At 52.3% G+C, this 228,903-nt stretch overlaps 1 protein-coding gene across 1 annotated transcript; it reads left to right on the top strand.

Moving 5' to 3' along the window:
- The first annotated feature begins 47,449 nt into the window (after nucleotides 1–47,449).
- On the top strand, nucleotides 47,450–226,056 carry LOC140106883 (carbonic anhydrase 9-like). Its single transcript, XM_072131507.1, has 12 exons — nucleotides 47,450–47,703; nucleotides 105,870–105,899; nucleotides 111,812–111,982; nucleotides 113,528–113,670; nucleotides 153,985–154,077; nucleotides 160,756–160,822; nucleotides 161,151–161,308; nucleotides 175,402–175,543; nucleotides 180,614–180,673; nucleotides 224,641–224,676; nucleotides 224,748–224,841; nucleotides 225,884–226,056. The coding sequence occupies exons 1-12, from the start codon at nucleotides 47,601–47,603 to the stop codon at nucleotides 225,945–225,947; spliced, it is 1,161 nt and encodes a 386-aa protein (XP_071987608.1). The 5' UTR covers nucleotides 47,450–47,600; the 3' UTR covers nucleotides 225,948–226,056.
- The last annotated feature ends 2,847 nt before the right edge of the window (nucleotides 226,057–228,903 follow it).

The raw sequence follows: 228,903 nt of genomic DNA, 5'->3' as shown, positions 1-228,903 counted from the left end.
TCATGGAGGAGTGAGGATGTGCCGCGGCTGAGCTCCAGTTACCCCTAAATTATCCACCACATGGGAAACAGGAAGAGCCTCTGGCGGGAGTCACACGGGTGACAGCGGCTCCATCTTACTTTGACTTGGTTGAGTCCTTTTGCAGCACAGCGAGAAGAACTAAAGGACATGCCCCTTACCTGGACAAAGATATTCCATTTCTGCCTGACCCGCTGTACCTCACAGCTCTGGAGGACACTGCGTCCAATACCGCTGGGGTTACCTCTTGGAACTTGCGAGATTGTATTGCGAGACACCAAGGCAAGGACCGTAGCATTCTGGGACTTACCCAAGTCTCCCCGCACACTGGAGCTACCCATGGTTTCTATTCCGGATTGACCTCAGCTTCTGGATCTTCCCCATCGAGGACAATGGGCACCATCCAAGAAGACATCGTCCACCTTGAACTCTCCTGGGGCCACACTAAGCTCTCACAGTAGTGGTCGCTATCTTTCTCATGGATTAGCGTTTGCACAAGCCTCGCCCCACTGAAGATAGTCACAGGTTTCTCCAACTATTGCCTCTGAGGGACATCCGCCTCATGTTTCTATGTCCCCCGTCTGATACTGTGGTTTACTAGACTCTCATTTATCAGACATATGCAATAATGACATGTGTGATGTATGACTCTTTACTCACTGGGGCAGATTTACTTACCCGGTCCATTTGCGATCCAGCGGTGTGTTCTCTGTGGTGGATTCGGGTCCGGCCGGAATTCAGTGGTGGTCATTTACTAAGGGCCCGATTCGCATTTTCCCGGCGTGTTACCCGAATATTTCCAATTTGTGCCGATTTACCCTGAATTGCCCCGGGATTTTGGTGCACGCGATCATATTTTGGCGCATCGGCGCTGGCATGCATGCGACGGAAATCGGGGGCGTGGCCAAACGAAAACCCAACGGATTCGGAAAAACCGCCGTATTTAAAAACCAAAAAGTGTCGTGGAGCTTGCACTTACCTTCATTAGGAATAGGCCGGTGAACTTGAGTGCGTTCCGATGCTCTTCAGCGCAGCAGCGCCACCGGGTGGACATCGGAGGAACTGCCTTAATGAATCCTGGCCAGACCCGAATCCACCGCAGAGAACGCTCCGCTGGATCGCGAATGGACCGGGTAAGTAAATCTGCCCCATTAAGGCAATTCCTCCGACGTACACCAGGTGGTGCTGCTGCGCTGAAGAGCATCGGAACACACTCAAGTTCACCGGCCTATTCCTGGTGAAGGTAAGTGCAAGCTCCGCAACACTTTTTTTTTAAAAATGCGACGGTTTTTCCGAATCTGTCGGGTTTTCGTTCGGCCACTCCCCCCGATTTCCGTTGCGTGCATGCCAGCGCCAATGCACCACAATCCGATTGCGTGTGCCAAAATCCCGGGGCAATACATGGAAAATCGGAAATATTTGGGTAACACGTTGGGAACACGCGAATCGGGCCCTTAGTAAATGACCCCCATTATGCCTGGCTTGCCTTGTTTCCCCCTTCCCAACCCCTTCTTAACTTGGCACTAGGTCTATCACCAAGGGTAATTGTCCTCTTCTATAACTATAAAGGTAATGGCTGACGATATGTACATTCAATGTGAAGGGATTATATATCTCCAGGATACGTGGTCAGATACTCCGCTCTCTCCATAAGAGCCCGGCCAAGGTGATTATGCTACAGGAGACCCTCTTGGAGCGGAACAAAACTCCCCCTTTAGGGATCGATATTGCTCCACCAGGTCCGATGGCCGTTCCATGGGGGTCTCCATGGGTTTCATTACTCCTCCTCCCAGTGGTAGTAGAATCAGATATTGATCCTGATGGATATTTATTTGCCAAAATCTCTTATGCAGCTAAATATATACCCGGCTGCACTTCCCTGACTGTGGACAGGTGACCTCTGCATTCGAGATCCTGGGGGCCCTGGATTCCCTTGCTGGTTCTTCCCAGATCATCTTATCCGGGGACTTCAGTAGGGCCTGGGACTGCGGACACCTCCTCCGGTAAGTCACCCCTCTCCTCGGCAGCAGCGCGTAGACTACGAAGAAGTGCTCCCTAGATTCAGGAAAGAACTGCAGACCGGCTCTTGGTGGATTCCTGGAGAATAATAGTGAGAGATAATTCCTTTTATTCTGCAGCCCATAAGTCATGTGGCCGCATTTGTCATCCACTCCTGGAACTGGCCACCAAAGCTTCTATAGGGTGGATTGTGTGGTCCGCGCCCCAGGGCTTCTTACCCTCTCAGGGCTCCCTTCCCCCGCAGGTCATTCACTTGTCGTCTCAATGAAAACCTTGTAAATGACGCTTTATGTGTAGAGGAGGGGGATCAATGTTTGATACTATTGTCACAGACTCGAGCCCCTTCCATCTCTCGCCTGTATCACGGGAAGCTCTCGCATCTCACTTGTTACTTAGAGTCTCTCAATAAGAAGAGCGTCTCCTCCTCTACTCAGTGGGAGATTTCCAATACACGTCAGGAGCTGCTCAGCCTCCGAGACCAGAGATCCTTCTGCATGAGGGAAAAGTTATAAAGCGGATGTGACGAGCTGCGAATAAGTGCGCCGGTGGTTGTCCTAGAACGAGGGCCTCATATATCACATCTCTTAGCTCCAAGGAAGGTGCAAAACTTCATACAACCCCACAGGGCCGTATTAAAGGAGGGGCTCCTGGGGCTCGAGCCCCGGGGCCCCCACCACTTTCACTTTTTAAGGGGCCCCCACCAGTTTCCAACAGTCAGCGTCTGTGAGTCGCTGACTGTCTCTGAGTGATACACAGCCCACATTGCACATAGGGGTCTAGGATGTCAGGGTTCTAAGATCGCCGATGCTCTGTTTTGGTGGCAGCAGGTTGTGATGGGATGCCGGTGGCAAGGATGACGTCACGCTGTCGGCGTCCAATCACTACATGCTGCCGCCAAAACAGTGCATCGCCGATCTCCCCCAGCGATGGCAGCTGTGTCTTCAGTGGCCGCCAGCTGCCCGAAGAGCGAAAAAGAGCTTGGAAGGGAAGGTGAGGTAAGTATGAAGTTTATTATTTTGTGGCCATTTTCTACAGGGGACTGGCGGCTGCATACTACAGGGGTCTGGTGGCTATATTCTACAGGAGACTGGCGGCTATATACTACAGGGGGCTGGCGGCTGTACACTACAGGGGACTAGCTGGCTGTATACTACAGGGGACTGGCTGGCTGTATACTACAGGGGACTGGCTGGCTGTATACTACAGGGGTCTGGTGGCTATATACCACAGGGGGCTGGTGGCTATATACCACAGGGGGCTGGTGGCTGTATACTACAGGGGGCTGGTGGCTATATACTACAGGGGCTGGTGGCTGTATACTACAGGGAATTTTCAGACTTTTATTGCGTAAAATTTTCATTCATCCACGGTGTTGATCCATTGTTCCTACGCGTTTCAAGCAGACGAGCCGCTGGTCATGGAATAACTAACTGTGTCAGTGTTTGAACATTTGCTCATGGAGACACATGGAAGATGAGCGGTTACCAATCAGAGTTCCCTGAGTCTCTGTGTATTGAGAACATTCGATGGAAATGGTAAAAGAGGGCAAAGACAGAAATTACACCTGTTACATTGTGACAATATATAATACATATAAACAACAACACCGTGATACATATACAGTGATTAAGAACATCTGTAATATTTTGGGAGAAAAACAAAGAAACCTTTTGATCGGTGCTTCTGGTTTCCAGGGCAACACGTAATCGCGTGGTATAGTCACGTGAACTAGTAATTGGAAAGCAAAGCTGCGTTCTGTGGATATAGATACAGGATCTGAGAATAACTGGATTTGTTGAAAACTAACAGGTAAATGAGCTCGATAAAAGAAATGTATCTTTACTCGGGTAAAATTGTTTGAAAAACCCAAATTAAATATATGTTTATTTTTTCGGAGCGAAGAGTTGCCGCGGTCATCCGGGAGCTCCAATGGTGACAATCTAGAGAAAAAAAGACAAAAAAACCCACACTTTGGTTATTCTCCCCATGTATAAAATAGTCAAGGATAAGATAAAAACAAAAACTATGAACGGGGGCAATGAAGTTAACTGTAGATTGATATACACGTGTATATGGATACATTACATACGTAGACTGTGGAGGAAATTAAATTACACGCAGCCGCGAGGCCTTCTGGATACTGAGCTTAGATACTCGGTACCCGAAAGGTATGAATTTTAAAAAGGACTTCCTTTATCATTATTAATTCCCATATTTACATCTTAACATAAGAGGAGAATCTGACGCACCAGTTCCCAATACTATACTTTCTATTGGTTACTCTTTTACATCCTATATATTTTAGGTATCATGTCCTTGTAACATTAACATATTATAATTTAATTTCCTCCACAGGTTTCTTTGTTTTTCTCCCAAAATATTACAGATGTTCTTAATCAATGTATATGTATCACGGTGTTGTTGTTTATATGTATTATACATTGTCACAATGTAACAGGTGTAATTTCTGCCCTCTTTTACAATTTCCCTCGAACGTTCTCAATACATGGAGACTCAGGGAACTCTGATTGGTAACCGCTCATCTTCCATGTGTCTCCATGAGTAAATGTCCAAAAGGGCAAACACTGACACAGTTAGTTATTCCATGACTAAGAGCGGCTCGTGTGCTTGAAACGCGTAGGAACAATGGATCAACACTGTGGATGAATGAAAATTCACTGAAGTTGGCTGGACCACTATATTTTCTTATTTTCTGTATTATGCCTTTGCAAACAAGGCGGGTGCCGTGCCGACCTTACTGTGACTGCGGAGATGAGCTGGAATACCCGTTCTTCTTTTTTCCTGCTTCCTATATTCTACAGGGGGCTGGCTGGCTATATACTACAGGGGGCTGGCTGGCTATATACTACAGGGGGCTGGTGGCTGTATACTACAGGGGGCTGGTGGCTGTATACTACAGGGGGCTGGTGGCTGTATACAACAGGGGTCTGGCTGGCTATATACTACAGGGGGCTGGTGGCTGTATACTACAAGGGGCTGGTGGCTGTATACAACAGGGGTCTGGCTGGCTATATACTACAGGGGTCTGGTGGCTGTATACTACAGGGGTCTGGCTGGCTGTATACTACAGGGGTCTGGCTGGCTGTATACTACAGGGGTCTGGCTGGCTATATACTACAGGGGGCTGGTGGCTGTATACTACAGGGGACTGGCGGCTATATACTACAGGGGTATGGCTGGCTATATACTACAGGGGGCTGGTGGCTATATACCACAGGGGGCTGGTGGCTGTATACTACAGGGGGCTGGCTGGCTATATACTACAGGGGGCTGGCTATATACTACAGGGAGCTGGCAGGCTATATACTTCCAAAAACATTGTTGGAAGGGCCCCCACCAATTTGCGCCCAGGGGCCCCCACCACTCTTAATCCAGCCCTGCAACCCCATAAACTGAAGCGGAGCTTCAGAAATACTTTTACTTACTAAATAATTTCTAACATAAATTTGCAGGGACATTGGAGGGTGATAGGATAGAAGCTATTACTATTACTGCTCATGGCTTATCTTCCCTGTCATAGGAGGAAGTTACACAACTACAGGCGGATGCTCAGGAACTGGACCTTGTTATAAAATAACTCAGACATGGCAAATGTCCAGGTCCAGACGGACTTACGTGAGATTCTTCAGGCCGTTTTTGGAGGTCCTGTCCCCATCCTTGCTTCAGCTTTTCAATGACATCACAAGAGGCGGGACCTTTCCCCACAGACCCTACAGGCCCATATCACCCCCCCCCCCCCAAACCCGGGATAGATCCCTCAATCTGGGAATCAACTGTAGACTCATCTCATTGATTAACATTGACCTGAGACTTTACTCCAAGATGATCGCCACAAGGCTGGAATTCCTATCACCAGAAGTAAGAGATTTGGACCAGGTCGGGGTGAAGCTGGAAGGGAAACCGGGACAACACCCTAAAAACTATTTCACTGACCAAGTGCACCAAATCTTGGGAGGTTCTGCTGTGCCTTGTGTCCTTCCATGCTGAGAAAGCATTTGGCAGGGTGGGTTGGGACCTTAGAGCCACATTGGAGGGTCTTGGAGTAGCCCAATTATACTTTAGGCATCATAGTTGTATCTCGGCTCATGTTAAGTTCAATGTGGTTCTGTCTGACCCGTTCCATATTCATAATAGTATTCGTCAGGGGTATCTCCACTCTTGTATGCTCTTACATTGGAGCACCTAGCGGTGGCACTACGTGACAAGCCGGACAGGCCTTTGGCTTTGGCTGTACGCAGAGGACCCGTTACAATATATCTCTGGGACGTGAGGCTCCTGCTGTGCATTGTCCTCTGAAGATCGGCCTGGGACGTGAGGCTCCTGCTGTGCATCGTCCTCTGAGGATCGGCCTGGGACGTGAGGCTCCTGCTGTGCATTGTCCCCTGAGGATCGGCCTGGGACGTGAGGCTCCTGCTGTGCATCGTCCTCTGAGGATCGACATGGGACGTGAGGCTCCTGCTGTGCCTCGTCCTCCGAGGATCGGCATGGGATGTGAGGCTCCTGCTGTGCATCGTCCTCTGAGGATCGGCCTGGGACGTGAGGCTCCTGCTGTGCATCGTCCTCTGAGGATCGGCATGGGACGTGAGGCTCCTGCTGTGCACCGTCCTCTGAGGATCGGCCTGGGACGTGAGGCTCCTGCTGTGCATCGTCCTCCGAGGATCGGCATGGGACATGAGGCTCCTGCTGTGCATCGTCCTCTAAGGATCGGCCTGGGACATGAGGCTCCTGCTGTGCATCGTCCTCTGAGGATTGGCCTGTGACGTGAGGCTCCTGCTGTGCATCGTCCTCTGAGGATCGGCATGGGACGTGAGGCTCCTGCTGTGCATCGTCCTCTGAGGATCGGCCTGGGACGTGAGGCTCCTGCTGTGCATCGTCCTCTGAGGATCGGCCTGGGACGTGAGGCTCCTGCTGTGCCTTGTCCTCTGAGGATCGGCATGGGATGTGAGGCTCCTGCTGTGCATCGTCCTCTGAGGATCGGCCTGGGACGTGAGGCTCCTGCTGTGCATCGTCCTCTGAGGATCGGCCTGTGACGTGAGGCTCCTGCTGTGCATTGTCCTCTGAGGATCGGCCTGGGATGTGAGGCTCCTGCTGTGCATCGTCCTCTGAGGATCGGCCTGGGACGTGAGGCTCCTGCTGTGCATCGTCCTCTGAGGATCGGCCTGGGACGTGAGGCTCCTGCTGTGCATCGTCCTCTGAGGATCGGCCTGGGACATGAGGCTCCTGCTGTGCATCGTCCTCTGAGGATCGGCATGGGATGTGAGGCTCCTGCTGTGCATCGTCCTCTGAGGATCGGCCTGGGACATGAGGCTCCTGCTGTGCATCGTCCTCTGAGGATCGGCATGGGATGTGAGGCTCCTGCTGTGCATCGTCCTCTGAGGATCGGCCTGGGACGTGAGGCTCCTGCTGTGCATCGTCCTCTGAGGATCGGCCTGGGACGTGAGGCTCCTGCTGTGCCTTGTCCTCTGCAGGGTGACGCATGTGATGCACAGTTATCTGGTCCTGCGTCTTGTCCTGCACACGGCGATGCGCGGTTTCTCTTCATAAAACTTTCCTACTTCTGTTTACACTTTTAATATTTATTTTTTTGACACTTTTTCCGCGAAGAAAATAAATGACTAATGTGGATTCAGCGATTACTGATAAGGACGACAGTGAATCTATATGTCGATGTTAACCCTTAAATCATGTTAGTCCAACAGCATAACATAGTGTATACACTCGAGTATATACAGTACACCATGGCCTCCATATGTGCTCACGTTACTTTGTGATGACCACTACTCACACATCTAGGGCTATGTATATATATGTATGAATTTCCCCTGATAACGAGGATAAGATGTTCCCTGTTTCCTCCTCTTTTGCACGATCAGCACTTTTATGCACCTGTGGGGGGGGGGGGGGGGTTGCGCTTCCATTTTTTGTTACTTATTTGTTTTATTATTCTTTATTATTTTATTATGTGTATGTAACGTACATTTATTATGACAATAGCTTTCATCACTTATAGACCGTTATGATTGGTAATTGACCTGATGTCATTTTGCTTTTCTTTTTCGTTGTTTTTTATTTGATTATTATAGATTTTGTAATTTTTTATCATTATTCTTCATTTCTTTCTTGTGGTATTTCTGTAGATGAATCTCTGCTATACATCCTGTTATCTATTATCTATTTTCTAAATCTTGGTGCAGGTTTGGTGTCCCAAGTATTTTGGCTCCTCCTTTCCTACACTCACTTTCCATTGAGATGTATGCAGCCGCCTCCCACCTGTCATATTCCGATCGGATGTGCATGGGCTGGGTGCGTCCCCCGGTCACCTGATCCACAGCCTGGTGTGGGTGGGGGTCCCTCCTGAGTGGCGTGCGCTCGGAACATTTATATCATTATGTCAGGTGTGCAGGTGATTTCTCTATAGGCCGCTGCCTACATAAAACCCCAGTGTTTTCAATCAGACCCCACCCCCAGACGAAGGCTAGCGCCGAAACATGCGTCCGGGAAATCTGTGTCAGACGAAAGGCAAACTCTGATTCCGGGCATGTGGAATATGCTCTTTGTATGGTGAACACTAAGTGCTGTGGAGCAAGTTATGGGGCACATTTACTTACCCGGTCCTGTTGCGATCCCGCGGTGCGTTGTCCAATGAGGATTCGGGTCCTGCACTATTCGCTAACATCGTGCGTCTGAGTTCCTGCAGGTGTCGCTGCTGTGCTGAGGTCCGCCGGAGTTCACCTTCTTCTTCCCGGTGCATGTGAGTGTTGATCTAGCGACAAAATCGCGTTTTTGAATTCCGCAGTTTTTCCGTATCCGTTGGGTTGTCCAAGGGCCAAGCTCCCTGATTTCTGCCGCATGCAAGTCGGCTAAAACATGGGGCAATTCAGGGCAAAAGAGAAATATTCGGGAAACCCGAGGAAAGTGCGGCCTTCGGACCCTTAGTAACTGAGCCCCAATGTGTCAGTGTCATTACACAAATATACAGTGCTCGTTGGATGTTTACAATGTAACAAAATGCTAAACATTGCACCGGTGTAGCTGCAGCTTATTCTGTCGTCCCGGACACATTCATTGTGAGAGCTCCTCTGCGCATTCTCTATGGCTGGAGCCACACGCACTGCTACGTCTGCTTTCGAAAACGCAAACGCAGACAAAGCCGCACCCACCGGGGCTGGCCGCAGCCCAATCGCATCAGCCTTTCTATGGAAACGCCTGCGGTCAGGAATGAGCCGCCGGTGCGTTGCGTTAATTTAATGTGATCGGGCCGCGGCCAGCCCCGGTGGGTGCGGCTTTGTCTGCGTTTGTGTTTTCGAAAGCAGACAAAGCGCTACGTGTGGCACCGGCCTTATGCAGTTTTTGTAGCCAGCCCTCATTCCCGTATATCACATATTATTGTAGGGTTCTTGTTTCCCTCCCATGAAATGTTGTTGTCTCTTTATTATTCAGTAAAGTTATTTTTTCTGACATGGATTTGGTAAAATGGCTTTTGTTGTGGACAATCGGATCTGGACAGAACCTCAGGAGCTTTGTATCTGACTGCCAGGGAGATTGGGGTACAGGGCTATGACCAGGACTCCCCATCTACCGCCAGGTCCCCCTCTGGTTTTGTTCCCCGTTTCTCTTGTGTCTATGGATCCGTCCAGTAACCCGCAGGCAGATGCCGTTGTGTCCGGCCGATGTTCTGTTTGGGCACAAGCCGGAAAAATCTGCCAAAGGCCCAAGATCCTATTTGCATGATAGAGCTTCTTTAGTTGGCCCCTCATAAAAGGGAAGGGGGGGGTACTGTCAGAACTCGCTAATTGTTCTGATGGATCAGGTTTCGGGTTTATTGCTGGAAAACCACACCCGGAGCTGCCTGTGATTGACAGCTGCATTTCTGATCCTGGGAAAGCTGGGTGTGTCTCTGTAATTGTTTTCCCTGCAGCTGCGGTTTGAGTGATGGACGGCTGAGCCAGTCAGTGCTGGGGGCGGTGTCCATTACTTCCTTATATTCTGCCCCTTCATCTGGTGCTGGTTATTCAGTCTCCTGTGTATCTGGTGCTGGTTATTCAGTCTCCTGTGTATCTGGTGCTGGTTATTCAGTCTCCTGTGTATCTGGTGCTGGTTATTCAGTCTCCTGTGTATCTTGTGCTGGTTATTCAGTCTCCTGTGTATCTAGTGCTGGTTATTCAGTCTCCTGTGTATCTGGTGCTGGATATTCAGTCTCCTATGTATCTGGTGCTGGATATTCAGTCTCCTGTGTATCTGGTGCTGGTTATTCAGTCTCCTGTGTATCTGGTGCTGGTTATTCAGTCTCCTGTGTATCTGGTGCTGGTTATTCAGTCTCCTGTGTATCTGGTGCAGGTTATTCAGTCTCCTGTGTATCTGGTGCTGGTTATTCAGTCTCCTGTGTATCTGGTGCTGGTTATTCAGTCTCCTGTGTATCTGGTGCTGGTTATTCAGTCTCCTGTGTATCTGGTGCTGGTTATTCAGTCTCCTGTGTAACTAATGCTGGTTATTCAGTCTCCTGTGTATCTGGTGCTGGTTATTCAGTCTCCTGTGTAACTAATGCTGGTTATTCAGTCTCCTGTGTATCTGGTGCTGGTTATTCAGTCTCCTGTGTATCTGGTGCTGGTTATTCAGTCTCCTGTGTATCTGGTGCTGGTTATTCAGTCTCCTGTGTATCTTGTGCTGGTTATTCAGTCTCCTGTGTATCTGGTGCTGGTTATTCAGTCTCCTGTGTATCTGGTGCTGGTTATTCAGTCTCCTGTGTATCTAGTGCTGGTTATTCAGTCTCCTGTGTATCTGGTGCTGGTTATTTAGTCTCCTGTGTATCTAGTGCTGGTTATTCAGTCTCCTGTGTATCTAGTGCTGGTTATTCAGTCTCCTGTGTATCTAGTGCTGGTTATTCAGTCTCCTGTGTATCTAGTGCTGGTTATTCAGTCTCCTGTGTATCTAGTGCTGGTTATCAGTCTCCTGTGTATCTAGTGCTGGTTATTCAGTCTCCTGTGTATCTGGTGCTGGTTATTCAGTCTCCTGTGTATCTAGTGCTGGTTATTCAGTCTCCTGTGTATCATCTAATGCTGGTTATTCAGTCTCCTGTGTATCTAGTGCTGGTTATTCAGTCTCCTGTGTATCTGGTGCTGGTTATTCAGTCTCCTGTGTATCTGGTGCTGGTTATTCAGTCTCCTGTGTATCTGGTGCTGGTTATTCAGTCTCCTGTGTATCTAGTGCTGGTTATTCAGTCTCCTGTGTATCTGGTGCTGGTTATTCAGTCTCCTGTGTATCTGGTGCTGGTTATTCAGTCTCCTGTGTATCTGGTGCTGGTTATTCAGTCTCCTGTGTATCTGGTGCTGGTTATTCAGTCTCCTGTGTATCTGGTGCTGGTTATTGCAGTCTCCTGTGTATCTGGTGCTGGTTATTGCAGTCTCCTGTGTATCTGGTGCTGGTTATTGCAGTCTCCTGTGTATCTGGTGCAGGTTATTCAGTCTCCTGTGTATCCGGTGCTGGTTATTCAGTCTCCTGTGTATCTGGTGCTGGTTATTCAGTCTCCTGTGTATCTGGTGCTGGTTATTCAGTCTCCTGTGTATCTGGTGCAGGTTATTCAGTCTCCTGTGTATCTGGTGCAGGTTATTCAGTCTCCTGTGTATCTGGTGCAGGTTATTCAGTCTCCTGTGTATCTGGTGCTGGTTATTCAGTCTCCTGTGTATCTGGTGCTGGTTATTCAGTCTCCTGTGTATCTGGTGCTGGTTATTCAGTCTCCTGTGTATCTGGTGCTGGTTATTCAGTCTCCTGTGTATCTGGTGCTGGTTATTCAGTCTCCTGTGTATCTGGTGCTGGTTATTCAGTCTCCTGTGTATCTGGTGCTGGTTATTCAGTCTCCTGTGTATCTGGTGCTGGTTATTCAGTCTCCTGTGTATCTGGTGCTGGTTATTCAGTCTCCTGTGTATCTGGTGCTGGTTATTCAGTCTCCTGTGTATCTGGTGCTGGTTATTCAGTCTCCTGTGTATCTGGTGCTGGTTATTCAGTCTCCTGTGTATCTGGTGCTGGTTATTCAGTCTCCTGTGTATCTTGTGCTGGTTATTCAGTCTCCTGTGTATCTAGTGCTGGTTATTCAGTCTCCTGTGTATCTGGTGCTGGATATTCAGTCTCCTATGTATCTGGTGCTGGATATTCAGTCTCCTGTGTATCTGGTGCTGGTTATTCAGTCTCCTGTGTATCTGGTGCTGGTTATTCAGTCTCCTGTGTATCTGGTGCTGGTTATTCAGTCTCCTGTGTATCTGGTGCAGGTTATTCAGTCTCCTGTGTATCTGGTGCTGGTTATTCAGTCTCCTGTGTATCTGGTGCTGGTTATTCAGTCTCCTGTGTATCTGGTGCTGGTTATTCAGTCTCCTGTGTATCTGGTGCTGGTTATTCAGTCTCCTGTGTAACTAATGCTGGTTATTCAGTCTCCTGTGTATCTGGTGCTGGTTATTCAGTCTCCTGTGTAACTAATGCTGGTTATTCAGTCTCCTGTGTATCTGGTGCTGGTTATTCAGTCTCCTGTGTATCTGGTGCTGGTTATTCAGTCTCCTGTGTATCTGGTGCTGGTTATTCAGTCTCCTGTGTATCTTGTGCTGGTTATTCAGTCTCCTGTGTATCTGGTGCTGGTTATTCAGTCTCCTGTGTATCTGGTGCTGGTTATTCAGTCTCCTGTGTATCTAGTGCTGGTTATTCAGTCTCCTGTGTATCTGGTGCTGGTTATTTAGTCTCCTGTGTATCTAGTGCTGGTTATTCAGTCTCCTGTGTATCTAGTGCTGGTTATTCAGTCTCCTGTGTATCTAGTGCTGGTTATTCAGTCTCCTGTGTATCTAGTGCTGGTTATTCAGTCTCCTGTGTATCTAGTGCTGGTTATCAGTCTCCTGTGTATCTAGTGCTGGTTATTCAGTCTCCTGTGTATCTGGTGCTGGTTATTCAGTCTCCTGTGTATCTAGTGCTGGTTATTCAGTCTCCTGTGTATCATCTAATGCTGGTTATTCAGTCTCCTGTGTATCTAGTGCTGGTTATTCAGTCTCCTGTGTATCTGGTGCTGGTTATTCAGTCTCCTGTGTATCTGGTGCTGGTTATTCAGTCTCCTGTGTATCTGGTGCTGGTTATTCAGTCTCCTGTGTATCTAGTGCTGGTTATTCAGTCTCCTGTGTATCTGGTGCTGGTTATTCAGTCTCCTGTGTATCTGGTGCTGGTTATTCAGTCTCCTGTGTATCTGGTGCTGGTTATTCAGTCTCCTGTGTATCTGGTGCTGGTTATTCAGTCTCCTGTGTATCTGGTGCTGGTTATTCAGTCTCCTGTGTATCTGGTGCAGGTTATTCAGTCTCCTGTGTATCTGGTGCAGGTTATTCAGTCTCCTGTGTATCTGGTGCTGGTTATTCAGTCTCCTGTGTATCTAGTGCTGGTTATTCAGTCTCCTGTGTATCTGGTGCTGGTTATTCAGTCTCCTGTGTATCTGGTGCTGGTTATTCAGTCTCCTGTGTATCTGGTGCTGGTTATTCAGTCTCCTGTGTATCTGGTGCTGGTTATTCAGTCTCCTGTGTATCTGGTGCAGGTTATTCAGTCTCCTGTGTATCTGGTGCAGGTTATTCAGTCTCCTGTGTATCTGGTGCAGGTTATTCAGTCTCCTGTGTATCTGGTGCTGGTTATTCAGTCTCCTGTGTATCTGGTGCTGGTTATTCAGTCTCCTGTGTATCTGGTGCTGGTTATTCAGTCTCCTGTGTATCTGGTGCTGGTTATTCAGTCTCCTGTGTATCTGGTGCTGGTTATTCAGTCTCCTGTGTATCTGGTGCTGGTTATTCAGTCTCCTGTGTATCTGGTGCTGGTTATTCAGTCTCCTGTGTATCTGGTGCTGGTTATTCAGTCTCCTGTGTATCTGGTGCTGGTTATTCAGTCTCCTGTGTATCTGGTGCTGGTTATTCAGTCTCCTGTGTATCTGGTGCTGGTTATTCAGTCTCCTGTGTATCTGGTGCTGGTTATTCAGTCTCCTGTGTTTCTTGCTATTCTGTGTAGTGACTTCTGCTTTGCCTTCTGACCATTCTATTTGCTATATGATTCTGTACCTTTGCCGCCATCTTGGTTTTGACCCGGTTTGTTTGACTCCGCTGGTCTGTCTGTATCTGTGGTTTGTCCCTCAGTGTTGTCTCTCCTGGTGTTATCCGGCTTTCCCTCTCTCTGTATTGTGTCTGTTTCTGTTACCAGTGTGAACACTGACCTATTCCTGTATTCCGGTTACCTGTGCGCTCCACCATCCGGCAGCTGCCAGACGAGGTAAGTCTTCCCTGTCACTTTCTAGGGCAGTGATGGCGAACCTTTTAGGGTCCGGGTGCCCAAACTACAGCCAAAAACCCACTTATTTATCACAAATTGCCGATAGGGCAATTTAATCAGTAACTTATTGCTCCTTGCTCTTCCAAAGCTATCAATTGTATTGGCATATTGAGGACCCCAATACCATGAAATGAAAGTTTGGATATTCAGATAATCAATGTAGCTTTCCTCCAGGCTCCTTTTGAGAAAGAAGAATCAAGGGCAGAAGCTCCAATAATAATCCAGCCCTGTCTACTCCTACTTCCTCTTCCTGCAGGAAGTGTCTGGAAAACTTTGCAGGGGTGACTGCCTGGGTGCCCACAGAGATGGCTCTGAGTGCCACCTATGGCACCCGTGCCATAGGTTCGCCACCACTGTTCTAGGGTCACTCAGGGACCGTCGGTTAGTGGGTTTGCCCTTGTCAGGGCGGTTTATCTGCTTTAGGGAGGCCTTAGCTCGCAGGGACATCGCAGGGTGAGTTCACCACCACTTACCCAGTCTGACAGCGTGCGCCAAGCCCGGGGGTGGCTGCTTGTATTCATTTATATACACTGTCAAATTATATATTTTATATATGTACTAAAGTATGAGCCGACCGACTGGAGTATGACCTGCGTATAAACCGAGGGGAGTAGAAGCCAACCCAAGTATAAGCCGGGCCAAGTCTAAGGTGACCTGAACATAAGACGAGGTAACCTGAGTGACGTTGGTCTCCACCACGTTGCCCAAATCAAACAAAACTGGTGTCAAACAATTGTGCTGTATTTTGTCCTGGTTTGTTCTGCTCAAAGTTTTGTTTGTGCTGCTTTTGTTTTGAAGATATTAACAAAATTGTAAAGCATGAAAAAATCTCAAAGACCTAGAGTGATGCCACAAGCGTGTGATCACATGCTTCAGCTCATCCAATTACAAGGAGGAAGTCTTTGTACATTGTCACACTAGTGGTATGTAGCAGAGCTGGTTGTGTTTGAAAGTTTGAATGTAGTAGAATTATAAATATGTGGAATTGGAATGCACACATAGAGCTCAGGCTCCCATCACTGCTAATGACTGGCTCGTGCACAGTACAGGGAGGAGGTGGTCTGCAGAGAGGGGGCATCTTCCATAGAGTTTAATCATAAATATCAGTAATTGAATATAAAAACAGATTTGCAAGCCACTAGGCGTATAGCCGTTGGGCTAGGGACTGCAGACAGGTGTAGGGTTAGCTAGAGGTTAATATTACATCCCCTTTAAGAATAGTGGTTGGGGGTGGTGTTGGTGGCTATGTGACGGGGGGTGGAGAGTATGTAGACCCTGCCTGGGGGTGGCGCTGATACCAGAAGGCTGGTGATGTCACTCACCCTCCCTCCTGGATTGCCTCCCTCCCACCCTATGTCACAGCTGGCGGTTTATTTGGGGGTGAGGACCTACATGCCCTCTAGCGAGGCTGGCATTTCAGGTGCCCTTAATCTGGTGGTTATGGTTAATATGTTATTAAAGTTGCTACTCTATGAGGAGGAGATAATGTTAAGTTATTGAATAAAGCTGTGGCCGACTCCCTGTTGTCACTCCACGAGTTTTAAGTTTACATCTGTGTCTCTGTCATTCTTAAGGGGATACATTGGGGATGGTTGGAAGTGGGCTTATGCATGCAGTCAAGCGGAAGGATGCTGTATATAAGGATAAGGGGGAGGATGAGGCTGTATATAAGGAGGAGGAGGCTGTAGTATATAAGGGGGAGGAGGCTGTAGTATATAAGGGGGAGGAGGCTGTAGTATATAAGGGGGAGGAGGCTGTAGTATATAAGGGGGAGGAGGCTGTAGTATATAAGGCTAATGGGGAGGAGGCTGTAGTATATAAGGAGGAGGAGGCTGTAGTATATAAGGAGGAGGAGGCTGTAGTATATAAGGGGGAGGAGGCTGTAGTATATAAGGGGGAGGAGGCTGTAGTATATAAGGATAAGGGGGAAGAGGAGGCTGTAGTATATAAGGATAAGGGGGAGAGGAGGCTGTAGTATATAAGGAGGAGGAGGCTGTAGTATATAAGGGGGAGGAGGCTGTAGTATATAAGGGGGAGGAGGCTGTAGTATATAAGGATAAGGGGGAGGAGGAGGCTGTAGTATATAAGGATAAGGGGGAGGAGGAGGCGGTAGTATATAAGGATAAGGGGGAGGAGGAGGCTGTAGTATATAAGGATAAGGGGGGAGGAGGAGGCTGTAGTATATAAGGATAAGGGGGGAGGAGGAGGCTGTAGTATATAAGGATAAGGGGGGAGGAGGAGGCTGTAGTATATAAGGATAAGGGGGGAGGAGGAGGCTGTAGTATATAAGGATAAGGGGGGGGAGGAGGCTGTAGTAAATAAGGATAAGGGGGGAGGAGGAGGCTGTAGTATATAAGGATAAGGGGGGAGGAGGAGGCTGTAGTATATAAGGATAAGGGGGGAGGAGGAGGCTGTAGTATATAAGGATAAGGGGGGAGGAGGAGGCTGTAGTATATAAGGATAAGGGGGGAGGAGGAGGCTGTAGTATATAAGGATAAGGGGGGGGAGGAGGCTGTAGTAAATAAGGATAAGGGGGGGGAGGCTGTAGTAAATAAGGATAAGGAGGAGGAGGCTGCATTATATAGGGGGGAGGAGGCTGTAGTATATAAGGATAAGAGGGGGGGGGGCTGTAGTTTATAAGGATAAGGGGGAGGCAGAGTCCTTCTATCATTAGGGGTGGGCAGAGTCCTCCTATCATTGGAGGTCGGGGGTGGGCAGAGTCCTCCTATCATTGGAGGTCGGGGGTGGGCAGAGTCCTCCTATCATTGGAGGTCGGGGGTGGGCAGAGTCCTCCTATCATTGGAGGTCGGGGGTGGGCAGAGTCCTCCTATCATTGGAGGTCGGGGGTGGGCAGAGTCCTCCTATCATTGGAGGTCGGGGGTGGGCAGAGTCCTCCTATCATTAGGGGTGGGCAGAGTCCTCCTATCATTAGGGGTGGGCAGAGTCCTCCTATCATTAGGGGTGGGCAGAGTCCTCCTATCATTAGGGGTGGGCAGAGTCCTCCTATCATTAGGGGTGGGCAGAGTCCTCCTATCATTAGGGGTGGGCAGAGTCCTCCTATCATTAGGGGTGGGCAGAGTCCTCCTATCATTGGGGGTCGGGGGTCGGCAGAGTCGTCTCATGAGCCAGGAGACTATTGAGTATCATTAGGGCAGTTCTAGTGGCCCCCCATATTGTTATAGTTTTCCTCGTTCTTGTGGCCCCGCTGATCCCAGGGGCCCCTTTCCTCCTCACATATTGTTACAGTTTTCCTCGTTCTTGTGGCTCCTGTGTCCCGGGATAATCCTCCAGCTGGGGCCACGTGATGAGCCGGGGGTCCGGCAGCTGTGGGGGGACCAGAGATGTTGATATTAGGGATGAGTCCGGCCAATAGTCCATGAGAAGATGGAGGGGTTAGAGGATGATGGGAGTGATGAGGATCGCTCTCGGGGAGGGGGAGATAAATATTCGGCTGCTCCGGATTGTGGGGATTTGGTTCTTGTACATTTAGTTTTTCTGTTTGTTTGTTCTTCAAAAGTCACAAACCAGAAGCAGATTATGTCACCATCCCCCGGATCTAACCGGACAGAGGTCCAAATAATCCGTCTATAAATCATCACTATCCCCCCATCATCCATCTACTATCCATAACTACTCCCCCATCATCCATCTACTATCCATAACTACTCCCCCATCATCCATCTACTATCCATAACTATCGCCCCATCATCCTGTATCATCCATCTACTATCCATAACTACTCCCCCATCATCCTGTATCATCCATCTACTATCCATAACTACTCCCCCATCATCCTGTATCATCCATCTACTATTCATAACTACTCCCCCATCATCCATCTACTATCCATAACTATCGCCCCATCATCCGGTATCATCCATCTACTATCCATAACTACCCCCATCATCCTGTATCATCCATCTACTATTCATAACTACCCCCATCATCCTGTATCATCCATCTACTATCCATAACTACTCCCCCCATCATCCTGTATCATCCATCTACTATTCATAACTACCCCCATCATCCTGTATCATCCATCTACTATCCATAACTACTCCCCCATCATCCTGTATCATCCATCTACTATTCATAACTACCCCCATCATCCTGTATCATCCATCTACTATCCATAACTACTCCCCCATCATCCTGTATCATCCATCTACTATCCATAACTACTCCCCCATCATCCTGTATCATCCATCTACTATTCATAACTACTCCCCCATCATCCATCTACTATCCATAACTATCGCCCCATCATCCGGTATCATCCATCTACTATCCATAACTACCCCCATCATCCTGTATCATCCATCTACTATTCATAACTACCCCCATCATCCTGTATCATCCATCTACTATCCATAACTACTCCCCCCATCATCCTGTATCATCCATCTACTATTCATAACTACCCCCATCATCCTGTATCATCCATCTACTATCCATAACTACTCCCCCATCATCCTGTATCATCCATCTACTATCCATAACTACTCCCCCATCATCCTGTATCATCCATCTACTATTCATAACTACCCCCATCATCCTGTATCATCCATCTACTATCCATAACTACTCCCCCATCATCCTGTATCATCCATCTACTATTCATAACTACCCCCATCATCCTGTATCATCCATCTACTATCCATAACTACTCCCCCATCATCCTGTATCATCCATCTACTATCCATAACTACTCCCCCATCATCCTGTATCATCCATCTACTATTCATAACTACCCCCATCATCCTGTATCATCCATCTACTATCCATAACTACTCCCGCATCATCCTGTATCATCCATCTACTATTCATAACTATCCCCCCCATCATCCTGTATCATCCATCTACTATCCATAACTACTCCCCCATCATCCTGTATCATCCATCTACTATTCATAACTATCCCCCCCATCATCCTGTATCATCCATCTACTATCCATAACTACTCCCGCATCATCCTGTATCATCCATCTACTATTCATAACTACCCCCATCATCCTGTATCATCCATCTACTATCCATAACTATCGCCCCATCATTCTGTATCATCCATCTACTATCCATAACTATCCCCCCCATCATCCTGTATCATCCATCTACTATCCATAACTATCCCCCCCATCATCCTGTATCATCCATCTACTATCCATAACTACTCCCCCATCATCCTGTATCATCCATCTACTATCCATAACTATCCCCCATCATCCTGTATCATCCATCTACTATCCATAACTACTCCCCCCATCATCCTGTATCATCCATCTACTATCCATAACTATCCCCCCATCATCCTGTATCATCCATCTACTATCCATAACTACTCCCCCCATCATCCTGTATCATCCATCTACTATCCATAACTACTCCCCCCATCATCCTGTATCATCCATCTACTATCCATAACTACTCCCCCCATCATCCTGCATCATCCATCTACTATCCATAACTACTCCCCCCATCATCCTGCATCATCCATCTACTATTCATAACTACCCCCATCATCCTGTATCATCCATCTACTATCCATAACTACTCCCCCATCATCCTGTATCATCCATCTACTATTCATAACTACCCCCATCATCCTGTATCATCCATCTACTATTCATAACTACCCCCATCATCCTGTATCATCCATCTACTATCCATAACTACTCCCCCATCATCCTGTATCATCCATCTACTATCCATAACTACTCCCCCATCATCCTGTATCATCCATCTACTATCCATAACTATCCCCCATCATCCTGTATCATCCATATAAACATATCCTGTGTGTGTATATATATACTGTGTATACAGGTCCTGTGTGTATATATATACTGTGTATACAGGTCCTGTGTGTGTATATATACTGTGTATACAGGTCCTGTGTGTGTATATATACTGTGTATACAGGTCCTGTGTGTGTGTATATATACTGTGTATGCAGGTCCTGTGTGTGTGTATATATACTGTGTATGCAGGTCCTGTGTGTGTGTGTATATATACTGTGTATGCAGGTCCTGTGTGTGTGTGTATATATACTGTGTATGCAGGTCCTGTGTGTGTGTGTATATATACTGTGTATGCAGGTCCTGTGTGTGTGTGTATATATACTGTGTATGCAGGTCCTGTGTGTGTGTGTATATATACTGTGTATGCAGGTCCTGTGTGTGTGTATATACTGTGTATGCAGGTCCTGTGTGTGTATATATACTGTGTATGCAGGTCCTGTGTGTGTGTGTGTGTGTGTGTATATATATACTGTGTATGCAGGTCCTGTGTGTGTGTGTGTGTATATATACTGTGTATGCAGGTCCTGTGTGTGTGTGTATATATACTGTGTATGCAGGTCCTCTGTGTGTATATATACTGTGTATGCAGGTCCTGTGTGTGTGTGTGTGTGTGTGTGTATATATACTGTGTATGCAGGTCCTGTGTGTGTGTGTGTGTGTGTGTGTGTATATATACTGTGTATGCAGGTCCTGTGTGTGTGTGTATATATACTGTGTATACAGGTCCTGTGTGTGTGTGTGTGTGTATATATATTTACTGTGTATGCAGGTCCTGTGTGTGTGTGTGTATATATACTGTGTATACAGGTCCTGTGTGTGTGTGTGTGTGTGTGTGTGTGTGTGTGTATATATACTGTGTATGCAGGTCCTGTGTGTGTATATACTGTGTATGCAGGTCCTGTGTGTGTATATATACTGTGTATACAGGTCCTGTGTGTGTGTGTATATATACTGTGTATGCAGGTCCTGTGTGTGTGTGTGTGTGTGTGTATATATACTGTGTATGCAGGTCCTGTGTGTGTGTGTGTGTGTATATATATACTGTGTATGCAGGTCCTGTGTGTGTGTGTGTGTGTATATATACTGTGTATGCAGGTCCTCTGTGTGTATATATACTGTGTATGCAGGTCCTGTGTGTGTGTGTATATATATACTGTGTATACAGGTCCTGTGTGTGTGTGTGTGTGTGTGTGTGTGTGTATATATACTGTGTATGCAGGTCATGTGTGTGTGTGTGTGTGTGTGTGTGTATATATACTGTGTATGCAGGTCCTGTGTGTGTGTATATATATACTGTGTATACAGGTCCTGTGTGTGTGTGTGTGTGTATATATACTGTGTATGCAGGTCATGTGTGTGTGTGTGTGTATATATACTGTGTATGCAGGTCCTCTGTGTGTATATATAAATATATTCTTTCCCGTGTGATCTGTGTGTAACCAGTGAGTATATATTTCCCAGTACTGAGGCGCTGTATACCCGGCGGCTCCGCCTCTCTACAACACGCTCTGACAATGGAGAGACGTCTCTGGAGTTGCTGATTATTGTATCTTATCTTATTGATTATGAGTCATGAGGGGCGATGGCCGGAGCGGAGCGCGGATCAGTACAGCTCACCGCTCTGAGTGACGGATAATGTGTCATGTGTACAACCTGCTCTTCACAACCAATCAGCTGTCAGCGAAATCACAATGAATTACTACTACCTGGCACGGGGCGATCCGAGCCCACACCCAGAAACCACACTGCTGATATCTAAGTATATCCCAGCCGAGCAAGAGGACACCTCATAGTACTGACTACACTCCTCCCCCATACACACCGAGCTGCCATGTCCTGTGTCCTGACACCTTTCTATCATAGCCAGCAGTGGTCAGGGGTCAGCATGGGCGCTCTGACCCCTCTGTGACTACATCCCCCATACACAGCGAGCTGCCATGTCCTGTGTATCCTGACACCTTTCTATCATAGCCAGCAGTGGTCAGGGGTCAGCATGGGTGCTCTGACCCCTCTGTGACTACACCCCCCATACACAGCGAGCTGCCATGTCCCGTGTGTCCTGACACCTTTCTATCATAGCCAGCAGTGGTCAGGGGTCAGCATGGGTGCTCTGACCTCTCTGTGACTACACCCCCATACACAGCGAGCTGCCATGTCCTGTGTCCTGACACCTTTCTATCATAGCTAGCAGTGGTCAGGGGTCAGCATGGGCGCTCTGACCCCTCTGTGACTACACCCCCCCATACACAGCGAGCTGCCATGTCCTGTGTGTCCTGACACCTTTCTATCATAGCCAGCAGTGGTCAGGGGTCAGCATGGGCGCTCTGACCCCTCTGTGACTACATCCCCCATACACAGCGAGCTGCCATGTCCTGTGTGTCCTGACACCTTTCTATCATAGCCAGCAGTGGTCAGGGCTCAGCATGGGTGCTCTGACCCCTCTGTGACTACAACCCCCATACACAGCGAGCTGCCATGTCCTGTGTCCTGACACCTTTCTATCATAGCCAGCAGTGGTCAGGGCTCAGCATGGGTGCTCTGACCTCTCTGTGACTACACCCCCCATACACAGCGAGCTGCCATGTCCTGTGTGTCCTGACACCTTTCTATCATAGCCAGCAGTGGTCAGGGGTCAGCATGGGCGCTCTGACCCCTCTGTGACTACAACCCCCATACACAGCGAGCTGCCATGTCCTGTGTGTCCTGACACCTTTCTATCATAGCCAGCAGTGGTCAGGGGTCAGCATGGACGCTCTGACCCCTCTGTGACTACACCCCCCATACACAGCGAGCTGCCATGTCCTGTGTGTCCTGACACCTTTCTATCATAGCCAGCAGTGGTCAGGGGTCAGCATGGGTGCTCTGACCCCTCTGTGACTACATCCACCATACACAGTGAGCTGCCGTGTCCTGTGTGTCCTGACACCTTTCTATCATAGCCAGCAGTGGTCAGGGGTCAGCATGGACGCTCTGACCCCTCTGTGACTACACCCCCCATACACAGTGAGCTGCCATGTCCCGTGTGTCCTGACACCTTTATATCATAGCCAGCAGTGATCATGGGTCAGCATGGGCGCTCTGACCCCTCAGTGACTACACCCCCCATACACAGCGAGCTGCCATGTCCTGTGTGTCCTGACACCTTTCTATCATAGCCGGCAGAGGTCAGGGGTCAGCATGGGCGCTCTGACCCCTCTGTGACTACACCACCCATACACAGCGCGCTGCCATGTCCTGTGTGTCCTGACACCTTTCTATCACAGCCAGCAGTGGTCAGGGGTCAGCATTGGCGCTCTCCCCCTCTGTGACTACACCCCCCATACACAGCGAGCTGCCATGTCCTGTGTGTCCTGACACCTTTCTATCATAGCCAGCAGTGGTCAGGGGTCAGCACGGGCGCTCTGACCCCTCTGTGACTACACCCCCCATACACAGCGAGCTGCCATGTCCTGTGTCCTGACACCTTTCTATCATAGCCAGCAGTGGTCAGGGGTCAGCATGGACGCTCTGACCCCTCTGTGACTACACCCCCCATACACAGTGAGCTGCCATGTCCCGTGTGTCCTGACACCTTTCTATCATAGCCAGCAGTGGTCAGGGGTCAGCATGGGCGCTCTGACCCCTCTGTGACGACACCCCCTATACACAGCGAGCTGCCATGTCCTGTGTGTCCTGACACCTTTCTATCATAGCCAGCAGTGGTCAGGGGTCAGCATGGGCGCTCTGACCCCTCTGTGAGTACATCCCATACACAGCGAGCTGCCATGTCCTGTGTGTCCTGACACCTTTCTATCATAGCCAGCAGTGGTCAGGGGTCAGCATTGGCGCTCTGACCCCTCTGTGACTACACCCCCCCATACACAGCGAGCTGCCATGTCCTGTGTGTCCTGACACCTTTCTATCATAGCCAGCAGTGGTCAGGGGTCAGCATGGGCGCTCTGACCCCTCTGTGACTACACCCACCATACACAGCGAGCTGCCATGTCCTGTGTGTCCTGACACCTTTCTATCATAGCCAGCAGTAGTCAGGGGTCAGCATGGGCACTCTGACCCCTCTGTGACTACACCCCCCCATACACAGCGAGCTGCCATGTCCTGTGTGTCCTGACACCTTGATATCATAGCCAGCAGTGGTCAGGGCTCAGCATGGGTGCTCTGACCTCTCTGTGACTACACCCCCCATACACAGCGAGCTGCCATGTCCTGTGTGTCCTGACACCTTTCTATCATAGCCAGCAGTGGTCAGGCGTCAGCATGGGTGCTCTGACCCCTCTGTGACTACACCCCCCATACACAGCGAGCTGCCATGTCCTGTGTGTCCTGACACCTATCATAGCCAGCAGTGGTCAGGGGTCAGCATGGGCGCTCTGACCCCTCTGTGAATACACCCCCATACACAGCGAGCTGCCATGTCCTGTGTGTCCTGACACCTATCATAGCCAGCAGTGGTCAGGGGTCAGCATGGGTGCTCTGACCTCTCTGTGACTACACCCCCCATACACAGCGAGCTGCCATGTCCTGTGTGTCCTGACACCTATCATAGCCAGCAGTGGTCAGGGGTCAGCATGGGTGCTCTGACCCCTCTGTGACTACACCCCTCCATACACAGCAAGCTGCCATGTCCTGTGTGTCCTGACACCTTTCTATCATAGCCAGCAGTGGTCAGGGGTCAGCATGGGTGCTCTGACCCCTCTGTGACTACACCCCCATACACAGCGAGCTGCCATGTCCTGTGTGTCCTGACACCTTTCTATCATAGCCAGCAGTGGTCAGGGGTCAGCATGGGTGCTCTGACCCCTCTGTGACTACACCCCCATACACAGCGAGCTGCCATGTCCTGTGTCCTGACAACTTTCTATCATAGCCAGCAGTGGTCAGGGGTCAGCATGGGCGCTGTGACCCCTCTGTGACTACATCCCATACACAGCGAGCTGCCATGTACTGTGTGTCCTGACACCTTTCTATCATAGCCAGCAGTGGTCAGGGGTCAGCATTGGCGCTCTCCCCCTCTGTGACTACACCCCCCATACACAGCGAGCTGCCATGTCCTGTGTGTCCTGACACCTTTCTATCAGAGCCAGCAGTAATCAGGGGTCAGCATGGGCGCTCTGACCTCTCTGTGACTACAACCCCCATACACAGCGAGCTGCCATGTCCTGTGTGTCCTGACACCTATCATAGCCAGCAGTGGTCAGGGGTCAGCATGGGTGCTCTGACCCCTCTGTGACTACACCCCTTCATACACAGCGAGCTGCCATGTCCTGTGTGTCCTGACACCTTTCTATCATAGCCAGCAGTGGTCAGGGGTCAGCATGGGTGCTCTGACTCCTCTGTGACTACACCCCCCATACACAGCGAGCTGCCATGTCCTGTGTCCTGACAACTTTCTATCATAGTCAGCAGTGGTCAGGGGTCAGCATGGGTGCTCTGACCCCTCTGTGACTACACCCCCCCATACACAGCAAGCTGCCATGTCCTGTGTGTCCTGACACCTTTCTATCATAGCCAGCAGTGGTCAGGGCTCAGCATGGGCGCTCTGACCCCTCTGTGACTACACCCCCATACACAGCGAGCTGCCATGTCCTGTGTCCTGACACCTTTCTATCATAGCCAGCAGTGGTCAGCATGGGCGCTCTGACCCCTCTGTGACTGCACCCCCATACACAGCGAGCTGCCATGTCCTGTGTCCTGACACCTTTCTATCATAGCCAGCAGTGGTCAGGGGTCAGCATGGGTGCTCTGACCCCTCTGTGACTACACCCCCCATACACAGCGAGGTGCCATGTCCTGTGTGTCCTGACACCTTTCTATCACAGCCAGCAGTGGTCAGGGGTCAGCATGGGCGCTCTGACCCCTCTGTGACTACACCCCCCATACACAGCGAGCTGCCATGTCCTGTGTGTCCTGACACCTTTCTATCATAGCCAGCAGTGGTCAGGGGTCAGCATGGGCGCTCTGACCCCTCTGTGACTACACCCCCCATACACAGTGAGCTGCCATGTCCTGTGTGTCCTGACACCTTTCTATCATAGTCAGCAGTGGTCAGGGGTCAGCATGGGCGCTCTGACCCCTCTGTGACTACACCCCCCATGCACAGCGAGCTGCCATGTCCTGTGTGTCCTGACACCTTTCTATCATAGCCAGCAGTGGTCAGGGGTCAGCATGGGTGCTCTGACCCCTCTGTGACTACACCCCTATACACAGCGAGCTGCCATGTCCTGTGTGTCCTGACACCTTTCTATCATAGCCAGCAGTGGTCAGGGGTCAGCATGGGCGCTCTGACCCCTCTGTGACTACACCCCCCCCATACTCAGCGAGCTGCCATGTCCTGTGTCCTGACACCTTTCTATCATAGCCAGCAGTGGTCAGGGGTCAGCATGGGAGCTCTGACCCCTCTGTGACTACACCCCCCATACACAGCGAGCTGCCATGTCCTGTGTGTCCTGACACCTTTCTATCATAGCCAGCAGTGGTCAGGGGTCAGCATGGGCGCTCTGACCCCTCTGTGACTACACCCCCCCATACACAGCAAGCTGCCATGTCCTGTGTGTCCTGACACCTTTCTATCATAGCCAGCAGTGGGCAGGGCTCAGCATGGGTGCTCTGACCTCTCTGTGACTACACCCCCCATACACAGCGAGCTGCCATGTCCTGTGTGTCCTGACACCTTTCTATCATAGCCAGCAGTGTCAGGGGTCAGCATGGGTGCTCTGACCCCTCTGTGACTACACCCCCATACACAGCGAGCTGCCATGTCCTGTGTCCTGACACCTTTCTTTCATAGCCAGCAGTGATCAGGGGTCAGCATGGGCGCTCTGACCCCTCTGTGACTACACCCCCATACACAGCGAGCTGCCATGTCCTGTGTCCTGACACCTTTCTATCATAGCCAGCAGTGGTCAGGGGTCAGCATGGGTGCTCTGACCCCTCTGTGACTACACACCCCATACACAGGGAGCTGCCATGTCCTGTGTGTCCTGACACCTTTCTATCATAGTCAGCAGTGGTCAGGGGTCAGCATGGGCGCTCTGACCCCTCTGTGACTACACCCCCCATACACAGCGAGCTGCCATGTCCTGTGTGTCCTGACACCTTTCTATCATAGTCAGCAGTGGTCAGGCGTCAGCATGGGAGCTCTGACCCCTCTGTGACTACACCCCCCATGCACAGCGAGCTGCCATGTCCTGTGTGTCCTGACACCTTTCTTCATAGCCAGCAGTGGTCAGGGGTCAGCATGGGAGCTCTGACCCCTCTGTGACTACACCCCCCATACACAGCGAGCTGCCATGTCCTGTGTGTCCTGACACCTTTCTATCATAGCCAGCAGTGGTCAGGGGTCAGCATGGGCGCTCTGACCCCTCTGTGACTACACCCCCATACACAGCGAGCTGCCATGTCCTGTGTGTCCTGACACCTTTCTATCATAGCCAGCAGTGGTCAGGGGTCAGCATGGGCGCTCTGACCTCTCTGTGACTACACCCCCCATACACAGCAAGCTGCCATGTCCTGTGTGTCCCGACACCTTTCTATCATAGCCAGCAGTGGTCAGGGGTCAGCATGGGCGCTCTGACCCCTCTGTGACTACACCCCCAATACACAGCGAGCTGCCATGTCCTGTGTCCTGACACCTTTCTAGCATAGTCAGCAGTGGTCAGGGGTCAGCATGGGCGCTCTGACCCCTCTGTGACTACACCCCTCATGCACAGCGAGCTGCCATGTCCTGTGTGTCCTGACACCTTTCTATCATAGCCAGCAGTGGTCAGGGGTCAGCATGGCAGCTCTGACCCCTCTGTGACTACACCCCCCATACACAGCGAGCTGCCATGTCCTGTGTCCTGACACCTTTCTATCATAGCCAGCAGTGGTCAGGGGTCAGCATGGGCGCTCTGACCCCTCTTTGACTACACCCCCCATACACAGCGAGCTGCCATGTCCTGTGTGTCCTGACACCTTTCTATCATAGCCAGCAGTGGTCAGGGGTCAGCATGGGCGCTCTGACCCCTCTGTGACTACACCCCCCATACACAGCGAGCTGCCATGTCCTGTGTGTCCTGACACCTTTCTATCATAGCCAGCAGTGGTCAGGGGTCAGCATGGGCGCTCTGACCCCTCTGTGACTACACCCCCCCCATACTCAGCGAGCTGCCATGTCCTGTGTGTCCTGACACCTTTCTATCATAGCCAGCAGTGGTCAGGGGTCAGCATGGGCGCTCTGACCCCTCTGTGACTACACCCCCATACACAGCGAGCTGCCATGTCCTGTGTGTCCTGACACCTTTCTATTATAGCCAGCAGTGGTCAGGGGTCAGCATGGGCGCTCTGACCTCTCTGTGACTACACCCCCATACACAGCAAGCTGCCATGTCCTGTGTGTCCTGACACCTTTCTATCATAGCCTGCAGTGGTCAGGGGTCAGCATGGGTGCTCTGACCCCTCTGTGACTACACCCCCCATACACAGCGAGCTGCCATGTCCTGTGTGTCCTGACACCTTTCTATCATAGCCAGCAGTGGTCAGGGGTCAGCATGGGTGCTCTGACCTCTCTGTGACTACACCCCCATACACAGCGAGCTGCCATGTCCTGTGTGTCCTTACACCTTTCTATCATAGACTGCAGGGGTCAGCATGGGTGCTCTGACCCCTCTGTGACTACACCCCCCATACACAGCGAGCTGCTGTGTCCTGACACCTTTCTATCATAGCCAGCAGTGGTCAGGGTTCAGCATGGGTGCTCTGACCCCTCTTTGACTACACCCCTCATACACAGCGAGCTGGCATGTCCGGTGTCCTGACACCTTTCTATCATAGCCAGCAGTGGTCAGGGGTCAGCATGGACGCTCTGACCCCTCTGTGACTTCACCCCCCATACACAGCGAGCTGCCATGTCCTGTGTGTCCTGACACCTTTCTATCATAGCCAGCAGGGGTCAGCATGGGCGCTCTTACCCCTCTGTGACTACACCCCCCATACACAGCGAGCTGCGATGTCCTGTGTGTCCTGACACCTTTCTATCATAGCCAGCAGTGGTCAGGGGTCAGCATAGGCGCTCTGACCCCTCTGTGACTACACCCCCCATACACAGCGAGCTGCCATGTCCTGTGTGTCCTGACACCTTTCTATCATAGCCAGCAGTGGTCAGGGGTCAGCATGGGCGCTCTGACCCCTCTGTGACTACATCCCCCATACACGGCGAGCTGCCATGTCCTATGTGTCCTGACACCTTTCTATCATAGCCAGCAGTGGTCAGGGGTCAGCATGGGCGCTCTGACCCCTCTGTGACTACACTCCCCATACACAGCGAGCTGCCATGTCCTGTGTGTCCTGACACCTTTCTATCATAGCCAGCAGTGGTCAGGGGTCAGCATGGGCGCTCTGACCTCTCTGTGACTACACTCCCCATACACAGCGAGCTGCCATGTCCTGTGTATCCTGACACCTTTCTATTATAGCCAGCAGTGGTCAGGGGTCACCATGGGGGTGTGTATGGGGAGTGCTGCACTTGTACACCATAAGCTGCCTTTCACCATGGGGTTGTGTATGGGGAGTGCTGCACCTGTACACTAAAGAAGGTCATGTTCTGGGGAGTAAACCTCAATATGGGCTCTGGTAGATGATGACCTAGGCAGGAGGCACATGGGCTCTGGTAGATGATGACCTAGGCAGTAGGCACATGGGCTCTGGTAGATGGTGACCTAGGCAGGAGGCACATGGGCTCTGGTAGATGATGACCTAGGCAGGAGGCACATGGGCTCTGGTAGATGTTGTCCTTGGCAGGAGTCACATGGGCTCTGGTAGATGGTGACCTAGGCAGGAGGCACATGGGCTCTGGTACATGAATGCCTCGGCAGGAGGCATATGGGCTCTGGTAGATGGTGGCCTCGGCAGGAGGCACATGGGCTCTGGTAGATGGTGGCCTCGGCAGGAGGCACATGGGCTCTGGTAGATGGTGGCCTCGGCAGGAGGCACATGGGCTCTGGTAGATGGTGGCCTCGGCAGGAGGCACATGGGCTCTGGTAGATGGTGGCCTCGGCAGGAGGCACATGGGCTCTGGTAGATGGTGGCCTCGGCAGGAGGCACATGGGCTCTGGTAGATGGTGGTCTAGGCAGGAGGCACATGGGCTCTGGTAGATGGTGGCCTCAGCAGGAGGCACATAAGCTCTGGTAGATGGTGGCCTCAGCAGGAGGCACATGGGCTCTGGTAGATGGTCGTCTAGGCAGGAGGCACATGGGCTCTGGTAGATGATGACCTAGGCAGGAGACACATGTGCTCTGGTAGATGATGGCTTAGGCAGGAGGCACATGGGTTCTGGTAGATGATGTCCTAGGCAGGAGGCACATGGGCACTGGTAGATGATGTCCTAGGCAGGAGACACATGGGCTCTGGTAGATGGTGGCCTCAGCAGGAGGCACATGGGCTCTGGTAGATGGTGGCCTCGGCAGGAGGTACATGGGCTCTGGTAGATGGTGGCCTCGACAGGAGGCACATGTGCTCTGGTAGATGGTGGCCTCGGCAGGAGGCACATGTGCTCTGGTAGATGATGACCTAGGCAGGAGACACATGTGCTCTGGTAGATGATAACTTAGGCAGGAGGCACATGGGTTCTGGTAGATGATGTCCTAGGCAGGAGACACATGTGCTCTGGTAGATGATGGCTTAGGCAGGAGGCACATGGGTTCTGGTAGATGATGTCCTAGGCAGGAGGCACATGGGCTCTGGTAGATGATGACCTAGGCAGGAGGCACATGGGCACTGGTAGATGATGTCCTAGGCAGGAGACACATGGGCTCTGGTAGATGGTGGCCTCGGCAGGAGGCACATGGGCTCTGGTAGATGGTGGCCTAGGCAGAAGGCACATGGGCTCTGGTAGATGGTGGCCTAGGCAGGAGGCACATGGGCTCTGGTAGACGTTGGCCTAGACAGGAGGCACATGGGCTCTGGTAGATGTTGGCCTAGGCAGGAGGCACATGGGCTCTGGTAGATGTGGCCTAGGCAGGAGGCACATGGGCTCTGGTAGATGATGGCCTAGGCAGGAGGCACATGGGCTCTGGTAGAGGATGGCCTAGGCAGGAGGCACATGGGCTCTGGTAGATGTGGCCTCGGCAGGAGACCTCCAGTTTTTATGATCCCCCCACTCTCTGCTAGAACCCCCGTCCCCTTGTTGGATGCCTCATTGCCTCATTACGGTAAGTGTCTTGTTCCTTTGATCCGTGTGATGGAGTCGGCACAGAATAAACAGCGGGGGGGAGGGGGGGTAATGATAATATTTACCTGTGGGGCGGGGGCGGGGCTCACAATAACTTCCTATCGCAGTGATACATTGTTACCAGATCAATCTCATTAAATGACAACATGAAACCCTGCGGTAACTTTGACCTTGTCATTGCGGGCGCCGGGGGAGGGAGGGGTTAATGATTAACTCCTCGCTGCTCTGCCATAAACTCCTGGACTCCGAGGTCCCTGCCCCACAAACCATGAAGGGCTCATCAATCAGACAGCAATGGCCACCAGCAGGTGCTTAATATAGTATAACGCTTCAGAACCAAGGCCACCACACCCCAGTAATGAGCCCAAAGTCCAGAACTCATCAATAGCAGCAGTGGGGGCAACATAATGCACTGCGCCTCAGTATCTATCAGGGGGGCTCCATGATGCACTGCGTCTCAGTATCTATCAGGGGGGCTCCATAATGCACTGTCCCTCAGTATCTATCAGGGGGGCTCCATAATGCACTGTGCCTCAGTATCTATCAGGGGGGCTCCTTAATGCACTGCGTCTCAGTATCTATCAGGGGGGCTCCATAATGCACTGTGCCTCAGTATCTATCAGGGAGTCTCCATAATGCACTGTGCCTCAGTATCTATCAGGGGGGCTCCATAATGCACTGCGCCTCAATATCTATCAGGGGGGCTCCATGATGCACTGCGTCTCAGTATCTATCAGGGGCGCTCCATAATGCACTGCGCCTCAGTATCTATCAGGGGGGCTCCATAATTCACTGCGCCTCAGTATCTATCAGGGGGGCTCCATGATGCACTGCGTCTCAGTTTCTATCAGGGGGGCTCCATAATGCACTGTGCCTCAGTATCTATCAGGGGGGCTCCATAATGCACTGCGCCTCAGTATCTATCAGGGGGGCTCCATGATGCACTGCGTCTCAGTATCTATCAGGGGGGCTCCATAATGCACTGTGCCTCAGTATCTATCAGGGGGGCTCCATAATGCACTGCGCCTTAGTTTCTATCAGGGGGGCTCCATAATGCACTGTGCCTCAGTATCTATCAGGGAGGCTCCATAATGCACTGTGCCTCAGTATCTATCAGGGGGGCTCCATAATGCACTGTGCCTCAGTATCTATCAGGGGGGCTCCATAATGCACTGTGCCACATTATCTAGCGGGTATCTATCAGGGGGGCTGCATAATGCATTGCGCCTCAGTATCTATCAGGAGGGCTCCATAATGCACTGCACCTCAGTATCTATCAGGGGGGCTGCATAATGCACTGACGCTTAGTATCTATCAGGGGGGCTCCATAATGCACTGTGCCACATTATCTAGCGGGGGGCTCCATGATGCACTGCGTCTCAGTATCTATCAGGGGGGCTCCATAATGCACTGTGCCTCAGTATCTATCAGGGAGGCTCCATAATGCACTGTGCCTCAGTATCTATCAGGGGGGCTCCATAATGCACTGTGCCTCAGTATCTATCAGGGGGGCTCCATAATGCACTGTGCCACATTATCTAGCGGGTATCTATCAGGGGGGCTGCATAATGCATTGCGCCTCAGTATCTATCAGGAGGGCTCCATAATGCACTGCACCTCAGTATCTATCAGGGGGGCTGCATAATGCACTGCACCTCAGTATCTATAAGGGGGGCTCCATGATGCACTGCGCCTCAGTATCTATCAGGGGGGCTCCATAATGCACTGCGCCTCAGTATCTATCAGGGGGGCTCCATGATGCACTGCGCCTTAGTATCTATCAGGGGGGCTCCATAATGCACTGACGCTTAGTATCTATCAGGGGGGCTCCATAATGCACTGTGCCACATTATCTAGCGGGGGGCTCCATGATGCACTGCGTCTCAGTATCTATCAGGGGGGCTCCATAATGCACTGCGCCTCAGTATCTAGTGGGGGGCTCCCTGATGCGCTGCACCTCAGAATCTATCAGGGGGGCTCCATGATGCACTGCGCCTCAGTACCTAGCGGGGGCTCCATGATGCACTGCGCCTCAGTATCTAGCGGGGTGCTCCATGATGCACTGCACCTCAGTATCTAGCGGGGGGCTCCATGATGCACTGCACCTCAGTATCTAGCGGGAGCTCCATGATGCACTGCGCCTCAGTATCTATAAGGGGGGCTCCATGATGCACTGCGCCTCAGTATCTAGCGGGGGGGCTCCATGATGCACTGCGCCTCAGTTTCTATCAGGGGGGCTCCATAATGCACTGCGCCTCAGTATCTATAAGGGGGGTCCATGATGCACTGCACCTCAGTATCTAGCGGGGGGGGGGGGGCTCCATAATGCACTGCACCTCAGTATCTAGTGGGGGGTTCCATAATGCACTGCGCCTCAGTATCTAGTGGGGGGCTCCATGATGCACTGCGCCTCAGTATCTAGCGGGGGGGCTCCATGATGCACTGCGCCTCAGTATCTAGCGGGGGCTCCATGATGCACTGCACCTCAGTATCTAGTGGGGGGCTCCATGATGTACTGCGCCTCAGTATCTAGCGGGGGGGGGGGTCCATGATGCACTGCGCCTCAGTATCTAGCGGGGGGCTCCATAATGCACTGCACCTCAGTATCTAGTGGGGGGCTCCATGATGCACTGCACCTCAGTATCTAGTGGGGGGCTCCATGATGCACTGCGCCTCAGTATCTAGCGGGGGCTCCATGATGCACTGTGCCTCAGTATCTAGTGGGGGGCTCCATGATGCACTGCACCTCAGTATCTAGAGGGGGGGCTCCATGATGCACTGTGCCTCAGTATCTAGTGGGGGGCTCCATGATGCACTGCACCTCAGTATCTACAAGGGGGGTCCATGATGCACTGCGCCTCAGTATCTAGCGGGGGGGGGGGGCTCCCTGATGCACTGCGCCTCAGTATCTAGAGGGGGGGCTCCATAATGCCCTGCGCCTCAGTATCTAGCGGGGGGGCTCCATGATGCACTGCGCCTCAGTATCTAGTGGGGACTCCATGATGCACTGCGCCTCAGTATCTAGTGGGGGGCTCCATGATGCACTGCGCCTCAGTATCTAGTGGGGGGCTCCATGATGCACTGCGCCTCAGTATCTAGTGGGGGGCTCCATAATGCACTGCGCCTCGGTATCTAGTGGGGGGCTCCATGATGCACTGCGCCTCAGTATCTAGCGGGGGGGGGGGCTCCCTGATGCACTGCGCCTCAGTATCTAGAGGGGGGGCTCCATAATGCCCTGCGCCTCAGTATCTAGCGGGGGGGCTCCATGATGCACTGCGCCTCAGTATCTAGTGGGGACTCCATGATGCACTGCGCCTCAGTATCTAGTGGGGGGCTCCATGATGCACTGCGCCTCAGTATCTAGTGGGGGGCTCCATGATGCACTGCGCCTCAGTATCTAGTGGGGGGCTCCATAATGCACTGCGCCTCGGTATCTAGTGGGGGGCTCCATGATGCACTGCGCCTCAGTATCTAGTGGGGGGCTCCATGATGCACTGCGCCTCAGTATCTAGTGGGGGGCTCCATAATGCACTGCGCCTCAGTATCTAGTGGGGGGCTCCATGATGCACTGCGCCTCAGTATCTAGTGGGGGGCTCCATAATGCACTGCACCTCAGTATCTAGCGGGGGGCTCCCTGATGCACTGCGCCTCAGTATCTACAAGGGGGGTCCATGATGCACTGCGCCTTAGTATCTATCAGGGGGCTCCATAATGCACTGCACCTCAGTATCTAGCGGGGGGGCTCCATAATGCACTGCACCTCAGTATCTAGCGGGGGCTCCCTGATGCACCGCGCCTCAGTATCTAGTGGGGGCTCCATGATGCACTGCGCCTCAGTATCTACAAGGGGGGTCCATGATGCACTGCGCCTCAGTATCTAGTGGGGGGCTCCATAATGCACTGCGCCTCAGTATCTACAAGGGGGGTCCATGATGCACTGCGCCTTAGTATCTATCAGGGGGCTCCATAATGCACTGCACCTCAGTATCTAGCGGGGGGCTCCCTGATGCACCGCGCCTCAGTATCTAGTGGGGGGCTCCATAATGCACTGCGCCTCAATACATACATACACAGAGATACTTACATACATACCTATACTCAGCTTTTTATATTAAATTATAGAGAAGTGACTGATACTGCGAGGATTAACCCTTTAATGACATATAGAGTAACAGAACTTTGCTGGGAGGTAATGGAGAGGACTGACGGCTGAAATGCCGGTCCTGTAGACAGATCTGTACAATAACGCCATACACTGCAATACACTACAGTACAGGAGCAATCAGACCTCCTAGGGCTCCCGTACCCAAGAGGGGCCTAAAAAAAAGGGAAAAAAAATGAAACGCCTAAAAATTCAAATCACTCCGTACCTTTCCCAAGCCTTGATATAGATATGGAGTGATAACCATGCTATAGCCGCCTCCCACACGTCCCCATCCAAATATCACAATTATCCTCAGTGGTGAATCCTGTAACAGAAAATAGCCCCAAATCTCCTGATCTCTTCTACTACATCACAACAATTACAATGAAAAATGGAATAAAAAATGATCAAAATGTCTTCCAGTCCCCAAAGTGTCAGCGATGAAACATCTGCTCCTCCTCCACATCACCCGGAGGATAAAGAAGAGGCGAAATCAGAGCCCAGAGGAAGGTCCCGGGACACGGAAGAATATTATATACTGACCCCACATGACACAGAAAACAAGACTATTATACAGATCAGGAAGAAAGAGCCAGAACCTTTAGAGGTTAAATCGCTGGGGGTTACCTAAAAACCTACACATATCTGCAGCAGCCCCAGCAGGATCATATAGAGAAGCAGAATCTGTGCTGAGTAGAGGAAAGCACTTGGGGTCAGATAGAACTTACTATTATCTCCAGCAGCCTCTGTCTGTGCCTGTGTCTCAGCAGGATCATATAGAGAAGCAGCATCTGTACTGAGTAGAGGAAAGCACTTGGGGTCAGATAGAACTTACTATTATCTCCAGCAGCCTCTGTCTGTGCCTGGGTCTCAGCAGGATCATATAGAGAAGCAGCATCTGTACTGAGTAGAGGAAAGCACTTGGGGTCAGATAGAACTTACTATTATCTCCAGCAGCCTCTGTCTGTGCCTGTGTTTCCTTTCACTCAATCAGGAGCATTTATAGAGGACTACTGACCTGTACTGATGGGGATAAAGCCCTTAGGGTGAGATAGAAACCTACTATTATTATCTCCAGTAGCCTTGGTCAGTGGCTCTCTCTATCACATAGGACCTATGTCCTATATGGTATTTGCCGGATCATGTAGAACATTTGGACATTATAGAGAAGTACTGACCGGATCTCATAGGAGTAAAGCACTCAGTGTGAACATGGCTTAAGGCTTATGGATTGATTAGCACCAGACCTCTCGCTCTCCGAGAGCAGTGATGGCGAACCTTTTAGCGACCAAGTGCCCAAACTGCAACCCCAAACCCCCCTCATTTATCGCGAGCCAAAAATGAAAGCAGTAACTTATGGCTCCCTGTTCTTCAACAACGTTCAATCCTCCTGGCTTCCTGAGGACACCAACACAGTAGAAAGAAGGAGGGAAATTTGCATCATTGTAGCTTCTTTCCAATGTCCCTCTGTACACAGAGAATCATGGGGCCAGCAGGAGGTCCTCCAAAGATAATTAGACCCTGTCTACACATTCTCCCTCTTCCTACAGACCCAAGTAGCCAAATACGTATCACTTTAATATATCACTGAAAGCAGCATCTTTTAAGTTGCTTCGAACTGCAGGAAAATTCTTTGATTCCTGTCTGGTGTGCTGGGGCGATGGCCCGAGTGCTCACACGGAGAGCTTGGAGTGCTAGGTTCACCACCACTGTCCAAGGGGGTTCCATCTCCTAGGGGGTACCATCTATTAGAGGGTTCCATCTCCTAGGGGGTTCCATCTCCTTGGCGGTTCCATCTCCTTGGGGGTTCCATCTCCTTGGGGGTTCCATCTCCTAGAGGGTTCCATCTCCTTGAGGGTTCCATCTCCTTGGGGGTTCCATCTCCTTGGCGGTTCCATCTCCTAGGGGGTCCGGCAGTACGACCCACTGTCTTTGTCTTCTTTTCTTGTCTTTTCCCAGATCTTGGATTACATAAGGCCCAGTATAATACACCGGCTCCGGGTCACAATGGCTGAACTTGTAGATCTTGAGACCCGTTGAAGGGGTTAGCAGGTGTGGTATCTGAGTTGGCCAACCAACCTCTTGGTGTTCAGCGGTCTTTTCTATTAATGGAAGATACTGCTTTTGGATATTTTCTTTGATGACCATGAGAATTTTAAAACATCCCAAAAGTCATGTTTACTGTACTTTAGGGTTAATCCATTTACTCCCAATACCAGATGGTGGGAGTATTTATCTCTCTCTTACTGGGGGACACGTAGTCCTGAGCCGTTCCTCCAGGAGCAGCGGAATAGACATCCTTGGAGTCATCTTTTCAGTCTCTGGGATCCATCTATACAGAGCCGGATCACATTGCTCTTGATGAATCAGATCTTCTGTCCCTGAAGGTTCAGTAATGTATGGACCTCCATGTGCACACTGTGACTCTGACCTGTTGTGGACCTTCCCTGAATGTTTTCGCTCTGCTGAGGAGTACTGTATGGACCTCCATATGCACGCTGTGACTCTGACCTGGTGTGGACCCTCCCTGAAGGTTCTCGCTCTGCTGAGGAGTAATGTATGGACCTCCATGTGCACGCTGTGACTCTGACCTGGGGTGGACCTTCCCTGAAGGCTCTCGCTCTGCTGATGAGTAATGTATGGACCTCCATGTGCACGCTGTGACTCTGACCTGGTGTGGACCTTCCCTGAAGGTTTTTGCTCTGCTGAGGAGTAATGTATGGACCTCCATGTGCATGCTGTGACTCTGACCTGGTGTGGACCTTCCCTGAAGGTTCTCGCTCTGCTGAGGAGTAATTCATGGACCTCCATGTGCACGCTGTGACTCTGACCTGGTGTGGACCTTCCCTGAAGGTTCTCGCTCTGCTGAGGAGTAATGTATGGACCTCCATGTGCACGCTGTGACTCTGACCTGGTGTGGACCTTCCCTGAAGGTTCTCGCTCTGCTGAGGAGTACTGTATGGACCTCCATATGCACGCTGTGACTCTGACCTGGTGTGGACCTTCCCTGAAGGTTCTCGCTCTGCTGAGGAGTAATGTATGGACCTCCATGTGCACGCTGTTACTCTGACCTGGTGTGGACCTTCCCTGAAGGTTCTCGCTCTGCTGAGGAGTACTGTATGGACCTCCATGTGCACGCTGTGACTCTGACCTGGTGTGGACCTTCCCTGAAGGTTCTCCATATGCTGAGGAGTACTGTATGGACCTCTATGTGCACGCTGTGACTCTGACCTGGTGTGGACCCTCCCTGAAGGTTCTCGCTCTGCTGAGGAGTAATGTATGGACCTCCATGTGCACGCTGTGACTCTGACCTGGTGTGGACCTTCCCTGAAGGTTCTCGCTCTGCTGAGGAGTAATGTATGGACCTCCATGTGCATGCTGTGACTCTGACCTGGTGTGGACCCTCCCTGAAGGTTCTCGCTCTGCTGAGGAGTACTGTATGGACCTCCATGTGCACGCTGTGACTCTGACCTGGTGTGGACCTTCCCTGAAGGTTCTCGCTCTGCTGATGAGTAATGTATGGACCTCCATGTGCATGCTGTGACTCTGACCTGGTGTGGACCTTCCCTGAAGGTTCTCGCTCCGCTGAGGAGTACTGTATGGACCTCCATGTGCACGCTGTGACTCTGACCTGGTGTGGACCTTCCCTGAAGGTTCTCGCTCTGCTGATGAGTAATGTATGGACCTCCATGTGCATGCTGTGACTCTGACCTGGTGTGGACCTTCCCTGAAGGTTCTCGCTCTGCTGATGAGTAATGTATGGACCTCCATGTGCATGCTGTGACTCTGACCTGGTGTGGACCTTCCATGAAGGTTCTCGCTCTGCTGATGAGTAATGTATGGACCTCCATGTGCATGCTGTGACTCTGACCTGGTGTGGACTTTCCCTGAAGGTTCTCGCTCCGCTGAGGAGTACTGTATGGACCTCCATGTGCACGCTGTGACTCTGACCTGGTGTGGACCTTCCCTGAAGGTTCTCGCTCTGCTGAGGAGTAATGTATGGACCTCCATATGCACGCTGTGACTCTGACCTGGTGTGGACCTTCCCTGAAGGTTCTCGCTCTGCTGATGAGTAATGTATGGACCTCCATGTGCATGCTGTGACTCTGACCTGGTGTGGACCCTCCCTGAAGGTTTTTTGCTCTGCTGAGGAGTACTGTATGGACCTCCATGTGCATACTGTGACTCTGACCTGGTGTGGACCCTCCCTGAAGGTTTTTTGCTCTGCTGAGGAGTACTGTATGGACCTCCATGTGCACGCTGTGACTCTGACCTGGTGTGGACCTTCCCTGAAGGTTCTCGCTCTGCTGAGGAGTAATGTATGGACCTCCATGTGCACGCTGTGACTCTGACCTGGTGTGGACCTTCCCTGAAGGTTTTTTGCTCTGCTGAAGAGTACTGTATGGACCTCTATGTGCACGCTGTGACTCTGACCTGGTGTGGACCTTCCCTGAAGGTTCTCGCTCTGCTGATGAGTAATGTATGGACCTCCATGTGCATGCTGTGACTCTGACCTGGTGTGGACCTTCCCTGAAGGTTCTCGCTCTGCTGATGAGTAATGTATGGACCTCCATGTGCATGCTGTGACTCTGACCTGGTGTGGACCTTCCCTGAAGGTTCTCGCTCTGCTGATGAGTAATGTATGGACCTCCATGTGCATGCTGTGACTCTGACCTGGTGTGGACCTTCCCTGAAGGTTCTCGCTCCGCTGAGGAGTACTGTATGGACCTCCATGTGCACGCTGTGACTCTGACCTGGTGTGGACCTTCCCTGAAGGTTCTCGCTCTGCTGATGAGTAATGTATGGACCTCCATATGCACGCTGTGACTCTGACCTGGTGTGGACCTTCCCTGAAGGTTCTCGCTCTGCTGATGAGTAATGTATGGACCTCCATGTGCATGCTGTGACTCTGACCTGGTGTGGACCCTCCCTGAAGGTTTTTTGCTCTGCTGAGGAGTACTGTATGGACCTCCATGTGCACGCTGTGACTCTGACCTGGTGTGGACCTTCCCTGAAGGTTCTCGCTCTGCTGAGGAGTAATGTATGGACCTCCATGTGCATGCTGTGACTCTGACCTGGTGTGGACCCTCCCTAAAGGTTTTTTGCTCTGCTGAGGAGTACTGTATGGACCTCCATGTGCATACTGTGACTCTGACCTGGTGTGGACCCTCCCTGAAGGTTTTTTGCTCTGCTGAGGAGTACTGTATGGACCTCCATGTGCACGCTGTGACTCTGACCTGGTGTGGACCTTCCCTGAAGGTTCTCGCTCTGCTGAGGAGTAATGTATGGACCTCCATGTGCATGCTGTGACTCTGACCTGGTGTGGACCCTCCCTAAAGGTTTTTTGCTCTGCTGAGGAGTACTGTATGGACCTCCATGTGCATACTGTGACTCTGACCTGGTGTGGACCCTCCCTGAAGGTTTTTTGCTCTGCTGAGGAGTACTGTATGGACCTCCATGTGCACGCTGTGACTCTGACCTGGTGTGGACCTTCCCTGAAGGTTCTCGCTCTGCTGAGGAGTAATGTATGGACCTCCATGTGCACGCTGTGACTCTGACCTGGTGTGGACCTTCCCTGAAGGTTTTTTGCTCTGCTGAAGAGTACTGTATGGACCTCTATGTGCACGCTGTGACTCTGACCTGGTGTGGACCTTCCCTGAAGGTTCTCGCTCTGCTGAGGAGTAATGTATGGACCTCCATGTGCATGCTGTGACTCTGACCTGGTGTGGACCTTCCCTGAAGGTTTTTTGCTCTGCTGAGGAGTACTGTATGGACCTCCATGTGCATACTGTGACTCTGACCTGGTGTGGACCCTCCCTGAAGGTTTTTTGCTCTGCTGAGGAGTACTGTATGGACCTCCATGTGCACGCTGTGACTCTGACCTGGTGTGGACCTTCCCTGAAGGTTCTCGCTCTGCTGAGGAGTAATGTATGGACCTCCATGTGCACGCTGTGACTCTGACCTGGTGTGGACCTTCCCTGAAGGTTTTTTGCTCTGCTGAAGAGTAATGTATGGACCTCCATGTGCACGCTGTGACTCTGACCTGGTGTGGACCTTCCCTGAAGGTTCTCGATCTGCTGAGGAGTAATGTATGGACCTCCATGTGCACGCTGTGGCTCTGACCTGGTGTGGACCTTCCCTGAAGGTTCTCGCTCTGCTGAGGAGTAATGTATGGACCTCCATGTGCATGCTGTGACTCTGACCTGGGGTGGACCTTCCCTGAAGGTTCTCGCTCTGCTGAGGAGTACTGTATGGACCTCCATGTGCATGCTGTGACTCTGACCTGGGGTGGACACTCCCTGAAGGTTCTCGCTCTGCTGATGAGTAATGTATGGACCTCCATGTGCATGCTGTGACTCTGACCTGGTGTGGACCTTCCCTGAAGGTTCTCGCTCTGCTGAGGAGTAATGTATGGACCTCCATATGCACGCTGTGACTCTGACCTGGGGTGGACCTTCCCTGAAGGTTCTCGCTCTGCTGAGGAGTAATGTATGAACCTCCATGTGCACGCTGTGACTCTGACCTGGTGTGGACCTTCCCTGAAGGTTCTCGCTCTGCTGAGGAGTAATGTATGGACCTCCATGTGCACGCTGTGACTCTGACCTAGTGTGGACCTTCCCTGAAGGTTCTCGCTCTGCTGAGGAGTAATGTATGGACCTCCATGTGCACGCTGTGACTCTGACCTGGGGTGGACCTTCCCTGAAGGTTCTCGCTCTGCTGAGGAGTACTGTATGGACCTCCATGTGCATGCTGTGACTCTGACCTGGTGTGGACCTTCCCTGAAGGTTCTCGCTCTGCTGAGGAGTACTGTATGGACCTCCATGTGCACGCTGTGACTCTGACCTGGGGTGGACCTTCCCTGAATCTCTGATCTCTGAGGGTCCTACAATCTGATGTGGATTGGACTGGGTCCAATACCCCAGGGGGCACTTTCGGCACCTGCGGACTTTGGGTTGTGTGATCCACCTGTTGTAAATGTGGTTTATTTCAATGATATTCTTTTATCTTCTTCGGGCCACTCATTTACAACATGTCTGGAGTTTTTGGGCAAAAAATATTATTTGCTAAACTGTCCATATGACAACGAGTCGTGGTGATAACCAACCTTAAAATCTAGCGCATCGTGAATTTGTGATTTCATGTGAGGTGTGTGATTCCCAGATGGGCTCCTCCTTCCACTCATCCATTGTCTTCATGACATCCCTGAGAATATGTCCTCCGTCTGGTGCTCATTGTCTCCAGGTTCTGGAGAGGATTCTGCCGATGTCCGGGTTTCATCTGGAGACAAATGGACGGACAGAAAGTCTTAACCAAACTGTAGAGAAATCTAAGGTCTTATGGTTCAGATGTTCAGGAAACATGGAAAGGTTTCCTACAACCTGCAGAGTGAACTCCTCCAATAAGGTCTCATCGTTCTTCTGTATGGCTTGAACCTACAGTCCGCCAATCCTTCACTGCTCCCTTGCTCCTCTGTTTTGTCCACATCTGACCCAATCACGGTTTGAGGCTGGGGCTCTGATATCACATGGTATGTAGGTCCTATCCAGCTCCATATCATTGTCACCTGAATCTCTGACTATCTGCCTTGTGTTTTGACTATTCTCTGCTCTTGTGATTTTGTACTGCATTTGTCCTCTTGGTTCTGACCCGCTGATTCCTCTGATGTTTGTATTATCTTGTCCTATCTTTGTGTTTTACACTTTGGTGCATGGAGGGAATGTCTCCTAGTAGTCCCTTACCGTGAGCATCTGCGAGGCCACCAGGTAGAGACAACAAGTTATTAGACTAAACATATGACCAGTCCCTATTTCCCAGCCCCTATTACACCTGGACTGATGGGTGAGATAGTAGCTTCCTATTGTCTGCAGCAGCCTCTGCCTGGCTCTCTCTCCTCTGTAGCATCAGCAGGATCATACAGGACATTATAGATATGGACCTATAGTGATGATGGAGGGTATAGAAAGCTCTTCCAGTGCTCACCCCTCTCTGTGGTGATAGAGTTGGTCTGGATCCAGCAGTTTCCACATCACAGGCAGATTTGTCCAGTTTGCCCTTTGCCTCAGACCTGAGAGTCCACATAAAGCACCTGGTAATTCTGATACATACATGATCCATACATATATACATTCATACACACACACATACATGATCCATACATATATACATTCATACACACACACATACATGATCCATACATATATACATTCATACACACACACATACATGATCCATACAGATATACATTCATACACACACACACATACATGATCCCTACAGATATACATTCATACACACACACATACATGATCCATACAGATATACAATCATACATACACACATACATGATCCATACAGATATAAATTCATACACACACACATACAAGATCCATACAGATATAAATTCATACACACACACATACATGATCCATACAGATATACATTCATACACACACATACATGATCCATACAAATATACATTCATACACACACACATACATGATCCATACATATATACATTCATACACACACATACATGATCCATACATATATACATTCATACACACACATACATGATCCATACATATATACATTCATACACACACATACATGATCCATACATATATACATTCATACACACACACATACATGATCCATACAGATATACATTCATACACACACACACATGATCCATACATATATACATTAATACACACACATACATGATCCATACATATATACATTCATACACACACACATACATGATCCATACATATATACATTCATACACACATACATGATCCATACAGATATAAATTCATACACACACACATACATGATCCATACAGATATACATTCATACACACATACATGATCCATACATATATACATTCATACTCACACACATACATGATCCATACATATATACATTGATACATACACATACGTGATCCATACAGATATACATAAGTAATGATACACACACATACATGATCCATACAGATATACATTCATACACACACACATACATGATCCATACAGATATACATTCATACACACATACATGATCCATACAGATATACATTCATACACACACACATAAATTATCCATACATATATACATCCATACACACATACATGATCCATACAGATATAAATTCATACACACACATACATGATCCATACATATATACATTCATACACATACATGATCCATACATATATACATTCATACACACATACATGATCCATACAGATATAAATTCATACACACACATACATGATCCATACAGATATATATTCATACACACATACATGATCCATACATATATACATTCATACTCACACACATACATGATCCATACATATATACATTCATACATACACACACATACATGATCCATACATATATACATTCATACATACACATACATGATCCATACAGATTTACATACATACACACACATGCATGATCCATACATATATACTTTCATACACATACAGATATACATTCATACATACACACATACATTATCCATACATATATACATTCATACACACACAGATACATGATTTATACAGATATACATTCATATATACACACACATACATTATCCATACATATATACATCCATACACACACATACATGATCCATACAGATATACATTCATACACATATACATGATCCATACATATATACATCCATACACACATACATGATCCATAAAGATATACATTCATACTCACACACATACATGATCCATACAGATTTACATACATACACACACACACATACATGATCCATACATATATACTTTCATACACACACACATACATGATCCATACAGATATACATTCATACATACACACGCATACATGATCTATACATATATAGATCCATACACACACATACATGATCTATACATATATACATCCATACACACACACATACATGATCCATACATATATACATTTATACACACACATACATGATCCATACATATATACATTCATACACACATACATGATCCATACATATATACATTCATACACACATACATGATCCATACATATATACATTCATACATGCACACATACATGATCCATACATATATACATTCATACATGCACACACATGATCCATACAGATATACATCCATACACAAATACATGATCCATACATATATACATCCATACACACATACAAGATCCATACAGATTTACATACATACACACACATACATGATCCATACATATATACTTTCATACACACACAAAGATACATGATCCATACAGATATACATTCATACATGCACACACATGATCCATACAGATATACATCCATACACACATACATGATCCATACAGATATACATTCATACACAGATACATGATCCATACATATATACATCCATACACACATACATGATCCATACAGATTTACATACATACACACACATACATGATCCATACATATATACTTTCATACACACACACACATACATGATCCATACATATATACTTTCATACACACACACATACATGATCCATACATATATACTTTCATACACACACACAGATACATGATCCATACAGATATACATTCATACATACACACGCATACATGATCTATACATATATACATCCATACACACACATACATGATCCATACATATATACATTCATACACACACATACATGATCCATACATATATACATTCATACACACATACATGATCCATACATATATACATTCATACACACACACATACATGATCCATACATATATAGATTCATACATGCACACACATGATCCATACAGATATACATCCTTACACACATACATGATCCTTACATACATACATATATACGTCCATACATATATACATTCATACACACACACACATACATGATCCATACAGATATACATTCATACATACACACGCATACATGATCTATACATATAAACATCCATACACACACACATACATGATCCATACATATATACATCCATACACACACACATACATGATCCATACATATATACATCCATACACACACACATACATGATCCATACATATATACATTCATACACACACAGATACATGATCCATACAGATATACATTCATACACACATACATGATCCATACATATATACATCCATACACACATACATGATCCATAAAGATATACATTCATACTCACACACATACATGATCCATACAGATTTACATACATACACACACACATACATGATCCATACATATATACTTTCATACACACACACACAGATACATGATCCATACAGATATACATTCATACATACACACGCATACATGATCTATACATATATAGATCCATACACACACACATACATGATCTATACATATATACATCCATACACACACACATACATGATCCATACATATATACATTCATACACACACATACATGATCCATACATATATACATTCATACACACATACATGATCCATACATATATACATTCATACACACACACATACATGATCCATACATATATACATTCATACACACACACATACATGATCCATACATATATACGTGCATATACACACATACATGATCCATACACATATACATTCATACACACACATACATGATCCATACATATATACATTCACACACACACACATACATGATCCATACAGATATACATTCATACACACACATACATGATCCATACATATATACATTCATACACACATACATGATCCATACATATATACATTCATACATGCACACACATGATCCATACAGATATACCTTCATACACACACATATACATGATCCATACACACATACGTACATTCATACACACACAAATAATCAGACTCTCTCTCACCTCCTCCAATCACTGCTGTGGACACAGGAGGAAGGGACAATCCCTCCGCAGAGACTTGTGCAGCCAGTAACCAGGGACAGTCAGCAGGAGCGGAGCTGCAGATTATTCCTCCCTCCAGGAGATTAGGAGTCCAGGTGCGGGACAGGGAGAAGGATCGGGCAGGGACCAGGAGTCAGGACATGGGACTGCGGAGGGTGCTGCTGCTGCTGCTGAGCTGTGTGCTGCAGCCTCATGTCCACTGCCAGGTGACCCCAGGAGAAGACCAGAAAGACCACCCTGCAGGTAAGTGCCTAAGGATTTATAACACTGTATCACAAAGTATTGGCTTAGATACATAGTCTAGAGAAAGTAACGAGACTGAGCGGCAAAAGTATCTGAGGATGTGAAAAGAGATGAGCGGCCCTATAAATGTATAACACCCCCCATACACTGACTGTATAACACCTCCATACACTGACTGTATAACACCCTCCATACACTGACTGTATAACACCCCCATACACTGACTGTATAACACCCCCCATACACTGACTGTATAACACCCCCATACACCGACTGTATAACCCCCCCCATACACTGACTGTATAACACCCCCATACACTGACTGTATAACACCTCCATACACTGACTGTATAACACCTCCATACACTGACTGTATAACACCCCCATACACTGACTGTATAACACCCCCCATACACTGACTGTATAACACCCCCCATACACTGACTGTATAACACCCCCCATACACTGACTGTATAACACCTCCCATACACTGACTGTATAACACCCCCCATACACTGACTGTATAACACCCCCCATACACTGACTGTATAACACCTCCCATACACTGACTGTATAACACCTCCATACACTGACTGTATAACACCCCCATACACTGACTGTATAACACCTCCCATACACTGACTGTATAACAACCCCCATACACTGACTGTATAACACCCCCCCATACACTGACTGTATAACACCCCCCATACACTGACTGTATAACACCTCCATACACTGACTGTATAACACCTCCATACACTGACTGTATAACACCCCCATACACTGACTGTATAACACCTCCCATACACTGACTGTATAACCCCCCATACACTGACTGTATAACCCCCCATACACTGACTGTATAACACCCCCATACACCGACTGTATAACCCCCCCCATACACTGACTGTATAACACCCCCATACACTGACTGTATAACACCTCCATACACTGACTGTATAACACCCCCCATACACTGACTGTATAACACCTCCATACACTGACTGTATAACACCTCCATACACTGACTGTATAACACCCCCCATACACTGACTGTATAACACCTCCCATACACTGACTGTATAACCCCTCCATACACTGACTGTATAACACCTCCCATACACTGACTGTATAACACCCCCATACACTGACTGTATAACACCTCCATACACTGACTGTATAACACCCCCATACACTGACTGTATAACACCTCCATACACTGCCTGTATAACACCCCCCATACACTGACTGTATAACACCTCCCATACACTGACTGTATAACACCCCCATACACTGACTGTATAACACCCCCATACACTGACTGTATAACACCCCCCCATACACTGACTGTATAACACCTCCCCATACACTGACTGTATAACACCCCCATACACTGACTGTATAACACCCCCCATACACTGACTGTATAACACCTCCCCATACACGACTGTAGGGATTAACAAACCCAAACCTTAAATTTGGTACTTGCCCCTGTACCTTAATAAACCATCCAACCGTTTGGTACTTGACCTTGTACCTTGATCAACCATCCAACCGTCTGGTACTTGACCTTGTACTTTGATAAACCATCCAACCGTCTGGTACTTGACCTTGTACTTTGATAAACCATCCAACCGTTTGGTACTTGACCTTGTACTTTGATAAACCTTCCATCTGTTTGGTACTTGACCGTGTACCTAGACTAACCACCCAACCGTCTGGTACTTGACCGTGTACCTAGACTAACCACCCAACCGTCTGGTACTTGACCGTGTACCTAGACTAACCACCCAACCGTCTGGTACTTGACCGTGTACCTAGACTAACCACCCAACCGTCTGGTACTTGACCGTGTACCTAGACTAACCACCCAACCGTCTGGTACTTGACCGTGTACCTAGACTAACCACCCAACCGTCTGGTACTTGACCGTGTACCTAGACTAACCACCCAACCGTCTGGTACTTGACCGTGTACCTAGACTAACCACCCAACCGTCTGGTACTTGACCGTGTACCTAGACTAACCACCCAACCGTCTGGTACTTGACCGTGTACCTAGACTAACCACCCAACCGTCTGGTACTTGACCGTGTACCTAGACTAACCACCCAACCGTCTGGTACTTGACCGTGTACCTAGACTAACCACCCAACCGCCTGGTACCTGACCGTGTACCTAGACTAACCACCCATCCGCCTGGTACTTGACCGTGTACCTAGACTAACCACCCAACCGCCTGGTACTTGACCGTGTACCTAGACTAACCACCCAACCATCTGGTACTTGACCGTGTACCTAGACTAACCACCCATCAACAGACCGGGAAACTAAATGTTTGGGTAATGTGGGAAGGCCACAGCGTTTATTAACAACTAAGATAAATTATTAAATAACGTTATAAATTAAAACATTTCCCAACTTGCTAGGCCCGCTTGGCATCTTCAAAATCTTGAACCAACTTCGCCCGAAATGGCGGCTGCGTCCCTGCAGCCGGCATGTGGGCATCTTCCAGCGCCTTAGGGCCTGTGTAACTTCCGCCTTCGCTGTGACAACTGTAGGAAAACAGAAGGAAACGGCCAAAACCAAGGAAAGGAGAGCTGAAAAGAAATAATTCTGAGGGCAGGGTGGGAGGGTGACTTCTCGCCTCTTCGGTCCAGGGGGCAGAAGGAAAGAGGCCCCCCCACGTGCTCTCGGACTTTATAAAACCACCGGGCGGGTACTTACCCGCCCCCAAACACCACCTCCTGTGACCTCACACGGGAGGAGTAAAGGGGCAAGCCCCACCAGCCTACCAGAAGGCTTGAAACCACCCCCTACAGTCCTCAGCCCCTTCGCTATTTGCTTTGGGGCTTGCTATGACTGTATAACACCCCCCATACACTGACTGTATAACACCTCCATACACTGACTGTATAACACCTCCCCATACACTGACTGTATAACACCTCCCCATACACTGACTGTATAACACCCCCATACACTGACTGTATAACACCCTCCATACACTGACTGTATAACACCCCCCATACACTGACTGTATAACACCCCCCATACACTGACTGTATAACACCTCCATACACTGACTGTATAACACCTCCCCATACACTGACTGTATAACACCTCCCCATACACTGACTGTATAACACCCCCATACACTGACTGTATAACACCCTCCATACACTGACTGTATAACACCCCCCATACACTGACTGTATAACACCCCCCATACACTGACTGTATAACACCCCCCATACACTGACTGTATAACACCCCCCATACACTGACTGTATAACACCCCCCATACACTGACTGTATAACACCCCCATACACTGACTGTATAACACCCTCCATACACTGACTGTATAACCCCCCCATACACTGACTGTATAACACCTCCCATACACTGACTGTATAACACCCCCCATACACTGACTGTATAACCCCCCCCATACACTGACTGTATAACACCTCCCATACACTGACTGTATAACACCCCCCATACACTGACTGTATAACACCCCCCATACACTGACTGCATAACACCTCCATACACTGACTGTATAACACCCCCCATACACTGACTGTATAACACCTCCCATACACTGACTGTATAACACCCCCCATACACTGACTGTATAACACCCCCCATACACTGACTGTATAACACCCCCCATACACTGACTGCATAACACCCCCATACACTGACTGTATAACACCTCCATACACTGACTGTATAACACCCCCATACACCGACTGTATAACACCCCCCATACACTGACTGTATAACACCCCCCATACACTGACTGTATAACACCCCCCATACACTGACTGTATAACATCCCCCCATACACTGACTGTATAACACCCCCCATACACTGACTGTATAACACCCCCCATACACTGACTGTATAACACCTCCATACACTGACTGTATAACACCTCCATACACTGACTGTATAACACCTCCATACACTGACTGTATAACACCTCCCATACACTGACTGTATAACACCTCCCATACACTGACTGTATAACACCTCCCATACACTGACTGTATAACACCCCCCCATACACTGACTGTATAACACCCCCATACACTGACTGTATAACACCCCCCATACACTGACTGTATAACACCCCCATACACTGACTGTATAACACCCCCCATACACTGACTGTATAACACCCCCCATACACTGACTGTATAACACCCCCCATACACTGACTGTATAACACCCCCCATACACTGACTGTATAACACCTCCCATACACTGACTGTATAACACCTCCCATACACTGACTGTATAACACCCCCCATACACTGACTGTATAACACCCCCCATACACTGACTGTATAACACCCTCCATACACTGACTGTATAACACCTCCCATACACTGACTGTATAACACCTCCATACACTGACTGTATAACACCTCCATACACTGACTGTATAACACCCCCATACACTGACTGTATAACACCCCCATACACTGACTGTATAACACCCCCATACACTGACTGTATAACACCTCCATACACCGACTGTATAACACCCCCCCATACACTGACTGTATAACACCTCCCCATACACTGACTGTATAACACCCCCATACACTGACTGTATAACACCCCCATACACTGACTGTATAACACCCCCATACACTGACTGTATAACACCCCCATACACTGACTGTATAACACCTCCCCATACACTGACTGTATAACACCTCCCATACACTGACTGTATAACACCTCCATACACTGACTGTATAACACCTCCCTATACACTGACTGTATAACACCCCCATACACCGACTGTATAACACCCCCCATACACTGACTGTATAACACACCCATACACTGACTGTATAACACCCCCCATACACTGACTGTATAACACCCCCATACACTGACTGTATAACACCCCCCATACACTGACTGTATAACACCCCCCATACACTGACTGTATAACACCCCCCATACACTGACTGTATAACACCCCCATACACTGACTGTATAACACCCCCCATACACTGACTGTATAACACCCCCCATACACTGACTGTATAACACCCCCCATACACTGACTGTATAACACCCCCCATACACTGACTGTATAACACTCCCCATACACTGACTGTATAACACCTCCATACACTGACTGTATAACACCTCCATACACTGACTGTATAACACCCCCCATACACTGACTGTATAACACCCCCATACACTGACTGTATAACACCTCCCATACACTGACTGTATAACACCCCCATACACTGACTGTATAACACCCCCATACACTGAAAGTATAACACCTCCATACACTGACTGTATAACACCTCCCATACACTGACTGTATAACACCCCCATACACTGACTGTATAACACCCCCCATACACTGACTGTTTAACACCCTCCATACACTGACTGTATAACACCCCCCATACACCGACTGTATAACACCTCCATACACTGACTGTATAACACCCCCATACACTGACTGTATAACACCTCCATACACTGACTGTATAACACCCCCCCATACACTGACTGTATAACACCCCCCCATACACTGACTGTATAACACCCCCATACACTGACTGTATAACACCTCCCATACACTGACTGTATAACACCTCCTTACACTGACTGTATAACACCTCTATACACTGACTGTATAACACCCCCCATACACTGACTGTATAACACACCCCATACACTGACTGTATAACACCTCCCATACACTGACTGTATAACACCCCCCATACACTGACTGTATAACACCCCCCATACACTGACTGTATAACACCCCCATACACTGACTGTATAACACCCTCCATACACTGACTGTATAACACCCCCCATACACCGACTGTATAACACCTCCATACACTGACTGTATAACACCCCCATACACTGACTGTATAACACCTCCATACACTGACTGTATAACACCCCCCCCATACACTGACTGTATAACACCCCCCCATACACTGACTGTATAACACCCCCCCATACACTGACTGTATAACACCCCCCCATACACTGACTGTATAACACCCCCCCCATACACTGACTGTATAACACCCCCCCATACACTGACTGTATAACACCCCCATACACTGACTGTATAACACCTCCCATACACTGACTGTATAACACCTCCATACACTGACTGTATAACACCCCCCCATACACTGACTGTATAACACCCCCCCATACACTGACTGTATAACACCCCCATACACTGACTGTATAACACCTCCCATACACTGACTGTATAACACCTCCTTACACTGACTGTATAACACCTCTATACACTGACTGTATAACACCCCCCATACACTGACTGTATAACACACCCCATACACTGACTGTATAACACCTCCCATACACTGACTGTATAACACCCCCCATACACTGACTGTATAACACCCCCCATACACTGACTGTATAACACCCCCATACACTGACTGTATAACACCCTCCATACACTGACTGTATAACACCCCCCATACACCGACTGTATAACACCTCCATACACTGACTGTATAACACCCCCATACACTGACTGTATAACACCTCCATACACTGACTGTATAACACCCCCCCCATACACTGACTGTATAACACCCCCCCATACACTGACTGTATAACACCCCCCCATACACTGACTGTATAACACCCCCCCATACACTGACTGTATAACACCCCCCCCATACACTGACTGTATAACACCCCCCCATACACTGACTGTATAACACCCCCATACACTGACTGTATAACACCTCCCATACACTGACTGTATAACACCTCCATACACTGACTGTATAACACCTCCATACACTGACTGTATAACACCCCCATACACTGACTGTATAACACCTCCCATACACTGACTGTATAACACCTCCATACACTGACTGTATAACACCCCCCATACACTGACTGTATAACACCTCCATACACTGACTGTATAACACCCCCCATACACTGACTGTATAACACCTCCATACACTGACTGTATAACACCCCCCATACACTGACTGTATAACACCCCCCATACACTGACTGTATAACAACCCCCATACACCGACTGTATAACACCCCCATACACTGACTGTATAACACCTCCCATACACTGACTGTATAACACCCCCATACACTGACTGTATAACACCTCCATACACTGACTGTATAACCCCCCATACACTGACTGTATAACACCCCCATACACTGACTGTATAACCCCCCATACACTGACTGCATAACACCCCCATACACTGACTGTATAACACCCCCCATACACTGACTGTATAACACCTCCATACACTGACTGTATAACACCTCCATACACTGACTGTATAACACCCCCATACACTGACTGTATAACACCCCCCATACACTGACTGTATAACACCCCCCATACACCGACTGTATAACACCCCCCATACACTGACTGTATAACACCCCCCATACACTGACTGTATAACACCCCCCATACACTGACTGTATAACACCTCCATACACTGACTATATAACACCCTCCCATACACTGACTGTATAACACCTCCATACACTGACTATATAACACCCCCCCATACACTGACTGTATAACACCCCCATACACTGACTGTATAACACCTCCATACACTGACTGTATAACACCTCCATACACTGACTGTATAACACCTCCCATACACTGACTGTATAACACCTCCCATACACTGACTGGACTGTAGGGATTAACAAACCCAAACCTTAAATTTGGTACTTGCCCCTGTACCTTAATAAACCATCCAACCATTTGGTACTTGACCCTGTACCTTAATAAACCATCCAACCGTCTGATACTTGACCTTGTACTTTGATAAACCATCCAACCGTTTGGTACTTGACCTTGTACTTTGATAAACCATCCAACCGTTTGGTACTTGACCTTGTACTTTGATAAACCTTCCATCCGTTTGGTACTTGACCGTGTACCTAGACTAACCACCCAACCGCCTGGTACTTGACCGTGTACCTAGACTAACCACCCATCCGCCTGGTACTTGACCGTGTACCTAGACTAACCACCCAACCGCCTGGTACTTGACCGTGTACCTAGACTAACCACCCAACCGTCTGGTACTTGACCGTGTACCTAGACTAACCACCCAACCGTCTGGTACTTGACCGTGTACCTAGACTAACCACCCATCCGCCTGGTACTTGACCGTGTACCTAGACTAACCACCCAACCGTCTGGTACTTGACCGTGTACCTAGACTAACCACCCAACCGTCTGGTACTTGACCGTGTACCTAGACTAACCACCCAACCGTCTGGTACTTGACCGTGTACCTAGACTAACCACCCAACCGTCTGGTACTTGACCGTGTACCTAGACTAACCACCCAACCGTCTGGTACCTGACCGTGTACCTAGACTAACCACCCATCCGTCTGGTACTTGACCCTGTACCTAGACTAACCACCCAACCGTCTGGTACCTGACCGTGTACCTAGACTAACCACCCATCCATCTGGTACTTGACCGTGTACCTAGACTAACCACCCATCCGTCTGGTACTTGACCCTGTACCTAGACTAACCACCCATAAACAGACCGGGAAACTAAATGTTTGGGTAATGTGGGAAGGCCACAGCGTTTATTAACAACTAAGATAAATTATTAAATAATGTTATAAATTAAAACATTTCCCAACTTGCTAGGCCCGCTTGGCATCTTCAAAATCTTGAACCAACTTCGCCCGAAATGGCGGCTGCGGCCCTGCAGCCGGCATGTGGGCATCTTCCAGCGCCTTAGGGCCTGTGTAACTTCCGCCTTCGCTGTGACAACTGTAGGAAAACAGAAGGAAACGGCCAGAACCAAGGAAAGGAGAGCTGAAAAGAAATAATTCTGAGGGCAGGGTGGGAGGGTGACTTCTCGCCTCTTCGGTCCAGGGGGCAGAAGGAAAGAGGCCCCCCACGTGCTCTCGGACTTTATAAAACCACCGGGCGGGTACTTACCCGCCCCCAAACACCACCTCCTGTGACCTCACACGGGAGGAGTAAAGGGGCAAGCCCCACCAGCCTACCAGAAGGCTTGAAACCACCCCCTACAGTCCTCAGCCCCTTCGCTATTTGCTTTGGGGCTTGCTATATAACACCTCCATACACTGACTGTATAACACCCCCATACACTGACTGTATAACACCTCCCCATACACTGACTGTATAACACCCCCCATACACTGACTGTATAACACCTCCATACACTGACTGTATAACACCCCCCATACACTGACTGTATAACACCCCCCATACACTGACTGTATAACACCTCCATACACTGACTGTATAACATCTCCATACACTGACTGTATAACACCCCCCATACACTGACTGTATAACACCTCCATACACTGACTGTATAACACCTCCATACACTGACTGTATAACACCCCCCATACACTGACTGTATAACACCTCCCCATACACTGACTGTATAACACCCCCATACACTGACTGTATAACACCTCCCATACACTGACTGTATAACAACCCCCATACACCGACTGTATAACACCACCCATACACTGACTGTATAACACCCCCCATACACTGACTGTATAACACCCCCCATACACTGACTGTATAACACCTCCCTATACACTGACTGTATAACACCCCCCATACACTGACTGTATAACACCTCCCTATACACTGACTGTATAACACCCCCATACACTGACTGTATAACACCCTCCATACACTGACTGTATAACACCCCCCATACACTGACTGTATAACACCCCCATACACTGACTGTATAACACCCCCATACACTGAACACCCCCATACACTGACTGTATAACACCCCCATACACTGACTGTATAACACCCCCATACACTGACTGTATAACACCCCCATACACTGACTGTATAACACCCCCCATACACTGACTGTATAACACCCCCCATACACTGACTGTATAACACCCCCCATACACTGACTGTATAACACCTCCCATACACTGACTGTATAACACCCCCCATACACTGACTGTATAACACCCCCCATACACTGACTGTATAACACCCCCCATACACTGACTGTATAACACCCCCCATACACTGACTGTATAACACCCCCATACACTGACTGTATAACACCCCCCATACACTGACTGTATAACACCCCCCATACACTGACTGTATAACCCCCCCCATACACTGACTGTATAACCCCCCCCATACACTGACTGTATAACACCCCCCATACACTGACTGTATAACACCCCCCATACACTGACTGTATAACACCTCCATACACTGACTGTATAACACCCCCCATACACTGACTGTATAACACCCCCCATACACCCTCCCATACACTTCCCGTACAACACCCCCCCCCCATACACGTCCCGTACAACACCCCCCCCATACACCCCCCCCTCATATTGTAGCCCCTCTCATCTCCCCCTCATATTGTGGCCCCTCTCATCTCCCCCTCATATTGTGGACCCTCTCATCTCCTCCTCATATTGTGGCCCCTCTCATCTCCCCCTCATCTTGTGACCTCTCATCTCCCCCTCATATTGTGGCCCCCTCATTTTGTATCCCCTCTCATCTCCCCCTCATATTGTGGCCCCTCTCATCTCCCCCTCATACTGTTACACCTACGTCTCCCCCTCATACTGTTACACCTACGTCTCCCCCTCATACTGTTACACCTACGTCTCCCCCTCATACTGTTACACCTACGTCTCCCCCTCATACTGTTACACCTACGTCTCCCCTCATACTGTTACACCTACGTCTCCCCTCATACTGTTACACCTACGTCTCCCCTCATACTGTTACACCTACGTCTCCCCTCATACTGTTACACCTACGTCTCCCCCTCATACTGTTACACCTACGTCTCCCCCTCGTACTGTTACACCTACGTCTCCCCCTCGTACTGTTACACCTACGTCTCCCCCTCATACTGTTACACCTACGTCTCCCCCTCATACTGTTACACCTACGTCTCCCCCTCATACTGTTACACCTACGTCTCCCCCTCATACTGTTACACCTACGTCTCCCCCTCATACTGTTACACCTACGTCTCCCCCTCGTACTGTTACACCTACGTCTCCCCCTCGTACTGTTACACCTACGTCTCCCCCTCATACTGTTACACCTACGTCTCCCCCTCATACTGTTACACCTACGTCTCCCCCTCATACTGTTACACCTACGTCTCCCCCTCATACTGTTACACCTACGTCTCCCCCTCATACTGTTACACCTACGTCTCCCCCTCATACTGTTACACCTACGTCTCCCCCTCATACTGTTACACCTACGTCTCCCCTCATATTGTTACACCTACGTCTCCCCCTCATACTGTTACACCTACGTCTCCCCCTTATACTGTTACACCTACGTCTCCCCCTTATACTGTTACACCTACGTCTCCCCCTTATACTGTTACACCTACGTCTCCCCCTTATACTGTTACACCTACGTCTCCCCCTCATACTGTTACACCTACGTCTCCCCCTCATACTGTTACACCTACGTCTCCCCCTCATACTGTTACACCTACGTCTCCCCTCATACTGTTACACCTACGTCTCCCCCTCATACTGTTACACCTACGTCTCCCCCTCATACTGTTACACCTACGTCTCCCCCTCATACTGTTACACCTACGTCTCCCCCTCATACTGTTACACCTACGTCTCCCCTCATATTGTTACACCTACGTCTCCCCTCATATTGTTACACCTACGTCTCCCCCTCATATTGTTACACCTACGTCTCCCCTCATATTGTTACACCTACGTCTCCCCTCATATTGTTACACCTACGTCTCCCCTCATACTGTTACACCTACGTCTCCCCCTCATACTGTTACACCTACGTCTCCCCTCATACTGTTACACCTACGTCTCCCCCTCATACTGTTACACCTACGTCTCCCCTCATATTGTTACACCTACGTCTCCCCCTCATACTGTTACACCTACGTCTCCCCCTCATACTGTTACACCTACGTCTCCCCCTTATATTACAATATAAAACAACTTTACTGATTTCCTGGGGGGAAATTATTTTGTGCATTCGTCAATTGTTGCACAGATTTAGATACAGCACAATATAGGTCACATGACACATCACATGGGGAAGCAATTATACCAGTCACCATAACACATAGACACAGACTAGTCAGACATGTGTAGGGGATAGCACAGGAGGGGGCGCTGCGGCGCTGACAGTGTTGTGTACGGCTGCTGCTGCTGGTGCTGGTATTGGTTCGGCACTGTCCACTTTTGCCAGGTGCTGGTGCTTAGGAGGAAAGAGGTTTTTGTGCTTTTCAGAGAGCATTTTGAAAGACCAGAGTTATACAAGTTCTACAGATAATGGGGCTCATTCACTAAGGGTCGCGGATCGCACTTTCATTGGAATTTGCACCTTTTTTGAGGATTGCAGGACTTGGGCAGGTATCTAACAGGTGTCTGCGCTGGGATTGTGTCACATGCAAACGGATTTTGGCGCAGCTGCGCTGCTTCCATGCGACACAGATTAGGTGGAGGCTGTCGGACGATCCGACTGATTTGGACTGAGCGCGGGATTTAACTTTAAAACTGTGTCGCAAGCCCAAGCACTTACATGGAAGAAGAAGGTGAACTCTGGCAGACCTGAGCTGAAGGAAATCGGGCGCACAATCTTTGTGACTCCCCGCACAGCGCATTATACACGGACAATGCACTTTCTGTGAACTCCAGCGGCCGGGTAAGTTAATGAGCCCCATTGTCCCTTTTTTCCCTTCTGGTTCAGTTCTGGAATAATTCTGTGCACTTAAATAGTTGCACTGGGTGAGACCAGGGTCAGGTGTGACCTGTAGTCTGCAATTTATAGACCCAGGACAAATTAGTTACAACTACCAGGAGTTAATCAGGAGGCGGAGAGAGAGAGCGAGGAGTCAGGAAGTCTCCAGGGAGAACAGGGAGACAGATGCACTTACACTGACCAATAACATTAGAGATGAGAGAAACACAAGAGATACTGGGAGATTTGGTGGGGAATTAAGCAGATGGATGAGAGAAATGAGTGATCACCAGGTGTAAGTGATATTGAAGATGATGGAATGCAAGGTCATATTCTATGATGCTACAGTTTGGTATAATTCTGTGCACTTAAATATTTGCACTGGGTAAGACCACCTCCCTCACATATTGTGGCCCCTCTCTTCTCCCCATCATATTGTGACACCTCTTATCGCTATTCATATTGTGGCCTCTAATATTTCCCTCATATTGTGTCCCCTCTCTCCTCTCCCTCATATTGTGTCCCCTCTCTCCTCCTCATATTGTGTCCCCTCTCTCCTCTCCCTCATATTGTGTCCCCTCTCTCCTCTCCCTCATATTGTGTCCCCTCTCTCCTCCTCATATTGAAGCCCTTCTAAAATCCCCCTTATATTGTGGTCCCTCTTATCTCCCCTTCATATTGGTGGAAGTGAGAATACTACTAACACTGGTCCTTTAAGAAATACTTGGATGAAGCTGGCCTTGTACTATAATATTTTATCACAACAGTCTCCGCTCCATACCTCTCCAGCCCTGAGAAGGGCAATTGTTCATTTCTGAGAAGTCCTCGGTTGCCTGACTGACTCTATGTAAAGCAGTAACCGCTTCCTGCCTCTGTCTCCTGTCTGTAATGGCACCTGGACTTGTGATCCTGCCCGAGAGAGACAGAGGAGAAGCCAGGAGACAGAGGGATGAGCCAGGCAGCAGACAGGAGAAGCAGAGGAGAAGCAGAGGAGACAGAGGGATGAGCCGGGCAGCAGACAGGAGAAGCCAGGAGACAGAGGGATGAGCCGGGCACCAGAGAGGACAGGCAGAGGAGAAGCCAGGAGACAGAGGGATGAGCCGGGCAGCAGAGAGGAGAGGCATAGGAGAAGCCAGGAGACAGAGGGATGAGCCGGGCACCAGAGAGGACAGGCAGAGGAGAAGCCAGGAGACAGAGGGATGAGCCGGGCAGCAGAGAGGAGAGGCATAGGAGAAGCCAGGAGACAGAGGGATGAGCCAGGCAGCAGACAGGAGAAGCAGAGGAGACAGAGGGATGAGCCGGGCAGCAGAGGAGACAGAGGGATGAGCTGGGCACCAGAGAGGACAGGCAGAGGAGAAGCCAGGAGACAGAGGGATGAGCCGGGCAGCAGAGAGGAGAGGCAGAGGAGAAGCCAGGAGACAGAGGGATGAGCCGGGCAGCAGAGAGGAGAGGTAGAGGAGAAGCCAGGAGACAGAGGGATGAGCCGGGCAGCAGAGAGGAGTGGCAGAAGAGAAGCCAGGAGACAGAGGGATGAGCCGGGCAGCAGAGAGGAGTGGCAGAAGAGAAGCCAGGAGACAGGTGGATGAGCCGGGCAGCAGAGAGGAGAAGCCAGGAGACAGATAGATGAGCCGGGCAGCAGAGAGGAAAAGCCAGGAGACAGAGGGATGAGCCGGGCAGCAGAGAGGAGTGGCAGAAGAGAAGCCAGGAGACAGAGGGATGAGCCGGGCAGCAGAGAGGAGTGGCAGAAGAGAAGCCAGGAGACAGGTGGATGAGCCGGGCAGCAGAGAGGAGAAGCCAGGAGACAGATAGATGAGCCGGGCAGCAGAGAGGAGTGGCAGAAGAGAAGCCAGGAGACAGAGGGATGAGCTGGGCAGCAGAGTTTAGGATGGATTGGAGGGGTGTTTAGGAGTTAGCTGGGAGACCGCATAGAAGGGTGTTGGAGTTGTCCAAGTGAGAGATGATGATCCCCATGTGGTGATTTACAGATTACTAAGGGATCATCAGGATTGTATTGTACTTTGCTTGGCTAAATGTGACTGAGATGCATCTGGTTCCCCAGTGTTAAGTGTCTCCATTTATTTATTTCTCTCTGTCCCCAGTTCCTACCTGCCCAGATGCTGGCTGGCTGCGACTAGAGGTGCTACCTGCAGCTGCCCCTGTGCAGCATGGTGCATGTCATGGTGGGCACCTGAAGGAGCATCTGGGTTGTGGGAGAAAAAATATTTGTGTTTTCCCATAGGTTGGACTTGACGTACTTGTGTCTTTTTCCACCCTAATAAACAACAATATAGACAAGAGTAGAGATGGGCGAATTTTTCAAAATTTGTTTTGCGGAGTTCGCCGAATTTTCAGGCAAAAAATTGTTTAGACCTGAATTGAATCACTTTGAATCACATTAAAAACCAGGTATTTCCTGGCTGTAGAGAGCCTGTAGGGAGTTGTAGAACATTGTGCCATGGTAAATATGCATAGGGAGTGTGGTTTGGTCTTCACACAATGTTGTGTTTTAGTATGACATGCACATGACAGCCGCACACTCATAGAATCGCTTCACTCTTCACCTCCAGGCCAGCTTCCCCAAATAAGCGAAGCGGGAACACAGCCTGACAAGGAGGTGGCATCAGCAGAAGGTCATAGAGTGGCACAATGACAAATTCTTGAGCTGGCAGCAACATGGTAGACCATAGTGTGGCACAATGACAGAGGTTGGAGGTGGCGGCAGAAGCATGAGGTCAGAGATTGCCACAATGACACATTCTTGAGCTGGCAGGAACATGGTAGGCCACATATGGAGGCTGGAATTCCAACATCGCATATCAGACTATGCTGGCGAAGGCGGATCTGCCGCTGCAACTCGAGGAGGGTGTGCTTGGCTTTGTAAGAATGGCTGAAGTGCGTGCACAGTGTCCTGGCCAATTTTAGAATGTCTCGCAGATGGGTGGAAGACTTGAGGAATCTGTTGACTACCAGATTGAACACGTGCGCCATGCAGGGCGCATAGGCCATCCCTCCTCGGTGCAGCGCAGACACCATGTTCCTCCCATTGTCTGTCACCATGGTACCGATTTTTAGTTGACGTGGAGAAAGCCACACATTGGTTTCTTCTTGCATGATGCGGAGCAGTTCCTCCCTTGTGTGACTTCGTTCGCCCAGGCAAACCAGGTGTAGAACTGCGTGACACCGCTGTGCCCTGCACATGTGGTATGATGGAACAGCACTTGTGGAGGCTGAGGTGGTGGTGGAGGAGGCGGACACTGGCGCAGGAGCAGCAGTTTGACATTGTGGAGGAGAAAGCGCCGTCTCTTGTGGAAGTTGTTGGTGTGGTTTGGCGGGAAGCACATTCACATAGTTACAGCTCCACACGTCCGCGCTGCCATGCACCTTGGAAGAAGCTGATAAGCTCAAGGATTGGCTCACCTTCTGTTCTACATATTGGTGAAGGGCTGGTACTGCATTTTTGGAGAAGAAGTTGCTGCTTGGAACTCTCTACCTCGGTTTGGCACAAGCCATTCGTTCTCTGAAGGATCCAGAGTCCACGAAATGGAAAGGGAGGGACTGAAAGCACGGTCAGCGCCATGTGTAGTGAGGAGCAGGAGCATCTGGACCGGGAGATGATGTCAAAGACAAACAGCTCCCTTCAGCAGAGGTGCTGGAGCCTTGACTGTCTGAAATGGCATGTGTGCCACTAGGTGCTGCTGCTGTTGCTGCGGCGGCAGGATGGACTTCCACAACTGCTTTTCTCCCAGGCCATTGGATGGTGACGCTGCATGTGTTGGCGCAGGGCCGTGGTGCCAACATTAGCTCCCTGGCCATGTTTCACTTTCTGCCCACAGATTCTACATAAAGACATGCTCGGCTCCTCTGGTGATTTTACTGCCAACACTCTGCACTGAGCGACTACTACCGCTGCTGCCTCGCTGAGCCCCTGTGCCACTGCTTACTTGGACCTGTGGCCGTTTGGCTCCCCTCCTGCTGCCACCCTGATGACTCACAGCCCCAGTAGTGACTTGCTGCCTGACGCACAAGCTGACATTCTCTTCTCCTGACGATGATGATGAATCCCTGGCTTCACTCGACTCCCAAGTGCGATTGGCCACACCATCATCGATTTTTGTTTCCCTGTCACTGCTATTCTCCTCAACGGTCTCAGCCCGACCACTTACAAGTGCAACATAACCTCCCGTGCCACTCTCCACATCTCTACTTTCCCGCCTACTGCAGGAAGCAGCGGAAGTCTGCCCCACCTCTTCACTGCCAAGCAGCTGCTGACTGTCCTCAAACACTTCGTCCTCGCTGTATAGTGGCGCTGAGCCCAGACCACCTAGTAGCTCTCTGGCTGCGGGAAATGAACAGGACAGAGACTGGTTGAGGACAGGTGAGGGCCATTGACCTGCTCCCAGGCCATGCCAACTAAGTGTTGTATCTGAGGAACCCACAACCTCTTGGCTGGGGTTGTCAGATGTCATATGGGAGGAATTGGATGACCTAGTCAACCAATCTAGAACCTTTGGGTTGTTGATCAACATACTGCCACTAGATGACCCGGCAGCTCTGGCCTCACAGAGTCACCCCTGCTGCGACATCCCCTTACTGTGGTGCGACCTCTGCCTGCTCCACCTGCCACCTTTCTGTCTGACATAATGGTTTACAAACTTTATGGATTTGACACAGATGTCTTTATATCAACTTTATCAACACAAATGAATTGAAATTTGGGGAATACAGAACTCCAAAAACTGACACCCTGGACTTTGAGCAAAAATCACTCCATCAACTACTGAGTACAGACAACTGGACGCTACAGACAGCACATGCACAGCACAAGCAGCTGGAGGCTACAGGCAGCACATGCACAGCACAAGCAGCTGGAGGCTACAGGCAGCACCTGTACAGTACAAGCATCTGGACGCTACAGACAGCACCTGCACAGTACAAGCAGCTGGAGGCTACAGGCAGCACATGCACAGTACAAGCAGCTAGACGCTACAGGCAGCACATGCACAGCACAAGCAGCTGGAGGCTACAGGCAGCACATGCACAGTACAAGCAGCTGGAGGCTACAGGCAGCATATGCACAGTACAAGCAGTTGGAGGCTACAGACAGCACATGCACAGTACAAGCAGCTGGAGGCTACAGACAGCACATGCACAGTACAAGCAGCTGGAGGCTACAGGCGGCACGTGCACAGTACAAGCAGCTGGAGGCTACAGGCAGCACATGCACAGTACAAGCAGCTGGAGGCTACAGGCAGCATATGCACAGTACAAGCAGTTGGAGGCTACAGACAGCACATGCACAGTACAAGCAGCTGGACGCTACAGACAGCACAAGCACAGTACAAGCAGCTGGAGGCTACAGACAGCACATGCACAGTACAAGCAGCTGGAGGCTACAGACAGCACATGCACAGTACAAGCAGCTGGAGGCTACAGGCGGCACATGCAGAGTACAAGCAGCTGGACGCTACAGGCGGCACATGCACAGTACAAGCAGCTGGACGCTATAGACAGCGCATGCACAGTACAAGCAGCTGTAGGCTACAGACAGCACATGCACAGTACAAGCAGCTGGAGGCTACAGGCAGCACACGTACAGTACAAGCAGCTGGACGCTACAGGCAGCACAAGCACAGTACAAGCAGCTGGAGGCTACAGGCGGCACATGCACAGTACAAGCAGCTGGAGGCTACAGGCGGCACATGCACAGTACAAGCAGCTGGAGGCTACAGGCAGCACATGCATTGTGAAATGATGGGATTGCAAATGTTTTTATAGGGCTGTGACATCACATAAGGTGTCGCTAGCTGATTGGCTACAGGTCTGCACATTTGATCGAGGGTTCGTGCCGAACTGAGGTTTTCCTGAAAATGGGAATGAATTCCACTTCGTTAGAATCAATTTGCCCATCTCTAGACAAGAGCAATGCTTGTCCTGTACAGCCGCTGGCTCCATGTGGTTAGTGGCAGCATCGATATGACTGGCGCCTCCATGGATTAGCCTGGATTCCAGCCTGGATGCTCCTTATCCAACAGCCTATTCTCCCCTCCGCCCTATCTATCACCTGGATGAGTGCAGCCTTACACTTGAGCCGTTGCTGGAACCCCTCAGGCAGCAAAAAGCCCTGACTTTCTCTTCGCCAGCCCCAAGTCTGCAAGGTCGTGTGCGACAACGGCACCAACATAGAGAATGTGGAGAACTTCGGCCAAATGACACCGTCCTTCTTTATGGTACATGTGATTACCCGATTACCCGTTGCCCCCCCTCCCACCTTGTTCAAATCAAACAAAATTGGTGTCAAACGTTTGTGCAGCAGAAATTTTAGTTTGTGCCGCTATCGTTTTTAAGATATTAATGAAAGTTTCCAAAGGTCAACCAGCCCCCCCCCCCACATTGCCCAAATCAAACAAAACTGGTGCCGAACAATTCTGCTACGTTTGTGCTGCTCAAATATTTGTTTGTGCTGCTTTTCTTTTGAATATATGAACAAAAAATTAAAGGTAAAAAGTTCAACCAGCCCCCCCCCCCACATTAACCGAGTCAAACAAAACTGGTGTCAAAAGCTAGTGCTACGTTTGTGCAGTAAAATTTTTTGTTTGTGCCTCTATCATTTTTAATATATTCATACTTTTTTCCAGAGGTCATCAGAGTTCATTTCTTCCAAAGTACAATGGGGCTAATTTACTAAGGGCTCCACGGCCACACTTTTGTCGGGTTTCCCAAATATTTCCGCTTTGCGCCGAATTCCCCCGGGATTTTGGTGCACGCGATCCGATTGTGGTGCATCGGCGCCGGCTTTCACGCGGCAAAAATCGGGGGGCGTGGCGTCGGTCAACTCTTACATGCACCAGGAAGAAGAAGGTGAACTCCACCGGACCTCAGCGCAGCAGCGATACCTGCAGGATATTTGGCACATGCCCTTAGTGAATCCCGGCAGAACCCGAATCCTCGCCGGACAAGCACTGGGATCGCGACTGGTAAGTAAATGAGCCCCTATTTGTTTGCTAGCTCCCCCTGGTGATCAAACCAAGGAAGTGTCACTAAGTTTGTTTTTTTACCAGTTCATCCTAAACACCTTAACTTATGTAGGGCGGCACGGTGGCTGAGTGAGTAGCATTTCTGCCTTGCAGCGCTGGGGTCCCGGGTTTGGATCCCACCCAGGTCACCATCTGTAAAGAGTTTGTATGTTCTCTCCGTGTTTGCGTGGGTTTCCTCCGGGTCCTCCAGTTTCCTCTCACACTCCAAAACATTCTGGTAGGTTGATTAGATTGTGAGCCCCATTGCGGACAGGGACCGATTTGACAAGCTCTGTGCAGCGCTGCGGTATCTGTGTGCGCTATTTATTATTATAACACCTGAACATACCGTAAAAACGATAACGAAAATTTCTGCTGCACAAACTAGCACAGACGTTTGACACCAATTTTGTTTGATTTGAACAAGGTGAGTGTGGGGGGTGGGCCAACATCACGCAGGTCATGTGATTAACCTTGTGGTGCAACACTTCCTAAAAAAATTCACTGACTGCGCACATCACTGCAAAGACCAAAAACTACAATCATTTTATCTATTTCTATGTGACACAAAATGCTGGACTTTGACAAAACAGTCTACACCACGTGATCGTTATTCAACACTGCAGACAACAGTGGACGCGTAATGTCCCGAATTTCACCTTTGGCCCCCGCCATATAAACAAGATGGTCAATGTACATTGATGTCATGTTTTGTATTGAGTTGTCTCCTACAGCTTTAGGCTACATTCCGTAGTACGGCGGGCATACATTGGTGGGGAGGGGGTGATAGCCGCTCAGCCCCCGCCCTGCTCCATACAGTAACATTGGGCAACATTCCGTTGAAAGATAGGCTACAGAATCGCTCCTGTACGGCGCCGCGAGGCCATTCCGGTGTATGGGGGACGTGTATATGTTGGCTGTCTATACGCCCCCCATACGTTCGTGTGAATGTAGCCTTATAATGTGTGTGCACTGTTGTCACGTGTTCGCCAACTTTTGCTATACAATTTGGTAAAACCACTTCTGGTTCGAGCCTTGATATTGAGAGGTAGAACTGTAATCATGACTAAATTCAGCTCCGATTGGGGGTGTGGCTAGCAGCGAACATGGCCGGACGCATCTGAGGCAGCTCTGCTGGAGGGTTTCTCTATCCGCTGCCATCCGGGCATTTACCAGCCCTACACAGTGCCCTCACCATCGGCCTCCCAAGACCCTCATCTTCCATGGGGCCCTGGTGAATTTGAGGCCTTTGGAGACCTTTTGGGATGTTTTTGAGGTTGCAGACTACTTACAGGCCAGATTCCCAGCCTAAGTTTGAAGCCACCACGGCAGCAGTGCTCTGTCCCCCGGACCAGAAGTGGCCAGATCCAGTACCGCCACTGGAATAATTGGCCATGCTCCATCCTACAGGATCTCAGCATCTGGGCCCCATTAACCCCTGAGGACTATCCCAAAGTGCCCCTACAGTGGCGCTCCATACTGTGCCCTGTCTGGGCCTGCAGCCTGGAGATGGGCATCTGAGACCTCCCTGGTGCTGACGTTGGACTCTGAGACCTTGCCCTCATGGATGAAATCCCCCTGTGAGCTTCTGTAACTGCTGACTTATGCCGATCCTCTGTTCTCCATCTCTTGTGACAGATTCCCAAGTGGCTCCAGTGATTGCTGACCTGCAGGTGGCACCCCTCTCTGCTGCACTTTCTCTGAGGACTATACTGCATTAGGCAACCGCTGCTAACCCCTAATAACTGTTGTGGAACTGCTGCTAGACCTTTAGTTCTGGGTACCCCCCGGGTCACCTGGCCCTACTCTCCTCCCTGCCCTGCATCATTTGCTGTTTTGCTAAACTGTGTGGACTGCTCCAGAGGAGACCCCCATACGTGTTGATATCTTGTTAAACTGCTATCCCAATTCCTGGTTCTTAACCGCTACTCATGGCGGACGGCCTTATAATGTCAAAAGGTGGAGAGGAGCTGGAGCACTTCAAGAGGTTGGAGTCATCTTCCATCTTCTTGCTTGACCTCGGCTCCTAATCTAGAAACACAGAAAGTCCTTCTGGCAACTGAACAGTGCCAAACTGCCCTTACCTCAAGGGTTGATGAGGTTGAGGTGGACATTGCTCTGATTAGGCAAGATGCCCAGAATACCAGGGAGCAAGCTACTTTCCTGGAAAATCTTCTTACATCTACCTATGGGCGTGATAATTCCCATCCTCCTAAACCTCCTCCGCGCACTTTCATTGCTAAACTCCTCAACCATAGGGACCTTGCTGCTTGTGTAGAGAACAGGGTGATCTAAGAGTGGACAATGCAGAGGTCATGGTACTGAACTCCGCATTTGGATCAAAAATATCTAGCCATCCGGGAGTTGATTGTGTGGCGGGACATCTCAACCGCAGTCACATCCCTGGCCCCATGCCAGACTCTATGGGGTACGATCTCCGACCATACTTACACCATCTATGGAAAGTAAGCCAGGATCCTATCCCTATCTGTGCACATCAACCCACAAAAACCCCAGGTCATTACCCCCTGCATGTATAACCAATATTACCGGCCCGGATGTGGCACCACTTCAGGTAAGACCTGGACCCACTTTAGGCCCCGAACACCCCTCCACAAAACGTCAGCATGCTGGAAACCAAGAAGCTGACCAACTGGCTTGCAGGCCGCTCTCTAACTTGCCCAAAAGACATAAGAATGTCCTTAAATCCTCACCACTGAGGATATCCCAAAAAATAAATAAACAAATATTGTTTATGCGGATGTAATGTGCGAAACATGCAGACCGCCATCCTTGTCTAGCTCTAGCCACCTCGGTCACTGCCCCATTGTGAAATGAATGTGTCCCATCAGAAGACACATCAGAGCTGCCGCCATCAGGCACTTCTTAAAAATCAACCTGGAATGGAAACATGGAAGAGCGGGCACGGCCATAAGAAACACCCAGGAGCCCCGAACGTAGAGGTCAATATTCGACCTACACACCCTAATCCTAACACAACCCAGGCACATATCACCCCACAACAAACCACCCCATTTTGTAGAGGAGGGAGGAACCAACTCGCCCACCCGGATTGCCCCAAAAAACAGCAAACTAAAGGCCAGAGCAAATAATAAAGCCTGGGTAGACGAGGAACACACTAGCAGCATAATCAGGTCACACAACAGGGCAAAAGATACTGGCCGCCAAGAATCCACCAAGACATGATCCTGATGCCAACCTTTTTTGGCTTGGCGTATTAGAAACGACTTTTTCACATCCGCCAATCTACAGTATATAGCTGCAAGAAAAATGCTACTCCAGCTAACCTGCCCAACACAACTGAACCAGAAACACCCGTGTCACATAGGGAAAGCAAATACCTATGGGTAACTTCGATTCTGTATAACATCCCACCCACCAGACATGGACAACCAGGCCTCCCACGCCTTACCAAACTGCTGCCAAGTAGATGCAGCCAAAGGTGACCGAAACATAGCCATTAACCTCGGATCATTTCCCATAGGAAATCTGGGCACTCTCTGCCCTCTGGCGCTGCCAATGGGTGGAGCGGATAAAACACCTGGAAATCAAACGGACAACGAATCAGCAACAACATTCTCGTCCCCAGGCACATGTCGGACACGGAAGTGAATATTGAACTCTAGGCAACGGAGAACCAGGTGCCGCAACATGGATAAAATAGGTAAAGAAGAGGAAGTCTGTTTGTTAATACAATAAACCATCCCCAGATTATCTGTCCAAACACAAAAATTTCTGTTTGAGATAAATGATCCCCAAATTTCCACAGCCCCTACTATTGGAAAAAGCTCCAACAGGGTCAGGGTGCAAGTATGGCGCGCTTCTACCCATGAAAAAACCGCCCCGACACCAGAGCTGCCTGCCGCATCCAGGAACAACACCAACTCGGAATTCTTAGTCTTAGTTTGCTGCCAACAAGTCCTCCCATTGTAAGATGACAAATATCATGTTCGGGGTTAACCACGCCTCTTGTAGCCAGTGACGGCGTGAGCTTACAGGTAAACACCAACAGACCAAGGATAGACTGCACTTGGCGAAGCGTCACGTGCTTCACTGAGCAGAAACCTTCGACCAGCACCACTAACCTCTCCAGTTTATTCCCTGGCAAGCGATACACCACAGCCACCGAATCCAATTCAATGCCTAAGCAGGAAATAACCGTTTTAAGGCCCTCTGTTTTTTTCTGAAGAGAGTGGGACCCCAAAGCGCTGCATCAAATACTGAAACATATCCAGCAACCGAGAATAAAAAGAATAAAAGGTACCTCACACCCACTACAAGAACAAACTAAACATTTCAAAATACCGTCAAGAAATAGAACATCCCATCAGCAAGCACGTATCGTAGTAGAACTGATCGTCCACACAACAACGCAGAAGTTGGTAACAATCCGAGGGAGGAGGATAACAGTCCAACAATGCTTTAAGGGATGCTACAAGCTCAGAACCCACAGCCGAACCCTCCCCAACACCCCACGCCCCAGCATATTAAGAGGTACCTTGAGAAGGAGCACGCATGGTCGGAAGTAGGCTGGCTACCCTGGATGACCCACTGCGGTCCCACTCATGCGGTGCCCAGTGACGTGGACCAGGCCTTGCAGAGGGGCTCAATGTACTGCCAAAGGATGACGGGGAGTGCCACCTCAATGACCTGGATCTCCTTAACCTTATGGAAGACCTGGAACGGTGACTGCATCTGCGATCATCCCGGGAGGAGAAAGACTATGGCGAGTGCGTGGCACGCTGAGAAGGAATTGGCAGGGGTGACAGTAGCAGAACATTAACAGAGCTCGGCCGGAAATGCGGCAAATACGTGAGCACGTCAAAAATTGAAGAAAAAAGGCGGATGCCCATAGATAGGTAAATAACACAATTTTTATTAATTTACATAGACACACAAAGATAAGGTATAAAAAGCACTTAAAGTGCTATACAAAATACCCTAGTCCCCAGTGCATGGTAGTTAGTAGTACAAAACAGTAGTAAATACAGGAAATATAATAAATTAATAGAGCATGGTAAACTTGGTAGGTAGTATGAAGCAATTGTAATCAATACAGCATCCAAAAAGTAAAGAAATAACCTGTATATTACCTAGGTGGAGGGTATCCAGATATGGCACTGGGGGCACTAATCCCAGTGCCATATCTGGATACCCTCCACCTAGGTAATATACAGGTTATTTCTTTACTTTTTGGATGCTGTATTGATTACAATTGCTTCATACTACCTACCAAGTTTACCATGCTCTATTAATTTATTATATTTCCTGTATTTACTACTGTTTTGTACTACTAACTACCATGCACTGGGGACTAGGGTATTTTGTATAGCACTTTAAGGTATAAAAAGCACTTATCTTTGTGTGTCTATGTAAATTAATAAAAATTGTGTTATTTACCTATCTATGGGCATCCGCCTTTTTTCTTCAATTTTTGATATACATTTCATTGGATGCTTTTGCTGATACCTTTGACCCATAATTATTGGGTAAAATACGTGAGCACGTGCGCCACTGGTGCACTGGCAGGCTAAGGCACTCGGGCAGTCTGGAGACTCTAGCAGACCCCCGGCAGCACCAGGAACTACTGGTGAGGGGCAGGGGCCAGGACAGTACCTGCATCAGGGGAGAGGACCTGCGACAGCCACCCTATCATCTTCAGCTCTGACTCAGGGCGAACCAACGGGTCCTCCATAATACCAGGCAGTACACCCTGGACAGCTTTAAGCGCACAATGCTTCCAGTGAGTGGCGCAGTCCAGAGAGGGAGAGGAGGAGACTTGCTCCCCATTATAAACAAGAAAATGGGGAGTAGAAAAGTGCACTGCAGCAAACCCCCTCCTGTTAAAGTGCAAGGCCTAAAATTAACCCCTTTCACCAACATCTGCCTCCCCCAGTCCAGGTGCACCCTCCATAAACAGTTGGATGTACACCACAAAAACCTGGGCGGGATCCATGGCCGGATCTTACTGTCGGGATTAGGGGTAGTGGACCCACTGTACCACCGCGAGTGATGACGTAAGCTGCTACCTGGGAGCGGAATCTAAGATACACCTGGTTTTCACCAGAGCTCCACAGGCGCAATTTTGCTCACGATGGTGGCCAAGGCGAGGTACAGAATCATCAGGCAGGATCGGAGTCGAGGTCAGGCAGGACATCAGGACAAGCCACACAAGATCGGAGTCGGGGACGTAGCAGAAGGTCAACACAGGCGGAAGGTCACAATAGAAAATACACCACAGGGACACTTTCTCTAAGGCACAAAGAGGGTCACAGGAAGAGACTGCTATTTAATAGGTCAGTGGAGAGGTAAGTGAAGCTGCAGCTGGAGCGGAGAGGCACACGGAGGCACACAGGTGCGCCTGTGACCGAATATATGGGTCGCCGGTGCACCTGGACCTAAGTTCTTGGCATGTAGAGTTAACCCTGGTATCCTGTAGATTAACGGCCCTGACCAGAACGGTTCCATGCCAGGTAAATCTACCCCTCGTATCCTGCGCAGACTGTCCCTGAATCCTCAGGTGGTCCATAACAATGCTGGGTCGAGGGGCTTGGTCTGGCTGGACATGGCTAATGCTATTGACTCTGTGGAGTGGCCTTACCTTTGGCTAGTGTTGGAACGGTGTGTCACTCACTCATAATGGCCTATGTTCTGGTAAATTAATTCCCCTCCAGGCAGTTTTCGCAGACCAGAGGAACCCACCAGGGTTGTCCCCTAACATCCCCTCCTATAAGCTACCGTTAGCTGTGAAACTTTGGGGCTCTTCTGGTGTTAGAGGGTTGACAATGGGTAGGGAGGTGGAGACAATGCACCTATACACTGCTGATACACGGGGCCCATTCTGAGCACAGTGCTGGAGGTCATTACGGAGTTTGGCACCCACCCGGGCCTTAGGATTAATTGGACGCATAAACTCCCTATTGACTACTTAGTTTCCACGGCTGAAGCTGCAACTCAACCTCTTCGTGTGACATTGGAGATCACATAACTAGAAATGTGGGTTACATGACTACGACTCGCTGAATGTATCTCCCCTACTGGCCTTGTTGCGACAGCACATGTAGCCACGAATGAAACCTTTCCTATCCCTTCCTGCCCATGTTAAAATGGTTATCCTATCTAAAATTCTGTAGGTCCTGCTCCAGTCACCAGTGTATGTACTCTGCCAAATCTTTCCAAAGATTCCTAGTTGAGTAGCCCTCTATATCTGGGGAGGGGAGAAGTTGAGGATAGCCACCAGTTTGCTGTTTTATTCCTGGAAAGAGGAAGGGCGGGTCTTCCCAATTTTGAGATATATTATTGGATGGCCTAGATGTCCAGCTTTCCTTGGATGTTCCACTTTGAAAAACCAAGCTGAACATCTCCTATTTGGGGGTTCGCCAACTTCTTTTGTTGTGGACGGGAGTTAGCTTCCACTACTATGCTACTGGGTTTGACGAGTGCACCCTCTTATGGAATAACCCAGCTCTATCTGAACTTTTCCTGCTGCCTAATGGGCCTGGATGGAAGGCTAGGGGGGTTTCTGTCAGGGGAATGTCTGTATAGATGTTAAAGAATTCAGCAGTTAAAGAATTCCTAGGACTTGCCGAATTGCTTCCACCTGCCATATCTCCAACTCCCCCATGCTATAAGCACAGTTTTCGGGTGACCAGTTGGTAGAAAACTCCTTCCCTGTTCCCCTCATCCTTCCGCAGGCCCCGGGAAGGGCCCTTACATCCTGAGTGCACAGAGAGTTACATATCACTCACATCAAACGAACATCAGCACTGGCGAGGCTACGGTGGAGCAGGATCCCTTAACGGACAAGGAGCAGGATCCTGCCCTCTCTTCGCCAACTTGGGGGAACAGAATGTCCCAGGTATATGTACTCCATCAAGCTAATAGTAGGGTTAGTAAATTTCACCCTGGGTTTCCGGACCTCTGTCCTAGGTGCTCTGAGACCTCGGGAACCTTCTTCTGCCCTGTGATTAGAGGGTTCTGGGAGCAGGTTTGTAAATTTTCTGTTGGATAAAATGAGGGTTGCTGTTCCTGATGACCCTAAGCCCATCTACAGTGCATAGAGCAGGTGACGTGCAGGACCAGGCGGGACTGAATAAATTCAAATATGATTCCCTCGTAGCCAGAACCCGGCCAAGACTGATTATCATCATTACTGAGCGGTTCCTGAGGTGCTCCGCAGGAGTCTTATTATAAATCTTTACACCACGATTATAGGAATAAAGAGTTGTAATAAAAGAAGATCTCAGGAGCTGCTCTGTAAGACACGTCTACAATCAGTAAACTGGAAACACCAGAAAGCCTAGACCATAATATAAGGGTCCCGAGAAGAGAGCGCACAGTGCTATGGAACATCGGGTCCTGCACCATCTGGGTCATTTCTGAATGGAGATTTCCACATTTGTGACCAGTGCAGCAGCTTTGAGCTCGCACCTTTAAGGGATTGGCCACTCTTTTACTTAAGTTGTACCTTTACTGCCTTAATATTAATAATCCGGAATGTTGAAGTTATTCAGCAGTCCTGCTACTTGCATGTGTGCAGACTCCCTGTGGTTCTTTGTTTACATGTATGAGCGCTGATGAATAGAAGGAGTTGCAGCAGGAGATTATGATTCATCCTGCTCCCTCTTCTGTGTCTGTCAGTGGAAACAGACTGTGGGATAGAGGTGCAGTGGGAGACGCCATGAGGATGACAGGGCAGCGTGGGGAGAACATGGAAAGACGCAGGATACATTCAAAGACATCTCTAATGGATTCGATTTATTGAAAAAGTGAAGGTACAAGTGCATGTGCGTGGAGTAATCAGAACCACAAGCGGGCCGGTTGTATCACTATAGCGAGCCCCACAGCAGCCAGCGGACTATACAATTGTCCAGGTGTCATCCAGCAGTGGAAGTTGGACCTCTCACCTCTTACCATCCTCCCTCCTTTTCTGATATCTGTACTGAATTCTGTCTTGGTAAAGAGAAGTCACCCTAACCTCGGTGGGCTGACAGATTGCATAGAGGTCAATGGAGAAGGAAGGGGGGAGAGCAGTGAGTCGCAGCAGCTAGATCCCCACACATAGAAAAGCGTGTTCTGCGCAGGTAAAGGACCCACCACACATGGACCCCTAGAGGAGACGAGGGTAAGGGGCCTATAATATATCAGAGATCATTGTGGTTGGGGCGGCCAATGACCCCTGCACCAGAAGCCACCTGCATGACTCCAGTGATGAGGTCTCACTCAGCGTCCACACCTTCAATTTGTGCCAAAATTCTGCAGTTAATGAAGTGAGAGGAATCCAATTAAAATGGTTGTTAAGTCATAACAGAGAATGAAAGGGAAGGCGACTAATCCTGTCACATTCCACTGCGCAAGAGATTACCGGACGGGGACATTACCAAAGCATCGTAAAGGTGGGCACAGCACCAGCATGGTGTATATTATTAAACCAGTCTCCTAACATAAGAAAGAGGACATCACCCATCATCCCTGACCCCAAGATCTCACAATCTAATCTCCCTATCACACACAAAGGCAAAGATTTATCAGTAATGCTGTCTGTACTATGTGCAGTCTCCTCCCTCCTGTGCAGTCTGTACTATGTGTAGTGTCCTCCCTCCTGTGCAGTCTGTACTATGTGTAGTCTCCTCCCTCCTGTGCATTCTGTACTATGTGCAGTGTCCTCTCTCCTGTGCAGTCTGTACTATGTGTAGTGTCCTCCCTCCTGTGCAGTCTGTACTATGTGTAGTCTCCTCCCTCCTGTGCATTCTGTACTATGTGCAGTGTCCTCTCTCCTGTGCAGTCTGTACTATGTGCAGTGTCCTCCCTCCTGTGCAGTCTGTACTATGTGCAGTCTCCTCTCTCCTGTGCAGTCTGTACTATGTGTAGTCTCCTTCCTCCTGTGCAGTCTGTACTATGTGCAGTGTCCTCCCTCCTGTGCATTCTGTACTATGTGCAGTGTCCTCTCTCCTGTGCAGTCTGTACTATGTGCAGTGTCCTCCCTCCTGTGCAGTCTGTACTATGTGCAGTCTCCTCTCTCCTGTGCAGTCTGTACAATGTTCAGTCTTCTCCCTCCTGTGCAGTCTGTGCTATGTGCAGTGTCCTCCTCCTGTGCATTCTGTACTTTGTGCAGTGTCCTCCTCCTGTGCAGTCTGTACTATGTGCAGTGTCCCCCCCTTAGTGCAGTCTGTACTATGTGCAGTCTCCTCCCTCCTGTGCAGTCTGTACTGTGTAGTCTCCTTCCTCCTGTGCAGTCTGTACTATGTGCAGTGTCCTCTCTCCTGTGCAGTCTGTACTATGTGCAGTGTCCTCCTCCTGTGCAGTCTGTACTATGTGCAGTGTCCTCCTCCTGTACAGTCTGTACTATGGGCAGTGTCCTCCCTCCTGTGCAGTCTGTACTATGGGTAGTGTCCTCCCTCCTGTGCAGTCTGTACTATGTGCAGTGTCCTCCCTCCTCCTGTGCAGTCTGTACTATGTGCAGTGTCCTCCCTCCTGTGCAGTCTGTACTATGTGCAGTGTCCTCCCTCCTGTGCAGTCTGTACTATGTGCAGTGTCCTCTCTCCTGTGCAGTCTGTACTATGTGCAGTCTCCTCCCTCCTGTGCAGTCTGTACTATGTGTAGTCTCCTTCCTCCTGTGCAGTCTGTACTATGTGCAGTGTCCTCTCTCCTGTGCAGTCTGTACTATGTGTAGTCTCCTTCCTCCTGTGCAGTCTGTACTATGTGCAGTGTCCTCTCTCCTGTGCAGTCTGTACTATGTGCAGTGTCCTCTCTCCTGTACAGTCTGTACTATGGGCAGTGTCCTCCCTCCTGTGCAGACTGTACTATGTGCAGTGTCCTCCCTCCTCCTGTACTGTCTGTACTATGTTTAGTGTCCTCCCTCCTGTGCAGTCTGTACTATGTGCAGTGTCCTCCCTCCTGTGCAGTCTGTACTATGTGCAGTGTCCTCCTCCTGTGCAGTCTGTACTATGTGCAGTGTCCTCCCTCCTGTGCAGTCTGTACTATGTGCAGTGTCCTCCCTCCTGTGCAGTCTGTACTATGTGTAGTGTTCTCCCTCCTGTGCTGTCTGTACTATGCGCAGTCTCCTCCCTCCTGTGCAGTCTGTACTATGTGCAGTGTCCTCCTCCTGTGTTGTCTGTACTATGTGCAGTGTCCTCCCTCCTGTACAGTCTGTACTATGTGTAGTCTCTTCCCTCCTGTGCAGTCTGTACTATGTTTAGTGTCCTCCCTCCTGTGCAGTCTGTACTATGTGTAGTCTCCTTCCTCCTGTGCAGTCTCCCCCATGCTATAAGCACAGTTTTCGCGTGACCAGTTGGTAGAAAACACCTTCCCTGTTCCCCTCATCCTCCTGCAGGCCCCGGGAAGGGCCCTTACATCCCAAGTGCACAGAGTTACTTATCACTCACATCAAACAAACATCAGCACTGGCGAGGCTACGGCGGAGCAGGGACCTTGGTCCCTTAACGGACAAGGAGCAGGATCCTGCCCTCCTTGTCCAATCCTGCCCAACCCTGTTGAAGAAATGGGGGCTTAGATTTTACCCAAAAATGGCTGTAAATGGGGCTAATAAGGGCTTAAAAATAATGGGAATAACAGGGAAGTTGCCCACAATGGTGCAAGGAAAGTAGTTGAAATAATAACATAATAGCAGTAATAAAAAAATAAACAAAGAAAATTAAAAAATATTAATTAAAAATATGCCTCTTGGCAGGACAGCACACCAGTCTCAGAGCAGGACAGCACAGCAGCCTCTGGGCAGGACAGCACAACAGCTTCTGGGCAGGACAGCACACCTTCCACTGGGCAGGACAGCAAACCTGCCTCTGGGTGGGACAGCACAACATCCTCAAGGCAGGACAGCACACCAACCTCAGGGCAGGACAGCACACCAGTCTCAGAGCAGGACAGCACAGCAGACTCTGGGCAGGACAGCACACCAGCCTCTGGGCAGTACAGCACACCAGCCTCTGGGCAGGAAAACACACCAGCCTCAGGGCAGGACAGCACACCAGCCTCAGGGCAAGACAACACACCTGTCTCTAAGCAGGACAGCACACCAGTCTCAGAGCAGGACATCACAGCAGCCTCTGGGGAGGACAGCACACCAGTCTCTGAGCAGGACAGCACAGCAGCCTCTGGACAAGACAGCACACCTTCCTCTGGGCAGGACAGCACACCAGTCTCTGAGCAGGACAGCACACAAGCCTCTGGAAAAGACAGCACACCTTCCTCTGGGCAGGACAGCACACCAGTCTCAGAGCAGGACATCACACCAGCCTCTGGGCAGGACAGCACACCAGTCTCTGAGCAGGACAGCACACCAGCCTCAGGGCAAGACAGCACACCTGCCTCTGGTCAGCACAGAACACCATCCTCTGGGGAGGACAGCACACCAGCCTCTGGGCAGGACAGCACAGCAGCCACAGGGCAAGACTGCACACCTGTCTCTGGGCCGGACAGCACCCCAGTCTCAGAGCAGGACAGCACAGCAGCCTCTGGGGAGAACAGCACACCTGCCTCTGGGCCGGACAGCACACCAGTCTCAGAGCAGGACATCACAGCAGCCTCTGGGGAGGACAGCACACCTGCCTCTGGGCAGGACAGCACAGCAGCCTCTGGGCATGACAGCACACCTTCCTCAGGGCATGACAGCACACCTGCCTCAGGGCATGACAGCACACCTGCCTCTGGGCAGGACAGCACACCAGTCTCAGAGCAGGACAGCACAGCAGCCTCTGAGCAAGACAGTACACCTGCCTCTGGGCAGGACAGCACACCAGTCTCAGAGCAGGACAGCACACCAGCCTCTGGGCAGGACAGCACACCAGTCTCTGAGCAGGACAGCACACCAGCCTCAGGGCATGACAGCACACCTGCCTCTGGGCAGGACAGCACACCAGTCTCAGAGCAGGACAGCACAGCAGCCTCTGGGCAAGACAGCACACCTGCCTCTGGGCAGGACAGCACACCAGTTTCAGAGCAGGACATCAAACCAGCCTCTGGGAAGGACACAACACCAGTCTCTGAGCAGGACAGCACACCAGCCTCAGGGCAAGACAGAACACCAGTCTCTGGGCAGGACAGCACACCATCCTCTGGGGAGGACAGCACACCGGACTATGGGCAGGACAGCACACCTGCCTCTGGGCAAGACAGGACACCAGTCTCTGGGCAGTACAGCACACCATCCTCTGGGGAGGACAGCACACCGGACTATGGGCAGGACAGCACACCAGCCTCAGGGCAAGACAGAACACCAGTCTCTGGGCAGTACAGCACACCATCCTCTGGGGAGGACAGCACACCGGACTATGGGCAGGACAGCACACCTGCCTCTGGGCAAGACAGCACACCAGTCTCAGAGCAGGACAGCACAGTAGCCTCTTGGCAGGACAGCACACCAGCATCTGGGCAGTACAGAACACCATCCTCTGGGGAGGACAGCACACCAGTCTCTGGGCAAGACAGCACACCAGCCTCAAGGCAGGACAGCACACCAGCCTCTGGGCAGGACAGCACACCAGTCTCTGGGCAGTACAGCACACCATCTTCTGGGGAGGACAGCACAACAGCCTCTGGGCAGGACAGCACAGCAGCCACAGGGCAAGACTGCACACCTGTCTCTGGGGAGGACAGCACACCTGCCTCTGGGCAGGACAGCACACCAGCCTCAGGGCATGACAGCACACCTGCCTCTGGGCAGGACAGCACACCAGTCTCAGAGCAGGACAGCACACCAGCCTCAGGGCAAGGCAGCACACCTGCCTCTGGGCAGTACAGAACACTATCTTCTGGGGAGGACAGCACACCAGCCTCTGGGCAGGACAGCACAGCAGCCACAGGGGAAGACTGCACACCTGTCTCTGGGCAGGACAGCACACCAATCTCAGAGCAGGACAGCACAGCAGCCTCTGGGGAGGACAGCACAGCAGCCTCTGGGCAGGACAGCACACCAGCCTCTGGGCATGACAGCACACCAGCATCTAAGCAGGACAGCACACCAGCTTCTGGGCAGGACAGCACACCAGTCTCTGAGCAGGACAGCACACCAGTCTCTGAGCAGGACAGCACACCAGCCTCAGGGCATGACAGCACACCTGCCTCTGGGCAGGACAGCACACCAGTCTCAAAGCAGGACAGCACAGCAGCCTCTGGGCAAGAGAGCACACCTGCCTCTGGGCAGGACAGCACACCAGTCTCAGAGCAGGACATCACACCAGCCTCTGGGCAGGAAACAACACCAGTCTCTGAGCAGGACAGCACAACAGCCTCAGGGCAAGACAGCACACCTGCCTCTGGGCAGTACAGAACACTATCCTCTGGGGAGGGCAGCACATCAGCCTCTGGGCAGGACAGCACAGCAGCCACAGGGCAAGACTGCACACCTGTCTCTGGGCAGGACAGCACACCAGTCTCAGAGCAGGACAGCACAGCAGTCTCTGGGCAAGACAGCACACCAGTCTCTGGGTAGTACAGCACACCATCCTCTGGGGAGGACAGCACACCGGACTATGGGCAGGACAGCACACCTGCCTCTGGGCAAGACAGCACACCAGTCTCAGAGTAGGACAGCACAGTAGCCTCATGACAGGACAGCACACCAGTCTCTGGGCAAGACAGCACACCAGCCTCTGGGCAGGACAGCACACCAGCCTCTGGGCAGGACAGCACACCAGTCTCTGGGCAGTACAGCACACCATTCTCTGGGGAGGACAGCACACCAGCCTCTGGGTAGAATAGCACACCTGCCTCTGGGCAGGACAGCACACCAGCCGCTGGGAAGGACAGCACACCAGTCTCTGAGCAGGACAGCACACCAGCCTCAGGGCATGACAGCACACCTGCCTCTGGGAAGGACAGCACACCAGTCTCAAAGCAGGACAGCACAGCAGCCTCTGGGCAAGAGAGCACACCTGCCTCTGGGCAGGACAGCACACCAGTCTCAGAGCAGGACATCACACCAGCCTCTGGGCAGGACACAACACCAGTCTCAGAGCAGGACAGCACACCAGCCTCAGGGCAAGACAGCACACCTGCCTCTGGGCAGTACAGAACACCATCTTCTGGGGAGGACAGCACACCCGCCTCTGGGCAGGACAGCACAGCAGCCACAGGGCAAGACTGCACACCTGTCTCTGGGCAGGACAGCACACCAGTCTCAGAGCAGGACAGCACAGCAGTCTCTGGGCAAGACAGCACACCAGCCTCTGGGCAGGACAGAACACCAGTCTCTGGGCAGTACAGCACACCATCCTCTGGGGAGGACAGCACACCGGACTATGGGCAGGACAGCACACCTGCCTCTGGGCAAGACAGCACACCAGTCTCAGAGCAGGACAGCACAGTAGCCTCTTGGCAGGACAGCACACCAGCATCTGGGCAGTACAGAACACCATCCTCTGGGGAGGACAGCACACCAGCCTCAAGGCAGGACAGCACACCAGCCTCTGGGCAGGACAGCACACCAGTCTCTGGGCAGGACAGCACACCAGTCTCTGGGCAGTACAGCACACCATTCTCTGGGGAGGACAGCACACCAGTCTCAGAGCAGGACAGCACACAAGCCTCAGGGCAAGACAGCACACATGCCTCTGGGCTGGACAGCACACCAGTCTCAGAGCAGGACAGCACAGCAGCCTCTTGGCAGGACAGCACACCAGCCTCTGGGCAGGACAGGACAGCAGCCTCTGGGCAGGGCAGCACACCTGCCTCTGGGCAGGACAGCACACCATCCTCTTGGCAGGACAGCAAACCTGCCTCTGGGCAGGACAGCACACCAGCCTAAGTGCAAGACAGCACACCTGCCTCTGGGCAGGACAGCACACCAGTCTCAGAGCAGGACAGCACACCAGCCATTGGGCAGGACAGCACACCAGTCTCAGAGCAGAACAGCACAGCAGCCTCTTGGCAGGGCAGCACACCAGCCTCTGGGCAGGACAGCACAGCAGCCACAGGGCAAGACTGCACACCTGTCTCTGGGCAGGACAGCACACCAGTCTCAGAGCAGGACAGCACAGCAGCCTCTGGGGAGAACAGCACACCTGCCTCTGGGCCGGACAGCACACCAGTCTCAGAGCAGGACATCACAGCAGCCTCTGGGGAGGACAGCACACCTGCCTCTGGGCAGGACAGCACAGCAGCCTCTGAGCATGACAGCACACCTCCCTCAGGGCATGACAGCACACCTGCCTCTGGGCTGGACAGCACACCAATCTCAGAGCAGGACAGCACAGCAGCTTATGGGCAAGACAGTACACCTTCCTCTGGGCAGGACAGCACACCAGTCTCAGAGCAGGACAGCACACCATCCTCTGGGCAGGACAGCACAGCAGCCACAGGGGAAGACTGCACAACTGTCTCTGGGCAGGACAGCACACCAGTCTCAGAGCAGGACAGCAAAGCAGCCTCTGGGAAAGACAGCACACCTGCCTCTGGGCAGGACAGCACACCAGTCTAAGAGCAGGACATCACACCAGCCTCTGGGCAGGACACAACACCAGTCTCTGAGCAGGACAGCACACCAGTCTCTGAGCAGGACAGCACACCAGCCTCAGGGCATGACAGCACACCTGCCTCTGGGAAGGACAGCACACCAGTCTCAGAGCAGGACAGCACAGCAACCTCTGGGCAGGACAGCATACCTGCCTCTGGGCAGGACAGCACACCAGTCTCAGATCAGGACATCACACCAGCCTCAGGGCAAGACAGCACACCTGCCTCTGGGCAGGACAGAACACCATCTTCTGGGGAGGACAGCACACCAGCCTCTGGGCAGGACAGTGCAGCAGCCACAGGGCAAGACTGCACATCTGTCTCTGGGGAGGACAGCACACCTGCCTCTGGGCAGGAGAGCACAGCAGCATCTAGGCATGACAGCACACCTGCCTCAGGGCATGACAGCACACCTGCCTCTGGGCAGGACAGCACACCAATCTCAGAGGAGGACAACACAGCAGCCTCTGGGCAAGACAGTACACCTGCCTCTGGGCAGGACAGCACACCAGTCTCAGAGCAGGACAGCACACCAGCCTCTGGGCAGGACAGCACACCAGGTTCTGAGCAGGACAGCACACCGGCCTCAGGGCATGGCAGCACACCTGCCTCTGGGCAGGACAGCACACCAGTCTCAGAGCAGGACAGCACAGCAGCCTCTGGGCAAGACAGTACACCTTCCTCTGGGCAGGACAGCACACCAGCCTCTGGGCAGGACACAACACCAGTCTCTGAGCAGGACAGCACACCAGTCTCTGAGCAGGACAGCACACCAGCCTCAGGGCATGACAGCACACCTGCCTCTGGGCAGGACAGCACACCAGTCTCAGAGCAGGACAGCACAGCAGCCTCTGGGCAGGACAGCACACCTGCCTCTGGGCAGGACAGCACACCAGTCTCTTAGCAGAACAGCACACCAGTCTCTGAGCAGGACAGCACACCAGCCTCAGGGCAAGACAGCACACCTGCCTCTGGGCAGTACAGAACACCATCTTCTGGGGAGGACAGCACACCAGCCTCTGGGCAGGACAGCGCAGCAGCCACAAGGCAAGACTGCACACCAGTCTCTGGGGAGGACAGCACACCTGCCTCTGGGCAGGACAGCACACCAGCCTCAGGGCATGACAGCACACCTGCCTCTGGGCAGGACAGCACACCAGTCTCTGAGCAGGACAGCACACCAGCCTCAGGGCAAGACAGCACACCTGCCTCTGGGCAGTACAGAACACCATCTTCTGGGGAGAACAGCACACCAGCCTCTGGGCAGGACAGCACAGCAGCCACAGGGCAAGACTGCACACCTGTCTCTGGGCAGGGCAGCACACCAGTCTCAGAGCAGGACAGCACAGCAGCCACAGGGCAAGACTGCACACCTGTCTCTGGGCAGGACAGCACACCAGTCTCAGAGCAGGACAGCACAGCAATCTCTGGGCAAGACAGCACACCAGCCTCTGGGCAGTACAGAACACCACCTTCTGGGGAGAACAGCACACCAGCCTCTGGGCAGGACAGCACAGCAGCCACAGGGCAAGACTGCACACCTGTCTCTGGGCAGGGCAGCACACCAGTCTCAGAGCAGGACAGCACAGCAGCCACAGGGCAAGACTGCACACCTGTCTCTGGGCAGGACAGCACACCAGTCTCAGAGCAGGACAGCACAGCAGTCTCTGGGCAAGACAGCACACCAGCCTCTGGGCAGGACAGCACACCAGTCTCTGGGCAGTACAGCACACCATCCTCTGGGGAGGACAGCACACCGGACTTTGGGCAGGACAGCACACCTGCCTCTGGGCAAGACAGCACTCCAGTCTCAGAGCAGGACAGCACAGTAGCCTCTTGGCAGGACAGCACACCAGCATCTGGGCAGTACAGAACACCATCCTCTGGGAAGGGCAGCATACCAGTCTCTGGGCAAGACAGCACACCAGCCTCTGGGCAGGACAGCACACCTCCCTCAGGGCATGACAGCACACCTGCCTCTGGGCAGGACAGCACACCAATCTCAGAGCAGGACAGCACAGCAGCTTATGGGCAAGACAGTACACCTTCCTCTGGGCAGGACAGCACACCAGTCTCAGAGCAGGACAGCACACCATCCTCTGGGCAGGACAGCACAGCAGCCACAAGGGAAAACTGCACACCTGTCTCTGGGCAGGACAGCACACCAGTCTCAGAGCAGGACAGCACAGCAGCCTCTGGGCAAGACAGCACACCTGCCTCTGGGCAGGACAGCACACCAGTCTCAGAGCAGGACATCACACCAGCCTCTGGGCAGGACACAACACCAGTCTCTGAGCAGGACAGCACACCAGTCTCTGAGCAGGACAGCACACCAGCCTCAGGGCAAGACAGCACACCTGCCTCTGGGCAGGACAGAACACCATCTTCTGGGGAGGACAGCACACCAGCCTCTGGGCAGGACAGCACAGCAGCCACAGGGCAAGACTGCACACCTGTCTCTGGGGAGGACAGCACACCTGCCTCTGGGCAGGACAGCACAGCAGCATCTGGACATGACAGCACACCTGCCTCAGGGCATGACAGCACACCTGCCTCTGGGCAGGACAGCACACCAATCTCAGAGCAGGACAGCACAGCAGCCTCTGGGCAAGACAGTACACCTGCCTCTGGGCAGGACAGAACACCAATCTCAGAGCAGGAGAGCACACCAGCCTCTGGGCAGGACAGCACACCAGGTTCTGAGCAGGACAGCACACCAGCCTCAGGGCATGGCAACACACCTGCCTCTGGGCAGGACAGCACACCAGTCTCAGAGCAGGAGAGCACACCAGCCTCTGGGCAGGACAGCACACCAGGTTCTGAGCAGGACAGCACACCAGCCTCAGGGCATGGCAGCACACCTGCCTCTGGGCAGGACAGCACACCAGTCTCAGAGCAGGACAGCACACCAGCCTCAGGGCAAGACAGCACACCTGCCTCTGGGCAGTACAGAACACCATCTTCTGGGGAGGACAGCACACCAGCCTCTGGGCAGCACAGCACAGCAGCCACAGGGCAAGACTGCACACCTGTCTCTGGGCAGGACAGCACACCAGTCTCAGAGCAGGACAGCACAGCAGCCACAGGGCAAGACTGCACACCTGTCTCTGGGCAGGACAGCACACCAGTCTCAGAGCAGGACAGCACAGCAGTCTCTGAGCAGGACAGCACACCAGCCTCAGGGCATGACAGCACACCTGCCTCTGGGCAGGACAGCACACCAGTCTCAGAGCAGGACAGCACAGCAGCCTCTGGGCAGGACAGCACACCTGCCTCTGGGCAGGACAGCACACCAGTCTCAGATCAGGACATCACACCAGCCTCTGGGCAGGACACAACACCAGTCTCAGAGCAGGACAGCACACCAGTCTCAGAGCAGGACAGCACACCAGCCTCAGGGCAAGACAGCACACCTGCCTCTGGGCAGGACAGAACACCATCTTCTGGGGAGGACAGCACACCAGCCTCTGGGCAGGACAGCGCAGCAGCCACAGGGCAAGACTGCACACCTGTCTCTGGGGAGGACAGCACAGCAGCATCTGGGCATGACAGCACACCTGCCTCAGGGCATGACAGCACACCTGCCTCTGGGCAGGACAGCACACCAATCTCAGAGCAGGACAGCACAGCAGCCTCTGGGCAAGACAGTACACCTGCCTCTGGGCAGGACAGAACACCAATCTCAGAGCAGGAGAGCACACCAGCCTCTGGGCAGGACAGCACACCAGGTTCTGAGCAGGACAGCACACCAGCCTCAGGGCATGGCAACACACCTGCCTCTGGGCAGGACAGCACACCAGTCTCAGAGCAGGAGAGCACACCAGCCTCTGGGCAGGACAGCACAACAGGTTCTGAGCAGGACAGCACACCAGCCTCAGGGCATGGCAGCACACCTGCCTCTGGGCAGGACAGCACACCAGTCTCAGAGCAGGACAGCACACCAGCCTCAGGGCAAGACAGCACACCTGCCTCTGGGCAGTACAGAACACCATCTTCTGGGGAGGACAGCACACCAGCCTCTGGGCAGGACAGCACAGCAGCCACAGGGCAAGACTGCACACCTGTCTCTGGGCAGGACAGCACACCAGTCTCAGAGCAGGACAGCACAGCAGCCACAGGGCAAGACAGCACACCAGCCTCTGGGCAGGACAGCACACCAGTCTCTGGGCAGTACAGCACACCATCCTCTGGGGAGGAAAGCACACCGGACTTTGGGCAACTTTGGGCAGGACAGCACACCTGCCTCTGGGCAAGACAGCACTCCAGTCTCAGAGCAGGACAGCACAGTAGCCTCTTGGCAGGATAGCACACCAGCATCTGGGCAGTACAGAACACCATCCTCTGGGGAGGGCAGCACACCAGTCTCTGGGCAAGACAGCACACCAGCCTCTGGGCAGGACATCACTCCTGCCTCTGGGCAGGACAGCACACCAGTCTCTGGGCAGTACAGCACACCATTCTCTGGGCAGGACAGCACACCAGCCTCAGGGCAAGACAGCACACCAGTCTCAGAGCGGGACAGCACAGCAGCCTCTGGGCAGGACAGCACACCAGTCTCAGAGCAGGACAGGACAGCAGCCTCTGGGCAGGGCAGCACACCTGCCTCTGGGAAGGACAGCACACCATCCTCTTGGCAGGACAGCAAACCTGCCTCTGGGCAGGACAGCACACCGGCCTCAGTGCAATACAGCTCACCAGCCTATGGGCACGACAGCACACCAGTGTCAGAGCAGGACAGCACACCAGCCATTGGGCAGGACAGCACACCATTCTCAGAGCAGGACAGCACAGCAGCCTCTTGGCAGGACAGCACACCAGCCTCAGGGCAAGACAGCACACCTGCCTCTGGGCAGGACAGCACACCAGTCTCAAAGCAGGACAGCACAGCAGCCTCTGGGCAAGACAGCACACCTTCCTCTGGGCAGGACAGCACACCAGTCTCAGAGCAGGACATCACACCAGCCTCTGGGCAGGACACAACACCATTCTCTGAGCAGGACAGCACACCAGCCTTAGGGCAAGACAGCACACCTGCCTCTGGGCAGTACAGAACACCAGCCTCTGGGCAGGACAGCACACCAGCCACAGGGCAAGACTGCACACCTGTCTCTGGGCAGGACAGCACACCAGTCTCAGAGCAGGACAGCACAGCAGTCTCTGGGCAACAGCACACCAGCCTATGGGCAGGACAGAACACCAGCATCTGGGCAGTACAGAACACCATCCTCTGGGGAGGGCAGCACACCAGTCTCAGGGCAACACAGCACACCAGCCTCTGGGCAGGACAGCACACCAGCATCTGGGCAGGACAGCACACCAGTCTCTGGGCAGTACAGCACACCATTCTCTGGGGAGGACAGCACACCATTCTCTGGGGAGGACAGCACACCAGCCTCTGGGCAGGACAGCACACCAGCCTCAGGGCAAGACAGCACACCATTCTCAGAGCAGGACAGCACAGCAGCCTCTGGGCAGGACAGCACACCAGTCTCAGAGCAGGACAGGACAGCAGCCACTGGGAAGGGCAGCACACCTGCCTCTGGGCAGGACAGCACACCATCCTCTTGGCAGGACAGCAAACCTGCCTCTGGGCAGGACAGCACACCAGCCTCAGTGCAAGACAGCACACCAGCCTCTGGGCAGGAAAGCACACCAGTCTCAGAGCAGGACAGCACACCAGCCATTGGGCAGGACAGCACACCTTTCTCAGAGCAGGACAGCACAGCAGCCTCTTGGCAGGACAGCACACCAGCCTCTGGGCAGTACAGCACACCATCCTCTGGGGAGGACAGCATACCTGCCTCTGGGCAGGACAGCACACCAGCCTCAGTGCAAGACAGCACACCAGTCTCTGGGCAGGACAGCACACCAGTCTCAGAGCAGGACAGCACACCAGCCATTGGGCATGACAGCACACCATTCTCAGAGCAGGACAGCACAGCAGCCTCTTGGTAGGACAGCACACCAGCCTCTGGGCAGTACAGCACACCATCCTCTGGGGAGGACAGCATACCTGCCTCTGGGCAGGACAGCACACCAGCCTCAGGGCAAGACAGCACACCTGCCTCAGGGTAAGACAGCACACCTGCCTCTGGGCAGGACAGCACACCAGTCTCAGAGCAGGACAGCACAGCAGCCTCTTGGCAGGACAGCACACCAGCCACTGGGCAGTACTGAACACAATCCTCTAGGGAGGACAGCACACCAGTCTCTGGGCAGGACAGCACACCAGCCTCTGGGCAGGACAGCACACCAGTCTCAGAGCAGGACAGCACAGCAGCCTCTTGGCAGGACAGCACACCAGCCTCAGGGCAGTACAGAACACCATCCTCTGGGCAGGACAGCAAACCAGTCTCTGAGCAGGACAGCACACCAGCCTCAGGGCAAAACAGCACACCTGCCTCTAGGCAGGACAGACAGCACACCAGTCTCTGGGCAGGACAGACAGCACACCAGTCTCTGGGCAGGACAGCACACCAGCCTCTGGGCAAGACAGCACACCTGCCTCTGCGCATGACAGCACAGCAGCCTCTGGGCAGGACAGCACACCAGTCTCAGAGCAGGACAGCACAGCGCCTCTGGGCAGGACAGCACACCAGTCTCAGAGGAGGACAGCACAGCAGCCTCTGGGCAGGACAGCACACCAGTCTCAGAGCAGGACAGCACACCAGTCTCAGAGCAGTACAGCACACAAGCCTCTGGGCAGGACAGCACACCATCCTCTGGGGAGGACAGCACTCCTGCCTCTGGGCAGGACAGCACACCAGCCTCAGGGCAAGACAGCACACCTGCCTCTGGGCAGGACAGCACACCAGCCTCAGAGCAGGACAACACACCTGCCTCTGGGCAGGACAGCACAGCAGTCGCAGAGCAGGACAGCACACCAGCCTTTTGGCAGGACAGCACACCAGCCTCTGGTCAGTACAGAACACCATCCTCTGGGGAGGACAGCACACCTGCCTCTGGGCAGGAAAGCACACCATCCTCAGGGCAAGACACACCACCTGCCTCTGGGCAGGACAGCACACCAGTCTCAGAGCGGGACAGCACAGTAGCCTCTGAGCAGGACAGCACACCAGTCTCTGGGCAGGACAGCACACCAGCCTCTGGGCAGGACAGCACACCAGTCTCAGAGCAGTACAGCACAGCAGCCTCTTGGCAGGACAGCACACAAGCCTCTGGGCAGTACAGAACACCATCCTCTGGGCAGGACAGCACACCAGTCTCTGGGCAGGACAGCACACCAGCCTCTGGGCAAGACAGCACACCTGCCTCAGGGCAAGACAGCACAGCGCCTCTGGGCAGGAGAGCACACCAGTCTCAGAGCAGGACAGCACAGCAGCCTCTGGGCAGGACAGCACACCAGCCTCAGAGCAGGACAGCACACCAGTCTCAGAGCAGTACAGCACACAAGCCTCTGTTTAGGACAGCACACCATCCTCTGGGGAGGACAGCACACCTGCCTCTGGGCAGGACAGTACACCAGCCTCAGGGCAAGACAGCACACCTGCCTCTGGGCAGGACAGCACACCAGCCTCAGAGCAGGACAACACAGCAGCCTCTTGGCAGGACAGCACACCAGCATCTGGGCAGTACAGAACACCATCCTCTGGGGAGGACATCACACCTGCCTCTGGGCAGGATAGCACACGAGCCTCAGGGCAAGACAGCACACCAGCCTCTAGGCAGTACAGAACACCATCTTTTGGGGAGGACAGCACACCAGTCTCTGGGCAGGACAGCACACCAGCCTCTGGGCAGGACAGCACACCTGCCTCTGGGCGGGACAGCACACCAGCCTCTGGCCCGGAAAGCACACCAGTCTCTGGGCAGTACAGCACACCATCCTCTGGGGAGGACAGCACACCTGCCTCTGGGCAGGACAGCACACCAGCCTCAGTCATGACAGCACACCTGCCTTTGGTCAGGACAGCACAGCAGTCGCAGAGCAGGACAGCACACCAGCCTCTTGGCAGGACAGCACACCAGCCTCTGGTCAGTACAGAACACCATCCTCTGGGGAGGACAGCACACCTGCCTCTGGGCAGGAAAGCACACCATCCTCAGGGCAAGACACACCACCTGCCTCTGGGCAGGACAGCACACCAGTCTCAGAGCGGGACAGCACAGTAGCCTCTGAGCAGGACAGCACACCAGTCTCTGGGCAGGACAGCAGACCTGCCTCTGGGCAGGACAGCACACCAGCCTCGGGGCAGGACAGCAAACCTGCCTCAGTGCAAGACAGCGCACCTGCCTCTGGGCAGGACAGCACACCAGCCTCAGAGCAGGACAGCACACCAGCCTCTGGGCAGGACAGCACACCATTCTCAGAGCAGGACAGCACACCAGCCTCAGGGCAAGACAGCACACCTGCCTCTGGGCAGGACAGCACAGCAGCCACTTGGCAGGACAGCACACCAGCATCTGGGCAGTACAGAACACCATCCTCTGGGGAGGACAGCACACCTGCCTCTAGGCAGTACAGAACACCATCTTTTGGGGAGGACAGCACACCATCCTCTAGGCAGGACAGCACACCATCCTCTGGGCAGGACAGCACAACTGCCTCTGGGCAGGACAGCACACCAGCCTCTGGCCCGGAAAGCACACCAGTCTCTGGGCAGTACAGCACACCATCCTCTGGGGAGGACAGCACACCTGCCTCTGGGCAGGACAGCACACCAGCCTCAGGGCATGACAGCACACCTGCCGCTGGGCAGGACAGCACAGCAGTCGCAGAGCAGGACAGCACACCAGCCTTTTGGCAGGACAGCACACAAGCCTCTGGTCAGTACAGAACACCATCCTCTGGGGAGGACAGCACACCTGCCTCTGGGCAGGAAAGCCCACCATCCTCAGGGCAAGACACACCACCTGCCTCTGGGCAGGACAGCACACCAGTCTCAGAGCGGGACAGCACAGTAGCCTCTGAGCAGGACAGCACACCAGTCTCTGGGCAGGACAGCACACCAGCCTCTGGGCAGGACAGCACACCAGTCTCAGAGCAGGACAGCACAGCAGCCTCTTGGCAGGACAGCACACCAGCCTCTGGGCAGTACAGAACACCATCCTCTGGGCAGGACAGCACACCAGTCTCTGGGCAGGACAGCACACCAGCCTCAGGGCAAGACAGCACACCTGCCTCTGGGCAGGACAGACAGCACACCAGTCTCTGGGCAGGACAGCACACCAGCCTCTGGGCAAGACAGCACACCTGCCTCTGGGCAGGACAGCACAGCAGCCTCTGGGCAGGACAGCACACCAGTGTCAGAGCAGGACAGCACAGCAGCTTCTGAGCAAGACAGTACACCTTCCTCTGGGCAGGACAGCACACCAGTCTCAGAGCAGGACAGCACACCAGTCTCAGAGCAGTACAGCACACAAGCCTCTGGGCAGGACAGCACACCATCCTCTGGGGAGGACAGCACACCTGCCTCTAGGCAGTACAGAACACCATCTTTTGGGGAGGACAGCACACCATCCTCTAGGCAGGACAGCACACCATCCTCTGGGCAGGACAGCACAACTGCCTCTGGGCAGGACAGCACACCAGCCTCTGGCCCGGAAAGCACACCAGTCTCTGGGCAGTACAGCACACCATCCTCTGGGGAGGACAGCACACCTGCCTCTGGGCAGGACAGCACACCAGCCTCAGGGCATGACAGCACACCTGCCGCTGGGCAGGACAGCACAGCAGTCGCAGAGCAGGACAGCACACCAGCCTTTTGGCAGGACAGCACACAAGCCTCTGGTCAGTACAGAACACCATCCTCTGGGGAGGACAGCACACCTGCCTCTGGGCAGGAAAGCCCACCATCCTCAGGGCAAGACACACCACCTGCCTCTGGGCAGGACAGCACACCAGTCTCAGAGCGGGACAGCACAGTAGCCTCTGAGCAGGACAGCACACCAGTCTCTGGGCAGGACAGCACACCAGCCTCTGGGCAGGACAGCACACCAGTCTCAGAGCAGGACAGCACAGCAGCCTCTTGGCAGGACAGCACACCAGCCTCTGGGCAGTACAGAACACCATCCTCTGGGCAGGACAGCACACCAGTCTCTGGGCAGGACAGCACACCAGCCTCAGGGCAAGACAGCACACCTGCCTCTGGGCAGGACAGACAGCACACCAGTCTCTGGGCAGGACAGCACACCAGCCTCTGGGCAAGACAGCACACCTGCCTCTGGGCAGGACAGCACAGCAGCCTCTGGGCAGGACAGCACACCAGTGTCAGAGCAGGACAGCACAGCAGCTTCTGAGCAAGACAGTACACCTTCCTCTGGGCAGGACAGCACACCAGTCTCAGAGCAGGACAGCACACCAGTCTCAGAGCAGTACAGCACACAAGCCTCTGGGCAGGACAGCACACCATCCTTTGGGGAGGACAGCACACCTGCCTCTGGGCAGTACAGCACACCAGCCTCAGGGCAAGACAGCACACCTGCCTCTGGGCAGGACAGCACACCAGCCTCAGAGCAGGACAACACAGCAGCCTCTTGGCAGGACAGCACACCAGCATCTGGGCAGTACAGAACACCATCCTCTGGGGAGGACATCACACCTGCCTCTGGGCAGGACAGCACACGAGCCTCAGGGCAAGACAGCACACCAGCCTCTAGGCAGTACAGAACACCATCTTTTGGGGAGGACAGCACACCAGTCTCTGGGCAGGACAGCACACCAGCCTCTGGGCAGGACAGCACACCTGCCTCTGGGCAGGACAGCACACCAGCCTCTGGCCCGGAAAGCACACCAGTCTCTGGGCAGTACAGCACACCAGTCTCTGGGCAGAACAGCACACCTGCCTCTGGGCAGGACAGCACACCAGCCTCAGGGCATGACAACACACCTGCCTCTGGGCAGGACAGCACAGCAGTCGCAGAGCAGGACAGCACACCCGTCTCTAGGCAGGACAGCACACCAGTCTCTGGGCAGTACAGCACACCATCCTCTGGGGAGGACAGCACACCTGCCTCTGGGCAGGACAGCACACCTGTCTCTGGGCAGGACAGCACACCAGCCTCTGGGCAGTACAGAACACCATCCTCTGGGGAGGACAGCACACCTGCCTCTGGGCAGGACAGCAAACCAGTCTCAGTGCAGGACAGCACAGCAGCCTCTGGGCAGGACAGCACACCAGCCTTAGGACAACAGGACGGCACACCAGTCTCAGAGCAGGACAGCACACCAGCCTCAGGACAGTAGGACAGCACACCAGCCTCTGGGCAGGACAGCACACCAGTCTCAGAGCAGGACAGCACAGCAGCCTCTGGGCAGGACAGCACACCATCCTCTGGGGAGGACAGCACACCAGCCTCTGGGCAGGACAGCACACCAGCCTCAGGGCAAGACAGCACACCTGCCTCTGGGCAGGACAGCACACCAGTCTCAGGGCAAGACAGCACAGCAGCCTCTGGGCGAGACAGGACACCAGTCTCAGAGCAGGACAGCACTCCCGTCTCAGGGCAGGACAGCACACCAGCCTCTGGGCAGTACAGAACACCATCCTCTGGGGAGGACAGCACACAAGTCTCTGGGCAGGACAGCACACCAGCCTCTGGGCAGGACAGCACACCAGCCTCAGGGCAAGATAGCACACCTGCCTCTGGGCAGGACAGCACACCAGTCTCAGAGCAGGACAGCACAGCAGCCTCTTGGCAGGACAGCACACCTGCCTCTGGGCAGTACAGAACACCATCCTCTGGGGAGGACAGCACACCAGTCTCTGGGCAGGACAGCACATCAGCCTCAGGGCAAGACAGCACACCTGCCTCTGGGGAGGACAGCACACCTTCCTCTGGGCAGGACAGCACACCAGCCTCGGGGCAGGGCAGCAAGCCTGCCTCTGGGCAGGACAGCACACCAGCCTCAGTGCAAGACAGCACACCTGCCTCTGGGCAGGACAGCACACCAGTCTCAGAGCAGGTCAGCACATCCGTCTCTGGGCAGGACAGCACACCAGTCTCTGGGCAGTACAGCACACCATCCTCTGGGGAGGACAGCACACCTGCCTCTGGGCAGGTCAGCACACCTGCCTCTGGGCAGGACAGCACACCAGCCTCAGGGCAAGACAGTACAGCAGCCTCTTGGCAGGACAGCACACCAGCCTCTGGGCAGTACAGAACACCATCCTCTGGGGAGGACAGCACACCTGCCTCTGGGCAGGACAGCAAACCAGTCTCAGTGCAGGACAGCACAGCAGCCTCTGGGCAGGACAGCACACCAGCCTTAGGACAACAGGACGGCACACCAGTCTCAGAGCAGGACAGCACACCAGCCTCAGGACAGCAGGACAGCACACCAGCCTCTGGGCAGGACAGCACACCAGTCTCAGAGCAGGACAGCACAGCAGCCTCTGGGCAGGACAGCACACCATCCTCTGGGGAGGACAGCACACCAGCCTCTGGGCAGGACAGCACACCAGCCTCAGGGCAAGACAGCACACCTGCCTCTGGGCAGGACAGCACACCAGTCTCAGAGCAAGACAGCACAGCAGCCTCTGGGCAGGACAGCACACCAGTCTCAGAGCAGGACAGCACATCCGTCTCTGGGCAGGACAGCACACCAGTCTCTGGGCAGTACAGCACACCATCCTCTGGGGAGGACAGCACACCTGCCTCTGGGCAGGTCAGCACACCTGCCTCTGGGCAGGACAGCACACCAGCCTCAGGGCAAGACAGTACAGCAGCCTCTTGGCAGGACAGCACACCAGCCTCTGGGCAGTACAGAACACCATCCTCTGGGGAGGACAGCACACCTGCCTCTGGGAAGGACAGCACACCAGCCTCAGGGCAAGACAGCACACCTGCCTCTGGGCAGGACAGCACACCAGTCTCAGAGCAGGACAGCACAGCAGCCTCTGGGCAGGATAGCACACCAGTCTCAGAGCAGGACAGCACAGCATCCTCTGGGCAGGGCAGCACACCAGCCTCAGGACAGCAGGACAGCACACCAGTCTCAGAGCAGGACAGCACACCAGCCTCTGGGCAGGACAGCACACCAGTCTCAGGACAGCAGGACAGCACACCAGCCTCAGGACAGCAGGACAGCACACTAGCCTCAGGACAGCAGGACAGCACACTAGCCTCTGGGCAGGACAGCACACCAGTTTCAGGTCAGCAGGACAGCACAACATCATAATCATAATGCCCCCACTTATCTCTTGACCTCTGATGACCCTTCCCAAGCACCAATCACATCAATAGTCATTGTAAGGTGAATGTTACTCACATGGTGGATGAGTATCTGATGACAATATTTAAACGTGTGTTCAGCAATACCGGGAGTTTCATCTCCCACGAGAGGATCGGCCTACACAAGGCAATGCGCCATTCTTACAGATCAGCCAGGCATGGGCTCCATGGGGCTTCACCGTACTCCTCCATCTTTTCTACTTACACATCCAGCTCCTCCTCTCCTGGACTTCTAATGCTTGTAAAAAAATTTTATTTTATTTGTTTTTCATTTTTCTTATTTTATTTATTTTTATCAATTACTATTTTAAATACTTTAGTGAACCCAATGGGGGTCATTTACTAAGGGCCCGATTTGCGTTTTCCCGACGTGTTACCCGAATATTTCCGATTTGTGACGATTGTACCTGATTTGCCCCAGGATTTTGGTGCACGCGATCAGATTGTGGCGCATCGGCGCTGGCATGCACACGACGGAAATCGGGGGGCGTGGCTGAACGAAAACCCGACGTATTCGGAAAAACCGCCACATTTAAAAACTGAATATGTGTCGCTTGGGACGCGCTTACCTTCACCTGGTCCAGCTTGGTGTATTCCGGCGCGATCAGATGCATTTCAGCGCAGCAGCGCCACCTGGTGGACGGCGGAGGAACTACCATCATAAATCCCGGCCGGACCCGAATCCAGCGCAGAGAACGCGCCGCTGGATCGCGAATGGGCCAGGTAAGTAAATCTGCCCCATTATATTGCAGGGCAATTGTCCTGTTTAGTGATGAGTGACCATAAATGTGTCTGGATCCCTACCGATACATTAATGGCAGTGAGCGGACGTCTTGTTGTTTCCCATCGCGTCTTTAACCCCTTCACGTTATGGCCTGTTTTGTTTTCCGCCCCCATATCCAGATCGGACCTGTGTCACTTTGGACACGTTATCCGCTCCAGGTGGTTTTCTATGACACCTTGTACTTTAGTGTTGAATTTTGGTTGATACATTTTTTGTTTCTTTATGAATAAAATGGAAAATTTAAAATTGATACATTTAGAAACATATTTACAAAGTTTAAAATGTTCTGTTTTTTTTTTTACATTTCTAACACCAAAATTAGTTTAGAACTAAGAGGTAACACAGGTCTCTACAAGGTTTGCATCATTTTTAATGGTCTTTTTGTACTTTTTAGGATTTTAGACGGCTACAATTTTTACATCAATTTACCAGATTTTGATGAAGATTTCCTAAACCAGTTTTTTCAGTGACAAATTTAGTTGAAAAGGATATTTTGAAGGTGTTTACAGTAGAAACCCCCATAAATCAGCCCATATTCAAACCTGCACCCATCAAACTATTACCTAGACCATTGGTGGCGAACCTATGGCACGGGTGCCAGAGGTGGCATTCGGAGTCCTTTCTGTGGGCACTCAGGCTTTCACCCCAACATAGAGTTTGCCAGCTGGACTTAAGGTTTTCTCCTGTGATCCAATACAGTCCACGACGTGCCGAGCTCAGCGCTATTTGACTGCCAGGACTACAGGAGGAGCATGAAGTTATGGATAGAGATGGATTGTCATTGGAGCTCCTGCTCTGGGTCCCCTGATTCTTCCTCTTCAGGGGACCATGGGGGAGGGAAGCTACAATTCAAATTTCTACATCATCTTTCTAATGTTTCGGTGAACTCAAGACGCCAATACGATTAAAACCTGTGACCTGCTCCTCGCTATAGGTGTGACCTGCTCCCTGCTATAGGTGTGCTGGACTCTGACCTCTCCATCTCGGTGTGGTGTATGGGATTTCTGTAGCACCAGGGCACAGGCCGCTGTCTTGGGGATGTGCTGGACTCTGACCTCTCCATCTCGGTCTGTGGGATCTCTGTAGCCCCGGTGCACAGGCCTCTGTCCTGGGAATGTGCTGGACTCTGACCTCTCCATCTCTGTCTGTGGGATCTCTGTAGCACCCGGGCACAGGCCGCTGTCTTGGGGATGTGCTGGACTCTGACCTCTCCATCTCTGTCTGTGGGATCTCTGTAGCACCCGGGCACAGGCCGCTGTCCTGGGGATGTGCTGGACTCTGACCTCTCCATCTCGGTGTGTGGGATTTCTGTAGCACCGGGGCACAGGCCGCTGTCCTGGGGATGTGCTGGACTCTGACCTCTCCATCTCGGTGTGTGTGATTTCTGTAGCACGAGGGCACAGGCCGCTGTCCTGGGGATGTGCTGGACACTGACCTCTCCATCTCGGTCTGTGAGATCTCTGTAGCCCTGGTGTACAGGCCGCTGTCCTGGGGATGTGCTGGACTCTGACCTCTCCATCTCGGTCTGTGGGATCTCTGTAGCACCGGGGCACAGGCCACTGTCTTGGGGATGTGCTGGACTCTGACCTCTCCATCTCGGTCTGTGGGATCTCTGTAGCACCGGGGCACAGGCCACTGTCTTGGGGATGTGCTGGACTCTGACCTCTCCATCTCGGTCTGTGGGATCTCTGTAGCCCCAGGGCACAGGCCTCTGTCCTGGGAATGTGCTGGACTCTGACCTCTCCATCTCTGTCTGTGGGATCTCTGTAGCACCCGGGCACAGGCCGCTGTCTTGGGGATGTGCTGGACTCTGACCTCTCCATCTCGGTCTGTGGGATCTCTGTAGCCCCGGGGCACAGGCTGCTGTCCTGGGGATGTGCTGGACTCTGACCTCTCCATCTCGGTCTGTGGGATCTCTGTAGCACCGGGGCACAGGCCGCTGTCCAGGGGATGTGCTGGACTCTGACCTCTCCATCTCGGTCTGTGGGATCTCTGTAGCCCCGGGGCACAGGCTGCTGTCCTGGGGATGTGCTGGACTCTGACCTCTCCATCTCGGTCTGTGGGATTTCTGTAGCACCGGGGCACAGGCCGCTGTCCTGGGAATGTGCTGGACTCTGACCTCTCCATCTCGGTGTGCGGGATCTCTGTAGCACCGGGGCACATGCCGCTGTCCTGGGGATTTGCTGAACTCTGACCTCTCCATCTCGGTGTGTGGGATCTCTGTAGCACCAGGGCACAGGCCGCTGTCCTGGGGATGTGCTGGACTCTGACCTCTCCATCTCGGTCTGTGGGATCTCTGTAGCCCCGGGGCACAGGCCGCTGTCCTGGGAATGAGCTGGACTCTGACCTCTCCATCTAGGTCTGTGGGATCACTATAGCCCAGGGGCCACTGTCTTGGGGTTGTGCTGGACTCTGACCTCTCCATCTCGGTCTGTGGTATCTCTATAGCCCTGGGGCACAGGCTTCTGTCCTGGGGATGTGCTGGACTCTGACCTCTCCATCTCGGTCTGTGGGATCTCTGTATCCCCTGGGGCACAGGCCGCTGTCCTGGGGATGTGCTGGACTCTGACCTCTCCATCTCGGTCTGTGGGATCTCTGTAGCACTGGGGATGTGCTGGACTCTGACCTCTCCTTTTCACCATTTATTCAGTATCTTACTCGCTCTTGCCGCATCTCAGAAACATCTCCAGAATCCGCCCATTTCTTACAATTGAAAACTCTAAAATCAAAATTGTTGCTCCGATTCACTTTGGACGAGACTCCTGTAATTCCCTAATTATCATCTTCCACTCACTAAACTCTCTCCTCTACATTTTATTTTTATTGGAGCAGCCAGGCTTGTCGTTCAGTCGAAATACTACACAAATAACGGCAGTTTGTGCCAATCACTGCACTGGTTCCCTGTCTACTTCCAATTACATTATAAAATAATAACCCTTATCCACAAAGCTCTGCATAACGCTGCTCCTCCCTATCTCTCATCTCAGTCTATCGCCCTTCTCCATCTCTGTCTGTGGGATCTCTGTAGCACCCGGGCACAGGCCGCTGTCCTGGGGATGTGCTGGACTCTGACCTCTCCATCTCGGTGTGTGGGATTTCTGTAGCACCGGGGCACAGGCCGCTGTCCTGGGGATGTGCTGGACTCTGACCTCTCCATCTCGGTGTGTGTGATTTCTGTAGCACGAGGGCACAGGTCGCTGTCCTGGGGATGTGCTGGACTCTGACCTCTCCATCTCGGTCTGTGAGATCTCTGTAGCCCTGGGGCACAGGCCGCTGTGCTGGGGATGTGCTGGACTCTGACCTCTCCATCTCGGTCTGTGGGATCTCTGTAGCACCGGGGCACAGGCCACTGTCTTGGGGATGTGCTGGACTCTGACCTCTCCATCTCGGTCTGTGGGATCTCTGTAGCCCCGGGGTACAGGCCGCTGTCCTGGGGATGTGCTGGACTCTGACCTCTCCATCTCGGTCTGTGGGATTTCTGTATCCCCTGGGGCACAGGCCGCTGTCCTGGGGATGTGCTGGACTCTGACCTCTCCATCTCGGTCTGTGGGATCTCTGTAGCACTGGGGATGTGCTGGACTCTGACCTCTCCTTTTCACCATTTATTCAGTATCTTACTCGCTCTTGCCGCATCTCAGAAACATCTCCAGAATCCGCCCATTTCTTACAATTGAAAACTCTAAAATCAAAATTGTTGCTCCGATTCACTTTGGACGAGACTCCTGTAATTCCCTAATAATCATCTTCCACTCACTAAACTCTCTCCTCTACATTTTATTTTTATTGGAGCAGCCAGGCTTGTCGTTCAGTCGAAATACTACACAAATAACTGCAGTTTGTGCCAATCACTGCACTGGTTCCCTATCTACTTCCAATTACATTATAAAATAATAACCCTTATCCACAAAGCTCTGCATAACGCTGCTCCTCCCTATCTCTCATCTCAGTCTATCTCCCTTCCCGTGCTCTTCCACCTGCCAGTGATATTAGATTATTCTCTACCTTAATCTGAACCTCTCATGCTCATCTCCAGGATTTCTTCCGAGCTGCACCAATTTCCTGGAATGCCCTTCCCCGGACTCTCAGACTAACACCCACTCTCCAAAGCTTCAAACCTGCTCTTATATACCATCTCTTTAGGCAGATCTATAACGCTCTAACTCTAACCCAGATACCGAGCTCCAGACTCCTCTGCAGTAACGATTTTAGAAAATTGAATGAGGTATCTAAGTTTGATGCCTATCCCATGCCACGGGTGGACGAGCTTATAGAGAGACTAGGGAGAGCTCGGTACTTCACCACCTTGGATCTAACCAAAGGCTATTGGCAGGTACCCCTGACAGATAGGGCTAAAGAAAAGACAGCCTTTATCACCCCTGAGGGTCTTTTCCACTATGTTGTGTTACCGTTCGGGCTTCATGGGGCCCGACACCTTCCAGCAGTTAATGGACATAGTGTTAAAGCCACATAGGAGATGCGCCTCCGCCTATCTGGATGATATCATCATCTTCAGCCATGACTGGGAGAGTCACTTGGTCAAGGTACAGGCCGTAGTAAAGTCTCTGAGGGCAGCGACCTGACCGCAAACCCCAAGAAGTGTGCGCTGGGAATGGAGGAGACGCACTATTTGGGGTATGTGATCGGTCGAGGGATAGTTAAACCTCAGGTCAACAAGATCAACGCTATACAGGGTTGGCCTCAACCAGTGAGCACCAAACAAGTCAGGGTGTTCCTGGGCATTGTTGGGTACTACAGACGGTTTATACCAAACTTTGCCACAGTATCCGCTCCCCTGACAGACCTGCTGAAGGATAAAAGATCTGTCATGGTGCGGTGGAATGATAAGCAGAAGGGGCTTTCCAGGCATTGAAGTCTGCGTTGTGTGGATCCAGTCCTCATTACGCCAAACTTCAAGGGAGAGTTTATCGTGCAGACAGATGCGTCAGATGTAGGGCTGAGCAGGAAGAGGAACACCCCATTACCTACCTGAGCAGGAAGAGGAACACCCCATTACCTACCTGAGCAGGAAGAGGAACACCCCATTACCTACCTGAGCAGGAAGAGGAACACCCCATTACCTACCTGAGCAGGAAGCTCACGCCAGCAGAGTAGAATTACAGTATCGTAGAGAAGGAATGTCTGGCGATAAAGTGGGCATTAGAGTCCCTACGGTCCAACTTGCTGGGACGACGGTTCCGTCTCATAACTGACCACTCTCCTCTCACGTGGATGAGTAGAACTAAGGAGGAGAATGCCAGGGTCACTAGTTGTTTCTTGTCCCTCCAAAATTTCAGTTTCATGGTGGAGCACAGAGCCGGGAAGCTACAGGGCAATGCGGATGCCTTGTCCCGAACGCATTGCTTAATGTCAGGAGTTCGCCCCGGTGGGTCTGAACTGAGGGGGAGGGTATGTGAGAAAGTGGGAGGTGTTGTGTGGGAAAACCGCTATCTGTCCTACAGGCCGATAAAATGCAGGTAGTAAAAGCCCTGGATTTGTCTGCAGTAACCCAAGGGTTAATGCAGACATATAGTAAGCAGGAGAAGTCTGTTTGGTCCATGTTGGCCTCGCTAGCATAGACCCTTCTGTAATGTCCGTACTGGGCTGCTTATTATGGAGTAGGGGGAGGCTGGTAGTGGGACTCCTACTCCATCTGGGCTTCGGTCCTGGGTTTCTGTATAGCCCACAGGTGAAGGTCACAGGGGCGGGGCACAGGTGCAGGTCACAGACCTCGTTAGAGCCTGATTTAGTCTGCAGGCCAGAAGCAGTAGGAGAGGCACTACCTGGAGAGCTGAAGGCTGGACCGTGTTCACACAGCAAAGGTAACTGAGTGCCTCCTGTACTACTGCTGGCCAAGTATGAATTTGTGTTTTAACAAAGAAGTGTGAATAAGCACTTGATTTTGGACTTTAACCCTGCGTGTGTCCCTGCTTCCTGCACTGCTACAAGGCATCTACCAGAGCAATTCCCCACACCACATATAGATTGTGTCCTCACCTCATGTCTCCATCTCCCCTCCATATAGATTGTGTCCTCACCTCATGTCTCCATCTCCCCTCCATATACATTGGGGGAGATTTATCATTAAGTTTCTGAGGTAAAACTGGTCTAGTTGCCCATGGAAACCAATCAGAGCTCAGCTTGAATTTTATAAACAGCTGTGGTGAAATGAAAGCTGAGCTCTGATTGGTTGCCATGAGCAACCAGAACAGGTCTGCTCTAAAAGACTTTTGATAAATCTCCCCCATTGTGTCCTCACCTCGTGTCTCCATCTCCCCTCCATATAGATTGTGTCCTCACCTCGTGTCTCCATCTACCCTCCATATAGATTGTGTCCTCACCTCGTGTCTCCATCTCCCCTCCATATAGATTGTGTCCTCACCTCGTGTCTCCATCTACCCTCCGTATAGATTGTGTCCTCACCTCGTGTCTCCATCTCTCCTCCATATAGATTGTGTCCTCACCTCGTGTATCCATCTCCCCTCCATATAGATTGTGACCTCACCTCGTGTCTCCATCTCCCCTCCATATAGATTGTGTCCTCACCTCGTGTCTCCATCTCCCCTCCATATAGATTGTGTCTCCATCTCACCTCGTGTCTCCATCTCCCCTCCATATAGATTGTGTCCTCACCTCGTGTCTCCATCTACCCTCCATATAGATTGTGTCCTCACCTCGTGTCTCCATCCTCCCTCCATATAGATTGTGCCCTCACCTCGTGTCTCCATCTACCCTCCATATAGATTGTGTCCTCACCTCGTGTCTCCATCTACCCTCCATATAGATTGTGTCCTCACCTCGTGTCTCCATCTACCCTCCATATAGATTGTGTCCTCACCTCGTGTCTCCATCTACCCTCCATATAGATTGTGTCCTCACCTCGTGTCTCCATCTACCCTCCATATAGATTGTGTCCTCACCTCGTGTCTCCATCTACCCTCCATATAGATTGTGTCCTCACCTCGTGTCTCCATCTTCCCTCCATATAGATTGTGTCCTCACCTCGTGTCTCCATCCTCCCTCCATATAGATTGTGCCCTCACCTCGTGTCTCCATCTACCCTCCATATAGATTGTGTCCTCACCTCGTGTCTCCATCTCCCCTCCATATAGATTGTGTCCTCACCTCGTGTCTCCATCTCCCCTCCATATAGATTGTGTCCTCACCTCGTGTCTCCATCTACCCTCCATATAGATTGTGTCCTCACCTCGTGTCTCCATCTCCCCTCCATATAGATTGTGTCCTCACCTCGTGTCTCCATCTCCCCTCCATATAGATTGTGTCCTCACCTCGTGTCTCCATCTCCCCTCCATATAGATTGTGTCCTCACCTCGTGTCTCCATCTCCCCTCCATATAGATTGTGGCCTCACCTCGTGTCTCCATCTACCCTCCATATAGATTGTGTCCTCACCTCGTGTCTCCATCTCCCCTCCATATAGATTGTGTCCTCACCTCGTGTCTCCATCTCCCCTCCATATAGATTGTGTCCTCACCTCGTGTCTCCATCTACCCTCCATATAGATTGTGTCCTCACCTCGTGTCTCCATCTCCCCTCCATATAGATTGTGTCCTCGCCTGTGGAGTTCTCCTTCTACTTGTCTCAGATCTCTGTAATTTTTGGAATAAATCAAACATTCCTGTCACTCTCATAATCCACAAACCCTGGTGTTGACAGTATAATCAATTTCAGACCATGTATCAGTATTTGGGGTGAGGTTGTTCCCTTCCTTTGGTGGGGGGGGGGGGCTGTGTCAGATTATGCTGCGGAACTAAAAGGTCAAAGGTAGGTGATTGAACTCTGAGGTCAGTGATGTTCACAGGGAGATGAGGGCAAGTTCTAAACATCAGTTCTTCTCCATTGCAGGTCCTGGTCATCATCATTGGGGCTACACAGGTAAGAACCAGTCATCTGTATCTACAGAATCCTATCAGTATCTGATCTATAGTCCTGATCACTTATCAGCCTCATCCTATCAGTATCTGATCTATAGTCCTGATCACTTATCAGCCTCATCCTATCAGTATCTGATCTATAGACCTGATCACTTATCAGCCTCCTCCTATCAGTATCTGATCTATAGACCTGATCACTTATCAGCCTCCTCCTATCAGTATCTGATCTATAGTCCTGATCACTTATCAGCCTCATCCTATCAGTATCTGATCTATAGACCTGATCACTTATCAGCCTCATCCTATCAGTATCTGATCTATAGTCCTGATCACTTATCAGCCTCATCCTATCAGTATCTGATCTATAGTCCTGATCACTTATCAGCCTCATCCTATCAGTATCTGATCTATAGTCCTGATCACTTATCAGCCTCCTCCTATCAGTATCTGATCTATAGTCCTGATCACTTATCAGCCTCATCCTATCAGTATCTGATCTATAGACCTGATCACTTATCAGCCTCATCCTATCAGTATCTGATCTATAGTCCTGATCACTTATCAGCCTCATCCTATCAGTATCTGATCTATAGTCCTGATCACTTATCAGCCTCATCCTATCAGTATCTGATCTATAGTCCTGATCACTTATCAGCCTCCTCCTATCAGTATCTGATCTATAGTCCTGATCACTTATCAGCCTCATCCTATCAGTATCTGATCTATAGACCTGATCACTTATCAGCCTCATCCTATCAGTATCTGATCTATAGACCTGATCACTTATCAGCCTCATCCTATCAGTATCTGATCTATAGACCTGATCACTTATCAGCCTCCTCCTATCAGTATCTGATCTATAGTCCTGATCACTTATCAGCCTCATCCTATCAGTATCTGATCTATAGACCTGATCACTTATCAGCCTCATCCTATCAGTATCTGATCTATAGTCCTGATCACTTATCAGCCTCATCCTATCAGTATCTGATCTATAGACCTGATCACTTATCAGCCTCATCCTATCAGTATCTGATCTATAGTCCTGATCACTTATCAGCCTCCTCCTATCAGTATCTGATCTATAGTCCTGATCACTTATCAGCCTCATCCTATCAGTATCTGATCTATAGACCTGATCACTTATCAGCCTCATCCTATCAGTATCTGATCTATAGTCCTGATCACTTATCAGCCTCCTCCTATCAGTATCTGATCTATAGTCCTGATCACTTATCAGCCTCATCCTATCAGTATCTGATCTATAGACCTGATCACTTATCAGCCTCATCCTATCAGTATCTGATCTATAGTCCTGATCACTTATCAGCCTCATCCTATCAGTATCTGATCTATAGACCTGATCACTTATCAGCCTCATCCTATCAGTATCTGATCTATAGTCCTGATCACTTATCAGCCTCCTCCTATCAGTATCTGATCTATAGTCCTGATCACTTATCAGCCTCCTCCTATCAGTATCTGATCTATAGACCTGATCACTTATCAGCCTCATCCTATCAGTATCTGATCTATAGTCCTGATCACTTATCAGCCTCCTCCTATCAGTATCTGATCTATAGACCTGATCACTTATCAGCCTCATCCTATCAGTATCTGATCTATAGTCCTGATCACTTATCAGCCTCCTCCTATCAGTATCTGATCTATAGTCCTGATCACTTATCAGCCTCCTCCTATCAGTATCTGATCTATAGACCTGATCACTTATCAGCCTCCTCCTATCAGTATCTGATCTATAGTCCTGATCACTTATCAGCCTCATCCTATCAGTATCTGATCTATAGTCCTGATCACTTATCAGCCTCATCCTATCAGTATCTGATCTATAGTCCTGATCACTTATCAGCCTCCTCCTATCAGTATCTGATCTATAGACCTGATCACTTATCAGCCTCCTCCTATCAGTATCTGATCTATAGTCCTGATCACTTATCAGCCTCATCCTATCAGTATCTGATCTATAGTCCTGATCACTTATCAGCCTCCTCCTATCAGTATCTGATCTATAGTCCTGATCACTTATCAGCCTCATCCTATCAGTATCTGATCTATAGACCTGATCACTTATCAGCCTCATCCTATCAGTATCTGATCTATAGACCTGATCACTTATCAGCCTCATCCTATCAGTATCTGATCTATAGACCTGATCACTTATCAGCCTCCTCCTATCAGTATCTGATCTATAGTCCTGATCACTTATCAGCCTCATCCTATCAGTATCTGATCTATAGACCTGATCACTTATCAGCCTCATCCTATCAGTATCTGATCTATAGACCTGATCACTTATCAGCCTCCTCCTATCAGTATCTGATCTATAGACCTGATCACTTATCAGCCTCATCCTATCAGTATCTGATCTATAGTCCTGATCACTTATCAGCCTCATCCTATCAGTATCTGATCTATAGACCTGATCACTTATCAGCCTCATCCTATCAGTATCTGATCTATAGTCCTGATCACTTATCAGCCTCCTCCTATCAGTATCTGATCTATAGTCCTGATCACTTATCAGCCTCCTCCTATCAGTATCTGATCTATAGACCTGATCACTTATCAGCCTCATCCTATCAGTATCTGATCTATAGTCCTGATCACTTATCAGCCTCCTCCTATCAGTATCTGATCTATAGACCTGATCACTTATCAGCCTCATCCTATCAGTATCTGATCTATAGTCCTGATCACTTATCAGCCTCCTCCTATCAGTATCTGATCTATAGACCTGATCACTTATCAGCCTCATCCTATCAGTATCTGATCTATAGTCCTGATCACTTATCAGCCTCATCCTATCAGTATCTGATCTATAGTCCTGATCACTTATCAGCCTCATCCTATCAGTATCTGATCTATAGTCCTGATCACTTATCAGCCTCATCCTATCAGTATCTGATCTATAGTCCTGATCACTTATCAGCCTCCTCCTATCAGTATCTGATCTATAGACCTGATCACTTATCAGCCTCATCCTATCAGTATCTGATCTATAGTCCTGATCACTTATCAGCCTCATCCTATCAGTATCTGATCTATAGTCCTGATCACTTATCAGCCTCATCCTATCAGTATCTGATCTATAGACCTGATCACTTATCAGCCTCATCCTATCAGTATCTGATCTATAGTCCTGATCACTTATCAGCCTCATCCTATCAGTATCTGATCTATAGACCTGATCACTTATCAGCCTCATCCTATCAGTATCTGATCTATAGTCCTGATCACTTATCAGCTTCATCCTATCAGTATCTGATCTATAGACCTGATCACTTATCAGCCTCCTCCTATCAGTATCTGATCTATAGACCTGATCACTTATCAGCCTCCTCCTATCAGTATCTGATCTATAGTCCTGATCACTTATCAGCCTCCTCCTATCAGTATCTGATCTATAGACCTGATCACTTATCAGCCTCATGCTATCAGTATCTGATCTATAGTCCTGATCACTTATCAGCCTCATCCTATCAGTATCTGATCTATAGTCCTGATTACTTATCAGCCTCATCCTATCAGTATCTGATCTATAGTCCTGATCACTTATCAGCCTCATCCTATCAGTATCTGATCTATAGTCCTGATTACTTATCAGCCTCATCCTATCAGTATCTGATCTATAGTCCTGATCACTTATCAGCCTCATCCTATCAGTATCTGATCTATAGTCCTGATTACTTATCAGCCTCATCCTATCAGTATCTGATCTATAGTCCTGATTACTTATCAGCCTCATCCTATCAGTATCTGATCTATAGTCCTGATCACTTATCAGCCTCATCCTATCAGTATCTGATCTATAGTCCTGATCACTTATCAGCCTCCTCCTATCAGTATCTGATCTATAGTCCTGATCACTTATCAGCCTCCTCCTATCAGTATCTGATCTATAGTCCTGATCACTTATCAGCCTCATCCTATCAGTATCTGATCTATAGTCCTGATTACTTATCAGCCTCATCCTATCAGTATCTGATCTATAGTCCTGATCACTTATCAGCCTCATCCTATCAGTATCTGATCTATAGTCCTGATTACTTATCAGCCTCATCCTATCAGTATCTGATCTATAGTCCTGATTACTTATCAGCCTCATCCTATCAGTATCTGATCTATAGTCCTGATCACTTATCAGCCTCATCCTATCAGTATCTGATCTATAGTCCTGATCACTTATCAGCCTCATCCTATCAGTATCTGATCTATAGTCCTGATCACTTATCAGCCTCATCCTATCAGTATCTGATCTATAGACCTGATCACTTATCAGCCTCATGCTATCAGTATCTGATCTATAGTCCTGATCACTTATCAGCCTCATCCTATCAGTATCTGATCTATAGTCCTGATCACTTATCAGCCTCATCCTATCAGTATCTGATCTATAGTCCTGATCACTTATCAGCCTCATCCTATCAGTATCTGATCTATAGACCTGATCACTTATCAGCCTCATCCTATCAGTATCTGATCTATAGTCCTGATCACTTATCAGCCTCCTCCTATCAGTATCTGATCTATAGACCTGATCACTTATCAGCCTCCTCCTATCAGTATCTGATCTATAGTCCTGATCACTTATCAGCCTCATCCTATCAGTATCTGATCTATAGTCCTGATCACTTATCAGCCTCCTCCTATCAGTATCTGATCTATAGTCCTGATCACTTATCAGCCTCCTCCTATCAGTATCTGATCTATAGACCTGATCACTTATCAGCCTCATCCTATCAGTATCTGATCTATAGACCTGATCACTTATCAGCCTCATCCTATCAGTATCTGATCTATAGTCCTGATCACTTATCAGCCTCCTCCTATCAGTATCTGATCTATAGTCCTGATCACTTATCAGCCTCCTCCTATCAGTATCTGATCTATAGTCCTGATCACTTATCAGCCTCATCCTATCAGTATCTGATCTATAGACCTGATCACTTATCAGCCTCCTCCTATCAGTATCTGATCTATAGACCTGATCACTTATCAGCCTCATCCTATCAGTATCTGATCTATAGTCCTGATCACTTATCAGCCTCCTCCTATCAGTATCTGATCTATAGTCCTGATCACTTATCAGCCTCATCCTATCAGTATCTGATCTATAGACCTGATCACTTATCAGCCTCATCCTATCAGTATCTGATCTATAGACCTGATCACTTATCAGCCTCATCCTATCAGTATCTGATCTATAGTCCTGATCACTTATCAGCTTCATCCTATCAGTATCTGTTCTATAGACCTGATCACTTATCAGTCTCCTCCTATCAGTATCTGATCTATAGTCCTGATCACTTATCAGCCTCCTCCTATCAGTATCTGATCTATAGTCCTGATCACTTATCAGCCTCCTCCTATCAGTGTCTGATCTATAGTCCTGATCACTTATCAGCCTCCTCCTATCAGTATCTGATCTATAGTCCTGATCACTTATCAGCCTCATCCTATCAGTATCTGATCTATAGTCCTGATCACCTATCAGCCTCCTCCTATCAGTATCTGATCTATACACCTGATCACCTATCAGCCTCATCCTATCAGTATCTGATCTATAGTCCTGATCACCTATCAGCCTCCTCCTATCAGTATCTGATCTATAATCCTGATCACTTATCAGCCTCCTCCTATCAGTATCTGATCTATAATCCTGATCACTTATCAGCCTCCTCCTATCAGTATCTGATCTATAGTCCTGATCACTTATCAGCCTCATCCTATCGGTATCTGATCTATAGACCTGATCACTTATCAGCCTCCTCCTATCAGTATCTGATCTATAGACCTGATCACTTATCAGCCTCCTCCTATCAGTATCTGATCTATAGACCTGATCACTTATCAGTAGTTTTGATTGGTGTCCGTGTTCTCTTCATGTAACAGATGTTCTGGATTGGGATAAGGAATTTCCGGAGTGCGGTGGGAGGGCTCAGTCGCCTATTAATGTGATCACCCTAGATGCCGCCTTTGACCCTCATCTCAGACCCATCCAGCTCTCCGGCTACAACCTAACCTCTGCAGAAACCTTAAAGTTGGAGAATAACAAACATACAGGTGACCGTCCAATCCGATGACAGACACGTGTGTCCTCCTCCTGCTCTGTTGCTCTTCAGCACTCCTCCTCCTGTTCTGTTGCTCTTCAGCACTCCTCCTCCTGCTCTGTTGCTCTTCAGCACTCCTCCTCCTGCTCTGTTGCTCTTCAGCACTCCTCCTCCTGTTCTGTTGCTCTTCAGCACTCCTCCTCCTGCTCTGTTGCTCTTCAGCACTCCTCCTCCTGCTCTGTTGCTCTTCAGCACTCCCTCCTTCATTCTGTTGCTCGCAGCATTCCCACTTGCTGTGCTCTTGTTCCTTTGCCCCCCCTCTCTGTTGCTCCTCAGCACTCCCACTTCCTGCTCTTGTTTCTTTTCTGCAGTTCCCCACACTCTGTTGCTTCTCACCACCCCATCCTCCCTTTATGATGCTATAAAGCAATTGCCCGTTTTGTCGCCCCTCAGCACTCCCATCCTGCTCTGTTGCTCTTCAGCACTCCCTCTTCCACTCTGTTGCATCTCTGCACACCCACCTCTCTCTCTGTCGCTTCTTAGCTCACACTCCTCCCACTCTTTTGCTCCTCAGCACTCCCTCCTCCCCCTCCCTCCTTTTTGCTCCTCATTACTTCTCCCTACCCCTTGTTTGCTCCTCGGAACGCCCACTCTATTGTTCCATAGCTTACCTTTCTCCTTGGCACTCTCCTCCTACTCTGTTGCTCCTAAGCGCTCTCTCCTCCCGATATGTTGGTCCTTTGCATTCCCCCTTCCAATTTGTTTCCCTGCAGTGCTCCCCCTTCTGCTTCATTGCTCCTCAGCTCTCCCTCCTTCTGCTCTGCTCCTCTTCTGCTCTCCCCTTATGCTTTTTTACTCCTCAGCACTCTTTCCTTCGGCTCTGTTGCTCTTCAGCACTGCTCCTCCCGCTTTGTTGCTTCTCAGCACTCCCCTCAGTCTATTGATACTCAGCTTTCCCCCATTCCACTTGGTTGCTCTTTAGCACTGTCTTCTCCTTCTCTGCTGCTCTTCAGACCTCTCCCCCACCCTGTTGTTCCATGGCAATCCCTCCTCCCACATTCTGTTGCTTTTCAGCAATCCTCCGCATTCCCACCTTCCTCTCTATTGCCTCTTAGCTCTCTCTTCCCACTCTGTTGCTCCTTAGCCCACCCTCCTACTGCTCTGTTGTTCCTCAGCTCACCTTCCTCCTGCTTTGCTGCTCTTCAGCAATCTTCTCCTGCTCACTTGCCCCTCTGCACTCCCTCCTCCAGCTCTGTTGCTCCAAAGCATTTCCCCCTCACATTCTATTGCTCCTCAGCACTCCCCTGCCCTGCTCTATTGCTCCTCAGCACTCCCCTGCCCTGCTCTGTTGCTCCTCAGGACTCCCGCTCTCCCACTGAATTGCTCCCCAATACCCTGTGTCTCCCTGGTCTGTTTCTCCTCACTCTGCTGTACTCAGTCCTCGGTGACCTGTGATATTAGTGGGTCCTGCTGGAGATCACCCCCCATCATCAGCAGGTCTTTATATGTTGTGGTCGTTCGTTTTTCTTGACATCCATCTCCGTGTCTTGGCTGGCAGTGGTTCTGAAGTTACCTGATACCATGAAGATAGTTGGAGGTCTCCCGCAGATTTACCAAGCAGCACAGCTCCATTTCCACTGGGGATCAGCGGGTGCCCCGGGGTCCGAACACACGGTCAATGGAAGGCGATTCCCCGGAGAGGTGAGAGCTTCACATACAAAATTAGATGTTGTCATCATCATCATCACGTGGCTCCTCCACGCCTCAGCTCAAAAGACCGGCAGACCAGGGAAGACTTACCCAGGAGACCCCCAAGAAAGGAGACTAAGAGACCACAGACCACCTGGCGTTACATGCTTTATACTATAACACTGGCCCAATGCCCCTCTGACATCACAACGCCCTATTATGTCATTATATTGCCCCTCTATGACATCACAACGCCCTATTATGTCATTATATTGCCCCTCTATGACATCACAACGCCCTATTGTCATTATATTGCCCCTCTATGACATCACAACGCCCTATTATGTCATTATATTGCCCCTCTATGACATCACATCTGTGTTATATAATCAGGATGTTCATGATGACATCATAATTCCACTTTGTGACATCCAGGGCCGGACTGGACCACCAGGGAAAGGGTCCAAAAGAATCAGCAGAAGACAAACCATTTTGATAGGATTAGAGCGTCACTAAGATTCTTCTTATATTCTGGACTGTTACATCTGATTAATGCGGATTATATAAATGGAGGGAGGGCCCATCCTTTACCCTCATGTGTCAGATGGGGGTCTCCAGGGGATTCTATACATCATTTCTATAGGTCCTGTGCTGCCCCTCTACCTCCTCTCTCCATAGATCCATGTGTCTCCTATAGGTCCTGCCCCCCCTGTGCTGCCCCTGTACCTCCTCTCTCCATAGATCCATGTGTCTCCTATAGGTCCTGCCCCCCTGTGCTGCCCCTCTACCTCCTCTCTCCATAGATCCATGTGTCTCCTATAGGTCCTGCCCCCCCTGTGCTGCCCCTGTACCTCCTCTCTCTCCTTAGATCCATGTGTCTCCTATAGGTCCTGCCCCCCCTGTGCTGCCCCTGTACCTCCTCTCTCCATAGATCCATGTGTCTCCTATAGGTCCTGCCCCCCCTGTGCTGCCCCTCTACCTCCTCTCTCCATAGATCCATGTGTCTCCTATAGGTCCTGCCCCCCTGTGCTGCCCCTGTACCTCCTCTCTCCTTAGGTCCTGCCCCCCCCCCCCCTGTGCTGCCCCTGTACCTCCTCTCTCTCCTTAGATCCATGTGTCTCCTATAGGTCCTGCCCCCCTGTGCTGCCCCTGTACCTCCTCTCTCTCCTCAGATCCATGTGTCTCCTATAGGTCCTGCCCCCCTGTGCTGCCCCTGTACCTGCTCTCTCTCCTGAGATCCATGTGTCTCCTATAGGTCCTGCCCCCCCTGTGCTGCCCCTGTACCACCTCTCTCTCCTCAGATCCATGTGTCTCCTATAGGTCCTGCCCCCCTGTGCTGCCCCTGTACCTCCTCTCTCTCCATAGATCCATGTCTCCTATAGGTCCTGCCCCCCTGTGCTGCCCCTGTACCTCCTCTCTCTCCTTATATCCATGTGTCTCCTATAGGTCCTGCCCCCTGTGCTGCCCCTGTACCTCCTCTCTCTCCTTATATCCATGTGTCTCCTATAGGTCCTGCCCCCCTGTGCTGCCCCTGTACCTCCTCTCTCTCCTTAGATCCATGTGTCTCCTATAGGTCCTGCCCCCCCTGTGCTGTCCCTGTACCTCCTCTCTCTCCTTATATCCATGTGTCTCCTATAGGTCCTGCCCCCCTGTGCTGCCCCTGTACCTCCTCTCTCTCCTTAGATCCATGTGTCTCCTATAGGTCCTGCCCCCCCCCCTGTGCTGTCCCTGTACCTCCTCTCTCTCCTCAGATCCATGTGTCTCCTATAGGTCCTGCCGCCCCCCTGTGCTGCCCCTGTACCTCCTCTCTCCATAGATCCATGTGTCTCCTATAGGTCCTGCCCCCCTGTGCTGCCCCTGTACCTCCTCTCTCTCCTTAGATCCATGTGTCTCCTATAGGTCCTGCCCCCCCTGTGCTGCCCCTGTACCTCCTCTCTCCTTAGATCCATGTGTCTCCTATAGGTCCTGCCGCCCCCTGTGCTGCCCCTGTACCTCCTCTCTCCTTAGATCCATGTGTCTCCTATAGGTCCTGCCCCCCCTGTGCTGCCCCTGTACCTCCTCTCTCCTTAGATCCATGTGTCTCCTATAGGTCCTGCCCCCCCTGTGCTGCCCCTGTACCTCCTCTCTTTCCTCAGATCCATGTGTCTCCTATAGGTCCTGCCCCCCCCCTGTGCTGCCCCTGTACCTCCTCTCTCTCCTCAGATCCATGTGTCTCCTATAGGTCCTGCCCCCCTGTGCTGCCCCTGTACCTCCTCTCCATGTGTCTCCTATAGGTCCTGCCCCCCTGTGCTGCCCCTGTACCTCCTCTCTCTCCTTATATCCATGTGTCTCCTATAGGTCCTGCCGCCCCCCTGTGCTGCCCCTGTACCTCCTCTCTCCATAGATCCATGTGTCTCCTATAGGTCCTGCCCCCCTGTGCTCCCCCTGTACCTCCTCTCTCTCCTTAGATCCATGTGTCTCCTATAGGTCCTGCCCCCCCTGTGCTGCCCCTGTACCTCCTCTCTCCTTAGATCCATGTGTCTCCTATAGGTCCTGCCGCCCCCCTGTGCTGCCCCTGTACCTCCTCTCTCCTTAGATCCATGTGTCTCCTATAGGTCCTGCCGCCCCCCTGTGCTGCCCCTGTACCTCCTCTCTCCATAGATCCATGTGTCTCCTATAGGTCCTGCCCCCCTGTGCTGCCCCTGTACCTCCTCTCTCCTTAGATCCATGTTTCTCCTATAGGTCCTGCCCCCCTGTGCTGCCCCTGTACCTCCTCTCTCTCCTCAGATCCATGTGTCTCCTATAGGTCCTGCCGCCCCCCTGTGCTGCCCCTGTACCTCCTCTCTCCTCAGATCCATGTGTCTCCTATAGGTCCTGCCGCCCCCCTGTGCTGCCCCTGTACCTCCTCTCTCCTCAGATCCATGTGTCTCCTATAGGTCCTGCCCCCCTGTGCTGCCCCTGTACCTCCTCTCTCTCCTCAGATCCATGTGTCTCCTATAGGTCCTGCCCCCCTGTGCTGCCCCTGTACCTCCTCTCTCTCCTCAGATCCATGTGTCTCCTATAGGTCCTGCCCCCCCCTGTGCTGCCCCTGTACCTCCTCTCTTTCCTCAGATCCATGTGTCTCCTATAGGTCCTGCCCCCCTTTGCTGCCCCTGTACCTCCTCTCCATGTGTCTCCTATAGGTCCTGCCCCCCTGTGCTGCCCCTGTACCTCCTCTCCATGTGTCTCCTATAGGTCCTGCCCCCCCTGTGCTGCCCCTGTACCTCCTCTCTCTCTCCTTAGATCCATGTGTCTCCTATAGGTCCTGCCCCCCCTGTGCTGCCCCTGTACCTCCTCTCTCTCCTTATATCCATGTGTCTCCTATAGGTCCTGCCCCCCTGTGCTGCCCCTGTACCTCCTCTCTCCTTAGATCCATGTGTCTCCTATAGGTCCTGCCCCCCTGTGCTGCCCCTGTACCTCCTCTCTCTCCATAGATCCATGTGTCTCCTATAGGTCCTGCCCCCCTGTGCTGTCCCTGTACCTCCTCTCTCTCCTTAGATCCATATGTCTCCTATAGGTCCTGCCCCCCCCTGTGCTATCCCTGTACCTCCTCTCTCTCCTTAGATCCATGTGTCTCCTATAGGTCCTGCCCCCCTGTGCTGCCCCTGTACCTCCTCTCTCCTCAGATCCATGTGTCTCCTATAGGTCCTGCCCCCCTGTGCTGCCCCTGTACCTCCTCTCTCTCCTTAGATCCATGTGTCTCCTATAGGTCCCCCCCTGTGCTGCTCCTGTACCTCCTCTCTCCTTAGATCCATGTGTCTCCTATAGGTCCTGCCCCCCTGTGCTGCCCCTGTACCTCCTCTCTCTCCTTAGATCCATGTGTCTCCTATAGGTCCTGCCCCCCCTGTGCTGCCCCTGTACCTCCTCTCTCCTCAGATCCATGTGTCTCCTATAGGTCCTGCCCCCCCTGTGCTGCCCCTGTACCTCCTCTCTCCTTATATCCATGTGTCTCCTATAGGTCCTGCCCCCCTGTGCTGCCCCTGTACCTCCTCTCTCTCCTTAGATCCATGTGTCTCCTATAGGTCCTGCCCCCCCCCCCCCTGTGCTGCCCCTGTACCTCCTCTCTCTCCTCAGATCCATGTGTCTCCTATAGGTCCTGCCGCCCCCCTGTGCTGCCCCTGTACCTCCTCTCTCCATAGATCCATGTGTCTCCTATAGGTCCTGCCGCCCCCCTGTGCTGCCCCTGTACCTCCTCTCTCCATAGATCCATGTGTCTCCTATAGGTCCTGCCCCCCCTGTGCTGCCCCTGTACCTCCTCTCTCTCCATAGATCCATGTGTCTCCTATAGGTCCTGCCCCCCCTGTGCTGTCCCTGTACCTCCTCTCTCTCCTTAGATCCATGTGTCTCCTATAGGTCCTGCCCCCCTGTGCTGCCCCTGTACCTCCTCTCTCCATAGATCCATGTGTCTCCTATAGGTCCTGCCCCCCCTGTGCTGCCCCTGTACCTCCTCTCTCCTTAGATCCATGTGTCTCCTATAGGTCCTGCCCCCCTGTGCTGCCCCTGTACCTCCTCTCTCTCCATAGATCCATGTGTCTCCTATAGGTCCTGCCCCCCCTGTGCTGCCCCTGTACCTCCTCTCTCCATAGATCCATGTGTCTCCTATAGGTCCTGCCGCCCCCCTGTGCTGCCCCTGTACCTCCTCTCTCCTTAGATCCATGTGTCTCCTATAGGTCCTGCCCCCCCTGTGCTGCCCCTGTACCTCCTCTCTCCTTAGATCCATGTGTCTCCTATAGGTCCTGCCCCCCCCTGTGCTGCCCCTGTACCTCCTCTCTCTCCTCAGATCCATGTGTCTCCTATAGGTCCTGCCCCCCTGTGCTGCCCCTGTACCTCCTCTCCATGTGTCTCCTATAGGTCCTGCCCCCCTGTGCTGCCCCTGTACCTCCTCTCTCTCCTCAGATCCATGTGTCTCCTATAGGTCCTGCCCCCCCCTGTGCTGCCCCTGTACCTCCTCTCTCTCCTCAGATCCATGTGTCTCCTATAGGTCCTGCCCCCCTGTGCTGCCCCTGTACCTCCTCTCCATGTGTCTCCTATAGGTCCTGCCCCCCTGTGCTGCCCCTGTACCTCCTCTCTCTCCTCAGATCCATGTGTCTCCTATAGGTCCTGCCGCCCCCCTGTGCTGCCCCTGTACCTCCTCTCTCCTTAGATCCATGTGTCTCCTATAGGTCCTGCCCCCCCTGTGCTGCCCCTGTACCTCCTCTCTCCTTAGATCCATGTGTCTCCTATAGGTCCTGCCCCCCTGTGCTGTCCCTGTACCTCCTCTCTCTCCTTAGATCCATATGTCTCCTATAGGTCCTGCCCCCCCTGTGCTATCCCTGTACCTCCTCTCTCTCCTTAGATCCATGTGTCTCCTATAGGTCCTGCCCCCCTGTGCTGCCCCTGTACCTCCTCTCTCCTCAGATCCATGTGTCTCCTATAGGTCCTGCCCCCCTGTGCTGCCCCTGTACCTCCTCTCTCTCTCCTTAGATCCATGTGTCTCCTATAGGTCCTGCCCCCCCCTGTGCTGCCCCTGTACCTCCTCTCTCTCTCCTTAGATCCATGTGTCTCCTATAGGTCCTGCTCCCCTGTGCTGCCCCTGTACCTCCTCTCTCCTTAGATCCATGTGTCTCCTATAGGTCCTGCCCCCCTGTGCTGCCCCTGTACCTCCTCTCTCCTTAGATCCATGTGTCTCCTATAGGTCCTGCCCCCCTGTGCTGCCCCTGTACCTCCTCTCTCTCCATAGATCCATGTGTCTCCTATAGGTCCTGCCCCCCTGTGCTGTCCCTGTACCTCCTCTCTCTCCTTAGATCCATATGTCTCCTATAGGTCCTGCCCCCCCTGTGCTATCCCTGTACCTCCTCTCTCTCCTTAGATCCATGTGTCTCCTATAGGTCCTGCCCCCCTGTGCTGCCCCTGTACCTCCTCTCTCCTCAGATCCATGTGTCTCCTATAGGTCCTGCCCCCCTGTGCTGCCCCTGTACCTCCTCTCTCTCCTTAGATCCATGTGTCTCCTATAGGTGCTGCCCCTGTACCTCCTCTCTCTCCTCAGATCCATGTGTCTCCTATAGGTCCTGCCCCCCTGTGCTGCCCCTGTACCTCCTCTCTCTCCTCAGATCCATGTGTCTCCTATAGGTCCTGCCCCTCTGTGCTGCTCCTGTACCTCCTCTCTCCTTAGATCCATGTGTCTCCTATAGGTCCTGCCCCCCTGTGCTGCCCCTGTACCTCCTCTCTCTCCATAGATCCATGTGTCTCCTATAGGTCCTGCCCCCCTGTGCTGTCCCTGTACCTCCTCTCTCTCCTCAGATCCATGTGTCTCCTATAGGTCCTGCCCCCCCTGTGCTGCCCCTGTACCTCCTCTCTCTCTCCTTAGATCCATGTGTCTCCTATAGGTCCTGCCCCCCTGTGCTGCTCCTGTACCTCCTCTCTCCTTAGATCCATGTGTCTCCTATAGGTCCTGCCCCCCTGTGCTGCTCCTGTACCTCCTCTCTCCTTAGATCCATGTGTCTCCTATAGGTCCTGCCCCCCTGTGCTGCCCCTGTACCTCCTCTCTCTCCATAGATCCATGTGTCTCCTATAGGTCCTGCCCCCCTGTGCTGCCCCTGTACCTCCTCTCTCTCCATAGATCCATGTGTCTCCTATAGGTCCTGCCCCCCCCCCTGTGCTGCCCCTGTACCTCCTCTCTCTCCTTAGATCCATGTGTCTCCTATAGGTCCTGCCCCCCCCTGTGCTGCCCCTGTACCTCCTCTTTCCTTAGATCCATGTGTCTCCTATAGGTCCTGCCCCCCTGTGCTGCCCCTGTACCTCCTCTCTCTCCTTAGATCCATGTGTCTCCTATAGGTCCTGCCCCCCCTGTGCTGTCCCTGTACCTCCTCTCTCTCCTTAGATCCCTGTGTCTCCTATAGGTCCTGCCCCCCCTGTGCTGCCCCTGTACCTCCTCTCTCTCCTTAGATCCATGTGTCTCCTATAGGTCCTGCCCCCCTGTGCTGCCCCTGTACCTCCTCTCTCTCCTTAGATCCATGTGTCTCCTATAGGTCCTGCCCCCCCCTGTGCTGTCCCTGTACCTCCTCTCTCTCCTTAGATCCATGTGTCTCCTATAGGTCCTGCCCCCCCCTGTGCTGCCCCTGTACCTCCTCTCTCTCCTTAGATCCATGTGTCTCCTATAGGTCCTGCCCCCCCTGTGCTGCCCCTGTACCTCCTCTCTCTCCTCAGATCCATGTGTCTCCTATAGGTCCTGCCCCCCTGTGCTGCCCCTGTACCTCCTCTCTCCTTAGATCCATGTGTCTCCTATAGGTCCTCCCCCCCTGTGCTGCCCCTGTACCTCCTCTCTCCTTAGATCCATGTGTCTCCTATAGGTCCTGCCCCCCTGTGCTGCCCCTGTACCTCCTCTCTCCTTAGATCCATGTGTCTCCTATAGGTCCTGCCCCCCCCTGTGCTGCCCCTGTACCTCCTCTCTCTCTCCTTAGATCCATGTGTCTCCTATAGGTCCTGCCCCCCCCCCCTGTGCTGCCCCTGTACCTCCTCTCTCTCTCCTTAGATCCATGTGTCTCCTATAGGTCCTGCCCCCCTGTGCTGCCCCTGTACCTCCTCTCTCTCCTTAGATCCATGTGTCTCCTATAGGTCCTGCCCCCCCTGTGCTGTCCCTGTACCTCCTCTCTCCATAGATCCATGTGTCTCCTATAGGTCCTGCCCCCCCTGTGCTGTCCCTGTACCTCCTCTCTCCATAGATCCATGTGTCTCCTATAGGTCCTGCCCCCCTGTGCTGCCCCTGTACCTCCTCTCTCTCCTTAGATCCATGTGTCTCCTATAGGTCCTGCCCCCCTGTGCTGCCCCTGTACCTCCTCTCTCTCCTTAGATCCATGTGTCTCCTATAGGTCCTGCCCCCCCTGTGCTGTCCCTGTACCTCCTCTCTCCATAGATCCATGTGTCTCCTATAGGTCCTGCCCCCCTGTGCTGCCCCTGTACCTCCTCTCTCTCCTTAGATCCATGTGTCTCCTATAGGTCCTGCCCCCCTGTGCTGCCCCTGTACCTCCTCTCTCTCCTTAGATCCATGTGTCTCCTATAGGTCCTGCCCCCCCCTGTGCTGCCCCTGTAGCTATTCTCTCCATAGATCCATGTGTCTCCTATAGGTCCTGCCCCCCTGTGCTGCCCCTGTACCTCCTCTCTCTCCATAGATCCATGTGTCTCCTATAGGTCCTGCCCCCCTGTGCTGCCCCTGTACCTCCTCTCTCTCCTCAGATCCATGTGTCTCCTATAGGTCCTGCCCCCCTGTGCTGCCCCTGTACCTCCTCTCCATGTGTCTCCTATAGGTCCTGCCCCCCTGTGCTGCCCCTGTACCTCCTCTCTCCATAGATCCATGTGTCTCCAATAGGTCCTGCCCCCCTGTGCTGCCCCTGTACCTCCTCTCTCTCCTTAGATCCATGTGTCTCCAATAGGTCCTGCCCCCCCCTGTGCTGCCCCTGTACCTCCTCTCTCTCGTTAGATCCATGTGTCTCCTATAGGTCCTGCCCCCCCTGTGATGTCCCTGTACCTCCTCTCTCTCTCCTTAGATCCATGTGTCTCCTATAGGTCCTGCCCCCCTGTGCTGCCCCTGTACCTCCTCTCTCTCCTCAGATCCATGTGTCTCCTATAGGTCCTGCCCCCCCTGTGCTGTCCCTGTACCTTCTCTCTCTCCTTAGATCCATGTGTCTCCTATAGGTCCTGCCCCCCCCCCTGTGCTGCCCTTGTACCTCCTCTCTCTCCTCAGATCCATGTGTCTCCTATAGGTCCTGCCCCCCTGTGCTGCCCCTGTACCTCCTCTCTCCTTAGATCCATGTGTCTCCTATAGGTCCTGCCCCCCTGTGCTGCCCCTGTACCTCCTCTCTCTCCATAGATCCATGTGTCTCCTATAGGTCCTGCCCCCCTGTGCTGTCCCTGTACCTCCTCTCTCTCCTTAGATCCATGTGTCTCCTATAGGTCCTGCCCCCCTGTGCTGCCCCTGTACCTCCTCTCTCCTCAGATCCATGTGTCTCCTATAGGTCCTGCCCCCCTGTGCTGCTCCTGTACCTCCTCTCTCTCCTTAGATCCATGTGTCTCCTATAGGTCCTGCCCCCCCTGTGCTGCTCCTGTACCTCCTCTCTCTCCTTAGATCCATGTGTCTCCTATAGGTCCTGCCCCCCTGTGCTGCTCCTGTACCTCCTCTCTCCTCAGATCCATGTGTCTCCTATAGGTCCTGCCCCCCCTGTGCTGCCCCTGTACCTCCTCTCTCTCCATAGATCCATGTGTCTCCTATAGGTCCTGTCCCCCCTGTGCTGCCCCTGTACCTCCTCTCTCTCCATAGATCCATGTGTCTCCTATAGGTCCTGCCCCCCCCCTGTGCTGCTCCTGTACCTCCTCTCTCCTTAGATCCATGTGTCTCCTATAGGTCCTGCCCCCCCCTGTGCTGCTCCTGTACCTCCTCTCTCTCCTTAGATCCATGTGTCTCCTATAGGTCCTGCCCCCCCTGTGCTGCCCCTGTACCTCCTCTCTCTCCTTAGATCCATGTGTCTCCTATAGGTCCTGCCCCCCTGTGCTGCCCCTGTACCTCCTCTCTCTCTCCTTAGATCCATGTGTCTCCTATAGGTCCTGCCCCCCTGTGCTGCCCCTTTACCTCCTCTCTCTCCTTAGATCCATGTGTCTCCTATAGGTCCTGCCCCCCCTGTGCTGCCCCTGTACCTCCTCTCTCTCCTTAGATCCATGTGTCTCCTATAGGTGCTGCCCCTGTACCTCCTCTCTCTCCTCAGATCCATGTGTCTCCTATAGGTCCTGCCCCCCCTGTGCTGCCCCTGTACCTCCTCTCTCTCCTTAGATCCATGTGTCTCCTATAGGTCCTGCCCCCCTGTGCTGTCCCTGTACCTCCTCTCTCTCTCCTTAGATCCATGTGTCTCCTATAGGTCCTGCCCCCCCTGTGCTGCCCCTGTACCTCCTCTCTCCTTATATCCATGTGTCTCCTATAGGTCCTGCCCCCCTGTGCTGTCCCTGTACCTCCTCTCTCTCCTTAGATCCATATGTCTCCTATAGGTCATGCCCCCCCTGTGCTATCCCTGTACCTCCTCTCTCTCCTTAGATCCATGTGTCTCCTATAGGTCCTGCCCCCCTGTGCTGCCCCTGTACCTCCTCTCTCCTCAGATCCATGTGTCTCCTATAGGTCCTGCCCCCCTGTGCTGCCCCTGTACCTCCTCTCTCTCTCCTTAGATCCATGTGTCTCCTATAGGTCCTGCCCCCCCCTGTGCTGCCCCTGTACCTCCTCTCTCTCTCCTTAGATCCATGTGTCTCCTATAGGTCCTGCCCCCCTGTGCTGCCCCTGTACCTCCTCTCTCCTTAGATCCATGTGTCTCCTATAGGTCCTGCCCCCCTGTGCTGCCCCTGTACCTCCTCTCTCCTTAGATCCATGTGTCTCCTATAGGTCCTGCCCCCCTGTGCTGCCCCTGTACCTCCTCTCTCCTTAGATCCATGTGTCTCCTATAGGTCCTGCCCCCCTGTGCTGTCCCTGTACCTCCTCTCTCTCCTTAGATCCATATGTCTCCTATAGGTCCTGCCCCCCCTGTGCTATCCCTGTACCTCCTCTCTCTCCTTAGATCCATGTGTCTCCTATAGGTCCTGCCCCCCTGTGCTGCCCCTGTACCTCCTCTCTCCTCAGATCCATGTGTCTCCTATAGGTCCTGCCCCCCTGTGCTGCCCCTGTACCTCCTCTCTCTCCTTAGATCCATGTGTCTCCTATAGGTCCTGCCCCCCTGTGCTGCCCCTGTACCTCCTCTCTCCATAGATCCATGTGTCTCCTATAGGTCCTGCCGCCCCCCTGTGCTGCCCCTGTACCTCCTCTCTCTCCTCAGATCCATGTGTCTCCTATAGGTCCTGCCCCCCTGTGCTGCCCCTGTACCTCCTCTCTCTCCTCAGATCCATGTGTCTCCTATAGGTCCTGCCCCCCTGTGCTGCTCCTGTACCTCCTCTCTCCTTAGATCCATGTGTCTCCTATAGGTCCTGCCCCCCTGTGCTGCCCCTGTACCTCCTCTCTCTCCATAGATCCATGTGTCTCCTATAGGTCCTGCCCCCCTGTGCTGTCCCTGTACCTCCTCTCTCTCCTCAGATCCATGTGTCTCCTATAGGTCCTGCCCCCCTGTGCTGCTCCTGTACCTCCTCTCTCCTTAGATCCATGTGTCTCCTATAGGTCCTGCCCCCCTGTGCTGCCCCTGTACCTCCTCTCTCTCCATAGATCCATGTGTCTCCTATAGGTCCTGCCCCCCTGTGCTGCCCCTGTACCTCCTCTCTCTCCATAGATCCATGTGTCTCCTATAGGTCCTGCCCCCCCCCCCCTGTGCTGCCCCTGTACCTCCTCTCTCTCCTTAGATCCATGTGTCTCCTATAGGTCCTGCCCCCCCCTGTGCTGCCCCTGTACCTCCTCTCTCTCCTCAGATCCATGTGTCTCCTATAGGTCCTGCCCCCCCTGTGCTGCCCCTGTACCTCCTCTCTCTCCTTAGATCCATGTGTCTCCTATAGGTCCTGCCCCCCCTGTGCTGCCCCTGTACCTCCTCTCTCCTTAGATCCATGTGTCTCCTATAGGTCCTGCCCCCCCTGTGCTGCCCCTGTACCTCCTCTCTCCTTAGATCCATGTGTCTCCTATAGGTCCTGCCCCCCCCCCTGTGCTGCCCCTGTACCTCCTCTCTCCATAGATCCATGTGTCTCCTATAGGTCCTGCCCCCCCTGTGCTGCCCCTGTACCTCCTCTCTCTCCTCAGATCCATGTGTCTCCTATAGGTCCTGCCCCCCTGTGCTGCCCCTGTACCTCCTCTCTCCTTAGATCCATGTGTCTCCTATAGGTCCTGCCCCCCCTGTGCTGTCCCTGTACCTCCTCTCTCTCCTTAGATCCATGTGTCTCCTATAGGTCCTGCCCCCCTGTGCTGCCCCTGTACCTCCTCTCTCCTTAGATCCATGTTTCTCCTATAGGTCCTGCCCCCCCTGTGCTGCCCCTGTACCTCCTCTCTCTCCTTAGATCCATGTCTCCTATAGGTCCTGCCCCCCTGTGCTGCCCCTGTACCTCCTCTCTCCTTAGATCCATGTGTCTCCTATAGGTCCTGCCCCCCCTGTGCTGCCCCTGTACCTCCTCTCTCCTTAGATCCATGTGTCTCCTATAGGTCCTGCCCCCCCCCCTGTGCTGCCCCTGTACCTCCTCTCTCTCCTCAGATCCATGTGTCTCCTATAGGTCCTGCCCCCCTGTGCTGCCCCTGTACCTCCTCTCTCCTTAGATCCATGTGTCTCCTATAGGTCCTGCCCCCCTGTGCTGCCCCTGTACCTCCTCTCTCTCCATAGATCCATGTCTCCTATAGGTCCTGCCCCCCTGTGCTGTCCCTGTACCTCCTCTCTCTCCTTAGATCCATGTGTCTCCTATAGGTCCTGCCCCCCTGTGCTGCCCCTGTACCTCCTCTCTCCTCAGATCCATGTGTCTCCTATAGGTCCTGCCCCCCTGTGCTGCTCCTGTACCTCCTCTCTCCTCAGATCCATGTGTCTCCTATAGGTCCTGCCCCCCCTGTGCTGCCCCTGTACCTCCTCTCTCTCCATAGATCCATGTGTCTCCTATAGGTCCTGTCCCCCCTGTGCTGCCCCTGTACCTCCTCTCTCTCCATAGATCCATGTGTCTCCTATAGGTCCTGCCCCCCCCCTGTGCTGCTCCTGTACCTCCTCTCTCCATAGATCCATGTGTCTCCTATAGGTCCTGCCCCCTGTGCTGCCCCTGTACCTCCTCTTTCCTTAGATCCATGTGTCTCCTATAGGTCCTGTCCCCCCTGTGCTGCCCCTGTACCTCCTCTCTCTCCTTAGATCCATGTGTCTCCTATAGGTCCTGCCCCCCTGTGCTGCCCCTGTACCTCCTCTCTCTCCTTAGATCCATGTGTCTCCTATAGGTCCTGCCCCCCCTGTGCTGCCCCTGTACCTCCTCTCTCTCCTTAGATCCATGTGTCTCCTATAGGTGCTGCCCCTGTACCTCCTCTCTCTCCTCAGATCCATGTGTCTCCTATAGGTCCTGCCCCCCCTGTGCTGCCCCTGTACCTCCTCTCTCTCCTTAGATCCATGTGTCTCCTATAGGTCCTGCCCCCCCTGTGCTGTCCCTGTACCTCCTCTCTCTCTCCTTAGATCCATGTGTCTCCTATAGGTCCTGCCCCCCTGTGCTGCCCCTGTACCTCCTCTCTCTCCTTAGATCCATGTGTCTCCTATAGGTCCTGCCCCCCTGTGCTGCCCCTGTACCACCTCTCTCTCCTCAGATCCATGTGTCTCCTATAGGTCCTGCCCCCCCTGTGCTGCCCCTGTACCTCCTCTCTCTCCTTAGATCCATGTGTCTCCTATAGGTCCTGCCCCCCCTGTGCTGCCCCTGTACCTCCTCTCTCTCCTTAGATCCATGTGTCTCCTATAGGTCCTGCCCTCCCCTGTGCTGCCCCTGTACCTCCTCTCTCCTTATATCCATGTGTCTCCTATAGGTCCTGCCCCCCCTGTGCTGCCCCTGTACCTCCTCTCTCCTTATATCCATGTGTCTCCTATAGGTCCTGCCCCCCTGTGCTGCCCCTGTACCTCCTCTCTCTCCTTAGATCCATGTGTCTCCTATAGGTCCTGCCCCCCCTGTGCTGTCCCTGTACCTCCTCTCTCTCCTTAGATCCATGTGTCTCCTATAGGTCCTGCCCCCCCTGTGCTGTCCCTGTACCTCCTCTCTCTCCTTAGATCCATGTGTCTCCTATAGGTCCTGCCCCCCTGTGCTGCCCCTGTACCTCCTCTCTCCTTAGATCCATGTGTCTCCTATAGGTCCTGCCCTCCCCTGTGCTGCCCCTGTACCTCCTCTCTCTCCTTAGATCCATGTGTCTCCTATAGGTCCTGCCCCCCCTGTGCTGCCCCTGTACCTCCTCTCTCTCCTTAGATCCATGTGTCTCCTATAGGTCCTGCCCCCCCTGTGCTGCCCCTGTACCTCCTCTCTCTCCTCAGATCCATGTGTCTCCTATAGGTCCTGCCCCCCTGTGCTGCCCCTGTACCTCCTCTCTCTCCATAGATCCATGTGTCTCCTATAGGTCCTGCCCCCCTGTGCTGCCCCTGTACCTCCTCTCTCTCCTTAGATCCATGTGTCTCCTATAGGTCCTGCCCCCCCTGTGCTGTCCCTGTACCTCCTCTCTCTCCTTATATCCATGTGTCTCCTATAGGTCCTGCCCCCCTGTGCTGCCCCTGTACCTCCTCTCTCTCCTTAGATCCATGTGTCTCCTATAGGTCCTGCCCCCCCCCCTGTGCTGCCCCTGTACCTCCTCTCTCTCCTCAGATCCATGTGTCTCCTATAGGTCCTGCCGCCCCCCTGTGCTGCCCCTGTACCTCCTCTCTCCATAGATCCATGTGTCTCCTATAGGTCCTGCCCCCCCCGTGCTGCCCCTGTACCTCCTCTCTCTCCTTAGATCCATGTGTCTCCTATAGGTCCTGCCCCCCCTGTGCTGCCCCTGTACCTCCTCTCTCCTTAGATCCATGTGTCTCCTATAGGTCCTGCCGCCCCCCTGTGCTGCCCCTGTACCTCCTCTCTCCTTAGATCCATGTGTCTCCTATAGGTCCTGCCCCCCCTGTGCTGCCCCTGTACCTCCTCTCTTTCCTCAGATCCATGTGTCTCCTATAGGTCCTGCCCCCCTGTGCTGCTCCTGTACCTCCTCTCTCCTTAGATCCATGTGTCTCCTATAGGTCCTGCCCCCCCTGTGCTGCCCCTGTACCTCCTCTCTTTCCTCAGATCCATGTGTCTCCTATAGGTCCTGCCCCCCCCCTGTGCTGCCCCTGTACCTCCTCTCTCTCCTCAGATCCATGTGTCTCCTATAGGTCCTGCCCCCCTGTGCTGTCCCTGTACCTCCTCTCCATGTGTCTCCTATAGGTCCTGCCCCCCTGTGCTGCCCCTGTACCTCCTCTCTCTCCTCAGATCCATGTGTCTCCTATAGGTCCTGCCCCCCCCTGTGCTGCCCCTGTACCTCCTCTCTCTCTCCTCAGATCCATGTTTCTCCTATAGGTCCTGCCGCCCCCCTGTGCTGCCCCTGTACCTCCTCTCTCCATAGATCCATGTGTCTCCTATAGGTCCTGCCCCCCTGTGCTGCCCCTGTACCTCCTCTCTCTCCTTAGATCCATGTGTCTCCTATAGGTCCTGCCCCCCCTGTGCTGCCCCTGTACCTCCTCTCTCCTTAGATCCATGTGTCTCCTATAGGTCCTGCCCCCCTGTGCTGCCCCTGTACCTCCTCTCTCCTTAGATCCATGTGTCTCCTATAGGTCCTGCCCCCCTGTGCTGTCCCTGTACCTCCTCTCTCTCCTTAGATCCATGTGTCTCCTATAGGTCCTGCCGCCCCCCTGTGCTGCCCCTGTACCTCCTCTCTCCATAGATCCATGTGTCTCCTATAGGTCCTGCCCCCCTGTGCTGCCCCTGTACCTCCTCTCTCCTTAGATCCATGTTTCTCCTATAGGTCCTGCCGCCCCCCTGTGCTGCCCCTGTACCTCCTCTCTCCATAGATCCATGTGTCTCCTATAGGTCCTGCCCCCCTGTGCTGCCCCTGTACCTCCTCTCTCTCCTCAGATCCATGTGTCTCCTATAGGTCCTGCCGCCCCCCTGTGCTGCCCCTGTACCTCCTCTCTCCTCAGATCCATGTGTCTCCTATAGGTCCTGCCCCCCTGTGCTGCCCCTGTACCTCCTCTCTCTCCTTAGATCCATGTGTCTCCTATAGGTCCTGCCCCCCTGTGCTGCCCCTGTACCTCCTCTCTCTCTCCTTAGATCCATGTGTCTCCTATAGGTCCTGCCCCCCTGTGCTGCCCCTGTACCTCCTCTCTCTCCTTAGATCCATGTGTCTCCTATAGGTCCTGCCCCCCCTGTGCTGCCCCTGTACCTCCTCTCTCTCCTCAGATCCATGTGTCTCCTATAGGTCCTGCCCCCCCTGTGCTGCCCCTGTACCTCCTCTCTCTCCTCAGATCCATGTGTCTCCTATAGGTCCTGCCCCCCTGTGCTGCCCCTGTACCTCCTCTCTCTCCTTAGATCCATGTGTCTCCTATAGGTCCTGCCCCCCTGTGCTGCCCCTGTACCTCCTCTCTCCATAGATCCATGTGTCTCCTATAGGTCCTGCCTCCCCTGTGCTGCCCCTGTACCTCCTCTCTCCATAGATCCATGTGTCTCCTATAGGTCCTGCCCCCCTGTGCTGCCCCTGTACCTCCTCTCTCTCCTTAGATCCATGTGTCTCCTATAGGTCCTGCCCCCCCTGTGCTGCCCCTGTACCTCCTCTCTCTCCATAGATCCATGTGTCTCCTATAGGTCCTGCCCCCCTGTGCTGCCCCTGTACCTCCTCTCTCTCCTTAGATCCCTGTGTCTCCTATAGGTCCTGCCCCCCCTGTGCTGCCCCTGTACCTCCTCTCTCCTTAGATCCATGTGTCTCCTATAGGTCCTGCCCCCCCTGTGCTGCCCCTGTACCTCCTCTCTCTCCATAGATCCATGTGTCTCCTATAGGTCCTGCCCCCCCTGTGCTGCCCCTGTACCTCCTCTCTTTCCTCCTCTCCATGTGTCTCCTATAGGTCCTGCCCCCCCCTGTGCTGCCCCTGTACCTCCTCTCCATGTGTCTCCTATAGGTCCTGCCCCCCTGTGCTGCCCCTGTACCTCCTCTCTCTCTCCTTAGATCCATGTGTCTCCAATAGGTCCTGCCCCCCTGTGCTGCCCCTGTACCTCCTCTCTCTCCTTAGATCCATGTGTCTCCAATAGGTCCTGCCCCCCCCTGTGCTGCCCCTGTACCTCCTCTCTCTCCATAGATCCATGTGTCTCCTATAGGTCCTGCCCCCCCTGTGCTGCCCCTGTACCTCCTCTCTCTCCATAGATCCATGTGTCTCCTATAGGTCCTGTCCCCCCTGTGCTGCCCCTGTACCTCCTCTCTCCTCAGATCCATGTGTCTCCTATAGGTCCTGCCCCCCTGTGCTGCCCCTGTACCTCCTCTCCATGTGTCTCCTATAGGTCCTGCCCCCCTGTGCTGCCCCTGTACCTCCTCTCTCCTTAGATCCATGTGTCTCCTATAGGTCCTGCCCCCCCTGTGCTGCCCCTGTACCTCCTCTCTCCTTAGATCCATGTGTCTCCTATAGGTCCTGCCCCCCCCCTGTGCTGCCCCTGTACCTCCTCTCTCCATAGATCCATGTGTCTCCTATAGGTCCTGTCCCCCCCTGTGCTGCCCCTGTACCTCCTCTCTCCATAGATCCATGTGTCTCCTATAGGTCCTGCCCCCTGTGCTGCCCCTGTACCTCCTCTCTCCATAGATCCATGTGTCTCCTATAGGTCCTGCCCCCCCTGTGCTGCCCCTGTACCTCCTCTTTCCTTAGATCCATGTGTCTCCTATAGGTCCTGTCCCCCCTGTGCTGCCCCTGTACCTCCTCTCCATGTGTCTCCTATAGGTCCTGCCCCCCCTGTGCTGCCCCTGTACCTCCTCTCTCTCCTTAGATCCATGTGTCTCCTATAGGTCCTGCCCCCCTGTGCTGCCCCTGTACCTCCTCTCTCTCCTCAGATCCATGTGTCTCCTATAGGTCCTGCCCCCCCTGTGCTGTCCCTGTACCTCCTCTCTCCTTAGATCCATGTGTCTCCTATAGGTCCTGCCCCCCTGTGCTGCTCCTGTACCTCCTCTCTCTCCTTAGATCCATGTGTCTCCTATAGGTCCTGCCCCCCCTGTGCTGCCCCTGTACCTCCTCTCTCTCCTTAGATCCATGTGTCTCCTATAGGTCCTGCCCCCCTGTGCTGCCCCTGTACCTCCTCTCTCTCCTTAGATCCATGTGTCTCCTATAGGTCCTGCCCCCCCTGTGCTGCCCCTGTACCTCCTCTCTCTCCTTAGATCCATGTGTCTCCTATAGGTCCTGCCCCCCTGTGCTGCCCCTGTACCTCCTCTCTCCTTAGATCCATGTGTCTCCTATAGGTCCTGCCCCCCTGTGCTGCCCCTGTACCTCCTCTCTCTCCTCAGATCCATGTGTCTCCTATAGGTCCTGCCCCCCTGTGCTGCCCCTGTACCTCCTCTCCATGTGTCTCCTATAGGTCCTGCCCCCCTGTGCTGCCCCTGTACCTCCTCTCTCTCTCTCTCTCTCCTTAGATCCATGTGTCTCCTATAGGTCCTGCCCCCCCCTGTGCTGCCCCTGTACCTCCTCTCTCCTTAGATCCATGTGTCTCCTATAGGTCCTGCCCCCCTGTGCTGCCCCTGTACCTCCTCTCTCTCTCTCCTTAGATCCATGTGTCTCCTATAGGTCCTGCCCCCCTGTGCTGCCCCTGTACCTCCTCTCTCTCCTTAGATCCATGTGTCTCCTATAGGTCCTGCCCCCCCTGTGCTGCCCCTGTACCTCCTCTCTCCTCAGATCCATGTGTCTCCTATAGGTCCTGCCCCCCTGTGCTGCCCCTGTACCTCCTCTCTCTCCATAGATCCATGTGTCTCCTATAGGTCCTGTCCCCCTGTGCTGCCCCTGTACCTCCTCTCTCTCCATAGATCCATGTGTCTCCTATAGGTCCTGCCCCCCTGTGCTGCCCCTGTACCTCCTCTCTCTCCTTAGATCCATGTGTCTCCTATAGGTCCTGCCCCCCCTGTGCTGCCCCTGTACCTCCTCTCTCTCCTTAGATCCATGTGTCTCCTATAGGTCCTGCCCCCCCTGTGCTGCCCCTGTACCTCCTCTCTCCTCAGATCCATGTGTCTCCTATAGGTCCTGCCCCCCCTGTGCTGTCCCTGTACCTCCTCTCTCTCCTTAGATCCATGTGTCTCCTATAGGTCCTGCCCCCCTGTGCTGCCCCTGTACCTCCTCTCTCTCCTTAGATCCATGTGTCTCCTATAGGTCCTGCCCCCCTGTGCTGTCCCTGTACCTCCTCTCTCTCCTTAGATCCATGTGTCTCCTATAGGTCCTGCCCCCCATGTGCTGCCCCTGTACCTCCTCTCTCTCTCCTTAGATCCATGTGTCTCCTATAGGTCCTGCCCCCCTGTGCTGCCCCTGTACCTCCTCTCTCCATAGATCCATGTGTCTCCTATAGGTCCTGCCCCCCCCCTGTGCTGCCCCTGTACCTCCTCTCTCTCTCCTTAGATCCATGTGTCTCCTATAGGTCCTGCCCCCCCTGTGCTGCCCCTGTACCTCCTCTCTCCTTAGATCCATGTGTCTCCTATAGGTCCTGCCCCCCCTGTGCTGCCCCTGTACCTCCTCTCTCCATAGATCCATGTGTCTCCTATAGGTCCTGCCCCCCTGTGCTGCCCCTGTACCTCCTCTCTCCATAGATCCATGTGTCTCCTATAGGTCCTGCCCCCCTGTGCTGCCCCTGTACCTCCTCTCTCCTTAGATCCATGTGTCTCCTATAGGTCCTGCCCCCCCTGTGCTGCCCCTGTACCTCCTCTCTCCTCAGATCCATGTGTCTCCTATAGGTCCTGCCCCCCTGTGCTGCCCCTCTACCTCCTCTCTCCTCAGATCCATGTGTCTCCTATAGGTCCTGCCCCCCCTGTGCTGCCCCTGTACCTCCTCTCTCTCCATAGATCCATGTGTCTCCTATAGGTCCTGCCCCCCCTGTGCTGCCCCTGTACCTCCTCTCTCTCCTCAGATCCATGTGTCTCCTATAGGTCCTGCCCCCCTGTGCTGCCCCTGTACCTCCTCTCTCTCCTTAGATCCATGTGTCTCCTATAGGTCCTGCCCCCCCCCCTGTGCTGCCCCTGTACCTCCTCTCTCTCCTTAGATCCATGTGTCTCCTATAGGTCCTGCCCCTGTACCTCCTCTCTCTCCTTAGATCCCTGTGTCTCCTATAGGTCCTGCCCCCCTATGCTGCCCCTGTACCTCCTCTCTCTCCATAGATCCATGTGTCTCCTATAGGTCCTGCCCCCCCCCTGTGCTGTCCCTGTACCTCCTCTCTCTCCTTAGATCCATGTGTCTCCTATAGGTCCTGCCCCCCCTGTGCTGTCCCTGTACCTCCTCTCTCTCCTTAGATCCATGTGTCTCCTATAGGTCCTGCCCCTGTACCTCCTCTCTCTCCTTAGATCCCTGTGTCTCCTATAGGTCCTGCCCTCCCCTGTGCTCCCCCTGTACCTCCTCTCTCTCCTTAGATCCATGTGTCTCCTATAGGTCCTGCCCCCTATGCTGCCCCTGTACCTCCTCTCTCTCCATAGATCCATGTGTCTCCTATAGGTCCTGCCCCCCTGTGCTGTCCCTGTACCTCCTCTCTCTCCTTAGATCCATGTGTCTCCTATAGGTCCTGCCCCCCCTGTGCTGCCCCTGTACCTCCTCTCTCCTCAGATCCATGTGTCTCCTATAGGTCCTGCCCCCCCTGTGCTGCCCCTGTACCTCCTCTCTCTCCATAGATCCATGTGTCTCCAATAGGTCCTGCCCCCCTGTGCTGTCCCTGTACCTCCTCTCTCTCCTTAGATCCATGTGTCTCCTATAGGTCCTGCCCCCCCTGTGCTGCCCCTGTACCTCCTCTCTCCTCAGATCCATGTGTCTCCTATAGGTCCTGCCCCCCTGTGCTGCCCCTGTACCTCCTCTCTCTCCTTAGATCCATGTGTCTCCTATAGGTGCTGCCCCTGTACCTCCTCTCTCTCCTCAGATCCATGTGTCTCCTATAGGTCCTGCCCCCCCCCTGTGCTGCCCCTGTACCTCCTCTCTTTCCTCAGATCCATGTGTCTCCTATAGGTCCTGCCCCCCTGTGCTGCCCCTGTACCTCCTCTCCATGTGTCTCCTATAGGTCCTGCCCCCCTGTGCTGCCCCTGTACCTCCTCTCTCTCCTTAGATCCATGTGTCTCCTATAGGTCCTGCCCCCCCTGTGCTGTCCCTGTACCTCCTCTCTCTCCTTAGATCCATGTGTCTCCTATAGGTCCTGCCCCCCTGTGCTGCCCCTGTACCTCCTCTCTCCTTAGATCCATGTGTCTCCTATAGGTCCTGCCCCCCTGTGCTGCCCCTGTACCTCCTCTCTCCTTAGATCCATGTGTCTCCTATAGGTCCTGCCCCCCCTGTGCTGCCCCTGTACCTCCTCTCTCTCCATAGATCCATGTGTCTCCTATAGGTCCTGCCCCCCTGTGCTGTCCCTGTACCTCCTCTCTCTCCATAGATCCATGTGTCTCCTATAGGTCCTGCCCCCCTGTGCTGCCCCTGTACCTCCTCTCTCTCCATAGATCCATGTGTCTCCTATAGGTCCTGCCCCCCCTGTGCTCCCCCTGTACCTCCTCTCTCCTTAGATCCATGTGTCTCCTATAGGTCCTGCCCCCCCCCTGTGCTGCCCCTGTACCTCCTCTCTCCATAGATCCATGTGTCTCCTATAGGTCCTGTCCCCCCTGTGCTGCCCCTGTACCTCCTCTCTCCATAGATCCATGTGTCTCCTATAGGTCCTGTCCCCCCTGTGCTGCCCCTGTACCTCCTCTTTCCTTAGATCCATGTGTCTCCTATAGGTCCTGCCCCCCCTGTGCTGCCCCTGTATCTCCTCTCTCTCCTCAGATCCATGTGTCTCCTATAGGTCCTGCCCCCCTGTGCTGCCCCTGTACCTCCTCTCTCTCCTTAGATCCATGTGTCTCCTATAGGTGCTGCCCCTGTACCTCCTCTCTCTCCTTAGATCCCTGTGTCTCCTATAGGTCCTGCCCCCCCTGTGCTGCCCCTGTACCTCCTCTCTCTCCTTAGATCCATGTGTCTCCTATAGGTCCTGCCCCCCCTGTGCTGCCCCTGTACCTCCTCTCTCCTCAGATCCATGTGTCTCCTATAGGTCCTGCCCCCCCTGTGCTGTCCCTGTACCTCCTCTCTCTCTCCTTAGATCCATGTGTCTCCTATAGGTCCTGCCCCCCTGTGCTGCCCCTGTACCTCCTCTCTCTCCTCAGATCCATGTGTCTCCTATAGGTCCTGCCCCCCCCTGTGCTGCCCCTGTACCTCCTCTCTCTCCTTAGATCCATGTGTCTCCTATAGGTCCTGCCCCCCTGTGCTGCCCCTGTACCTCCTCTCTCTCCTTAGATCCATGTGTCTCCTATAGGTCCTGCCCCTGTACCTCCTCTCTCTCCTCAGATCCATGTGTCTCCTATAGGTCCTGCCCCCCCCCTGTGCTGCCCCTGTACCTCCTCTCTTTCCTCAGATCCATGTGTCTCCTATAGGTCCTGCCCCCCTGTGCTGCCCCTGTACCTCCTCTCCATGTGTCTCCTATAGGTCCTGCCCCCCTGTGCTGCCCCTGTACCTCCTCTCTCTCTCTCCTTAGATCCATGTGTCTCCTATAGGTCCTGCCCCCCCCCTGTGCTGCCCCTGTACCTCCTCTCTCCTTAGATCCATGTGTCTCCTATAGGTCCTGCCCCCCTTGTGCTGCCCCTGTACCTCCTCTCTCTCTCTCCTTAGATCCATGTGTCTCCTATAGGTCCTGCCCCCCTGTGCTGCCCCTGTACCTCCTCTCTCTCCTTAGATCCATGTGTCTCCTATAGGTCCTGCCCCCCCCTGTGCTGTCCCTGTACCTCCTCTCTCTCCTTAGATCCATGTGTCTCCTATAGGTCCTGCCCTCCCCTGTGCTGCCCCTGTACCTCCTCTCTCTCCATAGATCCATGTGTCTCCTATAGGTCCTGCCCTCCCCTGTGCTGCCCCTGTACCTCCTCTCTCTCCATAGATCCATGTGTCTCCTATAGGTCCTGCCCCCCCTGTGCTATCCCTGTACCTCCTCTCTCTCCATAGATCCATGTGTCTCCTATAGGTCCTGCCCCCCCTGTGCTGTCCCTGTACCTCCTCTCTCTCCTTAGATCCATGTGTCTCCTATAGGTCCTGCCCCCCCCCCCCTGTGCTGCCCCTGTACCTCCTCTCTCTCCTCAGATCCATGTGTCTCCTATAGGTCCTGCCCTCCCCTGTGCTGCCCCTGTACCTCCTCTCTCTCCTTAGATCCATGTGTCTCCTATAGGTCCTGCCCCACCTGTGCTATCCCTGTACCTCCTCTCTCCTTAGATCCATGTGTCTCCTATAGGTCCTGCCCCCCTGTGCTGCCCCTGTACCTCCTCTCTCCTTAGATCCATGTGTCTCCTATAGGTCCTGCCCCCCTGTGCTGCCCCTGTACCTCCTCTCTCCTTAGATCCATGTGTCTCCTATAGGTCCTGCCCCCCCCCTGTGCTGCCCCTGTACCTCCTCTCTCCATAGATCCATGTGTCTCCTATAGGTCCTGCCCCCCTGTGCTGCCCCTGTACCTCCTCTTTCCTTAGATCCATGTGTCTCCTATAGGTGCTGCCCCCCTGTGCTGCCCCTGTACCTCCTCTCTCTCTCTCCTCAGATCCATGTGTCTCCTATAGGTCCTGCCCCCCTGTGCTGCCCCTGTACCTCCTCTCTCTCTCCTCAGATCCATGTGTCTCCTATAGGTCCTGCCCCCCTGTGCTGCCCCTGTACCTCCTATCTCCTTAGATCCATGTGTCTCCTATAGGTCCTGCCCCCCTGTGCTGCCCCTGTACCTCCTCTCTCCTTAGATCCCTGCGTCTCCTATAGGTCCTGCCCCCCTGTGCTGCCCCTGTACCTCCTCTCTCTCCTTAGATCCCTGCGTCTCCTATAGGTCCTGCCCCCCCCTGTGCTGTCCCTGTACCTCCTCTCTCTCCTTAGATCCATGTCTTCTATAGGTCCTGCCCCCCTGTGCTGCCCCTGTACCTCCTCTCTCTCCTTAGATCCATGTGTCTCCTATAGGTCCTGTCCCCTGTGCTGCCCCTGTACCTCCTCTCTCTCCTCAGATCCATGTGTCTCCTATAGGTCCTGCCCCCCCCCTGTGCTGCCCCTGTACCTCCTCTCTCCTTAGATCCATGTGTCTCCTATAGGTCCTGCCCCCCTGTGCTGCCCCTGTACCTCCTCTCTCCTTAGATCCATGTGTCTCCTATAGGTCCTGCCCCCCCTGTGCTGCCCCTGTACCTCCTCTCTCTCCTTAGATCCATGTGTCTCCTATAGGTCCTGCCCCCCTGTGCTGCCCCTGTACCTCCTCTCCATGTGTCTCCTATAGGTCCTGCCCCCCTGTGCTGCCCCTGTACCTCCTCTCTCCTTAGATCCATGTGTCTCCTATAGGTCCTGCCCCCCCTGTGCTGCCCCTGTACCTCCTCTCTCTCCTTAGATCCATGTGTCTCCTATAGGTCCTGCCCCCCCCTGTGCTGCTCCTGTACCTCCTCTCTCCTTAGATCGATGTGTCTCCTATAGGTCCTGCCCCCCCTGTGCTGCCCCTGTACCTCCTCTCTCTCCTTAGATCCATGTGTCTCCTATAGGTCCTGCCCCCCTGTGCTGCCCCTGTACCTCCTCTCTCTCCTCAGATCCATGTGTCTCCTATAGGTCCTGCCCCCCTGTGCTGCCCCTGTACCTCCTCTCTCCTCAGATCCATGTGTCTCCTATAGGTCCTGCCCCCCCCCCTGTGCTGCCCCTGTACCTCCTCTCTCCATAGATCCATGTGTCTCCTATAGGTCCTGCCCCCCTGTGCTGCCCTGTACCTCCTCTCTCCTTAGATCCATGTGTCTCCTATAGGTCCTGCCCCCCTGTGCTGCCCTGTACCTCCTCTCTCCTTAGATCCCTGCGTCTCCTATAGGTCCTGCCCCCCTGTGCTGCCCCTGTACCTCCTCTCTCTCCTTAGATCCCTGCGTCTCCTATAGGTCCTGCCCCCCCCTGTGCTGTCCCTGTACCTCCTCTCTCTCCTTAGATCCATGTTTCTCCTATAGGTCCTGCCCCCCTGTGCTGCCCCTGTACCTCCTCTCTCTCCTTAGATCCATGTGTCTCCTATAGGTCCTGTCCCCTGTGCTGCCCCTGTACCTCCTCTCTCTCCTCAGATCCATGTGTCTCCTATAGGTCCTGCCCCCCCCCTGTGCTGCTCCTGTACCTCCTCTCTCCTTAGATCCATGTGTCTCCTATAGGTCCTGCCCGCCTGTGCTGCCCCTGTACCTCCTCTCTCCTTAGATCCATATGTCTCCTATAGGTCCTGCCCCCCTGTGCTGCCCCTGTACCTCCTCTCTCTCCTTAGATCCATGTGTCTCCTATAGGTCCTGCCCCCCCTGTGCTGCCCCTGTACCTCCTCTCTCTCCTTAGATCCATGTGTCTCCTATAGGTCCTGCCCCCCCCCTGTGCTGCTCCTGTACCTCCTCTCTCCTTAGATCGATGTGTCTCCTATAGGTCCTGCCCCCCCTGTGCTGCCCCTGTATCTCCTCTCTCTCCTTAGATCCATGTGTCTCCTATAGGTCCTGCCCCCCTGTGCTGCCCCTGTATCTCCTCTCTCTCCTTAGATCCATGTGTCTCCTATAGGTCCTGCCCCTGTACCTCCTCTCTCTCCTCAGATCCATGTCTCCTATAGGTCCTGCCCCCCTGTGCTGCCCCTGTACCTCCTCTCTCTCCTCAGATCCATGTGTCTCCTATAGGTCCTGCCCCCCCCCTGTGCTGCCCCTGTACCTCCTCTCTCCATAGATCCATGTGTCTCCTATAGGTCCTGCCCCCCCCTGTGCTGCCCCTGTACCTCCTCTCCATGTGTCTCCTATAGGTCCTGCCCCCCTGTGCTGCCCCTGTACCTCCTCTCTCCTTAGATCCATGTGTCTCCTATAGGTCCTGCCCCCCTGTGCTGCCCCTGTACCTCCTCTCCATGTGTCTCCTATAGGTCCTGCCCCCCTGTGCTGCCCCTGTACCTCCTCTCTCTCCTTAGATCCATATGTCTCCTATAGGTCCTGCCCCCCCTGTGCTGCCCCTGTACCTCCTCTCCATGTGTCTCCTATAGGTCCTGCCCCCCTGTGCTGCCCCTGTACCTCCTCTCCATGTGTCTCCTATAGGTCCTGCCCCCCCTGTGCTGCCCCTGTACCTCCTCTCTCCTTAGATCCATGTGTCTCCTATAGGTCCTGCCCCCCTGTGCTGCCCCTGTACCTCCTCTCTCTCCTTAGATCCCTGTGTCTCCTATAGGTCCTGCCCCCCTGTGCTGCCCCTGTACCTCCTCTCTCTCCTTAGATCCCTGTGTCTCCTATAGGTCCTGCCCCCCTGTGCTGCCCCTGTACCTCCTCTCTCTCCTTAGATCCCTGTGTCTCCTATAGGTCCTGCCCCCCCTGTGCTGCCCCTGTACCTCCTCTCTCTCCTTAGATCCATGTGTCTCCTATAGGTGCTGCCCCTGTACCTCCTCTCTCTCCTTAGATCCATGTGTCTCCTATAGGTCCTGCCCCCCTGTGCTGCCCCTGTACCTCCTCCCTCCTCAGATCCATGTGTCTCCTATAGGTCCTGCCCCCCTGTGCTGCCCCTGTACCTCCTCTCCATGTGTCTCCTATAGGTCCTGCACCCCCCCCCCCTGTGCTGCCCCTGTACCTCCTCTCTCCTTAGATCCATGTGTCTCCTACAGGTCCTGCCCCCCCCTGTGCTGTCCCTGTACCTCCTCTCTCTCCTTAGATCCATGTGTCTCCTATAGGTCCTGCCCCCCAGTGCTGCCCCTGTACCTCCTCTCTCTCCATAGATCCATGTGTCTCCTATAGGTCCTGCCCTCCCCTGTGCTGCCCCTGTACCTCCTCTCTCCATAGATCCATGTGTCTCCTATAGGTCCTGCCCTCCCCTGTGCTGCCCCTGTACCTCCTCTCTCCATAGATCCCTGTGTCTCCTATAGGTCCTGCCCCCCTGTGCTGCCCCTGTACCTCCTCTCCATGTGTCTCCTATAGGTCCTGCCCCCCTGTGCTGCCCCTGTACCTCCTCTCCATGTGTCTCCTATAGGTCCTGCCCCCCCTGTGCTGCCCCTGTACCTCCTCTCTCCTTAGATCCATGTGTCTCCTATAGGTCCTGCCCCCCCTGTGCTGCCCCTGTACCTCCTCTCTCTCCTTCGATCCATGTGTCTCCTATAGGTCCTGCCCCCCTGTGCTGCCCCTGTACCTCCTCTCTCCTTAGATCCCTGCTTCTCCTATAGGTCCTGCCCCCCCTGTGCTTCCCCTGTACCTCCTCTCTCTCCTTAGGTCCTGCCCCCCCTGTGCTGCCCCTGTACCTCCTCTCTCTCCATAGATCCATGTGTCTCCTATAGGTCCTGCCCCCCCCCTGTGCTGCCCCTGTACCTCCTCTCTCTCCTTAGATCCATGTGTCTCCTATAGGTCCTGCCCCCCTGTGCTGCCCCTGTACCTCCTCTCCATGTGTCTCCTATAGGTCCTGCCCCCTGTGCTGCCCCTATACCTCCTCTCCATGTGTCTCCTATAGGTCCTGCCCCCCTGTGCTGTCCCTGTACCTCCTCTCTCTCCTTAGATCCATGTGTCTCCTATAGGTCCTGCCCCCCCTGTGCTGCCCCTGTACCTCCTCTCTCTCCTTAGGTCCTGCCCCCCCTGTGCTGCCCCTGTACCTCCTCTCTCTCCATAGATCCATGTGTCTCCTATAGGTCCTGCCCCCCCCCCTGTGCTGCCCCTGTACCTCCTCTCTCTTTTTAGATCCATGTGTCTCCTATAGGTCCTGCCCCCCTGTGCTGCCCCTGTACCTCCTCTCCATGTGTCTCCTATAGGTCCTGCCCCCTGTGCTGCCCCTATACCTCCTCTCCATGTGTCTCCTATAGGTCCTGCCCCCCTGTGCTGCCCCTGTACCTCCTCTCTCCTTAGATCCATGTGTCTCCTATAGGTCCTGCCCCTCTGTGCTGCCCCTGTACCTCCTCTCTCTCCTTAGATCCATGTGTCTCCTATAGGTCCTGCCCCCCCCTGTGTTGTCCCTGTACCTCCTCTTTCCTTAGATCCCTGCGTCTCCTATAGGTCCTGCCCCCCTGTGCTGCCCCTGTACCTCCTCTCTCCTCAGATCCATGTGTCTCCTATAGGTCCTGCCCCCCCCCTGTGCTGTCCCTGTACCTCCTCTCTCTCCTTAGATCCATGTGTCTCCTATAGGTCCTGCCCCCCTGTGCTGCCCCTGTACCTCCTCTCTCTCCTCAGATCCATGTGTCTCCTATAGGTCCTGCCCCCCCCTGTGCTGTCCCTGTACCTCCTCTCTCTCCTTAGATCCATGTGTCTCCTATAGGTCCTGCCCCCCTGTGCTGCCCCTGTACCTCCTCTCTCTCCATAGATCCCTGTGTCTCCTATAGGTCTTGCCCCCCTATGCTGCCCCTGTACCTCCTCTCTCTCCTTAGATCCATGTGTCTCCTATAGGTCCTGCCCCCCTGTGTTGCCCCTGTACCTCCTCTCTCCATAGATCCATGTGTCTCCTATAGGTCCTGCCCCCCTGTGCTGCCCCTGTACCTCCTCTCTCTCCTTAGATCCCTGCGTCTCCTATAGGTCCTGCCCCCCTGTGCTGCCCCTGTACCTCCTCTCTCCTCAGATCCATGTGTCTCCTATAGGTCCTGCCCCCCCTGTGCTGCCCCTGTACCTCCTCTTTCCTCAGATCCATGTGTCTCCTATAGGTCCTGCCCCCCTGTGCTGCCCCTGTACCTCCTCTCTCCTTAGATCCATGCATCTCCTATAGGTCCTGCCCCCCTGTGCTGCCCCTGTACCTCCTCTCTCTCCTTAGATCCATGTGTCTCCTATAGGTCCTGCCCCCCTGTGCTGCCCCTGTACCTCCTCTCTCTCCTTAAATCCCTGTGTCTCCTATAGGTTCTGCCCCCCCTGTGCTGCCCCTGTACCTCCTCTCCATGTGTCTTCTATAGGTGCTGCCCCTGTACCTCCTCTCTCCTTAGACCCTGCGTCTCCTATAGGTCCTGCCCCCCTGTGCTGCCCCTGTACCTCCTCTCTCTCCTTAGATCCATGTGTCTCCTATAGGTCCTGCCCCCCTGCTGCTGCCCTTGTACCTCCTCTCTCTCCTTAGATCCATGTGTCTCCTATAGGTCCTGCCCCCCTGTGCTGCCCCTGTACCTCCTCTCTCTCCTTAGATCCATGTGTCTCCTATAGGTCCTGCCCCCCTGTGCTGCCCCTGTACCTCCTCTCCATGTGTCTCCTATAGGTCCTGCCCCCCTGTGCTGCCCCTGTACCTCCTCTCTCTCCTTAGATCCATGTGTCTCCTATAGGTCCTGCCCCCCTGTGCTGCCCTTGTACGTCCTCTCTCTCCTTAGATCCATGTGTCTCCTATAGGTCCTGCCCCCCTGTGCTGCCCCTGTACCTCCTGTGTCTCCTATAGGTCCTGCCCCCCCTGTGCTGCCCTGTACCTCCTGTGTCTCCTATAGGTCCTGCCCCCCTGTGCTGCCCCTGTACCTCCTCTCCATGTGTCTCCTATAGGTCCTGCCCCCCTGTGCTGCCCCTGTACCTCCTCTCTCTCTCTCCTTAGATCCCTGTGTCTCCTATAGGTCCTGCCCCCCCTGTGCTGCCCCTGTACCTCCTCTCTCTCTTTAGATCCATGTGTCTCCTATAGGTCCTGCCCCTCCCCTGTGCTGTCCCTGTACCTCCTCTCTCCTTAGATCCCTGTGTCTCCTATAGGTCCTGCCCCCCTCCTGTGCTGCCCCTGTACCTCCTCTCTCCTTAGATCCATGTGTCTCCTATAGGTCCTGCCCCCCCTGTGCTGCCCCTGTACCTCCTCTCTCTCCTTAGATCCATGTGTCTCCTATAGGTCCTGCCCCCCTGTGCTGCCCCTGTACCTCCTCTCTCTCCTTAGATCCATGTGTCTCCTATAGGTCCTGCCCCCCCTGTGCTATCCCTGTACCTCCTCTCTCTCCTTAGATCCATGTGTCTCCTATAGGTCCTGCCCCCCCCCTGTGCTGCCCCTGTACCTCCTCTCTCCTTAGATCCATGTGTCTCCTATAGGTCCTGCCCCCCCTGTGCTGCCCCTGTACCTCCTCTCTCTCCTTAGATCCATGTGTCTCCTATAGGTCCTGCCCCCCTGTGCTGCCCCTGTACCTCCTCTCTCTCCTTAGATCCATGTGTCTCCTATAGGTCCTGCCCCCCCTGTGCTATCCCTGTACCTCCTCTCTCTCCTTAGATCCATGTGTCTCCTATAGGTCCTGCCCCCCCTGTGCTGCCCCTGTACCTCCTGTGTCTCCTATAGGTCCTGCCCCCCCTGTGCTGCCCCTGTACCTCCTGTGTCTCCTATAGGTCCTTCCCCCCCTGTGCTGCCCCTGTACCTCCTCTCTCTCTCCTTAGATCCCTGTGTCTCCTATAGGTCCTGCCCCCCCTGTGCTGCCCCTGTACTTCCTCTCTCTCCTCAGATCCATGTGTCTCCTATAGGTCCTGTCCCCCCTGTGCTGCCCCTGTACCTCCTCTCTCTCCATAGATCCATGTGTCTCCTATAGGTCCTGCCCCCCTGTGCTGCCCCTGTACCTCCTCTCTCTCCTCAGATCCATGTGTCTCCTATAGGTCCTGCCCCCCCTGTGCTGCCCCTGTACCTCCTCTCTCTCTCCTTAGATCCCTGTGTCTCCTATAGGTCCTGCCCCCCTGTGCTGCCCTTGTACCTCCTCTCTCTCTCCTTAGATCCCTGTGTCTCCTATAGGTCCTGCCCCCCTGTGCTGCCCCTGTACCTCCTCTTTCTCTCCTTAGATCCCTGTGTCTCCTATAGGTCCTGCCCCCCTGTGCTGCCCCTGTACTTCCTCTCTCTCCTCAGATCCATGTGTCTCCTATAGGTCCTGCCCCCCCTGTGCTGCCCCTGTACCTCCTCTCTCCATAGATCCATGTGTCTCCTATAGGTCCTGCCCCCCCCCTGTGCTGCCCCTGTACTTCCTCTCTCTCCTCAGATCCATGTGTCTCCTATAGGTCCTGCCCCCCTGTGCTGCCCCTGTACCTCCTCTCTCCTTAGATCCATGTGTCTCCTATAGGTCCTGCCCCCCCTGTGCTGCCCCTGTACCTCCTCTCTCTCCTTAGATCCATGTGTCTCCTATAGGTCCTGCCCCCCTGTGCTGCCCCTGTACCTCCTCTCTCCATAGATCCATGTGTCTCCTATAGGTCCTGCCCCCCCTGTGCTGCCCCTGTACCTCCTCTCTCTCCTTAGATCCATGTGTCTCCTATAGGTCCTGCCCCCCTGTGCTGCCCCTGTACCTCCTCTCTCCTTAGATCCCTGTGTCTCCTATAGGTCCTGCCTCCCCTGTGCTGCCCCTGTACCTCCTCTCTCTCCTTAGATCCATGTGTCTCCTATAGGTCCTGCCCCCCTGTGCTGCCCCTGTACCTCCTCTCTCCTTAGATCCATGTGTCTCCTATAGGTCCTGCCCCCCTGTGCTGCCCCTGTACCTCCTCTCTCCATAGATCCATGTGTCTCCTATAGGTCCTGCCCCCCCTGTGCTGCCCCTGTACCTCCTCTCTCCTTAGATCCATGTGTCTCCTATAGGTCCTACCCCCTGTGCTGCCCCTGTACCTCCTCTCTCCATAGATCCATGTGTCTCCTATAGGTCCTGCCCCCCTGTGCTGCCCCTGTACCTCCTCTCTCTCTCTCTCTCCTTAGATCCCTGTGTCTCCTATAGGTCCTGCCCCCCCCTATGCTGCCCCTGTACCTCCTCTCTCTCCTTAGATCCCTGTGTCTCCTATAGGTCCTGCCCCCCTATGCTGCCCCTGTACCTCCTCTCTCTCCTTAGATCCATGTGTCTCCTATAGGTCCTGCCCCCCTGTGCTGCCCCTGTACCTCCTCTCTCCTCAGATCCATGTGTCTCCTATAGGTCCTGCCCCCCCTGTGCTGCCCCTGTACCTCCTCTCTCTCCTTAGATCCCTGTGTCTCTTATAGGTCCTGCCCCCCCTGTGCTGCCCCTGTACCTCCTCTCTCCTTAGATCCATGTGTCTCCTATAGGTCCTGCCCCCCCTGTGCTGCCCCTGTACCTCCTCTCTCTCCTTAGATCCATGTGTCTCCTATAGGTCCTGCCCCCCCTGTGCTGCCCCTGTACCTCCTCTCTCTCCATAGATCCATGTGTCTCCTATAGGTCCTGCCCCCCTGTGCTGCCCCTGTACCTCCTCTCTCTCTCCTTAGTTCCATGTGTCTCCTATAGGTCCTGCCCCCCTGTGCTGCCCCTGTACCTCCTCTCTGTCCTTAGATCCATGTGTCTCCTATAGGTCCTGCCCCCCCTGTGCTGCCCCTGTACCTCCTCTCCATGTGTCTTCTATAGGTCCTGCCCCCCCTGTGCTGCCCCTGTACCTCCTCTCCATGTGTCTTCTATAGGTCCTGCCCCCCCCTGTGCTGTCCCTGTACCTCCTCTCTCTCCTTAGATCCATGTGTCTCCTATAGGTGCTGCCCCTGTACCTCCTCTCTCCTCAGATCCATGTGTCTCCTATAGGTCCTGCCCCCCTGTGCTGCCCCTGTACCTCCTCTCTCCTTAGATCCATGTGTCTCCTGTAGGTCCTGCCCCCCCCTGTGCTGCCCCTGTACCTCCTCTCTCTCCTCAGATCCATGTGTCTCCTATAGGTCCTGCCCCCCCCCCCCTGTGCTGCCCCTGTACCTCCTCTCCATGTGTCTCCTATAGGTCCTGCCCCCCCTGTGCTGCCCCTGTACCTCCTCTCTCTCCTCAGATCCATGTGTCTCCTATAGGTCCTGCCCCCCCCTGTGCTGCCCCTGTACCTCCTCTCCATGTGTCTCCTATAGGTCCTGCCCCCCTGTGCTGCCCCTGTACCTCCTCTCTCTCCTCAGATCCCTGTGTCTCCTATAGGTCCTGCCCCCCCTGTGCTGCCCCTGTACCTCCTCTCTGTCCTTAGATCCATGTGTCTCCTATAGGTCCTGCCCCCCCCCCCTGTGCTGCCCCTCTACCTCCTCTCTCCTCAGATCCATGTGTCTCCTATAGGTCCTGCCCCCCTGTGCTGCCCCTGTACCTCCTCTCTCCTTAGATCCATGTGTCTCCTATAGGTCCTGCCCCCCTGTGCTGCCCCTGTACCTCCTCTCTCCTTAGATCCATGTGTCTCCTATAGGTCCTGCCCCCCCTGTGCTGCCCCTGTACCTCCTCTCTCCTTAGATCCATGTGTCTCCTATAGGTCCTGCCCCCCTGTGCTGCCCCTGTACCTCCTCTCTCTCCTTAGATCCATGTGTCTCCTATAGGTCCAGCCCCCCCTGTGCTGCCCCTGTACCTCCTCTCTCCTTAGATCCATGTGTCTCCTATAGGTCCTGCCCCCCTGTGCTGCCCTTGTACCTCCTCTCTCTCTCCTTAGATCCATGTGTCTCCTATAGGTCCTGCCCCCCTGTGCTGCCCCTGTACCTCCTCTCTCTCCTTAGATCCATGTCTCCTATAGGTCCTGCCCCCCTGTGCTGCCCCTGTACCTCCTCTCTCTCTCCTTAGATCCATGTGTCTCCTATAGGTCCTGCCCCCCTGTGCTGTCCCTGTACCTCCTCTCTCTCCTTAGATCCATGTGTCTCCTATAGGTCCTGCCCCCCCTGTGCTGCCCCTGTACCTCCTCTCTCTCCTCAGATCCCTGTGTCTCCTATAGGTCCTGCCCCCCCCCTGTGCTGCCCCTGTACCTCCTCTCTCTCTCTCTCTCTCCTTAGATCCATGTGTCTCCTATATGTCCCCCCCCCCCTGTGCTGCCCCTGTACCTCCTCTCTCTCCTTAGATCCATGTGTCTCCTATAGGTCCTGCCCCCCTGTGCTGCCCCTGTACCTCCTCTCTCCTTAGATCCATGTTTCTCCTATAGGTCCTGCCCCCCCTGTGCTGCCCCTGTACCTCCTCTCTCTCCTTAGATCCATGTGTCTCCTATAGGTCCCCCCCCCTGTGCTGCCCCTGTACCTCCTCTCTCCATAGATCCATGTGTCTCCTATAGGTCCTGCCCCCCTGTGCTGCCCCTGTACCTCCTCTCTGTCCTTAGATCCATGTGTCTTCTATAGGTCCTGCCCCCCTGTGCTGCCCCTGTACCTCCTCTCTCCTCAGATCCATGTGTCTCCTATAGGTCCTGCCCCCCCCCCCCTGTGCTGCTCCTGTACCTCCTCTCTGTCCTTAGATCCATGTGTCTCCTATAGGTCCTGCCCCCCTGTGCTGCCCCTGTACCTCCTCTCTGTCCTTAGATCCATGTGTCTCCTATAGGTCCTGCCCCCCTTGTGCTGCCCCTGTACCTCCTCTCTCCTCAGATCCATGTGTCTCCTATAGGTCCTGCCCCCCCCCTGTGCTGCTCCTGTACCTCCTCTCTCTCCTTAGATCCATGTGTCTCCTATAGGTCCTGCCCCCCCTGTGCTGCCCCTGTACCTCCTCTCTCTCCTTAGATCCCTGTGTCTCCTATAGGTCCTGCCCCCCCTGTGCTGCCCCTGTACCTCCTCTCTCCTTAGATCCATGTGTCTCCTATAGGTCCTGCCCCCCTGTGCTGTCCCTGTACCTCCTCTCTCTCCTTAGATCCATGTGTCTCCTATAGGTCCTGCCCCCCTGTGCTGCCCTTGTACCTCCTCTCTCTCTCCTTAGATCCATGTGTCTCCTATAGGTCCTGCCCCTGTACCTCCTCTCTCTCCTTAGATCCATGTGTCTCCTATAGGTCCTGCCCCCCTGTGCTGCCCCTGTACCTCCTCTCTCCTTAGATCCATGTGTCTCCTATAGGTCCTGCCCCCCTGTGCTGTCCCTGTACCTCCTCTCTCTCCTTATATCCATGTGTCTCCTATAGGTCCTGCCCCCCTGTGCTGCCCCTGTACCTCCTCTCTCTCCTTAGATCCATGTGTATCCTATAGGTCCTGCCCCCCTGTGCTGCCCCTGTACCTCCTCTCTCTCCTTAGATCCATGTGTCTCCTATAGGTCCTGCCCCCCTGTGCTGTCCCTGTACCTCCTCTCTCTCCTTAGATCCATGTGTATCCTATAGGTCCTGCCCCCCTGTGCTGTCCCTGTACCTCCTCTCTCTCCTCAGATCCATGTGTCTCCTATAGGTCCTGCCCCCCCTGTGCTGCCCCTGTACCTCCTCTCTCTCCTTAGATCCATGTGTCTCCTATAGGTCCTGCCCCCCTGTGCTGCCCCTGTACCTCCTCTCTCCTCAGATCCATGTGTCTCCTATAGGTCCTGCCCCCCCTGTGCTGCTCCTGTACCTCCTCTCTGCTCAGATCCATGTGTCTCCTATAGGTCCTGCCCCCCCTGTGCTGCTCCTGTACCTCCTCTCTACTCAGATCCATGTGTCTCCTATAGGTCCTGCCCCCCCCCCCCTGTGCTGCCCCTGTACCTCCTCTCTCTCCTCAGATCCCTGTGTCTCCTATAGGTCCTGCCCCCCCCCCCCTGTGCTGCCCCTGTACCTCCTCTCTCTCTCTCTCTCCTTAGATCCATGTGTCTCCTATAGGTCCCCCCCCCCCCTGTGCTGCCCCTGTACCTCCTCTCTCTCCTTAGATCCATGTGTCTCCTATAGGTCCTGCCCCCCCCTGTGCTGCCCCTGTACCTCCTCTCTCCTTAGATCCATGTTTCTCCTATAGGTCCTGCCCCCCCTGTGCTGCCCCTGTACCTCCTCTCTCTCCTTAGATCCATGTGTCTCCTATAGGTCCTGCCCCCCTGTGCTGCCCCTGTACCTCCTCTCTCCTTAGATCCATGTTTCTCCTATAGGTCCTGCCCCCCTGTGCTGCCCCTGTACCTCCTCTCTCTCCTTAGATCCATGTGTCTCCTATAGGTCCTGCCCCCCCTGTGCTGCCCCTGTACCTCCTCTCTCTCCTTAGATCCATGTGTCTCCTATAGGTCCTGCCCCCCTGTGCTGCCCCTGTACCTCCTCTCTCCTTAGATCCATGTGTCTCCTATAGGTCCTGCCCCCCCTGTGCTGCCCCTGTACCTCCTCTCTCCTTAGATCCATGTGTCTCCTATAGGTCCTGCCCCCCCTGTGCTGCCCCTGTACCTCCTCTCTCTCCTTAGATCCATGTGTCTCCTATAGGTCCTGCCCCCCCTGTGCTGCCCCTGTACCTCCTCTCCCTCCTTAGATCCATGTGTCTCCTATAGGTCCTGCCCCCCCTGTGCTGCCCCTGTACCTCCTCTCTCTCCTCAGATCCCTGTGTCTCCTATAGGTCCTGCCCCCCCTGTGCTGCCCCTGTACCTCCTCTCTCTCTCTCTCTCTCTCCTTAGATCCATGTGTCTCCTATAGGTCCCCCCCCCCTGTGCTGCCCCTGTACCTCCTCTCTGTCCTTAGATCCATGTTTCTCCTATAGGTCCTGCCCCCCCTGTGCTGCCCCTGTACCTCCTCTCTCTCTCTCTCTCCTTAGATCCATGTGTCTCCTATAGGTCCCCCCCCCTGTGCTGCCCCTGTACCTCCTCTCCATGTGTCTCCTATAGGTCCTGCCCCCCCCTGTGCTGCCCCTGTACCTCCTCTCTGTCCTTAGATCCATGTGTCTCCTATAGGTCCTGCCCCCCCTGTGCTGCCCCTGTACCTCCTCTCTCTCCTTAGATCCCTGTGTCTCCTATAGGTCCTGCCCCCCCTGTGCTGCCCCTGTACCTCCTCTCTCTCCTTAGATCCATGTGTCTCCTATAGGTCCTGCCCCCCCTGTGCTGCCCCTGTACCTCCTCTCTCCTTAGATCCATGTGTCTCCTATAGGTCCTGCCCCCCTTGTGCTGCCCCTGTACCTCCTCTCTCCTTAGATCCATGTGTCTCCTATAGGTCCTGCCCCCCTGTGCTGCCCCTGTACCTCCTCTCTCTCCTCAGATCCCTGTGTCTCCTATAGGTCCTGCCCCCCCTGTGCTGCCCCTGTACCTCCTCTCTCTCCTCAGATCCCTGTGTCTCCTATAGGTCCTGCCCCCCCCCTGTGCTGCCCCTGTACCTCCTCTCTCTCCTTAGATCCATGTGTCTCCTATAGGTGCTGCCCCTGTACCTCCTCTCTCTCCATAGATCCATGTGTCTCCTATAGGTCCTGCCCCCCCTGTGCTGCCCCTGTACCTCCTCTCTCTCCTTAGATCCATGTGTCTCCTATAGGTCCTGCCCCCCCTGTGCTGCCCCTGTACCTCCTCTCTCTCCTTAGATCCATGTGTCTCCTATAGGTCCTGCCCCCCTGTGCTGCCCCTGTACCTCCTCTCTCTCCTCAGATCCATGTGTCTCCTATAGGTCCCGCCCCCCCCTGTGCTGCCCCTGTACCTCCTCTCTCTCCTTAGATCCATGTGTCTCCTATAGGTCCTGCCCCCCTGTGCTGCCCCTGTACCTCCTCTCTCTCTCTCCTCAGATCCATGTGTCTCCTATAGGTCCTGCCCCCCTGTGCTGCCCCTGTACCTCCTCTCTCCATAGATCTATGTGTCTCCTATAGGTCCTGCCCCCCTGTGCTGCCCCTGTACCTCCTCTCTCCATAGATCCATGTGTCTCCTATAGGTCCTGCCCCCCTGTGCTGCCCCTCTACCTCCTCTCTCCTTAGATCCATGTGTCTCCTATAGGTCCTGCCGCCCCCCTGTGCTGCCCCTGTAACTCCTCTCTCCTTAGATCCATGTGTCTCCTATAGGTCCTGCCCCCCCTGTGCTGCCCCTGTACCTCCTCTCTCTCTCCATAGATCCATGTGTCTCCTATAGGTCCTGCCCCCCTGTGCTGCCCCTGTACCTCCTCTCTCTCCTCAGATCCATGTGTCTCCTATAGGTCCTGCCCCCCCCCCCTGTGCTGCTCCTGTACCTCCTCTCTCTCCTTAGATCCATGTGTCTCCTATAGGTCCTGCCCCCCTGTGCTGCCCCTGTACCTCCTCTCTCTCCTTAGATCCCTGTGTCTCCTATAGGTCCTGCCCCCCCTGTGCTGCCCCTGTACCTCCTCTCTCTCCTTAGATCCATGTGTCTCCTATAGGTCCTGCCCCCCCTGTGCTGCCCCTGTACCTCCTCTCTCCTTAGATCCATGTGTCTCCTATAGGTCCTGCCCCCCTTGTGCTGCCCCTGTACCTCCTCTCTCCTTAGATCCATGTGTCTCCTATAGGTCCTGCCCCCCTGTGCTGCCCCTGTACCTCCTCTCTCTCCTCAGATCCCTGTGTCTCCTATAGGTCCTGCCCCCCCTGTGCTGCCCCTGTACCTCCTCTCTCTCCTCAGATCCCTGTGTCTCCTATAGGTCCTGCCCCCCCCCTGTGCTGCCCCTGTACCTCCTCTCTCTCCTTAGATCCATGTGTCTCCTATAGGTCCTGCCCTCCCCTGTGCTGCCCCTGTACCTCCTCTCTCCATAGATCCATGTGTCTCCTATAGGTCCTGCCCCCCCTGTGCTGCCCCTGTACCTCCTCTCTCTCCTTAGATCCATGTGTCTCCTATAGGTCCTGCCCCCCCTGTGCTGCCCCTGTACCTCCTCTCTCTCCTTAGATCCATGTGTCTCCTATAGGTCCTGCCCCCCTGTGCTGCCCCTGTACCTCCTCTCTCTCCTCAGATCCATGTGTCTCCTATAGGTCCCGCCCCCCCCTGTGCTGCCCCTGTACCTCCTCTCTCTCCTTAGATCCATGTGTCTCCTATAGGTCCTGCCCCCCTGTGCTGCCCCTGTACCTCCTCTCTCTCTCCTCAGATCCATGTGTCTCCTATAGGTCCTGCCCCCCTGTGCTGCCCCTGTACCTCCTCTCTCCATAGATCCATGTGTCTCCTATAGGTCCTGCCCCCCTGTGCTGCCCCTCTACCTCCTCTCTCCTTAGATCCATGTGTCTCCTATAGGTCCTGCCGCCCCCCTGTGCTGCCCCTGTAACTCCTCTCTCCTTAGATCCATGTGTCTCCTATAGGTCCTGCCCCCCCTGTGCTGCCCCTGTACCTCCTCTCTCTCTCCATAGATCCATGTGTCTCCTATAGGTCCTGCCCCCCTGTGCTGCCCCTGTACCTCCTCTCTCTCCTCAGATCCATGTGTCTCCTATAGGTCCTGCCCCCCCTGTGCTGCCCCTGTACCTCCTCTCTCCTTAGATCCATGTGTCTCCTATAGGTCCTGCCCCCCCCCTGTGCTGCCCCTGTACCTCCTCTCTCCTCAGATCCCTGTGTCTCCTATAGGTCCTGCCCCCCTATGCTGCCCCTGTACCTCCTCTCTCTCCTTAGATCCCTGTGTCTCCTATAGGTCCTGCCCCCCCTATGCTGCCCCTGTACCTCCTCTCTCTCCTCAGATCCCTGTGTCTCCTATAGGTCCTGCCCCCCTGTGCTGCCCCTGTACCTCCTCTCTCTCCATAGATCCATGTGTCTCCTATAGGTCCTGCCCCCCCTGTGCTGCCCCTGTACCTCCTCTCTCCTTAGATCCATGTGTCTCCTATAGGTCCTGCCCTCCTGTGCTGCCCCTGTACCTCCTCTCTCCTTAGATCCATGTGTCTCCTATAGGTCCTGCCCCCCCTGTGCTGCCCCTGTACCTCCTCTCTCTCCTTAGATCCATGTGTCTCCTATAGGTCCTGCCCCCCCTGTGCTGCCCCTGTACCTCCTCTCTCCTTAGATCCATGTGTCTCCTATAGGTCCTGCCCCCCCTGTGCTGCCCCTGTACCTCCTCTCTCCTTAGATCCATGTGTCTCCTATAGGTCCTGCCCCCCCTGTGCTGCCCCTGTACCTCCTCTCTCCATAGATCCATGTGTCTCCTATAGGTCCTGCCCCCCCCCTGTGCTGCCCCTGTACCTCCTCTCTCTCCTTAGATCCATGTGTCTCCTATAGGTCCTGCCCCCCCTGTGCTGCCCCTGTACCTCCTCTCTCTCCTTAGATCCATGTGTCTCCTATAGGTCCTGCCCCCCCCTGTGCTGCCCCTGTACCTCCTCTCTCCTTAGATCCATGTGTCTCCTATAGGTCCTGCCCCCCCTGTGCTGCCCCTGTACCTCCTCTCTCCTTAGATCCATGTGTCTCCTATAGGTCCTGCCCCCCCTGTGCTGCCCCTGTACCTCCTCTCTCTCCTTAGATCCATGTGTCTCCTATAGGTCCTGCCCCCCTGTGCTGCCCCTGTACCTCCTCTCTCCTCAGATCCATGTGTCTCCTATAGGTCCTGCCCCCCCTGTGCTGCCCCTGTACCTCCTCTCTCTCCTTAGATCCATGTGTCTCCTATAGGTCCTGCCCCCCCTGTGCTGCCCCTGTACCTCCTCTCTCCATAGATCCATGTGTCTCCTATAGGTCCTGCCCCCCTGTGCTGCCCCTGTACCTCCTCTCTCCATAGATCCATGTGTCTCCTATAGGTCCTGCCCCCCCTGTGCTGCCCCTGTACCTCCTCTCTCTCCTCAGATCCATGTGTCTCCTATAGGTCCTGTCCCCTGTGCTGCCCCTGTACCTCCTCTCTCTCCTTAGATCCATGTGTCTCCTATAGGTCCTGCCCCCCCTGTGCTGCCCCTGTACCACCTCTCTCTCCTTAGATCCATGTGTCTCCTATAGGTCCTGCCCCCCTGTGCTGTCCCTGTACCTCCTCTCTCCTTAGATCCATGTGTCTCCTATAGGTCCTGCCCCCCTGTGCTGCCCCTGTACCTCCTCTCTTTCCTCAGATCCATGTGTCTCCTATAGGTCCTGCCCCCCTGTGCTGCCCCTGTACCTCCTCTCTCCATAGATCCATGTGTCTCCTATAGGTCCTGCCCCCCTGTGCTGTCCCTGTACCTCCTCTCTCCATAGATCCATGTGTCTCCTATAGGTCCTGCCCCCCTGTGCTGTCCCTGTACCTCCTCTCTCTCCTTAGATCCATGTGTCTCCTATAGGTCCTGCCCCCCTGTGCTGCCCCTGTACCTCCTCTCTCCTTAGATCCATGTGGTTCACTATAATTCGGAGTATAGGAGTATGGACCGGGCTGTGACCCAGCAGGGAGGCCTCGCTGTGCTGGCGGCTTTCATAGAGGTAAGTGACCTCCGGTAGGTCCAAGGTTGTAAAATCTTCTCAGACTTATCGGGGGAACAGAGTCCACAGATTACGTAATGTGACGATATAGGAAGATAACGGAGCAGGAGCCACAGAGGGATTTTATCACATCCACAGCTATCAGTCACCTATAGAAGAGGGAGAAGACATCAAAGCTATAAGATATCAGCGTTTGTCACTACTATAGGGGGCAAAGGCCAAAGCACAGCACAAGGGGCATCGTATCGTGTGAGGAGAGGGGGCTATAGGATCTATATGTGACAGAAGGGGAGGGAGCTATAGCATCTATATGTGACATAGGGGAGGGAGCTATAGCATCTATATGTGACAGAAGGGGAGGGAGCTAGAGCATCTATATGTGACAGAAGGGGAGGGAGCTAGAGCATATATATGTGACAGAAGGGGAGGGAGCTAGAGCATCTATATGTGACAGAGGGAAGGGAGCTAGAGCATCTATATGTAACAGAGGGAAGGGAGCTAGAGCATCTATATGTGACAGAAGGGGAGGGAGCTAGAGCATCTATATGTAACAGAGGGAAGGGAGCTAGAGCATCTATATGTGACAGAAGGGGAGGGAGCTATAGCATCTATATGTGACAGAAGGGGAGGGAGCTATAGCATCTATATGTGACAGAAGGGGAGGGAGCTATAGCATCTATATGTGACAGAAGGGGAGGGAGCTATAGCATCTATATGTGACAGGAGGGGAGGGAGCTATAGCATCTATATGTGACAGGAGGGGAGGGAGCTAGAGCATCTATATGTGACAGGAGGGGAGGGAGCTATAGCATCTATATGTGACAGGAGGGGAGGGAGCTAGAGCATCTATATGTGACAGAAGGGGAGGGAGCTATAGCATCTATATGTGACAGAAGGGGAGGGAGCTATAGCATCTATATGTGACAGGAGGGGAGGGAGCTATAGCATCTATATGTGACAGGAGGGGAGGGAGCTAGAGCATCTATATGTGACAGGAGGGGAGGGAGCTATAGCATCTATACACTCAGCGGCCACTTTATTAGGTCCACCATGCTAGTAACGGGTTGGACCCCCTTTTGCCTTCAGAACTGCCTCAATTCTTCGTGGCATAGATACAACAAGGTGCTGGAAGCTCCTCAGAGATTTTGGTCTATATTGACATGATGACATCACACAGTTGCCGCAGATTTGTCGGCTGCACATCCATGATGCGAATCTCCCGTTCCACCACATCCCAAAGATGCTCTATTGGATTGAGATCTGGTGACTGTGGAGCCATTTGTGTCCAGTGACCTCATTGTCATGTTCAAGAAACCAGTCTGAGATGATTCCAGCTTTATGACATGGCGCATTATCCTGCTGAAAGTAGCCATCAGATGTTACAGGGTACATTGTGCTCATAAAGGGATGGACATGGGCAGCAACAACACCATGACACCAGCACCACCAGCCTGACCCGCTGATACAAGGCAGGATGGATCCATGACACCACCAGCACCAGCCTGACCCGCTGATACAAGGCAGGATGGATCCATGACACCACCAGCACCAGCCTGACCCGCTGATACAAGGCAGGATGGATCCATGACACCACCACCACCAGCCTGACCCGCTGATACAAGGCAGGATGGATCCATGACACCACCACCACCAGCCTGAGCCGCTGATACAAGGCAGGATGGATCCATGACACCAGCACCAGCCTGACCCGCTGATACAAGGCAGGATGGATCCATGACACCACCAGCACCAGCCTGAGCCGCTGATACAAGGCAGGATGGATCCATGACACCACCACCACCAGCCTGACCCGCTGATACAAGGCAGGATGGATCCATGACACCAGCACCACCAGCCTGACCCGCTGATACAAGGCAGGATGGATCCATGACACCACCACCACCAGCCTGAGCCGCTGATACAAGGCAGGATGGATCCATGACACCACCACCACCAGCCTGAGCCGCTGATACAAGGCAGGATGGATCCATGACACCAGCACCACCAGCCTGAGCCGCTGATACAAGGCAGGATGGATCCATGACACCACCACCACCAGCCTGACCCGCTGATACAAGGCAGGATGGATCCATGACACCACCACCACCAGCCTGACCCGCTGATACAAGGCAGGATGGATCCATGACACCAGCACCACCAGCCTGAGCCGCTGATACAAGGCAGGATGGATCCATGACACCACCACCACCAGCCTGACCCGCTGATACAAGGCAGGATGGATCCATGACACCACCACCACCAGCCTGAGCCGCTGATACAAGGCAGGATGGATCCATGACACCACCAGCACCAGCCTGACCCGCTGATACAAGGCAGGATGGATCCATGACACCACCACCACCAGCCTGAGCCGCTGATACCAGGCAGGATGGATCCATGACACCACCACCACCAGCCTGAGCCGCTGATACAAGGCAGGATGGATCCATGACACCACCACCACCAGCCTGAGCCGCTGATACAAGGCAGGATGGATCCATGACACCACCACCACCAGCCTGAGCCGCTGATACCAGGCAGGATGGATCCATGACACCACCACCACCAGCCTGACCCGCTGATACAAGGCAGGATGGATCCATGACACCAGCACCACCAGCCTGACCCGCTGATACAAGGCAGGATGGATCCATGACACCACCACCACCAGCCTGACCCGCTGATACAAGGCAGGATGGATCCATGACACCACCACCACCAGCCTGACCCGCTGATACAAGGCAGGATGGATCCATGACACCACCACCACCAGCCTGACCCGCTGATACAAGGCAGGATGGATCCATGACACCACCACCACCAGCCTGAGCCGCTGATACAAGGCAGGATGGATCCATGACACCACCACCAGCCTGAGCCGCTGATACAAGGCAGGATGGATCCATGACACCACCACCACCAGCCTGACCCGCTGATACAAGGCAGGATGGATCCATGACACCACCACCACCAGCCTGACCCGCTGATACAAGGCAGGATGGATCCATGACACCACCACCACCAGCCTGACCCGCTGATACAAGGCAGGATGGATCCATGACACCACCAGCACCAGCCTGACCCGCTGATACAAGGCAGGATGGATCCATGACACCACCACCACCAGCCTGACCCGCTGATACAAGGCAGGATGGATCCATGACACCACCACCACCAGCCTGACCCGCTGATACAAGGCAGGATGGATCCATGACACCACCACCACCAGCCTGACCCGCTGATACAAGGCAGGATGGATCCATGACACCACCACCACCAGCCTGACCCGCTGATACAAGGCAGGATGGATCCATGACACCACCACCACCAGCCTGAGCCGCTGATACAAGGCAGGATGGATCCATGACACCACCACCACCAGCCTGAGCCGCTGATACAAGGCAGGATGGATCCATGACACCACCACCACCAGCCTGAGCCGCTGATACAAGGCAGGATGGATCCATGACACCAGCACCACCAGCCTGAGCCGCTGATACCAGGCAGGGTGGATCCATGACACCAGCACCACCAGCCTGACCCGCTGATACAAGGCAGGATGGATCCATGACACCACCACCACCAGCCTGACCCGCTGATACAAGGCAGGATGGATCCATGACACCACCACCACCAGCCTGAGCCGCTGATACAAGGCAGGATGGATCCATGACCCCACCACCACCAGCCTGACCCGCCGATACAAGGCAGGATGGATCCATGACACCACCAGCACCAGCCTGAGCCGCCGATACAAGGCAGGATGGATCCATGACACCACCAGCACCAGCCTGAGCCGCCGATACAAGGCAGGATGGATCCATGACACCACCACCACCAGCCTGAGCCGCTGATACAAGGCAGGATGGATCCATGACACCACCACCACCAGCCCGAGCCGCTGATACAAGGCAGGATGGATCCATGACACCAGCACCACCAGCCTGAGCCGCTGATACAAGGCAGGATGGATCCATGACACCACCACCACCAGCCTGAGCCGCCGATACAAGGCAGGATGGATCCATGACACCACCACCACCAGTCTGACCCGCTGATACAAGGCAGGATGGATCCATGACACCACCACCACCAGCCCGAGCCGCTGATACAAGGCAGGATGGATCCATGACACCAGCACCACCAGCCTGAGCCGCTGATACAAGGCAGGATGGATCCATGACACCACCACCACCAGCCTGAGCCGCTGATACAAGGCAGGATGGATCCATGACACCACCACCACCAGCCTGAGCCGCTGATACAAGGCAGGATGGATCCATGACACCAGCACCACCAGCCTGAGCCGCCGATACAAGGCAGGATGGATCCATGACACCACCACCACCAGCCTGAGCCGCTGATACAAGGCAGGATGGATCCATGACACCACCACCACCAGCCTGACCCGCTGATACAAGGCAGGATGGATCCATGACACCACCACCACCAGCCTGACCCGCTGATACAAGGCAGGATGGATCCATGCTTTCATGTTGTTGACGCCAAATTCTGACCCTACCATCCGAATGTCGCAGCAGAAATCGAGACTCATCAGACCAGGCAACGTTTTACCAATCTTCTACTGTCCAATTTCGATGAGCTTGTGCAAATTGTAGCCTCAGTTTCCTGTTCTTAGCTGAAAGGAGTGGCACCCGGTGTGGTCTTCTGCTGCTGTAGCCCATCTGCCTCAAAGTTGGACGGGTGGCGATTTGAGTCACTGTTGCCTTTCTATCAGCTCGAACCAGTCTGCCCATTCTCCTCTGACCTCTGGCATCAACAAGGCATTTCCGCCCACAGAACTGCCGCTCACTGGATGTTTTTTTCTTTTTCGGACCATTCTCTGTAAACCCTAGAGATGGTTGTGCGTGAAAATCCCAGTAGATCAGCAGTTTCTGAAATACTCAGACCAGCCCTTCTGGCACCAACAACCATGCCACGTTCACAGGCCACAAATCACCTTTCTTCCCCATACTGATGCTCGGGAGAACTGCAGGAGATTGTCTTGACCATGTCTACATGCCTAAATGCACTGCCGCCATGTGATTGGCTGATTAGAAATTAAGTGTTAACGAGCAGTTGGACAGGTGTACCTAATAAAGTGGCCGGTGAGTGTATGTGACAGGAGGGGAGGGAGCTATAGCATCTATATGTGACAGGAGGGGAGGGAGCTATAGCATCTATATGTGACAGGAGGGGAGGGAGCTAGAGCATCTTGGATTATGAACACCCAGCTTTCTATAATCTCTGGAAAGCTGGGTTGCTGGTCATTTGAACAGGGCTGTTTAAGCTGCTACGGGTCTTACCCTGAGACTCAGGGCGGATCATTATTCACTATTCCCTTTATGGAATTGTACCTGGACCAGACTGCCTGCCTAAAGTCTGAATCCTGCCTGCGCTCCTGGCGCCCGGCGTCCTGCCCTCCTGCCTGCGCTCCTGGCGCCCGGCGTCCTGCCCTCCTGCCTGCGCTCCTGGCGCCCGGCGTCCTGCCCTCCTGCCTGCGCTCCTGGCACCCGGCGTCCTGCCCTCCGGCCTGCGCTCCTGGCGCCCGGCGTCCTGCGCTCCTGGCGCCCGGCGTCCTGCGCTCCTGGCGCCCGGCGTCCTGCCCTCCGGCCTGCGCTCCTGGCGCCCGGCGTCCTGCCCTCCGGCCTGCGCTCCTGGCGCCCGGCATCCTGCCCTCCGGCCTGCGCTCCTGGCGCCCGGCGTCCTGCCCTCCGGCCTGCGCTCCTGGCGCCCGGCGTCCTGCCCTCCGGCCTGCGCTCCTGGCGCCCGGCGTCCTGCCGTCCGGCCTGCGCTCCTGGCGCCCTGCCTGCCCTCCTGCCTGCGCTCCTGGCGCCCTCCGGCCTGCGCTCCTGGCGCCCTCCTGCCTGCGCTCCTGGCGCCCTCCTGCCTGCGCTCCTGGCGCCCTCCTGCTTGCGCTCCTGGCGCCCTCCTGCCTGCGCTCCTGGCGCCCTCCTGCCTGCCCTCCTGGCGCCCTCCTGCCTGCGCTCCTGGCGCCCTCCTGCCTGCCCTCCTGGCGCCCGGCGTCCTGCCCTCCTGCCTGCGCTCCTGGCGCCCGGCGTCCTGCCCTTCTGCCTGCGCTCCTGGCGCCCTCCTGCTTGCGCTCCTGGCGCCCTCCTGCCTGCGCTCCTGGCGCCCTCCTGCCTGCCCTCCTGGCGCCCGGCGTCCTGCCCTCCTGCCTGCGCTCCTGGCGCCCGGCGTCCTGCCCTTCTGCCTGCGCTCCTGGCGCCCTCCTGCTTGCGCTCCTGGCGCCCTCCTGCCTGCGCTCCTGGCGCCCTCCTGCCTGCCCTCCTGGCGCCCGGCGTCCTGCCCTCCTGCCTGCGCTCCTGGCGCCCGGCGTCCTGCCCTTCTGCCTGCGCTCCTGGCGCCCCCTCATCCTCCATAGACTGTATTACACTACACAGCTTGTACTACTAACACAGTGCTTTTAATTCCCACCTCAACAGCAGGATGGGTCCTATAGATTGCATATGTAACAGCAGGATGGGTCCTATAGATTGCATATGTAACAGCCGGATGGGTCCTATAGATTGCATTAGGACCATCAGTCTGAGGCCATTTATGAGGCTCCATCCTCTATAAGCAGCAGTTGTGGAGTGACTGACCCCCTTTAGGGTCGCTCTGTATGGGATGTGATAATGGACAGTACATATTCTATGATGTCTGATCTTGTTACAGGAAGGAGCAGAGGATAATGAAGCTTATGAACATCTGCTGACACACCTGGAGGAAGTGACGGATGGGGGTGAGTCCCGGCTTGCCCCATACCGGTGCCACACATGCCCTGCCGGCTATCCCCATACCGGTGCCACACATGCCCCGCCGGCTATCCCCATACCGGTGCCGCACATGCCCAGAACAGAGGCTACGGTGTCCTTGCACAACACATTTCTCTATATGTCCGGTACACAGAAGCAGCTCCCTACATATGGGTGCAGATATTTCTATTGGTGCTCCTGATAACTCCAGCACATAGTCCCCACCCACCCCTGGCACATAGTCCAGACGGCACTGTTCTTAGTTAATGAGCCCCTATACTTGTGTATTGATCCACACAACCTGTATATTTCCAGGGCAAAGTGCGGAGATTCCTGGATTTGATATTCGTGGATTATTACCTCAGCAGATGGACCGATTCTTCCGCTATAACGGATCTCTCACTACTCCACCGTGTCTGCAAACCGTCAACTGGACCATCTTCAACCAGACCGTCCTCCTGTCTGCGAAACAGGTCAGAAGTCAATCATAATAATAATCATAATAATAATCACAATAATAATAATAAAAAAACACAAGACTACCTGGTACCCCAAGTGTAATCCTCACCCGAAACACAAGACTACCCGGTACCCCAAGTGTAATCCTCACCCGAAACACAAGACTACCCGGTACCCCGAGTGTAATCCTCACCCGAAACACAAGACTACCCTTTACCCCGAGTGTAATCCCCATCCGAAACACAAGACTACCCGGTACCCCGAGTGTAATCCCCATCCGAAACACAAGACTACCCGGTACCCCAAGTGTAATCCCCATCCGAAACACAAGACTACCCGGTACCCCAAGTGTAATCCCCATCCGAAACACAAGACTACCCGCTACCCCAAGTGTAATCCCCATCCGAAACACAAGACTACCCGGTACCCCAAGTGTAATCCTCATCCGAAACACAGGACTACCCGCTACCCCAAGTGTAATCCTCATCCGAAACACAGGACTACCCGCTACCCCAAGTGTAATCCTCACCCGAAACACAAGACTACCCGGTACCCCAAGTGTAATCCTCACCCGAAACACAAGACTACCCGGTACCCCGAGTGTAATCCTCACCCGAAACACAAGACTACCCGGTACCCCGAGTGTAATCCCCATCCGAAACACAAGACTACCCGGTACCCCGAGTGTAATCCCCATCCGAAACACAAGACTACCCGGTACCCCAAGTGTAATCCCCATCCGAAACACAAGACTACCCGGTACCCCAAGTGTAATCCCCATCCGAAACACAAGACTACCCGCTACCCCAAGTGTAATCCCCATCCGAAACACAAGACTACCCGCTACCCCAAGTGTAATCCTCATCCGAAACACAGGACTACCCGCTACCCCAAGTGTAATCCCCATCCGAAACACAGGACTACCCGGTACCCCAAGTGTAATCCCCATCCGAAACACAAGACTACCCGCTACCCCGAGTGTAATCCCCATCCGAAACACAGGACTACCCGGTACCCCAAGTGTAATCCCCATCCGAAACACAAGACTACCCGCTACCCCAAGTGTAATCCCATCAACCCCTTATTGACCGTGCAGGGAGGAGCGGTCCCCCACTATCTTACGGCAGCTTGGACCCTGCTCTAACAGTCCGGATCAGAACGGAGTTTTGATCCGGCTGTTAACCCGTTAGATCCTGCAGTCAATGTAGTGACCGGGGATCTACATACCTGCAGAGGGAGAGGGTTTTCTCCCTCTCCTCCCAGCACCCTGCAATGCGATCACCGGGAGCCGTCTTCATATCCGGCAGCCGAGGACCTAGTGAAGGACCCGGGGTCTGCCATCAGCATCTGCCTGCTCGGTCCAGCCCCTGAAGATACAGACTTACACTTCTAATGCTCAACAATACACGGTAATTAGTATGAACTAGTGATCACATGATTATATAATGGGAAAATAAAAGTACAAAAAAACACTACAAAATTAAATTCATTAAAATGTCCCAAAAACCCCAACACCTATAAAACAATAAATAATAAAAACGTAACAAAACACATTGGAGCACATTTACGTTCCCAGAAAGTGCATTGTCCGTGTATAATGCGCTGTGCGGGGAGTCACTAAGATCGTGCGCCCGATATCCTGCATGTGTCGCTTCCCCGCTCAGGTCCCTGGAGTTCACCTTCTTCTTCCTGGTGCATGTAAGTGCATTGTCCGTGTATAATGCGCTGTGCGGGGAGTCACTAAGATCGTGCGCCCGATATCCTGCATGTGTCGCTTCCCCGCTCAGGTCCCTGGAGTTCACCTTCTTCTTCCTGGTGCATGTAAGTGCATTGTCCGTGTATAATGCGCTGTGCGGGGAGTCACTAAGATCCTGCGCCTGATATCCTCTATGTGTCGCTTCCCCGTTCAGGTCCCTGGAGTTCACCTTCTTCTTCCTGGTGCATGTAAGTGCATTGTCCGTGTATAATGCGCTGTGCGGGGAGTCACTAAGATCGTGCGCCCGATATCCTGCATGTGTCACTTCCCCGCTCAGGTCCCCGGAGTTCAGCTTCTTCTTCCTGGTGCATGTAAGTGCATTGTCCGTGTATAATGCGCTGTGCGGGGAGTCACTAAGATCCTGTGCCCGATATCCTGCATGTGTCACTTCCCTGCTCAGGTCCCTGGAGTTCACCTTCTTCTTCCTGGTGCATGTAAGTGCATTGTCCGTGTATAATGCGCTGTGCGGGAAGTCACTAAGATCCTGCACCCGATATCCTGCATGTGTCACTTCCCCGCTCAGGTCCCCGGAGTTCACCTTCTTCCTGGTGCATGTAAGTGCATTGTCCGTGTATAATGCGCTGTGCGGGGAGTCACTAAGATCCTGCACCCGATATCCTGCATATGGCGCTTCCCCGCTCAGGTCCCTGGAGTTCACCTTCTTCCTCCTGGTGCATGTAAGTGCATTGTCCGTGTATAATGTGCTGTGCGGGGAGTCACTAAGATCCTGCGCCTGATATCCTGCATGTGTCGCTTCCCCGCTCAGGTCCCTGAAGTTCACCTTCTTCTTCCTGGTGCATGTAAGTGCATTGTCCGTGTATAATGCGCTGTGCGGGGAGTCACTAAGATCGTGCGCCCGATATCCTGCATGTGTCGCTTCCCCGCTCAGGTCCCTGGAGTTCACCTTCTTCTTCCTGGTGCATGTAAGTGCATTGTCCGTGTATAATGCGCTGTGCGGGGAGTCACTAAGATCCTGCGCCTGATATCCTGCATGTGTCGCTTCCCCGCTCAGGTCCCTGAAGTTCACCTTCTTCTTCCTGGTGCATGTAAGTGCATTGTCCGTGTATAATGCGCTGTGCGGGGAGTCACTAAGATCCTGCGCCCGATATCCTGCATGTGTCACTTTCCCGCTCAGGTCCCTGGAGTTCACCTTCTTCTTCCTGGTGCATGTAAGTGCATTGTCCGTGTATAATGTGCTGTGCGGGGAGTCACTAAGATCCTGCGCCCGATATCCTGCATGTGTCACTTCCCTGCTCAGGTCCCTGGAGTTCACCTTCTTCTTCCTGGTGCATGTAAGTGCATTGTCCGTGTATAATTCGCTGTGCGGGGAGTCACTAAGATCCTGTGCCCGATATCCTGCATGTGTCGCTTCCCCGCTCAGGTCCCCGGAGTTCACCTTCTTCTTCCTTGTGCATGTAAGTGCATTGTCCATGTATAATGCGCTGTGCGGGGAGTCACTAAGATCCTGCACCTGATATCCTGCATGTGTCGCTTCCCCGCTCAGGTCCCCGGAGTTCACCTTCTTCCTCCTGGTGCATGTAAGTGCATTGTCCGTGTATAATGTGCTGTGCGGGGAGTGACTAAGATCCTGCGCCTGATATCCTGCATGTGTCGCTTCCCCGCTCAGGTCCCCGGAGTTCACCTTCTTCCTCCTGGTGCATGTAAGTGCATTGTCCGTGTATAATGCGCTGTGCGGGGAGTCACTAAGATCCTGCACCCGATATCCTGCATGTGTCACTTCACCGCTCAGGTCCCCGGAGTTCACCTTCTTCTCCCTGGTGCATGTAAGTGCATTGTCCGTGTATAATGTGCTGTGCGGGGAGTGACTAAGATCCTGCGCCTGATATCCTGCATGTGTCGCTTCCCCGCTCAGGTCCCCGGAGTTCACCTTCTTCTTCCTGGTGCATGTAAGTGCATTGTCCGTGTATAATGCGCTGTGCGGGGAGTCACTAAGATCCTGCACCCGATATCCTGCATGTGTCACTTCACCGCTCAGGTCCCCGGAGTTCACCTTCTTCTCCCTGGTGCATGTAAGTGCATTGTCCGTGTATAATGCGCTGTGCGGGGAGTCACTAAGATCCTGCGCCCGATATCCTGCATGTGTCACTTCCCTGCTCAGGTCCCTGGAGTTCACCTTCTTCTTCCTGGTGCATGTAAGTGCATTGTCCATGTATAATGCGCTGTGCGGGGAGTCACTAAGATCCTGCGCCCGATATCCTGCATGTGACACTTCCCCGCTCAGGTCCCCGGAGTTCACCTTCTTCTTCCTGGTGCATGTAAGTGCATTGTCTGTGTATAATGTGCTGTGCGGGGAGTCACTAAGATCGTGCCCCCGATATCCTGCATGTGTCGCTTCCCCGCTCAGGTCCCTGGAGTTCACCTTCTTCTTCCTGGTGCATGTAAGTGCATTGTCCGTGTATAATGCGCTGTGCGGGGAGTCACTAAGATCCTGCGCCCGATATCCTGCATGTGTCGCTTCCCCGCTCAGGTCCCAGGAGTTCACCTTCTTCTTCCTGGTGCATGTAAGTGCATTGTTTGTGTATAATGCGCTGTGCGGGGAGTCACTAAGATCCTGCGCCCGATATCCTGCATGTGTCGCTTCCCCGCTCAGGTCCCAGGAGTTCACCTTCTTCTTCCTGGTGCATGTAAGTGCATTGTTTGTGTATAATGTGCTGTGCGGGGAGTCACTAAGATCCTGCCCCGATATCCTGCATGAGCAGATTCTTTCCAGTGACGCTGATGCAGCAGATCCAACCTGGCTGCACAGCGGATTCTTCCCAGTGACGCTGATGCAGCAGATCCAACCTGGCTGCACAGCAGACTCATATCAGTGACGCTGACGCTCCTGTAGCCAATCTACGTCCCATTCATTATTAGTCAGTGAATAAGGAGAAGATCTTATTTTCTGTAAATCTGTAGAAGTGGTTTGGGGTTCTGGCACCATGGACCAGTGACTGCGGGCGTACGAATATATAGCGTCAGCCCCCGCTGGGCAGCTCCAGGGTGATGTCTCTCCCTATGTAGCTTGTGCGGTTTGAAGCTTGACAATAAAAGGAAGCGCGAGTTGTGCGTCATGAGTTGCCCTGCTCGCCCCCTTCTTGCCTCACCTTTGCCTGGATGGATGTGGATGAGGCCTACAATACTATGACACCAGTGGGGTAGCCGCCATGATGGCCAGCCGCCCCGGGCTCCTGCTGACTTCTGATTATCACGTTAGATTGAATTTGGATGCGGTGCTGCAGGATCCCCTGTAATCCCCGGCGCTGCCAGCAGATGGCGCTGTGTACGCATTATGCCGCAGCTGAGGGCTTCACACTGATGGAGCCTTTAAAGGGCAAGTCTTCTCCTCATCTCTGAGTCTGAGTAATGTCAGTGCTATTCACCATCCTCAGCCCAGGGCGTCACTGCTGGAAACGGGCTGAGGAGGGAGATCAGGGGTTAATGCCGGGAGACTGTCTCCTTATGTGGAGTGATGCGAGTGCTGTGACGTGTTCACATAGTCCGGTACCTGCGCAGCTTTCTCCTTACAAGGGTGAGGTGTATGCAGGAGACCTTATAAGGAGAACCCCTGGGGTAACACCGCACTGTGCACACTATGGCGGCACAACGAAACAATCAGAGACCCAGAGAACAGCGCCCCTTACCCCAAGCCCCGATCCTCAGACACCAGCAGTGCCCCCATAATGCCATGTACTGCCCCTCACCCTGGACCGGGCTCCTGAGACACCAGCAATGCACCCATAGTGCCATGTAGTGCCACTCACCCTGGACCAGGCTCCTGAGACACCAGCAGTGCCCCCATAATGCCATGTAGTACCCCGAGCCCTGGGCCGGGCTCCTGAAACACCAGCAGTGCCCCCATAATGCCATGTAGTGCCCCTTACCCCGAGCCCCGATCCTCAGACACCAGCAGTGCCCCCATAATGCCATGTAGTGCCCCTTACCCCGAGCCCCGATCCTCAGACACCAGCAGTGCCCCCATAATGCCATGTAGTGCCCCTCACCCTGGACCAGGCTCCTGAGACACCAGCAGTGCCCCCATAATGCCATGTAGTGCCCCTTACCCCGATCCTCAGACACCAGCAATGCCCCCATAATGCCATGTAGTGCCCCTCACCCTGGACCGGGCTCCTGAGACACCAGCAATGCCCCTATAATGCCATGTAGTGCCCCCACCCTGGACTGGGCTCCTGAGACACCAGCAATGCCCCTATAATGCCATGTAGTGCCCCCACCCTGGACCGGGCTCCTGAAACACCAGCAGTGCCCCCATAGTGCCATGTAGTGCCCCTCACCCTGGACCAGGCTCCTGAGACACCAGCAGTGCCCCCATAATGCCATGTATTGCCCCTCACCCTGGACCAGGCTCCTGAGACACCAGCAGTGCCCCCATAATGCCATGTAGTGCCCCTCACCCTGGACCAGGCTCCTGAGACACCAGCAATGCCCCCATAATGCCATGTACTGCCCCTCACCCTGGACCAGGCTCCTGAGACACCAGCAGTGCCCCCATAATGCCATGTAGTGCCCCTCACCCTGGACCAGGCTCCTGAGACACCAGCAGTGCCCTCATAATGCCATATAGTGCCCCTCAACCCGGCCCGGGATCCTGATACACCAGCAATGCCCCCATTATGACATGTACTGCCCCTCACCCTGGACCAGGCTCCTGAGACACCAGCAGTGCCCCCATAATGCCATGTACTGCCCCTCACCCTGGACTGGGCTCCTGAGACACCAGCAATGCCCCCATAATGCCATGTAGTGCCCCTCCACCCTGGACTGGGCTCCTGAGACACCAGCAATGCCCCCATAATGCCATGTAGTGCCCCTCACCCTGGACTGGGCTCCTGAGACACCAGCAGTGCCCCCATAGTGCCATGTAGTGCCCCTCACCCTGGACTGGGCTCCTGAGACACCAGCAATGCCCCCATAATGCCATGTAGTGCCCCTCACCCTGGACCAGGCTCCTGAGACACCAGCAGTGCCCCTATAATGCCATGTAGTGCCCCTCACCCTGGACTGGGCTCCTGAGACACCAGTAGTGCCCCCATAATGCCATGTAGTGCCCCTCACCCTGGACTGGGCTCCTGAGACACCAGTAGTGCCCCCATAATGCCATGTAGTGCCCCTCACCCTGGACTGGGCTCCTGAGACACCAGCAGTGCCCCCATAATGCCATGTACTGCCCCTCACCCTGGACCGGGCTCCTGAGACACCAGCAGTGCCCCCATAATGCCATGTAGTGCCCCTCACCCTGGACTGGGCTCCTGAGACACCAGCAATGCCCCCATAATGCCATGTAGTGCCCCTTACCCCGAGCCCCGATCCTCAGACACCAGCAGTGCCCCCATAATGCCATGTAGTGCCCCTCACCCTGGACCGGGCTCCTGAGACACCAGCAGTGCCCCCATAGTGCCATGTAGTGCCCCTCACCATGGACCGGGCTCCTGAGACACCAGCAGTGCCCCCATAATGCCATGTAGTGCCCCTCACCCTGGACCAGGCTCCTGAGACATCAGCAATGCCCCCATATTGCCATGTAGTGCCCCCACCCTGGACTGGGCTCCTGAGACACCAGCAGTGCCCCCATAATGCCATGTAGTGCCCCTCACCCTGGACCAGGCTCCTGAGACACCAGCAGTGCCCCCATAATGCCATGTAGTGCCCCTCACCCTGGACCGGCTCCTGAGACACCAGCAGTGCCCTCATAATGCCATGTACTGCCCCTCACCCTGGACCAGGCTCCTGAGACACCAGCAATGCCCCCATAATGCCATGTACTGCCCCTCACCCTGGACCAGGCTCCTGAGGCACCAGCAATGCCCCCATAATGCCATGTAGTGCCCCTCACCCTGGACCGGCTCCTGAGACACCAGCAGTGCCCCCATAATGCCATGTACTGCCCCTCACCCTGGACCAGGCTCCTGAGACACCAGCAGTGCCCCCATAATGCCATGTAGTGCCCCTCACCCTGGACCAGGCTCCTGAGACACCAGTAGTGCCCCCATAGTGCCATGTAGTGCCCCTCACTCTGGACCAGGCTCCTGAGACACCAGCAATGCCCCCATATTGCCATGTAGTGCCCCCACCCTGGACTGGGCTCCTGAGACACCAGCAGTGCCCCCATAATGACATGTAGTGCCCCCCACCCTGAACCAGGCTCCTGAGACACCAGCAATGCCCCCATAATGCCGTGTACTGCCCCTCACCCTGGACCAGGCTCCTGAGACACCAGCAGTGCCCCCATAATGACATGTAGTGCCCCCCACCCTGGACCGGGCTCCTGAGACACCAGCAGTGCCCCCATAATGCCATGTAGTACCCCTTACCCCTTACCTCCATCCTCAGACACCAGCAATGCCCCCATAATGCCATGTAGTGCCCCTTACCCCGACCCCCGATCCTCAGACACCAGCAATGCACCCATAATGCCATGTAATGCCCCTCACCCTGGACTGGGCTCCTGAGACACCAGCAGTGCCCCCATAATGCCATGTACTTCCCCTCGCCCTGGACTGGGCTCCTGAGACACCAGCAGTGCCCCCATAATGCCATGTACTTCCCCTCGCCCTGGACTGGGCTCCTGAGACACCAGCAGTGCCCCCATAATGCCATGTACTTCCCCTCACCCCGGCCCGGGATCCTGATACACCAGCAGTGCCCCCATAGTGCCATGTAGTGCCCCTCACCCCGGCCCGGGATCCTGATACACCAGCAATGCCCCATAATGCCATGTAGTGCCCCTCACCCCGAGCTCTGATCCTCAGACACCAGCAGTGCCCCCATAATGATATGCACTACCCCTCACCCTTAACCAGGCTACTGAGACACCAGCAATGCACCCATAATGCCATGTAGTGCCCCTCACCCTGGAACAGGCTCCTGAGACACCAGCAATGCCCCCATAATGACATGTAGTGCCCCCCCACCCTGGACCAGGCTCCTGAGACACCAGCAATGCCCCTATAATGCCATGTAGTGCCCCTCACCCTGGACTGGGCTCCTGAGACACCAGCAATGCCCCCATAATGCCATGTAGTGCCCCTCACCCTGGACTGGGCTCCTGAGACACCAGCAGTGCCCCCATAATGCCATGTAGTGCCCCTCACCCTGGACTGGGCTCCTGAGACACCAGCAATGCCCCTATAATGCCATGTAGTGCCCCTCACCCTGGACCAGGCTCCTGATACACCAGCAGTGCCCCCATAATGCCATGTAGTGCCCCTCACCCTGGACCAGGCTCCTGAGACACCAGCAATGCCCCTATAATGCCATGTAGTGCCCCTCACCCTGGACTGGGCTCCTGAGACACCAGAAATGCCCCAATAATGCCATGTAGTGCCCCTCACCCTGGACTGGGCTCCTGAGACACCAGCAATGCCCCCATAATGCCATGTAGTGCCCCTCACCCTGGACCAGGCTCCTCAGACACCAGCAATGCACCCATAATGCCATGTAGTGCCCCTCACCCTGGACCGGGCTCCTGAGACACCAGCAATGCCCCCATAATGCCATGTAGTGCCCCTCACCCTGGACTGTGCTCCTGAGACACCAGCAATGCACCCATAATGCCATGTACTGCCCCTCACCCTGGACCAGGCTCCTGAGACACCAGCAATGCACCCATAATGCCATGTAGTACCCCGAGCCCCGATCCTTAGACACCAGCAGTGCCCCCATAATGCCATGTAGTGCCCCTCACCCTGGACCAGGCTCCTGGTGACACCAGCAGTGCCCCATAATGCCATGTAGTGCCCCTTACCCCGATCCTCAGACACCAGCAATGCCCCCATAGTGCCATGTAGTGCCCCTCACCCTGGACCAGGCTCCTGAGACACCAGCAGTGCCCCCATAATGACATGTAGTGCCCCCCACCCTGGACCGGGCTCCTGAGACACCAGCAGTGCCCCCATAATGCCATGTAGTACCCCTTACCCCTTACCTCCATCCTCAGACACCAGCAATGCCCCCATAATGCCATGTAGTGCCCCTTACCCCGACCCCCGATCCTCAGACACCAGCAATGCACCCATAATGCCATGTAATGCCCCTCACCCTGGACTGGGCTCCTGAGACACCAGCAGTGCCCCCATAATGCCATGTACTTCCCCTCGCCCTGGACTGGGCTCCTGAGACACCAGCAGTGCCCCCATAATGCCATGTACTTCCCCTCGCCCTGGACTGGGCTCCTGAGACACCAGCAGTGCCCCCATAATGCCATGTACTTCCCCTCACCCCGGCCCGGGATCCTGATACACCAGCAGTGCCCCCATAGTGCCATGTAGTGCCCCTCACCCCGGCCCGGGATCCTGATACACCAGCAATGCCCCATAATGCCATGTAGTGCCCCTCACCCCGAGCTCTGATCCTCAGACACCAGCAGTGCCCCCATAATGATATGCACTACCCCTCACCCTTAACCAGGCTACTGAGACACCAGCAATGCACCCATAATGCCATGTAGTGCCCCTCACCCTGGAACAGGCTCCTGAGACACCAGCAATGCCCCCATAATGACATGTAGTGCCCCCCCACCCTGGACCAGGCTCCTGAGACACCAGCAATGCCCCTATAATGCCATGTAGTGCCCCTCACCCTGGACTGGGCTCCTGAGACACCAGCAATGCCCCCATAATGCCATGTAGTGCCCCTCACCCTGGACTGGGCTCCTGAGACACCAGCAGTGCCCCCATAATGCCATGTAGTGCCCCTCACCCTGGACTGGGCTCCTGAGACACCAGCAATGCCCCTATAATGCCATGTAGTGCCCCTCACCCTGGACCAGGCTCCTGATACACCAGCAGTGCCCCCATAATGCCATGTAGTGCCCCTCACCCTGGACCAGGCTCCTGAGACACCAGCAATGCCCCTATAATGCCATGTAGTGCCCCTCACCCTGGACTGGGCTCCTGAGACACCAGAAATGCCCCAATAATGCCATGTAGTGCCCCTCACCCTGGACTGGGCTCCTGAGACACCAGCAATGCCCCCATAATGCCATGTAGTGCCCCTCACCCTGGACCAGGCTCCTCAGACACCAGCAATGCACCCATAATGCCATGTAGTGCCCCTCACCCTGGACCGGGCTCCTGAGACACCAGCAATGCCCCCATAATGCCATGTAGTGCCCCTCACCCTGGACTGTGCTCCTGAGACACCAGCAATGCACCCATAATGCCATGTACTGCCCCTCACCCTGGACCAGGCTCCTGAGACACCAGCAATGCACCCATAATGCCATGTAGTACCCCGAGCCCCGATCCTTAGACACCAGCAGTGCCCCCATAATGCCATGTAGTGCCCCTCACCCTGGACCAGGCTCCTGGTGACACCAGCAGTGCCCCATAATGCCATGTAGTGCCCCTTACCCCGATCCTCAGACACCAGCAATGCCCCCATAGTGCCATGTAGTGCCCCTCACCCTGGACTGGGCTCCTGAGACACCAGCAATGCCCCTATAATGCCATGTAGTGCCCCTCACCCTGGACTGGGCTCCTGAGACACCAGCAGTGCCCCCATAATGCCATGTAGTGCCCCTCACTCTGGACTGGGCTCCTGAGACACCAGCAGTGCCCCCATAGTGCCATGTAGTGCCCCTCACCCTGGACCAGGATCCTGAGACACCAGCAGTGCCCCCATAATGCCATGTAGTGCCCCTCACCCTGGACCAGGCTCCTGAGACACCAGCAGTGCCCCCATAATGCCATGTAGTGCCCCTCACCCTGGACTGGGCTCCTGAGACACCAGCAATGCCCCTATAATGCCATGTAGTGCCCCTCACCCTGGACTGGGCTCCTGAGACACCAGCAATGCCCCCATAATGCCATGTAGTGCCCCTCACCCTGGACCAGGCTCCTCAGACACCAGCAATGCACCCATAATGCCATGTAGTGCCCCTCACCCTGGACCGGGCTCCTGAGACACCAGCAATGCCCCCATAATGCCATGTAGTGCCCCTCACCCTGGACTGGGCTCCTGAGACACCAGCAGTGCCCCCATAATGCCATGTAGTGCCCCTCACCCTGGACCGGGCTCCTGAGACACCAGCAATGCCCCCATAATGCCATGTAGTGCCCCTCACCCTGGACCGGGCTCCTGAGACACCAGCAATGCCCCCATAATGCCATGTACTGCCCCTCACCCTGGACCAGGCTCCTGAGACACCAGCAATGCACCCATAATGCCATGTAGTACCCCGAGCCCCGATCCTCAGACACCAGCAGTGCCCCCATAATGCCATGTAGTGCCCCTCACCCTGGACCAGGCTCCTGGTGACACCAGCAGTGCCCCATAATGCCATGTAGTGACCCTTACCCCGATCCTCAGACACCAGCAGTGCCCCCATAATGCCATGTAGTGCCCCTCACCCTGGACCAGGCTCCTGGTGACACCAGCAGTGCCCCATAATGCCATGTAGTGACCCTTACCCCGATCCTCAGACACCAGCAGTGCCCCCATAATGCCATGTAGTGCCCCTCACCCTGGACCAGGCTCCTGAGACACCAGCAGTGCCCCCATAATGCCATGTACTGCCCCTCACCCTGGACTGGGCTCCTGAGACACCAGCAATGCCCCTATAATGCCATGTAGTGCCCCTCAACCTGGACTGGGCTCCTGAGACACCAGCAGTGCCCCCATAATGCCATGTAGTGCCCCTCACTCTGGACTGGGCTCCTGAGACACCAGCAGTGCCCCCATAGTGCCATGTAGTGCCCCTCACCCTGGACCAGGCTCCTGAGACACCAGCAGTGCCCCCATAATGCCATGTACTGCCCCTCACCCTGGACCAGGCTCCTGAGACACCAGCAATGCCCCTATAATGCCATGTAGTGCCCCTCACCCTGGACTGGGCTCCTGAGACACCAGCAATGCCCCCATAATGCCATGTAGTGCCCCTCACCCCGGCCCGGGATCCTGATACACCAGCAATGCCCCATAATTCCATGTAGTGCCCCTCACCCCGAGCTCCGATCCTCAGACACCAGCAGTGCCCCCATAATGATATGCACTGCCCCTCACCCTTAACCAGGCTACTGAGACACCAGCAATGCACCCATAATGCCATGTAGTGTCCCTCACCCTGGACCATTCTCCTGAGACACCAGCAATGCCCCTATAATGCCATGTACTGCCCCTCACTCTGGACCGGGCTCCTGAGACACCAGCAGTGCCCCCATAATGCCATGTACTGCCCCTCACCCTGGACCGGGCTCCTGAGACACCAGCAGTGCCCCCATAATGCCATGTAGTGCCCCTCACCCTGGACCGGGCTCCTGAGACACCAGCAGTGCCCCCATAATGCCATGTAGTGCCCCTCACCCTAGTCTGGGCTCCTGAGACACCAGCAATGCCCCCATAATGCCATGTACTGCCCCTCACCCTGGACCAGGCTCCTGAGACACCAGCAATGCCCCCATTATGCCATGTAGTGCCCCTCACCCTGGACTGGGCTCCTGAGACACCAGCAGTGCCCCCATAATGACATGTAGTGCCCCTCACCCTGGACCAGGCTCCTGAGACACCAGCAATGCCCCCATAATGCCATGTAGTGCCCCTCACCCTGGACTGGGCTCCTGAGACACCAGCAGTGCCCCCATAATGACATGTAGTGCCCCCCACCCTGGACTGGGCTCCTGAGACATCAGCAGTGCCCCCATAATGCCATGTAGTGCCCCTCACCCTGGACCAGGCTCCTGAGACACCAGCAGTGCCCCCATAATGCCATGTAGTGCCCCAGGATAAAATGACACCTGCTGATTTTGTAAAATAGGCCTTGGTCATCAAGGTGTGAATGAGCTGGGTCACTAAGGGGTTAATGATATATTCTAAGCCCTTAGTATGTTTGCCACCTTCTGGCTATAGTTGCTAATGCTATGTGCGAGTTTACATATTGACCAATGATGTCTCATGTTTTATGATGACCTTGATCCCTGGCTGCCACTAAGCTCGTGAGCCTCACCAATGCCATCTACTGGGGATTGCTAATAGATGCCTATACTGTGAGTGTCCCAGGGTAAACTACTTCCGATTACTGCGGCTTCTGCTCGGCGTGGACAAGGTCTGTTCCACCTGGAGCCGATGACCGTGACGAGTCCTGCACTGGGCCCCGCTAAAGCCAGCTACTCAGGTGCCGGGGAGATCGGCTGCCCCCAGGCCATCAGGTCAGATCCCGGTGGAAGGACATGAGGGTTATGTGACTCCCACAGCGTCCAGAGCCCCCATAATTCTCGCCCACGTATGATCCTTCACAGGCGGCTCCTCTCTGTGGCCACCACTAGACGTTCCTGTGGAATAGTCACAGATTGATTTTTCGGGTCAGTGATGAGCTTATCCGGTGTTGTCTTGTAGTTGGCCATACTAGAGGACACCATCCACCATGATCACGACCACATCCTGCAGATGAACTTCAGAGATCCGCAGCCTCTTCATGGACGTGTGGTGCTATCCAGCTTCAGAGCCCCAGTGGGAGGCAGGAAGGCGGCCGGGCCAGGTAGGTGATATCCAATAGTGCCCCCTGGGGGTAGTCAGAAGCCTGCCATGCTGGACAATGGTTGTCTGACTCCACCCCCTGACTCCACCCCCTATTATTTAGCATAAAAATTCTATATTCAGCAAAAAACTAATTTAAGGTAGATCACAACACAAACTCCAATGTGACGCATGGAGAGGGGCAATACAGCTCTGTGTAGTATATAGAGGCAGTGCACTGTACAGCAGATAATACAGGGCTGTGTAGTATATAGAGGCAGTGCACTGTACAGCAGATAATACAGGGCTGTGTAGTATATAGAGGCAGTGCGCTGTACAGCAGATAATACAGCTCTGTGCAGTATATAGAGGCAGTGCACTGTACAGCAGATAATACAGGGTGTGTAGTATATAGAGGCAGTGCACTGTACAGCAGATAATACAGGGTGTGTAGTATATAGAGGCAGTGCGCTGTACAGCAGATAATACAGGGTGTGTAGTATATAGAGGCAGTGCACTGTACAGCAGATAATACAGGGCTGTGTAGTATATAGAGGCAGTGCACTGTACAGCAGATAATACAGGGTGTGTAGTATATAGAGGCAGTGCGCTGTACAGCAGATAATACAGGGTGTGTAGTATATAGAGGCAGTGCGCTGTACAGCAGATAATACAGGGTGTGTAGTATATAGAGGCAGTGCACTGTACAGCAGATAATACAGGGCTGTGCAGTATATAGAGACAGTGCACTGTACAGCAGATAATACAGGGTGTGTAGTATATAGAGGCAGTGCACTGTACAGCAGATAATACAGGGTGTGTAGTATATAGAGGCAGTGCACTGTACAGCAGATAATACAGGGTGTGTAGTATATAGAGGCAGTGCACTGTACAGCAGATAATACAGGGTGTGTAGTATATAGAGGCAGTGCACTGTACAGCAGATAATACAGGGTGTGTAGTATATAGAGGCAGTGCACTGTACAGCAGATAATACAGGGTGTGTAGTATATAGAGGCAGTGCACTGTACAGCAGATAATACAGGGTGTGTAGTATATAAAGGCAGTGCACTGTACAGCAGATAATACAGGGCTGTGTAGTATATAGAGGCAGTGCACTGCACAGCAGATAATACAGGGTGTGTAGTATATAGAGGCAGTGCACTGTACAGCAGATAATACAGGGTGTGTAGTATATAGAGGCAGTGCACTGTACAGCAGATAATACAGGGCTGTGTAGTATATAGAGGCAGTGCACTGTACAGCAGATAATACAGGGTGTGTAGTATATAGAGGCAGTGCACTGTACAGCAGATAATACAGGGTGTGTAGTATATAGAGGCAGTGCACTGTACAGCAGATAATACAGGGTGTGTAGTATATAGAGGCAGTGCACTGTACAGCAGATAATACAGCTCTGTGCAGTATATAGAGGCAGTGCACTGTACAGCAGATAATACAGGGTGTGTAGTATATAGAGGCAGTGCACTGTACAGCAGATAATACAGGCTGTGTAGTATATAGAGGCAGTGCGCTGTACAGCAGATAATACAGGGTGTGTAGTATATAGAGGCAGTGCACTGTACAGCAGATAATACAGGCTGTGTAGTATATAGAGGCAGTGCGCTGTACAGCAGATAATACAGGGTGTGTAGTATATAGAGGCAGTGCACTGTACAGCAGATAATACAGGGCTGTGTAGTATATAGAGGCAGTGCACTGTACAGCAGATAATACAGGGTGTGTAGTATATAGAGGCAGTGCACTGTACAGCAGATAATACAGGGCTGTGTAGTATATAGAGGCAGTGCGCTGTACAGCAGATAATACAGGGTGTGTAGTATATAGAGGCAGTGCGCTGTACAGCAGATAATACAGGGTGTGTAGTATATAGAGGCAGTGCGCTGTACAGCAGATAATACAGGGTGTGTAGTATATAGAGGCAGTGCGCTGTACAGCAGATAATACAGGGTGTGTAGTATATAGAGGCAGTGCACTGTACAGCAGATAATACAGGGCTGTGTAGTATATAGAGGCAGTGCGCTGTACAGCAGATAATACAGGGCTGTGTAGTATATAGAGGCAGTGCGCTGTACAGCAGATAATACAGGGTGTGTAGTATATAGAGGCAGTGCGCTGTATAGCAGATAATACAGGGCTGTGTAGTATATAGAGGCAGTGCGCTGTACAGCAGATAATACAGGGCTGTGTAGTATATAGAGGCAGTGCGCTGTACAGCAGATAATACAGGGTGTGTAGTATATAGAGGCAGTGCACTGTATAGCAGATAATACAGGGCTGTGTAGTATATAGAGGCAGTGCGCTGTACAGCAGATAATACAGGGCTGTGTAGTATATAGAGGCAGTGCACTGTACAGCAGATAATACAGGGTGTGTAGTATATAGAGGCAGTGCACTGTACAGCAGATAATACAGCTCTGTGCAGTATATAGAGGCAGTGCACTGTACAGCAGATAATACAGGGCTGTGCAGTATATAGAGGCAGTGCACTGTACAGCAGATAATACAGGCTGTGTAGTATATAGAGGCAGTGCGCTGTACAGCAGATAATACAGGGCTGTGTAGTATATAGAGGCAGTGCACTGTACAGCAGATAATACAGCTCTGTGCAGTATATAGAGGCAGTGCACTGTACAGCAGATAATACAGGGCTGTGTAGTATATAGAGGCAGTGCACTGTACAGCAGATAATACAGGGTGTGCAGTATATAGAGGCAGTGCACTGTACAGCAGATAATACAGGCTGTGTAGTATATAGAGGCAGTGCACTGTACAGCAGATAATACAGCTCTGTGCAGTATATAGAGGCAGTGCACTGTACAGCAGATAATACAGGGCTGTGTAGTATATAGAGGCAGTGCACTGTACAGCAGATAATACAGGGCTGTGTAGTATATAGAGGCAGTGCACTGTACAGCAGATAATACAGCTCTGTGCAGTATATAGAGGCAGTGCACTGTACAGCAGATAATACAGGGTGTGTAGTATATAGAGGCAGTGCACTGTACAGCAGATAATACAGGGTGTGTAGTATATAGAGGCAGTGCACTGTACAGCAGATAATACAGGGCTGTGTAGTATATAGAGGCAGTGCACTGTACAGCAGATAATACAGGGTGTGTAGTATATAGAGGCAGTGCGCTGTACAGCAGATAATACAGGGTGTGTAGTATATAGAGGCAGTGCACTGTACAGCAGATAATACAGGGTGTGTAGTATATAGAGGCAGTGCACTGTACAGCAGATAATACAGGGTGTGTAGTATATAGAGGCAGTGCACTGTACAGCAGATAATACAGGGCTGTGTAGTATATAGAGGCAGTGCACTGTACAGCAGATAATACAGGGTGTGTAGTATATAGAGGCAGTGCACTGTACAGCAGATAATACAGGGTGTGTAGTATATAGAGGCAGTGCACTGTACAGCAGATAATACAGGGTGTGTAGTATATAGAGGCAGTGCACTGTACAGCAGATAATACAGGGTGTGTAGTATATAGAGGCAGTGCACTGTACAGCAGATAATACAGGGCTGTGTAGTATATAGAGGCAGTGCACTGTACAGCAGATAATACAGGGTGTGTAGTATATAGAGGCAGTGCACTGTACAGCAGATAATACAGGGTGTGTAGTATATAGAGACAGTGCACCGTACAGCAGATAATACAGGCTGTGTAGTATATAGAGGCAGTGCACTGTACAGCAGATAATACAGGGCTGTGTAGTATATAGAGGCAGTGCACTGTACAGCAGATAATACAGCTCTGTGCAGTATATAGAGGCAGTGCACTGTACAGCAGATAATACAGGGCTGTGTAGTATATAGAGGCAGTGCACTGTACAGCAGATAATACAGCTCTGTGTAGTATATAGAGGCAGTGCACTGTACAGCAGATAATACAGGGTGTGTAGTATATAGAGGCAGTGCACTGTACAGCAGATAATACAGGGTGTGTAGTATATAGAGGCAGTGCGCTGTACAGCAGATAATACAGGGTGTGTAGTATATAGAGGCAGTGCGCTGTACAGCAGATAATACAGGGTGTGTAGTATATAGAGGCAGTGCACTGTACAGCAGATAATACAGGGCTGTGTAGTATATAGAGGCAGTGCACTGTACAGCAGATAATACAGCTCTGTGTAGTATATAGAGGCAGTGCACTGTACAGCAGATAATACAGGGCTGTGTAGTATATAGAGGCAGTGCACTGTACAGCAGATAATACAGGGTGTGTAGTATATAGAGGCAGTGCACTGTACAGCAGATAATACAGGCTGTGTAGTATATAGAGGCAGTGCGCTGTACAGCAGATAATACAGGGTGTGTAGTATATAGAGGCAGTGCGCTGTACAGCAGATAATACAGGGTGTGTAGTATATAGAGGCAGTGCACTGTACAGCAGATAATACAGGGTGTGTAGTATATAGAGGCAGTGCACTGTACAGCAGATAATACAGGGTGTGTAGTATATAGAGGCAGTGCACTGTACAGCAGATAATACAGGGTGTGTAGTATATAGAGGCAGTGCACTGTACAGCAGATAATACAGGGTGTGTAGTATATAGAGGCAGTGCACTGTGCAGCAGATAATACAGGGTGTGTAGTATATAGAGGCAGTGCACTGTACAGCAGATAATACAGGGTGTGTAGTATATAGAGGCAGTGCGCTGTACAGCAGATAATACAGGGTGTGTAGTATATAGAGACGGTGCACTGTACAGCAGATAATACAGGGTGTGTAGTATATAGAGGCAGTGCACTGTACAGCAGATAATACAGGGTGTGTAGTATATAGAGGCAGTGCGCTGTACAGCAGATAATACAGGGCTGTGTAGTATATAGAGGCAGTGCACTGTACAGCAGATAATACAGGGCTGTGTAGTATATAGAGGCAGTGCACTGTACAGCAGATAATACAGGGTGTGTAGTATATAGAGGCAGTGCACTGTACAGCAGATAATACAGCTCTGTGCAGTATATAGAGGCAGTGCACTGTACAGCAGTACAATTTGTTCTGTTAAAGTTATGAAAATAAAATACCGATAATTATAAACTTCTTTGCATTTATAGCTCCTCCTCCGTCCGTGTCCACACCTGAGTCTGATGATCCCTCGTCACATTCTGAGACAGGTACCGGTCCGACCCGTTGTGTCCCCAGGTCCAGTCTCCTCTGTGTCCGGTCCCAGGAAGCTTTGGCTTTAGTGTCTTCACCTTTGTCACTTCTGTCCATTAATAACAATCACCTCCCCTCATGACCCCAATAATCCATCACCTACTAACGACTTACCTGTATCACCTCCCCCCATGACCCCAATAATCCATCACCTACTAACGACTTACCTGTATCACCTCCCCCATGACCCCAATAATCCATCACCTACTAACGACTTACCTGTATCGCCTCCCCCCATGACCCCAATAATCCATCACCTACTAACGACTTACCTGTATCACCTCCCCCATGACCCCAATAATCCATCACCTACTAACGACTTACCTGTATCACCTTCCCCCATGACCCCAATAATCCATCACCTACTAACGACTTACCTGTATCACCTTCCCCCATGACCCCAATAATCCATCACCTACTAACGACTTACCTGTATCACCTCCCCCATGACCCCAATAATCCATCACCTACTAACGACTTACCTGTATCACCTCCCCCCATGACCCCAATAATCCATCACCTACTAACGACTTACCTGTATCACCTCCCCCATGACCCCAATAATCCATCACCTACTAACGACTTACCTGTATCACCTTCCCCCATGACCCCAATAATCCATCACCTACTAACGACTTACCTGTATCGCCTCCCCCCATGACCCCAATAATCCATCACCTACTAACGACTTACCTGTATCGCCTCCCCCCATGACCCCAATAATCCATCACCTACTAACGACTTACCTGTATCACCTTCCCCCATGACCCCAATAATCCATCACCTACTAACGACTTACCTGTATCACCTCCCCCCATGACCCCAATAATCCATCACCTACTAACGACTTACCTGTATCACCTTCCCCCATGACCCCAATAATCCATCACCTACTAACGACTTACCTGTATCACCTTCCCCCATGACCCCAATAATCCATCACCTACTAACGACTTACCTGTATCACCTCCCCCCATGACCCCAATAATCCATCACCTACTAACGACTTACCTGTATCGCCTCCCCCCATGACCCCAATAATCCATCACCTACTAACGACTTACCTGTATCACCTTCCCCCATGACCCCAATAATCCATCACCTACTAACGACTTACCTGTATCACCTCCCCCCATGACCCCAATAATCCATCACCTACTAACGACTTACCTGTATCACCTTCCCCCATGACCCCAATAATCCATCACCTACTAACGACTTACCTGTATCACCTTCCCCCATGACCCCAATAATCCATCACCTACTAACGACTTACCTGTATCACCTTCCCCCATGACCCCAATATTCCATCACCTACTAACGACTTGCCTGTATCACCTCCCCCCATGACCCCAATATTCCATCACCTACTAACGACTTACCTGTATCACCTCCCCCATGACCCCAATAATCCATCACCTACTAACGACTTACCTGTATCACCTTCCCCCATGACCCCAATATTCCATCACCTACTAACGACTTACCTGTATCACCTCCCCCCATGACCCCAATAATCCATCACCTACTAACGACTTACCTGTATCACCCTCTCTTCTGCCCTCACATCTAATGGTCTCTGCTCGTACTTACCTTACACTCACGAGGATCCGCCGCATTCACTATCCTCCTCTCACCGGCTATCACTATCTCTGACTCCCCTGGCTGCTATCGCTATCTCTGACTCTCCTGGCTGCTATCGCTATCTCTGACTCTCCTGGCTGCTATCACTATCTCTGATTCTCCTGGCTGCTATCACTATCTCTGACTCCCCTGGCTGCTATCACTATCTCTGATTCTCCTGGCTGCTATCACTATCTCTGACTCCCCTGGCTGCTATCACTATCTCTGATTCTCCTGGCTGCTATCACTATCTCTGACTCTCCTGGCTGCTATCACTATCTCTGATTCTCCTGGCTGCTATCGCTATCTCTGATTCTCCTGGCTGCTATCGCTATCTCTGACTCTCCTGGCTGCTATCGCTATCTCTGACTCTCCTGGCTGCTATCGCTATCTCTGACTCTCCTGGCTGCTATCGCTATCTCTGACTCTCCTGGCTGCTATCGCTATCTCTGACTCTCCTGGCTGCTATCGCTATCTCTGACTCTCCTGGCTGCTATCGCTATCTCTGACTCTCCTGGCTGCTATCACTATCTCTGACTCTCCTGGCTGCTATCACTATCTCTGATTCTCCTGGCTGCTATCACTATCTCTGACTCTCCTGGCTGCTATCACTATCTCTGATTCTCCTGGCTGCTATCGCTATCTCTGATTCTCCTGGCTGCTATCGCTATCTCTGACTCTCCTGGCTGCTATCGCTATCTCTGACTCTCCTGGCTGCTATCACTATCTCTGACTCTCCTGGCTGCTATCACTATCTCTGATTCTCCTGGCTGCTATCGCTATCTCTGACTCTCCTGGCTGCTATCACTATCTCTGACTCTCCTGGCTGCTATCACTATCTCTGATTCTCCTGGCTGCTATCACTATCTCTGACTCTCCTGGCTGCTATCGCTATCTCTGATTCTCCTGGCTGCTATCGCTATCTCTGATTCTCCTGGCTGCTATCGCTATCTCTGACTCTCCTGGCTGCTATCGCTATCTCTGACTCTCCTGGCTGCTATCGCTATCTCTGACTCTCCTGGCTGCTATCGCTATCTCTGACTCTCCTGGCTGCTATCGCTATCTCTGACTCTCCTGGCTGCTATCGCTATCTCTGACTCTCCTGGCTGCTATCGCTATCTCTGACTCTCCTGGCTGCTATCGCTATCTCTGACTCTCCTGGCTGCTATCGCTATCTCTGACTCTCCTGGCTGCTATCGCTATCTCTGACTCTCCTGGCTGCTATCGCTATCTCTGACTCTCCTGGCTGCTATCGCTATCTCTGACTCTCCTGGCTGCTATCGCTATCTCTGACTCTCCTGGCTGCTATCGCTATCTCTGACTCTCCTGGCTGCTATCGCTATCTCTGACTCTCCTGGCTGCTATCGCTATCTCTGACTCTCCTGGCTGCTATCGCTATCTCTGACTCTCCTGGCTGCTATCGCTATCTCTGACTCTCCTGGCTGCTATCGCTATCTCTGACTCTCCTGGCTGCTATCGCTATCTCTGATTCTCCTGGCTGCTATCGCTATCTCTGACTCTGTCCCGGCTGCTATCGCTATCTCTGACTCTGTCCCGGCTGCTATCGCTATCTCTGACTCTGTCCCGGCTGCTATCGCTATCTCTGACTCTGTCCCGGCTGCTATCGCTATCTCTGATTCTTCTTGCTGCTGGTGACATTTCCGCAGTCCAGGGACTTTCAGACATCATAGAGAAGAGGAAGGTGCGGTCGGCCAAATCCATCCCATAATCCAGTTAAAAGCAAATTTTCTTTCATTCTGTTAATAACATATGAGAAAAATAGAAGAATTTGACGCGTTTCATATCTTAGCGATGCTTAGTGATAGTTCATACAGAGCGTGTGAGGTATGAGCGTTATACGGGATAGTAATACTTGGGCGTGTGAGGTATGAGCGTTATACGGGATAGTAATACTTGGGCGTGTGAGGTACTGGCGTTATACGGGATAGTAATACTTGGGCGTGTGAGGTATGAGCGTTATACGGGATAGTAATACTTGGGCGTGGGGGGTATGAGCGTTATACGGGATAGTAATACTTGGGTGTGTGAGGTACTGGCGTTATACGGGATGGTAATACTTGGGCGTGTGAGGTACTGGCGTTATACGGGATAGTAATACTTGGGCGTGTGAGGTATGAGTGTTATACGGGATAGTAATACTTGGGCGTGTGAGGTATGAGCGTTATACGGGATAGTAATACTTGGGCGTGTGAGGTATGAGCGTTATACGGGATAGTAATACTTGGGCGTGTGAGGTATGAGCGTTATACGGGATAGTAATACTTGGGCGTGTGGGGTATGAGCGTTATACGGGATAGTAATACTTGGGCGTGTGAGGTACTAGCGTTATACGGGATAGTAATACTTGGGCGTGTGAGGTATGAGCGTTATACGGGATAGTAATACTTGGGCGTGGGGGGTATGAGCGTTATACGGGATAGTAATACTTGGGCGTGTGAGGTATGAGCGTTATACGGGATAGTAATACTTGGGCGTGGGGGGTATGAGCGTTATACGGGATAGTAATACTTGGGCGTGTGAGGTACTGGCGTTATACGGGATAGTAATACTTGGGCGTGTGGGGTATGAGCGTTATACGGGATAGTAATACTTGGGCGTGTGAGGTGCTGGCGTTATACGGGATAGTAATACTTGGGCGTGTGAGGTATGAGGGTTATACGGGATAGTAATACTTGGGCGTGTGAGGTATGAGCGTTATACGGGATAGTAATACTTGGGCGTGTGAGGTATGAGCGTTATACGGGATAGTAATACTTGGGCGTGTGGGGTATGAGCGTTATACGGGATAGTAATACTTGGGCGTGTGAGGTGCTGGCGTTATACGGGATAGTAATACTTGGGCGTGTGAGGTATGAGCGTTATACGGGATAGTAATACTTGGGCGTGGGGGGTATGAGCGTTATACGGGATAGTAATACTTGGGCGTGTGAGGTATGAGCGTTATACGGGATAGTAATACTTGGGTGTGGGGGGTATGAGCGTTATACGGGATAGTAATACTTGGGCGTGTGAGGTACTGGCGTTATACGGGATAGTAATACTTGGACGTGTGGGGTATGAGCGTTATACGGGATAGTAATACTTGGGCGTGTGAGGTGCTGGCGTTGTACGGGATAGTAATACTTGGGCGTGTGAGGTATGAGGGTTATACGGGATAGTAATACTTGGGCGTGTGAGGTATGAGCGTTATACGGGATAGTAATACTTGGACGTGTGAGGTATGAGCGTTATATGGGATAGTAATACTTGGGCGTGTGAGGTATGAGCGTTATACGGGATAGTAATACTTGGGCGTGTGAGGTATGAGCGTTATACGGGATAGTAATACTTGGGCGTGTGAGGTATGAGCGTTATACGGGATAGTAATACTTGGGCGTGTGAGGTACTGGCGTTATACGGGATAGTAATACTTGGGCGTGTGAGGTATGAGCGTTATACGGGATAGTAATACTTGGGCGTGTGAGGTATGAGCGTTATACGGGATAGTAATACTTGGGCGTGGGGGGTATGAGCGTTATAAGGGATAGTAATACTTGGGCGTGTGAGGTATGAGCGTTATACGGGATAGTAATACTTGGGCGTGTGAGGTACTAGCGTTATACGGGATAGTAATACTTGGGCGTGTGAGGTATGAGCGTTATACGGGATAGTAATACTTGGGCGTGTGAGGTATGAGCGTTATACGGGATAGTAATACTTGGGCGTGTGAGGTACTGGTGTTATACGGGATAGTAATACTTGGCCGTGTGAGGTATGAGCGTTATACGGGATAGTAATACTTGGGTGTGTGAGGTACTGGCGTTATACGGGATAGTAATACTTGGGCGTGTGAGGTATGAGCGTTATACGGGATAGTAATACTTGGGCGTGTGAGGTACTGGCGTTATACGGGATAGTAATACTTGGGCGTGTGAGGTATGAGCGTTATACGGGATAGTAATACTTGGGCGTGTGAGGTATGAGCGTTATACGGGATAGTAATACTTGGGCGTGTGAGGTACTGGTGTTATACGGGATAGTAATACTTGGCCGTGTGAGGTATGAGCGTTATACGGGATAGTAATACTTGGGCGTGTGAGGTATGAGCGTTATACGGGATAGTAATACTTGGGTGTGTGAGGTACTGGCGTTATACGGGATAGTAATACTTGGGCGTGTGAGGTATGAGCGTTATACGGGATAGTAATACTTGGGTGTGTGAGGTACTGGCGTTATACGGGATAGTAATACTTGGGCGTGTGAGGTACTGGTGTTATACGGGATAGTAATACTTGGCCGTGTGAGGTACTGGCGTTATACGGGATAGTAATACTTGGGCGTGTGAGGTATGAGCGTTATACGGGATAGAAATACTTGGGCGTGTGAGGTACTGGCGTTATACGGGATAGTAATACTTGGGCGTGTGAGGTATTAGCGTTATACGGGATAGTAATACTTGGGCGTGTGAGGTACTGGTGTTATACGGGATAGTAATACTTGGGCGTGTGAGGTATGAGCGTTATACGGGATAGTAATACTTGGGCGTGTGAGGTATGAGCGTTATACGGGATAGTAATACTTGGGCGTGTGAGGTATGAGCGTTATACGGGATAGTAATACTTGGGCGTGTGAGGTATGAGCGTTATACGGGATAGTAATACTTGGGCGTGTGAGGTATGAGCGTTATACGGGATAGTAATACTTGGGTGTGTGAGGTATGAGCGTTATACGGGATAGTAATACTTGGGCGTGTGAGGTACTAGTGTTATACGGGATAGTAATACTTGGGCGTGTGAGGTACTGGTGTTATACGGGATAGTAATACTTGGGCGTGTGAGGTATGAGCGTTATACGGGATAGTAATACTTGGGCGTGTGAGGTACTGGTGTTATACGGGATAGTAATACTTGGGCGTGTGAGGTACTGGCGTTATACGGGATAGTAATACTTGGGCGTGTGAGGTATGAGCGTTATACGGGATAGTAATACTTGGGCGTGGGGGGTATGAGCGTTATACGGGATAGTAATACTTGGGTGTGTGAGGTATGAGCGTTATACGGGATAGTAATACTTGGGCGTGTGAGGTACTAGTGTTATACGGGATAGTAATACTTGGGCGTGTGAGGTACTGGTGTTATACGGGATAGTAATACTTGGGCGTGTGAGGTATGAGCGTTATACGGGATAGTAATACTTGGGCGTGTGAGGTACTAGTGTTATACGGGATAGTAATACTTGGGCGTGTGAGGTACTGGTGTTATACGGGATAGTAATACTTGGGCGTGTGAGGTACTGGCGTTATACGGGATAGTAATACTTGGGCGTGTGAGGTATGAGCGTTATAAGGGATAGTAATACTTGGCCGTGTGAGGTATGAGCGTTATACGGGATAGTAATACTTGGGCGTGTGAGGTACTGGCGTTATACGGGATAGTAATACTTGGGCGTGTGAGGTATGAGTGTTATACGGGATAGTAATACTTGGGCGTGTGAGGTATGAGCGTTATACGGGATAGTAATACTTGGGCGTGTGATGTACTGGCGTTATACGGGATAGTAATACTTGGGCGTGTGAGGTATGAGCGTTATACGGGATAGTAATACTTGGGCGTGTGAGGTATGAGCGTTATACGGGATAGTAATACTTGGGCGTGTGATGTACTGGCGTTATACGGGATAGTAATACTTGGGCGTGTGAGGTATGAGCGTTATACGGGATAGTAATACTTGGGCGTGTGAGGTACTGGCGTTATACGGGATAGTAATACTTGGGCGTGTGAGGTATGAGCGTTATACGGGATAGTAATACTTGGGCGTGTGAGGTACTGGCGTTATACGGGATAGTAATACTTGGGAGTGTGAGGTATGAGCGTTATACGGGATAGTAATACTTGGGCGTGGGGGGTATGAGTGTTATACGGGATAGTAATACTTGGGCGTGTGAGGTACTGGTGTTATACGGGATAGTAATACTTGGGCGTGTGAGGTACTGGCGTTATACGGGATAGTAATACTTGGGCGTGTGAGGTATGAGCGTTATACGGGATAGTAATACTTGGGCGTGTGAGGTATGAGCGTTAAACGGGATAGTAATACTTGGGCGTGGGGGGTATGAGCGTTATACGGGATAGTAATACTTGGGTGTGTGAGGTATGAGCGTTATACGGGATAGTAATACTTGGGTGTGTGAGGTACTGGTGTTATACGGGATAGTAATACTTGGGCGTGTGAGGTATGAGCGTTATACGGGATAGTAATACTTGGGCGTGTGAGGTACTGGTGTTATACGGGATAGTAATACTTGGGCGTGTGAGGTATGAGCGTTATACGGGATAGTAATACTTGGGCGTGTGAGGTATGAGCGTTATACGGGATAGTAATACTTGGGCGTGTGAGGTATGAGCGTTATACGGGATAGTAATACTTGGGCGTGTGAGGTATGAGCGTTATACGGGATAGTAATACTTGGGCGTGTGAGGTACTGGCGTTATACGGGATAGTAATACTTGGGCGTGTGAGGTATGAGCGTTATACGGGATAGTAATACTTGGGCGTGTGAGGTATGAGCGTTATACGGGATAGTAATACTTGGGCGTGTGAGGTATGAGCGTTATACGGGATAGTAATACTTGGGTGTGTGAGGTACTGGTGTTATACGGGATAGTAATACTTGGGCGTGTGAGGTATGAGCGTTATACGGGATAGTAATACTTGGGCGTGTGAGGTACTAGTGTTATACGGGATAGTAATACTTGGGCGTGTGAGGTACTGGTGTTATACGGGATAGTAGTACTTGGGCGTGTGAGGTACTGGCGTTATACGGGATAGTAATACTTGGGCGTGTGAGGTATGAGCGTTATAAGGGATAGTAATACTTGGCCGTGTGAGGTATGAGCGTTATACGGGATAGTAATACTTGGGCGTGTGAAGTACTGGCGTTATACGGGATAGTAATACTTGGGCGTGTGAGGTATGAGCGCTATACGGGATAGTAATACTTGGGCGTGTGAGGTACTGGCGTTATACGGGATAGTAATACTTGGGCGTGGGGGGTATGAGCGTTATACGGGATAGTAATACTTGGGTGTGTGAGGTATGAGCGTTATACGGGATAGTAATACTTGGGCGTGGGGGGTATGAGTGTTATACGGGATAGTAATACTTGGGCGTGTGAGGTACTGGCGTTATACGGGATAGTAATACTTGGGCGTGTGAGGTACTAGCGTTATACGGGATAGTAATACTTGGGCGTGTGAGGTATGAGCGTTATAAGGAATAGTAATACTTGGGCGTGTGAGGTATGAGCGTTATACGGGATAGTAATACTTGGGCGTGTGAGGTATGAGCGTTATACGGGATAGTAATACTTGGGCGTGTGAGGTATGAGCGTTATACGGGATAGTAATACTTGGGCGTGTGAGGTATGAGCGTTATACGGGATAGTAATACTTGGGCGTGTGAGGTATGAGCGTTATACGGGATAGTAATACTTGGGCGTGTGAGGTATGAGCGTTATACGGGATAGTAATACTTGGGCGTGTGAGGTATGAGCGTTATACGGGATAGTAATACTTGGGCGTGGGGGGTATGAGCGTTATACGGGATAGTAATACTTGGGCGTGTGAGGTATGAGCGTTATACGGGATAGTAATACTTGGGCGTGTGAGGTACTGGCGTTATACGGGATAGTAATACTTGGGCGTGTGAGGTATGAGCGTTATACGGGATAGTAATACTTGGCCGTGTGAGGTATGAGCGTTATACGGGATAGTAATACTTGGGCGTGTGAGGTATGAGCATTATACGGGATAATAATACTTGGGCGTGTGAGGTATGAGCGTTATACGGGATAGTAATACTTGGGCGTGTGAGGTACTGGCGTTATACGGGATAGTAATACTTGGGCATGTGAGGTACTGGTGTTATACGGGATAGTAATACTTGGGCGTGTGAGGTATGAGTGTTATACGGGATAGTAATACTTGGGTGTGTGAGGTACTGGTGTTATTCGGGATAGTAATACTTGGGCGTGTGAGGTATGAGCGTTATACGGGATAGTAATACTTGGACGTGTGAGGTATTAGCGTTATACGGGATAGTAATACTTGGGCGTGTGAGGTACTGGTGTTATACGGGATAGTAATACTTGGGTGTGTGAGGTATGAGCGTTATACGGGATAGTAATACTTGGGCGTGTGAGGTATGAGCGTTATACGGGATAGTAATACTTGGGCGTGTGAGGTATGAGCGTTATACAGGATAGTAATACTTGGGCGTGTGAGGTTTGAGCGTTATACGGGATAGTAATACTTGGGCGTGGGGGGTATGAGCGTTATACGGGATAGTAATACTTGGGCGTGTGAGGTATGAGCGTTATACGGGGTAGTAATACTTGGGCGTGTGAGGTATGAGCGTTATACGGGATAGTAATACTTGGGCGTGTGAGGTACTGGCGTTATACGGGATAGTAATACTTGGGCGTGTGAGGTACTGGCGTTATACGGGATAGTAATACTTGGGCGTGTGAGGTACTGGCGTTATACGGGATAGTAATACTTGGGCGTGTGAGGTATGAGCGTTATACGGGATAGTAATACTTGGGCGTGGGGAGTATGAGCGTTATACGGGATAGTAATACTTGGGTGTGTGAGGTATGAGCGTTATACGGGATAGTAATACTTGGGCGTGTGAGGTACTGGTGTTATACGGGATAGTAATACTTGGGCGTGTGAGGTATGAGCGTTATACGGGATAGTAATACTTGGGCGTGTGAGGTATGAGCGTTATAAGGGATAGTAATACTTGGCCGTGTGAGGTATGAGCGTTATACGGGATAGTAATACTTGGGCGTGTGAGGTACTGGCGTTATACGGGATATTAATACTTGGGCGTGTGAGGTATGAGCGTTATACGGGATAGTAATACTTGGGCGAGTGAGGTATGAGCGTTATACGGGATGGTAATACTTGGGCGTGTGAGGTATGAGCGTTATACGGGATAGTAATACTTGGGTGTGTGAGGTATGAGCGTTATACGGGATAGTAATACTTGGGTGTGTGAGGTATGAGCGTTATACGGGATAGTAATACTTGGGTGTGTGAGGTATGAGCGTTATACGGGATAGTAATACTTGGGTGTGTGAGGTATGAGCGTTATACGGGATAGTAATACTTGGGTGTGTGAGGTATGAGCGTTATACGGGATAGTAATACTTGGGCGTGTGAGGTGTGAGCGTTATACGGGATAGTAATACTTGGGTGTGTGAGGTATGAGCGTTATACGGGATAGTAATACTTGGGTGTGTGAGGTATGAGCGTTATACGGGATAGTAATACTTGGGTGTGTGAGGTATGAGCGTTATACGGGATAGTAATACTTGGGCGTGTGAGGTACTGGCGTTATACGGGATAGTAATACTTGGGCGTGTGAGGTACTGGCGTTATACGGGATAGTAATACTTGGGCGTGTGAGGTGTGAGCGTTATACGGGATAGTAATACTTGGGTGTGTGAGGTATGAGCGTTATACGGGATAGTAATACTTGGGTGTGTGAGGTATGAGCGTTATACGGGATAGTAATACTTGGGCGTGTGAGGTATGAGCGTTATACGGGATAGTAATACTTGGGCGTGTGAGGTACTGGCGTTATACGGGATAGTAATACTTGGGCGTGTGAGGTACTGGCGTTATACGGGATAGTAATACTTGGGCGTGGGGGGTATGAGCGTTATACGGGATAGTAATACTTGGGCGTGTGAGGTGTGAGCGTTATACGGGATAGTAATACTTGGGCGTGTGAGGTATGAGTGTTATACGGGATAGTAATACTTGGGCGTGTGAGGTACTAGCGTTATACGGGATAGTAATTCTTGGGCGTGTGAGGTATGAGCGTTATACGGGATAGTAATACTTGGGCGTGTGAGGTATGAGCGTTATACGGGATAGTAATACTTGGGCGTGTGAGGTATGAGCGTTATACGGGATAGTAATACTTGGGCGTGTGAGGTATGAGCGTTATACGGGATAGTAATACTTGGGCGTGTGAGGTATGAGCGTTATACGGGATAGTAATACTTGGGCGTGTGGGGTATGAGCGTTATACGGGATAGTAATACTTGGGCGTGTGAGGTATGAGCGTTATACGGGATAGTAATTCTTGGGCGTGTGAGGTATGAGCGTTATACGGGATAGTAATACTTGGGCGTGTGAGGTATGAGCGTTATACGGGATAGTAATACTTGGGCGTGTGAGGTACTGGCGTTATACGGGATAGTAATACTTGGGCGTGTGAGGTATGAGCGTTATACGGGATAGTAATACTTGGGCGTGTGAGGTATGAGCGTTATACGGGATAGTAATACTTGGGCGTGTGAGGTATGAGCGTTATACGGGATAGTAATACTTGGGCGTGTGAGGTATGAGCGTTATACGGGATAGTAATACTTGGGCGTGTGAGGTACTGGCGTTATACGGGATAGTAATACTTGGGTGTGTGAGGTATGAGCGTTATACGGGATAGTAATACTTGGGTGTGTGAGGTATGAGCGTTATACGGGATAGTAATACTTGGGCGTGTGAGGTATGAGCGTTATACGGGATAGTAATACTTGGGCGTGTGAGGTACTAGCGTTATACGGGATAGTAATACTTGGGCGTGGGGGGTGTGAGCGTTATACGGGATAGTAATACTTGGGCGTGTGAGGTACTGGCGTTATACGGGATAGTAATACTTGGGCGTGTGAGGTACTGGCGTTATACGGAATAGTAATACTTGGGCGTGTGAGGTATGAGCGTTATACGGGATAGTAATACTTGGGCGTGTGAGGTACTGGCGTTATACGGGATAGTAATACTTGGGCGTGTGAGGTATGAGCGTTATACGGGATAGTAATACTTGGGCGTGTGAGGTACTGGCGTTATACGGGATAGTAATACTTGGGCGTGTGAGGTACTGGCGTTATACGGGATAGTAATACTTGGGCGTGTGAGGTACTAGCGTTATACGGGATAGTAATACTTGGGCGTGTGAGGTATGAGCGTTATACGGGATAGTAATACTTGGGCGTGTGAGGTACTGGCGTTATACGGGATAGTAATACTTGGGCGTGTGAGGTACTAGCGTTATACGGGATAGTAATACTTGGGCGTGTGAGGTACTGGCGTTATACGGGATAGTAATACTTGGGCGTGTGAGGTATGAGCGTTATACGGGATAGTAATACTTGGGCGTGTGAGGTATGAGCGTTATACGGGATAGTAATACTTGGGCGTGTGAGGTACTGGCGTTATACGGGATAGTAATACTTGGGCGTGTGAGGTATGAGCGTTATACGGGATAGTAATACTTGGGCGTGTGAGGTATGAGCGTTATACGGGATAGTAATACTTGGGCGTGTGAGGTACTGGTGTTATACGGGATAGTAATACTTGGGCGTGTGAGGTACTGGCGTTATACGGGATAGTAATACTTGGGCGTGTGAGGTATGAGCGTTATACGGGATAGTAATACTTGGGCGTGTGAGGTACTGGCGTTATACGGGATAGTAATACTTGGGCGTGTGAGGTATGAGCGTTATACGGGATAGTAATACTTGGGCGTGTGAGGTACTGGCGTTATACGGGATAGTAATACTTGGGCGTGTAAGGTATGAGCGTTATACGGGATAGTAATACTTGGGCGTGTGAGGTATGAGCGTTATACGGGATAGTAATACTTGGGCGTGTGAGGTATGAGCGTTATACGGGATAGTAGTACTTGGGCGTGTGAGGTATTAGCGTTATACGGGATAGTAATACTTGGGCGTGTGAGGTACTGGCGTTATACGGGATAGTAATACTTGGGTGTGTGAGGTATGAGCGTTATACGGGATAGTAATACTTGGGCGTGTGAGGTACTAGCGTTATACGGGATAGTAATACTTGGGCGTGTGAGGTATGAGCGTTATACGGGATAGTAATACTTGGGCGTGTGAGGTACTAGCGTTATACGGGATAGTAATACTTGGGCGTGTGAGGTATGAGCGTTATACGGGATAGTAATACTTGGGCGTGTGAGGTACTAGCGTTATACGGGATAGTAATACTTGGGCGTGTGAGGTACTGGTGTTATACGGGATAGTAATACTTGGGCGTGTGAGGTACTGGCGTTATACGGGATAGTAATACTTGGGCGTGTGAGGTATGAGCGTTATACGGGATAGTAATACTTGGGCGTGTGAGGTATGAGCGTTATACGGGATAGTAATACTTGGGCGTGTGAGGTACTGGCGTTATACGGGATAGTAATACTTGGGCGTGTGAGGTATGAGCGTTATACGGGATAGTAATACTTGGGCGTGTGAGGTATGAGCGTTATACGGGATAGTAATACTTGGGCGTGTGAGGTATGAGCGTTATACGGGATAGTAATACTTGGGCGTGTGAGGTACTGGCGTTATACGGGATAGTAATACTTGGGCGTGTGAGGTATGGGCGTTATACGGGATAGTAATACTTGGGCGTGTGAGGTATGAGCGTTATACGGGATAGTAATACTTGGGCGTGTGAGGTATGAGCGTTATACGGGATAGTAATACTTGGGCGTGTGAGGTATGAGCGTTATACGGGATAGTAGTACTTGGGCGTGTGAGGTATGAGCGTTATACGGGCTAGTAATACTTGGGCGTGTGAGGTATGAGCGTTATACGGGCTAGTAATACTTGGGCGTGTGAGGTATGAGCGTTATACGGGATAGTAGTACTTGGGCGTGTGAGGTACTGGCGTTATACGGGATAGTAATACTTGGGCGTGTGAGTTATTAGCGTTATACGGGATAGTAATACTTGGGCGGGGGGGGGGGGATGTCACATGATCAGCGTCTTCCCTGGCAGAGGATTTCTGTAATGATTAGTTTGTAGGTTTATGTGTCGCTTATTAATTATTGTCTAAAAAAAGGAATTTCTGGAGCAGAGAAGGAAAACGGAAAGTTAATGAAATGTCGTTGTCCGCCCGTGGGCCTGCCTGTAGATCCCCCTGTAGGTCCGCCCGTGGGCCTGCCTGTAGATCCCCCTGTAGGTCCGCCCGTGGGTCCGCTTGTAGATCCCCCTCTAGGTCCTCCTGTAGATCCCCCTGTAGGTCCGCCCGTGGGTCCGCCTGTAGATCCCCCTCTAGGTCCGCCCGTGGGTCTGCCTGTAGATCTCCCTCTAGGTCCGCCCGTGGGTCCGCCTGTAGATCCCCCTGTAGGTCCGCCCATGGGTCCGCCTTTAGATCCCCCTGTAGGTCCGCCTGTAGATCCCCCTGTAGGTCCGCCCGTGGGTCCGCCTGTAGATCCCCCTCTAGGTCCGCCCGTGGGTCCGCCTGTAGATCCCCCTCTAGGTCCGCCCGTGGGTCCGCCTGTAGATCCCCCTGTAGGTCCGCCCGTGGGTCTGCCTGTAGATCCCCCTGTAGGTCCGCCCGTGGGTCTGCCTGTAGATCCCCCTCTAGGTCCGCCCGTGGGTTCGCCTGTAGATTGCCCTGTAGGTCCGCCCGTGGGTCTGCCTGTAGATCCCCCTCTAGGTCCGCCCGTGGGTCCGCCTGTAGATCCCCCTGTAGGTCCGCCCGTGGGTCTGCCTGTAGATCCCCCTGTAGGTCCGCCCGTGGGTCTGCCTGTAGATCCCCCTCTAGGTCCGCCCGTGGGTTCGCCTGTAGATTGCCCTGTAGGTCCGCCCGTGGGTCTGCCTGTAGATCCCCCTCTAGGTCCGCCCGTGGGTTCGCCTGTAGATTGCCCTGTAGGTCCGCCCGTGGGTCTGCCTGTAGATCCCCCTCTAGGTCCGCCCGTGGGTCCGCCTGTAGATTGCCCTGTAGGTCCGCCCGTGGGTCCGCCTGTAGGTCCGCGATTGTAACGATTGTAACTTTTATGGAAGGGGATATTGGGTTGTGATCAGATAACTATGAGCTCTTCGCACCGTGACGTGTACATGATCGCCAGGACGGTGAATATTCCGCGCCCCCGGGCAGCCTGGTAACTGTAACAGTCATAGGCGAACAGAAAGAAATGATTTGAGAGGAAAGATCCCAAAGTATCAGGAATGTATCAGGAGCCGACAAATGTAACGTCCCGCTGCCGGGATATGAGACGTAGAGGTACCGGGTGACGCGTGACAGGCGTGGCGTTATCTGAGGGGGGTCGTATCCAAACATTCTATCCAATAGGGAGTTAACGTTTCCCTATTGTCGCACATTTTCATCGGGTTTCCTGAATATTTCCAATTTGTGCCTAATTGCCCTGGGATTTTGGCGCACGTGATCGGATTGTGGCTTTCACGCGACAGAAATCGGGGGGCGTGGCCGTCGGAAAACCCAATGGATTTGGAAAAACCACGGAATTTAAAAAGTATTTGTGTCGCAAGAATAGCACTCACATGCACCGGAACGGAGGAGGCGACGGACTTCAGCGCAGCAGCGACACCTGCTGGACATCAGGCGCACGACCTTAGAGAATCCCTGCAGAACCCAAATCTGCGTCAGAGAACATAACGCTGGATCGCCACTGGACGGGTAAGTAAATCTGCCCCAGTGTCTGTGCATAGAAGAATGGACCTCCTGGATATTCTGGTAACAATGTCAATGACTTTTCCTTATGGCTTTGCCGGGGGGGGGGTTTGCCATAGGTTTGCCATAGGTTTGCCATAGGTTTGTGTAAAATCTGCTTGGTTTTGGGGTGCCAGTTAATATTAAATTAACAACAATATTCAATGGATCTTTATAGGGGATTTATTAAGGGTACAATACAGGGGAATACACATAGAGGGTAAACTAAGGGACAGAGAGACGGTGGGGAGGAAGTGCTCCGACTAAAGATCTGTATACCCTCTTATATACACACACATTGCCCATCATCCCACCCCCACCACCGTCCTGGCCAATCCCATGATGATGTACAGTCAATAGGTCCCTCCATATCTTATCACACAAACTTACAGGACAAGTAACTTGAGTCTGTTTCCCACAGGATCTGAGAGAATCCCCCGGGGGCAATGACCTGCAGCTGTCAGGATAGCCCTAGCCTCCAGGTGTAATAGCACAGGCCATTATTATCACATGCAGCTGTCAGGATAGCCCTAGCCTCCAGGTGTAATAGCACAGTCCATTATTATCACATGCAGCTGTCAGGATAGCCCCAGCCTCCAGGTGTAATAGTACAGTCCATTATTATCACATGCAGCTGTCAGGATAGCCCTAGCCTCCAGGTGTAATAGCACAGGCCATTATTATCACATGCAGCTGTCAGGATAGCCCCAGCCTCCAGGTGTAATAGCACAGGCCATTATTATCACATGCAGCTGTCAGGATAGCCCTAGCCTCCAGGTGTAATAGCACAGGCCATTATTATCACATGCGGCTGTCAGGATAGCCCTAGCCTCCAGGTGTAATAGTACAGTCCATTATTATCACATGCGGCTGTCAGGATAGCCCTAGCCTCCAGGTGTAATAGCACAGGCCATTATTATCACATGCAGCTGTCAGGATAGCCCTAGCCTCCAGGTGTAATAGCACAGTCCATTATTATCACATGCGGCTGTCAGGATAGCCCTAGCCTCCAGGTGTAATAGTACAGTCCATTATTATCACATGCAGCTGTCAGGATAGCCCTAGCCTCCAGGTGTAATAGCACAGTCCATTATTATCACATGCAGCTGTCAGGATAGCCCTAGCCTCCAGGTGTAATAGCACAGTCCATTATTATCACATGCGGCTGTCAGGATAGCCCTAGCCTCCAGGTGTAATAGCACAGTCCATTATTATCACATGCGGCTGTCAGGATAGCCCTAGCCTCCAGGTGTAATAGTACAGTCCATTATTATCACATGCAGCTGTCAGGATAGCCCTAGCCTCCAGGTGTAATAGCACAGTCCATTATTATCACATGCAGCTGTCAGGATAGCCCTAGCCTCCAGGTGTAATAGCACAGTCCATTATTATCACATGCGGCTGTCAGGATAGCCCTAGCCTCCAGGTGTAATAGCACAGGTCATTATTATCACATGCAGCTGTCAGGATAGCCCTAGCCTCCAGGTGTAATAGCACAGTCCATTATTATCACATGCAGCTGTCAGGATAGCCCTAGCCTCCAGGTGTAATAGCACAGTCCATTATTATCACATGCGGCTGTCAGGATAGCCCTAGCCTCCAGGTGTAATAGCACAGTCCATTATTATCACATGCGGCTGTCAGGATAGCCCTAGCCTCCAGGTGTAATAGTACAGGCCATTATTATCACATGCGGCTGTCAGGATAGCCCTAGCCTCCAGGTGTAATAGCACAGTCCATTATTATCACATACAGCTGTCAGGATAGCCCTAGCCTCCAGGTGTAATAGCACAGTCCATTATTATCACATGCAGCTGTCAGGATAGCCCTAGCCTCCAGGTGTAATAGCACAGTCCATTATTATCACATGCGGCTGTCAGGATAGCCCTAGCCTCCAGGTGTAATAGCACAGTCCATTATTATCACATGCAGCTGTCAGGATAGCCCTAGCCTCCAGGTGTAATAGCACAGGCCATTATTATCACATGCAGCTGTCAGGATAGCCCTAGCCTCCAGGTGTAATAGCACAGGCCATTATTATCACATGCAGCTGTCAGGATAGCCCTAGCCTCCAGGTGTAATAGAACAGTCCATTATTATCACATGCAGCTGTCAGGATAGCCCTAGCCTCCAGGTGTAATAGCACAGGCCATTATTATCACATGCGGCTGTCAGGATAGCCCTAGCCTCCAGGTGTAATAGCACAGGCCATTATTATCACATGCGGCTGTCAGGATAGCCCTAGCCTCCAGGTGTAATAGCACAGGCCATTATTATCACATGCGGCTGTCAGGATAGCCCTAGCCTCCAGGTGTAATAGCACAGGCCATTATTATCACATGCAGCTGTCAGGATAGCCCTAGCCTCCAGGTGTAATAGAACAGTCCATTATTATCACATGCAGCTGTCAGGATAGCCCTAGCCTCCAGGTGTAATAGCATAGTCCATTATTATCACATGCGGCTGTCAGGATAGCCCTAGCCTCCAGGTGTAATAGCACAGGCCATTATTATCACATGCGGCTGTCAGGATAGCCCTAGCCTCCAGGTGTAATAGCACAGTCCATTATTATCACATACAGCTGTCAGGATAGCCCTAGCCTCCAGGTGTAATAGCACAGTCCATTATTATCACATGCAGCTGTCAGGATAGCCCTAGCCTCCAGGTGTAATAGCACAGTCCATTATTATCACATGCAGCTGTCAGGATAGCCCTAGCCTCCAGGTGTAATAGCACAGTCCATTATTATCACATGCGGCTGTCAGGATAGCCCTAGCCTCCAGGTGTAATAGCACAGGCCATTATTATCACATGCAGCTGTCAGGATAGCCCTAGCCTCCAGGTGTAATAGCACAGTCCATTATTATCACATGCAGCTGTCAGGATAGCCCTAGCCTCCAGGTGTAATAGCACAGTCCATTATTATCACATGCGGCTGTCAGGATAGCTCTAGCCTCCAGGTGTAATAGCACAGGCCATTATTATCACATGCAGCTGTCAGGATAGCCCTAGCCTCCAGGTGTAATAGCACAGGCCATTATTATCACATGCAGCTGTCAGGATAGCCCTGGCCTCCAGGTGTAATAGCACAGTCCATTATTATCACATGCAGCTGTCAGGATAGCCCTAGCCTCCAGGTGTAATAGCACAGTCCATTATTATCACATGCAGCTGTCAGGATAGCCCCAGCCTCCAGGTGTAATAGCACAGGCCATTATTATCACATGCGGCTGTCAGGATAGCCCCAGCCTCCAGGTGTAATAGCACAGGCCATTATTATCACATGCAGCTGTCAGGATAGCCCTAGCCTCCAGGTGTAATAGCACAGTCCATTATTATCACATGCGGCTGTCAGGATAGCCCTAGCCTCCAGGTGTAATAGCACAGTCCATTATTATCACATGCGGCTGTCAGGATAGCTCTAGCCTCCAGGTGTAATAGCACAGGCCATTATTATCACATGCAGCTGTCAGGATAGCCCTAGCCTCCAGGTGTAATAGCACAGGCCATTATTATCACATGCAGCTGTCAGGATAGCCCTAGCCTCCAGGTGTAATAGAACAGTCCATTATTATCACATGCAGCTGTCAGGATAGCCCTAGCCTCCAGGTGTAATAGCACAGGCCATTATTATCACATGCGGCTGTCAGGATAGCCCTAGCCTCCAGGTGTAATAGCACAGGCCATTATTATCACATGCGGCTGTCAGGATAGCCCTAGCCTCCAGGTGTAATAGCACAGTCCATTATTATCACATGCGGCTGTCAGGATAGCCCTAGCCTCCAGGTGTAATAGCACAGTCCATTATTATCACATGCAGCTGTCAGGATAGCCCCAGCCTCCAGGTGTAATAGCACAGTCCATTATTATCACATGCAGCTGTCAGGATAGCCCTAGCCTCCAGGTGTAATAGCACAGTCCATTATTATCACATGCAGCTGTCAGGATAGCCCTAGCCTCCAGGTGTAATAGCACAGTCCATTATTATCACATGCAGCTGTCAGGATAGCCCTAGCCTCCAGGTGTAATAGCACAGTCCATTATTATCACATGCAGCTGTCAGGATAGCCCTAGCCTCCAGGTGTAATAGCACAGGCCATTATTATCACATGCGGCTGTCAGGATAGCCCTAGCCTCCAGGTGTAATAGCACAGTCCATTATTATCACATGCAGCTGTCAGGATAGCCCTAGCCTCCAGGTGTAATAGCACAGTCCATTATTATCACATGTAACTGTCAGGATAGCCCTAGCCTCCAGGTGTAATAGCACAGTCCATTATTATCACATACAGCTGTCAGGATAGCCCTAGCCTCCAGGTGTAATAGCACGGGCCATTATTATCACATGCAGCTGTCAGGATAGCCCTAGCCTCCAGGTGTAATAGCACAGTCCATTATTATCACATGCGGCTGTCAGGATAGCCCTAGCCTCCAGGTGTAATAGCACAGTCCATTATTATCACATGCGGCTGTCAGGATAGCCCTAGCCTCCAGGTGTAATAGCACAGTCCATTATTATCACATGCAGCTGTCAGGATAGCCCCAGCCTCCAGGTGTAATAGTATAGGCCATTATTATCACATGCAGCTGTCAGGATAGCCCCAGCCTCCAGGTGTAATAGTATAGGCCATTATTATCACATGCAGCTGTCAGGATAGCCCCAGCCTCCAGGTGTAATAGCACAGTCCATTATTATCACATGCAGCTGTCAGGATAGCCCTAGCCTCCAGGTGTAATAGTATAGGCCATTATTATCACATGCAGCTGTCAGGATAGCCCTAGCCTCCAGGTGTAATAGCACAGTCCATTATTATCACATGCAGCTGTCAGGATAGCCCTAGCCTCCAGGTGTAATAGCACAGGCCATTATTATCACATGCAGCTGTCAGGATAGCCCTAGCCTCCAGGTGTAATAGCACAGTCCATTATTATCACATACAGCTGTCAGGATAGCCCCAGCCTCCAGGTGTAATAGCACAGTCCATTATTATCACATGCAGCTGTCAGGATAGCCCCAGCCTCCAGGTGTAATAGCACAGTCCATTATTATCACATGCAGCTGTCAGGATAGCCCTAGCCTCCAGGTGTAATAGCACAGTCCATTATTATCACATGCAGCTGTCAGGATAGCCCTAGCCTCCAGGTGTAATAGCACAGTCCATTATTATCACATGCGGCTGTCAGGATAGCCCTAGCCTCCAGGTGTAATAGCACAGGTCATTATTATCACATGCAGCTGTCAGGATAGCCCTAGCCTCCAGGTGTAATAGCACAGTCCATTATTATCACATGCGGCTGTCAGGATAGCCCTAGCCTCCAGGTGTAATAGCACAGTCCATTATTATCACATGCGGCTGTCAGGATAGCCCTAGCCTCCAGGTGTAATAGCACAGTCCATTATTATCACATGCGGCTGTCAGGATAGCCCTAGCCTCCAGGTGTAATAGCACAGTCCATTATTATCACATGCGGCTGTCAGGATAGCCCCAGCCTCCAGGTGTAATAGTATAGGCCATTATTATCACATGCAGCTGTCAGGATAGCCCCAGCCTCCAGGTGTAATAGTATAGGCCATTATTATCACATGCAGCTGTCAGGATAGCCCTAGCCTCCAGGTGTAATAGCACAGTCCATTATTATCACATACAGCTGTCAGGATAGCCCTGGCCTCCAGGAGTAATAGCACAGTCCATTATTATCACATGCAGCTGTCAGGATAGCCCTAGCCTCCAGGTGTAATAGCACAGTCCATTATTATCACATGCGGCTGTCAGGATAGCCCTAGCCTCCAGGTGTAATAGCACAGTCTATTATTATCACATGCGGCTGTCAGGATAGCCCTTGCCTCCAGGTGTAATAGCACAGGCCATTATTATCACATGCAGCTGTCAGGATAGCCCTAGCCTCCAGGTGTAATAGCACAGTCCATTATTATCACATACAGCTGTCAGGATAGCCCTAGCCTCCAGGTGTAATAGCACAGTCCATTATTATCACATGCGGCTGTCAGGATAGCCCTAGCCTCCAGGTGTAATAGCACAGTCCATTATTATCACATGCAGCTGTCAGGATAGCCCTAGCCTCCAGGTGTAATAGCACAGTCCATTATTATCACATGCAGCTGTCAGGATAGCCCTAGCCTCCAGGTGTAATAGCACAGGCCATTATTAGCACATGCAGCTGTCAGGATAGCCCTAGCCTCCAGGTGTAATAGCACAGGCCATTATTATCACATGCAGCTGTCAGGATAGCCCCAGCCTCCAGGTGTAATAGCACAGTCCATTATTATCACATGCAGCTGTCAGGATAGCCCTAGCCTCCAGGTGTAATAGCACAGTCCATTATTATCACATGCAGCTGTCAGGATAGCCCTAGCCTCCAGGTGTAATAGCACAGGCCATTATTAGCACATGCAGCTGTCAGGATAGCCCTAGCCTCCAGGTGTAATAGCACAGGCCATTATTATCACATGCAGCTGTCAGGATAGCCCTAGCCTCCAGGTGTAACAGCACAGTCCATTATTATCACATGCGGCTGTCAGGATAGCCCTAGCCTCCAGGTGTAATAGCACAGGCCATTATTAGCACATGCAGCTGTCAGGATAGCCCTAGCCTCCAGGTGTAATAGCACAGTCCATTATTATCACATGCGGCTGTCAGGATAGCCCTAGCCTCCAGGTGTAATAGCACAGTCCATTATTATCACATGCAGCTGTCAGGATAGCCCTAGCCTCCAGGTGTAATAGCACAGTCCATTATTATCACATGCAGCTGTCAGGATAGCCCTAGCCTCCAGGTGTAATAGCACAGTCCATTATTATCACATGCAGCTGTCAGGATAGCCCTAGCCTCCAGGTGTAATAGCACAGTCCATTATTATCACATGCAGCTGTCAGGATAGCCCCAGCCTCCAGGTGTAATAGCACAGTCCATTATTATCACATGCAGCTGTCAGGATAGCCCCAGCCTCCAGGTGTAATAGCACAGTCCATTATTATCACATGCAGCTGTCAGGATAGCCCTAGCCTCCAGGTGTAATAGCACAGTCCATTATTATCACATGCAGCTGTCAGGATAGCCCTAGCCTCCAGGTGTAATAGCACAGTCCATTATTATCACATGCAGCTGTCAGGATAGCCCTAGCCTCCAGGTGTAATAGCACAGGCCATTATTATCACATGCGGCTGTCAGGATAGCCCTAGCCTCCAGGTGTAATAGCACAGGTCATTATTATCACATGCAGCTGTCAGGATAGCCCTAGCCTCCAGGTGTAATAGCACAGTCCATTATTATCACATGCAGCTGTCAGTATAGCCCTAGCCTCCAGGTGTAATAGCACAGGCCATTATTATCACATGCGGCTGTCAGGATAGCCCTAGCCTCCAGGTGTAATAGCACAGGTCATTATTATCACATGCAGCTGTCAGGATAGCCCTAGCCTCCAGGTGTAATAGCACAGTCCATTATTATCACATGCAGCTGTCAGGATAGCCCTAGCCTCCAGGTGTAATAGCACAGTCCATTATTATCACATGCAGCTGTCAGGATAGCCCTAGCCTCCAGGTGTAATAGCACAGGCCATTATTATCACATGCGGCTGTCAGTATAGCCCTAGCCTCCAGGTGTAATAGCACAGTCCATTATTATCACATGCAGCTGTCAGGATAGCCCTAGCCTCCAGGTGTAATAGCACAGGCCATTATTATCACATGCGGCTGTCAGGATAGCCCTAGCCTCCAGGTGTAATAGCACACTCCATTATTATCACATGCGGCTGTCAGGATAGCCCTAGCCTCCAGGTGTAATAGCACAGGCCATTATTATCACATGCAGCTGTCAGGATAGCCCTAGCCTCCAGGTGTAATAGCACAGTCCATTATTATCACATGCAGCGGTCAGGATAGCCCTAGCCTCCAGGTGTAATAGCACAGTCCATTATTATCACATGCAGCTGTCAGGATAGCCCTAGCCTCCAGGTGTAATAGCACAGGCCATTATTATCACATGCAGCTGTCAGGATAGCCCTAGCCTCCAGGTGTAATAGTACAGTCCATTATTATCACATGCAGCTGTCAGGATAGCCCTAGCCTCCAGGTGTAATAGCACAGTCCATTATTATCACATGCAGCTGTCAGGATAGCCCTAGCCTCCAGGTGTAATAGCACAGTCCATTATTATCACATGCAGCTGTCAGGATAGCCCTAGCCTCCAGGTGTAATAGCACAGTCCATTATTATCACATGCAGCTGTCAGGATAGCCCTAGCCTCCAGGTGTAATAGTATAGGCTATTATTATCACATGCGGCTGTCAGGATAGCCCTAGCCTCCAGGTGTAATAGTACAGTCCATTATTATCACATGCAGCTGTCAGGATAGCCCTAGCCTCCAGGTGTAATAGCACAGGCCATTATTATCACATGCAGCTGTCAGGATAGCCCTAGCCTCCAGGTGTAATAGCACAGGCCATTATTATCACATGCGGCTGTCAGGATAGCCCTAGCCTCCAGGTGTAATAGCACAGTCCATTATTATCACATGCAGCTGTCAGGATAGCCCTAGCCCCCAGGTGTAATAGCACAGGCCATTATTATCACATGCAGCTGTCAGGATAGCCCTAGCCTCCAGGTGTAATAGTACAGTCCATTATTATCACATGCAGCTGTCAGGATAGCCCTAGCCTCCAGGTGTAATAGCACAGTCCATTATTATCACATGCAGCTGTCAGGATAGCCCTAGCCTCCAGGTGTAATAGCACAGTCCATTATTATCACCTGCAGCTGTCAGGATAGCCCTAGCCTCCAGGTGTAATAGCACAGTCCATTATTATCACATGCGGCTGTCAGGATAGCCCTAGCCTCCAGGTGTAATAGCACAGGCCATTTTTATCACATACAGCTGTCAGGATAGCCCTAGCCTCCAGGTGTAATAGCACAGTCCATTATTATCACATGCGGCTGTCAGGATAGCCCTAGCCTCCAGGTGTAATAGCACAGGCCATTATTATCACATACAGCTGTCAGGATAGCCCTAGCCTCCAGGTGTAATAGCACAGTCCATTATTATCACATGCAGCTGTCAGGATAGCCCTAGCCTCCAGGTGTAATAGCACAGTCCATTATTATCACATGCGGCTGTCAGGATAGCCCTAGCCTCCAGGTGTAATAGCACAGTCCATTATTATCACATGCAGCTGTCAGGATAGCCCTAGCCTCCAGGTGTAATAGCACAGGCCATTATTATCACATACAGCTGTCAGGATAGCCCCAGCCTCCAGGTGTAATAGCACAGGCCATTATTATCACATGCAGCTGTCAGGATAGCCCTAGCCTCCAGGTGTAATAGCACAGGCCATTATTATCACATGCAGCTGTCAGGATAGCCCTAGCCTCCAGGTGTAATAGCACAGTCCATTATTATCACATGCGGCTGTCAGGATAGCCCTAGCCTCCAGGTGTAATAGCACAGTCCATTATTATCACATGCAGCTGTCAGGATAGCCTTAGCCTCCAGGTGTAATAGCATAGTCCATTATTATCACATGCAGCTGTCAGGATAGCCCCAGCCTCCAGGTGTAATAGTACAGTCCATTATTATCACATGCAGCTGTCAGGATAGCCCTAGCCTCCAGGTGTAATAGCACAGTCCATTATTATCACATGCAGCTGTCAGGATAGCCCCAGCCTCCAGGTGTAATAGCACAGTCCATTATTATCACATGCGGCTGTCAGGATAGCCCTAGCCTCCAGGTGTAATAGCATAGTCCATTATTATCACATGCAGCTGTCAGGATAGCCCCAGCCTCCAGGTGTAATAGCATAGTCCATTATTATCACATGCAGCTGTCAGGATAGCCCTAGCCTCCAGGTGTAATAGCACAGTCCATTATTATCACATACAGCTGTCAGGATAGCCCTAGCCTCCAGGTGTAATAGTACAGTCCATTATTATCACATACAGCTGTCAGGATAGCCCTAGCCTCCAGGTGTAATAGCACAGTCCATTATTATCACATGCGGCTGTCAGGATAGCCCTAGCCTCCAGGTGTAATAGCACAGGCCATTATTATCACATACAGCTGTCAGGATAGCCCTAGCCTCCAGGTGTAATAGCATAGTCCATTATTATCACATGCGGCTGTCAGGATAGCCCTAGCCTCCAGGTGTAATAGCACAGGCCATTATTATCACATGCGGCTGTCAGGATAGCCCTAGCCTCCAGGTGTAATAGCACAGTCCATTATTATCACATGCAGCTGTCAGGATAGCCCTAGCCTCCAGGTGTAATAGCACAGTCCATTATTATCACATGCGGCTGTCAGGATAGCTCTAGCCTCCAGGTGTAATAGCACAGGCCATTATTATCACATACAGCTGTCAGGATAGCCCTAGCCTCCAGGTGTAATAGCATAGTCCATTATTATCACATGCGGCTGTCAGGATAGCCCTAGCCTCCAGGTGTAATAGCACAGTCCATTATTATCACATGCAGCTGTCAGGATAGCCCTAGCCTCCAGGTGTAATAGCACAGTCCATTATTATCACATGCAGCTGTCAGGATAGCCCTAGCCTCCAGGTGTAATAGCACAGTCCATTATTATCACATGCAGCTGTCAGGATAGCCCTAGCCTCCAGGTGTAATAGCACAGGCCATTATTATCACATGCAGCTGTCAGGATAGCCCTAGCCTCCAGGTGTAATAGCACAGGCCATTATTATCACATGCAGCTGTCAGGATAGCCCTGGCCTCCAGGTGTAATAGCACAGGCCATTATTATCACATGCGGCTGTCAGGATAGCCCTAGCCTCCAGGTGTAATAGCACAGTCCATTATTATCACATGCAGCTGTCAGGATAGCCCTAGCCTCCAGGTGTAATAGCACAGTCCATTATTATCACATGCAGCTGTCAGGATAGCCCTAGCCTCCAGGTGTAATAGCACAGGCCATTATTATCACATGTAGCTGTCAGGATAGCCCTAGCCTCCAGGTGTAATAGCACAGGCCATTATTATCACATGCGGCTGTCAGGATAGCCCTAGCCTCCAGGTGTAATAGCACAGGCCATTATTATCACATGCGGCTGTCAGGATAGCCCTAGCCTCCAGGTGTAATAGCACAGGCCATTATTATCACATGCAGCTGTCAGGATAGCCCTAGCCTCCAGGTGTAATAGCACAGTCCATTATTATCACATGCAGCTGTCAGGATAGCCCTAGCCTCCAGGTGTAATAGCACAGTCCATTATTATCACATGCAGCTGTCAGGATAGCCCTAGCCTCCAGGTGTAATAGCACAGGCCATTATTATCACATGTAGCTGTCAGGATAGCCCTAGCCTCCAGGTGTAATAGCACAGGCCATTATTATCACATGCGGCTGTCAGGATAGCCCTAGCCTCCAGGTGTAATAGCACAGTCCATTATTATCACATGCAGCTGTCAGGATAGCCCTAGCCTCCAGGTGTAATAGCACAGGCCATTATTATCACATGCAGCTGTCAGGATAGCCCTTGCCTCCAGGTGTAATAGCACAGTCCATTATTATCACATGCAGCTGTCAGGATAGCCCTAGCCTCCAGGTGTAATAGTATAGGCCATTATTATCACATGCAGCTGTCAGGATAGCCCTAGCCTCCAGGTGTAATAGCACAGTCCATTATTATCACATGCGGCTGTCAGGATAGCCCTAGCCCCCAGGTGTAATAGCACAGTCCATTATTATCACATGCAGCTGTCAGGATAGCCCTAGCCTCCAGGTGTAATAGCACAGTCCATTATTATCACATGCGGCTGTCAGGATAGCCCTAGCCTCCAGGTGTAATAGCACAGGCCATTATTATCACATACAGCTGTCAGGATAGCCCTAGCCTCCAGGTGTAATAGCACAGTCCATTATTATCACATGCAGCTGTCAGGATAGCCCTAGCCTCCAGCTGTAATAGCACAGGCCATTATTATCACATGCGGCTGTCAGGATAGCCCTAGCCTCCAGGTGTAATAGTACAGTCCATTATTATCACATGCAGCTGTCAGGATAGCCCTTGCCTCCAGGAGTAATAGCACAGGCCATTATTATCACATACAGCTGTCAGGATAGCCCTAGCCTCCAGGTGTAATAGCACAGTCCATTATTATCACATGCAGCTGTCAGGATAGCTCTAGCCTCCAGGTGTAATAGCACAGTCCATTATTATCACATGTAACTGTCAGGATAGCCCTAGCCTCCAGGTGTAATAGCAAAGGCCTATATTATCACATGCGGCTGTCAGGATAGCCCTAGCCTCCAGGTGTAATAGCACAGTCCATTATTATCACATGCAGCTGTCAGGATAGCCCTAGCCTCCAGGTGTAATAGCACAGGCCATTATTATCACATGCAGCTGTCAGGATAGCCCTAGCCTCCAGGTGTAATAGCACAGTCCATTATTATCACATGCAGCTGTCAGGATAGCCCTAGCCTCCAGGTGTAATAGCACAGTCCATTATTATCACATGCGGCTGTCAGGATAGCCCTAGCCTCCAGGTGTAATAGTACAGTCCATTATTATCACATGCAGCTGTCAGGATAGCCCCAGCCTCCAGGTGTAATAGTACAGTCCATTATTATCACATGCAGCTGTCAGGATAGCCCTAGCCTCCAGGTGTAATAGTACAGTCCATTATTATCACATGCAGCTGTCAGGATAGCCCCAGCCTCCAGGTGTAATAGTACAGTCCATTATTATCACATGCGGCTGTCAGGATAGCCCTAGCCTCCAGGTGTAATAGTACAGTCCATTATTATCACATGCAGCTGTCAGGATAGCCCCAGCCTCCAGGTGTAATAGTACAGTCCATTATTATCACATGCGGCTGTCAGGATAGCCCTAGCCTCCAGGTGTAATAGCACAGGCCATTATTATCACATACAGCTGTCAGGATAGCCCTAGCCTCCAGGTGTAATAGCACAGTCCATTATTATCACATGCAGCTGTCAGGATAGCCCTAGCCTCCAGGTGTAATAGTACAGTCCATTATTATCACATGCAGCTGTCAGGATAGCCCTAGCCTCCAGGTGTAATAGCACAGGCCATTATTATCACATGCAGCTGTCAGGATAGCCCTAGCCTCCAGGTGTAATAGCACAGTCCATTATTATCACATGCAGCTGTCAGGATAGCCTTAGCCTCCAGGTGTAATAGCATAGTCCATTATTATCACATGCAGCTGTCAGGATAGCCCTAGCCTCAAGGTGTAATAGCACAGTCCATTATTATCACATGCGGCTGTCAGGATAGCCCTAGCCTCCAGGTGTAATAGCACAGTCCATTATTATCACATGCGGCTGTCAGGATAGCCCTAGCCTCCAGGTGTAATAGCACAGTCCATTATTATCACATGCAGCTGTCAGGATAGCCCTAGCCTCCAGGTGTAATAGCACAGTCCATTATTATCACATGCAGCTGTCAGGATAGCCCTAGCCTCCAGGTGTAATAGCATAGTCCATTATTATCACATGCAGCTGTCAGGATAGCCCTAGCCTCCAGGTGTAATAGCACAGGCCATTATTATCACATGCAGCTGTCAGGATAGCCCTAGCCTCCAGGTGTAATAGCACAGTCCATTATTATCACATACAGCTGTCAGGATAGCCCTAGCCTCCAGGTGTAATAGCACAGTCCATTATTATCACATGCAGCTGTCAGGATAGCCCTAGCCTCCAGGTGTAATAGCACAGGCCATTATTATCACATGCAGCTGTCAGGATAGCCCTAGCCTCCAGGTGTAATAGCACAGTCCATTATTATCACATACAGCTGTCAGGATAGCCCTAGCCTCCAGGTGTAATAGCACAGTCCATTATTATCACATGCGGCTGTCAGGATAGCCCTAGCCTCCAGGTGTAATAGCACAGGCCATTATTATCACATGCAGCTGTCAGGATAGCCCTAGCCTCCAGGTGTAATAGCACAGTCCATTATTATCACATGCGGCTGTCAGGATAGCCCTAGCCTCCAGGTGTAATAGCACAGTCCATTATTATCACATGCAGCTGTCAGGATAGCCCTAGCCTCCAGGTGTAATAGCACAGTCCATTATTATCACATGCAGCTGTCAGGATAGCCCTAGCCTCCAGGTGTAATAGCACAGGCCATTATTATCACATGCAGCTGTCAGGATAGCCCTAGCCTCCAGGTGTAATAGCACAGTCCATTATTATCACATGCAGCTGTCAGGATAGCCCTAGCCTCCAGGTGTAATAGTATAGGCCATTATTATCACATGCGGCTGTCAGGATAGCCCTAGCCTCCAGGTGTAATAGTATAGGCCATTATTATCACATGCAGCTGTCAGGATAGCCCTAGCCTCCAGGTGTAATAGCACAGTCCATTATTATCACATGCAGCTGTCAGGATAGCCCTAGCCTCCAGGTGTAATAGCACAGTCCATTATTATCACATGCAGCTGTCAGGATAGCCCTAGCCTCCAGGTGTAATAGCACAGTCCATTATTATCACATGCAGCTGTCAGGATAGCCCTAGCCTCCAGGTGTAATAGCACAGTCCATTATTATCACATACAGCTGTCAGGATAGCCCTAGCCTCCAGGTGTAATAGCACAGTCCATTATTATCACATGCAGCTGTCAGGATAGCCCTAGCCTCCAGGTGTAATAGCACAGTCCATTATTATCACATGCAGCTGTCAGGATAGCCCTAGCCTCCAGGTGTAATAGTACAGTCCATTATTATCACATGCGGCTGTCAGGATAGCCCTAGCCTCCAGGTGTAATAGCACAGTCCATTATTATCACATGCAGCTGTCAGGATAGCCCTAGCCTCCAGGTGTAATAGCACAGTCCATTATTATCACATGCAGCTGTCAGGATAGCCCTAGCCTCCAGGAGTAATAGCACAGTCCATTATTATCACATGCAGCTGTCAGGATAGCCCTAGCCTCCAGGAGTAATAGCACAGGCCATTATTATCACATACAGCTGTCAGGATAGCCCTAGCCTCCAGGTGTAATAGCACAGTCCATTATTATCACATGCAGCTGTCAGGATAGCCCTAGCCTCCAGGTGTAATAGCACAGTCCATTATTATCACATGCAGCTGTCAGGATAGCCCCAGCCTCCAGGTGTAATAGCACAGTCCATTATTATCACATGCAGCTGTCAGGATAGCCCTAGCCTCCAGGTGTAATAGTACAGTCCATTATTATCACATGCAGCTGTCAGGATAGCCCTAGCCTCCAGGTGTAATAGCACAGGCCATTATTATCACATACAGCTGTCAGGATAGCCCTAGCCTCCAGGTGTAATAGTACAGTCCATTATTATCACATGCAGCTGTCAGGATAGCCCTAGCCTCCAGGTGTAATAGCACAGGCCGTTATTATCACATACAGCTGTCAGGATAGCCCTAGCCTCCAGGTGTAATAGCACAGTCCATTATTATCACATGCAGCTGTCAGGATAGCCCTAGCCTCCAGGTGTAATAGCACAGTCCATTATTATCACATGCGGCTGTCAGGATAGCCCTAGCCTCCAGGTGTAATAGCACAGTCCATTATTATCACATGCAGCTGTCAGGATAGCCCTAGCCTCCAGGTGTAATAGCACAGTCCATTATCATCACATGCAGCTGTCAGGATAGCCCTAGCCTCCAGGTGTAATAGCACAGTCCATTATTATCACATGCGGCTGTCAGGATAGCCCTAGCCTCCAGGTGTAATAGCACAGGCCATTATCATCACATGCAGCTGTCAGGATAGCCCTAGCCTCCAGGTGTAATAGCACAGTCCATTATTATCACATGCAGCTGTCAGGATAGCCCTAGCCTCCAGGTGTAATAGCACAGTCCATTATCATCACATGCAGCTGTCAGGATAGCCCTAGCCTCCAGGTGTAATAGCACAGTCCATTATTATCACATGCAGCTGTCAGGATAGCCCTAGCCTCCAGGTGTAATAGCACAGTCCATTATTATCACATGCAGCTGTCAGGATAGCCCTAGCCTCCAGGTGTAATAGCACAGGCCATTATTATCACATGCAGCTGTCAGGATAGCCCTAGCCTCCAGGTGTAATAGCACAGTCCATTATTATCACATGCAGCTGTCAGGATAGCCCTAGCCTCCAGGTGTAATAGCACAGTCCATTATTATCACATGCAGCTGTCAGGATAGCCCTAGCCTCCAGGTGTAATAGCACAGTCCATTATTATCACATGCAGCTGTCAGGATAGCCCTAGCCTCCAGGTGTAATAGCACAGTCCATTATTATCACATGCAGCTGTCAGGATAGCCCTAGCCTCCAGGTGTAATAGCACAGTCCATTATTATCACATGCAGCTGTCAGGATAGCCCTAGCCTCCAGGTGTAATAGCACAGTCCATTATTATCACATGCAGCTGTCAGGATAGCCCTTGCCTCCAGGAGTAATAGCACAGGCCATTATTATCACATACAGCTGTCAGGATAGCCCTAGCCTCCAGGTGTAATAGCACAGTCCATTATTATCACATGCAGCTGTCAGGATAGCCCTAGCCTCCAGGTGTAATAGCACAGTCCATTATTATCACATGCAGCTGTCAGGATAGCCCTAGCCTCCAGGTGTAATAGCACAGTCCATTATTATCACATGAGGCTGTCAGGATAGCCCTTGCCTCCAGGAGTAATAGCACAGGCCATTATTATCACATGCAGCTGTCAGGATAGCCCCAGCCTCCAGGAGTAATAGCACAGTCCATTATTATCACATGCAGCTGTCAGGATAGCCCTAGCCTCCAGGTGTAATAGTACAGTCCATTATTATCACATGCAGCTGTCAGGATAGCCCTAGCCTCCAGGTGTAATAGCACAGGCCATTATTATCACATGCGGCTGTCAGGATAGCCCTAGCCTCCAGGTGTAATAGTACAGTCCATTATTATCACATGCAGCTGTCAGGATAGCCCTAGCCTCCAGGTGTAATAGCACAGGCCATTATTATCACATGCGGCTGTCAGGATAGCCCTTGCCTCCAGGTGTAATAGCACAGTCCATTATTATCACATGCAGCTGTCAGGATAGCCCTAGCCTCCAGGTGTAATAGTACAGTCCATTATTATCACATGCAGCTGTCAGGATAGCCCCAGCCTCCAGGTGTAATAGCACAGTCCATTATTATCACATGCAGCTGTCAGGATAGCCCTTGCCTCCAGGAGTAATAGCACAGGCCATTATTATCACATACAGCTGTCAGGATAGCCCTAGCCTCCAGGTGTAATAGCACAGTCCATTATTATCACATGCAGCTGTCAGGATAGCCCTAGCCTCCAGGTGTAATAGCACAGTCCATTATTATCACATGCAGCTGTCAGGATAGCCCTAGCCTCCAGGTGTAATAGCACAGTCCATTATTATCACATGAGGCTGTCAGGATAGCCCTTGCCTCCAGGAGTAATAGCACAGGCCATTATTATCACATGCAGCTGTCAGGATAGCCCCAGCCTCCAGGAGTAATAGCACAGTCCATTATTATCACATGCAGCTGTCAGGATAGCCCTAGCCTCCAGGTGTAATAGCACAGTCCATTATTATCACATGCAGCTGTCAGGATAGCCCTAGCCTCCAGGTGTAATAGCACAGTCCATTATTATCACATGCAGCTGTCAGGATAGCCCTAGCCTCCAGGTGTAATAGCACAGGCCATTATTATCACATGCAGCTGTCAGGATAGCCCTAGCCTCCAGGTGTAATAGCACAGTCCATTATTATCACATGCAGCTGTCAGGATAGCCCTAGCCTCCAGGTGTAATAGCACAGGCCATTATTATCACATGCGGCTGTCAGGATAGCCCTAGCCTCCAGGTGTAATAGCACACTCCATTATTATCACATGCAGCTGTCAGGATAGCCCTAGCCTCCAGGTGTAATAGCACAGGCCATTATTATCACATACAGCTGTCAGGATAGCCCTGGCCTCCAGGTGTAATAGCACAGTCCATTATTATCACATGCAGCTGTCAGGATAGCCCTAGCCTCCAGGTGTAATAGCACAGGCCATTATTATCACATGCAGCTGTCAGGATAGCCCTAGCCTCCAGGTGTAATAGTACAGTCCATTATTATCACATGCAGCTGTCAGGATAGCCCTAGCCTCCAGGTGTAATAGCACAGGCCATTATTATCACATGCGGCTGTCAGGATAGCCCTAGCCTCCAGGTGTAATAGCACACTCCATTATTATCACATGCAGCTGTCAGGATAGCCCTAGCCTCCAGGTGTAATAGCACAGGCCATTATTATCACATACAGCTGTCAGGATAGCCCTGGCCTCCAGGTGTAATAGCACAGTCCATTATTATCACATGCAGCTGTCAGGATAGCCCTAGCCTCCAGGTGTAATAGCACAGGCCATTATTATCACATGCAGCTGTCAGGATAGCCCTAGCCTCCAGGTGTAATAGCACAGTCCATTATTATCACATACAGCTGTCAGGATAGCCCTAGCCTCCAGGTGTAATAGCACAGGCCATTATTATCACATGCGGCTGTCAGGATAGCCCTAGCCTCCAGGTGTAATAGCACAGTCCATTATTATCACATGCAGCTGTCAGGATAGCCCTAGCCTCCAGGTGTAATAGCACAGTCCATTATTATCACATGCAGCTGTCAGGATAGCCCTAGCCTCCAGGTGTAATAGCACAGGCCATTATTATCACATGCAGCTGTCAGGATAGCCCCAGCCTCCAGGTGTAATAGCACAGGCCATTATTATCACATGCAGCTGTCAGGATAGCCCTAGCCTCCAGGTGTAATAGCACACTCCATTATTATCACATGCAGCTGTCAGGATAGCCCTAGCCTCCAGGTGTAATAGCACAGTCCATTATTATCACATGCAGCTGTCAGGATAGCCCTAGCCTCCAGGTGTAATAGCACAGTCCATTATTATCACATGCAGCTGTCAGGATAGCCCTAGCCTCCAGGTGTAATAGCACAGTCCATTATTATCACATGCAGCTGTCAGGATAGCCTTAGCCTCCAGGTGTAATAGCATAGTCCATTATTATCACATGCGGCTGTCAGGATAGCCCTAGCCTCCAGGTGTAATAGCACAGTCCATTATTATCACATGCAGCTGTCAGGATAGCCCCAGCCTCCAGGTGTAATAGCACAGGCCATTATTATCACATACAGCTGTCAGGATAGCCCTAGCCTCCAGGTGTAATAGCACAGGCCATTATTATCACATGCAGCTGTCAGGATAGCCCCAGCCTCCAGGAGTAATAGCACAGTCCATTATTATCACATGCAGCTGTCAGGATAGCCCTAGCCTCCAGGTGTAATAGTACAGTCCATTATTATCACATGCAGCTGTCAGGATAGCCCTAGCCTCCAGGTGTAATAGCACAGGCCATTATTATCACATGCGGCTGTCAGGATAGCCCTAGCCTCCAGGTGTAATAGCACAGGCCATTATTATCACATGCAGCTGTCAGGATAGCCCTAGCCTCCAGGTGTAATAGCACAGGCCATTATTATCACATACAGCTGTCAGGATAGCCCTGGCCTCCAGGTGTAATAGCACAGTCCATTATTATCACATGCAGCTGTCAGGATAGCCCTAGCCTCCAGGTGTAATAGCACAGGCCATTATTATCACATGCAGCTGTCAGGATAGCCCTAGCCTCCAGGTGTAATAGCACAGTCCATTATTATCACATACAGCTGTCAGGATAGCCCTAGCCTCCAGGTGTAATAGCACAGGCCATTATTATCACATGCGGCTGTCAGGATAGCCCTAGCCTCCAGGTGTAATAGCACAGGCCATTATTATCACATGCAGCTGTCAGGATAGCCCCAGCCTCCAGGTGTAATAGCACAGGCCATTATTATCACATGCAGCTGTCAGGATAGCCCTAGCCTCCAGGTGTAATAGCACACTCCATTATTATCACATGCAGCTGTCAGGATAGCCCCAGCCTCCAGGTGTAATAGCACAGTCCATTATTATCACATGCAGCTGTCAGGATAGCCTTAGCCTCCAGGTGTAATAGCATAGTCCATTATTATCACATGCGGCTGTCAGGATAGCCCTAGCCTCCAGGTGTAATAGCACAGTCCATTATTATCACATGCAGCTGTCAGGATAGCCCCAGCCTCCAGGTGTAATAGCACAGGCCATTATTATCACATACAGCTGTCAGGATAGCCCTAGCCTCCAGGTGTAATAGCACAGGCCATTATTATCACATGCAGCTGTCAGGATAGCCCTAGCCTCCAGGTGTAATAGCACAGTCCATTATTATCACATGCAGCTGTCAGGATAGCCCTGGCCTCCAGGTGTAATAGTACAGTCCATTATTATCACATGCAGCTGTCAGGATAGCCCCAGCCTCCAGGTGTAATAGCACAGTCCATTATTATCACATGCAGCTGTCAGGATAGCCCTAGCCTCCAGGTGTAATAGTACAGTCCATTATTATCACATGCAGCTGTCAGGATAGCCCTAGCCTCCAGGTGTAATAGCACAGTCCATTATTATCACATGCAGCTGTCAGGATAGCCCTAGCCTCCAGGTGTAATAGCACAGTCCATTATTATCACATGCAGCTGTCAGGATAGCCCTAGCCTCCAGGTGTAATAGTACAGTCCATTATTATCACATGCAGCTGTCAGGATAGCCCCAGCCTCCAGGTGTAATAGCACAGTCCATTATTATCACATGCAGCTGTCAGGATAGCCCTAGCCTCCAGGTGTAATAGCACAGTCCATTATTATCACATGCAGCTGTCAGGATAGCCCTAGCCTCCAGGTGTAATAGCATAGTCCATTATTATCACATGCGGCTGTCAGGATAGCCCTAGCCTCCAGGTGTAATAGCACAGTCCATTATTATCACATGCAGCTGTCAGGATAGCCCTAGCCTCCAGGTGTAATAGCACAGGCCATTATTATCACATGCAGCTGTCAGGATAGCCCTAGCCTCCAGGTGTAATAGCACAGTCCATTATTATCACATGCGGCTGTCAGGATAGCCCTAGCCTCCAGGTGTAATAGCACAGTCCATTATCATCACATGCAGCTGTCAGGATAGCCCTAGCCTCCAGGTGTAATAGCACAGTCCATTATTATCACATGCAGCTGTCAGGATAGCCCTAGCCTCCAGGTGTAATAGCACAGTCCATTATTATCACATGCGGCTGTCAGGATAGCCCTAGCCTCCAGGTGTAATAGCACAGTCCATTATTATCACATGCAGCTGTCAGGATAGCCTTAGCCTCCAGGTGTAATAGCATAGTCCATTATTATCACATGCGGCTGTCAGGATAGCCCTAGCCTCCAGGTGTAATAGCACAGTCCATTATTATCACATGCAGCTGTCAGGATAGCCCTAGCCTCCAGGTGTAATAGCACAGTCCATTATTATCACATGCGGCTGTCAGGATAGCCCTAGCCTCCAGGTGTAATAGCACAGTCCATTATTATCACATACAGCTGTCAGGATAGCCCTAGCCTCCAGGTGTAATAGCACAGTCCATTATTATCACATGCAGCTGTCAGGATAGCCCTTGCCTCCAGGAGTAATAGCACAGGCCATTATTATCACATACAGCTGTCAGGATAGCCCTAGCCTCCAGGTGTAATAGCACAGTCCATTATTATCACATGCAGCTGTCAGGATAGCCCTAGCCTCCAGGTGTAATAGCACAGTCCATTATTATCACATGCAGCTGTCAGGATAGCCCTAGCCTCCAGGTGTAATAGCACAGTCCATTATTATCACATGAGGCTGTCAGGATAGCCCTAGCCTCCAGGTGTAATAGCACAGTCCATTATTATCACATGCAGCTGTCAGGATAGCCCTAGCCTCCAGGTGTAATAGCACACTCCATTATTATCACATGCAGCTGTCAGGATAGCCCTAGCCTCCAGGTGTAATAGCATAGTCCATTTTTATCACATGCGGCTGTCAGGATAGCCCTAGCCTCCAGGTGTAATAGCACAGTCCATTATTATCACATGCAGCTGTCAGGATAGCCCTAGCCTCCAGGTGTAATAGCACAGTCCATTATTATCACATGCAGCTGTCAGGATAGCCCTAGCCTCCAGGTGTAATAGCACAGGCCATTATTATCACATGCAGCTGTCAGGATAGCCCTAGCCTCCAGGTGTAATAGCACACTCCATTATTATCACATGCAGCTGTCAGGATAGCCCTAGCCTCCAGGTGTAATAGCACAGTCCATTATTATCACATGCAGCTGTCAGGATAGCCCTAGCCTCCAGGAGTAATAGCACAGTCCATTATTATCACATGCAGCTGTCAGGATAGCCCTAGCCTCCAGGTGTAATAGCACAGGCCATTATTATCACATGCAGCTGTCAGGATAGCCCTAGCCTCCAGGTGTAATAGCACAGGCCATTATTATCACATGCAGCTGTCAGGATAGCCCTAGCCTCCAGGTGTAATAGCACAGTCCATTATTATCACATACAGCTGTCAGGATAGCCCTAGCCTCCAGGTGTAATAGCACAGTCCATTATTATCACATGCAGCTGTCAGGATAGCCCTAGCCTCCAGGTGTAATAGCACAGTCCATTATTATCACATGCAGCTGTCAGGATAGCCCTAGCCTCCAGGTGTAATAGCACAGTCCATTATTATCACATGAGGCTGTCAGGATAGCCCTAGCCTCCAGGTGTAATAGCACAGTCCATTATTATCACATGCAGCTGTCAGGATAGCCCTAGCCTCCAGGTGTAATAGCACACTCCATTATTATCACATGCAGCTGTCAGGATAGCCCTAGCCTCCAGGTGTAATAGCACAGGCCATTATTATCACATGCAGCTGTCAGGATAGCCCTAGCCTCCAGGTGTAATAGCATAGTCCATTTTTATCACATGCGGCTGTCAGGATAGCCCTAGCCTCCAGGTGTAATAGCACAGGCCATTATTATCACATGCAGCTGTCAGGATAGCCCTAGCCTCCAGGTGTAATAGTACAGTCCATTATTATCACATGCAGCTGTCAGGATAGCCCTAGCCTCCAGGTGTAATAGCATAGTCCATTTTTATCACATGCGGCTGTCAGGATAGCCCTAGCCTCCAGGTGTAATAGTACAGTCCATTATTATCACATGCAGCTGTCAGGATAGCCCTAGCCTCCAGGTGTAATAGCATAGTCCATTTTTATCACATGCGGCTGTCAGGATAGCCCTAGCCTCCAGGTGTAATAGCACAGTCCATTATTATCACATGCAGCTGTCAGGATAGCCCTAGCCTCCAGGTGTAATAGCACAGTCCATTATTATCACATGCAGCTGTCAGGATAGCCCTAGCCTCCAGGTGTAATAGCACAGTCCATTATTATCACATGCAGCTGTCAGGATAGCCCTAGCCTCCAGGTGTAATAGTACAGTCCATTATTATCACATGCAGCTGTCAGGATAGCCCTAGCCTCCAGGTGTAAAAGCACAGTCCATTATTATCACATGCAGCTGTCAGGATAGCCCTAGCCTCCAGGTGTAATAGCACAGTCCATTATTATCACATGCAGCTGTCAGGATAGCCCTAGCCTCCAGGTGTAATAGCACAGGCCATTATTATCACATGCAGCTGTCAGGATAGCCCTAGCCTCCAGGTGTAATAGTACAGGCCATTATTATCACATGCGGCTGTCAGGATAGCCCTAGCCTCCAGGTGTAATAGCACAGTCCATTATTATCACATGCGGCTGTCAGGATAGCCCTAGCCTCCAGGTGTAATAGCACAGTCCATTATTATCACATGCAGCTGTCAGGATAGCCCTAGCCTCCAGGTGTAATAGCACAGGCCATTATTATCACATGCGGCTGTCAGGATAGCCCTAGCCTCCAGGTGTAATAGCACAGGCCATTATTATCACATGCAGCTGTCAGGATAGCCCTAGCCTCCAGGTGTAATAGCACACTCCATTATTATCACATGCAGCTGTCAGGATAGCCCCAGCCTCCAGGTGTAATAGCACAGTCCATTATTATCACATGCAGCTGTCAGGATAGCCCTAGCCTCCAGGTGTAATAGCACAGGCCATTATTATCACATGCAGCTGTCAGGATAGCCCTAGCCTCCAGGTGTAATAGCACAGTCCATTATTATCACATGCAGCTGTCAGGATAGCCCTAGCCTCCAGGTGTAATAGCACAGTCCATTATTATCACATGCAGCTGTCAGGATAGCCCTAGCCTCCAGGTGTAATAGCACAGGCCATTATTATCACATACAGCTGTCAGGATAGCCCTAGCCTCCAGGTGTAATAGCACAGGCCATTATTATCACATGCGGCTGTCAGGATAGCCCTAGCCTCCAGGTGTAATAGCACAGGCCATTATTATCACATGCAGCTGTCAGGATAGCCCCAGCCTCCAGGTGTAATAGCACAGTCCATTATTATCACATGCAGCTGTCAGGATAGCCCTAGCCTCCAGGTGTAATAGCACAGTCCATTATTATCACATGCAGCTGTCAGGATAGCCCTAGCCTCCAGGTGTAATAGCACAGGCCATTATTATCACATACAGCTGTCAGGATAGCCCTAGCCTCCAGGTGTAATAGCACAGGCCATTATTATCACATGCGGCTGTCAGGATAGCCCTAGCCTCCAGGTGTAATAGCACAGGCCATTATTATCACATGCAGCTGTCTCTGCAATCTTTATTAGGGGCAATGTAGGCATTTATGGCTTAGTTCTTCCTCTGCCCACAAAGACCCTTACACTGTCTCAAGGCACATCATGTCATATTTCCAACAGTTTGCCATAGGTTTGCCATAGGTTGTAGCACCCTGTGGCGTTGCTTTCCCTGGGTAAAGCGTCTCCTCTAAGATAACGATTCGTCCTCCTTTATCTGGATTTCTTATTGTGCTGTAATGGCCTGAGATTCTTTTTTGTTGTGAGATTATATATTTTTCTACTCTTGGCTTCAGTTCTTCTGGATCCTTATTTTAACCCCTTCCCGCCTTTTTCGTTTTTGATCACGTTTTATAGAATTTAATTAGGGTTTTTAAAAATGGCAAAAAACAAGTGCCATTTTTTTACTTTGGCCGCTATTTTCCGTTATGGAGTTAAACGCAGTAAAAAAACACTATTATATTTTGATCGGGCATTTTTGGACGCGGTGATGCCTGATTTGTTTATGATTTAAACCCTAGATTGTCTGTACGATCCTATCATGTATGGGATTATATGGGGATTTTCCTCCTCATTCATTACAATGTGCTGATGTACACTGTAATGAATGGGTTAACACGGAGCAGCCTCAGGTCTTCCGAAGACCCAAGGCTGTCATGGAGACCGATTACCGCTCCCCCATGACGCCACCGGGAGCGACGATCCTCGGCAAGATGGCGGCCGCCGGGAAAACACCGGAATGCTGCAATATGCAGCAGAGACTTACCGGCTATGGAGAGGGATGAGCCGGTGCGTCCTCTCCATGCACCCGCACCCGGCATGTGATGTGCTATTAGGTCACATGTCAGTAAGGGGTTAAACACTCGTATTCCAGCCGGACTCAATCCTCGAGACCTTATGTACATTTATTGTATTGTCTCCCTGTTTGCGTATTTGGTTACATTGTTTTCTTACCTGTGACGATGATCTTGTTGCGTTTCCGGATCGATGGGATTCCCACTTAACGCTAGAACCTCACCCGCTCGGCATGAACGACCACTGAGCATCGCTTACATCTCAAACACGGCACACTTTTTCTATTTTTGTCATATGTTTTTAAAAGTATGGAATATAATTTGCTTTTAACTGGATTATGGGATGGATTTGGCCGAGGGCTGGACAACCCCTTCCTCTTTTCTCTGACTCTGGCTCTATACTCCGGGCACCAGTAAAGCGGGACGTCAGAGGGTGAGATGAGACGAGGAATTTTTTTCCCTTTCAAACATATCCCCAGGGTTCCTCCGGCTTCCGCCATAGACCTCTCTCATCCATATCTTGTAACCACTCTAATCTACAACCTACCCACCGGACCCGCTCTCCACCACCTCCACCACCCTCAATCTCTGGAGCATTATGGAACACACGTTCCATATGCAACAAAGTCACTGACATTCATGACCTCTTCATTTCTCGGAAACTCCTTCCTGGGCCTGACAGAAACATGGCGAACTCCCTTGGACACTGCCTCCCCTGCTGCTTTCTGTTATGGTGGCCTCCGCAATAAACCTGTTGGAGGAGTTGGCATCTTCCTGTCTGACAACTGCTCCTTCAGCCCCCTCCCACTTGTACCCTCTCTCACTTTTCCCTCTTTCGATGACCCCCTGGCCCTGCTACTGCTTTGATTGATCACTTTAATACCTGCCTCATACTTTAGAAACAAACTAGAGAACATTCCGCAAAGTATCAACCTTCATCCCCTGCAACCCACCCAGGATATCCAATCTCTGTCTTTCTATGCGGTGTGTGCCCCCTGGTCCGGTCCCCTCTATGCGGTGTGTGCCCCCTGGTCCGGTCTCCTCTATGCGGTGTGTCCCCCCCCGGTCCGGTCTCCTCTATGCGGTGTGTGCCCCCTGGTCCGGTCCCCTCTATGCGGTGTGTACCCCCCTGGTCCGGTCTCCTCTATGCGGTGTGTGCCCCCTGGTCCGGTCTCCTCTATGCGGTGTGTACCCCCCTGGTCCGGTCTCCTCTATGCGGTGTGTGCCCCCTGGTCCGGTCCCCTCTATGCGGTGTGTACCCCCCTGGTCCGGTCTCCTCTATGCGGTGTGTGCCCCCTGGTCCGGTCTCCTCTATGCGGTGTGTGCCCCCTGGTCCGGTCTCCTCTATGCGGTGTGTCCCCCCTGGTCCGGTCTCCTCTATGCGGTGTGTCCCCCCTGGTCCGGTCTCCTCTATGCGGTGTGTACCCCCCTGGTCCGGTCTCCTCTATGCGGTGTGTGTCCCCTGGTCCGGTCCCCTCTGTGCGGTGTGTGCCCCCTGGTCCGGTCTCCTCTATGCGGTGTGTGCCCCCTGGTCCGGTCCCCTCTATGCGGTGTGTGTCCCCTGGTCCGGTCCCCTCTATGCGGTGTGTGCCCCCTGGTCCGGTCCCCTCTATGCGGTGTGTGCCCCCTGGTCCAGTCCCCTCTATGCGGTGTGTACCCCCCTGGTCCGGTCTCCTCTATGCGGTGTGTGTCACCTGGTCCGGTCCCCTCTATGCGGTGTGTGCCCCCTGGTCCGGTCCCCTCTATGCGGTGTGTGCCCCCTGGTCCGGTCCCCTCTATGCGGTGTGTGTCCCCTGGTCCGGTCCCCTCTATGCGGTGTGTCCCCCCCCGGTACGGTCTCCTCTATGCGGTGTGTGCCCCCTGGTCCGGTCTCCTCTATGCGGTGTGTCCCCCCCGGTCCGGTCCCCTCTGTGCGGTGTGTACCCCCCTGGTCCGGTCCCCTCTATGCGGTGTGTACCCCCCTGGTCCGGTCTCCTCTATGCGGTGTGTGTCACCTGGTCCGGTCCCCTCTATGCGGTGTGTGCCCCCTGGTCCGGTCTCCTCTATGCGGTGTGTACCCCCCTGGTCCGGTCTCCTCTATGCGGTGTGTGCCCCCCCGGTCCGGTCCCCTCTATGCGGTGTGTGCCCCCTCGTCCGGTCTCCTCTATGCGGTGTGTCCCCCCCGGTCCGGTCCCCTCTGTGCGGTGTGTGCCCCCTGGTCCGGTCTCCTCTATGCGGTGTGTCCCCCCCGGTCCCCTCTGTGCGGTGTGTGCCCCCTGGTCCGGTCCCCTCTATGCGGTGTGTCCCCCCTGGTCCCGTCACTTTTGTGCTTTGTTTTGTCTCCAGGTTCTCATGGACAGGACGATCCTCAGCTGGGAACAGGTAACAATCCTGGGCAGGTATGGGGCTTGGATAATTGAGGACCGCTGGTAACGCCTCTCCTTCCCCTGCAGGTGACATGCTCGCCATCATATTCGGAATACTTTTTGCTGTAACTGCCGTTGCCTTCTTTGTTTATGTGAGGAAGAACCGCCGGAGGACCCAAAGGTAACGTCCTGACACCCCCCCCCCTGCACCTGAAAAACAAGGATCCATAAAGTACCGCCCCAAGAATCCAGGACCGGAAAGGGGTGACTACCCAAGGACCATCCTGACATGGCAGACGTGGCTGTCTCCAAGGAGGTTCTGGACCTCTTATCCTGGCTCCTAGTAGGACTCATGAGATGTTCTGTCCAGTACACAAGGTGGAGGTCCAGCCCGGTTCTGGCATCGTGGTCCAGGCTGCCTGTGCGGTGATGGGGCACCCCCTGTTACCCCCCCAGTTCAGTTGGGGTGGAGTGGGAGGGCAGTAGGATCTTCCTTGGGCCCGGCCATTGCTGACCAACCCCCTACCTAAAATAACCGCACAGACAACCTCGTATAAGGTGGAAGGTGATTGGTCGCAGCCGTTACTGAAAAATGTTTACAATCTGAAAGAGACAAAACTTTATTGATACACAAATAACGCAACAAGTAAAATGATGGGTGAGCAGAATTCTGGACAACAGACCCAATAATTGGCACCGATAGCTTTTCCAAGAATTTGTTCTGGTCCTCGGCTTTAATTACAGATACTCAGAAAACGCGCTCAGCGTCTACCAAAACCGCTGCCGCCAACCTCCCAGCCGGGGGCGAGAGCAGAGGGGACAACATTCAACTCAATATAAGACCAGCCCGGTCCTATAGTGCACCCCCCCGCCCCATGAAGGATCCGCCATAAGGCACCTCATCACCTCCGGAGCAGCCACCACCACATGTGATAAAAAACGTATTATCAACTTTCACGTGTCCTGTGCGGACCTAGCACCGCCCACCTGACAGGGGAATAACTCCCCAAAATCACACGAGTGACCCTAATACAAACATGGGAGGGAGGGAGGCAGAAACTTCCAGAGCCCAGAAGATGGCTTCCCTTCCTGAGCCCCCATAGATCCCCCCACTATCTCCTCCCCCCAATTCAGAAGCACCTATCATCTGGCACTAATATTCCGCCCGCTGTGACTCCTCCCATCACTCGGCTAACAATTATTTACATTTTTTTTTGTTGTAGGTCGTCAGATTCAAAGTCAAATGTCATCTATAAAGCTGCGACTGCCGAGGAGAACATGGCGTGACCACCCCCACGACCACGTACATGGTCCACGAACTGACCACAAGGACAACGGCCCAATGCGGGAGGTCACATGAACAGATCCATCCCACCACCAGAACTTGTCCCAGATGTGGGGGGGAGGGGGTTGTTACCACTAGAACTTGTCCCAGATGTGGGGGGGGGGAGGGGGTTGTTACCACTAGAACTTGTCCCAGATGTGGGAGGGGGGGGGGGGGGTGGTTACCACTAGAACTTGTCCCAGATGTGGGGGGAGGGGGTTGTTACCACCAGAACTTGTCCCAGATGTGGGGGGGGGGTTGTTACCACCAGAACTTGTCCCAGATGTGTGTGGGGGGGGGGGGGGTTGTTACGACCAGAACTTGTCCCAGATGTGGGGGGGCTGGGGGGGTTGTTACCACTAGAACTTGTCCCAGATGTGGAGGGGGGGGTTGTTACCACCAGAACTTGTCCCAGATGTGGGGGGGAGGGGGTTGTTACCACTAGAACTTGTCCCAGATGTGGGGGGGAGGGGGTTCTTACCACCAGAACTCGTCCCAGATGTGGGGGGGGGGGGTTGTTACCACTAGAACTTGTCCCAGATGTGGGGGGGGGGGTTGTTACCACTAGAACTTGTCCCAGATGTGGAGGGGGGGGGGGGTTGTTACCACTAGAACTTGTCCCAGATGTGGGGGGGGAGGGGGTTGTTACCACCAGGACTTGTCCCAGATGTGGGGGGGGGGGTTGTTACCACTAGAACTTGTCCCAGATGTGGGGGGGGGGGTTGTTACCACTAGAACTTGTCCCAGATGTGGGGGGGAGGGTCGTTACCACTAGAACTTGTCCCAGATGTGGAGGGGGGGCGTTGTTACCACTAGAACTTGTCCCAGATGTGGGGGGGGGGGGGGGTGGTTACCACTAGAACTTGTCCCAGATGTGGGGGGGGGGGGTTGTTACCACTAGAACTTGTCCCAGATGTGGGGGGAGGGGGTTGTTACCACCAGAACTTGTCCCAGATGTGGGGGGGGGGGTTGTTACCACTAGAACTTGTCCCAGATGTGGAGGGGGGGATGTTACTACTAGAACTTGTCCCAGATGTGGGGGGGAGGGGGTTGTTACCACTAGAACTTGTCCCAGATGTGGGGGGGGGGGGGGTTGTTACCACTAGAACTTGTCCCAGATGTGGGGGGGAGGGGGTTGTTACCACTAGAACTTGTCCCAGATGTGGGGGGGGGGGTTGTTACCACTAGAACTTGTCCCAGATGTGGGGGGGGAGGGGGTTGTTACCACTAGAACTTGTCCCGGATGTGGGGGGGGGAGGGGGTTGTTACCACTAGAACTTGTCCCAGATGTGGGGAAGGGGGGGTTGTTACCACCAGAACTTGTCCCAGATGAGGGGGGGGGTTGTTACCACTAGAACTTGTCCCAGATGTGGGGGGAGGGGGTTGTTACCACTAGAACTTGTCCCAGATGTGGGGGGGAGGGGGTTGTTACCACTAGAACTTGTCCCAGATGTGGGGGGGGGGGGGGGGTTGTTACCACTAGAACTTGTCCCAGATGTGGAGGGGGGGGGGTTGTTACCACCAGAACTTGTCCCAGATGTGGAGGGGGGGGGTTGTTACCACCAGAACTTGTCCCAGATGTGGAGGGGGGGGGTTGTTACCACTAGAACTTGTCCCAGATGTGGAGGGGGGGGTTGTTACCACCAGAACTTGTCCCAGATGTGGAGGGGGGGGGGGGTTGTTACCACTAGAACTTGTCCCAGATGTGGGGGGGAGGGGGTTGTTACCACCAGGACTTGTCCCAGATGTGGGGGGAGGGGGGGTTGTTACCACCAGGACTTGTCCCAGATGTGTGTGGGGGGAGGGTTGTTACCACTAGAACTTGTCCCAGATGTGGGGGGGAGGGGGTTGTTACCACTAGAACTTGTCCCAGATGTGGGGGGAGGGGGGGTCGTTACCACCAGAACTTGTCCCAGATGTGGGGGGGGGGTTGTTACCACTAGAACTTGTCCCAGATGTGGGGGGGAGGGGGTTGTTACCACTAGAACTTGTCCCAGATGTGGGGGGAGGGGGGGTTGTTACCACTAGAACTTGTCCCAGATGTGGGGGGATGGGGTTGTTACCACTAGAACTTGTCCCAGATGTGGGGGGGAGGGGGTTGTTACCACTAGAACTTGTCCCAGATGTGGGGGGGGAGGGGGTTGTTACCACTAGAACTTGTCCCAGATGTGGGGGGGGAGGGGGATGTTACCACCAGAACTTGTCCCAGATGTGGGGGGGCTGGGGGGGTTGTTACCACTAGAACTTGTCCCAGATGTGGGGGGAGGGGGTTGTTACCACTAGAACTTGTCCCAGATGTGGGGGGGGGGGAGGGTAGTTACCACTAGAACTTGTCCCAGATGTGGGGGGGGGGGGGAGGGTAGTTACCACTAGAACTTGTCCCAGATGTGGGGGGGGAGGGGGTTGTTACCACTAGAACTTGTCCCAGATGTGGGGGGGGAGGGGGATGTTACCACCAGAACTTGTCCCAGATGTGGGGGGGCTGGGGGGGTTGTTACCACTAGAACTTGTCCCAGATGTGGGGGGAGGGGGTTGTTACCACTAGAACTTGTCCCAGATGTGGGGGGAGGGGGGGTTGTTACCACTAGAACTTGTCCCAGATGTGGGGGGGCTGGGGGGGTTGTTACCACTAGAACTTGTCCCAGATGTGGGGGGGCTGGGGGGGTTGTTACCACTAGAACTTGTCCCAGATGAGGGGGGGGGTTGTTACCACTAGAACTTGTCCCAGATGTGGGGGGAGGGGGTTGTTACCACAAGAACTTGTCCCAGATGTGGGAGGGGGGGGGGAAATGTTACCACTAGAACTTGTCCCAGATGTGGGAGGGGGGGGGGGTTGTTACCACTAGAACTTGTCCCAGATGTGGGAGGGGGGTGGGGGTTGTTACCACTAGAACTTGTCCCAGATGTGGGGGGAGGGGG

The sequence above is a fragment of the Engystomops pustulosus genome, unplaced genomic scaffold (assembly GCF_040894005.1).
Source record: "Engystomops pustulosus unplaced genomic scaffold, aEngPut4.maternal MAT_SCAFFOLD_59, whole genome shotgun sequence".
In the NCBI taxonomy this organism is placed as follows: domain Eukaryota; kingdom Metazoa; phylum Chordata; class Amphibia; order Anura; family Leptodactylidae; genus Engystomops; species Engystomops pustulosus.
Note: the sequence above shows the minus strand (reverse complement) of the source record. Positions and strands in the feature narration are given on the sequence as shown.

Bases quoted from the DNA above. Each gene is read 5' to 3' on its own strand.
- LOC140106883 (XM_072131507.1), top strand. From the start codon at position 47,601: ATGGGACTGCGGAGGGTGCTGCTGCTGCTGCTGAGCTGTGTGCTGCAG. The intron at 105,900-111,811 runs GTAAGAACCAGT...TTCATGTAACAG, and splicing joins TCATCATTGGGGCTACACAG to ATGTTCTGGATTGGGATAAG. The intron at 161,309-175,401 runs GTCAGAAGTCAA...GTTGTCTTGTAG, and splicing joins TCCTCCTGTCTGCGAAACAG to TTGGCCATACTAGAGGACAC.